Source organism: Ammospiza caudacuta, chromosome 9 (assembly GCF_027887145.1).
Source record: "Ammospiza caudacuta isolate bAmmCau1 chromosome 9, bAmmCau1.pri, whole genome shotgun sequence".
Taxonomy (NCBI): Eukaryota; Metazoa; Chordata; class Aves; order Passeriformes; family Passerellidae; genus Ammospiza; species Ammospiza caudacuta.
In genome coordinates, this window is record NC_080601.1 from 31,076,033 (window position 1) to 31,345,016 (window position 268,984).

At 41.3% G+C, this 268,984-nt stretch overlaps 2 protein-coding genes and 1 long non-coding RNA gene across 6 annotated transcripts; 1 reads left to right on the plus strand and 2 right to left on the minus strand.

The window, feature by feature from the left end:
• Positions 1–16,233: 16,233 nt before the first annotated feature.
• On the minus strand, positions 16,234–156,413 carry ABLIM1 (actin binding LIM protein 1). 3 transcript variants are annotated; one of them, XM_058810511.1, is made up of 24 exons: positions 156,253–156,413; positions 111,857–111,991; positions 100,882–101,065; positions 99,329–99,438; positions 85,633–85,759; positions 84,378–84,471; positions 64,745–64,832; positions 59,955–60,013; positions 57,590–57,652; positions 51,100–51,177; positions 48,861–49,016; positions 43,735–43,770; positions 42,364–42,493; positions 33,693–33,797; positions 31,372–31,419; positions 28,841–28,987; positions 27,039–27,130; positions 26,805–26,901; positions 25,384–25,445; positions 25,017–25,077; positions 24,306–24,313; positions 22,960–23,034; positions 20,202–20,282; positions 16,234–18,984 (listed from the first exon to the last, which is right to left on the minus strand). In XM_058810511.1, the coding sequence occupies exons 1-24, from the start codon at positions 156,290–156,292 to the stop codon at positions 18,871–18,873; spliced, it is 2,190 nt and encodes a 729-aa protein (XP_058666494.1). In that variant the 5' UTR covers positions 156,293–156,413; the 3' UTR covers positions 16,234–18,870. The 3 variants fall into 3 exon arrangements, with proteins under 3 accessions (XP_058666494.1, XP_058666492.1, XP_058666493.1); XM_058810509.1 differs by lacking the exons at positions 16,234–18,984; positions 20,202–20,282; positions 57,590–57,652 and having other exon boundaries at positions 21,306–24,313; positions 28,841–28,981; XM_058810510.1 differs by lacking the exons at positions 16,234–18,984; positions 20,202–20,282; positions 33,693–33,797; positions 57,590–57,652 and having other exon boundaries at positions 21,306–24,313; positions 28,841–28,981.
• Positions 156,414–213,927: 57,514 nt separating this feature from the next.
• On the minus strand, positions 213,928–216,055 carry LOC131561548 (uncharacterized). The gene is made up of 3 exons (XR_009275081.1): positions 215,958–216,055; positions 215,411–215,549; positions 213,928–214,018 (listed from the first exon to the last, which is right to left on the minus strand). It is a non-coding gene; the product is annotated as an uncharacterized LOC131561548 (long non-coding RNA).
• A 1,483-nt stretch (positions 216,056–217,538) lies between these two features.
• FHIP2A (FHF complex subunit HOOK interacting protein 2A) lies at positions 217,539–251,416 on the plus strand. 2 transcript variants are annotated; one of them, XM_058810543.1, is made up of 18 exons: positions 217,539–217,727; positions 225,596–225,674; positions 227,605–227,774; positions 229,921–230,025; positions 230,374–230,496; positions 232,956–232,994; positions 234,758–235,042; positions 235,903–236,099; positions 237,259–237,373; positions 237,479–237,555; positions 237,658–237,850; positions 239,069–239,238; positions 240,064–240,207; positions 241,904–241,994; positions 243,706–243,849; positions 246,408–246,548; positions 247,272–247,375; positions 247,463–251,416. In XM_058810543.1, the coding sequence occupies exons 1-18, from the start codon at positions 217,683–217,685 to the stop codon at positions 247,566–247,568; spliced, it is 2,328 nt and encodes a 775-aa protein (XP_058666526.1). In that variant the 5' UTR covers positions 217,539–217,682; the 3' UTR covers positions 247,569–251,416. The 2 variants fall into 2 exon arrangements, with proteins under 2 accessions (XP_058666526.1, XP_058666527.1); XM_058810544.1 differs by lacking the exon at positions 232,956–232,994.
• Positions 251,417–268,984: the final 17,568 nt, after the last annotated feature.

Sequence of the window (268,984 nt, forward strand, 5' to 3'; positions counted from 1 at the left end):
CAGTCTCACAGGACTGTGTCCCTCTCCTTGGGCTGCAGTGACATTTTTGTGTGATTTCTGCCGTGGCAGCCAGAACTGTCATGTCCAAAGTGCACAAATAGAGAAGTGGGAATCCAGTCTGACCTCAATATGAGGCACAGGTGACAGTCTGTCCTCAGGCTAAAGTTGTGGAGACACTGAAGGAATTTCATGTGTATATCAATAATGAGAACATTGAAAGTAACAAACAGCAAAATCTATGAGGGTTATGGGGGAAATTTTATCTTCAAAATTAACGTTGGTGTGGGGACAAGGGAGCCATACCTGCCAATTACAGGGCCTTTATAGCAAGAGGTGAGCTAAGGGCCTGACCTGGGTGTGCAGCTCCAGTGTTCCTGTGGAAAAATATGCAACCATTACCTAGAAAATGAACTGCTCTCCTTGGTACCTGTTAGATGAAGCCAACAGAAGGCTCACAGAATCTGAATTTCCCAGGTTCTGGACCTGTCAGCCCACAAACCATTGATATCCATGGTCCAAGGTAGCCTGAAAAATGTCACTGCTGCACCCCAAGGCTCCATCATATGTCCCTCCTTACATTTTCTGAAAATAGCCACAAGCAGGTTCTCTTGGCTCACATGGAGAGCAAACAGCCAGGCTGGATGGAAGAGCCCTGTCCTGACATTCCCTGGGTCCCTGGGTGCCCCTGCTTTCCCCACCCTCCCAGGCAGTGCTTGGTGGGGGTGACACCTCTCAGAGGAGCTCTGTGGAACCAGAAAGCAGTGACCTGTGCCATCTGGGAGCTCTCCATACAAGAACAAGGCTGGATAAAGAGTTATTGCCACTCAAGGGAGCTGAGGCTGGAGCATCTCTCACCTCTTGCTAGTGCACACCAACCACACAAGGAGACAGGCAAGCCTGAACCATCAAATCCAGCAAGCAGATAGCAGTCTGCAGTAAATGGAGAACAATAAATAAATGTGCCTGCCATGTAGGAATACTTCTCTTAGGGCTCTTCCCAGCTGCTTCTTGGCTATGGCTTTCAAAATCAAAACCCAACCAAGCAGGGTGGGCCTTGGCCTTGCAAACCTTTGAGGTGTGCCTCTATCTTAAAGCAGGTGAGCAGGCATTCTGAACTGAGCAAGGCTAATTAAGGATAATACCAGTTACACAAACTAATTAAAGATGATTTTGAAAGATCAAAACATCAGATACCTGTGATTCCTGTCTTCAGGACCCAGAGCCTTTACATTCCCTGCTTGTCCCTTCCTTCCCTTCCCATGATAAGGATGCTCTGGAATTCCAGGACTGCTGGTTAGGCCCATGGCAATTGCTGACAAGTGACAATGGACCAAAGAGTAATGCCAGAGGAGTACAGGTTCTTCCTGTTTGCTCTCTTCTCCTTGCAGTAGGAAGTACCTAAAATACTTTGCAGTATTCTATGTCAAACAGGCTGTTGTGTTCTGGGGTTTAATAAAACTGGGAAATACCCAGACTCTGCTTAGAATGTTCCCAGTGTTGGTGCTGAAATGGAGATGTTTACCACTGTGCTCAAGTAGAGCAAACACAGCAAACTGGTTTTCCTGTTGGAGCTTCTTGAAGCCAATAAAACAACAGCCATCTACCTGTACACCCATGTATTCATTGCCTTTTTCCTTATTATTAGTGATGCTTATTAATGATGATGATTATTATTATTAATGATGACTCAGGTGTGAAAACCCTGGAGGGCCAAGCTCATCTTGTTTAATTGCTTTTTTATGTGCTGACATCCTGTCATTCAGTGCAGAGGTTCATAGTGTAGTTGATATGTTTTGATTCTTTTTCCCCTGCCTATTCATGCTGTATTGGTAGGCAGTCTAGTGAAACTGGCACTTTTGGCTGAAGTTTTCCTTTAGCTGTGGCTTTCAACTGATGTAATTCTGCTTCTCTGGACTTACTGCCTTTAAGCTCTTCTGCTTCCTGGGAAACAGAGCAGGAATCAAGGATACATTTAGAAGCCTAAATGAACTCTGAACAATTACAATGATTTGCTAAATACGTCATGTAGTAGCATAATCCAAATCATCTCTTTTCTCCACTGGCAATGCTAAACACTTTTCTAATTTCCCTAAGTACCCTGAGCAGGTGCACATTGTTTCATTAATATTGCTGATTATTATTATTATTATTATTATTGATTGCTACATCTACCTTTTGCATCAGCAAAGCCCTTAATGTCTATATTTGTCTAAATCTTTGCTATGGCTTTCTTCTCTTTGCTTGCACTTCCTTTGCTTTTTCCCTGGTTTAAGCATGACACAAAGTGTGGTGAAAGCCAAAGGAATCTTTCCTTGAGAACTTGTGTGCAGGTGCCCTCCACTGACTTCAGGGGAGTTGTGCTTGATGGAGACTGTCAGGAAGAGCCACACCTGACCTGGATAGTGCAGAGCTGCTCTCTGGGGTGTTTTCTCCCAGATATTGCTCAGATATTCCAGTTCCAGCAGTCCCCAGACTTCTTCCTTTCTTCAGGGAAAATATTCCATCTGGCAGAACAAAAGGTAGAAATTTCCTCCGCACTTGAAGTGTGTATGTTGTTTCATTAGGCTTTTCTGTCTCTCTTCCCCATGCACTTATCAATGCTGTAAAAACCTAGTTCAGGAATTGACTCACCAAAACCAAGTTCAGTCAGAGGTGGAGTTATCTTGGTTCTGTAAAGCTCCTGAAGGAAGTTGTGTCTAATATTCCACTTGCACAGGCACCTGGAGGACAGATGGAGGAATAAGATGGCTTGGCAGACTGGGGTGAGCAGGGAGATCTCAGATCTCCCTTGTGTTGCCTTTGTGTCCTCTTTGCTTCCAGAGATCATCTTGGGTCCCTCCTTAGATAAAGATGTAGTAGTGGACAGTTGTGGTCAAGCAGACATAAAAGTTTTTCAAAGAGATTTGAGTAGAGGTGACTTTTGTGGCCTGAGGTGTGTCCTACAAAATGCCAAGAAATGAGGAAGCCAAACACTTCTTCACTTTGGAGTTCCTGGCTGCAGTACTGGGCTGTAATGCTGCCAATAATCTGAGGTGGGAGAATTCCTTTTGTCCATTTGGGGATCCCTCTGAACAGCAACAGAGCCTGTGGACCTAGGGACAGCTGAGCCAGCAAAACAACATTGCTGTCTCTGACAGGGAGAAGTCTCTCTCCCCCCACTGCTTCTGGCCAAATTATCTCTCTTCCCAGTGCCATTTTCACTGTTATTGCACCAGCTTCCACGCTGAAATGACAGAAAACTAAAATGGCACATTCTTGTCCCACCTGGGGAGGAAGAGTTGGGTGGCAGTGGAGCCAGGCAGGATTGGGACAGCACCAGGTAAGTGGCAAACACCTGCAGCTGGATGGGAGGAGGAGATCACTGAGCAGCTGGGAACACACAGCTGGGGCTGCATGGAGCAATCATCAGTCAGCTCAGCTGCCTCTTTGAAAGTCCCCCCAGTCTTCCTTTTGGATGGGAGTACTGGCAGGAGTTCAGGATGTTTATGGAGTCCCCATCAATGTCTTTCAACCCTGATCTGCTGAATCCTGCTGGTGTTCCAGATTTCCTGATTCAAGGGATGAAGGGAATAGCTGGTTTTGGGAATTTGAATGGAGTCCTCTGCTTATTCCCCAAGGAGATCTGAATAGCTGGACCCTGCCAGCTGTCCTGATTCCTGTGATCAAACACTCTGCATCCCATGCTGAAACTCTCTGAGGCACCCAAGCCCTGGGAACATGATTTTCTGGGAGGGGCAGTGATAAATGGCATTGCCACGTGGCTGAGGGCAGAAACACGTTGGAGATCCTGGGTTGCCCACTCAGGAGCATGAGCAGCAGTCTTTCCCCAGAAGTAACCCCTATGGGTGCCTTTCAGCAACCCAGACTTGTTTCTTGGTTCCTGGAAGGTGCTGGCAGCCTGCCAGGCTTCAGTCAGTGGAAAAAGGGCCAGAAGAAACAGAGAGGCAGATGGGTCAGCATGGCTGTTCCAGCAGAGCTGCTCACTTAAATGCTCTGTTGGAGAGCATGGATCCTTCACCTTGGATGATTTGTGAGTTTGCTGCCTATGGGTGCCTCTTTTGAGGTGTTTCTGCTTCCCTGTGAAGCATGTCATGATTCCAGCTGTAAAAGAGGTGACCAAATTGTCCCCCAGCTGAAGCTGGCCTCAGACCACTCTTGCTCCACTGACTCCTGCCCAGCCATTTCTGACTTTCACCGATGAAAGGCAAGACAATCAACCCTAACACAAACAAAACCAGAGCTGTTTAGCTGCTCAGCTATACAAAAGCTCCATCACTGATACATTCCAGCAATGTTTTGGATTCTCTCAGACATTAACTGTTTCAAAAGAGGGTGTCTGGAGGGAGGGGGGATTTCCCATTAAGGACAGCAGGACCAGATGTTTTTTGATGAGATTCTCTTGGCTTCCCATCCTTTGACATTTCCTTTTCAGTTGTTAAGTCCAAACTGCTTGTAGGCCAAATTACAGGGAGTCCTAATAGCTTGAATTGTTGTCTTTCCCTTGACAGATAGAATACCTTCTTGTGGCCAAAGTATGAGGCATGCTGACCAGACAGTGTGCTCAACAGCCACAGCATTTGTTCCTCCTGAAGCCATTTCTTCCTTGTACTTTTTTACTACCCCAGACCCTCTCCCCACTCCAGAGAAGCCCCTCAGCTTGCCTCTGACAATGTTGGAACCCAAAGAATGCTTTGTTCCTTTCTCTGCAAACTCCTCATGGGGATGCTCACACCAGCAGACCTCCCCATTATCAGTGCCCTGTATTGCAGCTTGTAACACCCCCAGGCACCACAGGATGTGGCCATCAGCTTCCCAAGAGGTTCTGATGTAAAGTTCTGATGTGTGCTTAGCCCTGTGTGGTGGTGCATCATCCCCCCACGAGCCCCCTGGCCTGTGATCTCAGAAATGTTCCTTAGGTCTTGGCCTTGACGAGCAGCTGGGCTGAGCTCCTCTGGAGCTTATCAGAAACTCTGTCTGCTCCCAGGAATTAGTGCTGTCTAACCAGCTCCTGTTTTCTACAAACAGCCTTGGAAACTCATTTTTCTTGTCTGAATAACAGCCCAAGTGGAAGAGCATTTTTTGTAATTGAACTTTCAGAGAAAGCCACTGACCCGAATTGCAGCCAGGATGGAATATTGTATGACTTAAAGCCAAGTCTCTTTTGACCCTGGCAGTCCAAAGGGAGGCCCTTTGAGCTCTCCTGGGGCACAGGGGCTGCCCCAGCACTGCCCTTGCACTGGGGCCTCTCAGAGCCACCGACTCCTCCCTTTGCTCTTCTTGGAGGACCAGCACCAGACACTGACAAATCCTGGGCTGATACCCCCAAATCCTCGAGGCTCAACCTCCCTCTCACCTGTTCAGGAGCTGTAAAAGATCCAATGTGACTGTTTCCCTGAATTTGAGGGGGATTTTTCACAGGGATACATCTTGCACAGACTCCTTTAGATCTGTGTGTGTGTAAGTGTGAATATGCCATAGCAAATGTACTGCGAATGTTGCTTTCCTAGATTTTAAGTACTTTAGATTTTTAAGTAAGCTCAGCCTGTGAGTTGCTCTTGTGCATATAGTAAATTCTACCTGAATGCTTTGTTAAATTGTTTAACTTGAGCTATTGATTAGGTGCTGTTAATTTAAATGCTGCTAAACCTTTGGGCCTAAACCACTGGTGAATTCTGGGGCTCAGTTTGGCAAGGGGGTCCCACTGTGAACCTTGTGACTCAATGGGAGGGTGCCCCTTATTCCTTTTTATCCTTACCCTTTCCTATCCTTACCCTCTCCCCAACCCCTCCTCCCAGGCTCCACATGGACAATTTTGGAATTGATTTTGGTTTTAGATTAATTGACTTTAGATTTTAGTTTGCTTTTTCTCTGTGTGCTTTAATCACCTAGGAACTACTAAAGTAAACCTTGCCAGTGAACTTTTTGCACTTTATTTTCCACATTAAACCTGCTTTTGCTGATGTCTTTGCTGGTGATTCTTTAAGCGACCAAAATACTAATTCATGGCAACATGGTCCTGTTTTTGAGGGGATAGGATAGGAAATCGTGGCTTTCAGCTGAGTTAGAAGCTTCATCCACTCTTACAGGTTTTACCAGTAAGCCAACCTTGAGCAAAATCTCTCCCAAGTCAGATGAAAAAGAAATCTGTGTGGAGTCTCAAGCTGTAGATGGAGGACTTGCCTGAGCAGAGCTGAACTCTTGGCACCTTTCAGCACCAGGAAAGCTTACCTGAGTGAGAAGAAAAACTAATTCTATCAAAATATGGGGAAAGATTAATTTTTATGTCTTGCTACATTTTCATTGGGATTTTTTAAGCCGTCCCCATCATCACCACAAACTGTGGTCTGATGTCAACTGTGAGCTTGCAGAAGGCTATTTATTCTGGCATTTTCCCAAAAGAAGTATTTTTCAGTCTGCAGCTTTTCTTTAGGCCTTAACCAGTTCTCCTCAGTCCAAGTCAGGGAGCAGAGTCTCTGTGGTCAGCACTGCAGAGAGGGGCAAGAGGGAAGAATGAGAACCTGGGGTCCTACAGCACCAATAAACTGCAGTTTGTTTCAGTGGAGGCTGAGCACTATGGAGCAGTCCAAGTTTCCTTTCCTGCTGTAAATATTGGATGTTAGGGTATGCCAAACTACCTGCCAAAGTGGAATTAACTACCAGGTAATGAATAAGTTTCACCCATGTCAGTTGAGTCTTCTCCCCCCCCCCCCCCCCCCCTTTTTTTTTTTTTTTTTTTTTGTTCCTGTGAAAAGATATTTAATCAAGAAATCTGCCTTGGTAAATACCAAAAAATGCAGTTTCTCTTTTCACACATAGAGCTGTGGAGCTGAATTTCTCCTGCCTTCCCAACCATCATTAAGTATTCTGTTTAAATAGGCCAGCTTCATGCCATCTATAATGAAGTTATAGTGTATTGCTCTGTTATGAATGATGAAGCTGTTGTGTCCTACGGGGAGAAAAATCGCTGTAATCCAACTTTCCTTTTGAAAAGGCCTAATGTATCCACATGAAATCTTCTGGCACAGACAACTGAGAGAATATAAATAGAAGCTTAAAAGAGGAAGGAGGGGAAGGGGAAAATAACTCCAACAGGGCTGAGTAGCTGAAATTCACAAGTTTAATAGGAAGATGGATGACTGAAGAGCCTGTTCTGTGACACAATAAGGACTTTATGTAGGCCTTTTTCAATTATTTGTAGCTGACAAAATATCACACAAAGGCTGTTTCACAGTGCAGGCCAGGTGCCCAGAAATGGTATTTCTGGAGGAGAGGAGCAACTGGGAGAGTCGCCCAGGAGCACGGGCCATGAGGGCTGCGTTGGGCAATGGTGTGTGTGTGTCACCCTTTGGCTTGTGGCAGGAGGGAAATGTCCTGCACTGCCTGCACACTCAGGCCACCCTCTGCCCATGCCAGGGAGCAGAGAGCTGCAGCCCCAGCAGGCTGTGAGGGGCAGGAGGGGCTGTGCAGGTGCACATGGTCCAGCCTGGATGCACCTTGCTGCTCTCCCCACGCACAGACACAGCAAGGGCACTCTGTGGGTTCCTGCTACAGGATGAGGTTTCTGCTGATAAGCAGTTCTCAGAACTGAAGCTGTTTCAAAAGATCTTGCCTGTTCTGTCCCCCCTTGCTTCTCACTGGCCACCCACCAAACACTGTTATTGTGGCTCTTGGTTTTCAGCACAAAGGCACAGCACCACCAAGGAACGTTTATCGAAGTAACCTGCAAGTGTTTGCACACAGTGCTGACATCTTCAGAGGCATCAGTGCTCCAGCAGAGGAGTGGTGGTGAGATGGAGAGCCACAGCAGCTTTAGTATCTCTCAAGAGTCCTGCAGAACATCCTACCAAACCAAGACTACAAGTGTCTTAAATTTGTTTTGGTTTACTCCATTCCACAGCGAGCTAATCTTTAATGGGGCAATTAATTAATCTTTAAACATTAATCTTTAATGCCCCAATTAAAGGCATTTGGGGTGATGATTAGTAAATTTGGTTTATTTAAGTTTAGTTAATTTGGGATGAACTTTCCTGGGTGTCCCCATGAGGAGAAAAAGTCAAATCCTGAGATCTGCAGGGGGGTCAATTCTGCTTTGGTGAAACTCTTCCCTTTTGTCAGCACTGGCAGTGGGCTGGCTGCATGTCAAGGCTGATATGATGATATGATTAAATTGCTGACATGATTAAATGTTACTCACTTTTTCTTCACAGTGTCAATCTTTAAGCCAGCTTTACCCCACAGGTGATCTGCCTGCCCTGGTGGCACCTCCATTTTCCCTCTAACTGGCCAGGCCCAGGATAATCCTCTGAAGGGTCCTCTGTTGGGATGGCTCCCAAGGGAGAAAGAGCACACACGTAATTTTCAGGAAGCTGAACAATTAGTTAGTTACGGAAAACGCCAACTTTGAGCGCCAAGAGGTCACAGCAACATCAGAGCATTGAAGCATTATGCTCTGGGCTGCCTGAGCTCCATGGCAGACCAGTTATCATAGAATCTTTTATATCATCCAATATTTACTGGCCTCAGAAGAAGCTTATATTCAATTACCTACTATTGTTTCACAAACCTAGGTGGCAAGAGGAAGATTTCTTTTTTTAAAGGGAACAGCAATAGCTGAAACATAAAAATAAAACACACACTTTAAAATCATTCAAAATCTCAAACACTGGCTTTCCTCCTCCCACAATATCTGTGGTCTTAAATGCATCATTGCAAGGGGAATTATTCATGTAGTCTCATCAATAAATCTTACTAAAGTCCTTTATATTGCAGTCCTCATTCATCTAGCAACTCCTCTGTAAATGGTAATTAGGGTAAGAGCTGAGATACCGCAGAGTTTGCTCCTGGCAGTCATTGAGCATCCCAGAGTCTATCAGGGCTGTAAAGGAGGCATTTCTCAGCAGCAGCTCATTCATTGTGAGCCCTGATTAAATTATTACCTTGTCTCCTGTTTCACAGCAAACACTTTGGTTCACATAAAACCTCAGAGCCTGTGTCAATGAACTTCTTGAATGGAGTCAGCTGCATTTTGTCTCCCCTGCAGTATCTAGCCTAAATCCAGGAGAGACAGCCAAGGGGGAGCCCTGTTTCCATCTGGGACCATTGCTAGGCTACTCCTGCAGAGAGGTTTGGTTCTACCATGGACTCCTCCCTCCACTGCCTGGAGCTGTGGGGGCTGGGATAGCCCACATTATGGGAAATAGATGAGTCCCAAGTGTGGAGAGCCCAAGCAGCAAAATCAGCCTCCAAATCTGTCAGTCTGCTCCTGCCAGACCTGGCTCACCTTTTGATGTTTCTCCACTGGCTGCACAGGGATGCTCTATTCATTTCCATCTAGCCCTTACTCGTGCCAGCTTTGAGGCTGGGAATTTCACTGGGAGGAACTCAGATCTGCAGAGATCATCTTCTCCTGACCTGTGTCCAAAGACCCCTGCCACAGTTTGAGCAGAGACATTACAACACACAGCAAGTGTGCCTGGCCGGGCTCTGTCCCAGCCCCTGCCCTGAACCCCAGCCTGGCACAGACCATGCAGCCCTCAGGGTGTGCACCTGCCTTCCCCTGCCAGCAGCACTGCCTTCTCCTCCAGAAGGTGAACACTGAAGGTGGGATTTAATCCACCCCCTCCTTCCCTCTTTCCTGAAGGTGGGATTGAGTCCATCCCCTCCTTCCCTCTTTCATACTGGGCAGCAGCTGAAACACTCATGACTTGGCACACACCTGGCTCAGCAGTGTGACCCTCAAATGTCCTGAAGACAATGCCACCCTTCCAATGGACAGTCACAGAGGTGTGGTGGCACTGCTGGAATGGCAGGGACAAAGGGAATGCCACCAGCTGCCCCCTCCGCCATGGATTGCGAGACATTTCCTGACACAGAGTGCAGTACCACTGGCAGCTCACTGTGCTCTGCTTTTTCTCCAGACACCACTCTTCACTGGTGCCCACCCCATTTTTCATGCCCAGCACAATTATTTTGGGACATACACTTGAAGCAGGGAACTGACTCAGTCTAAAAATATAAAAAAAAACCCAACAACGCTGTGCAGTGAAATAAAAAGTAAAAAATGTTTTTCTAAGAAGGATCAGTTCCCAAATGTCACTGAGAGTGACCCCACCAGCAGTCATGCTGACATATCTGATGGCAGGAAAAAGCTATGGGGGCGTGGGAATACCTTAAGCTGGATGAACAGCCCCCAGTGCTTTGTCTCATGAAATCCCAGCCTGAGGAGAGGCTGTGCTCTGCTGTTTCCCTGCTTCCCCTCTCTTCCTTTCCCCCCAAACCCTTGGGCCCCCATCACTGCCATGGCTACATGCAGCCTGGGATGTCCATTTTAATCTGCAGTGTGTACACAAAGAGCTGGAAGCAGTGGCTGTCTGAGACCCACCTGACCTTTGGATGTACAGCAAACTTCCTGTTCCAGGGCTGCTGGCTCTTTCATCTCCCAGCCTTTACAAAATAAAAGTGAGCCTATGTGAAAAAATGCTTTGTAATGGGGACTCCTGGAACAACTTTTCTCTCTTGCCCTCTGACTGAGCCATAGAAAACAGTAAATATCTCTCCCAAGAGTCCTTTTTTTTACAATAGAAAAATGTCAGGCAAAACTGAAGTATCATTTCCCAGCCTTGGACTCTGCAGCAGACAGGCACAAAAGCTAAAGAAAAAAACAAAACAGCAAAGGGGAAAAAAACTTTACTCTTGTTAATTCAGAGTTTGGAGAGATTTTTGGTGGAGAATAAGTTTCTTTTGGTGGGGAGCAAGACACACTTGGGAACTGGGTCTTCTTGCAGGAGGAAGTGGTCTTGGGCTATACTTGACAGCAAATTAGCATTGACATTTGACTTGTTTTGATCTGAGTTATTTACAATGGTATTATCTGTGTATTTTTTACATGCTGTGAAGATTCCCATTGCCAGATGCCTCGAGATGGCTGTAGGATGCAGAGCATTCCACAGTCATTACTCAGGGGTCATAAACTTCACATTACTTGTGGGGAGGAGGGGAGCAGGGGGAAATGGGCTAACAATTAAAAAAAAGAAAAAGCAATCCTAGACTTAGATTTCAGTGGGCTTGTGTATTTAACTGGAGAGAAATTAAAAATGTGCTTAGGTGGGCTGGCACTGTCACACGGTGGGGCTGATGACTGGAACAGTTCCTTGTGAATTTGCTCTGCACACAGAAGTGCAGTCAGGGATAATTTTCCCAATGCTCTGGTCTGGGGGAGGCTGTGGTGGAGCAACTGCTCCATAACCCTGCCAGGGCAAAGATCCCCAGCAGGAATTGCTGCCTGGGATGTCCAGGGCTGGCAGGACATGTCCCAGGCTGGCACTACACTGGAGCTGCTGCTGCAGGGAGATGTAGCTATGATATTTTATGAAAAATCCTTTCCTTAGGATTTTTTCTCCTGAGAAGCCTCAGGATTGGTCTTCTGTGGTTGTCTGTAATTAATGGCCAATCACAGTCAGCTGGCTCAGACTCTGTCTGAGACACAAGCTTTTGTTATCATTCTTTCTTTTTTTATTCTTAGCTAGCCTTCTGATGAAATCCTTTCTTCTATTCTTTTAGTACAGTTTTAATATTATGTGTATCATAAAATAATAAATCAAGCCTTCTGAAACATGGAGTCAGATCCTCATCTCTTCCCTCATCCAAGAACCCCTGTGAGCACCGTCACAGGGAGGGAGCAGGCTGCCAGCTGGTGACTTTCAAGAAACCCAAAAGGGAGATTTTGGGTTTTGAGGTTTTTCTATGTTTGGGAAACTTTCAAGAGAAGTTTTTTTGCAAGGCCAAATCATAGACTTACACTTGTGGTTTTTTAGCAGGTACGTCATGCACAGACCTTCCTTACTTGCTGAAGGAGTGAAGATGCCCAGGAAGGTTGACAGCAGATACCCAGAGATGCAGTCCAAACAAAGGACACCTCTAAGTGCCACCAGGCTGTTTTCCTGGATTTGCTCAGAGAGAAATTTCTCTTGTGCAAGTCACAGCACACACACAGCACAGCAAAAATGCAGGCATGGCCTGGGAAGTGAACAGGGCAGGTATGAACCTGGCTAAAGGGTACATTCACAGTGGTATCAAATTCCTGTTCCACTCCAGGCAGGAACCTGAGTCCTCATCTCACCTGAGACTCAGCCATTACACACACTCAACACAGCACATGAAGTAAAGCCCTGGGGAAGCTTTACCTTTGGCACAGGCAGAACCTGTGCAGAACATCAAGGCAGGGCAGCAGGGAGCCTCAGAGGGCTGAGGAGTGAGAGAGAAGATGGAGAACCTGGTATCTGCAGGGCACAGACAGATCCTGGTGTTGCAGGGGCTTTCTGGAGGCTCAGGGGCTGTGCAGGGTTTGTGCTGCACCCATCTTGGAGGGGCTGTGTGCTTAATTCTGCTGCCAGGATGCTCTGCTGGACCCCAGGAGCTCAGCACAGTATGGGTGTGATAAACACCCCATTTCCTTGTGTGGCATCATCCCCCACCTTCCACATCCACACCAGGGCCAGGCAAGCTTAAACTCCAGATGATCAAACAAACACCTAACTTGAAATATAAAACATTTTCAAGATGGAGACTAACATTTTAGGTGAATTTACAAAGATCAAGAAAGGAAACAATTTAGCCTTTGAAGCTAATACAACAGCATGGTCTGTTTCACCTTGCTGGTATCTCAGCTCATTTTAATCCTCAATAACAAAAATAACACTTCTATGTGGTCTACATGAATCTATTTTCTATCCATATTTCTAGTGGCTTAGCTACAAGAAGCCTTGTGACAATTTTCAAACCTTGTGACAATTTTCAAACCTTTTACTTTCTCCTGTCTTGCTCTTATCATTCATATCTCACCTGAGACCTCTCTTCTTGAGAGCAAATCCTATTTTTGTAAGAGAACTTTCTTATAACTCTGCAAAATGAAAAATAAAAACCAAAATAAATGAGGCAACATGAATCCAGAAATTAAGAATAAAGCTCCAAACTTTATTCATTGACTTGAGTACAACAGTGATGCAGATTACAGTGGCACAGGAGTGCAATATGTGCTGTTTGCAGTATGACAGTGGAAACACTAATTGTACAGAACAGCAACCCAGCTCAAACTCTCATTATGCATACAAGCAGACTTACTGTACAGACAAGACATTGATTCACTTTTACAGAGACTCAGAAAAAGAGACAGATGAATGGAAAACACAGGGACACCTCCCCAAAACGCTGGCTTGGAACATGTGGAGGGAGGAGAAAAGAAAAATAAAATAATAAAAAATCCTATTGCCAAAATCTACCGATTTAAAGGCAAGTATACCTTTAAAAAATTAGTTTTAGTTTCCAAAGCTTACAAAAAGTCCCCAGCTGTAAGGCCCCCTTACAGGAAGAGTTGTCCACAATGGCCAAGGCTCAGTGCTTGGCCAGGGCTGCTCTGGGAGTGACACTGAGCTCCTGGCTGGGCACAGAGGCTGCCCTGGCCCCAGGGGTGCAGTGCAGGGAGAGGCCCCACTGCTGCCAGTGGGTTTGCATCTGGGGGAAGTGCATTCTGCAGGTGTTCAGTGACAACAGCCCAGGCAAGTGTCCAGTGGGAGCTGTCAAAGCATCCTAGAGGAGCCAGAGACTCAGCCTGGTAAGGCACCACTGGGATTCCCAGAGCTGCATTTCCATGCCCAGGGGCTGGGTCCTGGGAGCAACACCTGTGCTAACTGTGGTGATCCTGACACAACAGTTTGCCTTCAGTCATCTCTCTTTTACCTCAAAAGAAAGACCACAGTGCACATGGAAGTATTTCCTCTTCACAAAGGCGAGCATTTCTGAGCAACTCATTAGCAGAAATCTATTTCCCTGTTAGAAGCCCTTTGGGCACCAAATAATTTATTTTGCATACAGGCAAACAACATTAATGGCCAATTACATTCCCACTTCCTGCACTGATGCTTACATTAAAATTAATAACACTTCTACCAAATGTGGGCATCACACAGCTCCTGCCAGCAGAGCTGTCTGACTGAAAACTCAGTATCTTTGCATTGTGATGTATTTTTTGTTGTTGTTGTTTCTTATCTTATTAAACACAAAAAAGGTGTGTGGGAGAAATCACAAGGCAAAACTCACCAGCCAGAGCAATGCTGCAGCCCACAGTGATAGGAGTGTTCTACACTAAGGGAAAAAGGTGCATTGTGCTACTGTCACAGTGCTCAGGAGCTCTCTCCAGCTCTTCATTTTGCAGCAATGGGGTAAAAATGTACCACATATTGTCAAGACCAGCCCTTACTAAGCATCTACCCTGAAGTCTATGCTGGACTCCAGTGGGTGTGTTGACAGGGCCACAAAGTTTGACAGGACACAAAGCAGACTGTGACCTGGGGAGAACTGAATGGGGAAGGGGGCAGTGGGGACAAGCCCTAAGCATCCCTCTGGCATGGGAAGATGAGTGGCATTTTGGACAGATTAGCTGAATTCTTGTTTCCTGCAAGTGTTTTATTGCATTGTCATTACCACTGACTGGTGTTCCTCACTGCTGTAGGTAACACTGAGGATGTGGATATCCTCCTTCACAAACACATTCCAGAGGAAAGCAATGAATCATGGAATGAGAGAAAAGGGTGGTTTTCTTTTGTCTGCCCTACAAGCCAAATATGCCAACATCTCCTCCTAAGTCAGGAGGAGCCAAGATAAATCATTCCCTGAAGAGTTTAGGGGATATTAATATTTTTACCATTCTGAGAACTAATGTTCTTGTTTGTTCTAACAGCTTCACACCATTAACTTCAGTGTGGGTGCTCACATGCTATGAACTCCAAACTTGACTTCCCCACAGTCTGGAACAGGTACTACAGGTACCACTGAACAGGCTCATGCCAGTGTTCTCCTCTAATCCTGCCAAGCATCACCCTGGCAAGCCCTGCAGAAATCAAGATTATACCAACCCTCCTCCTTCCCAGACCTTAACCCTTCTCTGCCCATTGACATCACCCTGCCAGGAGACACAGGGATTGTGGAAAGGGATTCACTTCCAAAGGTGTCTAACTTCAGTGTAGCTCACTTTGACAGAAGAAGCTGCTGCTGAACTCTGTTGAACAGCAGGACATCTGAACTACAGGGCTGAGAAAGGATTTCCCAACTGCAACAGGAAAAGGGCAGCAAGCATTCAGTGCCTGGCCCACAGATTTAGGACTGTAGGACTTTGTGAGGAGAGGTGACACCTGTCTGGACAGAAGTAAAAGCACCACTGGAGCCACAGAGATGTCTTATCCCACAGAAAGCTCCTGAGTCCTCCAGCCTGACCTTTCACAGCCCACTGCAGTGCATCCCCAGCACACCACAACCCACATTTAACGAGCTCCAGATGAGGAGGGTGTGTGCACCTGTGCTCGAGGATCTGCATCTCTACATAATCCCATGTGGACTTAACCCCAGGTGTACACGTGGGGTTATTCTGCAATGTTTGACTGGGCCTTGCTCTTACATCACTCCTAAAGCAGAAAAGGAGAAAAAATAGGACAAAAGCAATCAGTTTTTAGTCCTCTTGGTAATGACATTGTGTTGACAGCATTGATGGGATGGGACTTCATCAGAAGCTCAAATGCTTTGCAGGAGATAGAAGAACACAAGCATGTACTTAAGGCATATTCATAGAATCACAGAATGATTTGGGTTGGAAGGGACCTTTAAAAATCATCCAGTCCAACTCTTGACATGTCCCAGGGGAATATCAAAGAGGGGAATTACTAAGAACTGCTACTCAATGGATACCAGGAGAATGATTAATTGCTTACAAAGAAAATTCTCCCTGGGGCTATATTTTGTTTTCATTAGGTGGGAAGATCAGATGAAAGAACAGAAAATATTGCAGTGACAATCACAAAGAGCCCACTGCAGCAATCCTCCCTCCCCCATGGGTGGCTGCAGCGTGAGTTTTGTGGACAGATGATGTCTTGGGTGTGTCTGCATGTAGGTGGTTGAGAATTAACTGCAGGCATGAAACTGAAGCTCAGAAAACCCTTCATGTTGTCAGTCAGGAGTAAAGCAGTAGTAAGTCTAGTGCAGAGGGCTGTAAATTGACTGACTGCTCCACACCAGTGAGAGGGGAGCCAGCAGTGCCCCAAAAATCCAGTCAGAGATGAGTTGTGTCTGCAACATCTACACTGGCTTCTCTTCATTCCTTCCCAAGCTTAAGCTGCAGTTTTAAATTCTCAGTTGATGAGGCAGATTCAAATTACCATGCCATTCTTTACAGGCTAAGAGGCTGAGTTCTTTTTTTTTTTCCTTTTTTTTTTTTTTTTTTTTTTTTTGCATAGGAGGGAGAGGTAAGAAAACAACCTGGCTTAGTCATTTCTGAAATGACTGGGTAGTGTGTTCATATGTGCTGTGAGAAGTTCAGTAGTAACCTAGAGATGGAGGCGGAAAAATGAAGACTGGCAGCTCACATCCTTGAGAGAACAACTCCTCAGGTCTAAAAGGGGTATGGTCAGGGTGACTTGAACTAAAAGACTTGTAATGCCTAATAGTTTGAAGGATGTGGGATGACAAAATGTGGAGAATTTTAATAATTTAAATGCATTAAAACTCAAATGTTTGTCTCAAAGTTAAACCACACCTTGCAGGTGACCAAACAATGAATTTCTGAGACCCCAGCATTCACAAAGTCTGTGAGTGTAAAACATTGCTGTCCTTTCACTGTATGGATTTGCTTTCAGCAGTCACTCAAAGATGCATTTTGAGCCCCTGACACTCCCATTTACTTCTCAGAGCTCCTCTAAAAACCTTTTAGATCTGTCTTCTGAAAAATGAGGTGAAATATGTTACCCTGATCCCTGCTGCAAGCTCAGTGCCACCCAGAGAGCTCAGTCACCAGTGTGTGTGTCACAGTGTCCCCAGGGAATTCTGCTCCCTGGGGATGGTGCCAGACCCTTGGTGGCACTGTCCCTCAGGGACATGGAGCAGGTGCTGAGCCCTGGTCTCTGTCTCTCCCCTACTGAACCTTCATCTCAGATTTTATCAAAGGAACCACAGTGATCTGTCACAACAGGACTTGCTAACCAGCAAAGAAGAGGTGGGGTTTGGGCTGTCCTGCACAGCTCATGGTGAAATGTCATTTGGTGATACAGAGAACTCAACACAGTGATACTGAATCTCAGAACTACATGGGACTGTTTCCTCTTCCTGACTTCCAGATTTTAACACCAATGTCTCACAGAACAGAAAATACAAAGGTTCTGATGTCTCCAGTGCCTCCTGAAGTTTCTGCATTAAAAAGGAAACCTTGATATTCTTTGACAGACACAGAACCTAAAAGACCCTCTCCTATCAGGAGATGAGCTCATTAGTGCAGTTATGCATTGGCAGTAAAGCACCAAGGAAGAGAAAAAGCAGCCACACTGCATCCATTCAATTACTTTGGTGCTCGTGTCCTCCTCTGCATAGGACTTGCCCAGAAGCAGTTAAGGTATATACAGGCAGTTTTTCAAGCTGCAGCATATTGGAAGAAGACTGAAAGCAATAAGGAGTTCAATGCAGCTCAGAAACTGTCTTGCATGATTACTCTGTCTTCAAAAACCAAGTCAGGCACAAAGGGAAATTAAAATAACCAAGGCTGGAGCTTTGATGCTTCAAGACAGAAAAAAAAAAAAAAAGTCTGTGCCCTCTTTTCCAAGCACAAGTGAAAACCTACATTAACTAAAATGAGTGCTTGGCCCCATGCACTGTGCCATATTGACAACAGCTACTGCAGTTTAATCAAAAAGCCTCTACTGGCAGAGCTTGGCACCTCGATGGTACCTTTCAGTTCATAAACATTTCCTCCCTAAGAGGGAGGAATTTGCGTGTTAGCTTGCAGAGAACCATTCTCCCTGCCATTGTAAAATCCTATAACTCCAGTGCAGCCTGATGAGCTGTACTAGAAATTACTAGCAGGGAGTTTCTCCTGAAATCTCTGGATGCAAACCAGGGCACACTTAAAATAGCATTTTTTCACTCTGCCACTCCCACCCCCACGCACCCACCTCCTGGAGTAAATTACAAGAAAACTGACTCTTCTCCACCATTCCCATTACTGAAGTGATCTTAAATTATTCAAAGGACTGGTTAAGCTCCAGCCTTATTAATTCAAGCAGAAAGTGTGGAAGAGGGAAGACTGACAACACACACACAGCAATTCACTTCTTATATCCTAGCAAATATTTACAAGGAGTCCATTTCCCAGAAATCCAAGTGGTGTGTCCTGCAGGTGAGCAGGGTGCCCACCACCACCACAGGCTGTGTTACACGAAGACACTGTGTCAAAAGAGTGCCAAGTAAGAAACTGTTGGGTGAAAGACTTGATGTGGCCATGTGGGATAAGTTACAAGGGGGCTTCTCCTTCACTACAAACCTACCTATGTCCCTCTCCATATATATACACATATATACACACTTACACACACAGAGAGATAGATGGAGAGATATAAATACATGTGTGCACACAGGCAAACACGCATACATATATATATATATTTATATATGTATATATCCTCTTCCAGTTCTTGGAGTGGTTACAACTACTTTAGTCTACAAGGCATCCTAAGGGCACTTCCTGGCTCTAGCAATAAAGTCCATCGTTTTGTGGAGAGAAGTAAAGGGAATATCATTGAGGGAGAAGAACAGAACAGTTTTCTAGCTTGTACAATATCAGGTAATAGGTTGACACCTCTGAAAACTATCATTGCTGTTTCTGAGCCCAGATATTTTCTCCCTGAATTCCAGGAGGGCAATTGTTGATCTTGTTCAACTGCAGAGGTGCCACTATGTTGATTTTCCCTTTTTGGTGGATAAGTAGTTGCTTCCAAACAGTTTGGACTGTGTGATACAATATGCTATGCATCATTTGTGGTGGGTTTGTTTAAAGGGAGATTAAAAGAGTTTTGCTTTTTTCTTCATGTCGTTGCGTCTCCAGAGAGGTAACTTGTCAAACTCCTGTATCGTCATGCCAAATATTTCTTGAAAAACTTCAGGTGCTAAGTGACGCTTCAAAAAATAAAAAAAAGGAGGGGATGAAAAAAAGGAGAAAAGGCAATGGTCAGTCAAAGCCAAAGAGACACAACAGGAGGTTGGAGCACCTTAGGGATTTTATGTCGCTGTGTAAGAGCCACTGCTGGAAAAAATAATGCTTTGGCCATACACATATCCAAGTCCTCATGGACTTGTGTGCCCAAGGAACAAATCAGGGAATATTTCATTTTCTGATTAAGCAAGAGACAGAGAAATGATTGGTCTGAAGCCATCCAACAAGCAGTGACAGACCAGAGAACAGGACCAGCTCCTGCACACCCCTGTCCCAGGCTTTAGCAAGTCACCTCTGCTTATGGAAATCCCAACAGACATTGGGTTTTTAGGAGTGCTCTGCAGAGGGGCTTGACGTGCTCCAAGTTCTGAGAAAGATGTCTGGCCAGTCTAACTGTTCAGCACATTTCTCTACTGCTAATAAAACACTTTTTGGTGCTGTCCTGTGCACAGGTTACTTCTTGTTCAGCCACTTTACAGTGCACTGGATGGGGAAAGTGTCTCCCTGTGGCACTGATCTAACACAGCACTGAATTCTGATTAGTGGCTACATATCTAATAATAAAAATGGGAATAAAACCCAATTGTTACCCAAATTACCCACATTTTTGTGGCTCCTTCCTTTCATCTCCACAGAAGATTAATGACTTGAACATCCCCAGCATTCCACTGGCTGCTTAAGTCTTCCTAAGCCACAAAGCTGTAAACTATATTTGTTTGTTGGCAGAGATTTAGATCCTTGCATTTTTGGATATCAGCCAGTCTTCTAACTAAGTCACAGGACTCATGATGAGTTGAAGGAACTTAGACTTTTGGTCCTCAAGGATGGCTGACACTGACTCTTAGCTAAGAGATGGTCCAAGAACAGAGTGTTGCTCCATTCCAGTCTGGATCTTATGGAAATTGTGCAACTTTGGGCTTTTAGCAAATCCACAAGTATATAAAGAAAGGCCTGAAAACAGAAGTGGACTGTGAGAAGCTCAGTCTATGAGCAGGGACAGAGATGTGGGAGATTGTTTGAGGAGATGCAGCTGCTTCCTCCCAATGTCTGATCCCTCTTTCCCTGATTAGTGCTGAGAAATCTTCCCACATTTCTCAGGGCCCACATTTCAGTGCTTCAGCTTTCACAAACAACAAACAACTTTAGCAGGAAAGAGCATTTAGGAACTTGCTTCTCTTACCTCCAGCCTGGTTCTGTCTACATCTTTTAGTATTTTATTTCGCCCTCTGTTGGTCACCATGAGTATTTCATATGGAAAAATCTGTTAACAACGTATAAAAAGGGGGGAAAAGAGATATTTACATTTATAGTCTAAAGCAGACAGAACAAAACGTGTGTCATTTTCATAAACACACAAATATTTATTTTCTTTTGCAAAGCAAATATCAGTTTGGTAGTTTTTTTGGTTTTTTTTTCTTATCCTTTTTTTCCTAAAGTTGTATGGAAAACAAGCTGATCTGAACAGACCTACAACTTGTTTAGCACTGAACTACCTCATATTGTAAAGCAAAATTTTTTATGCTGTATATAATACATCAGCTGGCTTTGGTCAGGCAGAGTCTTTTCTAGACAATGTATTTCCTCATCTATCAATGTATAAATTTATTAAAATACTTGCATTTGTCACTCATTGGTCTAAATAATGGTTGCCAGAGTGTGGCCAGCCCCAAGGACTGACAGTGAGTAGGCTTTAAAAACATGGAAGTGCATAAAAACAGCAGCATCTCTGAATAAGCAAAATATTAATTAGTGGGGGCCACTGCATTCAGTAGAATTTATTACATTATTTTCTTCACCTTTTTTGATAGTTAAAGAATTCAAACAACTAATAGAAATAGTGCTGCTTGGAAAAGATTTCAGAAAATATTAAAATCAGTTTCTGGAATCATCCCTGACAAATAAAACTCTGTTCTAATTTTTTTTTCCCTTGGATAGACACTTCTGTGCCTGGAATGACTTAGGAGAGCTCATGCTCTGTCCAGAGCATCTCTAGAGCCCTTCCCACTGCAAGAAGCATTCCCAGACCCCTCATCCAACCCCTACTCAATTCAATGAAGTTTTTCTGGAAACTTCAATGGCAACTGGCTTAGCCTTTACTGTCATTTATGGGTCTTAGTTGCCCACTGGGAATATGAGTGAGATGACCAACAATCTCCTGGAGAGAGCTGAGCTATTATTAAATGCTATTAATTACATTATTTCAACATCTGAAGAAGTTTGACTTAATAGACTTTTGTGAAGTACTCAGCAATTAAGTTCATTCCATTGTTAATAACTATCCCAATGAACTTTTCAAAAACATAATGAATAACATTCAGGCATCAATGAACACACCACTGATTTTATTGTAAGTAATAATAATTTAAATAACGTGTGCTTACATACCAATTGTGAGATATGATTCTTATGAGAGTCTGACATTGTCACAATTGTACAATTAGGTCTATACTTGGAGTTACATTTTTTATGTTTGGTACTGGAAATGGCTACTATAAACAGCATTATAGGAAACTAAAATGTAACTTTTCATATTTAAACAAGCAGAGTTTAAGTCAAGATCTATGGTCATAAGTACATTTTATGTTTAAATATTCACAACAAGGCATGTCTCAGTCTGGGCTGGCAAGATGCACAAATTCTGTCCTTTCTGGAGAACCATTTGGTAATACCTGGTCATTCTTAGGATTAGTAGTCTTTACTTTTCATATGTTTCATGCTGACTCTGAATTGGCTTATTTTATTTTAGCAGGTGTGAGTTAGTGTTGGACAATTGGCACAAATAAAAACAGTGCCAATTCAAACATCCTGAGTATTTGGCATCACCTTTATAAATAGCAACAGAAAGGGATCTATTATCTCAGGAAATTTCCCATAATTTTTAAAATTAAAATAACCATTAATAAATAATCATTAAATTTTGTCATTAATAATACTGACAGAATTTGTCACCCGAAATAGCTTCCCAATTCACTGGGTACATCAACAGCAGTGGTGACTGTAAGAATTTCTATTGCACTGAAAAAGAAATTATTTGGAATAAAAAGCAGTATCTTAGGAGTCCCCACAGTCTTATTTATATAATATATAAAACCACTTGTAACTGCACAGTGCACTGGGGTCTCAGCTTATACAGCCAGGGTTATTGCCTTGTACAGTTGGCCTGGAGGTGACTCGGAAGCACAAGAAGTTATCTGGTTTGCAAAATGAGCTCCTCACTTAACTGCAGAAATTCTGATCCTTGTAACTTTGGCAAAATCATGATTTCATGGAAGGTTCACCAGCAATAAAGTTGTAACATTTAACACAGCCCTGGTTGAATTCCCTTGATATATTATATTCATTTTTAACTCAGGCATCTCTAGACATAGCTGTAAAAGCATTTTAATTTGTGTCTTAAATTGTAATTAGCAGACATTGTCTCTTTTTTCCAATAAATCTCCTGAAGAGTTTCTCATATAGGGAATTCAACACTATGGACAGGTCTCAGGTTAGCAGTGCTGGGAGCTGAGGAACAGATCCAGACAGACATGTAGGTATCTTACTTCCAGTCAAAGATTTCCCATCATCTTTGGAATTGAGACAGCCTCAACAATGTGTTGTGAGCCACAATATTCTGCAGCACTTTTCAATATGGACAGATCTGAGTTTGGCCTGGTGCTTTGGCAGAGAACCAGCTGTGGAGCACCTTCCACATCTGTCACTGTGTCCCTAGAAAAGCTTCCTTACCCCAGGGATCACACAGAGCTGCCCTCAGCCTGCCTGAGCACTAACCCTGCAGAACACAGTCCAGAACAAAGGGAGAGGTTTGGCACATAAGGAGCAGGGACCGAGGTCAGGTAAAAGAAAACAAGGGAACTAAGACATTTCCCATATTTTATCTGCATTTCATAGTAAAACCTTCAAAGTCTCGAAGGAAAGTGAGTAACATCTGCACTTGCCTTTGGCTCCAACATGTTAGGCATAGATACTCCTCTGTCCATTCTCATTCCAGGGACATGACCATCCGGGAGGGACTGCATCGGATACAGGCACACAGCAGACACAGAGGTTACACACACAGAGGGTAAAGGCACTCAAGTAGTGGTGAAGACAAAGGTGAATTTGCCCTGAGACTTCCCTCAAGTCTTAATTCTTGGCCTAATTATTTCAATCATTGCCATGGCTGCTGTTCACTACTCCTGTGAGGTGGGCAGAGGGATCCTTCAGTCCCCTCAGCCACCACAGCTCCTGTCCCTGCTCAGGCAGGTGACAATGCCCTCCTGAGCTGACCTGCACCACTTTCCAGGGGACCTGGGCACCCCAAGAGAATGGTGGTCCCTCTCCCACCCCAGTGACTAGTGAAATTCTTCTCTAGTTCTTGCCTAGCATTAATTCAGATCCCACCCAACTGCACAGAAAGCACCCTTACACCTCTGGGCTTTCCTACTTGTAATTTACTGTATCAGCTGAAGGATTTCCTTCTTTTTTTTTTTTTTGTCTCTACAATGGGCAATTTTTACTATGAACACAAACAGGGATGGGGTAAAAAGGTGCTGTTTTGACACAGGTACTAAATCTAAGGAAATAACATTTGGAGCACAATACATGGACAGCTCTGCTCCCCTCCCATAATCTTATTCTCTTTCCAATCATCATGATTTTGATATGCCATTAACAAAATTATCCAAGTAATTAAACAATTTCTTAAATTGCCATTTCATATTGTGATTGTGCTGAGGAGCCAGGCAGACTCAAACCATTCTGAAAAAAAACCTTGCAGGCAGTAATTGAAGTAAAAAGGTTTCTATTTGCAGGCACACTTCTTTCTGGCTCATCTGGGATGGCAGCACTGTAGAAAATTATTATCAGCCATCTTGTCTGGAGAGCAAATTCCAGGGTAAAATTGAGGAGTTCAAAGCTCCTGGTATAAGAGAAAATTCCCTCTGGAAGAGACTTTCTATGTGTCTCTGGGGTCAGTACTAGAGAGACTGGAAATAAATCCACCCTCATGTGTCCAGAGAAGGCTACTACAGATAACTCATACAGGAACAGAGTGGATTTCACAGAGCAAGTCACAGAACAGGTGTGAGTTGTCTCAGCTCAGCTCTGGGGAGGTGACAAGGAGGAATCCGAGGCTGTGCCTGGTTTTTGTTGATAAGGATCTACATTGGTGATTATGCTTAAACATGCAGGAAAATCAAAGCTATTGTCTTAAGAAACCCTTCCCTGCAGCAGAAATTCAGAGTTGAACAAGGAGCTGCTTTAGGTTCTGCTGTCAGTTGATTGATGAAAACCCGTACTCTACCTGGAAATCTGAAAAGCAAAAGAGAAATCTCATCAGCTTTAGAGTGTGGAAGGACAGGAATCAGTCACAATCTACCAGAATCCTTCTCTGTTTTCTTTTATATCTGATTTTTCCAAAATCCCATTTGATTCTCTAAAGCCAGCAACATTCCTAATTTTGGACTTTGTTTGTGGAGTCGAACACTCCAAGTATTGCAGTTCTTTTCATTAACCCTCCAAGTTTTGTAACTTTCACAAATAATATTATAAATTTTTATTTGGCACTGACTGGTACCACATCCTGCTCAAAGTCATAGTGAAGATCATGAGCAGCAAGGGGGATTAGAGGCCATTATCTCCCTTTCTTCACTGGGGCACATTGTTCCAGACTGCACAGTTGATGGCAATTTTCACAGAAAAAAACTCACAAAACTCACAGAACTCAGTTCATATTCCTGATAATGCACAGGTTATTTGCCTTCCATATGATCCAATGCTAAAGTATAAACAAGGATAAACTCCACATAACAGATTTAGCAAAATAAACCCAACATTTTTAACAGGTATTTGAAGTGCTTTGAGTTAATCGAGTTTGCCAGAGAAAATTAAAATGTACTGAGCAAATACAAAGTAATCACAGCCCCAGCCTTAATATAAAACAGCAGAAATGATCAAACATCATCACATTTTTACATTTATTACTAATAGATTGCAAAAGGCTCCTCATCCTTACCTCTAACAGCACCACTCACATCCCCATAACTATTGTACTGACCAAAGTCCGTAGAGACCGGCTGTAACAGGAAAAGAAGGACAGAACATAAATTCACACTTCAAGACTTTACAAGAAGGTTGGTGCATGGGGACAAATAAATTGCTTTAATATTTTTATTTCCCCCTCAATTTTACAACATTTCTTCCTTTGCTTTTTTGCCTTTTTAACAAAGTAGTTTGTGGGAGGGGAAAATAGGTTTGTTGTGACTTCAGGTTGTTATATAAGAAACATTTATCAAACTGAAAATCCAATACCATTGATATGGAAATTAATACCATGGATAATTAAAGCCACCTTTCACGTCTCAAAATCACCATCTTCTTACCCTGTGAAGTCCATTTTTTCCATACCCAGGAAGAGAAGAGGTTTTGGAGGCTGAAGCATGTGCTGTTGAATGAGGAAGGGAAAATATTTTACTGGAAAAATCCCATGGAAACTAAAAAACTAGAGCACTTGAGGAATCAATAAAAATCTAGAGCACTTGAGGAATCACCTAGTACAAAAGACACAGTTAAAAGAACCAAGCAAACACCCAACTGAGACACACTGACTTTAAGAAACTCAGTCCCAAACTCAGCACAAACTTCCACACATTCTGTAAGTTACAAACAGCTTTATCGTGCCATGGTGGCAGGCCATTAACAAGGGACACTGATTTTTCCAGGCTCAAAATCAACGTGGTACCCTCTGGATTGAAAATAACGCTCATGGATCACGCATGGCATCTGCTTTGGCATCACCCCTGATTCCAAAAGGGAACTGATGATGGCACTGATTATCCCTGCAAAGAGGGATGGACATATCTCAAATAAAGGAGTTCTCCAACCTGTGCTAAGATTAATAAAAAAATCATAAGCTTTGAGTTGAGCAGGTAGACTCTGGCTCCATAAAAATTAAAGACAGTGAGTGAGAGCCACAGGAATCCTCTCCAAGCCCATCAAGGCAACACACTGATAAAACAGGGAACCTAAGGAAATCTTAGTTTGCTTGGCAACTGCTCCAGTGGATGACTCCAGAGAGACTCATCTTGGAGTCCTTGGAGTCACTCATCTTGGATGACTCCAGAGAGTCTCTTCTTGGCTCAAAGTACAGCTTTCATGTTACAATGGCTGGTGAATGAAGACAGTAAAATAAAACCCCCAAACCCTTCTCTGGAGATGTGAGAAGGCCACAGCCATACGTCAAAATGTGCAACGAGGCAAAGAATCTAAGTCACTAATCTAAGTTAGCTTTTGTGCTTTTGCTTTGGAACAAAATACACCCAATTAAACTGTCAGCCCAGGTCAAAACACTGGCTGTGTTAGGAATATGCAGCCCCACTGGTCAATAATGCTGAATATCTTTTCCTGGGAGAAGACACTAAGCAGGGACAGGAACCACCAGTGTAAGCAAAACGTGTTGCTGTAATTTAATAACCCAGCCTATTCGTGTGTGTGATGCCAGAGTGACTGAACACTTCATCCCACTTTATATCTATATTAAAGCAGCTCTCTCCTCAAAATCGCCTGAAAATCCTCAGCCTCTTATTTCTTTTAATTAGAAAAACAACCACAACAGTCCTCCCCTCACAAAACCAGGTGATGAATCAGGCCACTCTTTCAGGGCAAATCACCACATAAACATGTATCAAGCGACTTTCCCAGCTGTCTCTCTTCTGGGACACTACTTGATATGTGTATTCTACTTGGTGTGTGCATTCTGTGGTGTTTATACCCGTTATTCATGATTATTGCCTCCATGAATTACCTGGAGAATCGTAACGACTGGCAGAAAGGGCTGACCTACCGCGACTCTCCTTTTCCATCTCTTCCTTCAATATTAACTGCCCCAGACCAGAGTTGAGCTACAAATGGCAATTAAAAAAAAAAAAAATCAATAAAATAAAGCTGAGCAAGACAGTGGTAGGATTTGCTTACAGAAAGCAAAGGGGCACTTTTTGGATGGAGCTCAGAAACAGCATGAGGACAAGCTTATAACCACCTTCATGAGCTGCTCCTCCTGCAGCTGCCGGCGTCTCTGCAGCTCCTCGTCATCTTCCTCCCTTCCACTTGATCTGCGTCTCATGTCAGCTCCTGCTTCCACAAAACCACAGCACAGAGAGAGCTTTGTGCATCAGTTCAACTGCAGCTCCAAGATTTCAATGCTAGTTCACAGAACTGGTCAGTTTGATTTGCTGAATAAACAACGCAGTATTTCCTTGCAAAGTCAAAAGACTTTTTCAAAATTCCTTCTTAATAAAACTCACTTGGGTAGCCTGTCCTGTGCTTATCAGGCTTGTTATAAACTAAACAAGAACTTAAACTACACACAAGTTCCAAACCAAGGAATAGTCGTCAAGACAAAAGTCATGATTGACCCTAATAGAGGAAGGAGTACTGGAAACATGGGTTCAATAACAGCAGCAACTGGATCACAGCTGAAAACCTGAAGTCTAATTTACATTTACTCTTTTATGTAGACCCAGAGAAGCATTAACAGAGTCTGAATTAACATTTCAAATGGAAAATTAAACTACATTAGTCTCCTAAATAAACATTCATATTTGAAATAAACAAGGCATTGGTTTTAGTCTAAAATGAAGTAAATTAATTTGATCCATTGGATAGAATTAAAATAAACTAAGGAATTAAAATGTAGAACACTTGTAGGCACAAGTGTTCTACATTTTAATTCCTTAGTTTTTTATTGAATAATTTTTATTTTCTTGAATATTCTTAATAAATGATCCAGTCTGGATGCCAGGACAATCCCATGAACAGACAGGATGTGCTATTGCTGCAAGCATTTAGACAGCAGTTCTATTTTTTTCTGCACAGGGCTTTATCTGATACAGTTATTTACCAACACTGTGCTAGACAAACTCAGTGTTTAAAGTATGTAAACATTTCAAGTATGCAGATGACAGAGCTTCAAGTATGTTGATGTTATTCCTGTGACTCAGGGACTCTACATGTTTTCAGGTTGCAATCCTAACTAAAGGACATTTTCAAAAAGCCGCTGCTGCATGTGCAGCCCCTTCAGTTGGTCTCTGATCTCTCACCCTGTGTCTCCTCTCCCAAAACTCCTGTGAAGATCCCACTGTTAAGAAAGCCATACACTCCCTCACTGAGACCTGAATCAAGCAACACCTCAGTGGTTCAGACATAACTTCAGAAATGAACCTAGGCTAGATTGCCTATTTTATGCTACAGGGGTCAATAAAAACTCAACAGAGGGAAAACATACAAAGAAAAAAATTTAAATTGATGATACATATGAATTAAAGAAAAGAAAATAAGGTATATGTAGTGCTACAACACAAAAGAAAAATATAAAGTCTGTAGAAACAGTAACTCTGAAAATCAGGAATTATTTAGTCTGTTAATTGTTCCAATTCAGTTGTTGTTTCTTGCCATGAAATTAGTCATGTGGTTGGAAACAATCATGTTTTCTGTGGAATTTTTGCTATTAGCTTAGGACTAAAAGATTAAATAGAATAGCTGAGAGAAGTTAGGATTGTGTGACACAGCACACTTTTTGAGTTACTGCACTAGAATTCAAAAATTTGCTTGTGGGTTAATATCAGTGTGATCAATCCCAAAGTCCTTTAGCAAAGCCTCTCCTACTCAGTGCAATTCAACACTTTTAGACTCAGACACTCAGGGGTCTCACCAGAACTACACTTTGTGGTGAGCATCAGGTGGACACCACCTTTCCTCCACCTTTTGGCAGCTGCCCTGTCCATGTGCCCTGGTCAGCAGTACCTTTGGAGCTGCAGAGATGAATGGTTTGTGTTTCCATACCTATGGCAGCCAGGGAGGGAGGGCCTGGCCAGTGGTCAGTCTCAATCTTTGGTATCTCGTTGGGTGCTGGTGCATGAGCTGCTGGGAACTTGGAGGACTTGATGATATCCTCGGAGGACTTGCTCTGTGCTGCCAAGGCAGCTGCATCTAGATGGCAATCAGGGAACTTAGCTATGTAATCATCTGGAGCAGCACAAAGTCAGCCTTATTTTGGCAAAATGTTATACTTTACAAGAAATTAGTTTTCAAAAGCAAACATTTTCAAGTTCTGCTTTTCCAATTGCAGATTGAAGCAAAGCAATGCCTTTTTCTTGCCAACAGATTGGAATCAAACCTTCCTCTCCTCCTGCATCCCCACCCCAAAGATAACCCCAAATCAGCCTTGGATTTTACTAGGGTTTCACAGTGTAAGAATGATTATGCAAGAGTGAGAAAATGCAGCCTAGCAGTATTTGCCAATATCTCCTGAGGACAGCTGATTATTTATGAAGATGAACTCAGATTTATGTACTAATAAGTTTTCCCTCTAAGGGAAGCAAACTAATAGATCAGAGTAACAGCACAAATCCTAACATTACTGGTGCTAATTATTTCATCTGTGAAAAGCAGCAAAACAAACAAGAAAAGAAAACTGAAACAAATATATTTAACCAGGGGATTTTTTTGTGCTGCATGCCCTTGCTTAGAGCATGCAGTAGTAGTAAAAGCAGATAGGAACTTATTAATAAATACTGAACTCCATTAAGATCAACTTGGCAGGGCAAGGCACTTGCAAAGCAATGAACCTCACCGACAAAACAGCTTGGTAGTGGGGCTTCCACTTTAATTCCATTTTAAGCCAAAGCCTTGTAAAAGCATGTGAGGATATGCATTATGGTTTTCTCTTCTTGACAGAAAAAATATTTTAAAAAATCATCTAATAGGATTCAGTGTACATTAAACCCAACCTTAACTAACTCTGAGCTGGAAAATGTGTTAGCTCAAATCACCTTTGCTTATATGAGGCTATTGTATCAGCAGCAACAGTTCCAGAATTTTCTTTCCTTTTTTTTTTTTTTTTAACAGAAAGATATTTTTTAACAAAGTGAAGCACTGTGTTGCTCCTCCAACACATTCCAGGCAGTTAAGCAACATCAGTGTTAGATATCATTGGGAATTCTGAGCAGCTGATGATTGGAAAACTCTAAGCATAACTGCAGGCATGGAGGGAGCTGGTCAGAGTTTACAGAAGCATGACTTCAAACAGTACTTACGTATTAGAATTGGTGATGTCAGTGGTTAAACATTCACATGTTAATGGGAGGTGAGGAGATACATTAAAACCATAAAAATAAACAGAAACAATGTTAAGACTTTTTTTCAAAATGAGCTTAAGGTTTGAAACTTAAAAAAGAAAGAGAGGAAGACCCTGATGTGACAGCAGAGCAGTGTAATCTGCAGTGCTCACTCCTGACTATAGAATGCACTTGTGGGCTTTCCTGCTCACCCCAGCTCACTGGCTCTCAGCCAGCTGTTCATCTAAGCCCTGCAGTGCTGCTGATTTGCTACTTAACCCTAAATACATTTCACTGAATAAAACATCTGCAAAGATATGAAAATTCAGAGTCTACAAATAGGAGTCATCTGTCTTTCACTGAGGTAAATAAAAGCCATCTCCTAAGCACAGCTGTCTGTTCACAGCAGGAGGGAAGAGTAAACTCCTTCATGATGATTCCTTTATAATATTCCTTATAAGAGTGAAAACACTCCTTCATGATGATTCCTTTACAATGTTCCTTGTAAGAGTGAACACACTCCCTTAAAATGCAGCCTTCCCCTGTGGGACTAAAGACAGGCAAGGCTGTGGGCTTCTGCCATCACTGTCATTTCAGACTTGCTATGACAACACCAACACCAGAAAGCTCAGAGCACTAACACTGCTGTCCAACTCAGAACCCAAACACCTGGAAAAACAAGTACAGCAAACTACCTGAGCTGCATCACATGGCTGAGAGTCAAATTAGCCCTGTCACTGATAAGTCACCTATAATATCTTCACTAATTAAAGATTTTTATTTAAAACCACATTAAAGGTACATTTGGAATTCCAGTCTGATTATAACATCTCCATCTTTGTTGCAGAAAGAAATTATTGTACACAAAATGACTTCACAAAATAGGGATATTTTGTGAAGTCACTGTCAGAGATCTGTCTGCTGTTAATTCATTTTAACATGACCAGTACCTGTACTCTTAAAATAAAAGCTTAAAGAAGAGAAATGCTGGAAGGTATCATAATGCAAACAGCAAAATCTCAGCTAATAGCAATTTTGCCATTAATATCCACACGGCAACATTAACCATATAATCCAAATGAAACAACAGGCCTTAAAACACAATCACTTTCCAGGACATGCAATTACAGCCATTTCAAGCTTGAACTACTAAATTTTTATGCTTGCAAAGCAAAAACTGAATGCTTTTCACAAACTGCACATTTTTAAATTCAGTTGACACTTCAATTTTGAAATAAAAAGGGAAAGGTCATTTACCGTGTTGTTTGTAGATGGGCGGTTTCCTGTAAATGTTGACACCTTGATCTGTGACATTAAGAAACAGAGAAAAGGGAATGTGAAAACTACTTCAGTTGTACATAAAGATAACCACTAAAGCAATAGATAGACCAAATATAGGATGTAGCACAAGAAAAAGCCAGAAAACTATTTCTAGTATTATACAAAACCAGATTATTTAAAGAAAAGAAAACATAGGAACAAGTGAAAAGTCAAAGACATGTGGTATGAAGTCCTTTGGAGCTGATTCTGTAACATGTGGATGCATCAACTCATGAACCCTCAGTTTTAAAGTGGAATAAAAGAGAAGAAATGTAAGCAGGCAAGACATTTCAATGGTGAGGATACAAGCCATTTGGGGAAAACTACCCCAAATAACTTCTGTGGAAAATTGTGCTTCAGTCAGAGCAGCTCAATTTCCTTTCCAACTGAGTGGCTGGATTGAACAGAGGAGAATGCAGTGAGCCTACAATTCACTTCAAAACCCAGAGAACAAAATAGCCACCTAGGACACTGCTTTGAACAGGCAACAACAGCCACACTTCACTGAGTGAAAGGAATTCTTTATGCAATGTTCACTGATATGCTACTAATTCTCAAACCATAAGGACAGATTTTCTTTCTTTTTTCTGTAATTTTTTATATGAGGCCCACCATATTGCATGTTACCTATGTAAATCAGAATAAAACCACTTCCCAGAAGTCTAAAGCAGTAAAATCTACAGCATGTCAAAATGATACTATATTTTTCCAAATAATAATCTAGGACAGGAACCATTTTGTTCTAAAATACCTTCCCACCTCAGCCAACATTTCATGTATTCAGCACAGCTACAAGTACAAAAGCTAATCCAAAATCAGCACTACAGTGCAAAAATGTGCCAAAATCTTATTAGAAGAGCAAATTGAACTACAGGGAGCTAGAAAATTATGTCAGAAACCCATTTTGCTACTTTATGCTGCCTGAAAAAAGTTTTCAGTTACATTAGAGTGAAAGATGAAGAGGAATTTCAGAAACACATGTGCTATATCACAGATCCAATTAAAGTGTTACAGGAGACAACTTTGCCTTTGGTGTTAAGGAAAGTTAAACTTAAAAATCTATTGAAACAGAGGCAAATCTTACTCTGCAGAACCCTACATCCTTAAACAAACAGGCAAACTCACTGCACAGAAAGGCTGTGGTACTTCATTCCTGTGTGGGATCTGTTATGGTCACTTGAGGAGCAAACAGGTAGGAACATTTCAAGGGCAGTCATGCAGTCCTTCTGCACACACATGGACCCAGAGAGCGGCAGGGAGGATGGGAGCACAGCTCCTTCCGTGGCTGCAGGGCCCCAGCTGGCGAGGAGAACTCCCACACCATGCTCCAGGTCACTTCTCACAGCTATTCATGCAATTAGGCTTGAGTTTAGTGAGGCACCGAGAGCCAGGTGAGCTTAAGCAGTTAAAAGAGCCAACCTCAGCCAAGCCAGGTCACCCTCACTGGAAGGGAGGTGCACAAACTGTTTATCTGCCAGACTGGAGGAGAGGAGGAAGGGCAGTAATTCTGGCAGGCTGAAGGGAATCTGAAAATAATTGGATAGAACAAGGCTTTCAGCTAGTGCTGAGGCAGCCAGATGCATGTCCAAACTGTAGGGACACACAGCTCATCCCATCAAAATCCAAGACATATGGTCTTCTCAGGTGCTGGAACAACTGCAGAGCTCACTTCAAAATAGAGACTGCTCTCTGTAGGAAGGACATCCTAATGCACACATATCCTTGTGGATCTGCAGGACTCTCTGAGAGGACACCAAGCCTGTGCACAGAACAAAAAAACAACCTCACCTGCTTTAAAAAGAAAAGGACACTAAACTAGAATTGCTGTGTTCAAAACTGAAACAAGCCACAACAATCTGAATGAACAATATATGGAGTGGCTCACTGGCCACCTCTTTTCTGCATGTAACTCAAAACCAACTCCTCTGAAATTAGCAGACCTATGCTGGCGCAGATGGGAGAAAAACCGAGCCCGACATAATTCATATACAGCTTACAGGCCATCAAAAACCCCTGAAAAATGAAGCATTCTAAGAGTGAAACACTTGACCAAGAGAATATGTAAAAATCACAAAAATCACAATAAACCCCTACGTTCCTTAAGGCACTTCTCCTCTCAGCAAGGCCAGAAGCAGTTCCAAATGCTGAGGGTGCAACCCATGGCAACGGTGTGAAAGGATGGAGACAAGACAGGAGTTACAAAGGCTACATTCTACACTGTGACAGGACAGCGAGACACACACAGTGCCAGCTCCTACCTGGAACATGGAAATGTTTAGGGGCCTGAGCGTAAGTTGGAGTGAGAGGGCGACTGTCAGGCCGATAGGGGACAGGGGAGTTCCGACCGCTGGACGGCTCATTGCCTCCAATGAAAGAATGGAGAAAACAAAATGAGAAGAGGGAGAGCAATAATAAAAAAAAAATTAAAAAAAAAAAAAAAAAGGCAAGCCCAATCAAACCCAAACAAAACTGGTGGAATCAAAACCTCCAAGGAGAAAAGAAGTTGAACCAAAAGTATAAATACAAACAATAAGGAGAGCTGGTAGTAGCCCTGGTGAATTTTTTTTCCCCCCCTGATATTCCTGCAGAGACAAAAATTCTTGTTCAGGCTGGAGTTGAGGTTTGAGCAGCTCAGACTCATTCTGACGGCATGCAGGCAGGAGCTGTGCGCTCGTAGCTGGTGATTAGATGGGCAGGTCAGAAAAGAAGAATGGAAGGTTACTTAGCAATGATTTTTTAGTACAGAGATTGATATTTGGAATTAAAAGGCACAAACATGGAGCAGAGTAGTTGATATGCAAACCCAAAGCAGAAAGAAGCAGATGCTGGCAGTTACTACAGTTCACTAAACCAAAAGTCTACAGAAACCAGAAACAGAAAATAGCTGTTAGGTCACTTGGTCCATATCAAAAGGCATAACTGTTCCACAAACACTCTTTCATTGGTTTAGGAAAATTCTGATATGGCAAAATAATTTGTAAAGCAGTGCAGCCCATCTGCTGGCTGTACACACCTTGTTCGTGACACTCCAAATCTCTGTCAGTGCCAAATTTGGTTCTGATGACAATACTTCACCACTGCTAATTTAGCAAAGCTGAATCTAGGACCTATAAATCTCAGCTCTAGTTTGCACACACAGTTTGTGCCATTTGTAGGATTACTCTTACTGGGGCTACCCCTCTGCCTCCTGACAATGCAGCACATCAATCCAACAGCCCTGAAAGTTTCTGTGCCTTGTCAAGGAGTCAGGGCTGCTGCACAACCATGATGGTGGACCCCAAGTATCAAGACTTAACAGCCAGATATCCATTCACATCTCTGTGTGTGTACCTTGAAAGAATGCAGCTGCCTCTTTTATTGTACCATTCTTCAAACTAGAGCAAACTTACACAAATAAAAACCATCTTCACAGGTGCTTATTTCACATGGGTGGGGGTGACCCCAGCAGTGAAGAGTAGGGGAACATCAAATCCCTTCCATTTTTAAAGTATGCACAAGGGCTTAAAAAATCTTAGAAATGTTGATTTAAAAAGCAGGGGAAAAAATGGAGGGCAGAGGAGGGAATGATAATAAATACAGAAGGGCTATAAAACATAGCAAAAAAAAATTCAAGCCTGTTTTCTACATCTTGTTAGAGGATCCAAAACGTTAAGACTCAGCACACTATTTATCTATTTGGAGTGGGAAAATAGGTGTGGGAGAAGGAAAAAAGAAGTTTTCTTGACAATTTATACATTAAATCCTCTTTTACTTGAACAGTCATCTACCAATCTAAAAGGCACTAAAGGAGATAAAAAAAAGCTCTTTTACAAACCTTGCTGAGATGTGCCCCAGAGGCTTCAGCCAGTATACAAGTTAACCCACTGCATATGAATGCCTTAAAAATTGCATGGACAGTTCAGGGGGCTTGGCTATACAAAATTTGTCCAGAAGAATGCATGTACAAATTCTGTATTTATCACTCTGACATTTCAGCCCTAAATGACATGATGCTCTCTCAACCACATGTGTTGATGGTGGTTTTCTATTCTTGGTGCAGTGATGCTGAACTTCTGGCTGGGTAACAGTAAGGGCTACCTCTGAAAAGCAGCATGAATGATTAGTTAAACATTATTGTTTATCTCAATCTATGGCCCTTTACTTAGCAATGCCAATATTGTGTTCTACTTCCCCACCCTCTGAGATACTGTGATGGTGAAACACTTCACTTGATTTTACTCAGGTCTCTTGATTCTACTGAGAAATTATGAGCTACTTTTCAGCAAAATCATTGTTTTGTAAGGAAAAAACCCATCAATATTAATATGTCTTGAGATACAGTTAGTTGTTTATAGAGAACCTGTCACTGCCTTTTTGCTTTCTTTGGCAATTATACTCAATGGAAGAAAAAAAAACAAAAGGGATTTATTGACCTGTGGACTTATCTCAACAGAGGAGTCGAAAATACATTTTATCCATTGGGAACTGGTAGACTACATGTGTGCACGTTCAATTTGCAACGCTTCTATCACCAACACTACAAATACAGGGAGGAAACCCTTCTTAGACCCCTCTCTACCTCTAGACCCAGATAAGTGTGCTCACACCCATACATGTATGCTGGCTGGTCTTGCATCAGGGACACAGATAATTTGTCCAGAGATTACTGGACACATCGTACAATGCACCCAGCACCAGGCAGAGAGTTACTGTGGTATCATCCTGAAGGTGATGCTTTACAGATGCCTCTGCTGGCTTCTATTTCCTGTTGTACCTAATGACTCCTGCTAGTAGCAACAAATAACTCCCCTTCACACTTCCTAGGATGGCAGCCTCATTGCCTCCAATCTGTTCCAGAAGGAATGGTACATCCACTTAGATTCCCATTAGGCCATCCCTGAGGAGCCCACTCTCACAACGAGGCTTAAGTGCTTGGGATGCAGCTGCAAAACCACCCACAATTTATGGAAGCAGTGCCAACATCTGCAGAATGTGCACGTGCACAGAGGACAGCAGAGCTCCTGGCTGCCTCTACCTGTCTCCCAGGGCCTCATGGCCAGCCTGCTTGCAGCTTTTCATAAAAACTCAATAAATCTGGGTTCCTTGCCTGCACAGAAATGGCTCTTACTGTTGCAGATATGCTGTATCTACTCTTAACTCCCCAAAGCAACAAGAGCACTCCAGTTCACCAACACTGTAGAAAGAACTAATTCTCACACCCTTGTCATGAAGTTGAACATGTCTCTGTGTAGGTGGGGGAATGTTAAAGAGATAATGGAACAAGCTTAATGTAAAAATCAATCACTACAGCACAGCAAAAGGGAAATTCAGAGGCTTTTTTCATTTTCATTCTCTTTGCTCCATCAGGTAATTATTTGCTATAGCTGAATTTGTTAGGCAAGCTGCCCTAACAGCCAGGAATAGAATTGCTTGCCCACACACAGCCCAGTGTAATGCAGGTCCCTGCTGCCTTCTGAAGTGCTCACCACTGGGCTCACTGTGGGATTCACAAGCTCAGCTCACAGAATCAGGCCAAAAAACCCATATGCAACCAACACTGAGCCTTCTGTCAACCTGCAACCAACACTGAGCCTTCTGTCAGGTTCCAGTTTAGCTGCTCTACTTCTGAGTAGACATAGGAAAACAAGCTCATAAATACCTGAAACCCTTACTCCTGTTCAGGTTTTGTCAAGCTATCATACATCTTCTTGTCCACATGTGTACCCATTATTTCACATAAAAAACTGAAAATCATTGAAAAGCCAATACTCAACTGTTTTCCAGAGCAGAACTTTCACCTGCATCCACAAAACCCTGGAAACAGTCACCAGGTACAGAAAGCATTTGATTTCAGAGACCTGCCTCAGGGAAGGAAAGAGGGAACCTGTGAAAACCAAGGTCCAAATTCTCTATGAAGTTTGGTAGACTCTTCATGGGAAGGTCTGTGAGCAAAGGAATACACATTACTTTGGAACCCTTTTACATGGAAATCATATGGGGGCTTTGCAGTATTCTTGAATGCCTCTGAAAAATTCTAGGCATGCAAGATGAAATCCTGGCTCTCAATGAGGGTTTTGTCTCTGATTTCAGAAGGGTCAGGGTTTCTTTCATTCGTGGACTTGTTTTGATTCTTTCATAGCAAAGACAGTGCTTTATTGAGACAAGACCAAATTCAATGGAGAGTCCAAATTAGATTAAATGAAGTCTAAGCTGATGTATATTACACACTCTTCCAGCTTTTTCAACATATACATTACATCAACAAACTCTCACTCTAAGGCGTCTTTAGCCCCTTTCAGTCCTCCAATTTCTTTACTTTTGGCTGTGTTTATGAGGTTTAATCAGTATGCTTCTTTAAGCCTTATGTTGTATGAAAACACACCGAAACTGGTCTAAATGTCTTCTTTTCTGGCCTGAGTATACAAAATAACACAGGTGTAATGTGCCATATGACACTTCAGTTATTATTATGCTACTGGGAAATCATGCCCCTTTACCAAAGGAGTTTTGACATGATCTGTATTTTCTGACTCCCAAAGGGAAAAACCCCATAAGTTATTGTTTTGTGAAATCTTTCTTACAAACCAACATCAAGGTCACTTTCTTGCTAAAAGTACAAGTGAGAAAGGCTGAGCCAGTAAAAAGATCACATGGTGCCTCTTCTGTCACAGTGCTATGAATTTGAGCTTTCAGCAGCTTGGCTGAGTTATGACACATAAATGCTGTCCAGGCCTTCTGAAAAGTGAGGATTCCTACAACATCCTTCAGGACATACCTGATAAAAACCATCCTCCCCTTCCCTGTCTACAGCATTTGCAATCCCACTTGGCCTTCTCTAACAATAACTGAGAAAGATAGCTGAACTACATACCAAGGTGATTCTTTGCAATTTGAAAACAATAAGCATAGATAGATTTCCAATAGTTCTTCTCATTTATCTGTTGAAGAAGCTATTTTCTCAACAGAAAAAGAAGGAAAATGCCACCTGAAAGAGTGTGAGCATTTATTTGGATTTACAGCAAAGAAATGTTGAAATTGCAAGGACTATGAATTAACTGCATGCTGAAATGAGCAGTATAGCTATTTTTAAGGGTCCCAATATTTTTAAGTGAGATTTTTTTAGAAATAGAGAGACATAGTAGAAAAGTGGACAGTGCAGATTATCAAAAATAATCTTAAAAAAGGCAAGAGTAAAATTAGTGGTGGTTATCTGAATGCTTAAAGAGCTGTGATGCTGAGATCTATTAATATTTCTTGAAACTTCATGGCAACAACTTTCTTGCAATTGCTTTTGATTATCTCCAGTTTATGAATATCTATAATAATTATTGGTGCCAGATTGGAATCTATGTTCAATTTACTCAGCTTTGTCTTTCTGAGCTCTTGTAGGTGATATAAGCTATGACCTTCTCCCCCAAAACAGAAGAGATGGCCCAGCCAAGTACTCCAATAAAACTCAGAGTAAAACCACATTCATAAAAAGCAAGAAACAAAATTAAAAGATTACTGAGCTAAATTAGTCCCTTCAAGGGACACAGTGAAAGAAGAATCTTCCTCCAAATCAAACCATGGAAAGTAAAAGATTGAAAAAAAGACCAGATCCTCAAATAATGTAAATCCTTGCAGTGCTACTGCCTTCATCAGAGCCTGCTGATTTGCATTAGTTGAGGAGAGGCCTAGAGATTTTAATTTTATTTTGTTGGGCCCTAATAATTGCCAAGGTGAATAAGAAAGATTAAGTTCCTTTTTGCCATTGATCCTTATATAATCTCTTTTTTTTCCCTTCTTCATAGTTTTGATCACCTTGCCCTCATTCAGGCATTGCTGTAATCAAATTTTCACTGCACGTTTTAAGAATGGGGCGGTAGTAATTAAATTTGATAAACTAACTAACCAAATTTTCACTGCACATTTTAAGAATGGGGCGGTAATAATTAAATTTGGTAAACTAACTAATCAAATTTTCACTGCACATTTTAAGAATGGGGCGGTCATAATTAAATTTGGTAAACTAACTAATCAAATTTTCACTGCATGTTTTAAGAATGGGGCGGTAATAATTAAATTTGATTAACTAATCAATTTTTCACTGCATGTTTTAAGAATAGGGCAGTAATAATTAAATTTGATAAACTAACCAAATTTTCACTGCACGTTTTAAGAATGGGGTAGTAATAATTAAATCTGATAAACTAACTAATCAAATTTTCACTGCACGTTTTAAGAATGGGGTAGTAATAATTAAATTTGATAAACTACCTGCTGAAGGGATTGTTGTGGACTGCTTTAGAAAGAAGCTAAATTCGGTACATACAGGTTCTGAGCAATAAATGACAATGCTTCTCTGTGTATTTCTACCAGGTAAAAGCTTGGTGACTCTTCAGCTAGGGCCCTTAGAAATGACATATTTCCTCCAGAAAAAGGACATTATGTCTATTCTAAACGTAGTTCTGAGTGCAGCAGCACATTTCGAGGCATGCTCAGCTACACAGCCATCGGCGACCTCCCAGAGCCACGCCTTCACAGCTCTGCCAGAGCGCCAACAGGTCTCCAGGTGGAGGGTACTCCCTGGAGAGAGGCCTGGCTCCTTACCTTTGGCATGGGGGATGAAGTGGTGTCGGAATGGGGAGTTGGGGCGGGAGTCATGGAGCGCGGGGCCGCTGGAGCGCGGGGGTGCCACGCGCCGCGCGCCCAGAGCCAGCAGCTCTGCGGCCACGGGCAGGCAGGGGCAGGACAGAACGGAGACAAAGAAAAGCAATAAGAGACAGGCAGGGAAGGAGGCTTCGAAGGAAGCAGGAGGAAAAAAAAGGCATTGAACAATTAGGATTCTGGAAAGAAGGAAGGAGAAAAGAAAACAACAGAACGGTTAAAGACGCACCAAAGGGCCCGTAAATGTTACGACAAAATTACAGGAAGTGTTAGAAGAGAGGCTTAGGCTTGAACTGCATGGCTAATTTAACATAACATCATTGGCTTAATGAGCTTCTGAGCAATGCCTTGTTACCAGAAAGTAGCCTGCTACCAGCATGCAAACATCACAAACATTGATGCTCAATTAGTTAAGAAAGCAGCTGGTTTAAAAAGTGCCTGACCAAAAAATGTCAGTCAAGAGGCATGCAAGCTGTTTTCTGTTGTTTTAAGACATTCCAAAAATGCTGCCAACATCAGCTAGGGCACCAGGGGAGGAAAAGGCTGCAAACTTTTTCAGAATTTGTAGCACTTGATTTTTGAAGAACCTTATCCTGACAACGTCAGTACAGCAGTTCACTTCTCTCTCAAGGGCTAGCTGGGAGCAAAAGAGAAGTGATCTGGGGCCACTGGGTGTATTCAGAGAGAAATTATTCTTGCAAAATAATATGGTGAAAAGAATTGCTATTAGGAGGAAAAAATATATATGTTTGTGCTATTATTCAATAAATAATTACTGTAGGAAAATTATTAAAGTAGCTTCAACAATTACCCCAAAACAGGGTAGGAAACATCAAATGACAAAATATACAGAATTACTTCTGTGTCATATGAGGATCAGTAACAGGTGAGCCCAAGATGAGATCATCTGAACATAGATGAGTTTGAACAAATATCTCTCCAGAAAACCCTTCAGGCTGTGGACTTTGGAAGATTTTACATTGGCTCACAAGTCTGGCTTGAGCCCATCTGCCCATCACAAGAGTTACATAAACAGAGATTGCTTCTGGGCAAGGCCTTTGACTGAACACAGACAGTAAAACTCAATCACAGTCAAGTCTGGAATAGGGCCTGGATTTGTTCATATCCCTGAGACAACAGATAAAAATGGAAAAATCCCCTCAGACATGGAGAACCAAGGGACAGAAGTTTGCAGCTTTTTCATGTTTTCAAGTCTCTTTCAGTTTCAGTTGTAACGTCATCTTAAAACAGTCATGCTGTCAGCACCAAGTATCAGACACAATTTGCTTCTGTCCCACCTCCCTTGGGTCCCCTAAATAAGGCATTCACTGACAGACACAATTGGCTGCTTTCAGCCCACCCCCTCTAGGAAATGGCTACAGCATTCAAGTTCCACAGTGGTGGCTCTATTATAAATCTTTAATTTTAAAAATGCAGCTCCTATTGCATATGGGCTTTTGACATCCCAACTGTTCAGCTGTAATCACCAATGAAGATGAAACCATGCAATTGTATCAATTAATTTAAAAACAGATCACAAAGATTTAATTCATTACCATACACAATAAAATCAGTCTTGAAAAGTCTTCAATGAGTAGCATTTAGCCATATACATTTTTATGCATTTTGGGTGTGGATGAATAGTTCATTTTCATATCTTGCTTTTAGATACACAACCAGTAATTTTGAAGGCACTGGGAACCTGAATGACCTGTACATTTTCTTTACTGTACTGCTAAACCAGAAAATAAAGTATGTTTTCAAGTGTTCCCAGGCAATTGCCTACAGCTTTAATTAAAAAGATACCTTCTGAGTCCATGTCTTAAAAAATTACAAGCAATTTGGAACATATGGGTGTTTTGCTTCTGAATATGAGATTCTATGGCTGCACCAAGCTTTAAAGGAATTTTTTACAAGGGAATAAACCTAAATTACTAACTTCTGTACAGTCAAGCCATAATTTTTGTTTCCAATATGTGATACTTTTCCCAAATTCCAGAATGAACTTTGTGATTCACTGCTGCAAATTTTTGCTTGCTTACAGAAGCATACAAATATTTAAAAGATTTGATTTGAAACAAAACCAGAAGACGAATATTTATGATGCAAGAAACAGCCTAGTGCAAAAGACTATGTCAATCCAGAACAAAAAACCAGGTAGAAAATGAGACATTAAAATACACAACAATTTTTCAACCCGAAACTTCCACTTCTAAGAGAAAGAAGTGCTTCACTGCACCACTGAGCAGCATAACAAAGAAACAATATTTTTGCATGGATCTGCAATGCAGTTGGCCTTACCAGGTCTGTGGAAGTGCTGGGGGGAGCGTGACATGGTGGGGGTGTAGCTGTGGCGGCTGTACACGGGAGAGTTGATGGAGCCCTGGCTGGTGGACCTGTGAATCATGCGGTCCCGAACGTCCTGGTAGCCCTGCAGGACAGAGGCAGCCACTGGTAAATGGAAATGCACAGAACACATTTTTAGCAGCACTTAAGTTCTGTGGATCTGAAGGCATCAGCAGAAGCGACTGAAATAGCAACATCCCTAAAGCTTTCAACCTACTTCATTAGCACTGCTCTCCAAGGATCTGCTCCAACCCATTTTTACAGTCAGAATTCAGTCGTGGAAGAGTTGGAACCTGTAATTTCTATTAAGCTCTGTAACAATCCTAAATTTGCCCATGTTCCCTGACTCCATAAGGGAAGCTGCATCCAGAGCATGTGTGTCCTGCAGTGTCCTGCACAAGACACATCAACTGGCCATCAGCAAGCTAATGGAGCTTGGAGAGCAGCAAGAATTCAAGAGCTGCAGCACAGAGCTCTCTGTGGCTAAACTGACCATGTGTCACCAGCTGTATCAGCAGGTATTAATATCCAAATCGGATTCCCCATGCATCTGAAAACATGACACCTTGTACAGCAAAATTCAGTTTACCTAGTTTCCTGGGGGTACAAAAGCCAATAAAAGAAACAAACACAAAAACCAAAAAACAAACTACATCCTCACCCCCACCCCTCCATGAAGCAAACTAAACCAGGACAAAAGGGAAAGGACTGATGAATGCATGAAGATTTACAAGAAATTTACAGTCCCTTTATTTTTAACTAGTAGCGATAAGTGCAGCTTTTATGTTGCAAATAAGCAATAGGATAATGCAATGATGATGATTCCGCAAGGGCATCGATTGTATCCTGACAAATGACTTCCCAACTCTTCCATATAATTAAGATGTTCAAACTCACTCCTCTGGCAAAGCAAAACCAAACCAGACCATAGTTATGTTTTCTTCAAGAGAAAACTGCAAATGTTTCAGCAGCAAACACGGGTTGTTATTTGGATGCTTAGAGCAGTATTTTATCTGCTGTAAATCCTGCAGCTCCCGAGACCTGAATCTGCCTGTGCCACGAGGAGCAGGAATGCACCAGAAGTGACACCTGCTGGACAAAGGGCTCTGCTTTAGTGGGAGGAGCGGCAGCTTCACTTCTTGTACAGTATGAGCTTCATGTTTCCTTCTTAGAAATAATATTTGTTAACTTCCTACATTGAGAAAACATGCCTGTGTGGCAAACACAGATGGATCTGACTGATAAGAAACCCAATGCCTGCACTGGCTCGAGGGTATGATTCTAATCACAGAAGGACACTGCCCCCAAAGGTTCCACCAAACTTACTTCTGCAGAAGGGGTGGGTGATAAAGTCCTTGGAGACTGCAAAGACAAAAAATAAGGTTATGAAATATCATTGCATATGCTGGGCCAGAAAATGGTAATCTAAACATTGCTGCAGGTACTCTGACATATGACAGTGTAAAGTGGTAATGCAGAAATTATTGAGACCATTCCAGCACTGGAACCTGCTTTTTCCACATGGCTCAGGGACTGGTCCATAAATCACTGACGTTTAAAGTTTCTGGGAGAATCTTTTTAAGTGTGATTAATTCAGTCAAGAACCATGCAAGATCATCTTAGCCATCTAATCACTGTGGTAATTAAAACATAGCTGTAAAGATCAAAATCAGAAAGTTATTAATTTAACAACCATGCCTGTCATGAAGAAATCTTTAAAATGGAAATCAAAAGTAAATAAACTTAACTCAGAGCTTTTGCATGGAAAATCAGAGTATCTTTCAGGATGAAGCATGTTTTCCCTCCAACACATACACTCTGGCAAAAATGTGCTTTTCCCCAAGGCCTTACATTTCATACCCATGCAAAGGAGCACGTAGTTGTCATCAACATTTCTTTGATGTGACCTCCTTTAAATCTCTGTGTTGCTCCACGGTTACGTAAGGAGAACAGACAGGAATTACAAGCATGTGTATTGAAAGAACTGCACAAAGGCCAGTGGGCAGAAATATGCACAATATTATGAAAAGTTTCTGTAACACATAAGGAAACTGAGGAAAGAAATGCCTTTAGAAGAAACATAAGATTATGCATATGTTGATGGCACAAACAAGAATAAAAGCTATGTGTAATTACCAGTTATGTGCTCTTCAACCACCAGGAAATTTGAAGCTGGGAGATCAAGATTTAATTATTTCCTTTGTGCACAAAACTTCAATATTATTTGTCATAGTAAACTGGGCAAGAGATTATGCTTTTAAATAAGACCACAATTATAGAATGTTATAGCTATTAAGATAATATCTCAGAAGCAAAACTGCTGATTCTGGTCCAACTACTACACTAATGTACAACAGCAGTAGTGTAAAATGTATGCAGTTTCTGGTAATAAATATCCAGCTGGTAAATATCCATAAATTTTGGACTGAGAGACCATTCACTCTCATGGAGCTGGTGACACTGGGAATGCTAAGTATCCAAACAAAGGAACAACATTTTTTACTGGATAGAGAACAACTCCTTTTCAGCAAATTTCCATAAAGCTGTTTAAAACTGCTTTTGCTACTTTCCATCAAAGTCTTGAAAATATTTTATATTCCTATTTTCCTAATTCCTATCATCTAACACCAGCAGCTGTAAAAACTTTGCTCCACCTTCCTCCTTGCTTTGGAACAACATTCTCTACAAAAACTGAGAGCTAACCTAAAACTTTCAATATGAATGAAAAAAGCACAACTTGTGAGGTGCGTTCTCACATTTTTCTCCTAGCAATTAATGTGTTACTCTAAATGAATGAATTTCTATCATCTGCTGGGGTTACCTGGATTCTGAGGTAATGGCTACAGTAAAAGGTAGTCACAGGAATCTAAGACTGGGAAGGCAGCCCAGAAAGTAGCATGCTGAATCCAGGTATTTTTCCTTCCATGTATTTTTACTCCATCACTAGCTGACGTGGCTTTTTGGGAAATGGAAGCTCACTCTGCAGCCAATTTAGTGTTTCATCATGCACAGGTGAACTGTCAGATCTCAAATTCGAAGGCTGCCAAGGAATGTTTGCTTTTCCAGGTCTTTCAAAACCTGGTCTATCACAGAAGGCCACTCTATGATTAGTTTCAAACACTGGGCAGGTGAGTGAGAAAAGCAGCTCAATCCCAGAACAGCAGGCCAGTGGAAATACAGTGAGGGCTCCAGAAGGGGAAGCGGAAAGGGAAAGGGAAGAGGCAGAGGGCTTCTTCTGACCAAACTTACATAAAAATTTCTACTGCAAAAGTCTCAATTCTCTATTCCTTTATGATCTGAGAGTCTCCTCTAATACCTGAAGCCACATAGGTCATTTTTTCATCTAGGAAATTTCTGCTAACTTTTACAGGTATCATTCTGGATGCCACACTAATCTATTTTAGCTGTCTTTTACCTGAACTACCAGGTGGGATCCCTGCTCCATTTGGAAGCTTCTATCATGTTAGAAAAAAATCCTTTTTTCATTTTATGTCTGCTTGTTTAGTGAAAGGCGTTTCAGAGCATTTAGTGCTTTCAACAAACACAATGCTTGAAATAAAGGAGATAAAGTGATGCTTCTCAATATATACCCAAAAAAAGCAGGAGCTGAGAACAGACAGCCTCGGTGTTCACCAGGCTGCTGCTTGCAAGGCAGAAGTGACAGATCCTGAAGAACCTGAATACCTGGCAGTTTCTGGTAACTTTAACGAATTAATTTAATTAAACAATTAATTTCCGATCTGGTTTGTGTTTCCGAGGGCGATGACAGGCGGAGCAAGCCCGCACTCTCCACCAGAGGGCGCCGGGACAGCGCGGGATGAGGGAGTGAGGGAGGCCTGGAGGCTGGGAACCGGCCCTGCCCTGCCCGGCCCGGCCCTACCCGGCCCTGCCCTGCTCTACCCTGCCCTGCTCTACCCTGCCCTGCTCTACCCTGCCCTCCCCAGCCCTGCCCTGCCCGGCCCGGCCCTGCCCTGCTCTACCCTGCTCGGCCCGGCCCTGCCCTGCCTTGCCCTGCCCTGCCCTGAGTGCAACCCCAGCCGGCTCTGCTCACTGCCACACTGTTTTCTCGCTTTCTGTGCCCAAAAATCTGTCGTTTTCTGACAGCCTATTCCCTAGAATTACAGTTTGTGTCCATCTCTGTGCATCTTCCTTTGTACACCCAAAAATCCTTCTTTGCTGAGACTGATTTTTTTTTTTTCTTTTTAAATCATGGTGAGGTGTCACAGACATATTTTCTGAAAAATCCTTTGCTAGGATTTTTCTCCTGAGAAGCTGAGAGGCCTCAGAAATGAAATGTAAATAATTATCTGCTGCTGTGGAATGTGGCAGGTGCATCTTTGATTGGTCTCATGTGGATTGTTTTTAATTAATGGCCAAGCACAGGTCCAACTGTGGCGGGACTCTGGTCAGTCACAAGATTTTATTATCATTCCTTTCTAGTTTTCTGATGTCTCCTTTCTCTTTCTTTAGTATAGTTCTAATATATAATTTTCTTTTCATATAATGTATATAATAAAATAATAAATCAGCCTCCTGAAACATAGAGTCAAGATTCTCATCTCTTCTCTCATCCTGGGGACCCTCAAACACCACAACAGTGAGGGGCATTTCTCGTTCTTCATGCATAAACTGAGGGTCCCCTTTTATTTAACACCACCACATACACACCCTTTGCAAAGAGAATGCAGGATAAATCACTGCACAACTGAACATGTCACCTTCTTTGCTTTTTAAAGATGATGGGGACTGATGTATATGTTGTACCAAGACTGCTGTCACTCAATTACCACAACACAAACACAGGGTAAGGGATCACTCCACGCCAATGGGCTTGTGTTCTCATTAGGGCAAGGGAAGGGATGAGAAACAGATACAAAGAGGTGAGGTAACTTGCCCAAGGTGACAGAAGTCAGCAGCAGCATTGGGTGAAAACCCAAGATCTTCTTAAAAGAAGGTGAGAGCCCCTTCTGTTTCCAGAACAAATTTCTGTACTCAGTAGAAATTCACTGAATTTAATGCTGGTGAAAATATGGTATAAGAAAACCCCAAAGACTTCTGTTTATTCCCAGAACAAGCATAAAAGCAGACAACTTACACCATACTGCTTTATCAGCTTCCAACATACTGCTTTGTCAGTAAGAAGCTCCCCTTTAAGGATTAACATGTAGTTCACCTTCTCTGTGAGATTAGTTCCCCCCGTGTGACTAACAAGAGACATGTGTTTGTAGCAGGTTTTGTGGAATGGGTCAGGCCTGTTGGAACTGGACAGAGGTCACCAATGCTTCTCAAAGTGGTTTTGAACCAGATGCCAGCTGGATTCACTACCAATATAAATTGGAGGGGAGAAATTCTGTAATGTTCTGACCTGTTAATCTCTTATTTTATTCCTGAGCTGAATTTCCAATTCATGATTTAAAAAACTATCTCTATAAAACATTTAATAACAAAGTAGAAAAACTGATGTAGTTCTGACCTGCTGGTGGGCAGAACACTGATAAGGAAACAGATTATTAGTCACACTGAGCTGGCGATCTGCAGACCACTGGTGCCTGAATGATTTACTGAAATTCTTTCTTCAACTTATCTTCATACTCAATTCAGTTACAGTCAGGTCACTGAGATTGCAGCAGTAAATCCCTTTTCATGTCCATTTAGATTTGCATTCAGGAAGTCTGATTCACAGACAGATGGTATTACACAACAAAGCCTGCTCCACAGACTGCACTGGAATCATGTAAATAGTAATTGCAGCCATGAAAATTCACCTGAGAAAACTGGGGACCACCAATCTGAAAGACACCTTAACACACAAGTTTAGAAGAATAAATGACAGCATTTTCTTATTGCTGCATGATAGAAGAACCCTTACTAAATAACAGCAGGTTAAAATGTGAGGCAGGTATTTGTGTAACACAAACTGCTTTCCCAGGTGGAAGAGAACTTCATACTGACACAATTTTATCCAGTATGTCTGGCAAAGTGCTCTGGTGATTTATATTTCTGTGAGATAAGTATCCTGCTGCTCCTGCTCCATGGAATATCACGGTATTCCTCCTATCCTCCTGTGAATATTGGTGCTCCACAGAACAACAGCACATTGGCTTCTGCCCCACGTGCCTTGCCATTCCCAAAGATTAGATATCCATGGGAGCTATGAGGAGGCAGAACAGCACACTGGCTTTTGCCCCACGTGCCTTGCCATTCCCAAAGATTCGTTATCCATGGGAGTCATGAGGAGGCACACAGGGACAGCCTGCAGAGCTGCCCCCTGTGCTGATGTAGGTGTCTGACCCTGCAGCCCCACACATGAGGCAGCACCCCATACCCCAGATGAGACAGACACAAAGCAGTGTGAGCAGCAGCAGCAGCCACCTCCAGCAGTGCCCATGGGAAGCAAAGCAGGCTCTGGATGCAGTGCACAGCAGAATGAGGTGCTGGTAATGGGTCATTACCTCTCCAAGACTCTGTCTCTCCTGTCTGTCCTCGTAGGCGGAGGTGTAGAATGGCTCATAAGTAATTAGGTCTGGACGTTCAATGTCATAAATGGCCTTGACTTTGGGAATGGCTGCTAAATCCTTGTAATCAAGGATTTCATTGTCTACTTTTGCCTAAAGGTCAAAGACAGAAGATAAATTAACTTACACAAATGCACTGGCAATTTCTGTTTTACACAATTCATGATTTTGTGTATTTCTTGTCACACTGTTGCTATGGAAACCCCTTTTTGGCACCCTACATCTGGAGTGAATGCTTCTTGTTCTTCTCCAGCGGGCCTCCTCTGCAGCAGCTCACAGTGTTTTCTCTCCTCTTAGGGAAGAAAGAACATGGCATATATAGATCTAGTTACAAAAGTTTTTTTATCCCCAGTAGTGAGCTGGAAACTTCAGCTCTGCCAATGACTCATTTTGTGGCCTCAGGCAAGTATTTTCACCTTTCTGCTCTTGTTTTCCCATATGCAAAATGGGTGATAACATCAATTTAGTTTGCAGATTACAGAGATTACAAAAGGATTTCATGCTGAAGACCACAGACAGATACCCAATTTATAACTGTGCACACAAGAGGAAACAGAACTTATTAGAAGGAAATAAAAAGACAAGGAGGACTGTCAGGACTGGGTATCCAAACCACCAGATAAAATAATTACATAGCATTCATCACTCATCCTATGCCCAAGCTTCTGACTAAACCAACTACCAACTACATAGTGCAAGCATGGACTATTTTTTTGTCCACTAAGATTGCAAGGAGATCTTGACTAGTTAAAAAAGTAGAAGTAGGAAATAAATTCCCAAGTCAGCTGCACCCATTGGAGGGAGACAGAAAGAGGCCTTACATTTCGTTTAGATAACTAATATTTTTCTTTACTTACAGAAAGACTTTAAATAAATCCTCATACATGTTTATTTACCTTACAGAAATACATTTATGACTAAAACTGAAAGAGGATATTCAAATTGTTTTTCAACACTTCTAAAAGATACTTTATTCACAGCAGACTGCATAAGGAAACTCACATTGACTTCTGCTCTTTCTCAGTCCTAGCACCTAGTAATTTCAGATTAATATGCATTTCACAAGCTCTTTAACAACCACTGGTCTTGGCAGTTCTTAAGAAATGCCTTAAACTAGAAACAAAACCTTTCTTGCTAGAGAAGCAAGGTTTGAAATATTTGGGACATTCACTCTCTACAAACAGAGTCAAACCTGTTTAGCTTTTAATTACCAGATATTAAAAATTACCTTAAACGATTTTAATCCTTAAAATATTTAGGTATATCAATATATGTTATTTCTGTAATACTTTTACCAGTTTGTTAATGAGGTGTAAATATGTGTGGATACTCTTAATCCAATATAAATTATTACAGATATTTTTGTAGACCTTGATCTAGGCTGCCATGTTGCTCCACAGACAGTGATTTTGAGCAACAATTTATTTTCATAAGCAACAGATTATGAAGTTGATATTACCCACATAATGGCAGTTCTCCAGGACATGCTTTGTCTTTTGATATATGCAGTGTAAACACTTTTCATATATCAGCTTATTTTTGTGGTTGTTGAAATGCATAGAACTAGAGTTTAACTCAGGACGTGAGATTTTTAATTTTGGACCTTTTTTCCTGCATTATTATAAATGTTGCTGCCTAATTTCTGAGTTTTACCCTACATTTTCATCTTTATAATCTCAAGGTAATTGATAAAACAGTGATTTAGCATTATGCTTAGTAACATTTTTTTTCCTAAATTAAAACCACCTTTCCTTTCACAACTGAAAAATCTGATTTCTGACCTGGAAGGTGTTGGATCAGATTGGTTTCTTTCAGTGTAGCTGACCCTGCTCCCCACATTTCCCGAGTGCAAGAGCAGACCTCTCAAAAATTGTGTATCAAAGTGCACAGATCTCCTCACAAAATCCTTACAAAGCCAAATGATCCCTCTGCCCTCTATCCCTCTTCACAACACGAAGTGACATCCAAAGATTTACTGTACCTTTCCAAGAGAAATGTGACCTGGAAAAGGCCTACCCTGCTCTTGAAACCCTGCAGCTATAAAGGCTACATGGTGAAGGTTTTTAACAATTTAAGCACTAAAATAAAGCATCAATATAAAAGTGATTTATTTCAGCATGAATAGCTCATGTGCAAGCAAAGGCTCAGCAGCTTATTCATCAGCAGGAATACTTACATAGATAGTGTGGCCTGGAGAGCCAGGTATACTGGAACCTGGTCTGGAATAAATGCTTTCTGATGATGTTCTTGTAGGCTGAAAAACAAAAGGGAACTTTTGAGAGCAATCTGAAGCCAATAATGTTGGCAACTTTAAGTGAAGAAATCTGCATATATCTTGGAAATAACTGAATTTAAGAAAAATGTCAACACAAATGCAAGCATTCTGGCAAATTCCACAATCTTGTGAGGCAAGTGGGGTTTGGTTTTAATTTTTTTGGGTAGGGGAAGGAGTGGTGTGAGAGGGGAAGAGGTTTTCTAAATCATACAGTGTAAAAGACTAGACTGACAACAATAATGAACAAAATCAAAAAACACCTGCAGAGACACTGTAGGAGCCATACAAAGAACCATCCAGGACAGTCCTGCTGGTCATTTTAGCAACAGGTTAGTTCACAAACCACTGTAGGGATCAGCAGTCCAGCAGACAAAACTGTTGTGAGGGGCACAGCACATGTGTAATCTCCTTCCAGCTGTTCAATCCCTGGACTTCCATTAGGAATGACATCAGCAGAACTGAATTCAGCCTTCCTAAGTAAAAGGACCTGAAATCCTTGGCTTGGAGCTGTTCCCTACATCTGCAGCACAACCAAGCTGCAGCAGGGAAGTCAAATGTTGGTTGCAGTGTCATGATTCCCCATACTGCAAAAGTCATGTTTAATGACAATGTCCTGAAAACTGAAACTCATGAGAACACTCTCATCCCTACAGAGCCAGTGCTGCTATATTTAGTAGATTTTCCAACAATTTTTCAGGACTAAACAGACACTGATGCCCTGGGGGAAGTTCTGTGAGAGGAGAGGAAACAACTGATGACCTGTGGGGATCCTGAAAACCTGATGCATTTGCAAAGTATTCTATTTGATCAAAAGTCTCCCTGGTTACTGTGATGATTATTGCTGAACTTGGCACACAGCACATACACAAAGGTAGTCAAGTCAACAACATCCCAACTGCAACCGAGAAACCATCAACAATTTTTTGCTCCCTAACTGACTGCAAAGAACCAAATCCCATCAAAAAACTTTGTGTCAGCACAAGACTCTGATGGCACCAGTGCAGTGGGATACCTTAAAGTCACTTTAAATTAAATCCTGGAAAACAGTCCTTATCTCATCAGCTTGTGACATTACGCCCCCTGGACTAAGGGACCTTCAGGCACAACTGAAGAGAAACAAGGCTTGACAGCCTGGCTCGTTGTTTCATAGGAAATATTGGATGAACACAAAAAGGCTACTGGACCTATCTTACTTCTCAGCATACATTTCCTGAAGGAGCCTTCAACTGACCCCAGAGACTTTCTACTTTTAATTTCAAAGCGAGAGAAGCTATTGGAACCATCTGTATATAAAGTGCTGAAGACTGGTCATGGATTATACAGCAGGCTTTCTCTGACTTCACTTCTGAAAATTAAGTCACCACATTCTGGGAGAGTTAGAGAAACAAAAGTCCTCTCCAGAGCATGTTTGAGAACACTTTCTCAGCTGGACCTTTACACGTTTCTTTTCTTTTCTCTCTGAGGCTGCAAATTCCTACATCTCAAAAGGGAACAGAATTTTCTCATCTGCCCTTAAGCTCCTCTCAAAGCAATAAACCCAACAACAAGCACTTGTTTCATGGAAATGTTACAAGAATTGAGCTGGAAAATCTGGCTGCTGTTGAGAAACACTTTATTCCCCCTTCCATTCTTCCATTTCACTCTGTTTGAGTGGAACACATGTAACATGTTGAGTTGCTGCAGTTACTATGGAAAACAATTGTTTTCATTACAACACGGGGAACAGTATTAAGTACTTGAGGTACTTTTAGGGGTGTCTCTGTTACCTTTGGCTTTTGGCAGACATACTTTGAGAGTTTTGTCTGCTCAGTTTTCCCTGTTGTAGGAAAACAAGTGTTAGAGGCAGTTATGGCTTATTCCCATTTGGCAGGCCCTTTGGATCTTTTATAATCACCTCAAAAACAAGAAATTCTCAGTCCTCACTCCAGCTCCTTAGTTCCATCTCTTAGTATCACTGCTGAAAACCTTTTTGTTTAAGGAAAATTCACTTGCATTTATCACTTCAGTGAATTTACTTAATAAAGTTAGACATCTTAAGTAGATTCAGCTATATCCTGGTAATAATTTCTTAGGTGCTCTTAACCCTGGAGTTAAGAGGAATTGTCAGATGGACTGGCAAGTTGTAGCACCTGTTCTTCATTTCCTCACTGTGTTTCTGTTCCAAGTTCCTCTTCACCATCCCATTAACAAGGCCATGAGCCAGGAATGACACCCTTTAAACCAGTTTTCTATTTTCTGTGATTCTTTCTGTGTACATCAATTTTACCTTCCGCCTACTGCAAAGCTCCCCACTGCCTGGTCAGGACACCCTGCTGCCAGCCATGGCCTGAGCACACTCTGCTCCTGTCCTGAGGAGCTGAATCCAAGCAGACCTGCAACTCTGAGCTCCTCCAGCAGCTCCCAGTCCTGTTCCTGGCTTATTTCTAAACATACCTTTGAAGACAGTGCATGAAAAAGGACTCGTACATCTACTCTCACCCTTTCTGCCTCACTCTGCCCTATTTCTTATTTTGAGTTACACAGGCTGTTTCCATCACAGATGGCTCTTTCCTACCCTGCTTCTTCCCATATGGTCTGGAATCCTTCACAGCTTTGCACTTTTCCCTAAAGACAATTGCACTGCACTTAAAAACATTTATGCTGCTTGCTTTAACAAACATACACCAAAGATTCCTTGATATAAGCTGTTCCTCTGGCACACTTTTAGTTGCTATGGTTGGCTCCTCTCCTATGAGGCCCATAAAAGCTCCTGTTGGAAAATCTGTGACCTGGTGTGGCTTTTATTAGACTGAATGTTACACTTTGATCCCTGACCCTGTGTAACACCATTGTGACTCTGTGTGTTACACAGGTGGCAAGAGACACTCTGGAGGTCAAGTTCTCTATTGATGTAACTGCACTGGGGTGTAAATTCCATCCTGGAGGGGAGCTCCAGGATTATCTGAGCAGAGCTAAAATAGGAATAGAGCTGGCCCTGATGTAACCTTTAACAATGGAGATCTGGAGATAACACGAGTGCATCTCTTTCATACATTATTGAAAGAAAAAGGTGAAGAAAAAGGACACAATCTTTAATATGGATGCAATAATTTAGAAGTATTTACTTCCATCACAATAGCCCTGTGACACTTGGTCTACACTCCCAGCAACAAGACAAGTTAAGCTGCCTTACTTCTTCTACAAAGAGATAGGAAACATTTTTTATATGATTGTTCTTTTCCTTGAAGGATTCAAATACAGCCTTTTATAAAGCCACCTTTGTGTAGAGAAATTTAAGGGAAATTTCTATGAAGAGCTAATCTTCTTTTTCTTTTCTGGTGGTACATGGCTTCTCCACATTTTCTGAGAGTTCAAGAGTCATCTTTTTTTCCTTTCCTCTTCCACACAAATGGATGTAACAGTAGTAAATATACCAATACAGGATGTCTGTACCAAATACAGAAATTCTATGAAGTATATGAAAAAGAAATTTTAAAAATTAAGTCAAGAAAAATTCATGCATGTCATTAAAGGAGCCAAAAGAAAAAACAGATCACAAAGCATCTAAAGTATTTGCAAGATTTCTCAGTATTTCCCACTTTATCACAAACTTCTAATTTTTATGTTTTTGTTCTTCATTCCATGCATTTACCTTCAACACAAAAGTTCTTTACCAGTTTCATTTGCAGATTGATGGAGAGAATACCAACTGCCATGCTCATCCTCTAAGGTTCATCGTGAGTTGAGTGCTCAATTATCAGATCACCCATGCAGATGCCCCAAACTGATTAACTTGATATTTCACTATTAGACTACAAAGCTTAAGATGTTCATCTGCATTTACCCCTGTTTTTTATGTCATCATGCACAGTACATCATCTAAATAAATAACTTCTTAAAAAAAAAAGTCCCCACTAGAGCCATTCACATCATCCAGGTGCTGCTACAATGTGGTGGCTCTGGCATTCTCAAGTACAGATGTTCAGCATCATGCTCTGTAAAGACTTACAGGTGCAGGCAACCAGATCAAAACTGATCCCAAGAACATCTGGCCAAATGGATGCACTATGCTTTTACAAAGGCATCGTCACCATTTACAGTACCTGCCTTAATTTTTTGATAGAGTTCATTATGCAAGGCGGTGATAATAGCTGCAGAAGAATGAATATGTTTTCACTTAATAACATTTAACATTATAGCTTAAGCAAATTCTCTAAACCTCAGAAGCTACTTTAAGTGAAGCATATTTTAAATAAATAGAAGATTAGGATGGAATTTCTTGTCCTGAGTAGACTTAGCAACAGCAAGGGATTTGACTTTCTCAGTACAACACTTTTTACACTGACTACCTGCTCTATCGATTTCAAGACTTTACAGTTGATTAGGATTTGGAACCAGGGCTCATAAAATATGGATTTCCTATGGATTTCTGTAATTTTCAATGGCTGTGCAAGACCAACAAAGTCCCTCAATGACAGCATTCTTTGTGCCTCTCTGCTGGTTTAAGTGTACCCTTCTCTGTACAAGACTGTTTCCTTGAAATTCATGCATTCCTTATTTCTCTACACTAAATATGCATCAAGACAAAACTAGTGAACAGGTTTAGTTCAGACTCACAGAGACACAGATATTAATAGGTTATGACTAATTTTTCTTTCCTTTCTGGACATAAAGGCCAGAAGGGAGAATGAATTTTCAGCATGTAATCACTGAAGGTATGTTGGTACCAAACAAACTTCTACGATACTATTCATGCAAACTCAGCCTTCATCAAGAGTAAGTTAAGTTGGAAGAACAAGAAAATAAAGTGGGAAGTCCAGAACATACTGAATTCAACACAAGCTTTCAGAGAATTCAGTGGATTTCACCCTACCATTTTCTAACTATAATTTTCATGTAGATTCAAGCCTTTGGCCCACTTTTATAGCAACAACAGTGACAGTACCTTTGTACTTTGTCTACTCTGTAGAAAAAGACTTGAAACCAAAATCTGCCTTGTAAATCACCATGTAAATCTAAACAGCATTTATTAGTGACCAAATTTACACAAGAGGATATTCATCTGACCCTAAGTTATTTGTATCCTACACAGTCTACAAAGCAAGAAGGAGAACACACCTTTATTTTAACATGGGCTGCTCCTATTTTGCCTTTCATATTTTTCTAATACATTGAATAGGATTTGGGTTTTTAATCCTGAGGCTCCTGGATTTAACACCAGAAACTCAGAGTTGTGTGCGCTAAGCCAAATGCAAGAAGTCACTACACTGGCCTAAAAGATGAGTGAAATGGTCCCACAGTTTTCTGTTCTCAGACTCCAAAATTTTATTCCATAAAGCCTAGGACTGAAGAGACACTGCTCTCCTTAGGAGCACTGATAACACATCTTTATGCTGCATTTTCTTGATACACAGATCTGTAGCTAACAGAGAGAGAGGTGTTCAATAGTAGTTAGGTAACTAAACCACGATGCAGGACAAAGGGCTTGCATTAATCCCCACTGAATCACAGAACTGAATTCCACTGTCCAACTACATCTACTCTGCCATGAGAGATGTGAGGGGTGCACAAACCAACACCAAGGAAATCCAGGGGCATGGACTCTGCCTGCTGCCAGCCTGCACCAGTGCGCTCTGACTCCATCACCAGCTGAAAACCACCTCAGGTGCACCTGCACCAGCACAGCCACACAGCCCACAGCTGACACAACCAACAAATAAACACTGCTCTGAGGGAGAAGAAATGGAGTTGGGTTGTGTTTGTAGGTGCAAAGCAAACTCAGTAAAATCTGAAAGTGGACAGCTACTCCAGAGTCAGGAGCACAGAAAGGACCTTGCAACTCAGATGTGAACATGCACCAGACTAGAGAGGCAAATGCTCTCAGGCAGCACACAGAATATATCCAAACCTGGGGTTTTCTTAGCATTTTCTCAACTAAAGTATTCATGGGTTGGTCAATATATATAAAAAAAAGGAAGCAACCTAACTGATGGATTTTTTCCCCCTAAAAACATAAGTCATTGTTCATGGAAAACTATTTCTTTTTAACCATCACTTTAAAGTCAGATATTTTTCACCATTTTCATTTGCTTCATATGTACACTTAATTTTTTGTTTCAGAAGGAAAACTCTCTGAAATACTGGAAGACCAATACTACAGACCCCAAAAGCTCATCTGAATCTAAAATAAAAAAGTTAATTGTAAGCATTTCATTAAACAAAATAAAAAAATGTGAGAATTAACAAGCAACACTGAAACAAGTGATGCAAAATGCAGCGTCAGTGCCCATGGTGGCAAGTGATAGCAGGAAAGCTGTGGCAGGAGTAGTAGCAAGCGCAGCAAATGACAGTAATGAGGAATCTTCTCAGTAAAGAAGATCATTATCAACACTATGAAAACACAACAGCAAACCTCTGCAGAGCGTGGCCTGCGCAGAACCAGACTCTTTGGATAAAAGAACTCAGATGAGGAATGCTGTCATGGAACACAAAAGGGAAAAATGAGTGAAAAGGAAAGCAGTTTCCCCAGTTCAGTGGTTAAGCTCTTTTTTTCAATCAAGTTTTTACCATCTGCTTGTGTTATAGTTTCTGTTACTTACTGACCGGTGCAGAATCGTAACAGCCAGACAGTTGTAAATAAACACCAAACTATATATTTTTGTAACATGCATATGGTTGCTTTGTTTTCTGTTTGTTTTGTCTTTTCAAACTTCCACAAATATCCATGGGGAAAAGATCTAAAGCAACCATTGCTTTTCTGAACTCCCTCTCAGATCTTGACCAGCTCAAATGCTGATTAGTTTATATCACAATTCAGTCACTGAGAGAAAACAGAACTTGCTGAAAACTTCTGAAGTTACTTCAGTGATAAAAGGGTTTTTGTTTTGGTTTGTTCTACAGGGAAAGGAAACCCAGCGAGCAAATAGGCAACAGCACTGGCTTTTTGCAGAACCGCCAGAAAATCTAGGCCTGACTCTGAATAAAAAACTAAAATTCAATCAAAGTACATATCCCACTTTAGTGCTGACATGCTCAAATAGCAAATAGTATTCCCAGTTTTGTTTGTTTCTGTACCTACCTGTTTGCTACTGTCTTCATTTAGGTCAACAGGATGAAGCACATGTCAAAGCCATCAAAGTGAACTCCAGCTGATATTAAAATAAGGTTCTGACTTTGCACCAGAGCAGACAATCTACGATGTATCATAGAAGCTAAAAATGGCCCATCTCAGCCAGCTTCAGTATGGTGCATTCATCAATGCCTTTTAAGGACCTATTAAACCTATGAAGGTCTTCTCCAGGAGCCTGGTGCTGCAGGACAGCTCTGCTGTCACACTGCTCAGATGCTCCCTCAATCTGCCTTCTTCAGCTTCACATCCTCTTCCTCACTTAGGCAATGCCTTGCAGGTGAGTGATTCCATTTATTTCCCTCACTTCAATTAAAATTAGCTGAGGGGGGAGAATACTGACAAAAAGGGAAATACTTGAAGAGGACTACAGCCATTTACATGGGGAATGGAAACAAGCAAACTGATTTATGAGGTCAGCTGGAGAAGGCTAATAAGGGCCACAGTGTAGTCAGGAGTGCTTTGATAAAACTCCTGGGTCCAAGTGAAAGGGAGGCATTGTACTGCAACCAAGTACTACAAGGCAAAAGCATTCTGACACTTAAGCATGGCCAAAATACTGTCTTACATTCAAACTGTTAAATGAGGAAGAAAATCCAGTCTGGCATCATTTTCCATTCTCTTACAAAATGTCAGGACAGGGCAATGTGTGAGTGCTGGATGGTACCTGCACTGAGGTTTGGCCATTCTAGACCACATGCCCATCTAGGGCCAGTTATGGTTTTGCCCACACTAACCCTGCTCAACAGCATTTTACCTGCACATTACCTATGAGCATAACAACTTCTCTGTGGGGGATGCTTTACAGACCAGTGTAGTGGAATAAATGCTAGAGGATGTGGCTTCCTGTGAATGAGACCCACACAGAATACAACCCACAGGATGCCACAGGTATCTCCATACCAGTATCTCTTAGTTTCCTTATCTGAAAGACAATTTATTCATATGCAGTCTCTAATATTCATATCCTGGAAAATGAGCGAAATTCTAGGGACCAACTGAGACATCAAAAAGAGAAAATTGTCCAGAGGATGAATCAGTGAATAAGGGGTCAGAATTGCCTGGTTCATACAAAAAGCCAGGCTCTAGCATGTATCAGAGTGCAGCATTATTGTCACTGAGGATTTGACCCAGAAAGTTTGTCTGTATATGCTGATGTAACTCCAAGGGTAACTGTGGCTCTTTTTGGCATTCAAATCAGGACCACTTTAGGTTGAGGCTCACTTGGATGGCAAAGAAACAAGAGTTCATCTTGTCTAAATGCTGCAAATAACCACGCAGAACAGGGGAGAACTATAGAGCAATTACACAGATGTGCAAAACCACTAAAATATATGATAGCATTTGCCCTGTTCATATCTTCTCCTTAGGAGTCTCTCTCACAACAATTGAGATATGAAATGAAGTGTCTTAGATACTTGGCCACGTCTGTATGTCAGTAAACTTTAAGGCAGTGCACTGAGACAGGTATGTGAAGGTGGTAAGCCTAAAAATCAGAGCAATACCTCTGAAGTGCCTCCACTGTATATTCTGCCAGAGTTGTGACAGCTATGCGAAAAAAACATGGAAAAAGTCACTCTTTTAAAAACAACATTCAATTATTGTGTGTGCAAAAGGCATGGTGTGTCAGTGAGCCATGAATTCAGCTTACCCGGAGTTTCTCCTCAGACTTAGTGGTTTGCTTACAGTCGGGATGCCAGACAGTGGAACCTGAGGGAGGACAAACACAGCTTTATTCAGGGCAAAGCAGGTGACTTCTGCTCACTGCAAGCTAGTTATTACAGAGAATCTCTTCATTGCATCAGATGCTGAATCTGTATGAACTATGAGAGTAATTCACGTTAAAGTCTAGCTCATGGGAAATACAAGGGAAACAAAAAGTATTCAAATCCTTGGTGTACCTACAGCAGCTTTGTCCTGAGGCTGTCAAAGCACTTTACACACATTCTTAATTAAAACTCAAGCAGCCCCAAGCAGCAACAGTCAGCAAGCACCAGCTGGAGGAACTGAAAGAGAGAGGATTCCTCTGGCAGGCTGGAGGGTAAGAGCAAAGGAACTGGGCCACAGTTACCTGATCTGTTCTCCCCTTATGTACTGCCCTGCATTTAAAAAGGAATTACTGATTCTAAGTCCATTGAGAAATAGGTATCATACTTGATTACTGCAAAGTACTACTCAGACCACATCTTCCCTCATGCAAAATGCATAAGGAAAAGCAAAATTTAAAAATTGCCAGTGCAAGAACCAGGGCTGTGTGTGACCCAGTGGCAGTGGGTGAGAGCCCAGGACGACAGGTGGTGCACAGCTGCACATGAGAGCCTCTCCCTGGATCCCAGCACACCAAACCTGCCTTTGGCACACACAGCACTTCTACCCTGTGCCCTGGTGTGTGGCATTGGGGCTTCCACACAGCATATTCCAGCTATATATCCTACTAAAAAAGTCAAGTCCTCTGCTGTTTGTTTCCCAAAATATGAGATTCTTTCTTATGCTGTAAAGTAGGAATATCCTGCTGTCCTCAAGGACTGAGTGATGTCAGGGGCCAGAAGCATTTCCATCCAATTTCAGCTGTCCTCTGAAACAGAGTGTAAGCTGTGGTCACTGCTGGAAAGCTGCTGAAGGCATTGGCCAAGATAAAACAGAGAAGAGACTAACACTGATTTTTAACACTGACTGCAGCTGCGACCAAATTCATCCTTCATTCCAGTCAAAGCCAACCCAAAGCCCTGACTGTCTGCAGGGGGGAACATCACCTCTTGCCTCTGCCCACAGAGAAACCAAACAGAGCCAAGCCCAGGTCTCCTGCTGGTGACTATTAGCTCAAAAGCTGCCAGAGGAAACCCCACCCTCAGAGTACAGGAGAAGGATGTGTCAGGGCCCCTGGAGACTTTCTTCTAACATGGCTTGGTGCAGAAGTAAAGAGCAGCAGGGATCGTTTCACTGCCCAGCAGTGCACAGCACAGCCATCACCAGGAGAGGAGAGGAGAGAATGCTGTGACTCTGGAGCAAGGTCTGAGGTGTCTGGCTGTGAGTCTAAGCTGAGGAAGAAGAAACTGTGCCTTTGGCAGAGGGAAGCCATCAGACACCAGGGAGAAGTGCACCGAGAGCCTTCTCTGTAAACAAAAAGCAGCCTCAGAGCCAGGACCCTGCAGAGCCTGCAGGATCAGAGGGAGCTGTGCCCTGGCCAGCAGGAGGAGGAGAGTGCAGGTTACAAGGCTGTAAGTTCATGTTAAAAGAAGTGATCTGAGTAATACTCCTCTGAATATGACACCTATTGCTCAAGGATGAACTAAGACTCAGAAGATGTTAGTTCAAGTCTCAAATCCAGCTCTGAACTTCCTTCCTGTATGGCCCTGAGAAAAATGATCCCCATTCCTCTGTACCTCATGCTGGAATCTATAAAGTTAGAGGGTTTTTAGGAAATGGTTAAAAAAGAATAGGCTTCAGACTGAAGTTTTAATAGCATTGCAAATACAGTAAAAAAGTTTTCTAAACAGTAGAGCATACATAACAAGTAACAATAAACTTCTGTAGAACTGGTTTATAGATAGCAATAAAAGTAAGCGCGAGCTCTTAACATAAATTCCCACATATTCCCCACACCTCACTGTCAGATTCATGGCAGGAGTTGATGATCTTAGGAGTCTTCCCAACCCTAACAATTCTGAGATTCTTCTCTGTTAAACTTACCCTAGCATCAATGAGAAAGCTGTCACTGCATTTTGGGCAGTATTTATCACAAACTGGGACAGTTTAGGGACACCCTGTGGGAATGCTGAAAGTGAACAAGAAATACAGGAACCTGGATGTCATTTTCATGGTGAAACCTAGCTAAGGGTTGTAGAGTTCCTTTCACAAAATGATAAAGAGATTTGAAAGATGTGACATTCAAAAACCCAAATCAGACAGAGTAGGATTAAAAAGTTAAATGTACACATTTTTTGTGATCTTGAACTCAGAGCCACCTGCATTTTGTAGATACTATTTATCCAAACTGTTTTGAAATACTTGCAAGGGTGCAAACTCCCAAGCTGCATCACTCCTCTCTTTTACTGCTGGAAACAGCAAACTGTGATTATTTCCATTCTTAACATTTGTTTGTTTGCTTACCTGGCAAACACCAACTAACATGCTCATTTATTTAGTTTTAAACTTTGCACATACCATTATTTCAACACCAGCATCTCTCTAAATACTGGGCAATTCTAGCTCAGCAACAGCCTTGTGGGGCAGCCCATAAAAGAATGTATTACTAGGAAGTCGATGGGAAAGAGAAAGTTTCTGGTGCTGCTTCATGTGTTGGAGCAGTGCCAAGCAGAGTGTTTCTGCCAGCATTATTCCAACAATCCTTAACATAGAAAGCCCCAAGACAGAGAGCTTGTTTGTCCATGTTCCCTTTTTGCCAGTTTCCCAACATTTCTAATACAAGTTCCTACCACACTCCTGCCAGGCCTCTCTATTATACAAAGCAATACCAAGACAGTGCTTTCCTATTCTAGGGAGAGAACAATTACAAGTGAGATGGGAGCCACCTATTTTTGTGTATTTTATCAACAACATGATTTTTGTTCTAGCTTTATTGTCGTGGTGTTGTATTTCTGTTTCAGAGAAATGCTTGGAATGCTGTTATTCTGCACCCTGGGGGCAGTGATTTGGATGGAGCCAGGATATGCATTTCAGCTGAGAGCTTTGCACAGGAAAGGCTTTTAGGTCCTCACACTTCCAAGCAGGCTGAATTCAGCAAGGAAAGCTTTGGCAGCACAGTCTGCAGCACATTCAGCAATTACAGCATTTAGCCAGAAAACATCCTGTGAACAATAAAGCAATGCACTTTGAGGTGCTTCTCCCCTGAGCACCCGGAACATTGATTCATAACCACAGAAAGAGAGGTGCACTGAGAAGAGAACAGCAGATCAAGCTGCTGCCAGGTTTCTCTCCTCTCCCCTTTCCTACCACCTGAACTTGTCCAGGACAAACTCCAGCCTAGTTTAATTTAAAGTGATACCTTCTGTCTTATTTTGATCTGTAGGATTTGCACCAAAACCTGCCCAATTAACCCAAAGTCCCACTCCCTGCTAGACTGCTGCAAATGGCACCAGCTGGAGATGGTTGTTATTAGTTAATGACAGCACAGGATGATCTGAAGCTCATTTTGAACTCTGCCTGTACTTTATCCCACCATCATGTGAGGAAACTAAGATGTGCCAGATGCTGTAAGTGCTGCTTTCAAGTTAGTTTTTCCAATTTGCCATCAGAAAGCAGCAGCTCCCACCCAGCCCTCTTGCAGCCTCTCCTTGCTCCTGCCAACAGAGCAGCTCCACCATTTCACATCCTGCTCTGGGCACAGCTGGAATAAGATGACTGAGGTATGAGGTCAGGGAGAGATGAGAGAGAAGGACTGCGAGGAAGGACAAACTACAAAATAAAACAAGTCAGCTTCAAAGGAATGCCTCAACAATATTATCCTATTTTGGAACTCCTCCAGTAAGAACTTCTCAGGATTTCAAGAAATGGCTGTGACAACACTTTCATATTTCTTTCACTATTCTTCTACTTTTCAAGTACATCAAGTTTCCTAACCTAAGTGCAATATATAAAATCCCAACATGTATCTGCCCTTTTCACTTTTATTTCTGGCTTACATAAATGGGTATTATACATCCTTCTACCAACAGTAATACTACAGCAAGCAATAAAAATAACTTTATAGTGAGTATACCACCCTCTCAGAGAGTAGGTGGGATTCAGAACAAGGATACCTTTCCATCAAAGAAAAGAAAATATTCTTTTTTATGTGAAATGATCACAAAGAAACCAAGCTTGGCAATAACGGGGAGTGCAAGACTCTTAACAATAAAGGAGAGATGAAAATAAACAGACAAGAAAGAGGTGGTTATAGAAAGATATAAAAATAAAGACCAGATAAAAGGGAAGTAGGCAAGGGTAGCAAATATAATTAAGAACTGGAGGAGAGACTCTGTCAATGTGCATGAGGAATGAGATCTACATGGTTCAAAGCAAATTCATTGCAGCTTCTGCAAGATTTTCCTTTGCCTTTTACAGTTTGGAGTGGAGTCCAGAACAGCACAGAAACTGATCAGCAGAAATCGGGGGAAATCCCTTCACTTTTTCTGGTATCTCACACACCATTCTGGGGTTAAACTATCCATGAGATGTCAAATTCAGAGGCCTAACAGATTTCATCTTTTAGCAAGCACAGGCTGCCTCAGCAAGGGTGCAGAGTCCCTGCAAAGCCACAGTTATGGCCACCTAATAGAGCAGAAGGGTATCAAGTGAAAAAATATGAGAACACTACTGAGGACAGGATGACTATAGTTCCCCTTGGACATACTACATGCGGATGGTTTATAAATTCCTGAGGTCTGTGACAGAAAAATCACAATATCTGATTTTCTTCTTTTGGAATGGAGACATCCTTACCTTGCAGATACATTTCTTCCCCTTCTGTGAACATTTGGTTGCATCTGCTGCATCGTGCACAGCTTGGATGATAATGCTTGTCACCTGCCTAAACAAAAACAAAAAGGGAACATGAGGGACAAATGCATTGCACTGCTTTCTGAGCACTCATCATTTTCTGGCTGACCATTGCCCTTTTTCTTCTAGTTCGCCTGTTTTGCTACAAGCCTGCCCTCATGATGTGACAATAGCACTGAGGATGTGAGCTGTGCCATGCTGCTTCAGCCCTGAGGTCTGCCCTGTCCTCAGCAGAGGCCAGCAGTGGCTGCTTGGGGAAAAGTCTGTAAGAGAAAAGGCAGCACAGAACAGCCCTTCCCCTTCACACCTTCCCATTAGAGCAATCAGTGTCCTCCTGGCTAGGAGCTACATCACAAGGTACGTGTTCTCCAGGATTTGACAAACATATTTTTAAATCACCTACCAGTCCAAGGCAATGAATGTCACACTGCAGTTCATTTGTGTGAACCTGCTGCCTCCTCATTTTGCCAATTAATGAGTTTTCAACCTGCCATTTCATTCCCTGGCCGCCTTCCCTACACTGCTGCCATGGGTAATAGTAAAAAAAACCTCTCTGGAGCCACTTCTGGGACCATTAATTTAATTCCCAGATCCCTGACTTCAGAAGTTGCACCAGCACAGACAGCCTGAGCTGAATTTGAACTCCTGCTGTAAAGGTCCTAAATACCCTAGATCCTGTTACCCAAATCCAAATCCACTGAGTCATTCAGTCTCTTAAACACATTGATACCATTAATAGGTAAAGCTGATCAGATTTCAGGCCTATAAGGACAGGAAAAATCAAGGCATAAATATTAATGCGATTTCTTCTCTTCAGGAGACCAAAGCAATCAATACATTAGCTTCCCCACATCATAAACTGAGCACAAAGTGTCCACATCAGGCTTTTAAATAGAAAAATTATTAATGATAGAAAATGACCCCTCATAGTGACAAGTAAAGAATTCTAAAAGTCTTTGAATTTGTATCTGGCTTTCCAAACAAATTAACCTCAAGTCCTTTTTCACAATTATTCCCCATCCACTGAGTTGCTATAAGGACAAAATAACTGTTTACTCTATAGCTGACTTGTAAAATACCATCAAAACCATCTCCTACCTCATTGTACTTAAGACCATTAGCATTACTAAATTCAACCTTTCATTTTGTCTATTGAGAATAACAACATAGTTTTGCTTCACATATGACATTCATTACACAGGCTTTTTATTGAAACACACACATACATACACACACACACACAGACAGACATACATATATATATATATATGTATATTAGATGATGAAGTACATGGATTAAAGTACCTGACAGCTACCAGAAAATCAGCTCTACCACCGAGCTCTTCTATAGCTAAAGTTGCACCATTCAATTTTAATAACTCCCATCCAGGAACTTCAGCAGTACAAGGCCAGAGAAGAGGACTCAGTGTGCTGTTAGTTTAGTTATACATTTCACTGTTCAGCTGCAAAAATCCTGCGCTTCTCTTAATCAGATCCTGCATTTACTGTTGATTCTTGCACTTTAGGGACAAAATCCACCAGAGTAATGGGATTTAGGTGTTCTTAGTAAAGCAGATTTAGAGCTATCAGGCAAAACAGGGTCTCTATTAAAAGGGAAAATGAGAAGTCACTACAAAATCTGCTCACTCAAGGAAGAAAAGCTAATGAGGGAGAAAACATAGAAATTATGTTTGACTTGCAGCAACAAAGCTAATATTGAACTGAGAGAGAAAACACAGTTAATGCTCATTCCCTATCATTTTCATTACTGGCTGCCTTCTTCATCTCTCACTCTCCCTAGCAATTATTTAACCTCTCAGGTGTCCAACTAGTTTCATTCAAGACTGGAATTTATAAGATAAAGAAATCCAGAATTCATCACATTATTGTGTGTAGACCTGTGGCCTCTCTGAAGTTTAATTTTCCTGGGGAAATTTCTGATAAGCTACTGTCTAGGGAATAATGTTCAAACCATGTACACCTACCTCTTCCCAACTGCCAGAGGGATCAATTTCAAGTTTATCAGGTCTTTCCCTGAGACTGAAACACTGGCTAAATTTTATCCTGGTGTGAGTGATGATGAATGAACACCACGTCCCAGATAACACAGCCCTGCAAGTCCAAGTGAGAACACACCCTGCACTGGAGAGGTTTTGGGGCAGTGACATACCAGAGCAGCTGCGGTTGTTGTTAAACACTTCCAAAACAGTTTCATGAGTCTTCTGCCTCTGTAATGTTTCCACAACTCATGAGTGTAGAAACTCTACAGCTCTACCTTCCTACAGCAGGTATTTGCTGGAGAACATTCTGAATCTCAACTAATTCAGGACTCATCTTGCTATGCCTGACTAGCTGTGATCATCTGGGAAAATGGATGCTAAAAATCAGTCATTTATAATATATTAGGACAGACTTTTGCATCTACAAGTCAATGAAATATTCACACTTTGTAGACATCTGCTTTTGCCCTAATAGGGCTACTAAACCCTCATTCAGTGTGTTCAGTGTGCAACTTTCTGGGATCTCATGCTACTGTGCTGTGCATCAAAAGGTTTGCACCTCAATCCTCCAGAAAACACTGATGAAGTGCACATTTGCCCCAAACATTCTTCAGTCAAGGTGAAAGAGGGTTAAAGGCTCTGTCTTCTCACTCAGCTCTCCTGAGTGAGAGGTGGCAGAACAGAGGCACTGGGTTACACACCGTGTGCACCCAGCTGAGACACCTCTACCAGTCTAAAAGGTAAATAAAGGGTTTGGGGGTACTTGAAGCACCAGCTGAACACCACCGTGTGAGCTCCTGTACAACCCTGTCACCCTGCTGATGCTCCAACAAGCACAGTGCTCATTTGCCTTCACTTGATAAACTCTGCTTCTTTGGGGACCTCCTGAAGACAAAAATGTACTGTCACTTCTGGCTGTCAGGGAAAGCAGTGCTGGCTATTGCAAAAAATATTCCAACCCAGGAGCTGGAAATACACCTGCAGACAAGCTGACACAACCTGTCCCAAAAAAAGTCCCTGCACTGAGCACTAACCCCGAGCTAACAGCACTTCAAAAGCCAAGGGCTGTATTTTCTGAGTCCAACCCCTCTGCCCCCACTTCCCCACAAGACTAACTTTTATTCTCTGAGTGCTTGTAAAGCTCTAGGCTGATTAAATAAATGTTTTCCTCTTTGGTGAACGTGAGAGCTTAAGATTTCCTATTACTCATGCCTTCAGCTCCGTCCTTCCTTCCAGAACAACAGTGAACAAGAGCCAGAGAGAACAATAACAAGAATCACACTAGGAGAGCTCACATGCCAGTGGGTCTGGTAGAGGAAGAACTAATTACCAACAGACATGTTCTGCTGGCCAAAGGACACAATTAAGTGCATATTTGCTGTGTTACATTTGCACAGCTGCACTCGTTCACTCTCCTTTCAGAGATAACTCAGCAGTCACTAACAGAGAGCTTTTAAACATGTAGAAAGCTTTGCTTTTCTCTTTAAATACTACCAAAACTATTATGTAGTTGAAAGAGTATCTGAGAATCTGAGAGTAAACGCACTTCCCTTTCTTCCTTTTTTTTTTTTTTTTTTTTAGTTTTTATGAACAGTTATTATAGGCCCATTTGAGAGACAAACCTATCCAATATCTATTCCTGCCATGACTCTGAGGAGAATGACTTGATTTCTTAACTCTCCTAAGGACTTTGCAGCAGCACAAAGAATAATTCAGACTCATCTTTCAAACCCCTTAAGGAATGTCATGAATTGTAAAACAGGAACTGTGGCAGTAGCCTACCATTTTCCACTGAAGCTTTATTTTAATTACTTGCAGAGGTCACAGAACCTTCAACCCTGTTTGATGTTCAGTGTAACATCAAATTCCATTGTTTCCTTCTCTGCAGGCCTCTGTGATCTCACGAGTGGCTGGAATAGCATAAACACCATGAAGAACAAAATTTGCTTCTAATAACATCCTGACCCAAACTGTCCACTCATTTTTCCCAGGCTCTCATCTGTTGAGCAAGTCACTACAAATATCTGTGCTCAGAAAAAAAAATAGAAGTGCAGTTTCTTTGCTTCCAAAGGATTTCAGAATCTACCATAAATTTCTTTATTACTCCCATGGAAGGAAAGTGTAATGATTTTTTGTTTTAATTAGTCCTTGTCTGATATACATCTTTAAAATTTGGACCTTCTAAAGCTGTTGTTTACACTCCTGTCACAACATCTCAATAGAAGCAGCTCTCAGCAGAGCCTCTGCCTCTGTTCAACCTGCAGCAGGATGGAGCAGCAGGAAGCAGAGCTCACACTGGCAGTTCCCAAGCTGGGGGAGCTGCAACAGACAGGGCTGGGGAAAAGTGGGAAATGGAGCGTGAGGCTGTGACTGTAAATCTGAATGACAACAGGCATGGAAGGGACATGGGAGACCCTCTGAGCCCACCAATGGCTGCTGGGCTGCCTTGGGGGAGACAAAACCCCAGCTGCCCTGCTGGTAGGAGCACTTGCACTGTTAATTCATGCCCAGTGTCTGATTTTGTACAAAAAAATACTTCCCAGCATTCCAACAGTGACTGACAATGTCGTGCTGCTATATTCCTTAATGGATGGACCGTAATAAACTTTGTAACTTATTAATGTTAATTCCATCCACACACAATAGTGTCATACCCATCAGCTGCTGCTGACAGCAGTGCAATTATTCACTGCATGGAATACAGCTTGCCTTGTAGCAGAGATGTGAGTAATCACTCAGGTTAAATCCCCAGCTGTGAAACTGCTCTGCTGGCATGAAGAAACAGCCCTTGTGGCAGCTGAACACCACCTGCACTTGGTTTAGTAGGATCCTAGAAGTTGCTTGTGATTGCACTGTCAGCTCTTCTTGAGTTCTCACTTTCCTGCAACACCCAAAGTTGAGCGAGCTGCACACACAGGTGAGATGTTCACCTGTCAATAATGGTCTTTATGGAACTCATTCTGTCTTTACAGGGCAAACCCACCTATTGCTACACACAGGGCCAAAGCTGAGAATTCATGTTAACTGCACAGTTAACAGCAGGTCAGTAGAGAGAAGGGAATTCAACTAAACTAAGAAATGCACCCACAGGAGGCCAAAGTGGCTGGCTTGAATCTTGTGGGCAGTACAAAGGAGCAAAGCAACTGCAAACACAGCTTTACTGCCTACTGCCAGGACTGCAGCATCATCTCTGTTAGGATCTTATGTCAGATTTAAGCACCAGAAACCTAACCCCACTAACTGAATATGTAGTCAAATCAGAAGCAATCCAGAAGAAATATATGCACTGTATTTTATATTTTGTTACGTTTCATTTTATCTAATATTTTATATCCACAATACAAATCTCTGAGTTCACTACCTTCATTACCCCTATTTTAGGTGCATATGAAGGCAAAATCCAGCACTATTTAATTTTCTTTTAAACTCCATTTTTTGCAAATATTATCTTTTAGTTCTGAACTCCTCATCAGCAAGTATCTGACACAAATCCTTTCTCTATTTCTCAACAATGCTGGAACAGCTCCAGTTTATAAGTACAGGTGTGGGCTTTCTATAGCTTCTGTAATCTTAAGGCTTTACAAAGCATTAGATAAGTAAATATTCTTTTCTCTTGCATTCATTTCGCCCAGCATGATTTTTGACATGAAAAGATACTTCTGAAACTGAAGGACCTGCTTCCAGCCACATTCATATTGGATTTGTAATTAGAATTAACCAGCAGATTTACTTTACAGTAGCTCCACCATAGTGTCAAGGCCTTTCCAAACAGCCTAGTGCTGGAATAGCTGTAATTTTGACTCCAGCAGGCAGCAAAACCCCTGTGCTGACTGCAGGAGTGCAGTACAGGAGTGCTGAGCTGTACTGAGTGCCCCATGCCTGCAGCAGGGTGTGAAACCATTCCAGCCCCATCTCCAGCCTGCTGGGAGCAGAGCCCTTGGCTTGGTTCAGTGCTGAGTGCCAGCCCAGTGGCACAAGTGCAGGGACAGCAGGAGGCCCTGGGAACGGGTTTTGGGCTGCATACACACAATATCCAATCGTCCACAACACCGGCCATCTCCCACTCCCCAAATCCTCCTCGAGCTCTCTCTCATTAGGGGATGACAGAGCCACTGAGTTAGCAGGAATTTGGGAATTGAGGGAGACACCACCCTGCTTCTCCTTTTAACTCTGCCCATGCAGGTCCCTCAACCCCCTCCTCAAATACCAGAGCCTGATGTTGTGCATTGGCAGGTCACATCCACTGCAGCTGCATTTGCAGTGCTGCAACAACAGCTCCCAAATGAAAGCAACTTGAATAGGAAAGAACTTCCTCAGTCATTAGAAATACAGCTGACTCCAAGCTCCTAAAATTTAGCTAGAAAGTCAGTAATAAACCTCCTCTGTATCTTAAAAAAATTCAACATATATTATTTATTATTGTTTCATAAATCAGAAAGTTTTGCAACTGACAGCCAGTAACAAATACTGGACCTCATCCTAATATAAAATCTTTTCAGCATTTTCAAAAATTAGCATATATCTCCAAAGATGACTTGATTGAATTATGGACAAACAGAAACAGAGAGCAGTGTTAGATATGTATATATAATTATGCATCTGGCATTTGGAAGGAACATACATATTCCTAGATCTTAAAGTAACCATAAAAGGAACACCAAACAATTTTTAGGACATTCTGCTGCAGGTCCCAATCACAAGAACTGAGATAATATTAACTAAAGAGAAAAAACAAGGCAATAACTAAGTAATTAAATTAAAAATAAATACAACTAGTTGGAAAGATAAATTTACCAAAGAAATAACTAGGAGCATTATGTTTAAAACAAGAAAAATCTTTACTACAGTATGCTGTGAAAAAAACCAACAGATCAGGCAAAATTCCCTTGTGAGCTGTAGATAAAAAATGATGAAAAATGACAAAGAAAAGGCAGGAGTATTCAGGATGTGTATCTTTAGGGTCTGTATTTGACAATGCCAATTTCTTGTTTGATACTGATTATTGAGCAAGATTTTTTTAAACAGCATTTTTAACGAACCAAGATTTACAAATTATTCAAGACCTGAATAATTTGAACTCAAAGAGGCTTAAGGAAAATGTAGCAAGGCATTGCTGAGACAGATGGTTCTGATAGCAGGGGAGGCTCTGCTGAGCCAGATAGCTCAGAGATCACTTCCTTCAACCCACAGCATGAGGTACCACTGGCCAAGGCAAGAACACAAAACCTGCCCTGGTAAAGCTGCTGGTGACTCACAGGCAGTGCTTGTTTAAGCCACCTAAACCAAGTGTGTTCTAACAGACTGATGGAAAATACCTGCAAATCAAGAAGGCAAGGCCCTGTGAGACTGAGCCACGGTCTGGGCAACAGCAAGTGACAGAGTAGTTGGGGAACATCATTAAATCTCCCAGGAAAGGCTGTGACAGAGTACCTGACAGGACCTGCTCTTTTGATCATTTCATGTATACAAAGAATATAAAGGAAAAGCAGAAAAATTGTATAGCACTGGTGGGTGTGGCCACGTGGGTTTGCAGAAGGGAATTCAGTGCAAAACCATCAGCACAAGGTGAGCCTTCAGCTGTGGTCCTGAAGCACTCAGAGTCAAATCGTTACTCAGATAAAGGCTTCAGAGGGGACCAGATCACAATGACAGGTGATTAAAAGCAGAGAAAGGATGGAATACCAGGAAAGGGCAAGAGCTTTTCAATCCCACTGAAAACTCTGTGGCATCAAAAAGCTGGAATTAGACAAATTTAACCTCAAAACAAGGCGAAGTTTCTAAAAAGCAAAGATAATTTAAGCAGCATGAAGGAAAATTTTTGGCCTTGCAATTGTTCTGCAGTTTTCACGACTGAGTAATTTCCCAAAGGATAAGCTTTTATTTGGTTTCTAGGGAAAAGCTCTGATTTTGAAAAGAGAAGGTCAAGCAAGATGACTTTAGCAGTGCTTCTGACCTTAAAATCCATTCCAGTGGGCATTTCATAGAGAAGATTTTACAAATGCATCAGGCAGCTCCTAGGGAGCACAGGTCACACTGGAAAAATTTCCAAGAGAGTTAAATCAGTTCACTGAGACCTGTCTTGGCTGAACAGCAAAATCCCTTGGAGCCAGAAGGCAGCTTTGGCTATCTGACCTGTAGTTCACTGAGACAGTTCCAGTGCAAGGCCAGGAGAAGTTCTGGGGTTCTGCATCAGCCCCAAAATTGTTGCTGACCCTGAGAGCTCAGCACTGTGGCAGTGCTCTGTGCCCTGGGGAAGGCTGGAGAACAGCTCCAGGAAAAATTAATGGTAAACTGTTCAATGGACAAGTGCAAACCACCTCTGACTGGTGAACAAAGTGAGAGCTTGGGAGTTTAAACTCACCCAGGACCAAAATTAATGATTCCAGCAGAGTCAGGCAGAGGGAAATTCTCAGAAAACCAGCCTGGGACAGCCATAGACCCAAGTACCTGTAGCCAATTTTCTTGTTCATCTCCTACAGAACTGCCTTTCCAGCTGTCTGTCAGGAGGCTGATTCAGGAACCATGCAAGCTTTGGCATGTGATTCAGCAGAGCCTGGGCTCCACTCTGATATCTGCATTCACTTCACAGGGAGTGTCCCAAAAACAGCAGAGAAACAAGAGCTGCAAGGGCCAAAGGAGGGGAGTAATGCATGAGGTCAGACTCAGTACATCCACAGAAAACAACCAGAGAATATGAACCAAAATTAGCCTGTAAGAAACAAAGCAACATGCAATTTATGGCAGTTTGTACCATGGAGCCTGATGGATTGTTCTGACAGGGAAACATCTTGTGTGGGAATTAAGCAGGGAATATTTTTTTCTGTTAGTGACTAGAGCCTGCTCTTGTAGGAAACTGATCCTATTGCAACCAGTCTGATCTGATAATGCTTTAAAAAGTCTGAAGAATGGGGTTTTATCCTTGATTAACTGCAATGCTAACTACTACCTTTGGATATCTCTTACAGCAAGAGGTCACAACAAACAACAGATGACAACCTAGGGAAAGGACAAATTTACTTCTAATATTTTTCTTCCCAGTCACTCCACAATCATTCATATCAGTTATGAGCCTGTATTTGACTACATCCAGACATTCCTCAGGAAACCTTGTCTTGAAATTCTGGCCAGATTGTTAATGTTACACTAAAATTAAAATGGAAATAAGAAACGACATCAGGGTAACCAGTGGATAGTTAATGCAGAGAAATAGTTGAATTTTTCAAAAAGAGTAACTTTGAATAAATGTCAGACCACCAACATGTACTGTGCTAGAAGCAGAGCCTTTTCTTTTTGGCAGAAGTCCTTTTTTTTCCTATTTGTCAGTCTTCTAATTGCTGATATACATGATTTCCAATTACAGCTGCAAAACTATACAAGTACATTTTTGAATCCTTGCTGGCAGGAATATCCAGACTATGCATGTTGGAGCCAAGACACAGTAGGGATTTTATTCCCTATCTTGTTTACTTCAACTTCATATAAAAATCAAGATTTCTATTTACCACAGAAAAACTATTCCCACATATTACTGTAGTGATAAGCAGGAAAGAGCTGATGGAGATAAAGCAGAAAGGGATATCTAACAACATTTGCTGCCATTTGATCTTCCACTGACTACAGCATCTCCATGATTTTGCCTCAACAGCAGCAGTTCAAGCATGATGGTGAGATAAATCTGCTTAAAGTTTCTTACTGCCTCAGTTTTCACTCTCATCACTCCTTGGAAAAAAGTTTCCAGCCAAGATGCAACTGAAAACTCTAAGCAACAGCAAATCCATATTTATGCATAACAAATCTCTCTCTCCAAATCCTACATGTAAGAGTCAATTTCTTAATATTTTAACTTACACTCAAAGGATTTACAAGAGTTATTTTCTTGACCTCTGAAACCACAAAAAATCTCAAACTAGTTTCATAGACAGTTTAAATGCCAGAGGATCTGCATTGCTGGTGGTGAAAAGATGCATCTCTTACTGTGTGCTATTCTCCCTCTTAAAAAGAGAAAGGCTTTTTATAAATGTCACACATCCCAGATATCTATCCAAAGAGCTTTTAAACCTGTATGATCTTCTGATGGAGCATAAGCATATAATAAAAATCTACCCATCTTGTACTTCAGGTGGTCATTTCAAACATTTGATCACCCATAAAATACTCCCATTTCTTCATCTGTAAAACCACCTGCTCAGTAAAAACAGGTGTTAATGCTATGGACTTCAAAGTCCCTAGAAATTCCAAACATATCTTTTGGGTTAGTATTTGTTTTTCTAAACTTTTTTTTTCCCCCCTCAGGAGAACAACCTGACAAAGCAGACAAAGGAGAGAGGTGGCTGAGTCCTCATGGAGTGAATGCTGAGCACAATACCAGGATGGAGCCTCCTACAAACAGGTGACAGCCACAGACTTGCCCCAACAGGCTCTTCTCCACTTCTCAGGTTTCAAACATGTTATTGCTGCATTCTTCCCAACAATTATTTTTTATGGGAGATAGGTGTAAATTCTACCCCAGTCTTCTAGTCAGTTGAAAACTTCTCACTGATAGGAAAGCTTAAGTTAATTAAAAGGCTTAAAGGAATTAAAAATGAAACATCAGAATCCTGCAAAAAATATATCACCACTTAATCCATTTTTCATTGTGATCTCAGTCCAGGAGAAACAAAAAGTAACTGAAGGAATTTCACACTGCTGCAGAGTGCACAGCCACATTCCCCTGGCACCACAGCCCAGCTGCCAGTGGGGCTGTGACACTGCAGGAACTTCTGCTTCAGTCTGAACACTTTGGGGCAGGGATCATGATTTGTTTTATATCTCCTGTGAGTGATTCTGGCAGGTAGGACCAGCACAATTCAAATGTTTAAAAGATGGACAGAAGCAATGGGGGCCACAAAACAAAAATATTATGTTTTCCCTAAAGGGATCTGCTCTCAGAGAACAAGATGTGTTCTGCAGTACAGACATGCAATTGAATTCTTAATGCAGTTAGCTAACAGAAATTATACTCATCCAGGTAAGCTGCTCTTCTGCTAAAAACTGCTATTTGTTCTGTGAACCTCCAAGACATGAAAAAGCTACTTATTTTGTCTGTTCCATGTTACTGGAATACCTGCAGTGGCTATTTGTCACAAAGGCTGCTGGTGGTGGCAAGAAACTTTATGCTCATATAAATGCCTCTACTGAAATGTAATTTTAAAGAATTGTGATCAGTCTGCTAAAGTTTTTTTACTAATATTTAGTACAAGAAACACACTAGAGAATATTTAACTAAATCAGCAAGGTAGATGCTAAAGATGCTTTGTCAGGATATACAGATCCTAATCAGCAACAGTGTACTCACAAAAGCAATTTATAAAGATAAGCCATAATTTTATAAGCACCTGAGAGATTTCACAAATCCCTTTGTGGCAATAAGGAAGCTTTAATTGGTTATTTTTTCAAATTACTTGTTACAACCTGCTCTTATTATTCACCATCTTTACATCCTCTTAACATTCCTCCCCTTCCTATTGATGTTCAAATTGACTGAAGGATGGTTTCCAAACCACTGCTGGGAAGTTAATGCCTTGTGATTATGCTGCCATGGCAACTGAACTTCTGTTAGGGCTCTGTCAACTTCAGATACTTATAAATCAAGTCCTTTCCAACTACAGATACCCCTCCTGCCAAATTCAATCTTTTGATGGGGGGAACCACTAAGATTCTGTTAGAAAGAGTTTTACATCAAGTAATTGATATAATTTTTCTGCAGGTATATTTGTTCTAGATTTTTTATCTTGTGGCTGGTGTGGTGTTCTCAGTATTACAGCAGAGTATTTATTTTTCATCAGGGAAGGGTAGTCTCAATAAAGTTAAATCTATGTTGCTACTCAGCTACATAGACAACCTGTTTGAATCATTTGTCCATATTTTGAGTTACTATTAAATTTTTCATTTCCCTGCTTTTATCCAAACAAACCACACATTAGGAAAAAAAAAATCAGCATTCCACATTAACTGATAAAAAACATTTCTTAGCAAAAACACAGGGAAACTAGAAACAAACGCAAAACTTATTTCTGTGCAAAAAAATCTCCAAAGCGATTGAAAGAGCCAAGAAACACTATCAAGAACTGTTTAAGGTAGAGAATGGCATTGTTCCATACACAGCTATCAGTTGCAGTCAGAAACAGCCCAAGCTCTGTGCCATTCTCCTCTCTTCCTGGCAGTTTAAAAACAAGTGTAGCTGCACTCTCTTTATGCAAACCACACAATTATACACAGCCTTTAAAACAAAACTCCTTCTGGTGCACAGAACAAAAGTGCAAGTTCCCATTCTGATCCCCTTGGCCAGCCCTGCAGCCCCATCCCAAAGCTGCCCCCCTGCCCTCCCAGCACAGCTCAGCTCTGCTCTCACAGCCAGGGCTTTGTTACCTGCTCAGAGGGGTTTTTCACTCCAGCTCCATTTCCTCCTCACTCCTCTGGGGCTCAGGCGGGAGCAGAGCAGTGCCTGGTTCTGCTGAGCCTGGAGCTGCACCCAGCCCGGAGCTGCACTCCTCCTCCTCCTCCTCCTCCTCCTCCTCTTCCTCCTCCTCCTGCTGCTGCTGCACACACCCACCAAAGCCAGCACATCACCCTCCCTGCACATCAAACCCACTGGGCTGCTGCTCGGGCATCCCACTCTGGGAAAGCAAAAGGGAAAGGAAAAGAAGGAAAAGGGAAAAAAGGAAAAGGAAAAGGGAAAGGAAAAGGAAAAGCACACCAGGCCAGGCAGGGGCAGGACCATTCCTCACCACTCCTGTGTGTCACTGTTTGATGGCCACACAATTCACAACATTTTTCCCTTGGGGAGAGGCACCTGCTGACTATGAACTCAGCACTCTCCTCCTCTGGAAGTTATTAAATATTACTTCCAAGCTTCTGAAGAATTTATACAGAATTTATGCAGCCTCCTGGGTGTTGGTCTAGTTCTGTTACAAACATGGGGTTTCACTGAGATTGTATTCCAGCCCAATTCAGACTGATGCAGCCCAAGTGCTGGGGCCACTCCCCATTGTACCTGTATCCCTTGATCCTGTCTGCACATTTTGGAGTGAGATCGTGCTGCAGGCACACTCTAGGAGCACCGGATGAGTTTTCAATGGCCTCTGTGCTCTGACCCTATCTGATCTCTCCCAGGTATTTTCCACAATCAAAAAGATCCTGTGCACACCTGACTAAGAGGGCAAATGACCACAGCATGTGCTTCTGCTTTTGTCAGCATTTACCTGGGATGTTCAAGCAACATGGTCACATTTTCTCCTTTATTCTAAAGGCAGTAAAATGAAACACAAACAAAGCAAATCACAGAACTAACAAATCATACACTGAACTCTACTGCTGCCTCTCATATGCTGTGTGGTCTTTTCCCCTGGATTATTTTGGTGTGTGTGGATTACAGCAGTGACTGAGAGATACTGGTTGAGAGCAAAGTCTCTCCCAAGCCTGTAAAACAACTAATGCTAGGAAAACAGATTGGTAGTGCATTCTTCAGGGATATTATTTTTCCACAGCTTTAATACACCACCAAACCTGTTTGGATCCATCCTATCATCAGTCTCTGTTTGGTTCATCAATTGCTTCATTTACAGAAGTGTTTGAACTTTTACTTCACATCAACCTGTATTACCAGTACAGGTTGCATCATTAAAATCCAGTAAATTAAATATTAAATTATACTTCCTGCATTATTGTTATGAAAATAGCCTTGCTAAATACTTTCTTTGGCAGAAGAATATATGCTACTTTTTCATTTAACGTTTCTGAAAAGCATTGAAGTAAATCTCTGTTTAAGAGATTCTCTAGATTCTCTTTAAGAGATTCTCATGGCTCCTCAATCTAGAAAGTGTTTTAAGAACACAGGACCAGGTACATGACTGTACTGAAGTACCTGATAAATTGTCCATGGATCTCTGCAGAGAAGGGTGATGTTTTCACATGAGCTACGAGCCTAAGTCTCCTTAGAATAGATTATTTAAACATGCAGTCTGCTGGGTGTCTCTGAAAGTCAATCAGGTGAAGCATCTGAATGCTAAAACTCACATGAGCAGAGCTGCTGACATGGGTGAGTGTTTGCAGGAGGCAACACTTCACCAATACAGACAGGCGTTGTTCAAGTAATTCATTTACAGTTCGTATGGGAACCAGCAAGGTTGGTCTGTGATTGTATTTATTTGTTTATTTATTTAGTATTTAGTAGACTCATTCATGCCTAAAGAATCAGCAGAAACTTCTATGAATCCCTCACAGCACAGGTCTCTAAATCTAGCTCTGAAAACAACAACTGAAGAAACTTACAGGCTCTTTTGGGTCACATTCTTTGCCTCTTAAATACAGATACAATTTTCTTAGAGAAATGTAGCAGCTTTCACTGTTTGTTTGTTTTTCCCCTCGCATAATTATTGTTATTTCCTTCTAACTTCAGAAGTCAAGGTGTGTCAGAATTGACATCTTTCAGAATTAGTTACAGCACAGATGAGACATCTTAAAATTCTGGCAGTTTAAGTAACAGTATTTAGAAGCACTAAACTTCATTCATGTTAAGTACCACATCTTAAATTACTACTCCTCTTTAAAATCAGGAGCAGCTCAGCATAAATTACAGCATCACAAACATATTTAGAACTTGACCTGACCTTGCAGTCTGAAATCAAGGGAACCTTCTGGTGGCCTGGACTCTTTTCAGGTCCATCTGTGAAAATGGCACAGTGCCACTGCTTACAAGGTGGGGTGCAAGATTCAACAGTGCACAGGAAGCAAACCCAGGGCAGGCAGCAGCCCCTGGAGCAGGAACTACAGCTATGCACAGCCAGGAGAAATCACACCATAGCCTCTTTTTCTATTCTTTTTTTTTTTTTTTTTGCCAATTAATATTAAGCAAAAAGCATTATAAAAATAAATGTGTGGAGTAGCAAGATGGTTAAGGGACTTGAGAGCAGATATATGCATCTCTAGATCATGAGATCAAATCCTGGTTATATCAGCTACAGCTGGAAAAGGTGAAAATTTTAAAAATCTTGATCTTCTCGGTCTTTTCATACAATTTCATGCAAAATATGCACCTTTTTCTGCCCTCATGTCTTCTTTTGCAGAGCTAAGAGAATATGGCTTAGAAGTGTTGTAAGATGTTTTAGACAAGCAAAGATGGAATATATGGGTGATCCATCATTCTCTGAAGTCAGCTGGAAGCTTCTCAATGGTTTCAGATATTTTGAATTAAGCCCTGGAGTAGCAGTTATACTGTGTATGAAAAACATATTAGCCAAAAATCATTTAGGTTGGCATCGTTCAAATGGTAAAGTTTACTCAGATTTGTGGAGTTGCACAGAAATTTGCAGGTTTAGGATTTGACAGGCATCTTTCAAGAGGCAAGCCCTGAAGCTCTGAAAACCATTGCTCAGTGGGAAGTCTGTGTAGAACTCCTCACTCTCACTATGCTGTTACTGCCTGCTAAAAACGATTTTTATCAGAGTTAATGGGAAAAGAGGAATTTTTCATAACTAAAGGTTCCTTCCTGCTAGAGAAATCCAAGGAAGAGCACTGATCTCTGTTGCCTTGACAACATTTCCTGAAACACTCAAGCATTAAAGTATTCATTATGCTCAAGAAAGTTGCAATATCTATTTCATATTGGACATTTACCACATTTATTGTGTTGGCATGCACTCCTCTATCATATGTGAGTATTTGTCACAGAAAGCAATGTGCCAAATAATACATCAGAAATATCTGAGCTGGCTTAAATGCACATGGTATTTTTTTCTGCATATTTCCATGGCTACTGAAAGTTGCTACATCTATGACCTAGGAAAAAAAGAGCATTCTTCCATGATTTGTGGATATTAGCAAAATAAGTCCTGTCTTTTTCCTAATGCATTTCCTAACTGAGCAAAGGGATCACCTCTACAGAGTGGCTGGAGGGAGTTTGTCCTTGAATCTCAGTTTGTACCCAAACTTTGGCTTTTCTGATGGGTTTTGTTGAGGGTGCTCCAGGGCACAGCAGAGCTGCTGCTGAGATGAAGACTCTTGGGTTCACATGAGGAGTGGATTCTCTCTTGCTGGCTGTTCATTGTAGGGGACTGAAAAATCTGACTTTCTCAGAGGTGCTAAAGCCATACTGAGGGACAAAACAAGCAGGAGTTGCAAGTCTGAAATGTTGCAAAGAACCTCCATTTCTCTTCAAATAAGAATAAATAAATAAGTGAAATAGGTTTTTACAGGTAAAATAGGCAGCACCAGCCTCTGTGAACCCAAAGCTAACTTGCATGCTTTCATCTCCCTTCAGTGTTTCTACAGACTGCTCTAGATGTAATAAGAATTAGCAGAAAATAAAGCAGCACCAAAAGGGCTTGCTGCTAATGACTTCTGATCCATTAGAGGGAAGTGTTTGTACACAATGTACATGTAATTCCTTCAACCACTTCTAGTAATTTCTTTGGATGAAGATGATGAGATAGCAGACCGTGCTTCTCACATAATGAGTTATTTTATTGAAAAATAAAATGAAATGTACTGATCACTATGTTTACTATAGGATCATTTTTATTCACAAAGGCAAAATACAAAGTATTTTGGGTTTTTTTCTGACTGCATGTTAGTAGGCATAATTTGGTCTGGGAGACATAAGCTCTACCTAGACAATTCCTGTAATGGTGCTACTTCACACCAAAATTATGGTTTCCTTCTCAAGGGGGAAACAGCAGAACAAGAGACAACCCACATGATATAAATCATCAAAAATACCCACATTTCCCAAAGAAACATTGCCAAAGAAAACAAAGAGGGAAGACAGTAATACTCCTGTAAGGATCTAAAGCTTCATCTAAATTAAAACTTCAGGTGAACTGAAAGGTTGTGGGTGATTTCCAGCAGAGGATAAAGAGATTGTTAATTGTCCTGCCTCAAAGAGCTCTGCAGCCCTTTGTGAGCTGTGCCTTCCTGTGCTGTGTGGCTGCTTATCTCCTGTGGCTGCTTCCGATCTCATCTCCTTCATTAGCAGAGGATTTGTGTCATGCTCTGACCCCATCCTTTACATGACCTCTGCTGCCCAAGGGGACACACACACGTGCTGACACATGATTTTCCCATGCTAGCTTTTGACTTATTAGTTCCCTGAGTCATATTTCAAGGCAGTATTTAGTGCTGCCCCTTTGGAACTGTGCATGTCTGACAGGGAGGAGCCACAAAACAAACCCACAGTTGTAATAAACTGCTCTGGTTGTTGAACAGTAGCTGCTCACCTATATCTTCCAAACTTTTCCAGCAGCACTTAAAAGACACAGAATGTCTGAATATCTGTCCTGCAGCTGCATTCCCAGATGATGCTTGGAGAACTTTAAGCATGGATTATCCAAGCTGCTAATACACACTGCAATTCAGTTAAGCCAGTGTCTAAATGGCATCCCTGCCTAAACAATGCTAATTTTTTTTGTGAATTTTTTTTATTATTTGGCCAGCCTACACCTCACAAACAGCAGTCAGAACAACACAACTTCTACAGGCCATTGAGGAGTTTGGTCTCATTTATGTGCTAAGAACCACTGCTGCCCTCTGCTGCAGTATTTTGGGTTGTGTCTCTGATAAACAGGGAGATCACAAATATTCAAGTAAAATTTATAGACTTAACCAGAACTCAGCATGCTTAATGTTTCCATTAATGACAAGATGATTCAAAAGTTCTGTTTCTAATTCATCAGAAAAGTCTCATGCTGCAAGGGCCAGGTTAAATAGAAAAAAGTTTATTTTTTTTATCTGATTTTGACTCTTAGAAAAGGGACACCCTTCTAAGAGTTTGGACATGATTCCTTTCTGCAGCAAATGCTCTCTCATCTTCTAATAATAGATAGCCACAAAATAATAAGAACTATGAAACTCACCTTGGAGCCAAAATGAGCACCAAGGTTCTGGGATACATCCCTAGCTGTTAGCTTAAATTATGATAGACAGCCAAGTTTTAGGTCAATTGAACTAATCTTTCCTTAGTCTCAGTTTATCCAGTTCTGATGGGATGCAGCTCATGACAGTTAGGTTTCTTCCTCACTGATGCCAGGAAGAGCAACATGAGTGCAACCTTGCTATAGTCACAGCTATTTCACAAAATGCTCCAGACAAATATAGTTTATTTCTTCCCAGCCCTCCACAGACTCCAATAACCCTCTCTTTTGTCATTTTCATCTGAATAGGTTGCATTGCTTATTGGTGAGTGCAACTGTCATGTACAGCTAAAACAATTTTAGACTTATTTTATGTTTCCCAATCTCACAAATCCAATTACTTCTCTCCTGCACAGCCTTGGAACTGCAGTATCTCCAATACACAATGCTAAATTGTAAAAACTCATCAGTAGACAGGAATAGATAAGCAGATGGTGGCAGGGCAGAAGAAGAAAGCCAGAGACACAGCCTTCCTACTCAGGGGAAAACCCAGGCTGCTCTCAGCAATTATCTGTGCAGGTCTCCAAAGGAATCAGACACACATTTCAAAGGAGGCAGGCTCAGAGTGTGGCTGATGAAAGAACTGTGCATCCTTCCAAATGCTATAGGTGTCCACAGGAGCTCTGAGTTCCTCATGGTGACTGGTTCATATTCTGGATGCTGAGCCAGAGAAAACTCCACAACTAAACCACAACACCAACTTATGTCAAACCTGAAATTTCTTACAATAGGGCTGACACAGTCCTACATGTGTAATAGATGGGACACAAAGAAGGGAACCTGTAACACACTCTCACTTGCAACTTCCAGCTGCTTTTATTTTTTGTGACACTTTCAGGTTTATTCTCAGTTATTTGCTCAAAAATACACACTCCAGCTCCTGACCTGAGCTCAGGGCTTAGGTTCTTTCTACTGAGCAGAGTTTCCTAGAGGGATAAGAGTTAAGTTTTGCTTCTCATATCTCAATGACAAGGAAGGTCCTCTGTGTTTTGGCCCTTAAACAATTCAGTCATGGCACACAGGAATCCAAGCATAGTTCAAGGATTCCAGCTCACCAGAGCCATGAGAGATGGAGGCTGGTGCTGACATCTCCAGAAAGATTTGACTGGTCTCAATGAGAACACTGAGGACTCCAAATAAGAGTCAGCATTGAGGACTCCAAATAAGAGTCAGCAAAGGAGATTACTCAGATGGTTTCTGCCTTCTCATTTCTGAACACATATTTTACCTCTCCAGCACATTTCTCCCTCTCACCTTCTCAGCATCATTCAGATCACGTGTAAATCTCATGTGGTAAGTTCTGACAAACTTATGGCTGCCAAAAGTGATTCCAGTAATTAAATTACTTTTGTAAATATATTAAATCTGACAGTGCAATGTGCTTAGCAGATCACCATGAAGAGAGAAAAACAGAAACCACATACCCATAGAAACTAGTGCAATTAATTCTGTATCACACACTTTTCCTGATGACTGCAAAACTAAAACACTGAAAATAATTCTGAAAATCAGCAACTTTGTTCAAGAATCAGCAGGAAGCCTTTCTATGAGAATTTCTGTATTCTCTGCAGTTAGGTGAGGACATAATGGGTGGCTCAATTCTTCATAAACTCTAGTTCACAAAATACCTACCTCTAGGACTTTCCCAGTAATGAACTGGTGACATGCTTCACACTTGACTCCAAAAAGAACTTGGTAGTCCTTTTCACAGTAAGGAGCACCATCTCTGAAAAAGAAAATTCACAAATTACAAACAACTTCTTATTAAACAGGTTACAGCGTGACTTTCTATCTTCATTTGTCTTCAGCTTGGAACTCCTACACACAGACCCAGGTAAATGGGGAGAGTTCAAGGCAAACACTTTGTAGTACAAGAAACAAAAATAACATTCTCACTAATGCCTCTTAGAATTATTCCTTAAATTTCCATCCAGAGAAGGCATCCAGGACAAACTACTGAAGCAATCCTCCTTCTTTAGAGCAGACTCTCTACACCTACAGGTGGTGCAGCTCCAGGGAATCAGTGTAGCTGTCTCTGGGGTGGAGAGGAAATCACAGTCTAGCACAAGCAGACAGTTTTTGATCACTTCAGAAAAAAAAAAAAAAAAAAAGCCTTTGGTAGGCTGCAAGGCTATAAGCAGTGACTTTTCAGTGTAAGGCACGTAGTATTTTGTGTGAACAAGGAACATACAGTAAAAGTGGAAACACTAGTCAGTCTAGGAGCATTTCTTAGGCACCAGATTGTTTTTGAGAAATTACAGATGCTACTTCTTATAAACATTACACACACAAAAATGACAGGTTTGTGAAATGTACATTGTTTCATTATTTTTTCTCTGTGCTATACGCCTGAAGGGAGAAAAAGAAACTGTATCTTCATTTCTACTCTTTCATAATTTCCCTATTCTCTTCCTCTACACCTTCCACGCAAAACCCTCTTCATTAGTTTCTTATATGGAGATGAGAAATACAATGTCAGGTCAATCACACCATCACATTTACTCTATTATCTAGCAAAGGTAACAAAGAGAAAATTAGTATTTTTTTTCTTCAAAAATCACATGTTAGAAAGCAAAATGACACAATGCTTTATCTGGCTACTACAGAAAACACATGCAACAATCCACCTAATTCTCTATGGGAATGTGGAATGATACCTCTTTCAGACTTGTATTAAATGTAAACTGGCGTTATTAAACATGAGTTTTCAGTTGCACTTTGCAATCCACTTTCCCAGCTCAGCTCTCACTGGGAACAAAGACTTTGGTGTGTACAAAAAGGTGGTCAAAGCAGAACTTCCAGATGTGAATTTTACTGCAAGCCCTTCTCTGCCAGCAGTCAGAACTGTGCCAGGAGTTCAGCAGAGCAGCAGACAGAGGTTACTCACTTGCTGATGTATTCCCCAGTCAGGACCTTCCCACAGGCCTTGCACTTGAAGCAGCCCAGGTGCCACTGCTTGTCCAGGGCTAGCAGTGCTTGTCCATTTTTGATGTCTCTTCCACAGCCAGCACAATCTGCAAACAAGCAAACAGATGCATTTGTTGTCAGCTGCTTGGTTCATTAACCTTAATTAACTGCCCGCCTGTCACAGCATTTGGCAGCCAAAGGGATGAACTGCACAGAATGCAAAGGCACATCTTTCTTTCCTTAAACCCTTCCTATCTTCCTTTCCTTAAACCCTCCCCAGGTCCTGCACAAAGACTCAATCGTTCTCCTTACAGACATTCTCAGTAGAAGAGGGAAAGTAATTCTGTTTTTCGTGCTGTTTATGACTCAAAGACCACCTGGAAAGCTCTGTACAAACTCCAGATTCTGTCAGGAACAAGCTACCAAAAAGTCTTCGCTGTTCCTGTCTTCCACAGCAACCAGTGTGTCTGGTTTTGCTTTAGCAAGACTGAGAGCTTGCACGGAGCTGAGAGCAGGGCCAGGACTGTTCCTGTCCCCGTTGGGTGGCAGCAGAGCCCCGCGTGTGGCACAGGGAGCAGGGACAGCGGCGCGCCTTGCTGAGGGCCAGCCCTGGCACACACCTGCCTGCAGGGACACACCTGGCTCCAGGGACAGCCCAGGGAACACACCTTGCTCCAGGACACACACCTTGCTCCAGGGACAGCCTCCAGGGCACACATCTTCGTGCAGGGCCAGCCCAGGGCAGGCCTGACAGCCCTGTGAGGGCTGCAGTGAGGGTGTTGCTATCCCCCCACAGCTATGGGAAGCTGAAGTTCTCCCGGTTTCTAATCAGCAAAAGGACTCTGGCTCAGGAGTTTTGGTACTTTCCTGGTGGTCACTTTTCACTGCAATCAGTCCTGATGGCAGAAAGGGAAGCAGAAGCCAGGAGCACTCTGTCCCAAGGGTGCCACAATAGCTCATGTTACATCAGAGATCTCCAGCTCAGCCCCAAGCTTCCATTCCTCTCCTTTCAAACATAAAATACTCAAAAAGATTTCCTGTTAAGGGGCAGGCCAGCACATGGTAAATCTGAAGGGACTGATGTGGCAGGCAGCACTGAACTGCAGGGGTTGTGCTGCTGTGCCAGCCTCGGGGGACAGAAGGACAGGGAGGGGAGGGCCTGGAAGCCCAGTGAAGTGGAAAGGGAATGCCCATCAGCTGAGGCACTCATGGAAGCCACAGAGACAGCCCGGAACAAAAGATTTCCCAGATATTACCATCCCCAGACTTGGTGTGCCTTTGGTGAATGCCTGAAACATCAACAAATCCCAAGAAATGGAGACAAACAGAAGTGAGCAATGTTAAAACCCGGGCAGCAGGGATACATCACCCTGGCTCCAACACTCAAGCTGACTGAGCAAGCACAGCCCAAAAACCTTCATCTCCTCATGGGTCTAAGCCCAGGCAACACCATGCCTTGCAAAAGGGCAAGCCCAAGTTTATTATCACAACTGATAATGAGAGCAGTCAGTCCTTCTGACTAAAGGGCATGACTTTGGATAATGGGCCAAAACAACCCCAAATATGTGCTGCACATTCCTGCTATCCAGGAATCCACCACCCCATGTCCCTCTTCCTATCAGCATTCTTCTTCTTCTCCTCAAATCCCCTAAAAAAGGAGGGGAGGGGGACTAAACACAGTGGTACTTTGTGACAAAATGCAAGTCACAGACTTCTGACACAACTTGGGCTTGAAAAGCAGCCCTGAGATGTCCTCATACCAGGACTTTGCTCTAGAGGACATAAGTTACAAGCTGAAATGATGAAATGACAAGGAGTGACACCCTGTAATGCATCCCTCTGCTCTGCCATGACAGCTGAAGGCTCCACGCCAGGCTGGGATGACAGCAAAGCTGGCACAGGTCACCAAGGCAGGGAGGCTCTGGAATGTCCAGCACAGGCAGAGGAAGGGACAGACACATGTCAGAGAGGCTTGGGCATGCTGATCTCGCCTTTGGTTTGGGGAGGATACTGCATCACCTCTTGGGGTCCCTCCCAGCCCTCATTTCCTTCAGCTGAATCTGAAACCATGCAACCTGGCCTGGACTGTGAGAGCAAATGGGATCCTGGCCCCAGTCCCAGTGGGTGCTGGGCTGCAGTTTGAAAACAGCCCCCATTTCTCAGCCCCCAGCACTCCTGCTTCCTCCTGGTGTGCCAGCCTCCAGAGCCAGCCTGGGGCCTGGCGCACTGGGATGCACTCCCTGAGATATTTTCCCTCAAAAAATCTGCTGTATTTTCCATGCTGTTTTCATTTTTGTTTGGGAAAATTTTTTCACGAAATTGAATTTTCTCAGAAATTGAATCAATAAAGAGATTTTTAGAACACTTAATTTCCAAGGCAGTGGGAATAGAGAAACTGCCTTACACAAAAGGTCTACCTATTCCAGCTTCTTTATTGATGTTAATACCCGATACCTGGGGGAAGCAGGGATCCATGGAGTACCTCTGACTGTTTAATTGCTTCTTTGTAAGCCAAATCACAGTAAGTCTGAGCATCAGACTTAGCATTGTGCTCATGTTTAATACAGGGGTTGGCAACATCTTTTTATTATTCTATAGCACCAGTGACATCTACATTCTTTCTGGGTTCCTTGAAGTGTTTTGCAAAAGGAAATTAACATCATTTCCATTCTGCTAATACAACAGACACATTGAATGTCTAGAAGCAAAGTAAACTAACAGCCCAGTGCTGCTGTATTAGGCTGAGATGGCTTTTAAATAAATCTGATTTTAATTCTGACAAAACTGTTGGTATATACATGAAAAGCTTGCAATTATCATTATCTCCTAAAATAGGACATGAATAAGGCTGGGCTGGGCTAAGAAAAGACCATTTGTTCATCCAAATTCTACAAATAAAAGCCATTATGATCTCAGGCCTGCATGAGGCACATTTAAGCCCTTGGCTGAATGTCACCAGGGTATGCAGGCAGGAGCTCAGTATCACATTAAGCACAATCTGTATCTGTCTAACCTATAACTAGCACATGCTGCAAATAAAAGGGCTGTGAGGTAAGAACAGAGGTCCACAACCATATGCCAGAGCAGACTGAAAAACCTGACAATTCCTCCTGAATTTGTGCACAATGGTTCCCACCATGGTGCTCTCTGGTTTCCCACCTGGCTCTAACAGACTGCACCCCTTGAATCTGAGCTTTCTTGCATCTTCTTTTTGCCACATCACCTGGATTCTTCCTCACTGCCACTCCTTGCACATGACACATTCAGCAGTGCCAAGATAACAAGGAGGAGGAGGCGGACAGTGCAGTGTGCTGGTGAAAATGCAGAGAGCACTTAGATATATGTCATGTTTGACATGTCTGGGTACAAAACAAAATGCCTGGACAAAGGAACTGTGCTGTGGAGTCAGCCAGCCCAAAAGCATGGCAAAGTGGGGGGGGCAGGGCACACCACTACAATATAATATATGATTTAGACCTCCACTCTGCCACCACCTTTTGCAGCCCCACTAAAAGACACAGGTCAGGCTGTGCTGCCACCCATGACACCTTGCTTGTAAAGATATGAGAAAATGTGTTTCCCTTTTTAGCATCTGCACCACCCCAGACATCCAGGAGTGAAGCATCCTGCACAGCAAGCCATTTGTCACTGTCTAAATTAAGCAGTGGATTTTCTGCCTTTGCCTCCCTCCCCTGCTCTCAGCCAATAGTGCACAGGTGAGCTCAGAGCTGATGCAGCTCTGGGATTAACCCTCAGCACACAGAGTAGGACTTTACCCACTCCCATGGGGATTGCTTTACAAATTTAATAGCAAATATTCTTTATCCCACATTCTCTGCTCACCCCATATGATTTTTGAAGGAGAAATCATCTCTGTGTGCTTTGGTCCTAATAAAGAGGGATATGCAAAGTCATGTGAATGATGACACCAGCTCTGCTCCATGCAGGGTTAGCTTTGTGCACAAAGCTAATAGCAGACTGATTTAATTAAGTCACCAAAGAGTTCGTTTCAATCCTGATGGCCATCACATATCTAATAGATAAAGTCTGAACCTGCCACAACCCCCACAGGTCACAGGTATTTTGTGCTCTCATTACACTCTCTGTAACTATTTCCCCTCCTTATCAAACATTGATAAATGAGCTTTACAAAGCACCAGCAGGTTTCTGTTCTGAAACAGGAAAAGCAGGGAAGAACTGGGGGGGATTTTTGTTATTATTTTAATACTTAAAAGAAACAATAAGTTTTCATTGGACTTACACTGAAATACATTGCCACACATAGCTGGACCTAAAGAGGCAGTGATTTGCAAGTGATGAAAGAGGCAAATATGATCACTGGAGTCAAGGTCAAGAAATCTCTTCAGTATAAATAGCTCTTAGTCACCTTGAAAAACAACTTATATCCCAGTAATTCTTCTGTGGCAATTTGAAGGTTGTGCAATTACAATTTCTCATAGAGGTGGGGAGACCACAGTTTTTTCTCAGTCACCCTTTAACAACACATCAGGCAACACCTTCTAAAGCCTTGCTTTAAAATTGAAAGGTTTGATGATATCATGCAGGCTTTTCCAGATCTTCAAGATATTTCTGTCAAAGCTAAAAATATAAACTCACCATGTTCACAGCATGACAAATGTTTTCAAAGTTTAAAGCATAACCATTTGGTCACTGAGGCTGTGCTAAGTTCTGGAAGTCAGAGAAGGACATACAATATTGGGAATTTTACGTGCAGGATTTCAATCTGAGCATGTAACTCAGGAAATCTGCTGCCAAACCCCTTCTCTTTGCCACTGCAAGGATGGGAAATGTTTGTCAGAACAAATTCACTATTGCCCTTTTGCTGAAGGCAAAATAAACCCACATAAGCAGCCTTGTACTCTTGAAATCTAACAATAAGAGGCTGGGCTCATACAATGGAGGGAAATAAATTTCCCATGGGAAGTGCAGTATGGCTTTGACAGTTTATTATAAATGGCAAGTTGGGAAAAACTGGTATTTTCAAAACAAGTAGTTAGAGAAAATAAAACTATTTTAGTTGATCAAATAGGGAAAGAAATCCCAATGGCATGAACTGGCATTCTTGGCTTGCAGCACAAGTCCCTGGAAGCATCTGAGGGCCCAGCACTGACTTGTCTGTTTAAGAGACACGTTGTTGTACATCTTGGATGTATCATTAGACCAGTCACTAGTGCTGTCCCCCAGGGGCCAGGATGGGGCCCAGTCCTGTTTAATATCTTTATTCATGATCTAAATTGCACCAGGGTAGGTTTGTGTTGGACATTAGGAAGAATTTCCTCAGAGAAAGTGTGATTAGACCCTGGAATGGAATGGAGTGCCTGGGGAGGTGCTGGAGCTGCCATCCCTGGAGCTGATTAAGGAAAGCCTGGATGTGTCACTCAGTGTCATGGTCTGGTTGGCACAGTGGTATTGGGGCAAAAGCTGGACTCAATCATCTCAAAGACCTTTTCCAACCTCAGTGATTCTGTGATTACTGCAAATTGCTGTTTCATCACCTGATTTGATTTGAAGTGATTCAGAAGGTTTAATGCTCTTCCCCACCCCCAGTTGGGTCTGTATTGATTTAAGTGTTTAACAGAGAAAGGCAATTCCTCATTTCCACATCTTTCTACTCTTCATTCCCAAGGAAGACCAGACCAAATGACCTTCTGACACATTACTACAGCAAACTGTCCCTGAAAAACTGTATCACCAAGTTAACCAATCCCACTTCCCTCTTCAACCCAATCTTTCACACAGGTATCTCAACTGAGAATAAGAGGGTGGATGAAACAGGAGGAGGAAGAAAGAGCAAATATACACTTGAAAGAGAAGAATTTTTAAGTGTCCTATGAAAGAAAGATAAAGCTTTTGGGTTTCTTCCCATCCCAGCAGCCCCAGAGCCCCATCTGTAAAACTACTCTAAAGGATAAACCAGGACCAGGTACATATAAGCTGAGGTCAGTCTTTTATCCCATGATTTCTTTTACCTCATTTCAGTACTCAGAATTCAAAGTCACAATTCCCACTCACAGTACCCCAAGGGAACTGCACCATTATCTCAGAGCTTCATTGTTTAATACCCAGTTCATGGACAGCACATTGTGTCTCTTCATTTGCAGATTATTTTGGATAATTTTCAACTGTTTCTCTAGGAAAACAAGCAATTCCAACAGGGTGCAAACTCCCCAAAATAGGAATGAAACTTATGACAACCTTTAGGAAGGTTTTTATGTCTGTATAACATATGGCAAACCAAGGTCTAGCTAATTCCCTTTTCACATTCTTTTGAAGTGACCTCTGATTCCTGACTTGCTACCTGGCAGGCTTTCTGACCATGACAATTCCCAGACACACCAGTCCCTGGGGATCTCCTCTATGGTTGTGTTCTCCAAGCCAGTGATCCCTGCTCATGCAACACCCATTTACTGAGGAATTCCTTGCACCTCCCCCAGAACTTCCTCTGGAATTAGCTCTGGAGTAGCACTCCTCCAGTACAACCTAAGGACATGGATGTGTTTTGATTGCCAAGTTCAAGATGGGGTTACACACAGGCAAGTAAGAACTGACACATATTTAGTACTGTCCAATTTACTACAACACAAAACTATCCAAAAGAAATGGGGAAACTGGACTGCAAACATCTTCCTGAAGAATGGTAATTTTTTTGAAAGGAATTTTCTGACAGAAAACTCATAAATCAGAAACTTCCTGTCCTGCCACAGCTATATTTTAAATACAGTTGCTGCTCTACCTCTATTACCCAGGGGTCACATTTCCAACAAAGCTTCTATTCCTCCAGAGAAGGATTAAACACAATTCATCAAGCAGCATTAAAATACCAGTCCTTATAAACTAGGAAATAGCTGTGCAAATGGAGGGTGCTTGAGTAATTCACCCATTTTTCTGAGTGAGGACATAAAATGAAATAAAATTAATCCTAGAAAGTAATTCAAATTATGAAAATGCTTCAAAAACTGCAAGCATTCTTCAAAAGAATAAATCATCTTGAAACAATCATACAAATTGGCCAGTGTCATTAAAAGAATTGCATATTCTTAGGCACAATCTAATGGCTTTTGCCAGAAAGGAACTCTGCTTGGGTTTGCATAATTTCTTGAACTTTTATCATGTCATGAACATTGATTTGTTTCTTTTATTCTTAAAGGGGGGGAATGGGGTAAAATTTTGGACCCACTATATGGTGTATTAAGTCATAAATGAAGCTGCCCTGCAAGGTTATTACAATCAATTTCAGACTAAAGAAATGGAGAATTAAATAGTGACATTTAAAAAAATAAAGGATTTAATTTAAAATTTAAAGTATTAAATAAATCGGAGTTAGGAGTGGGATCTGAAAACACAGGGAATAAACTTGCTTCCCTTCTCTTATTTAAAATTGGGGTATATAAAATGTCCCACTTTCAAAATTTTTGAGGTCATGGAGATCCAAAGTAAATAGTTTCATAAGCTACAGACTCTTGAAAAATATAAATTCCAAAACTGTAATATATTTTAATTCATTTACATTCTTCATGTATCTAGCAAATTTCTGAAAGTAAAAAATATCCACAGATACTTTATGCATTCTAAATAAAATTTCAACTTTCATTCAAATAGAGTTTGACAACTCATTAGCAAAAATAGTTGTTAGGGAAAAATATAGATGTTAAATAATATGATGACTTTATGCAGAGCTATATTAGGTTAAGCAGTTGTGTACAGATATGAAGTACCCTCATGTTTATCAATTAGTATTTTATAATTAAAAATCTAAATGTAATATAAGGTGACAATCAGTCAGTCTAATCAAGGTTTCCTGGGTTATTGAACAAACCATGATTAAAATCAATGATTTAAATCAGTGTTTGAAATCAATCAACAGTGATGTCCATAGTATGCTTTTATTCTATGGTAAACAGAAAAAAAAAGAGAGATATGGGACAATGTGTGCCTCTTCTGCCAAGCTCCCAAAATCCTCAACTGAATCTCCAGTAGCTGAACACAGGCTTGTACGCCACAGAGATACAGGAGTGCTTCTGCTGATGTAAACAGACAAGCCAAAAATGAAATGAGAAAGTTTTTGTGTTACAGCACAAATAAATATTAAATGCTTAAGGCTCAAAAATTTAAAAAATTGTTATTTAAAAATGCATGTTCACAATCAAAACTATTGAGCCTCTCTAAGTTCCCCAGGGTCCTCACTGAAGTTGTGGATATTGTGGGTGAATGTTCCTGAAGACAAAGTGAGCTCAGTGTCTCTCACAAGGCTCATCCCCACCTGTGCCAAGTACCTGTGCAGCTTTGCCACAGTGTGAAACTGGAGAATATTTCCTAAGAATAAGCTCAAAATCATGTGTTGGATGTTGCTCAACACCTTTTAAAATCACTGCAGATATCTTGCTTAGCAACGGTCAGCCAACTTTCCCCTGCACTTTTAAATTCTCTGTGGAATTGAAGGAGTTTTCAGAGAGCTCCAGGAAAAAAATTATGAAGAACAAAATAATGAAAAATTAGTCAAATGTGCCTGAACAGTTACAAACCCAAGCTGCAGGCCTTTCCCAAGAACAACGATTAAAAGGAATTTTGCATCCATTTTAGCTAATTTCTAATGGAGAATTTTGTGATGCTTATAAATCAGCTCTGAGGCAGCAATCACTTATATTTTTATCTAATGAAAGGACAGTTATGTCCTGACTATAGGACTGCATTAAGAATTAAAGAGCCTTTTAGGGAGCACTGCAAAGTAAATTTGCTTCTCCATTTTGATGCTCTGTTGTTTCAAATACCAGCTCACTTTCCTGCCACTTTTCTGGGCAGTGAGGCAAAAGATGGTTTCTGTTTTTTCTTTCCCATCTCCTCCTCCTCCAGCAGGTATGGTATTTTGGCTCTGCTTTACTTCAGTATTTCCAGAACCTTGCTGGAACTTTCAGTTATTTACTGGGAATTTTACTGCCTGCATCTTTTCAAACAGATGAGGCTATTGAATAATTAGCAAAGACACCTTTTCCCCACAAGTCCATTAAGCATTAAGCTTATTATTTATATCACAATAGAGCAAAGATCCCCAGTTGTGAGGCCAAATCCAACCCTGTAAGACTCTGTACTGATAGGCATGAAAGCATTTGTCCCAAAGAGCCAGAACATAATGTGCACAGCAGACAAGGACAAAGACACAAAACACGATGTGAAATCTCCATGTGGATGCCGGCTGCTCAGGGAACAGCTGCACCAGGATTATCCATGGAACACTCAGTTTGGAAACTCTGGTCCAGCTCTTGGCTGCTCTGCAATCCTCTGTACTCACAGGAGAGACTCTTACAAAGAAAGGGAAGTTGAAATATCTTCCCTCTGCTCCTTGCCAAACTGTATCACTGTGGTGGTGTTTGAGGGTCCCCAGGATGAGTAAGAGATGAGAATCTTGACTTCATGTTTCAGAAGGCTGATTTATTATTTTATGATATGATATGATATTATATTATATTATAATTATATACTAAAACTACATTAAAGACAGAGAAAGGAGACATCAGAAAGCTAGAAAGGAACGAATAATAAAATCTTGTGACAGACCAGAGGGTCCAACACAGCTGGAACATGATTGGTCACCAAGTAAAAACAATCCTCATGGAACCAAAGATGCACTGTTTGTAAGCAACCTCCAAACCACATTCCACAGCCATCAGATAGTTATTGTTTACATTTCTTTTCTGAGGCTTCTCAGCTTCTCAGGAGAAAAATTCTAGCGAAAGGATTTTCACAGAATATGTCAGTGACATATCACCACTGACATTTATTAGGACACGAGTTTCTATTTCACTGAAAAGAAACAATGGTGGAAGTCTTGGTCACCATTTTGAAAGATAAATTTTTCAAAATGAAAACTCCTGTTAGGTGATTGGAATGCTTCAGTTTCTTTTGGACAGGGAGGTTTGTCCCAGGAAACACACGTTTCACTTGAAAGGCAATTTCTTAGCTAGTTCATGTACATCACTAAAATGATCCAATGTTTCAGCAAACAGATAATCAGAAATAATGAAAACTTCCAGACCAGCACTCAGATAATGAACCAACAGAGAAAGGGCTCAACCTCATACAAAATGACACAGCATTCTTATTGCTTTATTGTGGGAATAGTGAATTTCTCAAGGAAAAAAAAAAACCCTCTGCTTGAGGAAGAGGGACTAAACCACATTCAAAGACATGTGTAGTCTCTTCTGGATTCCAAAGATGATGCCTGGGCCAGAAGAGTGCTGGCTCGAGCTGCACAGCCTGCTGGCACCACTCCTGTGCCTGTCCAGGTGAGGGAATCTCTGTACAGCTGCTCTGCTCTCAGCTGCACTTCTCACACCTCAGGTGCATTCAGGAAAAAATGGAAGCCAGCGTGGTACTTTATAAAAATTAAGGTCTGGCTAAACCGGAGACTTTTATTTTCAAAGTCTGCATCAGTTCATTTACCAGCTGCCTTGGGGAGAATTCACTGATAAATGCCCTAAAGGAAGGCATTTAATGCCACTGCACAGTTACAGTTTTGCCCAAAATTTAGAAATAACAGGTGCCTGCACAACTGGTTTTCTGGAGAGACAACATAGACCTTAAACACAGTGTGTTACCATGCAGCCAGAACACAACAGAGAGTAGAAAGAACTAGAGAGAGTACAAATCAGGCAATCATGATACTGAATACAAAACCTGGGCACTGCTTAAAACATAAATGGCAATTACTGGGATATATTATTGCATTACTCCTTTATTGGGCCCCAAAGAAAAGAATTTCATGTCTTTTGACAGAATCTTGAAAGCCCTGAACTATCCAAGGCATCAACACCTCACTTCTAGTCAGTGTTATCTACTTGTCCCATTTCTGTGCTGCTCTACATCTGTCCCAGTCACTTTGCTTTAGAGTTCACATGCCATTTATCAAGCTGTCATATGAAATAAAACAATAACAAAACCAAACACCACTCATTTCATTTGTCTGCAAAGTGATTTACAGGTATTTGTTATTAGATTTCCTGCTGAATGAATGAAGATCCCAAACTTAGTGCACTGTGTATTTCTAGCAGCAGCCAAGGAATAGGATTGATTAAATTATAAATTATGATTACTCTACTGCATTTGAATTTTAAAAATTTAGAATAAAAATAGAGTCACTGAATTGGTCTTCAAGAAAATAGCTACAATTTCAGGTAACACATATACAGTGAAAGAAATATATTACTAATATAAATGAGGTACATAAGTACTATGGACCCAACTAATACTGAAAAAAAAATTAATTATTTAGTATTTTTCCCATCTGATTTTGACTGCTGTGCACTACGGTAGAGTGTAACAATTGTCAGGTTCATGTTATTCAAGATGTTAACCCCTGTATTCAGACACATTTGATTTTCCTTGAAATCATCCAAGCAAAGCTGTCAGTAAGTTTTCATTTGTGTGAAGTAATAGACACTGGAAAATGGCATGTCAGCATTAGTGCAGACATTCTAGGATAGAAGGCTTCCTTTCACATTACACCAAGCAATCAAACCTGATCTATTTGCAGACTACTGAATTCCCTCAAACTTTCCTTGTTTTAAGGAAAGTCTCCTCTAGTGATCTACTTGAAAGTAATCATGGGAAGCTGAAAGCAGTATAGGATATGAAATAGATGCATAGTGTGAATCAGAGACTCTCCTAAAAGAATTTGTATTTTAAAAAATCCTTTCAAAAAATGGCAAAGCTTTTGAAAAAAATTATGTGTGTATTAGCCAGCAGGAGAAACCTGGAAGTAATCTGAAATACTTTACACTAATTAAAATTAACTCTCTGGTGCCAGCAAGATACTTTTCTGTATCTAAGTCAACTTTTGCACAAAGTTAAAGCAGCAACAGGCAAATCCTTGAAGACAGAGGATGCTTCATTGATTTTTAAAAAATTGATTAGTTCTGAACTTATAACATAAGCTGTTCCCATTTTTATTTGTCTGTTTGGAGAGTTTTGCACTAAAACAACCTGAAACTCTATACTACACATTTCTGCAAGTTCATAGAAGAACAAGATGTACCATAGCAGTGCCTACAGATTTCAAAGCAGTGCACTCTAAGCTGTTGAGAGCAGGAGCTCTCTAGCTGTGTACTGGCAAACCAGTTTGTCAGCAGGACACAAATATGATTAAAAACCCCAATAATCTCATCACAAGTCCCACAAAATGTTGTTTTATAATCTTTGCTACCTATGGAAGCCAAGAAGTAATTCCAGTAGAGAGCATGGCTGTGGGGAAGTGGCTGTCCAGCTCTCTGGCTTGCTAAGTATCAGACAAGATTAACCTGACACTGTCTAGGGCCATTCTGGCACCTGGAGTCAGGCATGAGGCAAGTGCCACTCTGCCACACAGGTGTGCCACCTCTGGAGAGCCAGGTCCAGATTCCTCTATGCTCTGGCATGCTTGGAAAAAAAATGTCAGTACTGTCCAAGGTCCCTGTGCCTTGCAGCTCCTTGCCAATTTTGCCCCCCAAATATCAATTTTCACATCATTCCTCTGTCTCAGAAGGATTCTCTTGGTGCCTGAAGTCCCTCATAAATTTGTATGTTGCCTTTTAAGTCTTCTAAGCGGTTTTACAGGTTCCTTAAATTCTTCCTTAGCTGATTAGGCCTGTGCATTTTCAGTTGCAAATCTACAATTATAGTGGAAAAGCATTACTTCCCAGACAGAGAGGCACAATAACAAAAAAAGTCTCTCATTTGCCCTTTGTCTAAGGGTTTGATTACATGTTCTCAGGCAAATCAGATATCCTGAGATTCACTTGACTCATCCAGTGAGCACAAACATTATCCATCTTTGTCTTTCCATAGCACTTTATAATCCCAGGATCTCAAAGCCAAGTACCAAGAGAACATACACAGTTTCTCCCTGAAGGAAAACCACCCAGTGTCACAAGGAAAGCTGCAGCCATTTTGATTTACAAAACTACAGTGAGTGCTGAGTACAATCCAGCAGTCAGAGAAAGAAACCCCCAAAGATTAACAAAAATTAACTACCAGAGGCAGAGATTAATATCGGTAATTTACAAATTACCTTTTAAAAGTGTTAAAACCGAACAGCAAGCCAACTTAACTTGCCTCCCAAACTTTCTTTATTCTCTATCTTTCCCTTTAATTTGCTTCCTGTGTCTTTTATAATGGTTTCCTGAGGTTCTGATCACAGTATCATTGCGGCATCAGTCTACTGGAAGCATAATCCTGGAGATACTCCTTTTAAAGGATAATTTAATTGAATTCTTAAATAGGAGAAGAAAATTAATTTCCTCTGACTTCATCCTCTTTTGAATACTTAAACTTGCACAATCATACATTAAAGAAATAGACTCTATCAACTTTGAAACCTCAGGATTTATCACTTAAATACTATTCTGGTGCTTGTCAAAGCAAAATTTAAAAAAAAATCTTTTAAAAAATCTAGTCACTGGGGAAAAGTCATTTTTCCACATTGAAATGTCTAAGTGTCTCTTCCCATCTGTAGTAACAGGCACTTAATGAAGAGGAAAAAAACCGACACAGAAGTTCTCAACATAGTTCACTTTTCTAAATGCAAATAAAAATAGAAACACCAAAAGACTGCATTATGTTAGTTTAAATCAAATGTTGATGAGCCTGGAAAAGTGAGAGGCTTCAGGAATAAGATGGCAACTTACTGCTGGAGGCACACAGCTCTCTGGGGCTGGAGGACATCGGCTGAGCACACATCTGACACAGACAGTCCCTTCCATTAAAGGTAACCCGATCTCCTGGTGGAAATGGACGCCTGGAAAGTTCAAGAGAAAAATGTATTTTTGCAAAGGTTATGCCAGAGATTTTCCTCTGTTCCCCATGCCTTGATTTTTCTGCCCTCCTCCAGCGCAATCAATATTTTACAGAAACTCAGGCCAAATAGTTTCTGCAATGTGGCCTTGGCAAAGCCAGGCACTGGAAGAAATCCAATCCATGGAGGCAAGCAGAGCAGAGGTTAGACTTGCCTTGTATTTTCATTTTAAAAAGATTATCAAATATATTTTATCTGAATAGTGGAGACAGTGAAATCTGCTAAGACACAACACCTACATTTATGATGGTCTCAGCTTGATGTTGTGGATAGCAAATGATACAGAAGAGAACTCAATTAGAACTGTTCTTGAGGTTGGTGAAGGAATGTGGAGCTAGTCACTCATAAATGTTAAGAATGTGTGTTAGGCAGAAGTTGACATTGCTGTTAACTCTTATTTGGTGCCTAAATCAGAGGCTGAACAACATTTAATAGCTCCAAATCTTTAATAAGGAGTGTTAACTGCTGAGTGCAGACCCCCACCTCACTCCAAAACTGCTCAGCAAATCTACTGCTGATTTCAACAAAGCAAAATGTTACAGGCGTGGTTTCCTTTCCACTGCCATCTCTAAGTGGGCCAAAAATAAATCAGCAGAAATACTGAATTTCATTAATCTATTTCAAAGACTCATCTTTTGTTCATTCAACATAAAAAGATTGATGCAAGTCAATGTACAGAAAATTGATGTCATGTTTCACACTGTCCCTGGGAAATAAAACTGCAATGTATACATTGTATGATTATCAAAATGCAGGAAACTCACACCCTATTTAAAACAGAAAACAATCAAAATTCTTTCAATAGAAAAGGGCTTGAAAAATGTACCAGGCTAAAGGACAGAGTACTTCAACTACTTATCAGAGATAGGAGTTTAAAATGTCACCTTTCTCTTATGCACAGAGCCTTAGCTAACTCCTTCTTATTTGCTGCAGAACTGAAGACTGGTTCTCTTACTGGGGACAAGAAAGAGTATTTGGGAAGAGGGGGAATCCCAGTAATCCCAAAGCCACATGCTCTTACTTTGGACTGTCCTCAGAGCTCAAATGCAGCATCCAGAATTTTGCTGCACTTCATTTCTCCCACCAAGCTGGGCTGATCACCTGAACTCACATCATTATCTCAGTGTGTAAGCTCGATAATTAATTCTTTCAGACATGAGACTAACTGTCTGAGAACAGGGAACTACATGTCATAAAAAAGCCATGTCCCCCATATAAATGAGAGGCATTTTCAAGACTTTTCAAGTCAGATCCACAGCAAATCTATAACGAAATAAATGCGTTCTGAAGAGAAATCTGTCTTGAGAGTCGGTTCTGATGGCAACACCTCTCCTTGTGTTTTCCTTGAACTGGGCTCCTGCCATGTTGTGTGAAGGGATCACTTACTTGCAGACAGTGCAGGCAAAGCAGCTTGGATGGTAAGTTTTCCCCAGAGCTGTCACCACCTCGCCCTCCACGAACTCCCCGCAGCCGTTGCAGCGGGTGCCGTACATGCGCTGGTAGTCCAAGGTGCACAGATATTCTCCATTCTTTATAAAAAAGCCTCCTTGTGCCAGGTCACAGCCACACACTGGAATCAAAAAACAAGCCCCACAGATTAGAAAAATATCACTGCTAAGGATGTCAGCTGCTCAATTGTATCAGTACAAGGGTGAAGAGCCAGTCAAGGATTTCTGTGACTTGGCAGTTTTTCCTCTGTGAAATGCCTATTCACTCAAACCAGAACACAGCACAACCAGGTGCCTGCTTTGTTTTGAGAAAATATTCAGAGTCCTGCATTGGCATTTCTGATCAATCCAAAGACAGAAATCAATTCTACCTCTAACAGCCAAATCCCATTAAGGGAAAGTGCCATGGGAGACTGAATTTCACACAGTGCCTTTAGCTTGGGTGGAACAAAGAACTCAAAACTACCTATTTAGTGTTCCCCTGTATCACCAAAAATTTATACCCAGCTCCTCCCAGGCACTTTGGTTTCTGGCACTCCTCCTGCTCCTCTGTATATTGCTGTATCTGTGTAATTCAGTAAGAGAAACCACTCTTCACAGCACTCTAGCATGTTAACTTAACTCTCCAAGGAATGCCATCTCATCCCCTTCATCAGATTCAAGTATCTTCTGATCAAATATCAGAAATATTCAATATCAGGGATTCTGAGTATTAAGGAAAAATAAATAAGCAGTACACTAGGTCCTTGCAGTTACACAGTCCTTGAAATATTAAAATATGAAATACAGAAAGATTATCAGGGGCACTGGGTTCAATTCCTCTTTCTGCCACGAGTCCCAAGCACATTATTGTGTACTCAATATTCATCCTCAGTGCTGTTATAATGGGCTAGTATCTTACTAGCTACCTGCCTTGAAAATTAAAATTGCAAGGCATTTGGGGCAGGAATTGTAAATTTCCTTTGTCTGTTGCTCAGCCCTGGAGGTCTAATGACTGCTACTGTAACAATAATTAATAGAAAAACAATAAACAGAACTAAAATGCAGCTTAGAAGGAAAGCAGTATCAGGACCAGCCTTTTTCCAGTTTCACATTTCTGCATAGACAGATAATATTCCATGTGCAAACAAATTACATTTCATGGTGGCATTAAATCCACAAGCAGCCAAAACTCAATTATGAGTGACTGAGGAGAATTACAAAGAACTACTGTTAAGGCTCTGTTAAAATGCTGCAGAAGGTTCCAAAATGGTTTTTTTAGGTAAACATCCAGGAAAAAAAATTCAGTCCTTCTTTTTCTTCTACTGATCTCCGTTTTGTTTAAAATATTATTTTCAAATTAACAGTAAAATATCCTGTTAGGCAGAATGTACAGGCAACCTCTACACCACAATTTCCTACTGGAGGTCCAGTGGAAAACCTACTTACAATAAGTTTGCTTCTCTAAGTTACTTTGGGCAGATCCTTACCATTAAATCATGTAGAAATGGAGAATTCTACTTTAATGTTTAAAAGATGCTAAACTTCATGAAGTGCTATGGAGTACTCACATGTCTGTGTGATTATTTAAATCCTAGTTTGTAATTTACCTTGTAGCTTTAACATCCAAGTATATCTATTTTTCAGCCTCAAGCTGAAGATGCTCAGTGTGCAGCTGGATCTGCCTCAGGAGCTGCATGTATGAACTCTCATGCTCTTTGGTATGAGTTTTACCAAAAGAGTCATTTTTTGAAGAACTCATTTGGTCACTGCGGCCCCCTTTACCTACCTAGGCAAGGCTCTAATGAACTGGGATGATCAAATGTAACTTTGAATACCACCTCTGTTCTAGCTGCTTCTGAAAACCCAGCTTCAGCATCATAAAGAAGTGGCAGATCATTGTTTGCAAAAATTACTACAGAATTGGAAGGAAAGGGTTCATGCATTCACAGTTATTAGGCTCTACCCCCAGGGATTCAAGCCTATCAATGAAAATGGGGGCTAAATATTTCACAAGTCTTTTACAGACAGCAATTGTCAGAAAGAATCTCTTTCTACTGCCCTTTTCCTCATGAAGTCTTCTTTCTACCCAATCTCTAACTCATTCTGCAAATAATTCAGAATATCTGAGTTAAATCCTCCCACCCTGGCCAGCCATGAATTTGGAACCAAAGCAGAGGTGCTCATGATGGGAGCCCCCAGCATCATGTCTGGCATACACATACCAATCTGCAAGAATTACAAACAAGCCCTGGCTACTCCACATTACAAGGGATTTTTGCAGTCAATTTAGCACATGTGTCCCTATCACTAATCACAGCTTTAAGCTACATGGGAAAAACAAGGGTCACCCAGGCTGTTAACAGCCATGGTGGGAAAAATGTGATTCCAGCCGGCTGCTTTCACTTTGAGTCAGAGATCAAATCAGAAAGGACAAACATGGCTGTACCACACTCCATGCACCGTGTGGTTTGTAACAGGGAAGGGATTTGAACGGCTCTTTTTTCTTCCTTTTGCAACTGTGCAGAAGTCCTGGCTCTGACAATGTATCCCCTCAAGCTGACACATACTGCCTTAGCACACATATTTATGACCACTATAGAAAAAACACAAAAAAGAAGGGAGGAATTAATATTAAAAAGAAAGCCCATATGCCCACCACTGTTCATGCCTCGAGCAGCAGAGGCAGTGAAGAGAAATCAGCTGTGAACTCTACATATGTACAGCTCATTCTGATGGTGTGATCTATGCAACTGCTGTGGTACACATAGCATGTCATCAAAGAAAAATTTATACCTAAATGATGGCAGTTAACTGTAAACACAAAACTATTTTATTCCTATACGGATGGGAAAAATGAAAGAATTACTTTGTGGAGCCAATAGTGATGCACATATCATGTCTGAGAAGGCAAAAAGCAAGAGGCATTCTGTAAACATCCATCACAGAGATACAGTTCTACAAAAGAAAAGCATTTCCCCAATATCCTTCCTGCTCAGTAACATGGGAGAAATTCTGTTTCTCATGACCAAAACCCTCCTTCTGAAACAGGAGACTCTGGGGAGCATTTCTGCTCCCTAAGGTACCACAAGCATAGAGACAAAAAAAAAAAAACAAAAACAAAAACAAAAACAGCATTTTTCTTTAAATGAAAAAAGAAACCATTACCTTCAAAAGCTATTGGAGGAACTCAGCTTTTCTCTCTGTATATCAAAGAATTTCATATTCCAAACAAACTATCCTGCCTCTCTTGTGAATGCAATAAGCTGGAGCACAGTTCTACCTCCCACTGCAAGGAAAACACCCACCCACCAGCTTCTTCTGTCTTCAGCTACTCTCTGGAGCTCCTGTTCTGCATCCTTGGAGCACAAAAAGCTTGGAGATACTGCCAGGGCTGCTGTCAGCTCCCAGAGCTCCAGGGTCTGCCATGGAAATCTGGGCTGGGCAGGAGCAATCCAGCTGCCTGTGGATCCAGGGACCTGGGCCATTCTTAAGGTGAGTCACTTCAAGTTTTAATGGTGATGACAAAAATGAAGAGATCAGAGTTTTTCAAAGAGAACAAAAGCAGAATTTGATCCTACTGAGCATTATTTAGGATCTCCATAGCCTTACTGTCAGGGAGAGTTGAACTCCATGTTTATGTTAAGTAAAAATTGTTCCAGCACTGAAGGAAAAAAACCCACACAGGAGAGTCTGTGAATCTGGGCTCTCAGTCTGCAGAAGTGAGTGCTATTCATTAAGAAAATTCTAATCATCTACTTTGTTACTGTGCATTAAATAAGGTGCAAATTCAATTTCCTGTTGGGGTTTTATTTCCTTCTTGTATTTTTCAGCTTCATGGAATAATGGTGCTGTTTTCAAGCAGGGCAATAGTCATGCAACAGTTATTCTTAGGACATAAGGGATCTCTTGTTTGAAGGTAGAAAGGAATTTGGAAATGTTTCAGTTTATCACCTACATCCAAAAAAATACACAGGGAAAATCTGTTTCTTTTTTCTTTTCCACATAAGAGTTTAACAAATCCCATATTGACGAAAGCAAGGTTCAAGTTCTTATTAGAGTTTAAAGTTTCTGCATTTCAAATTAACCAAGTCTCCTTCTGCCTTTTACTCCTCTTACCAACACTTTTCTTGATGGCATTATTCATTTAAAGAATGAATATTCATCCAAGCATCATCAGAAAAGCAGATAGAACAGTAAATCTCAGAAGCTGTGCTGCAGCCCTACCCTGTCAGGGAGATTGCAAGGCACCAGTAAGAAATGCATCCAGCAGTTTGCAAAAGCTGTAACAGAGATCCCAGTGACCATTTGTCACACTCCTGTCACTGGAGATTTTTTTCTGTCATCCACTGATGAGAGATGCATTTTGATTGAAGTTATTTTATGTCCAGTGGTTCTGGAATCTCTTCTCATTTCAGCAGATTGACAAAAGAAACTTGCTGCTAAGTCAAAGTACATGACCATGGAACAAATACAGGTGACCTTAAAATCTGCTTTTATGATGCTTGGCATCAGGTAGAGGAAAGCTTTAGCAGCTGAAACACCTCCTGAGCAAAAGACAAGATTTTATTTCTCCCTTCTTCTCCTAAATTGGTCGGAGATCCCCTTGGGAAGCATCCTCCAGCCTCCAGTCAGGCCTTTCTCCTCTTCCCATGGAAATCCCTGATGCTCCACCTCAGCTATCTCAGAAATCCCTGCCTGCACCCCCCTGAGTGCTGCTGTCACCGTGTCACAGGTAGCTCTCAGTGGGGCACCTGACTGGAATCCCTGGGCATTCAATGCAAGCATTCACTCAGCTGAAACCAAAGTGAATTCTGAGTCTCAGAAGAGCTCAGTTTTAACTTGGTCAGCTTCCCAACCAATGCCATGACCCTGCCTTCAGTCTCCAGCACTGCAGACACAAAAAATGCAGCACTGGGAGTTGCTCCTGTCTGATTTTCAGTCTTTCTAGCAATCCAGCAGCCAGCAGCTCATACCTGAGCTCAACAGCAAGCAAACAGCAGCTGTATGTGGTGCAGCAACGTGACAGCTTCCCCACTGCCCCACTGAAATATCAGTGGTTTTTGCACCAGGATGGAAACAATGGCAGGAATCATTCAACCATTTAAAATACCTTTCACATTAAGCACGAGATGGAGATCAAAGTCATTTACAGGTCTGTGGGAAATGAACCTTGGAGAAAAGGCAATCAGTGGAAAAATGTCAAAGCTTAGCCTCAGATGGCTTGACTGTAACTATCTAGAGGAAACATCTCTCTAATAAGATTTTAAATAAGCAAACCAGGAGTTTAAGGATAGAACAAAGCCAAACCTCATCCAAGAAAAGCAAATGAAGGATGCACTGACCACAAAGCCAAGAAACTTTCTGTATTTTTGTAAGGATGCTCTGCCCTGCTCATCAGGCACCTGTTAATCATCCTGCTGCTCCTCTACTTCCAAAGGGATCCTGGAGCTTTTTAAAATCTGACATGGCATCTGTCAGCATCCATCAGTATCAGCCAAGTAGTGCAATTAATTTCATTTCCTGTCAAATGTTTGGTCTCTGAAGAGACCTCAAGCCCAAAACTAAGATTGGTACCAATCACTTGTCATTAATAGTATTCTAACCCCAAGAGAAAAGTAAGGATCCACTTCAGAATGGGAAGAAGCTGAACCTGAAGTGAAATGCCAGAAGAACACTGCAAGAAGAACAGTCTTCAAGACCCAGCAGCTAAGATATGTAAATGCAGAAATGGCAATTAGTCTCACAGCTGCACAGAGGTTTGATTTCACATCAAGCTGAATGCATGAATTCCCATCTGAACTCCATTCCCTGCCATGGGAGAAACTTTAACCTCTGTTAGCTTCCTTGAAAGAACAGATTCCCATTTCCACCTGGATCTTGGTGATTCAGAGCTTCAAGTGACCTCGTATAATTTCATGATGCTCAGGAAGGAGCACGCTCTACCCACATGTGTGTTATCACATCCACACATCAGTTTCTGTTCCAGAAGAATTTGTGAAAATGCAGAGATCTTTTCAAACAGTGCATTGGACATCTACTACAAGAATGGCCTCATATTTAAACTTTCCCTGACACTGAACTATTTATAGCCTCCTCCTGCTGCCACTGAAGGAATCTGATGACAGATCAAAGGTCAAAGAACTAATGATTTAAAACACATTCCAACCTGTTGATATAGTGTCTGCTTACATGACCCTGACTTCTTCCCAGTTCTTCAAGGGAGGAAGATTCGGTTCAAAGTCAAAGGATTACAGAGCATCCCAAAATCTAAACTGAGGAAGCCTCCCCCCTCCCTGTCAGGCTCACTGAACTGCAGATGGTGTAGCCTTGAAAAGTCATCACACAAAAATCCCAGACCTGTGCCTGGAACCTGAACATACCACTGAGGATTCTGCAAGTTAAGCTCCAGAGACATCTAACTGAAGAGAGGAAAATAACCACATTTATTTCATAATTAAGAAACTGCTTTATGCTGATTTATAACAATGTCTAAATAGAAGCTTAATGGTTTTTTCCTGTGGAATATTCTAGGTTTGTGGAATGCTTCCTGGATGCCAAGACTTGGCTTTGCCTTATAATTAGCAAGATTATTAGCAGGTAATTGCCTTTTGATATTTGATATCACTGTAGCATGTGAAATACTGATACACAGTGAAACATTTCCACCTGACCTTTATTCCACATAATTGCAGATATCCCATTCCTGGAAGTGTTCAAGGCCAGGCTGGACAGGGCTTTGAGCAACCTGTTCTAGTGATCTGGCAAGCTGGCCCACAGCAGAGGGGCTGGACTGTCATGATTTTAAAGTCCCTCCCACCCCAAACCATTCCAGGATTCTGTGATAGTGAGGACTAAAAAACTTAAGGACACCATCCATATTCTTATGGCAGGATTGCTTAATTATGAGATTAAATTTTTGTTTAGTCTACATTTCTCTAAAAAAAATCTAAGTTTTACAATTCATATATGACATCACAAATCTACTATTTGAAACATTCCTACCACAAACACTACAATATCTTGCTAAGATAATTCAGCCAATCTCTACATGCACCAAAATCAAGCTATGGAAACTTTTACATTGTTACTATGACAGCTTAAAGCTTTTTCTGTTAAGCAATACAGTGTACTCAAACCAGCTTTTCCCTCTAACCCAAAAGATGAATCACAGGCTTAATAATAAAGCCTTATTATAGCAATTTTGCTAGCCTCCAAGTTTCCTCTGCTAGTACATGCAATAGGGTAAAGTGAACTGTAATCAACTGACAATGGCAGAAAATGATCATTTGTATCAGATCACAATTTAAATTGAGATATTAAAATCTCTGCTCATGCACATTGTAATTTAGGGCCTGATCTCACACACATTTACATATGGAACAGCATTGCAGTGAGTAGTCTTAGTTTTTGCAGAAAAGTTATTCATGTACATAGATGCTTACAAGAAAAACTTTTACTTCTTCATAAGCCACTAATTAATTCTTGTTAATGGTAATGTTTATTTCAGACAAACTCAATGATGTCTCCAGCTCAACCTCCTCATCTAACCTTCTCTCAGCCTGCTGCTTCCATTGCCTTGTAAAGATTAACAATGTGGACTGGTAAGAGTAATGCACTCCTGCTAAAACAGACCTTAAAGCTTATTTATTACACCAGGAGGTAATGCAGAATCCTATTGAATTTGCATTTTTAACACAAACCAGTGTAATTCCCTGGCAAGGTAAGGGACTTTGTCAGGAAACAGCCAAAGACAACTGCTCTGAATGCTGTTCCTGGAGTGGCACTGCTAAATGTCTCTTATTCCTCCTCTGTCCCTGTTAACTCCAGCTCCCAGTCAGCTGCTGCCTGCCTGAAATTCTTTGCCTATCAGGAGGATGGCAGAGCTCACCTTCCTGGGGACAGCCACACCATTTTCAGCCTTTTTGTTTTCCTATCAGCTCTTGTCAGGAGCCACAAATAGAAGCGGCCGGCAGATAGGACCCAGCAGCTGGAGACACAGGGCTCTCCAAGGCAAACCCCAGCCAGCTCCATCTTATCTGGGGCCAAGGGAACACGTCAGTCAGTGCAGGTTTTACTGGTCATCTCTGGCAGGAAGCAGCTCCTCTGTTCTTAGAAAGATCCCAGAGATGGACAGAGCTCCTGGGGAGGGAGGGCGGCTGCCTGCTCTCGTTATGTGACGCACGAGCCTGTCCTGAGCTGGCTGATGCTCATGGAGATGAAAGTCACCATGCTCCTGCAGTGCCACTGCCACCACTGACATGCATGCAAAGCACTCATGGAGTGCCTAAGAGCCTTTGACACAGCCTAGGGGAGCAGCACTACAAGCACATCCAATACACTTAACAGTATGATGTAAAAGCGAAGTTGAGAGCGTGGACGTCAATAATAAAAAGGAATGTCAGACAGAGCAAAGAACAGGATCACACAAACTCTGTGACTCTATGACAGCCTTATCAAGAAATGGACTTTTCCCACATCTTCTAAGTCTGTGGGTAAAAGTTCAAACACTTTCAGCAGGTATGAAAACAGACAAGTGTGAGCTTGTTCAAGTCTTTCATGATGGGAGTTGCAGTCTCAAGAGCAAAGTTTAGTATACAAAAAAGAAAAGATAACTAAGCCACCTGTGGATGCAGCTGATACATCCTGGTCCCAGTATGTGTTGGTTTTGCTGCATAACACACTTTATAAACTGAGGGGGGGTCTAACTCCACCTGCTGTAGAGTTGCAGTCAGCTCAGGTAAAACATTCAGAACAGAACTTGGAGTAACCTCCTATACACAACCCTTTCCTTTCTCCTTGTGAAGACAAATGAACTCTAAAAAGATAACACTCAGATAACAAACCCAACTAATAAGGCACAGACTGAATGAACAGCATGAGAAAAGTCTCCAACATTCAGCTCTGGCCCTTCTCAGTTCAAACTGGATTTACTTTCCTCCATTTCCTTAACAAGCTAATGGTACAAATCATAGTTTCATTTCCCCCAGCAAGAATTATTTCTACAGCTCTCCCTTCTCTGATGATCTCCATGCAAGCACTCATAAGGTCAATATTATCACAGAATCTTAAACTGTCATCGTAAACAGAAGCTACAATAAGTTGAGACATTCCTCTAGGGAAGGAAAGAACAAAACCAGAAAAACTATACTAGTAAATCCAGTCTTGCAACAGAATAGTCAAAGCACAAAAGCAGCTTATGAGTAAGTAACTAAAACACAAGAGAAAGAAGAAAGTAGACCTCACCCCTCCTAAAAAAAGCAAGATTAATGTGGTGCATTCATCAGGACAACAATTCCAAAGCCCTGCTCCATCTGCCCACTTCTTTATCAGGAGTTCCTAAGGACTCTGTTTGCTGCCTGGCCTGAATTACCATTGTCCTTTGTGCCTCAAAGGGTCTCAGGTGGCCTGATGCTGAAAATATCCTAATCCAGTATCTTCTGTAAATTGAGACCACTACTCAGTATGGACAGGAACAAGAAAATAAACAAATAGTTGCTGGTTTTGAACTGCTCAAGGATTATATGGCATCAAGTACTGCTTGAAATACAGCAGCTGTAATAGAGAGACAGAGAGATGCATTTCCCCAAGCATTCCAGAAATAGGGCAGACTGAGCTCCACGGTGCCCTCTAGGATGGGCTGGTGCCACTCCAGACTGGCACAGACAAAATATGTTAATATCTAGGTGAAAGGTAAGCATTTTTTAAGTTATCAAGCTGTATCTAACTAAAAACCACAGTTAATAAACAATTTCTTAGATTCCAGACACTGATTTTTCAGCATACAAATAACTCAAGTGACCTTTTAAAGAAAACCATTAATAACATAGGAAAACAACTAGTTCTATTTTCTGCTATATTCCATATATTCAGGAAGCAGAAGAACAGAGCAACCACACAAGTATTCCACCCACATTTGGAACATAAAAAATATAACTGAAACTCAGGAACTGGGCTGGAGACACTATTCAAAGTCTGAATCTGAAGTATACAAGCTAGATATGGACTTTCAGAAAAGATAACTTGGGTTTAATAGAAATGAAAAACTACATGGTATTGGTTCCGCTGCTGTGCTTTACTTGCCCAGTTACTCGGATTTATTCCAGCACCTTTCTCCATGTTTGCCACCAGCTGTGCCACATTCACCTGGAGCCTGAATCCCTTTCTATGCTGTATCTACCCTGTGCTGAGCTGGGACTGAATGTGGCAGACAGTGGTTGCACACGGACCTGGGCATTTCTCCTTATTCTCACCTTTCATCCCACGTTTTGTGGTTACTCAATTCAGCCAACTCTGCATTGTTGCTCATTAAACAGAAACTCCATGAAGGAGCCAGGGCTGCCTCCTGCTCCGTGGCACCCATCTTCAAAGGCAATGAATTCAGAAAGCATAGTTTTACAATTATTTAATGCTTCATTAAACCTCTGTTTTGTAAAAAAACACAGTGAGTCTTTGTTGTGGTCACAGAGGGCTCAGTGGCATGAGCTGGAGGTGCCAAGAGCCTCTCAGGTCCTCCCTCTGTGGGATGGGCAGCACTACTCCCATTCCCAAGGCAGCTCCATGGCACAGAGCCTTAGAACACCTTTGCAGAACATTTCTGGTGGGTTTTTGAAAGCAGGTACTTTCAGCAGTAAATTGAGTACAAAGGACCTTAATTTTCATAACTATCCCTAATGAAAAACAGTCATTGCTATCAAGAGTTTTTAAAAAATTCCAGATCCTTGAAAAAGCACTTAGGCCAAAATTACAAAAAGATAGAATTTTCCTAAGTATCACCACCTTTCTTTACCCTTCCCACCTTCAAATCCTTCAGGTACTGAACAAAGAGAATATTTTTAATGGCATGTTGGCAGGAAGCACAGCCTCCCATCAGTGGTCCAAGGCACATTTGCACAAATGGAGTAATTTCTAACACATAAATATCCAGGTTTTACCTTTGCAGGTGAAGCATTTGATGTGGAAGTGTCTGGCTTGAACTCGGAGCACTTCACCTTTACAGGGCTCCCCACACTTGTGGCAGTGGATGACTGGCTTCTCAGAGGGGTGGTGGGGCTCCTGAGGATGGGCCACTGTAAAGAAAACAAACAAAAAATATTTCAACCCAAACAAGGAGTATTTTCTCCTATCCAAAACTCTGTGTTCCCAGACACTTTACACCATGTATCTGGCCACATTTTATGCTCATCTGAAGAGTTACCACCATTTTATTTCAATATAGTCTTTTTATAAATCAGTAATTTAAGACATTCACATCAGCTGCTGCTTCTTTCCATTGAGGCTGCTACAGAAGGATGAGGAAAAACTCCCTCCACAGTGTCAGTGCCACTGCCATTTTCTTTCCTAGAACACAAGTGTGTACAAACCATTGGATGAGCACACAAGGAAAGCACAAATTAATTTAATCCAAGAAGGTACATAACCCAAGCAAAAAGGATGGAAGAAAAGCAATTCCAAAACAAGTTCTGGGAAACCAGATGAACCAGATAGTGTGTATGCAAATGGCTACACTAAAAATAAACTACAAACATCTCCTTTTTGCTACAGCAGATACCTAATGCAGGGAAAGCACTCCTGAAGAGAAAAGAAGCCAATATTATTTGTCTCTAATCCCATCAATTCTGGCAGAAATTACTCTCTGCATGCAAATTAGAGATACTATGAATAGGCAGAAACTACCCATGTATTTGCAATATTGTCAGGGAGACATAATTCCAGGCACTGGTAATCACCTAACCACCCAGAGCAGAGCTTGGATAGGAACAGGAAAAGTTTGTGGATTTCATTGTTGTAATAAAAGTTTAATTGCTGCACATTTGGCTTCTGTAAAACATCTTTAACTTTCTCTTCAGATGTGGCAGCTTGGGACCCTAACAGAAGTGCATGGGTAAGCTGGAGCAAGATTTCATCTCAACTGAACTGTTTGAAGTGGAAAGCATTACCCAGAATGTTCCCAAACAAACCTATGTTCCTTCAATTCTCCCTCCCACATCCCATTCTAGCAGTAGGAAGCCTTTCTCCTTGTAATATTGTTCTCAAACTAGTGGTGCTCATCAGAACATTTCAGAGAAAACACACCTCTGCCCACACCTCTGTCTTTATACCACTCCTGTCCTACTTTTCCTGGCCTGCACAGGACTGAGTGCTGATACATCACTCTCACTGTCACTGGAAAACATCTTCAGAATTTTCTCGAGATCTTTTCCTTTCCTGATCACTTCCTGGCATCACCCCAGCCAGGACTATGCTGTTTTTCAGGTTACTGCTTATGCAGCAATATAACAGATACCTTGCTCATTTTACTGCACCAGATTCCCCCCCTTCTTCAGTGGATTTCTAAGGGAAAAGCTCCATGAAGTCTTTTTATATAATTCTCCCTTATAAATGCCTTACTGAAGAAATGCTGCTATCATTTTGCATTACATAAATACAAGATTAATAATAAAAAAGCTGAATATGTGATTAGGGGAGTAACAGAATCAAGAAGAGAGAATAAAAAAATATTCTAAGCAATTTCTGTTATAAGTCCAGCCAGCCTAATATGGTAACTGTTATGCTTTTCTTCCTATCACCACTCATATCTCCAACCCCAAACTTCAAAGAAAATGGTTGAATTCTTCTACTCAAGCTCAATGTTTTTAATACCTTTTTTTCTGGTAGCCTCACTTAAACTATTTCCCCTGAGCAGTTATTCAGCCCATCCTGGAGAACAGAATTCAGTGGGTAATGCCAACCAGTATTTCAATTAGCAGCTCCAGTGGAGTAAAAGCTCACTGAATGCCTTACCTTGAGTGAACCTCATCTAATAGTCTGCACTGCAATACTGTTTCTGGACTGGAAGTTATTATTACAAACAAAACTATTCACTGGCAACCAAGGAAATATATAGGAAAGAAAGGAAGGAAGAAAGGAAGGGAGGGAGGAAGTGTCGGAAGGAAGTGTCGGAAGGAAGGAAGGAAGAAAGAAAGAAAGAGAGAGAGAGAGAGAGAGAGAGAGAGAGAGAGAGAGAGAGAGAGAGAAAGAAAGAAAGAAAGAAAGAAAGAAAGAAAGAAAGAAAGAAAGAAAGAAAGAAAGAAAGAAAGAAAGAAAGAAAGAAAGAAAGAAAGAAAGAAAGAAAGAAAGAAAGAATAAAAAACAAACACAGGGAAGAGTGTTAACTAATTAAATTATTATGAGCAAAATTCCCTATCAGACCCATACAGCCTGAGATGGGCCTGATGAAAGTTGAAGTTAATAGTGTGGACTTTTAAAGTTGCTCACAAGAGGAAATGGATAAAGAATTTGGGAAAATGCTCTCTAAGGTTTATATGGTGCAATGTTAAATCTGTACCTGCAATATTCTGCTTATTCCATCTCACATGTGTAGGACACTCTGACATTCTGCACACCAGGTTCCAGATCTTCTGGTATTGATCTGAAACACAAGCCTCTGCTCTTTACAGCAGAGTAAATAACTATTTTCAAGGCTGGTCCAATGATGCAGCTTCTTTCCAGTTCTGCCTTTAAAGCCATTTAAATGAATACAAATACTGTTAGTTGCTATTTCCAGACTGATCTCTTAAGTGAAGCTAATTATGGTGCTTGTCTTACTGGCCTCCATTTAGCATTGTAGGTCAAAATTGAATAATTGACTTTCACCCTCCTGCAAGGAATTGCCTGTAAGCTTTTTCCTTTGGATGCACGCAACACACGCAAGGCTGTTCACTGGCAGAGGTGACCTTTCACAGTCACCAGGGAGGACTCAACAGGGAATTAAAGAAAAAACAAAGAGAAATACCTTTACAAGCAGTTTATTGGTATGTTTCTGACTCAAGTCCAGTCAGCTCACTGGACATGTCAGTTTTAAGCTGCTCTGGGTCTGAAAAGGTCAGAGTGAGGAGCTGGCTTCATCTCCTGGCAGGAATTTCCCACCTTGAGAGAGTCCCTATTTCAGGCTCTGCTGCACCAACCCTCCCCACCACAACTGCAGGGTATCTTCTCAGGCATCCCAGACTGCACATGATGTAATAAGGCAGCTCTAGATCGTGTCTGAGACAATTACAACAGACTCCAGACAGTATTATCACTGACAGGACATGGATTTAGAATCTGGATAACCCAGATTCCAACCCCTGCTCCACAACAGGTATCTGGGCTCTTTGGATGATGTCCCCTAACCCAAAAGGAATAAAGCCATGCAGTTAAGTTCAGCTAAGTCATTGAGCCTGGGACCTAAAATTAAAATTAAGTTACCTGAATGTTTTAATTTCTCTGTGTCTTCAGTAACTGTAACTCAGGTTAAGTATTTGCCAGCTCCAGTTTAAGGATGTGAACTGAAACCTGTCTCCACACAAAGCTGTCACATCCCAGTTCAGCCCAACTAGCATGACAAGGTGCATGGGTGCTTTTGTGCTGGGCACTGCCTAAAGACTTTTATTTTTTATTAATGAATAAAATCTCTGGTCAGAAAAACACAAAGAAAAACTTTTTAAGACAAGCTAGGTTGAGACTTCTACTCGAGACCAGCTTAAATGAATAATCAATGAATAATTAATGCTTTCTTGAACTCATTTAGGCTTCAAATAAGACACATCAATGTCCCATTAAATATCCAATTTACCCAGAGTAACACATACACTGACTGGGACAACTAGGAAGTCTGGATTACATAATTTAAGTCAGGACGAAATAAAAAGAACAGAAAAGAATCAATAGCACCTTCAGCTGTGAGGAAAACAGTCTTTGTCACTGGAGTTTTGCTTTGTGCTAACAACAACATTATTTTTGTCATTCCTTATGTTTCCTTGTGAAACAAGCAATGTTGATTTCATTACATTTTGCAACTGCACTATATGGATGTAAATCCAAAGCAGCTCCCACAGCTTGAGAGTACTTGTTACTGCATTTTATCTAAACATCTCAAAATAATCCCAGACCTGCAAAGAAATAATTAAAAACAAAAAGAGACAGAAAAGACCACAACCCAATGTTCATATGAGAAACCAAAGGCATTTTCTGTGCAAAATTAAAGACTTAATTTACTGTGCAAAGTTGAAGACTCTTCTGCTGGGGTGCTTTCTTTACAGCAGATCATTGTCTGAGGGTTTAAAAACAATTATTTTTTGTTGCATCAGCTAGAAATTAGACCTCAGTATTTGTAACAAACCTTTCTGAAATGGAAATTACAGCAACTAGCTCAAGAGTAAGCAGCTGAATAAAGAGATAGAGAAAACAATGAAAATAAATACTGCAGCCTTCTTTATTGATGATTCTCCCACTGAACACAGAACTGTTAGGAAATCAAAGGCTCAAGCTAAGGGATTGTTAGCTGCAGATTCTTGCTGGCAAGAGTCCATGGATCTGCTGCAAGCCAGGAAGTACCTTGGTTTTTAAGTCAAGAGTCCATGGATCTGCTGCAAGCCAGGAAGTACCTTGGTTTTTAAGTCAGAAGTCAGAAAAGCTTCTGGGAAACACCTTGCTATGGGAATGCTGCAAGGTGGAGTCAAAGAAAGTTATTTTTAGTTCAGTTCTACTCAAAAAAAAAGCTTCCTCTACATTTAAAAGTGACGATAATATGAGCTACTGCTCTTTTTAAAAGTGAATTTTTATCATTTTTCCATTTGCATGGATACCTCTACAAATAAACCTGAAGCTGTGCTCAGCCAACCCTACCCATGTTGTAGCATATGTAACTTCAAGCTTTATGCCAGGATACAGAATCTCTGTGCCTTTTAGCTCCACAACCTCTGGGCTCTGTTGCACAGCACTGAGAAAAGGCTGTGCTCACTGCAGCAAGGGCAAGGGGATTCTCAGAATGTCACGCAATTTTCATTTATATCTCAGGAGTGGCCTGACAGAGGCAGCATGTTCTCTGAAATGCTGATTTTCAGCTACTGTGTTTTCTTGGCTGGAGACTGAATTGAGGAGAAAAAAAATAAAGCACAGATGTAATGGTGTGAAACTACTTCAAGTTCTTTGCCTGTTTTAAAATTTCCTCACTTCTTTCTGCTTCTAGCAATAAAAGTAAAGGACTGTGCTTGAGATTGCCACAGCAGTAAATGCAACCAAAGCTTTCTACAGACAACTCTCTCTGTGCTGCCCATCTCTGTGTTACCTGACATGGCTTTGGAGATTTTGTCACAGCACATGTCACAGCTGAGATGGCCACGATACACAGAGTGTCACCATACAATGCCAGAAAGCTTCAACCCATACAGAGCATCACCAGACCACTTCAGCAGGCTGCAAGCACCTGCCCTTCTTGTTCTTCAGCCCAACCTTTTATCCCCTCCTGTTGATGCACTGCCCCTGTGTGCCCTCTGCTCCCTGTGGTGGTTGCTCAGTGCCCTGGGCACTCCCTGGCTCGTTGCTGTCAGTGCTGCTCACACTGTGCCCATTGGGGATGAGGGTCCCACATGCCCACTCCAAATTACCACAAACTGTGCCCCCACAGGCTCTGGTTTCTTAACTAATTTAGTTCAAAACTTGAAGGTTTAAAACCAAAATTCCCTCATTGTTTGATGGTGCCAAGCAGCTCCACTGTTGATGCAGCTGGGCAGCCCCTGCCTTGGGACAGGACACAGGGAGGCTGGTGGGCACTGTGCACAGGATGACAAGCTGGGAAAAAATATTTTCTGAGCTGAAAGATGCTGGAGACACCAGAGAATCAAGTTCAAGAAAGCAATCTCCCTTATCACTCCTCCTCCATGCTCTATTGTAAAGAGAGAAGTAATTTTCTCCCATCTTTTGTGTTTCTTTCAGAGATAAGAGCCTGTAACCCCAGTTTGTAAAGCCTGTCTGTCTATACCCCAGAGAGTCTCCAAGGAATTACTCTTTTGTAAAAGCACAGTGGAGACTAAGGAGGTACTGAAATATCTATTTAAAAGAAGGGGTGAAAATGCAGTGTCATTTTGCTTATCTGCAGACTCAGTTCTTGAATCTCAAATCTGTAAGAATCCTATCAGGAAAGGTGACCAAGCAGTGCCTGAGAGGGAAATCAAACCTCCCAGCTGCCAGGGACTGATAAAGATATTACTGCAGTCATCAGCCACAGGTATCTGACAGGGATCTTCAGGAATTCCAGGAAATCCTGGAAGGAGGCACTCCCATGAAGAGATACCAGGGAGCTGCTTGCCTACACATGTATGAGAAAGCCTAAGGGGAAATCCTGGACTGCAGCTGGCTCATACTACTGCCATTCAAATCAGATCTGAAGAAGCATTATAAAGCTCTTTCTTCCTGCAAATTTATCTGTATCACTCCTACAGTGTGCCAATTTGTCTCAAAATTATTTGTGCTGTCTACAGATATCCAGAATACCTATTTTTAAAACAAGGTAGAAAAAATAATCTCTAACTTGGTCACTTTTTGCCACAGTTTTAAAATGTTTTCTCACATTTTCCATAAAGTAGTATTATTTTTCCTTACAATTCATCTGCTGCTGAAAACAGCAGATGCAGAAGGGACCATGGCAGTGCAGCAGCTCCTTTGGCAGAATCAGTGCCCTGGTGGTGGTGAGGTGTGGCACTCAAACCCACAGGAGAGCACAGTGGGCTGGCCAGCGCACCCAGTACGAAATACTTTCATATTTTTAGATATACATAACCTATGGATAGAGCTGAAGCAGCTAAAAGAATTAAATACAAATATTTAGAGATACAAGTGCCAGGCAATAACCCAAAATATTAACAACTGTAATGTGAAATCAGTGAGAGACAACTCCTGTGTTATTTCCAAATGAAAATAAAAAGCTTTATGCCATGCACTCAAATGTGAAGAAAGGTGAGGAAATAATGACCTTTAAAAATACAGCACCGAAAAAAAAATCACAATTATTTCAAAGTTTCAGAACACAAGAGCAAGCATGCTTATTTTCTCTCTCTTTTTCCTGCTGTTTCCTATCCTCCTCCCACGCCTCTTTTTCTAGCTCAAGCTTTGATAATGCAATTAACTCCCCACAGAACAGCATACAAGATCAGGGCCTAAGGCCTCAGCCCTATAAAGATTTATGCATATGAATGGTTCAGTATTAAGTGAAATATTTAACACCAGCACCTGCTTGATCCTATCTGAAAAAAGATCACCTTCTCCAACACAGACAAAATAAAACAATGTAACTGTGATGGTTTTGCTATTAAAAGAAATGTGTTTGGTGGATCCAGTTTTCCAAGCCTTTGATAGTAGTTGAGAGATAAAATTAGGATGTGTTTATGTCGGGGTTATATCCTTATCTGGACACTGGTGATTTCACCACAGTTTCTGACAGTTTATAGCTTTAGTGCATAATTTTCAGAGTTTCCCAGTGAAAACTCCGGGAACATTCCCATGAATGTGGCATGAACAGGAAGCTCAGGATACCCAACTTTACTTTGGAGCCACCAGGAGCCTGAGAGGTTTCTCAGTTTGCCACCTGGAAACTGTGAACACATCAGTGCTAACCCAGCTCTGCAGCTCAGGGAAATTGCAGCAGCTCCACTGATGCTCTCCTCACCACAAAAGCACCAGAGCCTCTTCAGAAGAGTTTGTCATTCTCTAAAACAGCAGCAAGGAGGAGCTTCTGCCATGTCTGTCCACACATGTTTGCCTTTGATCACTTGGCAGGTGAATAAAAGCACATTCTGGAGCATCATCTATGCTTAGCAGGAACAAAAGCACCTGACAAAATTATTACGTTTGTATTTGCTTAAGGAAAATTATAATCCTTTCAAAGATGAGTAAAGAACAGCTTCTTAACTGAATATGGTCAGCTGTTGTTTTAAGCTTAGAGAGAAAAAGCAATGGGGAGTTTTAGAAGTATTTTCAGTAATGAAAAGGCACTAACCTTGCAATGAAGTATGCAGCAAACTAAGACATGCTGAGAAACAGATGATGATCAAACAAATGTTGACTGAGCCAAGCCAGTCTTTGAATCAAAACCTGCATTCCTGCATTACTCAACATAATTGTTAACAGATGGATTGCTGATTAGTGGTTAGCAAGCCAAAGGGGAGAGGCGCAAAGTGAATTAATTCTGCCATATTTCTACAGTAGTACAGAGTAATTTTTTACAAGACAGATCGCCATAAAAATTGGGTGATAAAGAGACAGTGAATCCAGACTGTCTTATCTGATGTTCTGGCAATGCCCTTCTGGATCTTCATCACATCCACCAAGGTTCTCTGCACTTGGTTCCACAACCAACTTACTGAGGGTCAAGACAATCAACTCACCCTTTGAAACTCCTTGCTGAAGGGCTGGAAGATCAGGCTAAACATTTGCTTCTCATACCCAACATCTGCAAGTCTCTAACAGTAGTAACTGTTGATAAGCCTTGTAAGTGGCAAAAAAATGAGTTATGCCTTCAACACACCTGACACAAGAAGATCATTCACTATTTCAAAAGAGTGATATTTTTCTAACATAGGATGGAGGTAATCAGAAATTCAAGAGCTCCTCAGCATACTCTGAGCAGCCATCTCATACATATCACTTGATGTCTCTACCTTTAAAAAATATCACAGAATAGTCTGAGGTGAAAAGGACCCACAAGGATCATCAAGACCAGTATCAAAACCTTACTCACAACAATGAATACACACAAGTGTCAAATTATTCAGTGCAAGTCCTGAAGGATCCTCAAGGCTACAGGAAAGCCAGTTGCTGAAGTTAGCAGAAAAAACAATTGCTTTTTCCAGACAGCATGGAAATTCTGGCTTACTGATGAGTGGTGGTTTCCCATAATAGCACTCAAATGTCTATCAGGCCTCTCAGCTACCCAAACAGCATCCCACGTGGGGATTCTGGCAACAAACTCATCACAGTTCCCCTCTGCATCCTCTTCAGAGGCTGCATGAGCATTCCATGCAGTAAAATGAATTAAATTTCCTTCTGAAGTAAGTCAATATAAAAATGCTAATTTTAATAATCAATTCTCCCACTGTTCATTCTGAGATTATCTGAGGAGGAACACTGACCTACATAGGCCAGTTGTCTCCCAGATGCTTTCAAAGCAGAATCTGTGGTAAAATCTCCTCTCAGTTACCACCACGAATCCCCCCAAGGGTTTTTTTCACAAGACCCTTGCAGGGACCTGTCCTCAGCCAACCCCTTTAAACCACAGAATCACTGTGCCCTGTGCTAAGAAATTCTCCTTCAATCAAGGACCTTGTAAATGCCCATCATTCAGAACCACCCTCACTTGTGGCATTTCTGAGCTACACAGCCTCAGACTAAAACTAGACACCACAGAAATGAGCAACATAAATCTTCCCAGGGCTCCTGATTCCCAGGGTAGCTGGCCACGTACAGAGCTGATAAACCAGACATTTCAGAAGCCCTGCCCTGTGCTCATTTGCACCCAGACCACTCAAAAACATTGCAGCATAGAACTCAGTTTCTATTAAAAAATAAATAATGGTGCTCCTAAAGACCATCAGGTGTTAACGTTAGATGGTAAATGGACTATCACAGGGAAAGCACTGACCAACACCCTGAACACAGCCTGCTCCTCTGGCTGGCATCTCCACTGCTGGATAGCAAGCAGACACCCTCAAATCCATCAAATCCTGTTTTGAGGTGCCTTTGGAGAAAAGAAAATATAAATGCAACTGCTTCTTTGAACAAACAAGTAATTAATTGACTCTTGTTCGATCCAGCAGTAATGAAAACTACCACTCAATGTTCTGCAAGGCTTCATTTCTATTTGGATCACTTCTTTAATTTGGTATAATTTTAAGATACTGCTTCTTAACCAGATCCTGAACTGAAACAGAGCTCCACAATACTGCCCTGTAGATTACAGTGATGTATGATGCTGAAATGGTACCAACAGCAGTGGGAATTAGGGAGTTACCCACCCTTTTGCGAGTGTTTACAGAACCTGTTTTTCTCTTGTATAGCATAAGAACACCAACATTTCACTTCTGAACAGCTGATATTAATTATAGATCATGTACATAATTGATTGACACAAGGCTTTATAATTTCTGGGTTTATAGCCCTTTATGAACAGTGCATATAAAATCCAGAATTATTTCTCTTGTTGTCTCTTAGAACACAAAATGACCACCATTAATAAAATACATGAGCTTTTTTATTTAAAAACATCACACAGCCTCTAAAAATATTGTCCCACTTTGGGACAATAGTGAAGCACTTAGCTTTAATTCCCAGTGATTCAATTAGACTCAACAAGACACTCTGCTGAACAGAATAGGCTTAAGACAATGCCTAAGTGTTCTCCTTAGACAGATCCCTAGTGAGCCTGAAAGTCATCCAGGCTCAACCAAGGCAAGGATTAATTATTCTTTTGGGGATACTGACTGTCCTCTAGGTGGAAAACCAACTTTGTTATAAATAATCCTTTTTAAATTAGTTATGGATTACCCCCAGAACAAAAAAAAAAAATTCCTTCCCTGTTCCCTGGCTTCTCCCACCCAAAGGGCACAAGACATTTTGATTAGTGGAACTTGGTCCCCTGGTATCCATTAATTTTTCTACAAAATAATTGACTGTCTTACAGTAGCAGGCCAAATTATGATCCTAACTTGTAAATTCTTTCCTACCAAGATTCCTACCTTCCCTTTGGAAAAATATTTTTCTGCCCTAGCTTAATGTATTTTTAAACAATTTTACTATGCCGAGACTCTATCTATAGAAGTGCTGCCTTTTGAATTCTCATCCAAGGAGAGCAAACACGTAATTTTTTATTCCACTCAGTTGTAGTCACCATAACCAGCAGGGCTTTGGGAGTGATGGTGCTGCAGGAGGCCAAGGATGGGATTGTGCTGGTCACTGTTGACCCAACCAGTTCATTAAATGGCAAAACTGACCCACTGCACATTGAAACAGAACCAGGGGAGCACAGAGAACCTCTGCAAAAACACAGACACAGCAAGAGGCAGCAAACACTGAAAGGACAAACAGCAGGAGACACAAGAGAGAGAGACCAGAGCATTTCACTGGCACAGACTGCCCAGAGGGGCTGTGGAGTGTCCCTCACTGGAGATATTCCAGAACCATCCAGGCACAATCCTGTGCCCTGGGCTCAAGGATGACCCTGCCTGAGCAGGGAGGATGGACCAGAGGAGCCACTGTGGTCCCTCCCAACCTGACCCACTCTGGGATTCTGTGAGGTACAGGAGACAAAGCCAGGACAGAGAAGACACCAAAGCATGGGGAAGAGAGAAACAAAAATTATGCTGGGGCAGGAGAAATGCTGAGAAATACCTAGGAGGGTCTAACAACTCCAAAAGGACTGCAGGCAGCAGAGAAACTCACATGGAAATAACTGAGCAAGGAAAAAGGATCACTCAGTGAAAGCAGCAGCAATGGCCTGGTACCCATGTCCTTTCCCACCCCAGGCTCACCATAGGTACTGAGGACAAGGAGTGACATGGACTGGAAACCAGAGAGTCCAGAGAACATGAGGTGTGTTTCTCTGAGCATGTGTTTGCTTGCTTTTATCTTCAAATAATCAGAATAAGCAATTAGAACTGTGTTAATTGTGAGAAAATGAAATAGATTGAAACTCCTCTCCTCCAAACTGGGTTTTTTTGGCTCACCCCACTCACTGTTTCAGTTGAAGAGCTGCCTCTACCACCACCTGAACCTATGAACTCCGTGGTCTCAAATTTAATGACTAAACCCCCCAAGCCCTCCCCTCCAGTGAGATCAATAGCAAAAGCTCTCCCATTTCTCAGTATAAAATATCTGCCACCCTATCTTCAGAGAGCTGGCTCCTACACACAGCTGGGATGCAAGGAATGTATGGAATTCCACTACTGGGACACATGGGAAGTGGTCAGGCATGGCAGGACTGCACACTGTGCTTGCCCAGCTCTTTGGAGAGGAGTATTTGTACCCTCATGTGAACTAAGTGCTATTAAAAAAATAAATTAAAATCTCCAGTAAAGATGCAGTGCCTGAGCTGGCATCTCCTTGGTTATTTTTGCTCCTCTCAGTATCCATGCTGCACACCAGAACTGCAATTTGAAACCTAATATTAAAAATAAATTTAGAAAGAGAAAGTACAGAAAAGCAATGCCATAAATGTGCCAATAGAAACATAATTCCTTTACAATTGCATTGCCTTTTAAAAGTAATAAGATGTTTACAAGATAATCACATAGCACTGGATACTCTTTATGTTTTTTTGTACAAATAGGAGTAGTGAAATCCCACAAGATTGCCTTGTCATAGCTTTGAAGCAAGGTAAAAGAAACTCTCTGCTCCAAAGATCTCAAATTCAAATAATCAAGGCAGACAAGAGGAATGTTCTTATCCTCATTTTACAGATTAACACGAGGAGAGATCAAATTACCTCCCCAAGGTCACCTTAAGAGCCTCTAACACAGAACTGTTCTATTGTTTAGTACTTTAACTACAAGTGTATTTTTTCAACATCTACCATTATGCATATTTATAAAATACTTTTTCTGTGGTTTTTACAAGGCAGCACAGGCCCTTAATAAAAATAAAAAAAAACGAATACAAAAACCCAAATGCCCAGCCCCAAAAGCAAACTGCCAAGCAGAACCAAATTTGAAACTAAGTAAACTGAAGCAAAAAGAAAATTAACTCCCCAATCCTCCCCCAGCCAATGTGTGATTGCGCAATCTTGTCATGTGCTCCAAAAGCAACAAACTTGGAGACTTTCCCAGGTCACCTGGGGTTAAAAAGTTCCAAAACCATGAGTTCAAATCAAGACTATATTTCATCAACGACCATGACACTGGGACAGTGTTAGGGCCCAAATCCCATTACTCAACATTCTCCTGATTAACACGGGGAATAAGTGTTAAGACTGCAAATACACAGAGCAATGGAGAGACACTTCCCAAGAGAAAATGTATTTAAATTAGCAGGCAGGTAACATTTGCATAATCTTCAAGGAAAGTCCCATCTAAAGCAGCTACATTACAACTACAGAGAAAGAATAAAATCTCCTTTGGGGGCTCACAGCTCTTGGGATTGGCAAATGGAAGAGAAGAAGGTTGGAGCAAGCATACAACCAGTCCTCTTGGTCAAAACATGAAGGGGTATTACTATAATGCTTTATCAAAAGTATGGAGAAAAAACAACAGAGAACAAAATCCCTCAGCGAGACTGAGCCGTGGGCCAAGCAATTCAGGGAATATGGGACCATTTTGGCGACTGCACCTTCTGTGTGGCTTCCTGGGAGAACCAGCACCAGTGAGCACCTGGAGAGGAGTTGTGAGAACATGGGAACGTCACCAAGCTCATGCAACTTGGTACCTAATAGGTGCCAGCACCTTCCCTTCAGCAGAATGAGTACACGAAGAACAGAAATCATAAAGCCTCTGTGCCCTCTTCTTTAATCCAAAAAGTCTTCAACCCCTCATATTTCCTCCTTTTACCCTTCCAAGCATGCAGAAGCTTGGCATGAACAGCAACTAATCCACTTTCATAGGTGTGCCCATGGATGATCCTGCCCAAGATTTCATCAGGTACAAAGCTGATTACCAATATGCTTTCACAGACTACCACTTGAATGCCAGGGCTGTCTTCTCATCAACTGCTCAAGAAATCAAGAATCAGGGCTAAATCCTCAGTTTAGGTGAACCAATGGAGAACTAACTGATGAATGAACTCACTAATGAAGCTACAACACTTGTATCACACAGAAACCTGGCTAGCAGGCTCCCAGCCCAGACACTGACCTCAACATAGAAGCAGCAAGAATGCAGATTATTCCATATGGGCTTTGAATTGTCAGAGAGAATTAATAACCAGACAAACATGTGCACATGCAAACTTTCTTTCTGTTACAGGATAAGAAGAGAAAAAGTTGCCCTTGGATGCAACACAGTGATAATAATTTAGCTGAGTAACTAGATAATAAGGGCTCATAATTGGAAATAGATAAGACCACAGAGAGATGGAAATGTGGTATCAGTCAGACACAACTTAGGCAGCGCTGTTCGCTGTCAGCAGAAAACACCCTGGCCTCAGGAATTTTTTTGTGTATGAACTAACCAGGCAGACACTGAAATCATTCTACAATATGAGCATAATGAAGCATGCTAATTTGCTAAAAACTGTTACCAGCCATTTTTCAATTCAGTGAATTGGAGTTGTATTTTTCTAGCTGCAACCAGCCCCTCCAGTGCCTGCTTAACGTGTCTGTGAATTGACACTGGGCTGAACTGCATTTGCAGCCTGCTCAAACCACAGCTCCAGCAGTGGCTGGAAAGGAGGGCACCAGCTGAACTGTACTGACTGCATTTTGCAAGAGTATCACTGCAGAGAGTGACATTTACAGCAATAAATCCTGACCTTCTGACTAAGAGGAGAAAAGAAAACCAACCAAAACAAAAGCCGAAAGAAACAAGCAAAGCAACCAAAAAACCCCACCAATAAGCAGAAAAAGAAAAATTGAGGCAGAAACAAAAGAGTTAAAAAAAATTGTTGGGGAAATTATTTGAAAGTAATAATGTATAAAATCAAAATATTTAACAGATTCCATCCTTTCTCTTCCTGCAGCCATGAGATATGAAATATCAGTAACTGCACTTCAAAATTAAAGAGAACATTTAGTTATTTTAGTCCATTATCTCTGTGAACAGGAAAAAATATTTATATCCAACATCAATATAAACAAGCATTTTTAATAATGCATTAAACTAGGTGGGGAGGGGGAAAGGAAGCAATTTAAACACAAGTCTTTCAGATTTTTAACTATTTATTGTCAGCTTCCCCTGCTATTCTATGAAGCTTTTTTCCTCCCAGTTTTTACAAAAATGATGGGCTTGCTTTAATTTTTTTGCAGGTAAATGACAAACTTGCATGGCAAAAGATGCTAAAACTGAATTTACAGAGTATTCTTCAGCTACAACTCCACCTAACACAGGGAATCCAATCAAGACAGCATCAGCTGGGGTATGGGACAGAAACAGATAAAAAGACCAAACCTGAATGCTACACATATTTTATGTACACTTCAAGAAAACCAGCAGCCCTGTCTTAAAATGTCTCTTACAAAACAAGCAACAGTAATGAAAAACTGAATGACAATACACTTATTTTTCTGAGAAGATGACTGACATAGTTCAGCCAAATTATTCTGAAACCTGCACTTTCCAGGATTTGGGGTGAAATTCCTATTTAAACCATCCCTGGTATGGCTCACTGATAGGGGTAGCAGGTTATCAGCTCATGACTGACATTATGAAAGTAATCCTGTAAATCTGAAATAAGGGATCCCAAAGCTACAAAGTAACCAATAAAATTTATGCTGGGTCACCACCTTTCATCAACAAAAGTTATCAATAGACTGGATAATGGTTATTAGTACAATCCTCCTGGTATCTATGACACACCGTGGCAGCCATTTGTCATATATGTGGCATTTGTCCTGCTCTCCTCAATCTACACATCTGTGAAGATGATTGCTTCACAGCACTCACTTTTTATTTACATTTCAAAAAGTCTTAGCACAGGTGTTCAAAGCTGCAAAACTGCTCACTCTTACTCAACTTTACTCCTTATTTCTATTTCTGCCCTAGTTTGAATTTCCCCCACGTTATTTTTTACAGAGTCCTCAGAAGTAAAGAACGCAGACTCTCCTCTTCACAGAAGAGACTGAGTCTGAATCTGTCTGTGATAATGTAATGCCCCCAAACCACATCCAGTACACTCAAATGCAACTCAGATTATGAGTCCTGCATCTTCATAATACAATAAATGAAACAGACCAGTATTACTGCAAGGGAACACCCCACAACCATTCCTAAATTGTTTAAACTAGCCAATTCTTCTGTAATAGGCTTAAAATGTAACTTATAGGTAACTGATATCCAATTTACTGCTGCAAAATTCAAGCATTTTGCAAAACCCCATATAATCCATTTATCCATTAAAATTTAAAATATACCCTCTCAAGTCCAGATTTGAATATATCAATGTTTATCTTTAAAATTTTAAACTAGCTGCTGCAGTGGTCAAAGCTACTTGAACTGTGGCAAATACAGGTAAGAAACTGTCAACTTGGGTTAAATCACAGAAAAGAAACCCAAGCAAACGTGCACACAGAAGGGACCCTGCTGTGCAGACACACTAAATTAGATGTGTTCCAGATTCTACCCTTATTAAAGCAGGTACAAGGATAATAAATGCAACCCACTGCAGGGCTGCACACACCATTTTTACAGAAAGGAAAACAACAACTGCCAATCACAGCATGCTCATCTTAAATGTGAGGGTTTAAACCTCAGGTGACCGTGGCTGGCACATTAGGTTTCAGCTCCAGTCTATCAATAAACATAATTACCTTTTTCTTTCACCATGGCAAACAATTTTTCTTCTTAGTGGAAGCAGCAAGAATTAGCTGAAGTAATTTAAACACAATCCCTTTTCCAGCAGTGTTTGGCTGAGATGGATTTTAAAAAAAGAAAAAAAAAGAAGAAAAGAAAATAAAGAAAAAAGGCAGCTTATTCCAGATAATAATATTTCCTACAAGGTCTGATCAGGTCCGATTGCTCATCACTGTCTCTTTCCTTCTGGTTCCTCTGCTCTTTTCCCAGCGTGGTGTTTTGCTGTGGCTAAAGGCAGCTCATCCTGCCCGTGGCTCCAGCTTTGTGCTGGGAGCTCCAGCTGCCCTGGCAGCCAGGGCTGGATTCCAGCGCCCTGCTTTCCATCCTGACACCAACTCACATCCATTCCCCTGCTTTCCATCCTGACACCAACTCACATCCATTCCCTTGCTTTCCATCCTGACACCAACTCACAGCCATTCCCCTGCTTTCCATCCTGACACCAACTCACATGCATTCCCCTGCTTTCCATCCTGACACCAACTCACATCCATTCCCCTGCTTTCCATCCTGACACCAACTCACATCCATTCCCCTGCTTTCCATCCTGACACCAACTCACATCCATTCCCCTGCTTTCCATCCTGACACCAACTCACATCCATTCCCCTGCTTTCCATCCTGACACCAACTCACATCCATTCCCCTGCTTTCCATCCTGACACCAACTCACAGCCATTCCCCTGCTTTCCATCCTGACACCAACTCACATGCATTCCCCTGCTTTCCATCCTGACACCAACTCACATCCATTCCCCTGCTTTCCATCCTGACACCACCGTGCATTCATCCATTCCCTGCTCTCCATCCCCACACCACCCTGCATCCATTCCCCTCCTCTCAAGCCCACACCACCCTGCATCCATTCATTCCCTGCTCTCCATCCCCACACCATCCTGCATCTACTCCCTGCTCTCCAGCCCCACACCATCCTGCATCCACTCCCTGCTCTCCAGCCCCACACCATCCTGCATGCATTCATTCCCCTATTTTCCAGCCCCACACCATCCTGCATCCACTCCCTGCTCTCCAGCCCCACACCACCCTGCATCCATTCCCTGCTCTCCATCCCCACACCACCCTGCATCCATTCCCCTGCTTTCCATCCATCCATTCCCTGCTCTCCATCCCCACACCACCCTGCATCCATCCATTCCCTGTCCTCCCAGCCCTGCTCTGCTGCCTCTCACTCCTGAATCACCATCAAGAGGCTGCCAGGGAGACGTGAGGGAGAGCAGGGGAGCTGTTCCAATGCACACACAAAGCTAAAGTGGTATTTATGAGCTTTCTGTTATTTTATTTACTCAAACTGAGCCAGGATCAAGAGGGGAAACAAAGATGAGCACAGGCAAGTGCTGAGGCAGGCTGCAGCACAGTGGCTTTTCCATGGTGAGCAGTTTATCCACTCCTGGATTTAGCTTTAAAGCAATTATTAGACCACAAAACATGTTAATAAATGGTCTCTCAATGCTTACTGACTGTAGAACAGATTAAAGTAACATACAGCCTGTGTAAAACAGGAATACTTATCTATCCTGTACTTCAAACAATAAAAATAATAAAAATGGGAACTGTCACTGCCCACTGAGCACCTGGGTTCTGAAGCCAGGCAGTGCTATACAAATGTTTGCTGTGGGTCAAAGTAAGTGCTGGGTTCTGGAATACCAAACTATTGGAAATAATAACTCTTCCTAAGTTATTCCTTTGCAGATGACAGCCACAGGTACTCATGGAACTGAGAAGACAGAAGGGTATTGAAACAGCATCACTGAGACAGGAATTTCACTGCCCAACACATCCCCAACAAGACAAAGCACCAGTGTAGAATTTGGGCCTCAAACTGACCTCCAAAATTATGGTTTTCCAGGCACTAAACTCTACTGAGAAAGGACTGGTCAGTAAACTGATGCTGGAAAGCAAACAAACCAACCCTTTAGAATATTGTCAAGGCTCATCATCATATACCAAGGTTCTGCTTTCTATTAAAAGATGCAGGTCAGAGTCAGGGGAAAAAAAGCTTTTCTTTTACAAGCAAACTTTTATTCACAGTTATGAAGAAAATATTGGAAATATGACTAATCAAAATCCTGAATACCCCTTAAAAGCAACTTCTGTTTTTTAAATACACATATAGCGTCAGCATCAAGATTTTGGAGAGCCTCTATCACTACTACTATTACTTAGTTCCTCATTTTATCTAGCTACCAGTGATTTCCCCAAAATAAACCCATGGCATTCATGCCTTTGCCTAGAGAGTAAATTTTATATCTGTGGTTTAAAGGCAGAGAAAATAGCAAATGGAAATGAACTAAATTGCCAAAGACAGAGGTGATCTCAGTAGCAGAGAACTGAGTTAAATATAACATATTCTGGGCTAAATGATGGGCAGATTTATGGAACAAAACTTGACCACAGCTCAATGCAAAATATGCTTTATGTTACATGATAGAAGTAAAATTACATTCATACTGCATCCTACACTTACACTGCTCACACCTCCACAAGGGAATTCCTTCTCCATGCTACTCTACGTAGGGAGAGAGATATTAATGTAAAGAAACAAGCTGTAGGCATCAGCCAGACAGAGCAGCAGATGGCTGATACCTGCTGGAAAAAAATCAGACCACGCATACAGCCTTAAAAATATTTGCAGCAAATAAATTCTAGATGTTTTGTATAAATGCCACTCAGAACAAAGGAAATGAATTAAACAAGCCAGTCTGCCTCGCCCAGAAGGTATCTCTTATTCAGTGACATTCTTTAATAAATAAATCTCTCAGAGAGAGAGAGAGAGGGAGAGAGATACAGGCAAAAGCATGGAAAAAAAATAGTTATTCTATTCTAACAAATCGAGGCTGGCTTTCTATTGTTAGCAGCCCAACGTGTAAGAGCAGCACAGCACAGGCAGCCTGACATTCCTGCCTCTATGACTCAGTGTGTTACCATTAATAGCATCTGAGGCTCGAGTGGGGAGCTGGGCTGAACCCCACAACAGGGAGGCATCAGCCACTCTGTCACATTTCTGACACATCAGAGATGTCAGGCTGTAACTCAACCTGGCCGTGTTCTTTTTCAGGCTGTATTTTGTAAACAGTTCGGGGACAGCCTCCTGAAAGGGGCACATCTGACCTTCATTCATAAATATTTGATTTGATGTGCAGAGCGCAGCCTATGGACACACACCCATGTGTATTAACCCCTTCCTGGCATCCTCAAAAGGCTGGCAGGGATGATCACTCATTTTTTTTTTTTGTTCCAGCAAGCTGCTGACACAGAAGCTGCCTGTTGGTATGTGGACTTTCTGTTCTCTGAGTACATTCCTCCATTTTTCACATGTGCTAGAGATTAGCACTGCTGTATCTCACATTGCTCAGCGATAGGGGCTGCAGTGGTAGACTACAGCAGCATGCACATAAAATTTAATTTAAAAATACAAGCTGCAGTAAATTATGCTGGAGTAAAATGTAATCTACAGACGTTAGTATTGTAAATAAAATCTCTTTACAACTGGATGGTTTTTGGTTTTAATCTCATTGTTTTAAGTCAAGGCTAAAATTTTGACCTTGCTGTAAAACTGAGAATTGACTCAGATATCCTAAAGCTGAAATGAAAAATGAGTAGACAGCATTCTAGCAACAATCCCTTGGCACTTATTGTTATTTAGGAGTACCTATTTTAAAGCAAAGCAAAATAACTCCTTTCCTTTAAATACCTTTAGCACTGCACAAACTAAATAAAGTCTTCCTTGAGCACAGTGTGGGTGGAAGAGTCTCAAAGAGTCCACCACAGCTAAACAACATGCTCATGTTGCTGTTATTTTCTGGTGAAAAATACCTTGAGCATTCAGCAAGAGGCATAAGAGTGATACTGAGATCACTTCACAAGGGGAAGGAGTTAAACCAGTTAGTTTTGCTATTTCTTGTACCTTGATAATATTGAAAAAGTATGCGTAAGATACTAAGAAGTTTAGCCATGATTTAAGGTTTGTTATTCTCATTTTAAAAACTGGTGTTCATATTTTATCTTGCACTCATTCTTCACAGATGAGATCATGGTTTAGAAGTATCAGCACACAGTTTTTGTTCAATTTCTTCAAAACTGAACTGATATCTCTTGTTCACAAAGAAATGAAGGAAAAAGGCAGGTAGTAAACAGAAAAAGAAAGGGGAGAAGTTGTTCCACTAAATAATATCCAGGAAAATATAATCTATTTAGTGTCTTGCTTCCAGCAAAAAGCCTGAACAAAGTTTTGACAAGAAAGGCTGCCCCAGGCTTCCACAGCTTTACCACTGTCCAGCCTAGGTCAGTTGAGAGCCATCACTTCTGTGAAGTCTCAATTACAGCATTTTGCAAAATGCTCCCTTCTCCAGGAAGAAAATGCCACTCTGCTATGTTATCCTGACTTACCTGTGCCTGCTCAGACCAAAACCAATAATGGATATTTGGGATTTCTTCCAAAAGCCCCGTGACCCAGCAGTGGCCCCCATGGTGCCCTGATGGGCAAGCCTACACTTCCCATTTCAGGATTCTCAAAAAGCTAGATATTAACTATTTCCTGGCTTCTGTTTCTCCTGAGCTCACCCTCCTCCAGCAACCTGGTGTCTCTCCCTCAGCCACTCAGCCACTCTGGCCCATTTTCCATCCTCTGGCATCAGCTCCAGCAGCAGAGCTCCTGAAGGGCTGCAGCAAGGAACCAGGCAGGCAACTGACTGGGAAAGCCAGAGGTGCTGCTGGAGGTTTTCAGGCTCACCAGAACCAGTGAGCAGAATTCAGGCTCTACCTGACAGGACTGATCCCCACACCAGGTGTACCCCAGATCTTCCAAGCCTGCAGGCAGTGTTATTCTGAGAGTCTTCCTTGAGCCTTTCCAACCCTGCACACAGTTTTTTCTCCATAACAAATTCATCCTGAAGTTTGTGCAATGGTCTGAGCCTACCAGGCTGTCCTGAATACCAGACTTCCCTGTGGGAACCAGCAGGAATCAAGGAGCTGTGAAGGCCCCACAGATCGACCTCCCCACCACAGACCCTCTGGGCTGCCCCGTCACAAGTTTTAAACAGTCCAGAGGAGCAGACACAGACCCACCAGGGAGGAATTTGGTTCTTCCTCAGCACATACTGTGGTCCTGCCATCCTACACCTTGGGATCACATTGTCCCTATTGATAATATTGATCTTCAAGCAAACAATGCCTGAGTGCCTGCATTTTAACCTCTTCCTTTCTGCTGTGCTGGGCTTTGCCCTGTACCTGTCTCATGCCACTTTCAACACAATCAGTCTGTAATATTGCTGTTTAAAATCACGTGCCATCTTTCTTTCAGATTAAACAAATTGAAAATTTAGCAAATACATAAATCACTTGATTCAGTAAAATGCATAGTGTAATCATTCTGATCTGCTAGGATTTGGAGGTTTAGTGCTTTTTTTAGAAATAGAATAATTTCATATTCTTTCAAATCAGACTCCTAGGGAATAAAACATTTGTGAGGTTTTGAACTATTAAGACATCTGGATCTCTTAAAGCAAAATCTGATTTTCTGAGATTCTTGAAAGCAGGACTTTTTTTAGTACACTATTACTCAATAGTCTGCAAAATAAAGTCTAATCTGCTGCAAAACAAAATAAGAAACACTTGGCTTTATTCTAAATATTAAGAAGCTTAACACACACACTTATGTAAAAAAGCACCTGAAACCATTAGATTATCTTTAGAAACAGATGAGAAAAGATGGTTACATTATACTTCTTTGCCAGTATATATAATATAATGTACTCCAAAAATATACAAGCCCACTAATGGGTAAATCTTCTGGCTGCAGGTATCTTCTGGCTACATTTATCTCTGAACATATATTTATGTTATTGATGTAACAACTGGCTTCCAAACAGCTTATGCTATTGCTAATCCTTAGAAAGGAGATCATGCTTTCTTCACACCTGTGTGACCTTCACAGTATGCACACATAGTTGGCACTAAATTGAGATGTGATACAATAATATGAGTATAGACACTGCTTTCAACTTTGTATTTTTTTAAACTACCATATAAAATCATCACTATTCACCCGCTGTAAACTGAATTTATTGAGCTAATTCATGAACACAACCAATACTGTTGCTGATGAAAACATAATAACCTTCACTGCCAGTCACCACAGGAAATGCTGAAAATTGCACAAAGGCAGGAATCCCCACCAGGAAAGCACACATGCAAGTGTCATCCTTTACTGTGCATGCCTAAGGTTAAGGAGATTTGATATTGAAAATCCACTTCAGAATTGGATTAACTGTGCAGAATAAACCCCACAGACTGTCTTGGGAGTTTTTGGCTCAGTGAAATCAGCAGGAATGCTGTAAAGACTCTCTGGTCTAAAGAACTTCTCCCTGAGAGGTCCATGCAACACCAGACTGAAGCAGCTCCCTGCCAATCTGTTAATTTGCAGAGTAAAGCAACAAGTTCTTTGTTTTGCAGTGCTGGGAGATGTGACACCAAGAACTAACCTTTAGTGTGTGCTCAACAATACAACACCCAGCAAAGCTTTCCACAAGTCCATGGTGCCTGGGGATGAGGCAACCCACCATGTGGGCACTGGGTACAAACCAGCCTTAGATCAAGCTGGACTATTTAACTGTCACTGTGCCAAATGAGAAATTCCTCCTCTTCTGATTCCACACTAAACTATAAATAGGACCCTCCAAAGAGGCACCTAAATCTGTCCTGCAAATGTATCTCTCCCAACAAGTATTTCCCACTCCACTGTCCTATCAAAGGAACCACAGAGGACCTCAAAGAAAGCTAAAAAGATGCTTTATACAATTTGGCTATGTAGTGTAATATTATTATAGTCAAACAAGATTTTACAGCAAATAAATTTTTATCACCTTACTCCAGCTTCCGCGACTTTTCTTTTTGTGGTTGTGATTTTATCTGCTAGCTAGGGAGGTCACTTGTTTCAGCATGAACACTTTTACATATTTGAACCTTTCTCTTAAATTATTTGCTGCCATTTCAATAGTAGAATTATCATAAAATATCAAGCAGACATAAAACAAATTGAGAGTAGGAATAAGTTATTCCAACTTGTGCACTGACTGGAATTTCTAAAAGGTAACTACAAAAGCTATAAAAGCTGTTTTGCTGCTGCTCCATAGGAAAGTCACATATTTTAAATAATTCTTCTTAATGAAGAGTTTGCCAACTTAACAATATGGTACATCTTCCAAGTACTGATGTATACTGATAAGCTAATTTGGTTTGTGTTTTTTGCATTTTACAGTTTAATGTTTCTATGTTTACACTGAAAACAGCACACACAGCTGCACCATCTAATTCACATGGTAACAAATGAGTGACAAGCATCTCCCTGGTACCACATGTTTCTGCATCTCACCATGAAGATTCACTCTTTAAAGGAAAGTAACCAAAACCAGGATATCAAAAGCAGGATAATGCAAAAACTGTAATCACAACCATCCATTCTAACCTTGTCTTCCTTCCCTCTCAGCTGCCCTGTGTCTGCATGACCTGGGTGAAGAACATTCTTTGCTCTTTTTTTTCCTTTCTCCTACCATTAACAATTTCACCACAGAGATTTACCAAGTATCTCCAGCTAAGAGCCACTCCTAAAGTCCCTGTATACAAAAGTCCACCCGGTGACACCCCCACCTCACAGGCATAAAGGAGGAGAAGCCAGCAGCCATTAGTATTCACGTTGTCCTTCCCTGTGCACGACGGATGGATGAGAGTGGATGAAGACTCATCCTCACAAAACAAACGCCTCTCTCAAACTTCTCCACATCTCTAGGGTACTTTAACCCTTTAATCCTCCGCCTAAGCATAACCAACTTCCTCAATGGAGGACAAAACATTGCCTCCCACCTAATCGACCTTTCCTGATACAAAATACTAGGCCCAGAAGGACGAGCCAACCAACAACTAACAGCAACCAAAACTGCCACTACCCTCCATTCTGGCCTAATCAAAGCCTACCTAGGATCATTCGCCCTATCCATTCTCATCATCCTCATATCCACATACAGAAACAACCAATGGCCCTTAAACTTCATAAAAACCACCAAATCCTGAAAATCATCAAGGACACCTTAATTCCCAGCATGGGAAGCTGGACACTAATCCCCTCTCTCAGTCCCATTCCACTCCCTCCATGCTGCAAAGTCAAAGCTGCAGTGAGTGAGAACAGCCATTTCCTCTGCCCTTCTCTCTGCTCAGAAATTTCTCCACTATTTCACCTTCTGGATAAGCAGATCAGGCCCAAGGAACAGCTTTCATATGAGAAGAAACAGCAATTTCTACTTCTCTTTTCCCCACCCCAGTGCCACCGGTGTTTTATCCAGTCAAAAAGCCCAGAACCTCTTCAGCTGGGAAGCAGCTTCCATTTCAGATTTACCTGAATCTGCCCTGCTTGCTGGAGGTTTGCTGGCTCTGAGCACCCCAGGAGGAGGGCACCCCACTCAGCTCTGGGGGAGCCAGCCCTGTGCAACCCTGCCCAGGAAGGGGACGGAATTTCTCTTGGGGTTTTTTTATTTTATTGATTAAAACACCAAGGTTATGCAACTGCAGATGACGGACACGAGAGAGGAAGTCTCCATCAGATAGAGAACAAAAGCAGGGCTCCCTGTAAACAACACATGGGGGAAGTAGCCAAAATGTGCCCTCTCCAGCCAGAGCACCCATTGCCATTATAGAGTCAAATATCAGCAATAAATATAGATTTTCTGCAATTTCATTGAACAATCTTCACACTTCTGCTATTGCCTATTTACATACCATAGAGGAAACCACAATATTTTCATTATTTCTTTGAATTTACAGCTGATTTAGCTCATATTCCTTGCTAGCGCCTACCAACAGTAGGAAGTGCAATTTTGTTCTTGTTTATTGGATTACAGATAACAAAGAATTTAGGAGAAGGAGCAGTGAACCTTACAGCGGAATTCAGTTGCTCTAAATGATGCTACCTTAATGCAGATTAATGCTAAACCACTGATTTACTACTAAACCAATTAGCTTAGATTGATCCGAACATTGACAACCACTTGCCAGAATTCTGAAACAGGAAGCCAAGGGCTACAAAGCCATTAACTGTTCTAATATTTTAAGTATAAATGTGTCAGTGATTAAATTGCAGTAGAGATATTGAAAATGGCCAAAGGATGAAGAAGAGATCCTAACTCATCACTTCTTCGTTTCACACTTTATTAAAAACCAAAAAAAATCAAGCTAACTCTTCATATTTTGAGAACTAAAGATTATTAAGAGTTAACACAGATGGAATTTCATCGAAATTTCTTACTCAGTATTTTTCACAAGGATACTTCTCTGTGCTTCTCAGGACAATGCAGAACACATCTCCATTTGAGAATCCCTTACTCAGCTGAAGATTGTCTAAATCCCTCAATTATCACCACTCTTCTAGATTTAGCAAACCTAATTCCATTAATCTTTTCTCATAAATCTTCTTTTCCCTCATGATTTATCAGTATCTTTCAAAATTACAATGTCCAAACCTAGAGACACAAGCCAGCAGAGCTCTCTTCAGTAATAGGAACAGAGAAAAATTATCCAATTGCTTTATGTATCTCCTACTAACACATTCCAGAAAAACAATGGCAGCAGTATTACACAGTCAATCAATATTTACCTATATTTATCTATATATTACACTTATATTAACTGTATGTTATAGTTAATCTATATTATAGTAAGTATAATTTTTCTCCATGTGCTTTTCAGGATCAGTGTGTATTAGTTCCCACTTCTTATCTGTGCAAGTCCACACTTCACACTTCTAGACAGTGAAATTCAGCTGCATAATTTCAAACCATACAGCTGACTTATCAGGACTATTCTAAATGACAACACTGTCCTCAGAAGAATGAAATAATGTTTCTAAACTTGGATTACCACAAATTCTAAAAACATTCTCCCTATTCAATCATTAAAAAAATACACAGGGACTGAAGCCAGGAGAGACTGCTCACTTGAAGGAATCAATTTGAAAAGCTATCAAAAAGAAGATTTACCTTATCTGAAGGACAGGAGCAGTCTGATCAGCACCTCTCAGCATCTAAGGAGTAGCATCTATTACAATGCCAACAGAACCTGGATATTCCTCTCTCATATCACTGCTTGCCACTTTTAAGATTGCCTAGAATTTGAGACTGGACACCTGTGAAGTTCACACAGCACCATTAAATTCCTTCGGCCATAGGTCACATCAAGTATCCATTTTGTGGGGAGCTACTAGGAACACATTAGCAGGTAAGACCCAAGATTAAAACAGCAATTCTCTTTTTTTTTTTTTTTTGTTCCATTTTTCCTTCTTTCTTTCCAAATAACAGCAGGGATTGGTGTTAAACAAACTGCAGCCTTTGTGGTGATCTTGGGCACTCCTTGGTACTAAGAATGGAAAATGGGATATAAGGAGTTTGTTTCCCTAACTGGGGGCTCTACCTTTCTTGCCACAGCATGGCAAGAAAACCTTAGTAATGCAAAGAAGCTGATGTGTGAGAACTCAGATGTAGAACAGTTTTATGCTGCAGCTTGTATATTACAACTGGGCCTTTCCTTTCAAAACTGCAAAGCCCATTCCTGTCTAGAACACTTTGCCTCTGTGTCTTCCCTCACATCACCACATTGATCTCTTGGACTCCTCCTCTCTGCAAACATACAGACAGAAAAATCAGACCTCCTTTTCCCCATTCCATTTCTCATAGAATAAAGGTGAATAGACTATTTCAGTTGGAAGGAACCTACAATTAATAATCTAATTCAGCTGCCTGGCCAGCTCAGGGCTGACCAAGTTAGTAATGGCACTGTCCATGTCTCAAACACTGACAGGTTTTGGGGATCAACAATCTCCCTAGGAAGCACAGTGTTTGATCATGCTCCAGTAAAGAAACTCTTCCTAATGTCCAGTATAAACCTTCCCTGGCACAGCTGTGAACCATTTCCACACATTCTGTTGAACCCCATACTAGTGGTCCAAGCCCATCAATCCAGCCTGTCCAGACCCCTCTGCAGAGCCCTCCTGCCTTGCAGCAGATCAGCGCTCCCACCCAGCCTGGTGTTGTCAGAGGCCTGATTGAGGGTGCACTCACTCCTCTCATCCAGATCATCAGTAAAGTTATGAAAAAGGACTGGGCCCAGTACTGAGCCCTTGGGAACACCACTGGTGGCCATCCTCCAACTAAACTCCAGTCCATTCTCCACCACTGGTTAGTCTCAGTCACCCAGCCAATTCTTTTACACATGAAACCAAATGGGATCTTGGTGCTTCATAAATTTTCCTCCACCAGTTCAATTTACTTCCTGTCTCATCACTAGACTGTTCTCATGCTCGCTATGTTTCCCCCCGTGCCTTTCTCATCCTCTTAGATTGCTTCTTTCTTTACATGCAGCTGATGCAAGAGAGGCAGCCATGCTCACCAGCGATGCTTTAAATAAATATGGTTACATAAAGAGGCACTAACCTCACACCAGAGGTTGGTTAGGTAATGTGCTGTGTGTCTCCCTTCCCTCAGGTGTGCACTGTCACAGCCAGAGCCACCACTCTGCAAGGCTGCACAAGGGGTCATTGGTACAAGGGACAGGTGACAGTATCTTATATGAGAAGCAACATCACACAGTTCCAAGACCATTTTCTCTTCAACATTCCAGTGCTCTTTTGCAGCCAACTTTCAGGTTTTGACAATCCTCAAAATCTGACATTTCCCCAGAGACTCCTTTGTATCAGGGTCTGGCCCCAGAGCATCAAAACCATGTGCTGAACCAGCCCTGCTAGGGTAAGACAGATTTTGTTGCAGCAAACCATGACTGGCAATCTCTCTCACAGGAAGCATCCTTAGAGATCCCCTGACACAGAAGGGAAGGTGGCTCATAATTCTTTGGCCAAATGAACTCAAGAGGAATGCAGAATGAAGGTCCTTTCAGAGGTTCAAGTCCACTTCTGAACTCCTTTCTTTCAAGTTTTCTTCTACTTTTAGAGTGCTCTTAACTGTCAGTATGATGCCACCATTTAAATTTGTAAGACGAGTTTAACCTCCCACATTCCCATTATGAAGGGGATGGAATTTCAGGATGACAGAGCTAGGTAAAAGCAAGTCATGGGTTAAATGGATGAGACTCCAAAGGCTCACCTGAATACTAAATAGCTCTGCACCTGTGGATAATTCTTGACCTTCAAAAAACCTAAAATATGGGCCTTTCCTGATGTTTATGATTCCACTTATGATCAGCAAGGAAAATAATTACTGAGTCTCCAAATGCTTTGAACAGTGTAATTTCTAATCTCTGTCTGCAATGCCAAATAGAGGCAGCAAACTGTCCTTCAGCAGGGTTTATAAGCTGCTAAATCTTGTAGTAGTTGAGGGACCATAATCCCCAAGCAGCACATGGCCTAAGAGACAGATTTATATGTTTCACATCTTAAAGTCACATACAGCACTTACCCCCAGGCTGTTTTTAAAAGGCATTCCACTGATTTTATTCTAAGTGGGTGAGATTCTGATTCCAATTGTTGTAACTGAAGTAAAGCTGAGGCACCAGACACCTTTCAGCCTTTCAGTCAGCATTATACATGGCACTGGAAAGCAGGACCTCAATTCCCACCCCACTGAATAGCAGCTCCCATACTGGAGGGTGAAAGGAGAAAATCCATAGTGGTTATTTGCATTATCTATTGCAGCATAACACTAAACCTGTCCCACTATCTTTGTGATTGCTCACACATGAGTGAGTAGCTGGAAAATTGCAGATTTACAGATTGATTTAAGCCCCATACAAATTAGAAGACAGGTCCCAACCTGCAATGATAGCAAGAATTTTGCTGGAGTCCTGCACGGATTGATCATATAGCTGGTCACTGTTCATCCAAATAATTGTCAGTTCTAAATTGTGATTTACAGAAATGCTGAATTGTTATGTAGATTTTTTCTCTCTAGAATACCAATGGGAAACACTGTGGGGGCTGGCAAGGAAAAATGATATTTATTTTTTCCCAGCTCACAGCTATATTATACATTTGCCCCATGTTTTAGCATTGCTTTCATTGAAATGTTAATTTTAAAATAATTGATTACTCAGAAGCAGTAACTATCTGCAACAGCATATGGGTTTGGGACAGTTCTCTTACAAGGTGACTAGCAAAAAGCAATTTGCACAGAAGAAAAGGTGTCATACACCAAAGTAGATCTTTGAAAAATACTTGCCTACCAAATAGAGTCACTCATTTTGTATTAACATTTTGAGGAGCTGGCCATAGTGACAAGCACATAGCAGCTTTCTTAATTTGCTTAGTACAGACAAAATTCCAACACATAGGTAGTTTGGGTTATCAAAACTGAAATCCATAAAGCAAGTCCCAAAAGATAAAATCTTTGAAATTTATCTGGAAGAGATTAATATTTTTATAGCTAAATTCTCATTCACAGACAGGAGTTTCCAGGAAACTTTTTTTTTTTTTAATTCCTAATGGACTGTAAGAAACCAGTTAAGCTGATGAATTCCAGATATAAGTTCTCCCACCACTAACAGTTCTACTAAGGAATAAGCTAATGTTCAATATTAATTAAAACACAAACAAAATTTTAGAAACTACAGGGAGGAACAAAGAACATCATTATAACTCTTTGAGTATATCCACATTATGCTACATGATGAACACAGATTTATTACCCAAATTTTCAAGAGTTATGGTAGAAATAGGAAAATAAATGTAAAAGGATAATCAAAGGCACGGAGTGGCTCCAAAGAGCATCTAAATAAGTTCTAACTTCTTATCCAGGAAAAGGAAGCACCTGGATAAAAGATACCACAGAAGCCCTAATAAATGACAGGGAGGTGAGCACAGAAAGACTTCTAATAACTTCTTCCAATTCAAGAATGAAGCAGTTTCAATTAATACTCCTTGGCAACAGGTCAAAAACAAGCAGAAGGGAACACAGTTTCACAAATGCCATGGGAAAGCTCTGAACACACTACTTACAGGTGAACACACTACTTGCAGGATGCTGTGCTTTCAAAAGGTATTTTTTAGCTTGAATACTTCTGAAGAGGCCCCCACTTTGTCCCAAGACTGACATACAGAGAGAGCTGTACCTATATCCAACTACTTCCAGATTCCAACTTGGCATTTTAATTTTCTTTCCCTCTGTCAGTGATGAAATATTTCTCCACACCTGAACAGACTTTCTGTCAGTATCCTGCTGCTACACAAAACATAACTGTAAAGCAATTAGCCCATTCACCAACCAAAAACCAAGATGTGGCAGCAGTCCTCACTTACCCAGATGCTCAGGAGTGTCATACAGCTGCTCACACAAGTAGTAGTCATCTGGATTCAAGTAGGGCAGTTGCTTCAGCAAGCTCTGCTTGGGAATGAGATACAAGACCTCTGCAATATCCCCATCCTCAATTATTGACATCCTTCTGACTGAATTTCGAAATTTCACTTTTTCCAGCACCAGTTCTTCACCTGAGCCACACAGCTTCCCAAAGCTGTTTAAGATGGGGAAAGATGGCATTTCTATTCAGAAGAAGCTAAGGAAAGCAACCTGTAGTGCATGCAGTCAGTCTCACGGCACACTGCCCTTCCCAATCCTTCTCTTTTTCTCTTATCCAGCAAAGGAGATTAAGGAAGATATATTTTTAGTGATTATCTTCAAGAGATTAGAACAGTATGCTTGATCAGGTGGTTGCCATCTAAAACTATTGTAATCAGTTGAAACTCATCCCTGCAAATGCAAAAATCAGAAACAAACCCAAAAAGAGTATCTGGAAATCAGATTAATATTCAGGACAATAGAAAGAATGTAACTGAGTTATATAAGAGGATTAGTTTAAAATAAAAAAAAACCTTGCTGTGTCAAAAATCTTATTATAGAATCATCATCATCAGCTACAAATGCACATCTGTGCATTTAATCTAGCATGGCCCTCTTCCATGCCAGGTCAGTCCGTGTGCTGTGGAGAAGAGGCTGTAGCAAAGGTGGAGCACGCTGGTCCTCCTTTTTTAGGAATGTACAAGCACTGGCAGGCACTACTTCATAAGCAGATTTCTTTGGAGAAATCCTTTCTGCATCTTTCACTGCCTACTGCAAACAAAAGCACTTAAACTTTTCCCTAACCATTAAAGATTGGTTTGCTTCTGCTCTTCCTCTGCACCTTCCTGTGCAGATGACAGCAGAGACTTTGCAGACACTGTGCCAACCCCTCCTGCTTCACCTACAAGGAGTATTTACATTAATCCAATTCCACTGACTTGCTAATCTAATCATCTAATGAATATTTCTCCCTGGGTAAAGGCAGAGTTAATCATCAACAGGGCACTGGAAAGTCACAGGAAATTCCAAAGTGAGAGAGATAAAAAACCCCCAAACTAACAACATTCATCATCTGTAAGAGAAAGTTCCAGGTAGACCCCAGAGCTGGACATGCTCAGAGGCAACTTCAGACTCTCTACTCAGTGAAAGGCACAGAGACGACTGTGCAACGGTGTCTGGCCCAGAGTTTCAACTCCTCTTAACACAGAGAAACTAGCTGCAGCTGCAAAATGACCTGGTCTAATCATTGCACTGCTTCCAGTAAGGCTTTTTCTAAATTAGAAGGTGACAAAAACTCTACCAGCAGGCTTGCTGAGCACAGTGAGAAACTGTCACTTAATTCTCCCTCAAAACTCAGAGCTCAAGTACTAACTCCAGATGGGGATAGGCTTTGAAGAGAAGACTGCTCTATCTACTATTTCAAAGATAAAATACCATCTCATAAATCCAGACTTTGATAATCTATTATTACACATATCTTATGAGGTCAATTACTTTCTATTTTTCAAGTGGTATGACTTTTTTATTATCTTGAAAACAAGTGTGCAATTACAGCTCCCCTTAAACAGCCATGCTCCTGGATTTTCTCATCAATGGAGAACACAGTAGGACAAGCCAGAATAAATCTGTACTAATTTTATTGGGGTGATGCTAATGTGTATTTGAGGAAGAGCAACTCCAGTTTGGCCTTAGAGTATCTTGTATCAGATCAGAGATCTCAGTAAATGCCATGTTTTAAGCATTCTTCAGAGGAAATGAAGCTTTGCAGCAATTTTTCATTCTCTCAACCTACAGACCTGCACTCCACAGCCCCTCAGTGGAAGAGGCAGCTCTGAAAATCCAAAGGCTTTGACCAGCGAGGGTGGATCTCCATTCAGAGCTTAAAGCAGAGGGATGACTCACAGGAGGGGCTGGATAAACCAACCCAAGGATCCCTCAGTCTGAGAGTGCCATTTGTTGCTGGGTAATGGGTGAAGGATGTTGACATCTGACGACAGCAGTGCCAACCATCTGACAAACATCTGCCAACCACCCAGCCCACTGACACGTCAGGGTGGACTCTGCCCTCAGAGGAGAGGCAAACACACTCATTGCCCAGACACTGACTCTGCTGCACAAATCTGTCCTCAGAGAGCAGAAGGGTGAGCCCTGCAGGAACTGCTCCAGCTGTGGCAACACTTGCTCAAGCTTGGCTGCCTAATGTCCAGAAGAGAAGTCTGTCCTTACACTGGAGCTTGAACATACTGGTTTAAAGCTGACTCCCCATTTTCTGCTGCGCCCGTGCTGATTCCAACCTCCAGCTCTGTTCACCAAGAGTTTCATTGCAGTAGCTCTGGCAGTAAGAACTAAACCAGTATGACCTGTATATCCACTACAGAAGCACTCAGCCTGTGACCGCTGTAGGAGAGTCTGATGATCTATCCAACAGTGCAGCACAATCCAGTGTCCTTCCACCAGCAAAACTGGTGGGGGACAATGGATCAGGATTTAGTGATCCTAACATGTCACTGCAGAAACATCCTGCTCAATTAAAAATAAGATCCTCCTTCCCCTGAGACAGATTTCTCTAATGCTGCCCCCCTTTCTAGCCCTGGCTATTGCAGTCACTGTCTGAGAACTGCACCTTCAAAGAGCCCATGCCAGCTGCTCACAAAGCAGTATGATTTTTTTTGATAGTTAATTTTTTTTTTAAAGTACAGTGTTTGCCTTCAAAATCCCCAATGCTGTCAATATATCATATAAAGGAACAAGCAGTAGAAATAAGCATAACAAGGCCAGGAAGCATCACAGTGGCTTCTGAGTCAGATAAAGGACTGCTTGTAGCACATCCTTGAGTCCAAGGCAAAGGACAAGGCCTGAGATAGACTCATACAACAGCTAACAAACACTTTTTGATTCAGTCTGAATCAAAAAGACAATGGCAATCTCCTACCACTTAAGTCAAGCATTCAATTAAATGGTATAAGGCTGATTTCTGATGCTCTTGCTGAAGAGAAAAGAAAAAGGCAGGAATCACAGGGGCACAACCCTGTCTTTCTGTTTTGTGAAAGAAAGTCTCAGGAATCCTGGGCACTCAGCTCAGAACTAGTGTTGAGGAAGTGTTCTCGGGATCTGCCAAGTAGCAAAACCTGTTTAAATCACTGCCAATTCAAAGCTGTGTCTAATCCAAGCAGTCAGTGCTGGGATCCCGAGCCTGCACAGAGCACAGTGTGAGGTATGGGCACTTTCCAGACTGACACTTTTCACAGGGGGCTGGCTGGATAGGAGACAGGAATTATGCAGAACAGCTACTTTAAATATTTTATCTCATTTCCAACTTTATAAATATTTTATTTATAAATATTTCCAGCTGTCTCAAGACCATTTCTTATTCAATCCCCTCTGAATTCACCACACCAATTGGCTGCCTGGATGTCAAAAATACATGCGTGTTTCATATGCAACCAGGAATAGAAGCATCTCTACTGATACTACAAGAAAAAAAGTAACAAAAAAATTTGACTGCAATCCACAAATAAATTAGGAAACAGAATGGCCAACAGTGAATAATAGTAAAAACCAGACACCACAGGCTAAATACATAGAAGAGGAAATATCCCTCCATGTTTCAGAGAAGCCCTGAGGATTAGACTTGCCCTTCAGCAGAAATGTGTAGTGCATTAAAGCTGTCTTAATTCCTTCTGCCATCAGAGTTACACTTCTTGCAAATGCATTTCAGTGTGATTTTAGTCTTGCATTGAAAGCAAAAACCAGCCCAATCAGAAACCCAGGAAACTGAAGTCAGTCACACCAGTTCAGCAAAGCCTAGCTGCAAAAATAATCAAAACAAAAATTCAGGAAACAAGGTAAAACAAAACAAAATTTTCCTTTTCCCTCACCATACCACTTCATAAGATAACACATGTACTGCAAAGGTAGATAGCCCCAAATAATGTTTCATGCTTCTGTCCAAGGCAACACGATTATCAAAATTACCTTCTCCATATAAGAATTCTGAAAGATATTGAGAGAAAGGAGAGGAAAAAAAAGGGCCTTCATCTAAATGAAAAATGAGCAAGCACTCTATCTACTTTTACCATGAAATACAGTTACCCAAGCAATAAAATAACTAAACCAACAAATAAGAGCAAAGAAAAGAAACAAAAAATCCAAAAATTCAAGTACACACACAAAAAAAAAAGAAGCAAAACTTTACTTGTGATAAAATTACTCCACACATTCAGCTTTTTTGACACCCACTATTTACTAACTCAAGACTGCAGGCTGATGTACAAACACTCAGCTATTTACTGTAAACTTCATCCACATAATGAAGACCAGAAAATCCACATGCACATGTTAATTTCTTTACCTAAGTGTCCAAAACAGGCAGTCATCTTCTGGGCATACTGACAGAGGCTCTTCACCCCATAGGGCTCCTCACCCAGGACCTGCTCACCCATGGCTTCAGCAAGAGCTGCCTCTCTCTGCAAAGCCAACCAACTACTGCTTGTTTAAGGCTGATAAGAGACCTTCCTCTTCCAATTTATCTCCATTAATAATTCAGGTACTACATAAAATTTGCTGAGCTTTAAAAAACGGTAGCGCAAAGCTATTTTGTGGCTTTTGGAGTAATCATGTTTTAGTCCTTAAAAAGCATCTCAGCTATTTTATTACAATAGTTTACAGAAATAATTTTCAAATGGAAACAAAATGCTGCACAAGAAGAAATTTTGTGGGGATTATGCTCAGGTCAGAGAGACATTTAAATGTTCCCCTAGCTTAAACCCAGAAACAGAATGACCACCACTACTAAAATGTGTTATTTTGTACTGATTGGTGTTTTCATATGGGCAGTGGGGTCAAGTGCACCCAAAGAGGGTGGTGAAACACAGGCTGCCCAGAGGTGGTGGATGTCCCATCCCTGGAAACATTCAAGAACCTGATCTAGTGCAAGATGTCCCTGCTCACTGCAGGAGGGTTTTACTGGAGGGTCATTAATGGCTCCCCCCAACCCAAACCCAACCCCAACCCATGGAATTCTGTGATTCCATGATACTCCTGCAAGCAGGCATGTCCACTGCTATTGGAACACCACTAGCTCAGCACATACTGCCACGCCCCACCTCTCAGTGCTGCCCATCTTCTGGGAACTCAGAACCCAGCAGAGCCCAGGTACAAACCCCACTGTGTTCTCTGGAAACTTCCAGCACACTGCATTTCAGAAGAACTGAGGCACCTCAGCCAGGAGCAACAGGAACACGGTATTTTCTCAGCTCACTCCCTGGAGCGGAGGCCCATCTAACCTTGTTGTTATCCTGGCTGAGAAGAAAACACACAAGAGCTGACTCAGCAGTCCTGCTGCCAGGCAGCTGCAGTGGCCACACACACCTGTGTCTGTTCTGCTCCTCTGAGAAAAACCACTACCAATCACACCAATGACAACGACATCTGCCTGGCCAAACACTGCAGAATGGCTTTGGCTGAACCCTCTGGACTCAGGTGGTGACGAGCAGTGAAGAACAAGTGCTCCTCACAAGCAAATATGCTCCAGGTACACCACGCTTGTTTTCTGTCCTGCTTCCCCACTAAGACCATATCCACTCATTTAGCAGAGCTCATATAAATACTGCTGATGGCCACATAAAGCACTGGTACTACTAAGCAGACACTTCAAAGAGAGATCTAGATGCAAATTTTATTCACAACAGACTGAAAAGCCTAGTTACTAATATTTAATATTACTTCAACAGTTTACTGTCTAGAAAAGCATAAGATATACTTTAAAAATAGCTATGGGGATATGATATCATTTATTGTGATAAAGGCTATGAGGAACAAATGCTCCTCACAAGCAAATATGCTCCAGGTACACCACACTTGTTTTCTGTCCTGCTTCCTCACTGAGACCATATCCACTCATTTAGCAGAGCTCATATAAGTACTGCTGATGGCCACATAAAGCACTGGTACTACTGAGCAGACACTTCAAAGAGAGATCTAGATGCAAATTTTATTCACAACAGCCTAGTTACTAATATTTAATATCACTTCCCACTTACTGATATTTAATATTACTTCAACAGTTTACTGTCTAGAAAAGCATAAGGTATACTTAAAAAACAGCTATGGGGATTTGGTATGTTTTATTGTGATAAAGGCTATGAAGAACCTGTAGAGGTGGGAATTATACAGTACACAGATCTCTACTAAGTTAGTTTACTGGTTTAAACCCACACAAGGTTCTCTAAGGTAAGCAGGAGGAACAGAAAGACCACAAAGCCACAAGGCTTCTGTGTACTGGCAAAAAAAAAAGAAAAAGGAAAGTGACTAACTGAAAAGGGCTAAAAAGGGCTAGCTCAGGTTAAAGTGGTATCAAAGGTAAAAGGATCTGTGTTATAACTCAGCTGAGCAGCACAATTAAGCATGAATGTCCCATACAGGCTTCTTATCAAGCTGCCACATGACTTTTTTTTTTCCACTGCTTTTGTGACTGACCTTTGAGTAATCATTAGCCAAACTCCATCAAATGCCTCTTTCTGCAGCACACACATGCAAATTCAAGATCTGCTACAAAGTCTGTCCGGCCCATGAAGCCTGTCAATGTCTGAGTGAAAGGACAGTATCAAGTTCAGGTCTGAATAGGGTGTAGCTATATTTGTATCACTGTACAGAGTCAAACTTCTCCTCTTTGAAAAAGCACCTGGGGATCTCTGCAGGTGGCACACTGAAAATGAGACCTATTTTATACATCGACAGCAGGATCTGCATGCACAAGGCATTCTGTTAAACTAACTTGGAAATAAGAAAGCAAATGTTATTTTATGTACTGGTCTCTTGGTATTCATTCCAAAACACACATGAAACATCACTTTGCCCTTTATTCTCCTGTTACAATTTGTAACCGAGAAAAAACGCAAGAGAAAACACAACTGCATTTCTATCTCAGACTTAACTAAGACCACACTGTGACAACTTCCTTTCCCAACTGATGACATTTGCAAAATCTTTCAGCTGAATTAAAGCATTGTGCTCTGCTTCCTGTTATCAAATATGTATGATAACTTGCATGGCACATGAGCCTTTGGTAACAAAAGCCCAGCTTTGCAGAGCATTGTAACGCTGGACAGGCAGCATAACAAGCTCTTGGGAATGCTTTTCCCTTTGCTCTCTGCTCAGAAAATGAATCTGACTCACTTCCCCAATCCCCAACAACCACCAAGTTTATCCTTCAGCAAAGCAGTGAGCAGAAAGATTAAACAAACAAAAATATCCAAACAATATGCTTGAGATTATATCTAATGATCTTTTTCTTGGACAAAGAAAAAGACACCAGATATCTACCTTCACATGAAATTATTAGCTGGGCTGAAATGGTACAAAGAAAAACATTACATAGAAAAATTAATCAGCAAATTTAATATTTAAATGACATTAGGGAAAAAAATCCCTAATAATGTCAGCTGGTCTACCACCTCTGGAAGCCTTAACAGAGGATTTGGGAAACATGCTGTCTCTGCAGTCCCACAGACTTGCTGTTCATCCCTGAGCCATTCCCTTAATCTCTTTCATTGTATTTCCCCCTATCACTTTCCCCTCACAAGGGATTTGTAACAATAGGTACATTAAAGACTGAAGTTTTCAGATCCTGTGATAATGGAAACTATAGAAGTACCACAGATAATAACACTAGGGAGTGACTGGTCAGCATTAAAAAGGAGGTCATGTAAAGCACAGCTGAGTGCTTCTCCTTGATCATCACTACCACCCAACTTCATTTGTATTTCTCAATGATTTTCCAATAGACTGTATTCCTTATTTAACTATAAAAGTGCTTATTTTCCACAGAAAACCAAATTATCAAGAAAGGCAAAGAGTTAATTCTGTACATTTTCTTCCATGTGAAAATTCCATTTTTAGTTATTCCTCTCCAAACAAGCAGAATCACTGTTACTGTGGTTGCTGGGAGTAGAAGAGTTAGGTTATGACAAAAGGCCTGATTCAACCAAAGGATATTTACCTTAATTTATCCATTCCGATATTTATTTCAGACTAGTCATGCAAAAAATATCTCTGTTCACATCTATTTTCAGACATAAAATAACAGTGTGCGCATTAATGGATCTATCTATCGCATTATTAGAAGATGAGATGGCTCAGCATTTTATTTCCTGGCAGCACAAGGCTAATCTATTGATCTCCAATGTCAAGAACAGTGCACTATGGATTCTTACAGCAAAGCCAATCCTTTTTACTTACACACACAAAAAAAGCCAAGTGTAATTGCTGACAACTGATGCCATTTCACAGGCGAGATACAGTGAAAGCAATATGAAATATAAATACAAAAATTGCGGCACCACCAGGACTCAGCATGATTGATTCAACAACACAATCCCCAAGTTTATAAATAATCCCACGACTTCTGTGGGGCTGAGCTCTATGCTTGAAGTCAAAGAGGTGCCTAAGCCCCTCTAGGGAACAACTGGCCAAGAGGATCCTGGCAGAAGCTGGCAGTTCTTCAGGTCTTCAGTAGGAAGCTTTTTTCCTACTCCTCAGTAATGTTTAGGTGTCTTTTATTTAAACAGAGCAAAGACTTTCAAGATTAATGTAATTCCTTTAATCATACTCTTTCCTTTACTTTTCCTTTCTTGAACTTTGACATTTTTCATCTAGCTGAGAGAAGAAACTCCTTGTAACATCCCCTTCAAAATACAGACTTCATAGTAACTGAGACAGAAATATGTTGGGAAGCAAAGAGATCAAAGTTGAAACCTCAGAGATCTTTCATTCCTCAGTTTATTTCCTGTACCTTTGTAAGGAGTGACATGTTACAAGCACGACATCAAAGAAAGCACCACTCCTCTTTTTATGTACTGAAATAAACTGGATATCACTACAGTCTCTTCTGACATGTCACACAATTACAGAAACATATATGGTAACTTTACTAAAATGCTGAATTTGAGTAAAGAATTACACCAGCAGAAAGTCTTCTCTAGACCACTGCAGGGCTTCCTGAACATGTTAGTTTAACTTTACCCATTGTCTCCTAACATTGGATTTTCTGCTGCAGATGTAGCACCAACACACATGATCAGAAAAATTAAATATTTCTCCTGCTGCAACCAATTCCTAAATTCTCCACCATCAAAGCCATTCTCAGAGCATCACATAACTCTAAAGGAGAACTCCTGCAGTCACACTGCCCTCTTGTAGCATCAGTGAAGCTCTAAAAAAGAGCCTTTCTTTGTGCTATAAAGACTAATTTAAGCCCCTACCAGAAGCCAGTAGAAACTGTTTGTCAATGTCCATCACACTAAGAATAGGAGGTTACCTTTCTATATAGTGGAAAGTATGGCACTGCTGCAGGATGCCAGAAATGACATCAGATCAGCTCATCCACTGCCAACATTCCTCATAAAAGCAGCTTTAAATATGCTGTGTTGGCTAACCTTTGTTTTCTAATTAAATAAATCCTACTGCACTGTTGAACCCTTCCTCTTGTGGTCACACTATCTTCTGGTTAAATCAGCTGCACACACACACAAGTGATCAAGAGCTGTGCTGAAAATGAAGAAACTGTCAGTTAAGCAAAATTATCACTCTGTGAGCAGCCCACTTCTCTCACAGGGATCACAGAATCACAGAATCACAGAATTTTCAAGACTGGAAGAGACCTATAAGATCACATTCTGTCCAGGCAAAACTGAGGCAAGGACACATCTGAAAATACATTGATGGGACAGAAAAAACACTTGGAATTTGTTTCCATTTATTAATGGCAGGAAGTAACATACAGCATATGCCAGCTAGGATTTGATAAACAGAGGTTTTAATCCCCTTGGGTATTTCATAGCTACACAAATACTTGTGTAGCAATGTTTTACTGATAGTTTAGTGGACTCTCCTCAAACAAGAGCTGTAATCTGGCACCATTAGGAAAAGCAGCAGCCAGAGAAACACAGCAAACTTCCAGAGCTGAGACTACCCTGAAAAGGAGAAACATGCTTTTGATCTGATGACAGGTACAGCTGGGTTTGTTCTTCTCCAGTGCCACTCAACACAGGAGCCACATCCTGGGATATTTCCCTGACATGTACAGTGCTGTGAAGCTGTGCCTATCAAATCCTTTGAGAGTCATTCAAAGATAGCACTAAATCAAGAGCCTTGATCTTGCAGTGGTAGTGGAGGGCACTCACAATCTGGCAAGCCACAGTTCTGCAAGAGGAAGTAGGAAATAAGGTCTTACAATAGTGGGAAAAATCATTCCAGTGATATCATGAATTACTGGAATGGTGAATGAGCCAAATGGAGCACCCACAAAGAATTTAAGACCACTATTTTGACTACTTGACTGATATTTAGCATAGTGCATTTGCAGCACTGATTTACTGCAGTATTTCTTCAGCAAGATTTTCTTGATCTTATCCTTCGACTGCAAGACCAAATGCCATAAATTAAGGTGGGGTTTTTTTAAGGTCTTATGTGTCATGGGCTACCAAGTAAAATCACTTTTCCTGCAGCTGAACCTTGAACACAAGTGCAGGGTTTCAATTAATTTTAAATTAATTGTAACTAGAACATAATATAAAGTTAAGATTGTCCTGGCCATCTTTAAGGGAGGATTTCTGCTGCATTCTTAGCCAACACTAGGGAGTCTCTATACTTCCTGGTATTAAAAATACATTACATATTGCATCTAAACAGTTACTTCATGCCTGAATGTAACTGAATGAGATGACTGATTCTTCAGTTTCTCTAGAATGTAAACAACTAGTAATAGTACATACTACGAGAGTGGTTGGTTTGGGTTTTTTAAGTGTAAACACTCCCTCAGCCTAGAGCAAAACTTAAGTTTCCTTTTATTTGTGTTGATGTTACCACTGTGGTATTTGTTTAATACACAGATTTACCACTGACATAAATCAATGACCAAAAGAAAAAATCCTTTTTCTGTGCAGTTCAGCTTCAAAATCCCTTCTGGTATTAACACGCTCTAGGCATCTTCAATTTTTTTAGTCAGAGTTTTGCCTTGGTTTGGTTGAGAAATAGTTCTGCAATTAAGAAGAGCTAAGCAATAACAAAAATAATTAAAGAAAGTAGGAAAACCAGCCTGCCCATCAGGTTGTGTGAATAAAAACTGATTGATGAACTTCTTTAAGCAGAACTAAGCAAAATTTTCAGATGAATCAGTTAAAACAGGTGCTGATCACAACAGCAATTATCAGTAGAAAACCTTATGTTATAAACATATGTTGGGCATATTTTCAGACTGAAACCAGTTGGCAGCTCCCAGTTATTTCCTCTTTAACTATGAATGAATTAGAAGATAATGCACCATTTTTGTTGTGGATTTCTGATTGTTATTGAGTTTTGCCCCAAAGATTTATGCTTTCTTTGAAATCCAGATCCTCACAGTACTGTTCCTGGAGTCAATTAATTGATTCTGAACAAAAAAAGAAAATTCAGTTCTCCTGCTGCTTACTGGGCTATCATCAGAATGAGGTCAAGCCTTCCACCCCTAAATGGACAGCTGACAAAGAGAATCAGGGGATCATTTCTTAGAATGAGAACAGCCAGCTTGTGAAACTGATTAAAAATAGAAGTCAAACTGAACAACCTGTTTTCATTACCAACTTCAATGAAATGACAAGCAATATATTAGATTTCAAGACAGCTTGACTCCCCTACGAACACTAGGGAAGGGAAAGTGCAAACACCTACAGAGCAGCAGGGAGAGGGATCAATTGTGTCCTCAGTGCTTTCTCACTGTGGCAATCATGAATTTATCTACCAGGATCTACCCAGCAGAGAGATTTCCATCCCCAGCCAGGAGATCACCAGCACCAACCAAAGCAGGCAGAGGCTCAAGCAGGGTTTTCCCAGTTCTCAGAGTATCTGGTCAGGGAGAGAGAAGCAGAGATTCAGCCTAACCTCACCACAATGAATCCCCACAGGACCAGAGGATCACATATTCACTTGATTAAATTCACATCTTGATGTGGTGTTTCCCACATCACAGCAATATCACAGAGTCAGAGAAACATAAAATCATTTAGGGTGGAAAGGACCTCCAGGATCATGGAGTCCAACTGTTAACCCAGCACTACCCATGGCCTCAAGTGCCACATCTATGAATATACAGAAACTGCTGATTTTAACCAAATGCTATTGCATTCTATACTGTGGAGATTAATTTGTATTACAAATAAATAAAAATAGTGTTTTAAAAACAAACTAGGAAAGGAATAAGGATGGAAAAAGGAATTTTGCACGCCTAATTCAGCCCATATTTAGAGAAAGAACAGAAATAAAACTGCTATATCTAAATCAACATTAGGTTAGGTGTTTGGCCTACAAAGACTAACTAGTAATGGATTAAAAAATAATTTTTTGTTGTTATAGTTGGTAGAAAATTTGAGTCGTATTTTTCTGTTGTTTGGTTAGGGTTTTTTAACGTACACGGACGCTTTTCATAGAGAGGTGTACACAATTCTTCAATTTGTCTACCTGCACATTTTTTAATCTCAAGACCCACAGAGGTAGATGATATCTGTTTTTAAGAGACAAATACTGGATTAGACAATGCAAAGAAGAAAACAGGACTTCATTTCTTCCACCTCTAACCCCTGAAATCAGATGGGCACCCCAAGGGTTTATTTATCTGTCCAAGCATAGCAGAGAAAACAGCTACCACACTTGAGTTCCCAAGGAAGCAAAATGTATCTTTTTATACTTATGCCTCTTCCTCCTCCTTTATCTAAGACCGTGGTATAAAAAAAAGGAGGAATATTTACTAAGCAAACTAAGATTTGCATGCCTCTTGGATGCAGGAAGCATTTACTCTGCAGCACTCACCACCAAAACTGTGCTGAATGTGCTTCAGGTGAGTCTCAGCTCGCTGCAGGTTGCTACAGGCTGGCACCCAGTGCTGCAGAGTCACCCCTGGGCCAGGCAAAGGCAGCTGAACACACCTGCAAGAGGCACTGAACTCACAGCCACCCTCCTGCCTGCTGTGCAGGGACAGCAGCACTGACAGGTGGCTGCAGCACAGACAACAACTTGCAGGTGTGCTCAGCCAGCAACACACAGATTGCACAAGGCTTCCTGAGGTTAAACACCAAAGCAATCTGCCCTCAAAAGCACCTCAAAAGCACCTAACACTGACACATTATCAGCTTTTCTTTCAAAGCATCAATTAGCAATACTCTGAACTCCTATGCCACCTGCCACCACAGAACTCTAAAAGCTCTTTTTGCACAACTCACCCCACAGCACCAGCATGCTGTCATCATCTTTAGCTAGAAAGTGGTAAACTTCAAAAGGCAGCAGTGAATTATCTCTTACAAAAATACACAGGGAATCAGAGCTGGATAAAAAGCCTGTTTAATTCCAGTGAGTTGTGCTCTGCTCCCTGCGCTCAGATATCCATTGCAGAGGAGCAGCACATGGGTACATGCACACACTGTTCAGCCAAGTAACAAAGTCCACTGTTCATAAAACGCACCAGGCTGGGGAGTTGTTTAACTCTTAAATCAGTAAAGAAAAACAAACCAAAATAAAGAAATTGCTTTTCTTATCAGAAAGATCCCAACTTCAGTCCAACAGAAGTTGCTCAGCCTGATTTCCCTCTGTAAATCCAAGAACCAACGTCCTGTGGATGGCTTAACCTGTCATTTATCATTAGAGATTTACACAGAGCAATAGCCCAGGACAAACCTTTGCCGTTTGCAGAGCTCTGGTGTATTTCCAGTTCCATTTGTGCTCTCAGGTAGTGGTTCCTGCACCCCAAAAGCTACAGCCTCACAGAGAATGGATGGCAAGCAGGAGGAACAAGTGAGAGCCTCCAGAGGTGGCTCACTCTGTGGCTCCACTCCTACTATTTCCTGGGTTGAACAGTATGAAAGGGAGTGGCCCAAGCAGAATAGGTGTGTCTGTGTTCCCAAACAGTTTAAAGGAAGAGTGAGTATTTTCCTCTAGATATTATTCCATTACTAATCAAGACCTTGGTGTGCTGTCTTTCAAACAATGGCATGCCTTAATGTTCTGACCATCTCAGATCAGCTGATATTATTGATAACTTTCTTTTTCATACAGAAGGATCCTAACCAGCAGCCTTAAAGGTTGACTGCAACCAGAGGTGATTTTGTCCTGAGACTGCTTTCTGTCTGTTTTAATCTTCATCTCATCTCCACTCCACTGCTGCTGTTTTATGGCTATACTGCACCTAAACAAAGGAGGAAGAGCCTGTCAAAGAAACACTTTTACCCATTTTCAACACACTTAGAACAGGGAAAACTGAAGTCCCGGGCATCTTCCCTCTGTTCCCACAAGACCCCTCCCAGCAGAGGCAATTAGGCTGACTGTAAGTGCAGACTTCCAGGCATTTCCTTCTACGCAGTCGCACATACCCAGAGACAAACTGTTCCCGCAGCAGCTGAATTAATGAATCTTTTTGTTCTGATTGATTTGCGTCCAACATCCTCAGCACCATCGGGTTTGCCCTACCTCCTTGCAACATCCTCTTGGCAGTACCATCCCCAGAATTACTTCCAGTTCCTTTCCATTTGTCTGCTTTCCCAGTTCCTTTCCATGTCCATTAAATCATCCCCAGAACCCTTAAGCTGTCTCCTTTAACTGCTTCAGATTCTTGCAGAATTTCTGCTCTCACCTCCTGAACTGCACATTCTCCTCTTTTTCTCCCCTGTACCCATACTAATGGTGAGAACCTTCAAGTTCTGTTCCCCTGGAAGGAGGAGAGAGGGAAGACTGAAAGAGAAGTTGTTTAACTCTCATCCTAGGAAATTCGACTGAAAAGCAGCCAAGCACAAGGTGCAGAAACTGACAACTTGCAACCTGAAGCCCTCTCTAGAACACACTTACTCTCCTCTGTATATATTGTTATGAACTGAGAGATGCTGCTGAAAAAAGAATCCCATTTTATCACCAAGATTTCACTTCAGATGACAAAAAAATTACCACCTCTCCTCTAAACATGAATGAAAAGACGCCAGAAACATATAAAAACTTTTGGCGTCTTGGTTGGAAACTGCTAAATATGACCAAATTTTGGCCAAGTACTTTTATTCCCTCCTTCAAACGCTAAATCCTGAATTTCCTGGACTTCTGACTTCATTTTTCCCACAATGAATTGTCATCTCAGCCAGCTTGTTAAAAATACAGTCATTCAGATGCTCAGACAAATGTAAACACAGACACAGAACCTGGTCTCTCTACCTTTATTCTCAGCCTGACATTGTTCTCCTGTGGTTTTATAAATTTTATTTGCTGCCAAATTAAGTGGAGAGCAGGACAGGGTGTTTACTCCATTTGGACTTTAACATGCCTGACTAAAAATGAATAGCTCATCAGAAACACTGCTTTCTTTCCGTCCCCATTCTTCTTTTTAATAATCAAAGCACTCCACACTTTAATTACCATTACTAATCCTCTGACGTGGTAAGCAGATACAATTATTCTTGTTCTACAGAAAAAAAAATTAAAGTACTATATTCCCAGGAGTGTTGACCACTAGAATTTATTTATTTTATTTACTCTGCTCCTAGATACAACTGCATGTTGTGTTTCTGTCCCAGATAAAATGGTGAAAAGGAGCTCCATGGGCTCAGAAATAAGGAGACAAGTTACTCAAGTTCACCAGTGTGGTTTCTTTTGTTAATACATTTATGTATTTTTTTTAGGTGAAGAGGTGAAGAAGGAAGATGAGAATGGTTCAATACAAATCTCCATTTTGTGCAAGTCATCACATTCTCACTAGCTGGCTATTATTAGTACCTACAACATTAGACATCATATTCAAGACAGGTATAAATACAAGTCATCTATTTGGCTGTTTATGTACAAAACATCACCTCTGTAATACACATGATTGCATTTTCACTTTCATTTATGTTCAGTTAACCCATCATACCTTGCAGCTTTGTACACCTCCATCACTTCTCCTTGCTCAAGTTCTGAGTCCCAGCTCAGGACCTTCTGTTTCCTAAAGCTGAAGGTCCAGTCTCCAGGAATTTCAGAGTATTTGAAATCTGCCAATGCTGCCATAAACACTGTATGTTGTTCTCATGAAAAAAAAGCCACGTAAATCTTGCCAAGTGACAAGACTTGGAAATACTGCAGTCTATTATGCTCAGCAGAGATGTTTTTGTTGGCTATTAAAGCTCAGCTGAGACTTTCTGGCTGTTGGTTCTCCAGCAATTTCACTGGATTAAGCTTATTCCATCCTACACAGTTCTCAGGCTTATTGTAATTCCTACAAAGTGACTGAAATAATCAATCCCTGTGCTGCAAGGGATACACTGAACTACACTGTTGCCAGAAAAACAAAAACACAACAGTGTTCTCCACAACTCCATCACACAAACCAACAATCTGACTGACATTTCTTGAATTTAAAAGTTCATTTGTACAATTTTCCTTTTTTTAATCGCCCTTTTTTCTCCCTGCAGTCTTCACATAACCCAAACAGAAGCTCCCACATTCATAAGCTACCTACTAGCAGGGTGGTAACCTGCTAGTAGGTAGTTCATGACTAAACCTACTAATCAAGAATTTTATCAGCCACTTCAGAAAACCACAGATCCATGAATCAGCACACTCTCACAGCACCCAGTAGGAAACAGGCAAGGCATCACAGTTTTTCCTTCAAATTTCAAAAGAATTTCTTCCTAGATGACCCTGGACCGTCGTAGCTTAGCCTGCTCCCTGGAAGATTTTATCCCTCTTGAGATATTCTTTCCATTCCACAGATGAGGAAAACACTGGGCAAACTGAGTGATCTCTCCAGGACAACAAATCTCTGTGCCCAGCTTAGAAATTGAATCAAGGTCTCCTGAATCCCAACCCAAAGGTCTAGCCATCACACCTCCTGCTTGAAGAAAATTATTTACTAAAAAAAAAAAAAAAAAAAAACAGAAAAAAAAAAAAACCAAACTCCAGAAAGAAAAAAACCCTTTAGAATTTAAAGGATACCAATAAGCTCTTTCCAAAGGAAATGAACTTACCGTTTTCCCTCATAGTTGATCTTCTTATGTGTTCTCTCTTCAAGTCCCATATGATGGAAAATGCCCCTACACGGTCCCTGTGGGTGCCACAGCCTTTTCACCAGAGCTGGCTCATAAGGGACAGGGCCACAACCAACACATCACAGGAGCAAAATTACAAGCAGACTCTTCCTCTCTATTTCAGCAAACAATTTTCCTCACAATACAGGCTGACACTCCTGATTGCTGGAAATTCTTTTCATTTAAAGTTCCCAGGGGTGATTCCTCCAGATTTTTTGCCCCGTCCTTTGAAATTATTACATCAGTTTCACTGTCTCTGCCTTGCAGCAGAAACAAATTTACAGTAAATTCCTCAGAGCTGGCACACAGCAATTATTTTCAAGTGCAACTGCTTAGAACAAGTATTATGCCATGTCTCCTGTGCTCCAGAAAAATGAAACTTTACAGACATACAAAGTGTAGCCAAGCAAACACTCCTTTCTTGTGCATTTCTAATTGCATCCTAATTATAGCATTTTACATGCATTTATGTACCTTTCATCCTAGGGTATCCCAGAGCATTTTGTAAACTGTCACAGGGTTTTAAAAGGAAGCCTATATTAACCCAGAGCTACTCATAGCAGACATCTCCAGAATCCAGTGCAGCAGCCTGTAGATAAATTCATTATGAGAGAGATTTGGGCCAAGGGCAGAACACTGAACCTCTGTAGTTAGGGAAAGACCCTCCCTCCCCCTTCAGCCATCATTTGAAATTCTTGCATATCCATTTCATTTTATGGTCTCAATGTTTTAAAAACATTAATTAACTTGTACAGTATTTTAATTAGTTAAGGCATAAACAAAGATCTAAAACCTGCAACAGGAAGTGCTTAAGGGAAAAAGCTTTAGAACCAGGGCAAATATTCAGAGATCCTTCTAGATTCTCTCTCACATTGCAGCAAAATGCTGATTTAGCTTTAGACTGCCTCCAGATCAGAGTTTAATAGCTACTAATGCACCTATTTTCCACATTTTTTTTTCTAATTCCTTTTGGAATACATCCCTGCTTTTTATTAATCTACACTCTGAAGTAGTGAGCTCCATCCTGTATTCCAGTGTTGCATGAAGAAATGCTTCCAAAAGAGCTTTTGTTCTGATTTGATTAGGTTGAGGCCAAAACACTTATATCCTCGGGAAAAAGAAGAAAAAAAATTCTCTACACAATTCTTGTGCACAAAGAGTCTACAATATTTTATCATGTCTCTCAACACCACTCAGTTTTACAGGTAAACAAACACAGGAGCTCATTTTTTCCAGCAAAATAATCTGAAACAAGGCTTCACATCTGCATGAATACAAGCTGTTTATTTTTAGATGCCTAATTTTAGGCAGCTCATTTTAAAAATTCCACCCATACAGACGCCAAGTTATTTTCCGAGGTCACACACTGAGGCAGTGACAGCCCTGATGAAAAAGCCCAGGCATCCTTGTCCTCACAATCATTATCAGAAAGCAAAGAGAAGGGGTAAACTGCACACTCCCCAACATATCCACGCAGGAAGGAAGGAGACTGAGTCAGTTCTACTGGGATTTCAATCTGTGCTTGTTGGAAATACAGATATTCCAGTTGGGATGCACCCAGCCTTTAACAGTTTCTAGATTAAAATGGCAGCCTCTCATTACATTTAATTTCAAGATTTACTTAACAATTTGCAATTCCCTAAGCTAAGCTAAGTCTTTGTAAAGCCACAAAAACATGTAACCTCCCTCTGCTTTTCCAGGATCCAAGGTAGCTTGGAAACTTGCTGATACTGATTGCTTTCCCCTGACTTGGCTTTAATTCAGGCGCCAGGCAACGGATCACAAATGGATAACATGAAGATAAAATATTTGGCAGACAATTGACTGTCACACGCTTTCTGTTGCCAAGAAACAAAACAGGATGTATTAGAATTATCTCATTAATTAACTTTTCTGTAATTCTGCTTTTTATTGGCATCTTGTTGGTTAAGCAAATGGTTTTTCCTGCAGAAGGAAAGCGTGCTAAGCCTAAACAGGTACTTTTAATACATTAGAGGCTGGCATTTAACAGATTTTTACATTAAATAACTTTGGGCCAGATCCTCTGCTAGTTACAGTTGGTTTTTCTTCCTGATTTAAAAAAAAAAACAAACCTCCCTTCTTTTGAAAGAGATTAAGTTAGTAGAGAGATCAGTTTACATCAGCTGACAATTTGAATACTAATTTTCTGCCATCTCTTTTCCTTCAGCTTCAGGGAGCTACTAAATTATTTACTACAGGACTGAAATCATGATTTGTTGTTTCATTAGTTGCTTTTAAGAAGTTCAGTGCAGAGTTTTTCTCAATGCTCCTAATTTTGATACAAGTTAGTTGCAACTGTGGTCCACCTGCCAAACAATTCTCCTGGAAAAGAAAAATATCCAGATTCTGTCAGTGGCAGAATAATGTTTACATGCTTAATTTTTTTCCAAGGAGGACTCAACCTTTCAAGAAGTCAGCTAAGACCTAAATGAAAGGCCTGGCTGAGGGATTAATTCACAATGAGTAATAGCGGTAATGATTGTCAGACAACAAAAAAATTGGTCTTCATTACATTAATGTAATTGGTCTTCATTACATTAATAAAGCCCAGGTCTGTAAGCATTGCCCATGAAAAAAGCTTAGTGATGCTCCCTCAGGTATTTTGAACAAGCGAATGTTTGCTACAGCAAGTTAAACCAGACCAGAAATGCTGAAGACTACTTTCAGTGTACACCTCTATGAGCAAAACAGCTTTGTTTTGATAAAGAAGCTGGTTTAAACAGTGCCTCCACTGTCTTCTTTAATGTCAGTGAAAAAATTTTCTTATGTCCTTAATATTGTTCAGAGTGAGGCAGGGTTCTGTTTATGCTCTGCAAAGAGATGAAGAAAAACAGGGAAGTAAACCCAATTTTCTCTGCAAACCCTGCATGCAAATGCAGACGTTTCTAGCCCACAGCATAAACAGCAACAGGCAAAAGTCAATATTGCAAATGTTCTTCTTCAGCCTTAACAAAAGCAGCATTATGTGTGTCAGGATTTTTGGTACAACACATCACACAGGGCTGTCAGCTCAGGAGCTCCTCAGGCTGTGACACACCAGGATGTGAACAATATTCAGGGTTAGGGGATCCTGAGCCTGTGTCCATCCTCAGCACTCAGCCACAGTGCGAGTCTGTAAAATGGAAGTTTGTGTAATTTAACAGTGTCTCTGTGACATTACATCCTTTGCAAGAATGGAAGGAGAATGCTAATGTCATCTCTGAAGAGCTCACTGTTCTTCTGTGTAAGAAACTGAGGTGTGGGACTGAGAGGAGAAGTATATACCCAGAGGGAAGGAATGGATGCAACTTCCCAGTGTGTCACATGAATAAATAAAAATAATAAATAAATAAATTTTAAAAATATATAAAAATAAATGCAGTCACAGGCTATAACACGCCACAGCTTCCCGCAGAACTGATGGAGTTCCAGCTTAACTTGATCAGGTCTGTGAGAAGTTCTGTAGCAAGATGGGAAACAGACTCTTCTCTCAGGTAACTGACAACAGGAAATGGCCTCAAGTTGTGCCAGGGAAGGTTTCAACTGGATGTCAGGAAATGTTCCCCACTGACAGGGCTGCCCAGCACAAGGGAAGGGTGGAGTCACCGACCCTGGAGGTGTTTAACAGATCTGCAGATGTGGCACTTGGGGACATGGTTTAGTGGTGCCACTGCTGGGTTAACAGTTGGACATGATGATTTTAAATGTCCTTTCCATTCTCTGATTTATGTAACATTTACAAGTTCCATGGTATAGGGATTAACTTTCCTTTAGCTCCTATACTAAATTCATTTATGGGATGCTCATAAACTTCTCTTGTCACAACTTCATCCATTACTGAAAATGGCCCTTTTTTCTCCCTTCAAAAATATCATATAACTTTTGATGCATGTCCTGACAGGTACATTTCTCTTTGACTGAACTGAAGCAACACATCCCTGTTTAGAGACCTACCCAGCACCATCCTGTCATCAAACAAGGCATCAGCATTCTTCTCTGTCATTCACACCCCAGTAAACTCCAACTGTACAGCAAAAACCCTTCTTTTTAGTCCCCAAGCACACAAAGGTCTCATTTTAGGTAAAACTGAATTTCAATTAATTTCTAGAATCCTCAAGACAGTTTTTTTTTTGGTTTAAGTACAGATGCATCTGATGGGAATATTAAAAATGAGAACAAATGAACAGTGTGGCCCAACAAAAAAAGAAATTGTCTTTTCAGTAACTTAGAATTGCCCAGATAAATCACAAATATATCTAAAGACCGAGGCTCAAAAATCTGCTAGAAGGGAAATATCTCAAGCAGTTACAGGTTTTTATAGTCCTACATTTGCTTGAAGTATTAGGCACTGTTGATAGATAAGCATATTGGAAGAATTCAAATGATGCTTTATAGCTCTTTTTTCTTCTTTGCTGCAAGGCAATTTTTATCTCAGCCTGTTGGCTTATATTAAAAATTCTTTCATTAAATTTTTATCACCTCTGGTATTTCTACATATGAGATGGGACTCTAGACTAAGGAATTTATTTTTTATCACTGGGATTAAAGCAAGGTGATACAGAAACCTAAACAAAGGAGATTTTTACAACCATAAATTAAACATGTCTCATTAACAGAGTCACTATATCATATCAGGATGTTAACCAGTACTGAATTTGAGTAAATAGTGTTGGGAGGTGGTGTTGTTTGTTTGTTTTTTTGGTTGTTTTTCTTATTTTGCTAAGGTAAGCTGAGAAAATGGAAAGTGTGAATGTAACAGACCTCAGGAGCAACTGCAGTCAGTTATTTAACAAATAAGCAGTAAAGGAAATTAAACAAGCAGAAATATGGAGGTTTAAAATTGATAGCAGGATTAAAATTGATAGAGGTTGTTAAGGCAGAAGAAAGGAAGATTATTCTTCTTTTAATTCACATTCACGTGCTTTTATACCCGCATGTTTTCTTTAGAAGTAGGACAATGGCAGTTGCCTCTAGTTAAAACACAAGGGACACCTCACAGAATCAGTGCTTCTATTTATTTATTTATCACCTGGGTTCCAAAGGACAGAAAATAAGAACCATGTCCACTGTGACCTGCCATATCTAAGTGGCAGTTCCACATTGCTGTTCCTCATATTGCTCACTGCTGTTCCTGTTACTCAGTGCCCCATGCATTATAAACCACACCCAGAGCACAGAGCTCCTCTGAGTGCAACTCCTCATTCCATTCTGCCCAAATTTTCTGCTACAGCAAGCAGAAATCTGCCAAGGACTTACACATAGGACAAGAGACCAAAAATATTGAAATTCACATGGACCATCACTCCTTTGTCAGGTCACGCACCACAAGGAGGACAAAGTTTAAAAGGAAGAGCCCTGACAAGCCAGAGCAGTGCTTGGGGGATGGAGGAGGAGATCACTGCTTCCATGAATGCTGGAGCTCCTCTGATGTCAGATCCTACCTCATGGCCAGGGCTTGCTTTTACAAGCACTGTCACTTAAGACATGAGTAAGGATGATAAAATTGCAGCCTAAAAAAAGCACAGCCTGTGCCTACTGAGTGCAGATCACAGTGTGCAGGTCGAATTGCTGAAGGGCAGGAGCCCCTACATTCAGCAGTCTATGGCCACCAGATTTCCAGAGCCTTAAAAGAGAATCACAGAGCTAATCCAGCTGGAAGGGAGGGACCTCTGGAAGTCTCTAGCTCAAGCTTCTGCCCAAAGCAGGGCTAGGTCCAAAACCTGATCAATTTCTCAGGGCCTTTTCCCATCAATGTCTGAAAATATTAGAGACTGCTCAACTTTTCTGGGTAATCTTATCAAGGGTTTGGACACATGCATGGTGAAAAAAGATTTTCTTCTATTTAGTTGGAGTTTCTCTTGATGCACTTTTTGACTGCCGTTTTCTGCCCTTCCACTGTGCACCAAGCAGAGTGTGGGAAGGGGTTTATACAGAAAATATGCAGTTGAAACCATCAATTGTACCTGCCCTTAGCATTCTCTTTCCTAGGCCCACACATAGCCAGTGCCTTCAGCTTTTCCATGTAGATCCCAAGCTCCAGATCACTAATCAGCACTCTGCTGCAGTTGCTCATTTGTCAGCATTTTTTTTTTTGCACAGGAGGGTGAGTGTAAAACTGGAAAAAAATTGGAAACGATTCCAGAGGAAGCCCTCAGTGCTGAACACAGAGGAGCAGCAATCACTTCCCCTATCTGCCAGCTATGTTCTGCCAAATCTTGTAAATCTTACTCTGCTCTGCAGCAAGCTCTCAGTGGCACCAGGACACAGTGCTGACTCACGTTCCTGCCCCTCAGGACCTGCCAGTCTTTTTCTGCAGAGATGCCACCTGGCCAGCTGCTCCCAGAATGGCAACCCCATCAATGTGCAAGACTGCCACAGCCTTTGCCATCACACAATCCTTGCTGGCCCATTCTTCCAGAATGCTCAAGTCCCTCTGAATGGCAGCCCCGTCCTCCCTGCAGTGCCCTGGCTGTTTCTCCCACCCTGATGTCACATGTGAACGTGCTGAGGGGACATTCTGCCCCACCACTGAGGTCACTGATGGAGATGCTGGACAGAGCAGCTGCAGCATCAAGCCCTGATCAGGCACTGCTTGGCACTGGCTGTTAGCTGGACACGGATACTTCAAGCCTGAAGGTCTAGCCAGCTTTCCAAAAAGTTTTCAGTCCACCCATCGGGCCCACAATCCCCAGTCTGACTGCAATTATGCTATGTGGAATCGATTTCTTTGGGCAGTGTCTGGGAGAACAGTGAGTGCACTTCTCAAAGCTGCACCCCTGCTACACACCAAAGTCCAGACAGAAATGGAAACAATCAGTGCTGTCTCACCAGCTGAGAATTCCTCCCTTTCCCCTGTAGCACTACAATAACTCGTTCCTTCTGTCCATCTTTTTCCTATTATATTCACAGAAGGGATACCGGCAAGGCCTTTTAACACCTCATACTCCTGATATTAATTAATCTGCTCTCCTGCAAAGAACAGAAGCAGCTAAGATGTGGTCTGTTTCTTCTATTTAAAGGATGGGCTGTTACAGCCAGCCATCCATCCCAGATGAATCAGAAAGCAATTCTAGCCTTCAGCCTCTGAGAACACTTGGAACAATTTTAAGAACAAAAATTAATACAAGCAAATTAAATTAAGATGGCATTTAACTGAGCATTTAGTCAGCAGTTTATGCACATTGGTGACACCCACACACCAATTCTACAAATTTTTATTGTGAGTTCCATATCCACTCCATGACAAATTGAAAGTGAAAAAAACCCCACCCAACAAATAGCTGGCCTTTCAGCAGGCTGCTTTTGTGCACTAAAGGGATCAGAAGCTGCACTCAAGGTCAGCTGTGCTGCCAATGCAGGCAGCCCAAAACAAATTCCACCTGGTGTACCTGTCTGCCATCAGCAGTGGGAAAGGCTGAATAACAGATTCCTTAAAGACACCTGCAATGGAAACATAAATCCTTTGCTCCACTCTGAGCAACTGAGCTTTTTATGCAGACACCTTTACATGGATCACATATTCTTGGAAGCTCAGTTTCCAGATAACTTTATTACAGTGTCACTAATTTTTCCAGCTCAGAATTATTTTCAGCTTCAGATCAAATGCTATTTTTAAACTTAAACCCTGGAAAGAAAATTTTCCTGGTGGTGTCTGGACTAAATTTATGATTAGTATTATTTTTCCATCAATCTAAAATAATAAGGAACTATGGTGTTATCCATCAATGAAAAAAAAAAAAAAAACCCTGAAGAACCAAAACCCTCAAATGCTATATAGCCCACATTTAAGAGAGGTGGTTTTGTACCAAAGATATGAGACTTTATTTTCCTCATCTCTGGGCCACCCATAACTTATTCCAAGAGGGATCAGAATATGTTATGGAACTGTCTTTTAAAATCTCCCTCTAATCTGGCCATACCAAATCCCCCCTGCCCACCCCCTCTTTTCCAGTCATCTGCCTCAGCAAACACAGACATAATCTTTGCTGTGACTGTAAATTAATTTGAAAAGCAGGAATTCCTGGAATTCTATAATGAAATTCCCATTTTCCAAAAAGTCACATTTAGAAAATTTGAGAGTACAAGCACCTTTCAAACTAAACAAATGAGCTGGATCATCACAAAAGTCATTCTTATTGTTCTTCAATTTTAGCCATGTAAGAAAACTGAAAATCTAATCCTGGAAATAATCAGCAGTACCTCCAGCCTAATATGCATTTTACAGTGTCAGAAATTAAAACCACTGCTCTACTGTGCAAATGATGTTCCTTTTGGGTTATGATACATCAAAATCGGGAGAAAAAATAGTCTAAGTATTTCTGTCCCATTGAAGTTGCTTAAAATATAAAAACCTTCTAGCATATAATGCAATTAAAGCAGATGATAAATCCTGACTCTCTAGAAGGCACTGCTCCCACTCAATTCTGCCACAGCAGAGCACATGATCCTTTCCAACACAAACACACACACCCAAATGTGAAGGCATCTTCTCATAAATTTAAATACACATTATGAATAAAACTACCGTAAGGCAAGCTGACAGGAGACAAGTTGGGAATACCTTGGAAATATTTTAAATAGCTCCAGTGCCTTGGAGAGGTAATTAACTGTCCTGTCCTGAACTAAATAATACAGAAGCTGAAATGCATATTTCAGAGCTGCCTGCAGTGAAACTCCTATTTGCAGCTCAGAAGAAGGAAGTTCTATTTAAAGAAAAATCTACTTGAGGGGAGGATGGCTCCAAATCTTTCCTTAATTGAATTCTCACTTAAACTCCTTGTGTAAGTGCCATTACCCAGTGGAACAGCGAGGTCTGTGCAGACAAACACACACAGACTGACAAACAAACTGGCATTGTTGCCTGCCCAAGGGACCTCCAGGTTCTGTCCCTGGGGTTGGACACAGCACCGTGTTCCCTAAGCATCTATTCCAGAACTGGGGACAATGCCTCTGCCTTTCCAACACTGAGGTCTGTGTGCCTCTGAGGTCTGTGTGTCCTCGAGCAGCCTGAGAGCCACCTCCAAAGCCAGCCATGCTCCAGGAGAGCTCTGCAAGAGGCAGGGACAGGGACAGGGCTGGCACAGGGACAGTGCTGACAGCCGGCCAGCACCGCCTGGCCCAGCTCCTGCTCCTGCTCCTGGACAGCATCCACACAGCCTTAGCCTGGGCTGCCCATGGCTCCACAAGCCAGGCATAAGGTATCAGAGCCCTGGATGGCTTGGTGGTGCCTCTGACAGCCCTTTAGCTGTGACCCTGGTGTGCCATCTCCTCGCAGCAGAGCTCTCAGATCCATGGCAGTGCTATTGTGGAAATTATTCAATAGCACGGGACTCAGACTCTTGGGAAGTCAGTGCACTTAGCAACAGACAGGACAGAAAATTAAACAAAAAAAAACCCACCTCTGCATATTCTTCAGAACTACTCCATAAAAGCAGAGGCCTTTTCCAGGCGGCTCCAAGCTCAAAAGAGATGTCCTGTGATGCTGAATTAGTGCCCATGACCAACACAAACCTTTAAAAATACCCTATGGCAGGGCTCTGAATTTTAAGAGATGTTCAAACATTCTTCTTCAACGAGCAGAGAAAGGAGCCTGTCAGAATATTCTCAATTTTCCACATGGCACAGGCACAACATAAGATATTCAAGCTGTAATTTAGAGAGCAAACATAACAAATAGCTCAAAGCAGTTCCCATGCACCCATCCTTTCCTCCTTTTTACAGCCTTCCTGAATTTAGAAGGGAGACTGAGGTTTTTTAAAACAATCTTGGCTGAGTCACTAATAAGAACAACAGCAACAACAAAAAATTACACGCTGGGACTAACTGGCAATATCTGGCAGCAGAGGAGGCCCTGGAGGCACAGAGCCAGACAGCTGGAGCTCCCTGGCCAGGTGGTGCATTTGTTCCTTGGGGAACCTGGCATTAGTCTCACCCAGCAGCTGAACCACAGAATAATTCTGGCTTAAGTGCTGGAGAAAGTGTTTAAAGACTTGCTCTCTCAGCTGTGGGTGAAGGTGGCAAACATCAGAGCCAGGGTAAAGCAAATGTAAATTACTGCACTGGGAGTAGGAGGTAGGCAAAATGTACTAGATTTAGAATGAGGGCTTAGTTCCTGATGCAGGCTTGAGGCAATGGTTTCCCACACAGGAGAAACTTGGACACTGGGGACATGGCCCACTGGGATACTGCAGTGGATCCTCTCTACAATAATTACCTGCTGTGGCACTGAGGATGTAGATAGGCAGAATTATTTTTGAATGCTGGCAGTCTTTGCACACAGACAATAATGGGTCTTCTGCCTGCAGACATTTCAGAAAACTAATTCAAATTAACATCTGAAATGGATTACAGAAACTACTTCAAAGCCTTTTGTGGACACTCTCATTCATAAGTAACAGTGACCTTTATCAATTTCAGTTAGCTCATTACAAGGATAAATTAGGATCAGTCAGAGCCCCTTTAACTCTGAATTCACTTCTTTATTTAATTTGGATCAATTGTTCCTATGTCTCTCCATCAGACCATGTCAAACTATGAGGCTGGAGAACAAATGGAAAGAAACAAATATTCCTGCAATATCTTCCTGGTCCTTACACTAAGCCCTGTCACACAACATGTTCTCATGTCAGGCTGTAACATTCTTGCTTCTAACACCAAAGCAACTGTGGCTGTAAAACTCACTGTTTTGGATAAAGGGAAAGTATCCTAGTAATATCTGAAAGTGATACAGAGACACTGGATTGCCTGGACCACTTGCATCATTTCATTCATATATTTTAGCTTCTTCTCCAGGTCGGTAACATCCACAAAATTCTGAGCACATTTAACTCACCCAGAACGTCTCAGACCATTAACAGGAGTAGTGAACAACTGGTAAATCTGTCATATTTAAAATCCTTCTGTCATCTCACTTCACTATTCCCTAAATCCCATTACTAGAGCAGGTTCTGTGTTGGTAACTATACAGATGCACACGGGACAGCACAGCCAGGTACCACCTGCAATTACAGCATTACAGAAAAGTGTGGTACTTCCCACAAATATCTGGCAGCAAAAGCCTTGTGTACTCCAGAAAAGCAGCCCTTGGAATAGCTAGGGGCAGCCTTTCTCCCAGCCCCCTGGAAAGGATGGGTTCTGGCTGGAGGTCAGCGAGAGACAAGGCACACAGGGTGTCAGGGGTGACAGGGTCCTGTTCCCTCACATCAGAAGAAGCAGCAGAAGCAAATGATGCATCTGCCAGGCCCTCAGCTCCTCCCCAAGTGCAGGCTGTGCACAGAGACTGCTGAAGGAGCTCAAAGCAATGAACCCAAACACCCTGCATGCTATACAAGTCCTCAGAGCTGGAAATAGGCTCAAGGATCTGGTAGCAGTCGCTGAGCACTGAGGGTTTTCCTCATAACCAGGGATGCCAGCTGCCTCACTTGTGGACAGGAATAACTTGTTTTGACAGATTTACTGCTCTTGCCATTTCCCCCCAAACCTTTAATGAAGTTTTTATGAACCATTTCCTTCAAACACCCTTTCACGAGTTGACAATGCAAGGAAGTTACATTTGCAGAGTGGAACAAAGTCAAACAGACAGATGGGAGGCAAAACAAGCTGAGAAGAAACTCACACTGCTTGCCAAGCATCTTCCTAATATTTTCCACAACAAGCTGTAAGCAGTATCCCCCACTTTCTCAAATGTCACGTTTTCCCTAAGATCATGATTTTTAAGTCACCTTCTTCTCTCTTACAGCATTACTAAAAGAATATAATTAGTCAGATAACCTTTTTGCCTAATTGGAGGAATAGCTTTGTTTTGTGTGGCAAGAATCTGTATTTATTGCTCATGTACCTAAAGTGATGAGCAGTGGAGGAACTGAGCACTGATCCAGCTCGTGTGACATTGGCTTCCTAAGGAAAATCAGCCCAGTGCCTGTGTGTTAACTGAAGGCTTAGCCAGTTACTTTGAAATTCAGATGACTGTAAACCTTTGGGACTCCAGACTGAGCTGTGCTGTCAGTGAAACCTGGAGAAGCACAAACTGAGGTGAGTTTGTCCTTGTGTTGTCGCCTATTTCACTTACCATGGGTTTGCAAAGTGCAGGCACAAGGAGGGTGTGTGATGGGAGTGGCTCACCATGATTCTCTCTCCTTGTCTTTGGCACTGCTCACTGGGTGCTGCTGTGGAAGTGCCAATATTACCAACACATAGCCATGAGCAGCAAAGCAGCAGGAGTGAAGCAGGGAAGAGCAAGAAGGAGGTGGTAGCGAAATGCCTTGGATGCAGTGGCACCCAAGATGTCAGAGCTCAAATCTCACCTGTGTCAGAATTCTTGTGGAATCTTGTGCACATTTTAACATTTTCTCATGCAAACCATGATAAAATGTTAAAATGAACGTACACTGGTTGTTTCTACTTGCTTTGGGTCTAACACTAAGACTAACAAAAACCTATAAATACTTAAAGTACTTTGCCTTCTTTAATTGTAGGTTGCCTGAAAGTTCTTATGTAACACTTGTGCAGGAGATGAAGAGAAACAGACCAGACTTTATGCTGCCTTACAGAATGTGTGCCAGCCATCCACACTGTCCTCTGACTTGTACATATAGCACCATCTGTCCCAAAGAATTCAAAGAACTCTACAACTTTTAATGCACTATGAAGTAGGCTGACACAAAGTCCTGATACACAGAACTCCCACTCTGGTGAGCAGGAGGAGTTTCACATCCAGAGGACCTGCTGGATAGGACTTGACAATGCAGTGTTGCTTGGGGGTAAATCCAGACCCTGGGAGCACAGCAGATTGCCTGAAGCCTGCGAACTTCAGCCTGTGATTAAAGTAATTATTTTTAACTGTGAACAACTTTTTCACTTTGTTTTAATGTCCATCTACATTTTTTAATAGAATGAAAAGAGATCCAATATTGACTTTCAGAAACATGTGGGTACCCCTATCCTCTTCAAGACAAAAAAACCTGAAGACTTCCCAGGGAGGAAAAGCAGAGATGAAGAGATGTGAGAACAAAGGCAACCTGTCACTTTGCTGAGTGTTCTACTTGCAAGTCCACAGCCTAATGAAGACAGGCTCAAGGAAGGCAGCCTTGTGTGGGATGGCTTCTACCAGTAAAACTGTAATAAAACAAGAGGAAACAAACTGGTGAATGCTGTATAAGCAAACTGCAGCACTCAAGACTAGAAGCTGTCAATTACATGGGATACAACTTCTTGCAACGATGAGACAAGTGGAAAGCCCCATAATTAAGTAACCAGACCCTGTTATCTGTATTAAGTAACTCACTGATACATCTAAAAATAATCAAGCAGTTAAATGCAGATGAGGAAATCAAATAACAACTACAACATTAAAATCTGATCGCAGATCTCTGAAACGGTTTCAGGAATTTCAATGCAGTCAGAATCTTGATTTCACGTGATATCAAGCAGCACCTTCACAGGGAGGTCACTGTTACACTGCAAAGTATCATTGACAAATATCCACTGTCAATATCATTGATAGGCCAAGAATCTGTCATATTCCTCCCTCACAGAAATTCCCTGATGAAAGCTAAAAACAAAATGCTCAAACTAATATATTCTGTGTAATGGAATGAATTTTCTCTCTTCCTTTCCCTATCACCTCTGTTTATTCCTGTACTTAAGTGTGTGTTTGTGCCTTGTCCCTGGGCAGGCAAACACTTGTTACAAGTGCTGCCTCCAGACTGACTGGCTTTGTGCACCAGTACTTGGCAGTGACTTTCTCCTCTTGAAGAGAATAAACAAGGAAGGAAAGAAGCAAGCCTGAGGAACATAAAATGCTAACTGTCATGATGGGGTCTCAAGAGAAAACAGAAAGTTTTACTTTCTTCTGCTCTGTTGCATCAGTAATTTGTTAGAAGTCTGAATCTCTAAAAGCTCTTCTAAGCCCTGCTGCTACTGCCAGTTTCAAAGTCAAACTCGTTTGTACTCATTGTTTTCACTGGAAAAAAGGGAGGAGGTGGGGTTCATCTGCATTAATGAAAATACATGTGACAGTGCTCCTCCTCTCACCTTATCAGCAGTCAGCAAGTGTTCAGGTAAAGCTGATAAGGAGCACTGCTCACAGGTACAGATTCATCTTAGGATATTTCTGAGGGACAGTTTCACTTCAGTAGGAATTATTTATTCAGGTAAAAAAAGGCTGACAAGTCCAGGTACATAGTCCATACTTTTTAGAAGTATTTGGTTTAAATTACTTTTTCTGTAAATGAATCTTTATATGGGACTGGATGAGAAGCGTGCCTAGGAAGCTCACCAAATAAAACACCATACTCACATTTCTGAGGCTGTTCCTGATACTGCCTAAAACAGACAATGCAGTGTGGTAAAGGAACAAGACAGGGATGGCAAGAGACATGGGAAACAGAATTACCAATGAAATAACTGAATCTCTTGCTTTATCTGATTAAGATGGTCTGTGTGTAACCTCTCAAAAATCAAATTCTATGTAAAATTTGCACCCAAAAAAAACTATAGTACTTGAATTTACTAGGTACCTTAAAGAAATTAGCCGAATATTTTTCAAGGTTGGTTTTTTTTTTCATGAATAGAAAAGACCTACCCTCATCATTCTGTTCCTGTTAAATCAACACTCAAAATCCTCACACATGGACAGAAAAATAATTTGAAAGTATTTACTTAAACACTTTAGTACTCCGTCCTTTTCATTAGTACCATGCCACTCTACTCCCTTACAACTTCATATAGCACTGTCACTGAAGAATCCAATTACCAGAGTACCCAAATTTGTTTAAAAACCAGATTTCAGTAGTAAAATCTAAATCCCAAGAAATACCCTAAATCTTTGGAGAAAATATTATCCATATTGTCCCAGGTCCATGCTGTATTATCATTATACACATATCAGAGCCACATTACTTGATGGCAGCTACATGCTTCAGTAGCAATGGATTAAAGCAAGTTGCATTTCTTCTAATTAAAAAACACCATTTTTAAAATGAGAGGGGTCAGAGTCATCAACAATGGCAAGTCAGTGTCTCTGAATGGAAGAAAAGTGAGGCTAACATCCATCTAATCCTCCTCCCTGTTACAGGCATCCCGGGAATTCTGTGGGGCAACAGCAAGGGAATTGTAACAGCAAAAAGTGAAGTCTTGTAAATCTGGCATTAAACTTGTACATCTTCGCTCATCAGGTGAATGTTCCAGACAAGAGAAAATAACATTAGGCACAACACACAAAGCCTCATAAGGAATATCTGTCCAATTTAACCAGACAGCTGAGGGCATGGGAATACTCCTAAATCCTTCTGGTTTTTTGTTCCTTAGCTGACCCCATCAATTTTCCTGGTATTCCTATACAAATTATAAGGTTTTACCTTGTCTTCTTCTGTCAATTTTTAAAGCTTAATTGTACAGGAAAATGTAGATGTCTACTCTTTCTGTTTGATTTTTAAATGGCAGTAACACTTTATTGCTTTCCAAACAAAAAGAAAATTATTAAACACATAATTTTTGTAACTCTCAAGCTTTTGAAATTTGAAAATGGAAAAAGATTTGTTGAATTAAGTCTTCTTTAAAAAATACTGCATGAATTTTATTCTCCTTTAAATAAGCAAATGGGTTTTTTATTTATATAGGATATGGAGTCCAAGCTGTAAAGAATCCAGAGAAGTCTGGGCCTCTTTCATATGTGACTTTGATGATTGCTCAGAAGCATAAAATAAAGAGGGTATAAGAAAGGTTTAAAACAAAAAAAACTTTCAAAAGATAAAATATATTCCTAATGTCAGTCTCACCTACCATCTAACCATGCAGCCTCTGTACAGTCTGCATTTTGCCAAATCTCTTTTATATCTAGTAAAGGAAATGCTCTTCATTTGCATGCAGCTGCAAAAATAATAAAGGTAAGCTTCTTACACTCATTTGAATATGAAATATAACACAATGGTTTAAGAAAAAAAAATCTATTTTTAAAAATAGTAAGACATAAGATGTTATTGATTACTTAATGTACTGCATAGTTTAGAGAACAATTGCAGCTACTTGTAATGAGGTTTTTTTACCATGTCCCAGGTCTCATGAAGCTTCTACTCTGCTGCAAAGTGAGAAGCAGACTGCCATGAGAAGAAACAGATGCAAATGGCAGATGTAATGTTTATACTCCTCCACCCCAGTGAATCCCAAAGAGCATTGCAAACTTCACTAATTATTTGCAAAGTGTCCCAAATCTCACAAATATTTTGCTAGCAGTGAAGTCATGTTTTGGCAAAGATGCTACTGCTGCTACTACAGGCAGCTCTCCCTGGGCTAGAACAGTATGGCAAGCTAACTGCACTTACAGTTTATGTATAAGTGAATAAACAAAAAAAATCAACCAGAACACTGGACAGTGTTTAGGGAAGAGGATTGAAAAGGATATATAAATAGTTCTGCATCAGAAATAGTCCAGAAAAGAACACTCCTCTCCCTTCTATCAGAAAAAGGTCAATAACAGGTTATGGAAAATGCATGCTCACTTTACATGCCTGTAATCTGAGGCCCTTAGATAAATGGTAATAAATGGTATTAATAACAGAATAGTAATTAAATTCCAGTGGTTAAAATTAGCTTGAAAGTCAAAAGTAAGTCAACATTGTTAACATTGTTGCTTGTTCACTTCTTGTATTGGCAGCATCAATTATTTGGCACAGACATCATATGTACAGATCAGATCGATAACTAAAGCAGGTTTCCAAAATTGTTTCACTCAAGAGAATTCCATGAAGATATAACCTCTAGAAAAACATGTAAGTAAATGAAACACACTTTGCATTTCCCTCTTCTCTGCTCACAGTTCATCTTCATGACATTTGGCAGCTCAGAACCCTACAAGGAAAACTTTTAGATGCCACTCAAAGAACAGAGGCAATACAAGTTAAAGGTCTCACATAGCCCAGAACACACTTTCTCCACAGCACCAAAACAGAAATGAGAGACAGGAGGCGACTGAAGAATTCACCAACTGCCAAGACAACACCTCATCCCTCCAGCAAGTGCCCTGTGCATCCCAAATCTGGGCGTCTCTGGAGCATCCCCCTGGCAGCCCCTGCACCCTGGGCAGTGGCAGCTGCCTGTGCCCTGCTGGGCAGCCACAGCACGTCCACCCCTCAGGGCCTCATGCCAGGAATGCCACATTCATGCCCACCCACATGTGCACGTGTGCAGGACATGTCTGTGCTCTGCAAACACAATTATCTTTTCCACAGGCTGAGGGTGAGTGTACTTGGAAGGTGGTAACAAAATGAATTCCTTTGGAGTTCCCCAGAACCACTGACTGAACAAAGTGTTCTAGAGATTATTAACATGCTTGCCATCATCTGCTTTTACAATATACCACAGGGGTTTTGGTGTTTTTTTTTTTTTTTTTTTGTTTTTTTTTTGGTTTTTTTTGTTTTTTTTTTTTTGTCAAGACTTCCACAAGATATAGTTTATTTTAGTGAATTTAGAGGGTAGGCAAACGAGAGGATTATAGGACACCTACTAGTGAACTGGATTTGTTTTCAGAATGCACACCTGTGAAAAGTGTAAGATATCTTAAAAGATGTTTTATAAGGCAAAAATTGTGTAAGTGACATCCAAACCATATATACCAATTTGGTCTTGGGGGAACAATAAAAGAAGAAAAATGTTATTTTATAAATGTAAGTATAGTTTTCTAATTTCACTAAAACTAGGAATTTGGATTCCTTGTACTTTGGATTAGTGTCACGGACTCATTTTCTTCCTTAATTTCATTAATTTCATCAAAAGTCTGTGGCAAGGATTTTAAAAGTCTAACCAAGCACTCTTATTTTCCCCTCTACAGGTTTCCCATTATTGGTATTTAACTGAGCACCTCGATATTTCTAAGAAGAAAAAAGTATATGTTTCTTATCTATCTCATCTATACCATGTATAATTTTAGCAACTGATATGACACAGAAAGAGGATGAAGAATGGTGCCTCAGACAATAATCCCAGGGGGTTTAATCTTTCATCATGGCTTTCCAGCACAGATCATGTTAGCCTCTCTTTTCTGAACTCTGGTTTGAGTCAAAGGAAATGGAACTGCAAAATATTCCAGAAAAACATATACCACTGACCAACAGAAAGGAACGGTATTTTTCATATTACATATTCCCTGTTTTCTTTCCCCTGGCACTTTGGTCCTTCTAAGCAGCCTAAAAAGCAAGGACCTAAAAAACAAGGACTTGAAAGATATTAATCTGAACACAGAGTATTCATGATGAATATTTAAGAGAAAAAAATAATCCTAGTTTTCATATTTTCAGCTTCTGCTGTACCACCCAGGCAATAGTAAACTATTTCTAGTAACAGCTGCTAAGAACTTTGAAGAGTATTTTTAGGATGTAACCAAGCTCAGGGTATTTTTAATCTATGATTATACATTGTCTAAGTCAGATCAGCATCAGTTAGGAGGTTTAGCCAGACTCTGTTCTTGTTTTTATACCCTCATATAACCTGAGATTACTTCAAACCAAATCTTTATGACAAGCCTCTTAAGAAAGTGTATAACAGAGAAAATTAAGAAGTCCTGCAATTTTTTGGGCAGGGAACACCTTCATGAGAGTTTAATCTCTTTTACACTGCAACAATAACAGTAACTCAATGGTAACTGCAGATAGACAGACTGATGTTTTCCTAACTTCCATAAACCCTAACACTGCTATTTTAGCCATACTGGAAAAATTCATTAGTTTCACAAGGCTATGTCAAATTTTCTCCAGTGCAGCATGAGATGAGAATGTGGTCTGATGAAAAATGCAGAATTCTGCAGCCTTCAGGAGGGAGCACTGGGTGTTTTCTCACTGGTTTATTTCCTCACTCTTTCCAAACATCAAGCAGCTGAGATGACAGGATAATGCAGATTCAGTCTTCTGCTTGTATTTCCGGATTGTGCTAAAGATAAGAGACAATTTTACAATTATTTTTTCTTACAGTTGGGATTCTGAGAGAGCCTCTCACGGAAATGAAGAGGTAGGAGGTAGCTATCTTTGTGAGAAAGGCAGCCCAGCTTTGCACTGAGTAGTAAGGGTATCTTTTCCACCTCCACATTAGTTACTTTTCACTTTGCGCAGTATTATGTAACATATTGCTGTGAAACTGTCTTGCAGTTTAAATTTCCCTACCCAAAACAAAAAGGGACCTGCTCCCTTACTGCCACCGAAATTGTGCACTGGTAGGAAAATATAAAAAAATCAGTTGGAGGTTTCCAGACTGCACTGCTGCGAGGAGTGAAAGAACAATTTACTGTAAAATGGCTGCACGACAGAGCAAAGGGATATCAACCCTGCCAGAGTGTTTAACCAAACCAAGAGATCCAAAAAATACTGCTTGCTTGTCTCCTGTTAACACAGAACTGAGGGCACAGGAAGAAGGATCTCAGCAGGCCACCGACTCACACTGGCAACAGGAAAAGCAATATAAGTGATTCTAACCAGCCCTCTCGCACTGTTCTCCACCACAAGCATAAAAGGATGCACTTGGATCCATAAAACCCTGTAACTGTTATAAATTATTTATTGAAAATCTGATTTATTTTTTATCTTCTGCTTTTATTACACCAAAGTATAGTAACAGGGAAAAGGAAATACAACAGGGAAAAAAACTACCACTATAGCAACAGAGTCACAAGAACTTCAAGACTTTCCTCATCCTATTGCTTCAATAGGACACTATCTGCTATCTCAGAACAATTTCAGCAAAGGAAAGCCTAACTCAGTGGGCAAAGAACAGGGAAGTCCAGCAAAGTGTGAGTGTTTATTTTCCACTGCAGCTTCCTTACTCTCTCCCCTGGAATCAAGAGCACTTTCACAACAGAGGGAAGGGTGAGGGCACCAGCCCAGCCCAGCCCAGCCAGGCAGACACTCACCCCTGACACCTTGGTGTTAAGAAACACAGATGCTGTAGAAAATTACTCCTATCCTGGGACACCAACCCCCTTCACCAAGGGGAAGGAAAAGGGATTAAATGAGTTGGGAGAGTCAAAGAAAAGCACAATGCTGGAAAAATAGCTAGGCTGTGCATTCCACACACCAGGACTAAACTGAAATTCTGAAAAACTGTGTAGAAATCTGAAAGAACCTAAAGTTCTTGAGTATATCTAGCACACTGGGAAATAAAATCAGCCTATTGCTAGAAGAACTGACTTGCCTGTTTCTTTTACAGGTGAAGCCTGTAATTCCAGAGTCATCAGCTGGAAGAACAGAGGTGCTCAAAGGAGCTCACATAGTGCAATTAAAATCCTGGCATGTCTGGAGTCAAAAAAGACCAAAGCTCACCTGCTCCAGGGCTAGGCCACTCGTAGGTACAGCTCCAAGAGACTTCAGAAACTGAATCACAGACATCAAGCTCCTCTGGAAACAAGAATGTCTGACAGTGGCCATAAGTCACTTCACCTTTCTATTATTCAAACCCATTTTATAGCTAGGAACGCAAAACTAGCAGGAGTTTAGGGATGGCTACTGCAAATCAAATCTGGATCTACAAACAGGCCAGAAAACACATTCATTCTTACCAAGGGGTGCACTGGTTACACACAAGAACAGCATGAAAGCAGAGTGATTAAACTGGGTGGAAATACAACCATAGGACCGCAACTATTTGGTGACATAACTTCAAATCTGGTCAACTACCACTCAGAGATGTCCAGAGCTCCAAAAGTCTTGCAGACTGGCACAGAGGAGGCTGAGATTCAATGCAGAAGCTGCAACTGGGGGCAGGCTCTACATCCACCAGGGAAACACTTGCCCCAAATGACTGTTCAGAGCAGCCAGAGAGAAACAGCAAAGAGGGCTCAGAAAGTTTGGTACAACACTCTGACAGGTCTGCAGTGTGTGCAGTCTTGTAGCCACATGATCCCTTCACCTCAGTTGTCACTGACACCCAGTGCTGAACATACAGGCAATGCAGGAAAAGATTTGAGCAGGATACAGCTACAGAATGGGAAATTCCCACTAAACAAGGGCACATTACATTCACTGCACGCACTCAAACCAGCAGAACCTGATGATTTTAGAACAATGAAGCACAAAAAGTCACGAACTACTGAAGAAAAAACACATTCATAATCTATTCAGTAAGAGGCATATCATAAGAATATGTGAGAAAAAACATATTAACTGTGGTTATTCTTAACAGAAAACAGAGATCCAAACAATTCTAAACCCGGGCTTCGGATCTAAATGCAGAATCTTTTTGAAAAAAGTTTATAAAAAATAGACTTTAGCCCTGTATCCTTTTGAATAATTAAGTTTAGGTGAGGAAAATTCAGTACATGCAGTTTATGAATAACATTTTATATGATGCCACAAAGGAAACTATGAGTGTATTTGGAGATGATGGGAAAATCAGCCAGTAACAACTCACAGGACCATGGGATGGAGAGGGAATGGCCTCAAGTGGCAGCAGTGGAGGTTTGGATGGGATGTTAGGCACAGTTTCCTCACTGGAAGGGTTGTCAAACACTTGAACAGGCTGCCCAGGGCAGTGATGGAGTCACCATCCCTGGAGGGATTCAGAATCTGTGTGGAAGTGGCACTTGAGGACACAGCTCAGTGATGGGCTTGGCAGTGCTGCTTGATGATCCCAGAGGCAATTCCCAGCCTCACATTCCATGGTTCTGTGAATGCCAGCTGACTTTTGCCCCAGGCCCATCAGCAGTTGTGCCCAAGGACAGAGGAGCTGGTTTGTGGTCCTCCCTGCTCAGACACACCTGCCTAGACCTGTTCTGCTGGTGGCCAAGTCGTATTTAATATCTGACAGACCCAGTACTTACACTCAGAATTTACCTAAAATTGTGGCCACCAGCTGAGGATGGCAAATGGCCTCCATACATCACTTTCTACTTTCAGATTTTTGAGGAAAATACAGTCAGATCAATAGACTGATAGATACTGATGGTCTGAGTGATTCTGGCTGTTTCACTAAAGATCAGCAGGAACATTAGATCTACAATCAGGCAAAGTGCAGTTTTATTTCAACCTTGTGATCTGAATAAACCAAAGAAATTTATTGAAAATGCTGCACATACCTCTGATTTAAAGCAATCTCTGAAATATGCACAGCTCCATTTAGCTGCAACAAAGAGCCAACTACTCTGCCATGCAAAGTGAATTTTATTAACTTGATTCAGAGTCTGTCACTCACTTCCCAACATCTTACATGTACCTATAATATATGTCATGGTTAATCCATTTGATGGACTGTGTTTCTGCTCCTCTGATGAACTCTTGGCAATTTGCCTGCCAGTACACATCCTTTACAACAACCTCTCGGAGCCCAAATTAGCAAAAAGGCTTTATTTAGCTTGCTTTATTAATAAATAAGTAAAGAAATAAAGGCTACAAACTGTTTCTCTGTTTCTGCTGTCTATTTAGGTTAGCAAGGCTGCAGGCACTGATCTTTTAGTGTGTAAATGGTGCTTGGGACAATGGGCATCATTCACCCCAGCCTTGCTGGGCTCCCCAGTGCCAATCTTATATTATAAAGGCTTTTTTTAGAGCAAGATTCACCTTATCTATCAGTAGTTGCACAAAAGATAAGTATCTCCTCCACACTAAATCATCAAAGCTTTCTCTCCAATTAACATTAAAAGCTACCCATAGACAATTTATCAGCCTTGTAAAAAATCTTTTAAGATAAATGAAACTTCTTATCACCTTTTCTTCTTCCTCAAAAATGAAATCCTGCCACATTACCAAAAAGGTATTATTCTTCTCCAATTTTCTGTAATGAGTTCTTAAATTCACATGGCAAACTTTTCATGTTAAGTATACTTCTGGTAATCAAAATCCAGATCCTTAACAAAGCCTGCAATTATTAGTTTCATGACTAAAACTATTTCTCCCTTCAGCAACTGACATTTTCAGACTTTAATGCAGGGAATAAGAACATACCATACAGCAGTCTACAATAAAAGATTAAAGCAAGGAGCAAAGGGAAAAGCATTTTTTGTTCAGTTCTCACTATCACTCTACAGCAAGTGAGGTAAAAAAAAAAACAATTTTAGGAATCAAGGCAAGGTTGGCAGCACATTTTTGGCCATGGCCAGTGGTCCCAGGCTGTGCTTGGACAAAGCACTACCAGGGAGCATGGTCAGACAGGCTCTTGAGGTGGTCTGGCTGCAGAGGAAGAGTCTGGGCAGCATTTTCACACTGTGTGAACCTCCAGTGTCTTCACCTGCTGGGCAAGTGCTCTCTCACACCACCCTCAAAGTCCCCAGGCCCTTGTGAGTCAGGGTTCCTTCAGGCATAAAGCACAACCTCACTGCATGGGGCCTGACCTGGAAGTAACCAAACAAGCCAGAAAGGGCAGTACTGAGTACTGAGAAAATCACTGCCTTCATGGATCAGATCAGGGTCAAAGAAGGGACAATGGTTTGGAAACTCAGGGTTTTTTGTTTGGTTTTTTTTTTAATCTCTTGACCTTGTTCATGTTCATATTAATAAAGTGAAATTACTATTTAGAAGGAAAGACATCTCTATAGCAATACAGCTGCAAATGAAGACAGCTCTGGACTACGAGAGGCTCAGAAAATGCAGCACCAGTTTTCTCCAGTATCTTTTTGGAAGTCTGGACTTAATGATCTACAAATATTTCTGGGTTTGCAACAACAGACACCAGGGCCCTTCTAGGAGATACCACAGAACCCTACAAGGCAGGAGGCCAGGTCACTTTTTATTTTTTACTTCAAATGCAGGCCATCTGTAGCATTATTAAGTACATCTTGGGGAATATTCCAAGCACAGGGCACTGCAAGAGCTTTTCCCAGATCAGACCAGGAAGGTCACTCTAGCCTCAGGTGTGCTCCCAGACAGTGCACACAGCTATTTTAGCCACAAGCCTGTCATGAAAAATCACTGGACACAAACCAAATTCTGCAGTGCCCTACTAAGATAAGTTTTAAGATAAGTTTCATTTATCTTAAAACACAGCTCTCCCCCCTCCACAAGAATTCCATGGAAATCAGTTAATTAACAAATGAGGAAGAACATAATTACAAGATTGTAGGGTATCCTTATCCCTACAAATATGTCAGCATGTTTATCACTGTCTCCTGTCAGCACATACAAGATCATGTCTGCAGTGCAGTTAGTTTAATTTACAAGCTCAGAAATAATAATGTCTCACCTCTATTGACATTTCTAGAAGTTATTTTTGCCTTAAAACGTCACCATGTGGATCTGTGAGGCACATTACACATAACAGCTTGAGGCTTTTATCTGCCTAAACAACCAAATAATGGTGTTAGAAAAGTGTCCTTTCTGCTCCCAAGCATGCTCAGAAGCAAAAAACACAAAGGAAAAGAGTGACCCAGTTCAGCAATGTAAATACATGTCACCTCAGAGGCTTTCAAAGTGTAGCTGAAATAACGTTCAGCTGCTGCAGCCTCACTTCAGACAGCAGAGTCCATAAATGTTCCCTGTGATTAACAGGACCAGATAAAGAGGCACTGTGCTGGTTTGGTCTGGGTAGAGCTCTGACAGTCAGATCACCGCAGGGGTGAGCTGACAGAGGTCACTGCAAAGGCCAGGTTCTTATAGCTGAGGCTTTGCTAGGGAATCCTAGGAGCTGAATTTCAGATGTCTGCATGGCTTCAAGCAGCAGGTCAGCAAGAGGCACTAAGGAAAGACTAACAATCTACAGGGAAATCAGCATCACCAGAGTGTGCAAAATAGTCCTGAAACCAGCCCAGAAATAATCCCCCAATATTTGCCTAAGAAAGCCACTCCGGGTATCTTCAATTTATTCCTAACAGAATCTGTCTGCTTCACCTCTGCAAGTTACTTTAAAAGGTTATTAAAGCTGTATTAATTTAATTCATAAGGCCTTTTTTTACAGCTGTACTGATGAGACAAAGATTATCTGCTTTTGCAGAGTTTGATGTGTTTCATGTTTCTTTTTTGGGAGCAAGCACCACAATGCCTTTGAAAACGTGACCACATGAGACCTGCACATGTGTCTGAGGATCCAGCAGCCCTCACACTGTGAAACAGCTGGAAAGGACTTTTCAGTCCTCAAAACCTTTCCATTTCTCTACAGCTGTTTATAATGAGAGTAAAGGAACACATCTTTCCAATCCAGCCTGGATGATTAATTAACTGATGCAACAGCAATGCTGTAGCTGCATTTGCCAAGTTACCCTCCTCAGGACCATAATTAACACAGAGCAAGTTCCAGTGGGAATCATGCTTGAATGACATCAGTAACAATTAAAAGCTTCTGAAGTTTTTACAGCACTTCAGAGCAGCTTCTTCTTCTCTGAGCCACCCTTCAGTTCTGCCAAAAGCCTCTTGGAGGCAGCTAAGGCTCAGTTTGTTTTCACTCCAGGATCATTCTGGCCAGCAGAAACCTCTGACCTAAGGTTTTGCTTCTGAAGTAATAGTGCCTTGATTATACTTCCCCTTTATCCCCATTTCTTTCATGTAAGCAATGAAAGCACAAGAGGAAAGTGCACAACTGCAACAGGAATTGGGGCAGATTTCTCCCTTCAGCCTCCCTTTTGGATTTTATCCTGGTGAATTCTGCAGTTCAGAAGGCAAGAAGCCACAAAGCTGTCTGACTATACTTAGCTTTTCCCCAGTGCAGTTTTGGCTTTCTTCTGCCCTCTCTGAAATTTCATGGCTCTGAGCTGTGGATATCCACACCTTATGGCATAGAACCCAAGCACCAGACTGAAGCAGTTATAGTAACACAGTAACATAATGGATTTTAATATTTTTGTCTGATCTAGTGGAGATAGCCATTTCCACCCTTGATGCACTGACCCAGTGTGCGAAATTTCCCAATTCCTCCCAGAGACATCAGTCTACCCACAGACAGCAGCCCTCAATGAGGCAACACAGTTCTCTCTCCTCTGAAACAAATGCAAAGAGAGGACATCCTTGATCTTTTATTGCCTAAGTGTTTCTGGTGCAATGATCTACTTGCAGCTGACATTTGAAATTTGAAGCTGCAGATGGGATTTGAAGGTCATCCAAGCACAGCTTTAAACCTGCTCTATTTTGCTCCCTAACGTAGCCTCCATGCAAATCTCTGGTTGTAAGTTATCCTTAGTAGGTTCTTTTCCTCCAAGTTGATCATCTGTTATATCAATTTGTGACTGGGTGGATGAAAGCAAAAATACTTTCACAGAGATTTTCCTAATTATGTCTCCATTTAAAGCAGTAAATGTGGAAAACTCAATTTTGTCTTTTGACTTACACTGTTCAAAGAAAAAATAAAATCTCTTTTTCGCTATAACCATATGACACTTTGATATAAATAGACTTACATCATGAAATGTTGTGGCTAAATATCTCTTATATCTTTTCAGGAAAGTGTGTTAGAGATATTGTGACATTCTCTAGGCTACTAAGTGGACTTAAACGAATTTGTATTTCTAATTCAGAAGTTTAGGTTTTTATACTTACCTACATTCGAGCAAAAAGCCTACCTATGTGTTTGGATAAAAAATTGACTGCAGTCCCATGCAAAGGATCAGCCCACATCTGTATGGCACTTCAATCCTACTTAAGCCTGTTCAACATATCATTAACATTCTTCTTACACAAATAAAACAACACTACTCTGGATCAGGTGATGGGAGACATGCTTAGTGTCATGGACAGAGAAGGAACAACACAGCATTGCTAGGTTATGCTATCACCTGTGCTTTCTGCCCCCCCCTGGACATACCAGCCTCTTATATAACCTCTCCATATTATGGTCTGCACCTGCCCTCATGGATCATGCTAACCACTGGAGCCTGGAATGCTGAGCCCCAGAGCAGGAGAGGAGCTGCAGCATTGAGGAAAGGCTGAGCTGGGCTGTACGTAGCACTGGAGCATCACAGAACCAGGGTCAGCTCTGACTGGCAGCAGGGGCAACACAGACAGAACTTCTAGCTAATGCACCACACTCTCAACTATTAAACATTAAACACGCTCTCAGTGACTTGCTATAAAGACCTATTTATTTTAAATTACATACTGGCTTAGTAAAACCCAAATTCAGGCTCACTTATCCCAAAAATCTACTGATGCAAGTCATTTCACACAGCAAACTCCAGCACGAATTTAAACCATGAGAGTAAATGTTGCCAGACAAGGCCTTGAGCCACCTCATTCATGCCACATCCTCCACAGGCAGTGCTGTTCACTGGACAGGCTTGACACTTCACACTCAGAGGAAAAGGCCAACTCACAGGTGACAACAGATGGCTGTGACAGGAGAGGCCATGCTCAAAATGTGTTCCATGACTGCTGTCTCAAGTAATTTTCATTCCCCAACTTACTGATTTCAAGGCATTTGCCATTACCCAGTCTGACAACACCATTTGTGATGGTACATGAAAGCCTCGGGAAATGCCTGCTGACCAGATACTTGACAATGGATTTCTCTAACAGCAGCACAAGTGTCACCATGTTTTCTCACTGATTTTATACGTGAACTACCTCTGGGATTCTTCACCTCCCATAATTTGCACTTCTTAACATTTCTCCCACAGCAAATCTGAAAATCTTGGAAATACCAGATAGGTGACTTTGCAGAGCAGCTTCTGCAATGTCCCTGAACATTTCTCAGAGCAGTTGAAAAGGGAACTTGTTCTGCAGCTCCTGACCCCATCATATGGCAGTGGTTAAACTCAGCCCTCAGATCATCTGCACAGCAATAGAAGCACCTGTGTCAAGTGAAGAATGGCTCTTTTGGACATCAGGAAAGGCAGAAAACCACAATGGGCAATAATTTTAATTATTAAAGAATCTGGTCACCAAATGAGGGAACACTGATTTAACAAAGTTCCTTTACTGTATTGTGCATTAAAATCATTAATACTCAAAGCTCTGTAAAATGGACCAACACAGCTGTTTGTGAGCAGCTGTCTTCAGCAGGGACACCAAAAGGTCAAGAGGAAAGAAAGTCACCAGGTGTTAGCTAAACTATGTGTTAACAAAATGGAGGTAACACCTGACACTACATACATTTATAATCCTGCTGGTTTTCATTCTGTACAGCTATGCCACACATGGAGAAAATGTTCAGTGACAGGCTGGACAGCACACTGGGCAGCAATTTGCAAGAATGCAACCAAGAAGGATAGAGAATTCTGAAATTAATCTCAGGGGCTTGTCTAAAACCGTATCAAAGGCATAACCATGGAAGCAGTAGCTATACCCAAACTCCTATGGAGCCTGGGAAATAACAGCAATTCAGTCATGGTGACTGGAACTTCAGCTCAGCCTATTCACCAAAACACACAGGTTTTTACTGGCAATTCAGCCACCGTGACTTCCCTTGTACTGCTCCCCAAAGTATCCCAATTAAAGACATTGTGTCATGTGACATATGGCAAGTTACAATCACAGCCCTGATGTGTAGGCAGCAGCAACAGAAGGCTTTGATTCCTGCATACCTGGATGTCAGTAACAGAAATGCAGTTCACACTCCTGTAATGGCACCATTCCCAGTTTCCTAATCAGGCTCTGTCTTCAAGAAACTTTGACAGTCTCTTTCTGCTTCTACCAAAACACTCATGGGGACAACTTAGTAGAGGTAAAACACTGTGAAAGTAATGTTCTGCATACATGGAGATACAACTGAAACACAGCAATTGGTCAAATGGTTCAGCCCAACTCAAAATGGAGAAGAATACAAGATTCTCTGGAGTCAGCAGATTGCAGACACAAGGCCATCACTGCCTTGCTCCAGGAGGTACAAAAAGCACTGACAGGCTGTTCATGTGACCCAGAGAAAAGATGGACATCACAGTCTTGGAAGGAGGAAATCTCATCAATAACAATGTTGAGGAATGTACACTTGTCCAGAAGTGTGTTGGCAGCCTCATCTTCAAGGAAAAAAAGGTACTGTTGCACAAGGAGACTAGTCCAGTGTATCTAATGCCACCCCCTGTACCCAGGACACAAAGTCAACTGTGAATCAACCAACCCCCTAATACCACTGTATTCACTCACTTCTGATTTTGGAGCCATCCCTTCTGAAAAAGCTGGGGCAGAGAGCTACAGGAACACAGCACTTGGGGAGACATCTAGGGAATAACACACACCCTAAACACAGCCCAAAAGTATAGGCTCTGTCAGCACTAGCTCTGGGCCATTTGCAGGTCCCAAGTGCCCTACAGAGCATTACCAAGAGAGAAATACTTATTATTTGGTTTAACCAGGATAGAAACAAAACTGGAAATCGACTGGTGTGCAACAATTTAACCCAGAGATCCCAGGCACCTTCACCCTAAGCTCCCTCTGAGCTGAGAAAACACCAAGGCATTTCTCAGTAACCTGCATAGCAAACAGCCACTTGATTGACCCAGGGCAACCCTAATGTAACTTTGCTAATTGCACTGGGCTGACTTTAGAGCTGGATCTGTCCCCTAGATGCTGCATTGCTCCACTTCACACAGCTAACTAAAACTCTGTATGTGACTAAAGCACTGCTCAGCTCCAGATGGTCAAACGTTAAAGAAATTGAAAAACAGAGATTGACAAATCTCTGCTGGAAAAAAAAAAAAAGTATAGACATACAGAAGAAATCAAAGAGGGATAGTGAATTCAGCATCTGAAAACCTAATGCAATGTGCTGTCCTCTGTTTTGTAGATCAAGTTATTTACCTTTTAAAAGGTGATGAAAAGATGCAAAGGTCATGAAAACTTGCAATAAATCCCTCCTCCTGGCTGCTGAACAGCATCTCAGCTCTCTTCATCCTGCTGACAGTGCTTATATACTCCAAGAAAAAAGGCCACCATGCTCTAGATTAGGGGTAAGACCTCCATGCCCCTACTGGCACATGAACAATTCCAAAGAAGTATTAAACTTAAATAACAACTACATTCAGATACTCCATTTCTTTAAAGAAGACAAGGCATGACTACAAAGCAAACTGCGCACTACACAAAAAAGGGGTTGCCTGTGGTTTAGTCAACTGGATAAAAGCATCTCTACACAATTTGGGGAGTTCCTCATGGTTTTAGCAGTTTTCCACTATGCCAGGATGCCAAGAGAATTCATTGGAGCTACTCAGCTCAGTGCAGTGCTTAGCCTGGAGAGAGGAAAGGAGAGAGGGAGGAAGGGACAACAATATTTTGATTAATATACAGAAATGGAACTCATTAAGAGTAGGATCAATTTCCAAGTTTTATACAACTTCTCTTCTCTGCACTAACCTACATCTGACATCAGTCATAACACTCCAGAAACAGCTTAAAGTAATTTTCACACCTTCCTTCTAGGACATCATGTCCTAGATCAGATAAAGCAGATTCTATATGAAATACAGATTTTACCTAGACTCCTGTAACTGCCAGGATGAATGACACCCCAAAGATCACAATGCCCACTGTCATTCTTTCAAATAGAGGAATGCTTATTCAGCTTCATGTAGCTTATGAATCACTGTATACAATTACCACTACTTTAAACATGCCAAAGTATAGCTACCTTCAATATCAGCTGAATTTTGTAATAACTATATATTCCTGAGGCTTTCTGTTCTGTAACTGTCTATATAAGTTCTATATAACGGTCACTATTGGACATGAAATAAAATTATGTGGACATGCATCTCTCTCAAGGTAAATAAGAGGGTTTTTAATTTATGGCTCCAACATTTATAGATTTCCAAAAGTGACAGTGGATTGGAGGGTAACAGTGCCACCTCTCCAATGACACTACACAAACCAACAGTCTATCAAATTTCTTCACCTTCATAAAAAAATGCAAAACAATAAGTTAATTACGTAAAATGTGTGAGAAAGCTTGTTACAAGTATATAAACACCAAAAAACTTAAAAAAACAAAACAACATGTAACAAATGTGCAAATGTGCAAACCCCCTTGTTCTGAAGTCTCCAAAACAGGGGTTCAGACTAAACACACCTGAACAAAACTGTATGCCCCTTAGCACAGAACCCTGCGTAGCAACAGGGTGCTGGGTTTGGCTGGGGTAGATTTCATGTCCTCATGGTATCTAGTAGGAGAATACATTTAGGATTTGGTCTGGAAGCAGTGTTGATAACACAGAGATGTTTTCGTTATTTCTGAGCAGTTCCTACACAGAGTCAAGGCCTTTTCTGCTCCTCAGCCCAATCCAGCAGTGAGCAGCCTGGGGGTGCACAGGGAGCTGGGAGGGGACACAGCCAGGACATTGAGCCCATCATGTTCAGTACAGAACTGAGGAAAAAAGAAAGGAGAGGCAGATGTTTGGTGTGGCGGTGTTTGGCCTTCCCAAGTCACCACTGAGCATGAGAGAGCCCTGCTTCCCTGGGGATGGCTGAACACCTGCCTGCCAGGGGAAGCACTGAATAATTCCTTGATTTGCTGTGCTTGTGTGTGTGGTTTTTGCTTTCCCCATCAAACTGTCTTTATCTCAACCCACGAGTTTTCTCACTCTCTCCCTCTCTTCCGACTCTCTCCCCATCCCACTCAGAGGCAGCGAGGGAGTGGCTGAGCGGGGATGAGCTGGGGTTAAACCACAGCAATTACAAACTGCTAATGGTGAAACGGCCTGGAAAAGGCTGTGTGCCTCCTCCTGCCTCCAGGCACCTGTCCCTGCAACCAGTCCTATGCTCAGTACATTCCTCTGCTTCATACCACACCAAAAATCTGACCAATTCCGGCACAAATATGGAATTATTCTGCTGGCCTCTGGTTATTCCAGATTTACACAACCAAAGAGAATACAGCTTGACTTCCAAAAGCTCCACCACCAAAAAATTACTTTTTGCCAATATATTCTTTGCCTATAAAATAAGCACTGCAGTTTCTGAACAGTTGTTCAGGCAAGAAACAGATCAGAAATCAAAGACATGCTGATTATTTTTTGTATCACTCAGGAAAGATCAAATTGCTGTGTGCTGCCTCACCCTCTGTTACAGCAGAATATGCTCAAGTGTAAGCACAGTACTGCTGGACATTTTCAGAATGGGAAAATAACCATTTTAGAAAAGCTTTTAACTTCCAGTTCCTAGTGGAAAATGAATTTGGTACTAAACATTTGTGGTCCCAAGACCAACTCTTAAGAACAGAATGTTACAAAACCCATAAATACTGGTGGTAAATAATGTTGGACAGAATGAAAAGATGAATTAAAGATTTTTCTACTGGATTATTCTGCATTACAGAAATTAAGGAGGGCGGGGCAGAAAATTAAACTTAATAGAGTCCAAAAACTATTTCAGTCCATGATTAGTATTGTTACTGGAATTCAATCTGCACAAGAAACATCAATTTATGTTTTACTAAAGACTCCACACTTTAAAGAAATTCAGAGTAGGCACAGTAATATGACCTATAAATGCAGCAGTGCTCTCCCATCATGGTGCCAAAACATTATTTTTCATCCTAGAATTTGGAAAAATCTCAGACAAACAACATTTGTTGCTGGAAATCAGAAAATGAGAACACACTAAGTAAACTGAGCTTTCCAGCCAGCATGAAGAAGACAGATTCTGTCTACAACTGTTAAATTTGGAACTGTTAATAACATTACTGGTGTTTAGGCAGCAGCAGTGATTCCTGTGGACTTTATTTTCTCTTCCTGCTATTTTTTCTGTCTCCCCAGTTTCATTTACATGAAATATATTTTGTAAACAGAAAAACTACAGTTACACTCATGGAAGCACTTTTGATCAGTTTTGCCTGCAGGTGTGGCTGCCTTTAGACAAGTTAGAAATCCAAGAACAGAGTACATAAAACCCATTCCCAGAGAGGTAACACAGGACATCTGTTGGCATATTTTCTCATTTCTTTATATGCCTCAGCTGATGGGGTTTCCTCATTGCCCTAGGAAAACTCTCATACTTCTGTCTGAAACAGCAATTTGCAGTGCAATGAAAGCATTAGTAGAAAAAAAAATTCAGTATGTACTCAAATTCAAGAAGATTCTACTTTTAAGTAGACCCTGTAATTCAGGAGGATAGAAACACACCAGGGCTGGAGCTGTTGAGTCTCACTTAAGACCAGCCCTTTCCTGGGAAACATGGAAACATGGCACCTGGGTTAGTTTTATATTTTTTCCCCCAGAAGTCACATGCTTGCACATGTGTTCCCCACTCCCTTTCCAGGCCCTATGCCTGTGTGATGCTGCTAGAGAAGCATAACTTCATAAACCTAATTGCTTAAAAATAGGATCTGGCAGAGCACCAGCTCCTAGATCAGTCTGTGAAGCGTTCAGAGGTTTTAGGCAGCAGAGAATTTTACTTCAGGCTATTACATTCCAATACTTCCTTCCACTCCCTTCAGAAAATCACTAAAATATTTGCAGCAATTCCAAGGACAGTTGCTCCAGCACACACTCCCCTTGACAGACTGCTGGGCTACTTGGGGGCCCCAAAAATAAAGAAATAAAAACAAAAAGATTTTTGACACGAGAGCACTCACAATTCCTTTCTGTAGCTCTCTAAATGTTCTCTATTCTCATTTCTTTTAATCTTTTTTAGTTTCAGGGCCATTCTGTCTGTGTCAGTTCTGCTTCTGTACTAGCTCAAAGAAGGATTTCCACACACACAGTCTTGCTTTAAATATGTTTCTTTTGCTCACCATTCTCAGGTGAGCTCTTCCACTCTCCACAGCTCATGAGGATTCCTTCACCCACTGCTCTCATGGCTTCTCAGCCTCCAGAGGAAAGGGTAGGAAGCAAATTTGGTAAGGGTGGAAGACTCAGTCTTGACGTGCTTCCTTGGAAAACTGAGTCATAATCTAATAGCAACATACAGATCTTGCTGGACCTGTGAATTTGGAGGAAAGGTTCAGCTATGGAAGCTGAGTATCACAGAAAAAACTTCCTCTAACTCCACTAATCTTTCAGGAAGAGAAATTGTGTGCAACAGAGCATGAACCAATCTCCTCCCCTCCCTCAAATGGCTGCACGGGGGGTTCCAGTTTCTTTAGCTGCTCTCCACACAGACTCCCACTGGGTCTGTGTGCACAGCGTCCCTGGGCATGCACACAGCCACCAAAGGCATCTCTGCTGGGGTCACCCCTTCCCTGCACTGCCACTGCACCCCTTAGTTCTGCCTGGCTGCTCCTGACCTCCCCTCTCCTCTCCAGCCACCCCCTTGGGCAGCAGCACCAACAACCTTTACTAAAAATACCTCCTGAGCATCATAAATAGCAAGATGGCAGCATTCTTAATCCCCCTTCAGGCATGCAATCTTTTTGCTTTTGATAAATATGGAGTGGCAACAATGGGCAGAGAATAAAATGCATCTTACAGTACTGGTCTGCTTGGCCTGTGCCTTGCAGAAAGGAAAAATGAGGACTCCCTGTATCCACAAATGCTGTCAGCAGAGGACAAGAGAAAAGGGAGAAGATTGCTATTACAAGAAGTCACAAAGTCTCCCCAAACCTAAATTTTAAACATTTTTAACTCAATAAGATTTATTGGCCAAACCACAAGACCAGTGTTCCTAAAGAAAAGCTCAGATCTGCAGAGCAGGGAGCCGGTCACGCAGGGAGCCGGTCAGCAGGAAAACTCAAAGGAAGGGAAAGGTTGGCTCCTGCCCTGCTGAACTTTTGTACCACCACAGGCTGTACAGAACAGGCCAAATGCACAGTGCCAGGCCAGCCTGGCAGAAGGAAGGGCAAGATCCAGCCCTTTCATGCCACTTGACTCTTGAAACACGGCGGCAAATGCTACAGGAACCCCGCTACACCTCTGCCAGAGAGATTTGAAAAACCCCTGCACTTCCTAAGGACCGAGGTCATGCTGTATCTGGGAACAAAAAATATGTTAAAGAACCTAAAATCAACTGCCATTTGAGTTTAAGTTTTCAGCCATTTTCCTTACTGAATCTATGGGGCTAGAAATTCGTAAGTTCCAAAGAAAGTCCGCAAGCTTTGTTGACACCTGTAATTCCAAATATTCGATATTCAAAAATCCCGACATACAATAAAAAAATGCTTGATGGTTTTAAGTTTTTTAACATTCTCCTACAAGTTTTATAAAAATAAAGCTAGAAAATTTTGCCCTTTCCAACTGCAGCTCTAAAGCAAAGGCATCAGAAGTGCTGTTTCCAGCATAAACATGTAGGAAAATATTTACTATCTTGCGAGCATGAAAACAAATATGTTTGTGGCTGCTATAATACAGTCACAAACACTGGCAATTTAAAAAATTTCAATGGCATTTTCAGAAAGACAGAAATAAAGACAATGATACTGGAATTTTATTGCAAATTAATAAAATCATATATTAACATAATTGGTTAACCAGAACCTTTTTCTTTGAAACATAAGACTCCAGATATCCACTGCACATCTAAGTACACAAAACAGTTTTGTCATTCAGCCCAAATATCAAAACATCTGGCAACAGAAAATAGAAAAAAGTATTTATAGACATTTTTGGACAGGGATTACTTCAGGTCAAGTCCGAAAGCATCCTTAAGCTGCAATCACCAAAATCTTTTATCAGTGATTTTGGATTTAGCTAGTGTTACTAAGAGAGAAATATAACATAGGCTTTTTATAGCAGCAATTCAACAATGATCAAAGTTTTATTATTCTTCCTTAGATCAAAGTCTGGACTGAATAATTTTGGGATTATCTCCAGCTCAAAAAGTAGAATAAACAGTTTTGGGTAACCACATTATTATATAACAATACAGTCTTTTTGCAACAAGTTTTGCTCTTATTTACATATGCCACAAGTTTTTAATGGATTGGATTATAATTTAATTATTTTATTGGCTTATGAGGACAATAAAAGAGAAATTTATACAGGAGCAGCAGAAGGCCATAGAAACATTCAAATGGTGTCTTGTGCATCTACATTCAAATGCAGAGAAGATTCATGAGAAGAGGTGAAACCAAGATTAGGAAAGTAAGACTGGGCATACTTCCAGTGAGAGGTAATAGGTTTTACACCTCTGCTCATTACAAACCACTCAAGACATCTGGAGATCTCTTGTGAGACAGACACCTTGGCACAGCCTGTCCACACCCTTCCAGCTGGGATAAGGTAGAGAAAATCAGGATACTCACATTGTGATGGCTTTTATTAGCAGGCATAAAATACTGCTACATGGATAATACTCAGCACAATTATTTTTGCAACTAAACTTAATTGTAAAGGTGCTTAGATTTGAGTTTCCCTCAAGTGCGCTTTCAGTCAAGAAAAAGAATGGTTTTCATTCTGAGAAAACCACTGATTTCCACACTGGCCCAACTGTGTTCCTGTTTCACTGAACAAGGTGTTTACAGTTATCTTCAGTGACACAGCCACTAAGTTCATCTCTTCTTTTACACCCTAATTCTAGGAAATTCATTCACCTTTCACAGTCTTTCTGGCAGTCCCACAGATGTTGATTAAGAGAAGTGGCATCCCAGGACACCAGAGAACGCCATTACTTTGGCATAAACTGTTTTACAGGTTCTGTAAGCAGGGCCAGGAGTTACAGCTGGAACATCTTTTTCAGATTTTCTGTTATTACAGACTCTTAGCTATGTTTCTTTATCATTAACTAGGTTTCAGCTCTTATATAACCTGGTTGTCTCCCAGACTTTCTAATGCCAAAAATAAACTGAAAGCTTTCATCACAAGTTAAAAGGAAACTGTAATTTGAACAGCAGTTTTGCTGACTTCTCTGTTGATCAAAGATGCCTCACACAAGCCTGATGTAATAGAAACAAAATCAGATTTATAATAACAGTAATTAAAGCAGAATCCTTTCACTGAGTGAAATCTCACAGTCCATACTTGTATAAGACTTATACTGGAGGAATAGATGAAATGAGAGCCCATTTATTAAGTTGAGGTACCAGTTATAGCAAAGGGAACAACAACTACTAAAAAAATGATGCAAAAGCTGCTTAAGCTTCACATTTTTTACCAAAATGTGTCCATCTCTATGACATCACATGACCTGTTTTGCCATTCCAGAAACAGAATAAAATATTTATTAGTAAGGAAGCAGTAAAGCAGAACACCTTATCATGCCCTTCCTGCAGAGCCCTCTGTGCTACAACCACCCCTCACACTGACCTCCAAAAGGACCACTTCTTAGTGCCATGGCAATAAGTTACCAGGAAAAAAATCTGTAAGAAATAGCAAAAACCGCTGCTGGCCTAATCAATGAGCAGTACCACGTACTGCAGTCGTCAGCATGCTCCAGAGGGAGCTGAGCACAGGTCTAAAGGCTTCAGGAAGCCTGAACCTCACCATTTGCTGGCTGGCATGGACTGGTTTTCTTGTACCAGCCTCCCAGATGAAACTGCGAGAACACCCCAGGGATAAAAATACCTTCTGCCTCATCTTTGAGAACATAATCTTCTTGATGTTTCACACTTCTGTTCAGAGTGCCCTCAGTCACAGCTGCACAGAGCAGGCATCTCTCCATGGGCTCTCCCTGCAATCCTACCAGCACAGCAGGAAAATGCCAGCAGCCTCCTCTCAGGAGGCAGAGGGCATTCTCTGCCACAAAACACTCTGGCTCATCACACTTTTCCACACACCAATCTTCTTTACAGTTATGAGACCAGGTTCTCCTTCTACTTCAAAATGTGGCATTCAGAGGAGCAGAGTAATAGTTTTCAATATGAAATGCATATGAATTTTTTCTATCCATGAAGAAATAACTCCAAGGATATGTAAGCTGGTCATAACAAACTTGCAGCAGCACAGGCTGCAGAACCCACACAAGAACTTGGGCAGGCAGACAGAGGTAGCTCCAATTCATCTCTCACTAAAGCTGTGCACTTTAATTTAAATATGTGCACCTGAACAGGAGGCACTGTACTGTGGATGTGACTGCATTTCATCAGTTACATGGAGCAAAATGATTCATCAAAGCTCTAATTCTGGATTAATTTCTGGATTGCAAAATAGAAGAAGAAGGATGTAAAACAACTCCATGACACCAGTGTACCTTGCTGAAGCCTGTCTGGCCTAAACTTGTTTACAAACTAAGTTCTCTCCACAACATATGGGACTCTTATTTGGGTGTGAGCTTCTGAAAACTTATTTCTTCTTGAAAACATGACATAATAAAGGCTGAGCATTTCAAAAAATGCATATCTCACAGTTTTTCTCTGCTATTGCTGTATCATGTTTAGCAGTTTTCTTTAGGTTATAATGAAGAACAACACCTCATTATAAAGATACTTTTGCCTGCACAGTATGTGGTAAAAAAATTTAGGCTTTAAAGGCTAATTTAAGTCTACTTGCTGGTATCAGAACTCACAGGCAAAAGTCTGCTTTCCACAGTGGGACTCTGCCTTAGCACTGCAAAACTAAGAAATACTACACCAGTCACATGAACTAACCATGTGTGGTTTTCATCTTCAATTACTAACAGATTAGATTAAAAAATAATCTGAAATATTCAATTCAAAGCTATTAGAAGAAAAAATAGAAATCCCCATCTTGTTTTCAGAGACTGTGAAAAGCATGAGGTTCTGGTGTTCTTCAGTAAAAGCAATTTTGCTGCTTTTCCTCCCATAAGCTGATGCTTATTTTCCTTCTTTGCAATTCCTTTCAAAACCATGCATCTAAAATAGACTCTACCTCATTGTCCCAGTTTCCTCTTGTTGTTGCCATTAGTCTATGCAATTTTTTCCATGCATTCAGGACTAATTTTCATTAATCTCAAAGCACAGAATAAGCTTTGTTGAGGGGGAAAAAATGGGACAAGGCATCAAACCTTAAAAAGAGCTTAAAAGAGATACTGCTGTTTAAATTAGATACCTCTGTAAAATATTCTTCTTTCCCACTGAAACAAAAGCTCTACCAGGCCTAAAGATTCAGGTGCAGCTACTGGTTCTCATGTAGAGACATGCACAGCTCTCAGTGATTTGACAATCCAGGAGCTGATTCTGAGCTACTCAAGCCATTAAATTGAGGTTCAGACCCTAAAATGAGTAGTGAAAAAATCATAAATCATTACATGTATTTAGATTAAATAAACAGAAGGTACAGACAGGATTAAATAACAGTATGAAATCAGCACAGAAGAAATTTGGGGCAAAAGCTGAGGAGAGAAAAGCTCTCAGAGCCAGTTCCAAATTCTGCCTGCACAGGTATTATTCTGGGTTGGAAACAGCTGTGTTGGCAGGACTGCCTCAGGTAGGGCTGCAGAGCCCCAGAGCCTGCCAAGAACACGTTCCTTCAGGCTGTGCAGCCTTGTAGCACGGAAAATGGGGACAATCACTAGGACTAGAAGCATTGAAACTACAATACTTAACTACCATAAGCATGCTAAAACTCCCAGCTTCCAAAATGAAGGAAATGTCCAGCCAGCCCCACTCTCCAAGTCACCCAGCCTGAGAGCATTTGGTAACAGCCATGAAATAGTCACATCATGAATTAGGGACATCATGACATGCCTGAAAGAAATACCTCTGACAACAAGGAGGAAAACACAGCACTAGATTTCAGAAAAGGATACAGCAGCCACCTCTGCAGTGGCTGGTTCCTTTAGATAAGAGCAATGTTACCCTGAAAATCACAGACTGCAATAAAACATTGACCAGAGGCTCCCAGCAGCAAGTTTTTAAATCACTCAGCATAAACTTCAATCAAAACCATTGCTGCCAGCAACAGCTGCCATGTCTACAGCCATCTGAGAAAATTTGGAAAAGATAAATAAAGACTCTTAATGGTAAGAACTCAATATTTAGCATGCAAATTTCTCATTGAAAAATTGATGATTTCTTCACACAGAAGTTTCCAACTGTGAGACAGATCAACCAAGAAACGTGCAGTGTCCAGGAAGAAAGAATTGCTACCAGAGCACAACATAATGAGTTAAAGTTTCTCATCTGCTGTTAGAACTCTATTATCAACTTGTGTAAGAACAAATGAGGAGCCTGAGAAGAGGCCCAGAAGGCAGAAATTTCCCTGTTCTGATCTGACCCTCAGATTCAGGGAAACAAAAAAAAAAAAGCCCAGGACTTATCTCACTTGTAAAATGAGGGCTCTCTCTCACTACTGTCATGGTGATTTATTTGTCTGAAATGAGAAGTCTTTGTTCTACATTTGTTAAAAAATCATATAGAAAAAGACAAGGATTGTAGTACAAAATAAATTCTTAAACTAAACAACTCTACTTCTTTGACTATTGAGCAGGCTAAAAACTGCACCTGCCTTCTCTACAATACCCACATTAGCAGCACCAGGGTGGCACACTCCAACTTGTTAAAACTGGACAGCAATAATATTTCTTCAACATTGGCTTCTGTCAAAATTCAGCGACTTTTTCACAAAAAAAAAAAAAATACCAGTCTTGATAAACTTCCTATTTCACACATGTTTGTTTTCCTGAAGTAGTTGGTACTGGACTCAATACAGCTCGTGCTAATTCTTTCAACATTTAGGGAAAAAATTAGCAAAGATCTTTGTATTTGATCACACCAAACACTCCCTTTTGTGCCTGTTTGCTCTAGCATAACTGAAGATTATAATAGTTAAAAATAGCCACTTTTCCATTAACTTAGACCTTCATGATAACAAGTAGTTTTGACAGTTTTTAAGCAGTGTGAGATAACATGCACAAGTAGGTCACAGTTATACTTGGCTTTAGAAAAATGTCTTTCATCCAGGGAATTTACAGCTCTTTGCAAACAAGCCCTTAGGTAAGCAACAATCTATACGGCTTACTCCAACACCCAAACTCACTCATGTATGAGTCCTAACAGCAACTACTTAACAACAGCTGAAAGTAGAATATTAAGCCTTTTGCAAACTGCAAAACTAAAAAGCCTGACTGACGTCAATGGCAGTTCTCCACTGATCCCAACAGGCTGTAGAGCAGGACATGAAAGTGCCCTGGGAAGGACTCCAACTTGACAGGGAAGAGAAAAGTGATTTTTCAAAGTTTGTTTCAGCTCCTAGTTCAGTCACAAGATTTCCAGAATGATTTTTTTGCTCAAGCTTCTGGGAATACTTGTCTGTGCTGCTTCATTTGGCATTTGGTCAGCACATCTGCTAAAGTCATACTACCAGGAAAGTGGTGGGAGAATGTTAGAGACCTTCCATTTATATAACAACAGGAGCTGAGAGACAGGTGTGAAGGACTGCAACAACAAGGTCTGTGAAGAGTGGAAGGAAAAAAGGAATGGTTCAGAAAATTCATCTTAAGGCACAGGTGAGACATTAGTCCTCATAGCAGCCCCTCTGAAAAACTTAGCTGCCATTATTTCCATTGTGCAAGTAGAGAAGCATAAAACTCTTCAATCCAGAGTTCTATTTAAGGCAAAATTACATGAATTTGTGTTATTATTTATAATTTATGTATTGATTTATAATGTGTCAGAATTTCAGTGACTATATGGGTAGTTTTGGTTAAATAACAACAAGGAACTGGAGCAGGAGAGTTAAAAGGAATGGTCCAAAAGTCACGAGGTACTGCTGGATTTCAGGAGTTTCTTCTGTCATCTGTTGCAGTCAGTTCACTACACCATGCTGCCTCCTGGAGCAAAACAGATGAATAGAGAGCTGCACAGATTGAACACTGGTAATACTGTGAGGCTTTCTACTACCCCTTGAATATCCTCTGCAGTTTAGTAAGAAAAACATCATGGGTGAATGTTTAACCCTTTTGCTATGCTAGTTATGCTTGGTATATAATCAACCAGCAGACAGCGCCAAGTGCTTGATGCATTCAGAATAATAATGATCACCTTTGGACATCTAACACCACATAAAATATTAACAATCAATATTCGCTGAGCTTGCAGACCATAATGATAGCGTGGCTTTAATGTGACTGCATATGCATGAGGAAATCTGCCTTCATGAAGCACAGGGTCCCAATCTGGCATTTAAACAAAGCCCTAAGCCCATAAACACTCACTTCTAACTTGTGCTACATTCTCATGAGTAACCTCATGAAGACCTGTCATGTCACTTAAATGTGTAAAAGTTAGTTTCTATGTTGACTTTTAACAGCAATAGTGTTTAAAATTAATAATGACAATGGTCTATAATGTTTTACACACAAACAACCTTTGGTCAGTATGTATTTACCCAGACTCACGTATTTTCCATATAAATCTCCTTGTTTAACTTTAAAAGGATTTATTGATAGAAATTAATATCTTCATCTGTATCATGAATCTTATTCACTACTTCCCTAAAGACCTACGACTGTCTTACTCTCTCTCTCTCTCTCTCTCTCTCTCTCTCTCCAATTAATTACTCTGAAAAAACGAGATGGCACAAGAGGGACTGAGAAAGAATTCACTTTCCTTCTCCAGGCACCTCTCCAGTAGAATTAAGCAGGCATCAAACATCATGTGTTGTGCAGATGAATGGGAGAGAGGGACAGTTGGGGGAGGAAAGGGAAATATGGCCAGTGGAAATGTTCCCTGGCTTCCCATTCTGTATGGTTCAGTTTTTGTGAGTCATCTGCAAAGATGAAATTGCAAAGTTTTTATGTCACTTTTTCCAATCCAGGTACCCCTTCAATAACAAATCTGCTGCAGGTTATAAAGCTTTGCTGGGTGTTCCCCACAAGTACTAATGCAGCCTTAGCACAGAACTGATGCTCATATGCTTAGTGTTCTTCCAGAAATGGATTCTTCAGAGACCAATATAGTCCATTTCTCCCTAAAGCAAAAAATCTACTGTTGCATGAAGAATTATGCCACTCTAACACCATTTATTATTTATATCTAAAATGGGTGTGATGCTTTAGGAGTATGGTCATAGCCACAAAGTGCCAACAACCTTTTAGGAGTCACACGATGCCTTCAACGTGCATGAAGCTCCTTTGGATGTCAACAACAATCCAAGCAGATGAAAGAACTGGTCCATGCTGAGCAGTATTCATGAAGATGCAGAGAGATCAAAGTAGGAACAAATAAGATGCATCCTTACATTCAAGGGTTTGTCAATTTGCAATATATAATTTTTATAAAGTATTTGTTTCAAGTCAGAGATAGCCAGGGAGTGGTTTCATTTGTCATTATTGTGCAGATAATTGTCTGTCTTCAGGATATGCTTACAAGTCTTTCTGCTTTGTTACGACAACATTCAGAAAATGCTTAACTTTATGTCTCCAGTCCTTTAATTTGTACTAAGTATAATAAAAACCCTAAAGCATCAGTCTTTGTGCCACACCTGTGCCAGTTTCTCATACTGGAAGCATAACTTCAGGATGAGATCTGCAGTCAATGAGGCTGATCAGCTCATCTCCAGCCCAAAATGGGCAAACAGCCGGAGTTTACACACAAATACACACAAATGACAAAAGGCTATTCAAGTTTAAGCCATAATGTTAAAAAAGGAAAATCTAAAGTAAAACTCAAAACGTTAATTCCAAGCCAGATGCAAACGTCCACCAGAGGTACAAACCGACGATTGGATTTACCACCCCACCCTACCAGGAGCACTTGCGTTACCAATGACAGGACAAGCCGGATGCCTCACTGCGCTCATCAGACACCCAGTTCCAATCCGCTACCATTCCCTGAGCAGCAGCACCCGCCGAGGTCTGACCCTACGCCCACCCTCACCACCATGCTCCTTTCTCTGCATCCATCCATCCATCCATCCATCCATCCATCCATCCATCCATCCATCCATCCCCACCGTCACTCAACGCGTACCGAGCCGCCGCACTTCCCCGTGCCCCTACAGCCGCCCCCGGCAGGTGCGGCGGTGCCCGGCCCCGGAGGATGCTCTGCGGCGTCCGGCCCCGCCGCAGCCCGCGCCGGACCCCCCGCTCGGCCCAGCTGCAGAACGGCACCGGGCGGGCGACAGCGGGCCGGGGATCACCCCCTGGCCGCCCCTTAGCCCCGAAATCGCCGGCTCAGTCCCGGGGTGCGGGGCACCGCAGCGCGGCCGGGCGGCAAGGTCAGCGCGGCTCCGGCGCTGCCCCGGCGCGGCAGAGAACCCACCTCTGGCAGACATGGCTCAGCCTCGGGCTGGCAGCCGCGGAACTGCTGCTGCTGCTGCTGCTGCTGCTCCTGCTGCTGCTGCTGTGGCTGCGGCGGCAGCGCACGGCCCGCACCGCCCTGCGCCCTCCGCGCCGCGGCGGCCGATGCGGGGGGCGGCGGCCGATGCTGGGCCGGGCCGGGGCGGGCGGGTCCGCGCCGCCGCCGCGCTGCCTCCCTGCCCTGCCCTGCCCTGCCCTGCCCTGCCCGGCTCTGCCCTGCCCTGCCCTGCCCTGCCCGGCTCTGCCCTGCCCGCGGTGCGGGGCGGCGCCGGGGGCGGCCCTGCGGGGCGGGAGCGCGGCTGTCTGTCTGTGCGGTGTGTGCGGGATGAGTGTGTCTGTGTGTGTGCGAGTCTGGCTGTGCGTGTGCCGGCGCGGTGTGTGTGTGTGTGTGTGTGTGTGTGCGTGTGTGTGTGCGTGCGGGCTCTGTGTATTGCGTGTGCGGGTCTGGCTGTGCGTGTGGTGTGTGCGGGTTGTGTGTGTGTGTGTGTGTGTGTGTGTGTGTGTGTGTGTGCGGGTCTGGCTGTGCGGGCAGCGCCGGCGGAGCCCTCGCGGTCGCAGCCGCTCCGGGGCGCGGTGACACCGCTCGGGTGCGGCGGGGCGCGGTGCCGCAGAAGGCGACAGTCGGGGACAGCCGCGCCGCCGGCGAGAGCCACGAACGCCGAGGAGAGCAGCGCGGCAGAGCTCAGCTCCAGCTCCTCGGAGTGCTGGATAGGCGTGTCTGCTCGGTGACAGCGCCGGGCGACAGCAGCTCCGCTCGTTCGGGACCTGGCGCTGAAGTGTGTGGCACAACTCGAATTGCACGCACCGAACAGCAAAGACATGCCTGCGTAACTGTATGTAAATTGTATATAAACACAGAATTTCTAGCAATGTTGTCTGCAAAGCAATCATGGCGTTAACACACAGAGCACTCATATTCCTCCTGGTACCTTAATAAAAGTACCAAATGTACGCACCAGAAAAACAAGATTAGTATCTGGTGGACACCTTTACCCAGCCTCCAGCCGAGTGAAGCCAAATATTCCCATGCTGCACTAAAAAGAAAACCCCTACACCATCAGATTATTAGATGATGCAAGAGGTAAACAAATCAACAATCTAGTTTGTCAAGAACGACAGGTTAGAAGATCACATCAGAATGGTGCAGTTAAAACATTAGAGCAGACTTTTATCAATTTCAGAATGGGCAACTATGAAGTAAAAAACAGAAAGCCCAATCTGTGATGTTCTGCAAGGAGCCAACATGCAAACTGAATGACAGGAAAGACTGAATCACACTCCTCCACTCTGATCTACCATGCACTACACATCTTCATACTAGCAAGAAGCCTACACAAATTTCCTATCAAAAAACCCCACAATTACTGGAATCAGATCTAAGATTGCATTATCACGTGGCCACAGGTCAGGAATGGATGCTGGTAGATGTGTCATGGATTCTCACTGCTGTCTGCAAGTGCAGCCCAGCCCCTGCCTCTGCTGTGTCAGATCCGGCCTCTGGCACTGCTCACCTTCCCTCTCATGCCAGCCAAGCAGGGAAGGTATTTGTGTAGGGAAGCATGGAAGCAGCAGCAGGGCATGCAGCACTCAGATGCCCCCTCATCAGAGGATACAGGCACAAAAAATAATTTGGCACATCTGTTTGCCTGAATTTGTGCTCATGCTCACACGCTGCAAAGACTTTTAGCCACATCTAGCTCTGTTTGCCATGGATTACCCTACACTTCCATTCAATCATATTCCTTATATCATTCTGTTTTCTTCCTCTTTGCAAATGTTTCTGAATCTGGCAGCAGGAATAAAATAAATCTAAAATTCTTCTCTCTCTAAACTCTAATGGCATTATCCTTAGCTGGTAATCTGACATCCCTTGAAAAACAATTCTTTTCCCTTCTCTTTTTCTGAAATTAGAAGAATTTTCCACTTGAAAATAACTCAGATTTTCTTTCTTGTTCAAAAGACGCAAAGTTTTCCTCAGTCAATGTAGTAAGACAGCATTTTGTATTTTTAATTAAGTCATTTCCTATTCACTTCCTCAGTGAGTTTCTGACTAGCACTATCACAGGTTCTCCCATGAGGTACTTAATAGATGGCTTTAAAAAGAAGGTTCAGGAACATGCAGAAATTAGCTTTTTAATTAAGAATTTCCTTTCTTTATACTGCTAGGAAATAGGAAGGGAAAGGCATTTGGACCTTGGGATTCTATAGAACACAAAGAGTTTATTCCATTCATTGTGTAAACTCCCTGTGGCAGAGAAGTTGAACAGACATGTTGGCCAGAGAATACTAAAATGGGTCAGATTCAGCACTCATTTCTTAAAGTGAGCTTTTTAGCCAGGTTTCTTGAGAACCTGAGGCTGATGGAGTTTTATTTTCCTGTCTGTCCCCTCCATCAAGTCGCCTCAAGAATTTTCAGATTTGGATACGGAGAACTTCAATTCAAGTTCACTAAAAGGTGTAATTCAGAACAAGTTCTACATCCCTACAAGTTTGTAGTAATTAACACTTAAGAAGAAAAATTAAAATTAAAATAAAGGAGAAAAGCTGCAGTGGAGACAGTTACCAGTTCTGGAGGCCACGTCTTTATTAGCCACAAGTACCATTTGGGCAATCTGCAGCTAAATCAGCTCCTGAGGTTGCTGTCTGGGATCCTGTCAGTATCTAGGGAATGTGGAAGGAAGCAGAAGACGGTGGAAAAGGAAAGTACAGAGAAGAGAGGAACCATTATTATTATTTTACAGGTGAAGTTGAGTCAGAGATGGACAAGCCAATCCAAGGCTTGCTCACTCTCCTGTGCACTCCCTGTTCTCTCAGCCCAGCCCCTGTGCTCCTGCTTCCCTCACTGCAGCACTGGCTTGATCCTCACAGAGCTACTTTAGCTTAAATTAACAAAGACTTGCTCACTTTCTCTATCCAAATTCCCTACAGTTGCTGTCTGAACCAAAGGCTCAGACAAAGACTGGAACATGACTGAAGGCAAGTGCAGAACTGCACAGCCAGGAAGGGTGAGGAACCATTAGAAGCAACAAAGATCCTTTTTAGCAGCAGCAGCTGTTGAGCTGTTTGATTGAGCCATTTCCTGACTACTTTAGAAGTCCATTAAGGAGCAGTGATTGACATTGTTTTATTTCAGGCATCTACCTGAGGCTCCTGAATTAGTCAGCAGGGAAGTAGGATCCTATCTCCTGCATTTTAGTATTGACTGAACAGACTAAGCTTCTAACTCTTAGTGTTAAAAGATCCATTAAGGTAATTTTTTAAAGGTATTTAAGCTTCAAGAGATCCAAAGAGGCACCTCATGATTTTTCAGAGATGCCCAAATATGAATATATTTTACCGAACAATAGGTGTTTCCAAATCCTGTCTCAATGCCCTTGAGGAGCTCAGTGTGTTGTCCAAGGTCACAGAGAAAATCTATGTCAGAGCAAAGCACAGAACTTGCATCTTCAAAGAAAAGCATCCCAAATACTGACTGTGTTCTCTGTGCAGCATACCTTGCTGTCACTTTAGCCTTTGTGTGAATATAAACCAGAAAGTTCTCCTTTAATCACTTTTGAACCAGTTTTTCTCTACAAAGTAGGATAGTAGTTTTAAAAGTAATTAAGATCCCATCAGTGGTATGTAAATCTATTTTTTCCCATGAAAATGAGCACAGAATGACACAGGGAATAAAAAAAAACAGGTAAAAGTCAGCATTGCATCTTTGTCTGATACAGATAACTCTTCAGTCAGAATATAGCTATTTTTGCACAATGCAGGCTCTTTCCTCTTGAAAATCATTGTGAGAAAAATCAGAATTTTTTGGAACAGAAAAATTCTTACAGAAGTAGGTTTCCAAGAACAACTTCTGTGGGCAAGGCAAATGGAAAGCATGACCAAGATGGTCTGAATAATGATGGAAACTATTGGATATTTCTACTAATTTTTCCTATATCTTCCACCATAATTCCACTGGCTTCTTTTTTAGGGAAATCAGACCTAACAAAATCTAGAGCATTACTAAGCCCGATAATTTAATCAGAATTTTAATAAGCTCAGAATAAATAGTTTCCTGTGACATGAATGACAAGAAAACAAGACAGTTCTCTTACTTTCAATATAAGACTCTTACTAGAATTTGCAATTAGTCAGTAATGGACAAGATCTTAAAATAAATACACGGCCCCTCACTGATTACACTGAGCTTCCAGGGCAGTTCCTACTAATCTCTTTGGAGAAAATTTCCCTTTTATACATTTCAAAGGAAAACTGAGCTCCAAATTACTCACACCAAAAATTAATCTAAATCTTTGCTTAATTTTTTCCTTTTTTTTCCTAAATATCCCACACATATATATATATATAAAGAGACTTATCCATTTACAAAAAAATAAAATTAAAAAAGATAGGAGGTTCTCCTGAGTGAGACAAATCCCAGAGTCATCTTTCTGGTTTCTTATTATTCTGGTTTTCTTAAAAATCTCCTTTCTTCTACATACTATTCAACCCTCCATACTGTTCTGTGGAATATGCACTTTTACAGCTAAAGTTACAATATTGAATTTATGTTATCCTGAGTCAGTCTTGACTAACAGACTTGAATAACCCAGAAAGTTTTACACAGATTATGTAAGATGATGCCATCACATAAATACATAAATAGGTTTTATATAAGCCAGAAATATTGGCAATCCTGGAAAACTAAGGGAAAGGCCTCAGATAAGCCTGTGAATACCTACTCTATATTGCTCTTGATCACAATGACTGCTGTGCCTGTGGGAGCTTAGGCACAAAGGCCAAAATGACAAATTATTTTCTGAGAGTCAGCTTTGGAAAAATCATCTAAATGTTGGGCAGCATTTCCTGCTGAAGAACTTCAGCATCAGCCTTGTGTATGAACCTTACCAGGAAGATGCCAACAAAGAGTTCAGAGTCAGAAACTTGACCAGGTTTTGCACCAGGTTGTCCCAAGGTCACGTATGAAGTATGTGAATAAGAGCTGTGAGCACAAGTCTATGGAGATTATGAGATGCACCCCAGAGTCCTGAGGGAATTGGCTGATGTAGTTGACAGGCCATGATATTGGAAAAGTTATGGAAGTCAAGTGAAGTCCCTGGTGACTGGAGAAAGGGAAACATCGCTCCTATTTTTACAAATTCTAGAAATGAGGAGCCTGGGAATCACTGAGCCACCAGCCTCACCTCTGTGCCTGGGAGCAGATCCTCCCCAGCTCTGCCAAGGCCCAGGGAGAACAGGGAGGTGATTCCAGAATGACAGCATGGATTGACCAAGGGCAGGTCCTGCCTGACCAAAGTGGCCGCCTGTGATGGAGCACCTGCATCAGTGGTGGCATTCAGGACAGACACAGACAATCCCACAAACTGCCTTTGTTTATATACTTATTTATATTTATATACTTTTCAGAGCTGCATCAAGTAAGAGCTTTATCTCACTATGTGCCCTGCTTTACCCTTTACCCTAAAGAATTTGCTGTGGCCAAGCTGAATTAAATTATGCAGTTAGAATTTGTTAAATGTGTGTTTTTCCATAGAGTAATTTTTGTACTCCATAGAGTAATTATTTTGTAAAACATGGCAGGCATTTCTTTGGTCAAAGTTCACTTTAGCAAAGATAGTTATGAATAGCATGGAATGAGTAGAAAAGAATATTCTAAATAAGTTAAAGTCAAAATCTCTCAGCACTGCTATACACAGGAAAGTTTGGTGAATCAGAGGGAAAATACACCTGTGGTTGCAATTACAATGAGCCAAACTCTGAGACATGTATATATAACATTCTGCTGTGAACAGCCAGGCTTGTGTGGGGTAGAAAATCTGGGGCTAAGAAAAATTAATTATCTAAATCATCATGAAAGCACCTCAGTGTGTAATTTGGTGTCTGATCATAAGAGATGCTTAGGTTTCTCCCTGTACTCCTGGAATTCACACATCACTGTCTTAATTTCTCCCATGGTATTTTCTTTATACGTATTTTCTATCCTGAGCTCTGTACTGCAGGGCCCTCTGGCTGAGAAGTATAGAATTGGACAGGCCTCCCTTCAGAGCATATCAAGATCATTCCTTAATTAGCTGGTGGATGCAATTTGAGTTGAGAGCACAAAGTACTGGCTCTTTTTCAGGAACGGAATGCCTTGTTCCTTGTCATGCTAAGTCAAGATATCAGCCCCTGGTACCTGACCTGGCACTGATCAGTTTTATGGCCAAGGCAAATGCCTGCATGTAGACACACCCTCCTCAACAAAAATCTCCTGGAAATTGTGATGGCTGTTTCACAAGGACTCAGGACACACTTGGGAAAGAACCAGCCAAAAGCACAGTGCTAGAGTCATGGCAACAATAAACTCAAATCCTGAAAGATTCCTGAAATATTTGGAAAAAAAAACCCTAACAGTTTTCCTGTTAGTCTTGCCCAATATGTTCATGTACAGAGGTTCTGGGTATTTTCTGGTATTTTCTTTGACACATACCAATAAATAATAAATCTATCTGTTATGCATGTAATATATTTAAAGCTCAGATCTAGATGAGATTTCTCATGCAGTATTTTTCTTTCAATGTGTTAAAAAAAAAAAAAAAAAACAAACCAGAAGGTTTAATTCAGTCACGCCTTTTTTTTTTAGTTCACTTTTGAATCTGTTTGAGCTTAAAGCTGATGCCAATTCTCCACAACATTCGGTTGTTTATTCCACAGCAAGTCACGCCGTGGAGATGCCAGCAGATGACTGAATTCCCCAGTTCAGCCCATCACTGGAGTAAAACACGGGGTCAGGCTGCCCTCTGCGGGCTGGGATCTGGATCTGGGACAACTTGTTTTGCAACAGCACACAGAAACTGGTTATTGTGAGTACAGGATTTCGACATCTGAACACAGAATTTTGATTGATGTACACGTAATGCCAATATAGCAATTGGCTCTCTGCTGCCTGGCTGCTGCTGCTGCAGAGGGAGAAGGAAATGCAGACTGCAGGTGTCTGATGCAGCAGTCAGCACTCCAGGTACAAATAACAGCTCAATCTACACCACCTGGGACTTCCTGGGAGACCCAGAGGATAACAGCTTGTGAGCATAAAACCAGAGAAGCTAAATGCCTGGAAATACTTCACCTGGCACATGAGCTGCCAGGCAGGAATCAAGTACAGTGGATTACAGCACCACTCCAAGATCTAATCAGGAACAGGTTCCTTTATATTAGCTGTATTGCAGACACAGGTCTGCTTACTTCAGCATTTCACAACACGAGGCCTGAATGTCAAACTAGTCCAAAGCAGCCTGAGGCAAGAGAACAGGGATGTGCAACAGAAATATTCCTGCATGATGCTGGGTCTGCTACAGACTTCATTTTCTTTGCTCATTGTCAGTGGTGCCTCCAGCTCAGTTCCTTAAAGGCTTCATCCAAGTACACACACTTATTCCTACAGGGCTGATGACTCAGAGAGAAATTACAAAGGATTGAGCTGCACAGACTTTTTCTGGAAATGGAGTTCAGCTCAGAGTGTAGCTTCTGAACATGAAATTCTACCAGGAACTGTTCAGGTTCTTCCTCTACCCTCACCCACAGGTAAAATAATGCAATAGTGATATTCATAGTCACTCTCCCCTCTGAGTACCACAGGATAATTCAGCTAGCTGTCAAGAAGGGCCAGTCTTTAAATACAGAACCCTTCTTAAATTCATTGAGGTTTAGTTCTAATGAAAATGACACAAATATCACGTGGGATGTGAGAGCCACAGGGAGTAGCCAATGTCTTTGTAAACTCAAACAGTCCTGTAGCTTCAAATATCATCATCTGAGGACAAGTGAGCTGCTAAGACATTGGGCCGTCGGGTGTAGCAACCAAAGCTTCTGCAAGACAAGTACTACGCAGCAGTTAAATCCCAGAGATAACACTACTGGCTGGCAAACCAATTCCTTCTCTACGCGATACACAGGGATATCTTTTCCCGAAAAAAATACTGCGAGGGATTCGCTCTGAACCCGCCTACTGTCGCAGGAGTGAAGGCCGGTCCGCTGCGCCCTCTGCTGCCGAGAGCTGGGACTGGCGGAGGCAGCGGCCTCTTCCCGCTGTCACACCTGGGAACAGCGCTGGAATTGTCCCATCAGAGTCCGTGCACAGGGAACGATGGAGCGCCTTGTGGCACTAGAGTTTGTGGCACTAGTTCACCTGCCGAGGTAATTGTGCTATCAATTGTGGAAGCCCAGAGCACCGGGAATATTTCTCTGTCTGCTCTGGGGTGCCCTGACCCCCAGGGGAGCACTGAGTTTGCCCACCATTCATGGAGAAAATTTCCTAGACTTCAAGATAGACTAGAATACACAAAAGTGTGCAATAGATTATAGAGAGTAGTGTTGGTGTATCACTTGGTGAGAAATTGAGGTTTTGGGATTTTTAGTATGTTGTGGATGGAAGGGAGATGGAGGGCACAGGGTGTTGTCCTGGGTTTCTTCTTCATGCTCCTTCCTTCTTCATGGGTTTGGGTGGCACTCTGTAATTGGGCAGAAAAGTCTGCATTGCAGGCTATTGTGGGATCAGTTATTGGGTTAAAAGGAAAAATAATCTAAGTGTCAGCTCTTAATTGGATAGTTTAGTCTTAAAAGACCTTGGAACAAGAGATTGTTGGCCATTTTGTGGCTTCTAAAGAAAAGCTGCTAACTCACAGTAGTGAGACTGTTTTACTGATAACAAATAATAAACACCTGAGTCTGAACATGAACCATTGTCTCAAGTGCCTTCAGTTCAGACCCAGAGAAACCCACAACTGACAATCAATAATTTAAAATTAATCACGAAGCCACTACCGAGTGGATCATAAATATTTCAGACACTTGCTTCAAAATTAAGATGTTTTACAGTGCCAACATTTAATGTCAGGCTCCATGAGAGATTTCAATTATACCTCAGGACAAAGATATGCGAATTTAAAGTATGACAAAAACCTACTTTTAATTGTGGACTAATGAGAAAGAGAGCTCTGCTGAAAGCTTCTATACTTGGTACAAAGCTTCTGTACATGGTAGTAATGTGCCTGATTTAATTTGCATAACTCATATGGACTATCAAGATCAGCTTTTGCTTATGATTAAACAGATTATCTGATGAAATTTTAGGGATCAACAGATTATAGTCCTTAATCCAAAGATGTAAGTAACAATGAAATCTTATTATGCATTAAAAAACAAACAATGCAGTCAGAGCTGATCTGAAAATGACTCAGAAATCCCTTAGTAGGGTCAAGGCTAAGCACCTAAATTCTCCCCTGAAACACACACAGATTCTGGCTTCCAGACTTCCATCTCTGCAAGTACTCAGATGAAAGATTGAGGGAAGCAATTTATATCAGGTAGACCACTCGATTTTTTTTCCCAGTATTTTAGGGCAAAATCCAGTTTTATGTTTATTTATACCACATTCAGACCCTTGCATTCATTACAGCTGCAATATAGCATAAACTGAGTAGTTTATCTTTAATCTCCTTGCTTTGGCTACCACAAGAAAAAGTATCCTTGTGCTCCTGCCAGCCTGCAGTGAAATTGGCTAAACTCTAACTGATCACATCTGAGGGTATTTTATCTGCTTTCAATAATTTATGATATGCTAGCACTTGCAGATACTGTATGGCAGAACATCCATATATTTACTTACAGAGGAAAGACTGGATTTTAATGCTTCCAGTGGAACAGAAATATTTGAGGAAAACATGATGTGATTTGAAAAGAAATGTCTCATTTTACTGACAACATGTACTTCTGACCTCCTAGTGGTCTCCTTTACAAGCATTACATAAGGTAAAGCAGGGTGGTACAGAGAGTGTAACTGAAGCACAAACAAGGAATAGCTGCAGGGCAGGGCAGGCAATATTTGCAATATTTGCCCAGTGTTGTGTTCTCCAAGGTAGCAATGAGTGCTGGTGTCAGGTGACCCTTGCAGATGTGACAGGTAAGCACTCAGACAATATATGAATGACTGGGAAGTTTGTAACTCAGCAGAAGAAAAATTAATGTCCCCACAGAAAGAGCAGATGGGCAGATGTGGAACAGAATGCACAGGCCAGGAAATGCCTGAAAATGGGATTTATGAAATACTGCATGAGCTGATTACAGGGAGCTGCTAGCGAATCAGCAAGGAGGGAGGTGATGCACACAGCTGAGAGCACAGAACCAGAAAATTCCTGACAGAAAATGACTTCAATTCCACTGCCTGCTCCTCAGTGTGGATGTATCCTTTCTGTAGTAAAGCCCAGCATCATAAAGGTCTGAAAATGATGGTAAATATCTCCTTAGCCCTCCTCAAAAGTAAAGATCATGCTGAACCACTTAATCTTCATTCTTTATTTCATCCAAGTAGACACTGAAAACATAGATGTCAATCTGATTATTACAAACACACTAAAATCCTGCAAAGAATATCAACAGGTATTTGACATAGCACTAATAGGAAAATTTTCATCTAGGGTAAAAAAATTTAACAAATCTTCAGGCTCTCTGAAGCAAAAGTCCAGACTGCAGGAACTTCTTCTGTAATGCAGACAAATGCATCCATTAGACACTGGCCTGGTGCCATCAATCCAAATAGCAGAGAGATTTTCAGATAAAAAGGCCAGCACATTATCTCACTGTCACACACCATCTAAATTGATTTAATCTAGACAATTTCATTAATTTGTGAGAAAGGAAAAAGTTTCCAAAAGCTCTATCAATTAGAACAGCCTCACTTTCACACTTTCACTTCTCACATTCCAGCAAAACACTAACTCACTGCATATACTTTTCAAAAAAAGAACTACCTTGTCAAAAAAAAAACCCAAAAAAACGCAAGCCAGCAGAACTGTGCTCTCAAGGGTACCAAAACAGAACTTATTAAAATAAGTACTTAATAGTGTTTATTTCAGTGGAAACAACATCAAGCATGAACAGGTGAAGATGTGTTGTTGCACATGACATGACACTGGTAGCCCATCCATAATTGCAGCATCTCCAACTGAATCCTCACAAATGAGAACAAGAACCCAAACAAAATGTAACCTCAACTGAGTTCTTCTGCACTGACACTGCTGAGATAATTCTTCCATTAGTTTCCAGTGATTTCATTACTATTGGTTGCCCGTATTTATCCAATATTCCCAGCAGTGAGAAATACATACATATGGTTGAGAAATTAGAGACTACATTAAAAGATCACTCAAAAATAATTTTGCAAGACATATAAGCACCAAAGACTGGATTCTGCACTATGGCTATGAATTCAGGCCCAATCTACTGGTTGGTAAATGCAGGGTTACATGCAGAGATTCAATTTGTTTAATAGGCTTAGGAAAAGTAATTTACATGTAATATTTTCTTTTTTTTTTTCCTTTACTGCAAGGCATTTCACATTGAGAAATCATAATAAGAAGTCAGTTTTACAACCAAAATCTTAATTTCAACCACAATGAACTGTTCTGTTTAAATAAATAATGCGTTTATATACATTAGTCACTCTTGGAATAATAAGAGGCCCTCAAGCATTACAAAGTTTTACCTCACCATCTGTGATTCTGTGATTTATGATTTCATAAATTGTTAAGTATGATTAGGAATACTCTCACAGTGATAAAACTGTCTCCTTTTATATCTTTATGATATCTTACTGTTTCTTTATTCATTCTGCTGCTTGGAGATGAGACAGCCCAAGCACATTTAAAAGACATTTCTGCAGGAAAAAACAGATTGCAAAAGCACCTTAAATGACCACATTCTCTTAGACACAGATATGCAGGCACCTTCCAAATGCAGCACCTGTCCAGATAATAATCACCTAAACACAGAGATGTTTCATCATATGGCTACCCACATAGGAAATTTACATTTCTTATGAACATCTATTGAATATAAGTTGACAAATAGATTTTAAAAACCCAACATAATTACCTTTTAAATTGATACTGACATACTGGAACTCCTGGATTTTGAGAAGGAAATAGCTCTGCTCTTTAACAACTGCAATAAAGGTGTCCACATACAATTAGTATTTACTTCCATAGAGTATTTGGGCTGCAGCTCTCCATGCCTGCAAAGCACAGGGGTAGTAATAGTAATCAGTACAGCCGAATCATTAGCAAGAATTCATCACAATATCATCAGTAAGACGACCCAGATGACACAATTTAAAGAACAGCAGTTAAATAGTAGTTTTGTCCTGTCTTTTGATTCATCTCTCTCTGCATGCTCCTAGCATATGAGGAAGCTGGTGTTCATTCCTCTCCAAAAATTAATGTGGAAGCTTTCCTTAATTTGGTACTACAGGATCTCCTCCCTTTCCCATACTGATCTATCACCTTCCCAACATTTCCCCTTGCTACGCATTGCCAAAGCAATCCTGTTCTCCTATGTCAATTTGCCCAGTGTCCAAACATTTTCCCAAAACATCATCATGCTTTGCCAGCTACAGCTATCACTTCCGCTCACCCCACTTTACCTCTGCTTTTCCTGTGGTGCCAGAAAATGGGAGGGATGGTCTTTTTCTCTGAAGTATTTGATTTGGAGGTGAAATAAAGCTCTCTGTCTTCTTCTCTCTGTGTGGGAAAAACACCACAAACAGTGAAATGAACGATGTGCACATTGCCACATGCCCTTTCATCTGTGGTACCCTGCAAGGACCATGCCATCCCCATCACCAGCCTCTCATCCAGCAGCAGCAAGACAGGATCATTTACATGTGGAAATGACCTTCCAGATTGTCACGTCCAAGCTTTGACCTAATGCCACAATAACCACTAAACCAAAGTGCCACATCCACTCATTTTCTGCACACTTTCAGGGATGGTGATTCCACAGCTTGTCATTGACTTTCTGAGCTTACCACCCTCACACTGCTTTGTGATCCTTGAGGATCTCATCGTCCCTGTGGATGATGGCAGACCCAAAATGTCTCAGCAGACAGCAAGCTTGGCCCTTTGCCATACAAGCCAGGGTTGCTCCATATCCATGCCATGCCAGGAGGAGGGTAGGGCAGCCCATCTCCCCAGCCTCATGATTCTGAGGGACTCCAGAGACCTTTGTGAAGTCTGATGGCAGCCTCAGACACAGGGACTGTGGAGGTGAGCACCCCTTCCCCTCGCCCTAGACAGTGTGTGCCCAGGTGAGCAAGACATCCTGGCCTCTCTCAGGAATAGTGTGGCCAGGAATAGCAGGACCAGGGAAGTGACTGTCCTTCTACACTGAGTACTACTGAGGCCACACTCGAGTGCTGTGTCCAGTTCTAGGCTCCTCAGTTCAGGAAGGACATTGAGGTGCGGGAATTAGTCCAGAGAAGGGCAAAGAAACTGGGGAAGGGTCTGGAGCGCGTGTCCTGTGAGGAGCGGCTGAGGGCATAGGGGCTGTTTAGCCTGGACAAAAGGAGGTTCATGGAGGACTTTATCATTCTCTCTAGTTCCCTGGCAGAAGGTTGTAGCCAGGTGGGGCTCAGACTCTGCTCCCAGGCAACCAGCAGCAGAAGACGACACAGTTTTGAGCTGTGACAGGGGAGGTTTGGGTTAGCCATTAGGAAGAATTTCTTCACACAGAGAGTGATAAGACATTGGAATGGACTGCCCAGAGAGGTGGTGGACTCAGCACCCTGGAGGTGTTTAAGGAAAAACCGGACATGGTACTCAGTGTCATGGTCTGGTGACGCGGTGGTGTAAGGTCGAAGGTTGGACTCGATGATCTCAGAGGTCTTTCCAATCCAAGTGACTGTGTGACTGGGATTCATTTCCCTGCCCGGAGTTGCCCGCAGAAGCGGAGCTAGCTCGGGGCCCGGCAGCGGCCCGCTCGCAGCCCGGCACTGTCGCGCCCTGCCCGCGTCCCGCGCCGCCCGCAGCCCGGGGCAGCACAAGCGGCCCGGCCGGGCCGGAACGCGGCGCTCCCGGCTGGCAGCGCCCGGGGCCGGGCGGAGCGGAGCGGGGCGGGCAGAGCCGGGCCGAGCGGCGTGCGGGGGTGGCGGCCCCTGCAGGACACCCGGAGCCTCGGCAGCCGCCGCCGCGCAGCCGGCGGTGTCAGTGCCACGGTGTCCGCCGGGGAGCGAGAGGCAGCGCCGGCGCCCGCCCGCCCGATCCCCGCGGCCAGGCCCCCGCATGCAGCCCTCACCCTGGAGCGGCGGCGGCGGCGGATCGAGGAGCTCTCGAGGTCCTCCCGGCAGCGGCTGCTGCAGTCGCGGGACAGGATGTTCTCCAAGTTCACCTCCATCCTGCAGCACGCCGTGGAGGCGGTAAGGCCGCCGGCGGGCCCGGCCACGCCACGCCGGGGATGCGATCGGGGCCTAGCACCGAACGCGGGCCGGGGGCTCGGACCGGGCCCGGCGCCGCTTCCCGGCTGCCCCCCGGCGCTGCTGCCGGCGGGGCCCCGCAGGGCGAGCATCCGCTCCTGGCTCGGCTCTCCCGCGGGCTGAGGAGGCGGAGGCCGAGCTGCCCGGGCGGGCCCCGGAGGGAGCACGGGAAGGGAAGGAATCGCCCCAGCGCGGCCCTGGAGAGCCGGGGTAGCCGGGGCTGCCGGGGAGGAGGGAGCGGCTGCAGCCCGGGCGGCCCCGGCACAGCCTCTGGCTGTCACCGCCGGGCACTGCCGGCCGCGGTGCCACACGCCAGGCCTGAGGGCAGCCCTGGCCCGGTCCTCACCCGGCCGTTGCCCGGCTTTTCCAGCGAGACGGACAATAAAGGAGAGGAATCAGGAAACTCCCCGGCGTTTCCATCACGTCGTGACCGGCAGACAATAGTCGCCGTCACCCTGCTTTTGCAGGATGTTGTCAGTTTCAAAGCGCCGCTTTCCCTCCCTGGTTTATTTTGTATTTGTGCCTGGGGGTCAGGTTTGCCGGGGTTCCCTGGGCTGAGGAAACGGGGCCTGTTCGCGAGCTGCCATTGCTGAAGGCCGCGTTCGGCACTGCCTGACCACACCATTTATTTCTGCTGTTCACTGAGGCGGGGTCTTGGTGGTAATTCCCTGCCTTTCAGCGCCTCTCCCAGTAAACCAGCACACCCAGACTTGAGTGTGAAGAGGTGATAAAAATCGACAGGGAAGTACTGAAGTGAGGGTGGAATGTGTTGAAGAAAGAAATGTTAAAATGGTTGAAAAAAGAGCCTGCAGGCCAAATCCAAGTAATTGAAATAAGAGCCTGCATGCCAAATCCTGCCTCATCTGAGGGGCAGCCTTTGTACATTAATGTATGCTTCGATGCTGCACTTGAGCATATGCCTGTCTTTATATGAGCCTGTAGTTCTGCAGGAGTATTCAGGTTTAAAACTCAAGCATGTATTCATTAATTGCAGGTTCCTAGTTTGCTTTTTTAATGGTGTAGTGGCATTTGGAAGGAAATGTTTTAAATAATGATGAAACATTTTACTTGAAAACATTCAGACCACATGAATGCCTTCAATAGACAGTGCTTTCATTGGAGAGGAAACAGAAATTATTGCCTGCCTGACTAGAGAAAGTTTGTTGTGGTGAGCTGTGCCACATTTTGAATAACAGGAATAAATGGATGACTGAGAGGTGCAGGAGTGGAGGAGAAGGTATTCTTTCAGGCCTACCAATTCAAGAGATCTAACAGAAGTTATTATTAGGAGAGTGTTACGTTATTGATGTGTGCAGAAAATGAACAAAAAGACCTGCATTTAGTTGAGATACAGTAAAAAATAGGAAAAACAAATGGGCTGAATGGAACAGGAGAAGAGTAGAGATAGTAGGGACTAGACACTCCTTTTTGAGTAAAAAAATCCAAATGAAAATACAGAAGTATATTGATACCATAATTTTGCAAGTGAGTGCTGTCCAACAACGTGCTGTTTCTCCTTGCTCAACTCTGGTGTCCCTTTTAGAATTGCCTCATCCTGCTACCACCACCCTGGTGGATCTCCTGATAAATCCTGCACTAATGCATTTACAGGATTGTGACAAGTACCAGGAATGAAACATGGAATTGCAAAAGCAGGAAGATACTAAGAGTGTTTCTTTATAAGTTTGACCCACTAATACAAAGACAGAACAGAGAAATATAAATTTTTCACCACTTTGGTGGCTGTATGTGGCTTTAAGTTGTTTCATTCTCCCTGTGGTAATAAGGTGTGATCTGCTTAGCTTTGCTATGGGGAAGTTGTTTACAACAACTGTTGTAAATACTAAATATTAGCTCAGTCCACTTTGTTGCTGCCTGTTTTCAGAACCAAGAGAATTTGGAGCATCATTTTTTCCTTGCTGTTTTTGCTAGGGAGCAAGTGTAACGTGGGCAGCCTCAATTGGATTCTTAACCCTGAATATCAGCATCAGAACTAGTAATTAAGGTATCAGTTCTCAAAAGTTTTGGGTGCCTACCCCAGAGTAGGTAGAGTTGCAACTGTAGAGTTTTCAGCTGAGCTGGACACTTGAATATACTTTAAGAGCCTGGGTTTAGCTTTCATGGGTGGGACTTCCTTAAATCAGAAAGGTCTGGGTAGCCCTTCTGCCCTGTCCTTTCTCCTGCACATCACTTCTGTAATGCTCCTGCCCTGCCTCAGGGCCCCCAGGCCTGCAGGCTTCAGAGAGTGCATTTAGACAGTAAAGGTTCCTGTGCTCTTAGATAATCGTTGTTATCTTACCCTCAGTGTGCCATACCTCTGAACTCTGACAGGAGCTCCAAAGGTTGGCAGTCTGATAGACATGGCAGTATTTGCCTTTGACTTGTCAGTGTATCACTCTTGGACTGACTGCCCTTGTGACAGGACTGTGCTTGAGGCAAGCATAAGGGATCAGTTGCTTTTTGCTGTGGTGTTCCCTTTCCAAGGTTTTTCCCCAGATAGGTTGTGGTGGTGTTCAAGATTAGCCTGTTTGGGGCATAAAACACCATGGCCAAATGTAGAAATGTAGTAGAAAATGTCCTGCCCATGGCAGTGGGGTTGGAGCCAGGTGGTCTTTTAAGGTCCCTTCCAACCCAAACCTGTCTATGATCCTGTGATTCTCTTTGAATAACTCAAAACTTTCAGTAATTTCTGGCTAAATTGCCCAAGTGTTTGAAACCATATTCCTGATTTTCATTACCATTGAATTTGCCACCTCTTATCTAATGTCAGTCCTGCCTATATTTTAGTTACTTTTCTCTTTTTGGATTTCTCTGCAGCATCCAGATGAGCAAGAACCACTGTGTTACCCTGCCAACAGAGCATCCTTAAATTCAGTTGGATGTGTTGGATGTATTAGTGAGAATGGTGGATAGGACTGCTGAATTTGTTCTGTTACTTCAGGGCAGAATACAAATGCTGTTGCTTCATGGGGTTCATATTATCAAATCTGTGACAATTTATATATGGCTTGTCCTCAAGATGTTTTCTCTTTGCTATGCATTTCTGATATCCTTTCATCCCAAAGGGCTGTCCATGAGCACTACATTGTCAGCAACAACAAAATGTAGTATACAATAACAAAGCAGCAAGTTAGACTTATTTTGCTCTTATCTTGTGCTTTTCACTCATGTTTCCCTAGACAAAATAGCTTGTCTGTGAAGTGGCTACTCAGTGTTCAAAGGACTTTCATTTGTGTTTGATTTGGGCTTTTGGATGTTTCAACCTCAGTAGTCAGTTCAAGGGATGTTCTTGAGCTGTGTACCTTGCAGGAAAAATATAATTTTGGTTGGCCTGAATTTTGCAATTTACTGTCAAACAGGAATATGTTTTGTACCATGCAATGGAATGAATGCAGATTTTGGTGTCTGCTGCAGATTCTCAGGACCCCCTCTCTACCAGCCTGTTGTTCCACTGTCTCTGACACTGGTGCATTACCATACCTTCAAGTAGCTTGTGAAGCAAAACTCAGCTTTGAAAGAAACCAAGTCACTTGGTGCAGGCAGTGCTCCAAAACCATGACCTGCATAACTGATTAGAACAGAATTTATTCCTCTTGAACCCACTTTATTGGATGTAATGACCTTACATTACTTGTTGTTTTAATGTTGTGCTATTAACAAATTGGATTACAAAATTTAATGCATGACTTGCAAGCATGTTCAGTCTTAATTTTATATGTGAGAGCAGTGGCCATTATAAACTCTGTGCTTTCATCAACTGAAGATTGAGTAAACCTTGAAGCATTATTCCTTTTTCACATGTTCTCTCAGACCATTCACACTGGTACAGTAGTAAGAGTGAAGAAAAACATCAAGTGACTGTGTCAGTCAGGGCAGTGTGCACGCACTTCCCCTTCCTTTCTCTTTGACCCAGTTTTCTACTCTTTTTTTTACTCTGGCATCTGACCAGACAGTACCTGTTATTTTTTTATACAGTGTTCTCTTTCCTTTGTGAATTTGCCCTAAAGATATTGAAGCATATCACCAGCTTCTGATGTTTTCATCCTTTCCAGTATTGAATTGCACTTCTGAAAAGTGTACATGAAAAATGTGACAATGATTTTTACATGCACAAAAGATTTGAGGTTAAATACTGAATATACATAAGTTTCTTTGCTCTTTATGTTATTTTTTTCCTGCCTAAACACAAATTCTGTATGCTTTGGAAAACAATGTGGAATTGTATTTTGGGCAGGTTTTGTCATGAGCAGACTGTACATCTGGTCAATGATCTGTAGCTCTCCTGAGAATAGCACTTTTCCTGAAAGGAGTGAGCTTTGATTATTTGTTACATATTATCACCAGAAGAATAAGGCAGCATGTGTTAGGTTCAGCTCACTCCCAGGAAGCCCAACTGCTGGAGCTGGGCACCAGATGGAAGATCTTGCTAATCAATGCCTGCTCCAGTGGGCTGCAGTTCAGTGCTGTTCAGTGAATTTTAGCTATTTCATATACCAACATCTACACTGCAGCCTTGAAGATTATATTGTGTTTTTTTTCCCCAGCGAAGGAGAACTCCATTTGAGATTAGGAATCACTAAGAACATGCTTAATTACATGAGGATTAATTACAGAGTCACAGAATATTGTGTGTTGGAAGGGACCCACAGGGACCATCAAGTTCAATTCTTAAATGAATGGCCCATACTGGGATCAAACCCACAACCTTGGTGTTATTAGCACTGTGCCCTAGGCAGGTGATGTAACAGGGAGAAATAACTGCATTTTTAAACTCCTTCAGATTAGACAAGTAGCAGGAATTCATGGCCTTCACAAGGAATTGTGGTTTGTTTCAGAATCTCCATACAAGTACTTACACCATAAAGTGGTTATTGAGGCTGGCAGCTGTAACATGTGTTCCATCTCAGCTGATAGCTAATGATTCATCCTAAAATAGGAACTATAACCTCATACTAGTACTACCTGTCCTAGTAGGGTTAAAGCATGTCAGCCAAGTGTTACAGGTTCCTGATGCTTTCCAGTGCTTGGCTTTGTATACAAATGAGCTGGGATCTTGGTCTTGGTCTTGGTCTTGACCTTGCTTTCATGTCTGAATAACTAAGTTAGGAGGATTGCTTGGGGTTTTTTTTTGCTCTATTTATGTTTGTTTGTTTGCTTGTTTTCTTGTGGGTTTTTGTTGGGTTTTTTGATCAGTAAACCCCTACCTCAGAATAATTTTGTTGGGGTTACATCTCCAGTTGGTGTCAGTGCTGATGGTGTGTTCCCAATAGGCTGCACTGCCCAGGTACACAAACATGCTAATGTTATCTCTGCCATGTCTGGCTTGCAGTCCTGATCAGAGAAGGCTCTGAAATCACTGGGTGTTTTAATTTGAAAGGGCAGGACCTGTCCCTGAATTATTTTTTCACCTCTGTGAAGAGTCCCTGGAGGCATTTGTTGGGAGGGAGAATGTCTATATCCACAGTTCTCTCCCATGGTGGATAAATTATTGACAGTGCTGAGAAGTGAAATCCTTTTCCTGGCACTGCTCAGAGGCACTAAATTCATCTTGAGGCAGATGAGACAAGAAGAAGTGGAGAGGAAAATCACATCAGCCAAGGATAAATCTTTAATGTTATCTATCATGTGTTACTTTGGAAATAGAGTGGTCTGGGAGGCCTGTATTCCTCAAAAGTTGTCCCTGGGTTATTCATCAGCTGGCATTGAGGTTTTGATACAGCTTTTTTTTTTCTAGAAAGGATCATTACATTGCTTAAAATACACATCAAGTGCAGCTAGTGTGACATACAGAGCATGATACACAATATCATATGCTCAGTCTTCAGTTTGTTTGGTTATTCTTCTGAATTTCAATAACCTAGTAAATGTCACAGCCAAATAAGCTGGTTTTGTGCAGGGTGGGGTGTTCAGATACTCGGTGGTAGCTGCTGTGCTCATGTGCTGCTCTGAGTGCCCAGCCATGGAACTCAGTGAGTGCACAGCCTGTCAAGGAGAGGATAAGCACTGTCAGTTTGATTTCTGGGTTGCCATTTCCAAGGGCACATTTCCACCCAGGATGGAGGCAGAGATAGTTGCCAAGCACCACTCTTTTTCCAGAGACTTGCATTCCAAAGTCCTGTGTGCAAAGGGCCATTAGCAATTAGAATTGCATTTATCTTGGCATGGCGTATTTGTCATATACTGGGCTTTACAAGTTTACCAAGATAAATTTAAGTGTCATTAAATTCAAGGCAAAGAAAAGACTGATGTGGAAAACATCCAGGGCTTTTTCAAAGAAACAAACAGTAGCCAGTAGAGACCATGTGAGCCTGTATTGTACCAGACTATATAGGAGCCCTGAGCCCTTGTTTGCCCAAGAACTGAGACAGCACAGCACATTTTAGACCCTGTGGGGAGACACTAGAGGAGTTCAGAGTTATTAGACTCAAATGTGGTATCTGCAGCTCCTGGGGAGAAATCTTCCTTCAGTTAACCTTCCTCTGTGAGGTTAACTGACCCCTGGCACAGGTTCCTGCACAGGCTGTGGAGTTTCCATCCTTTGATATATTCAAAAGCCATCTGGACATGCTCCTGAGCAGCCAGCTCTAGGTGACTGTGCTGTAGCAGGGAGGCTAAACTGGATGGTCTCCAGAGGCCCCTTCCAACTTCAGCCCCACTGAGATTCTGTCAAGGACTGGACTCCATATCCTGTCAGGATGGTTCAGCTCCTTACCCTTCCAAAACAGACACACCAGTTTATCCTTGGGATTCTTTCTGTTTGCCCACAGGCTCATCGCTGCCATCCCGTGAAGTGATAATCCCCTATTTCAGGATGGCCCTTAAAAGAGTGACTTGAGGACTTGATGGTCAAAAAAAAAAAAAAGCCTCAAGCAGGATTAGGCCTCAATAACTACAGATCTTCATGTGACCATTGAATGGTTGGGGTTTTCCCTATAGGATTCCTTATTTTACCAGCTCAAAACATTCAGGGCACAAATTCAGTGCTTGTCTCAGCTCTCACTTTGGAGAGAAGAGTGGTGAAGTGATTTTGGTCCTTTTGTCACAGGCTGCCTGTGGTGTGAGGGGCCACAGGCCACCTGTGTCTCTGTGGGGAAGGAGCAGCGCTGATGGTGACTGCCTGGGGGCTGTGTTTCCTTCTTGTATTCCTGGTTGCTGCTCACACCCAGCCAGCCATCCCAAACTCCTCCAGGAAAGAAGAAACTTCCTTTTCTTGCAGAAATAAAATAAGAAACATATTTGTTAAAAAAAAAAAAAAAAAAAAAAGAACAACTCGCCAAGCTCTGGTTATGAGCCAAAAAAAAAAAAAAACAAAAAAACCCCAACAAACCCAACCTAAAAACTGAACAGAGATCTTTTAAAAGAAGTTGTGGCTAACAGGAAAAAAGGCATGGTAAAAACTGGATAAAGCAACTAATTGGTAGTTTTAAGGGAGCAGACAGAGAGAAGAGAACAGTGTGTACAGGAAAGGAAGAAGACATCAAGAGCAGATGTAAAAGAACATGATTTTTTCGTACAGGACAAAATTGTGTTTAAACAATGCAATCATACATTTTTAGTGTTGCTTTGCTGTAGGAGCAATTGCTTTTGTTGCTTCAAATAGATTGTCTGGTGATAGAGACATCACAGAGATTATTACTGATGTTTACAAGCAGGCAGTGTGGCATGGGGCTCGTCCATGAATAATGAATGCAGTCCTTGTTAAAGGTAAAAGAGCAGAGAGTAACAATTGTAGCAATATCTACAGCACTTTACTTGCAAGTATAAGATAAAACTGAATTTAATCTCTTTTTTATGTCTTTTTTTCCCCATAGCTCGCGCCTTCCCTTCCATTACAAGAAGATTTTGTTTACCACTGGAAAGCAATCACCCATTACTACATAGAGACCTCAGGTAAAAGGAAAAAGCACTCTGGGTTTGTGTTTTTATTGTGGCAACTAGAATTCACAATTTCAGTGTTTTTAAAAAGTAAAGATCAAGAAATACTAATATGAATCAGGTCTTTAATCAAAATACCAACAACAACTAGTAATTAAAAATATCGTGTACTTCCATCTGTAGAAGTAGGCATGAAAAATGGTTGAAGTTTGTTTCCTGAGTACCATGTAGAGAACTGCACCTTTTTACATCTGACCCAGTTTCTGCCTTCACATACTCTGTTTAATCTAAACAGACAGCTGCAGAAATGCAGTCCCTGCTGTTAACATTTTCATTGCTTTGCATCAGGGATTTTCTTTTTCTTCGCAAGATTTTAACAAAAGTAATTTTGTGGTCATAGATTTTACCAGACACAGACGGATTCCATGTGCTCAGTATTAATTATTTTTACTTTAGTGTCTTGTCTCAGTGTAAAGTATTTTGATACCACAGACGACAAGTTTTATTAAACCTTACTCAGATGTTATGCTGCTCTTCTTAAAAATAGATGTAATGATGAAATATGGCTGTAGTTGCCATATTTCATCATTATATCTATTTTTAAGAAGAAGCTTTTTTTAAAACTCTTCCCTGGTTTGGATTTTTCCCCCAACAACTATGCAGCCTGTAAATTTTTAATTTTGGACCTAGTTATGAAACAGTTATGTTTTAAAAATGAATGTTGCCATGCTTTCCTCAAGCCTATTAGTTCTGACCTTCTGCTGCAAGAGCTGTTGAGTCTGTGTTTGTGTCTGATGATCTTGTTTATATCAATATTTACTTGTAAAACTGCAACGTGACCCTTGGTTCCAAATACCCATCTTTTGGAACACTGTGTGATGTTTCCAAAGGTGGAAATGACAGGGTGGCAGGGAAAACTGACACCTGCAATGACGTGGTGCAGAATAAAAGCTGACCTCTCTCCCAGAGTTTCAGAAGTGTTTTGAAAAAGAAGTTTCCACTCAGTGAGTATATTTCTGTCCTCTGCAGTAGGAGCAGGATTATGTGTAGGAAATTCAAGCAAAACACTCCAGGCTAACTGGAGCTTGTGGCAGAGACCAAAATCATTCTGACATGGCAGTTTCCCTGTGTGATCTTGTTGCCAGTTGCATGCAAGTGACAAGTTATTTTTAGATTATTGCGTAAACAGTAGTAACCATTTCCCTAGGATGGTTGTTCATGTAGCATTCAGCTGAAAAAAATAAAGGAGGAAAATCTTCATGTGTGGATAAGTTTTGCAATATGTGAATGCCAGCTCCTACTTCCAGTGGCATAAATCCACTGCAGTTTCATGACTTTAATATAATAAAATCAACATCTTACCCTTTCCTTCATAAAGTTTGACAGAGTTCAATTTTAATGCAGAAAGTACAAAAGAGAAATTTAAAAGCTTTGGAGAATAAACAGCACAGAGTTTGAATCTTCTGTGTTGTTATCAACAGAAAAGACATTTATTTAGTTACCTAGTTTATGAAGGAACTGATCAGCTGCAAATTAAGCTGATGTTAGAGGCCAGATTTGAGAATACTGTATGAAGGGTCAAAGAGGAAGTTATCAAGACCTAGTCCATCCTAAACAGAAGATTGAGAGTTGTACCTTTCTCTCCCTTAGCTTCTCTCTGGCAGTAGAAATTTTCCTTTTCTGACTGTGTAATTACTGCATGTTTTGAATTTTGGCACTTCACCTTTTCCCCATTGCAAGGTCAGATACCTGCCCAATTCATATTCCAGTGTACATGTTCAGATACAGTTCTGAAAGTTTTCTTAAAGACATGTTAAAAACTTGCACTGTATATAAATTTAAATATTTAAATGGATGTCGTGTTTATAAATCTTAAATTTGGAACTGAGCTTAAATATGAGGACAATTTTAAAATTGTTCTTAATTGTCTGTTTCTTTTATTTAGATGACAAAGCTCCTGTGACTGATACGAACATTCCCTCTCACCTGGAACAGATGTTGGATATTCTAGTTCAGGAAGAGAATGAGAGGGAATCGGGTGAAACAGGACCATGCATGGAATATTTGCTACATCACAAGATTTTGGAGACACTGTACACACTAGGAAAAGCTGATGTATGTATCTCTCAGCAGAACAGATTATCTCTTGTGTGAGCTCCTAGATGTGATAGAGACTGAAGTTCTACAGTAGGTGGTAGTGTGGGACACTGAACTCTAGCAGACAGCTGCTTGCTTATATTACAAATATACCAACATATATTACCAGCATATTACAAACAACAGCCTTTTACAGGTGTGATCAGTGTGAGACACCCCCTGAGGTGCTGGCAGTGGTGAAACTCACCACTCTGATAATGCTGATGGTGAAACTAGAAGTAGGAGAAACATTTTTCTTCAGTCTAGTTTTTCTGGCTACTACAAGACAGTATAATCCCTCTCTGTCCTTTGTTAAATGTTGGGGGATTCTTGGGTGAAAAGTGCTGTGTTAAATACAAATTTTTGTTTAACTTTTCTGAATGTGTTGAGCTATTGCTCAGAAAGACTTTGATATAAGAAAGCATTAATTTGAGTTGATCCCCAGAGAGCTTTCATACCTTGGCATTATTATCTGGTTCTTCATGTCTGTTTTGTGGCACACATGAAGTTACCTTCATGGTCTTGGTCCATCCTCATTGCTGTCTGTCTTGGCTGATTTATAAGCTGAAATGTGTGGGGTTGGGTGGATCATGGGGTGAATTAGCCTGGCAGCCCTTGGGGTAGAACATTTTGTATCACAGCGCAGACTCAGTTAGGGAGGCATGGTTTATCCTGTTCCAAGGATAAATGGAGCTCTCCAGGGTTTCCTTCTCAATCAGTCTTTTACACATTGTCATGAGTTTTTAATCGATTTTACATAAACAGGCAATACAGGACAGTGGCTGGCTGAGCCTGAGATGTTCCTTGCTCTGGAAGAGCCAGAGATCTGCAGTACCTGTTACTGTACCAGCTGTGCTACAGTCAGGCTAAAATACCTGCTGCAGCTGGGCTTAAAATCACAACACTGCTGTATTAAAGATACTTGCTCAGAAACGCAGCTCCTTCAATAATTTCTAAATGTTGTCAAGAAACCAAGATTAAATGATGGCATATGTGAAATGAGTAATTAGTAGTGTGTTTCTAAGAGTTGAGAGAAGTCACTCTGTACTCATACAAATATGTCTGTACAGGCAATTGTTGTACAGCCTGTCTTTACACTTTGCCACTTGTGAGTTGATACATCTGAAGTAAACACACAGTTCAGTGCCTGCAAGATGTTGCAAGGATCTGGTGCAAAATGAATAGTTCCTTTCACAGCAGTCAGATGGACTTATTACATTACTGTGGATGTGCCCTGATGGTACATATCTTGCCATTCTCTTCAAAGAATTGCTTGACAACTCAGCAATGGTTAGGGATTAAAAATATAGAGATAATTAGTTAGAAAGGAGATCCAGGTTAGGCTGTTGCCACCTCAGCTGCATTTGGACATGAAATGAGGGAAATTATGTTGGTTAAAATTAACAGCATTTATGAACGTGGTTGATAAATTGGTTATTAGCTAATTAGTTTGGGGCAATTTAGCTAGGAGTAAAGGTGCATAAAGGCCCACAGACCATCAGATCTCCTGGAGATAGGAAAGTTCTTCCATGTGGTGTGGTGCATTAGGGGCAGTAGAACAAGGGGTCTGCTTGTTCCACAGATATTTGTGATTTATATTCTGCTCAGGGAAAGCAGCAGCTTTCTCTTGTCCAGGACCATCTGTGCATTTATAAACACTTTAGCTGTTTAAGGTTAATTGCTCATGACTTCAGGAAACCTTCTGTAGGTATTAAGATTTTTATAGTTTATCATTCTGTATTTGTATGTACTGACTCACTGGATTGCTGGATTTTGTGGCACAGTACCTTAAAAGATGTCTGACCCATAGCAAATTAATTCTGAGTTAATTTCCCCTTATCACTGTAATGATACGGAATATTTTCTGGAAAGATTAGTAGAAGCTTGCCCTAGAGCAATTAACTGAAAGCATGAATAATTTGAAAGAGAAAACAGTAATGAGATGCAACATTTTTTATTGATCTCTGTTAATATTGATAAAAGTAATATGTTAACTGATGATTCCTGTAAACAATACTTCTAGATAAATTATTGCTGTTTAATTAGCCATTCTGAGTTAAAAATTTACATCTCTATTTTTCTCCACATTTATTTTATTTTTGTTGTTCATCTGTTTTTGTTTCAGTGTCCTCCAGGAATGAAACAGCAAGTTCTGGCTTTTTATACAAAACTTCTTGGAAGAATTCGGCAACCTCTTCTTCCTCACATAAATGTGCATAGGCCAGTGCAGGTACTCTTCACATTTTAAGTAAACTGTATTTTTGCACAACAAGTGTCTTTTATTCTACTGTAGCTAATGTTATTTTTAATTCTCCCATTGTCAAGTGAATTAAGGAAATTGCTTGGGTGCCATATCAGTTTGTTTTTTATAATATGCTGATGATTGGAGTCTGGGATTGTCACTGCAATGCAAGTCATAAATAATAAAGAAAACTTGTTCATAGCAGTCTAAATCCAGAGCAAATGTTCCAGTCAATACTCATATGTAATTGTAGTTTGTATATAGAAAAATAACTCAGTCTGTTATTCATAGAAAAAGCAATAACTTTCTGTCTTAATTTTTCACTTTTTGTGACAGAAATTAATCAGGCTGTGTGGTGAGGTTCTGGCAACACCAACAGAAAATGAAGAAATTCAGTTTCTCTGTATAGTATGTGCAAAGCTGAAACAGGATCCATACCTTGTCAACTTCTTCCTTGAGGTGAGTAAATAAATTCAAAACTTTACTGTGTATTTACTGTATCATATACAAAATCTAGTGGAGAACTGGTGGTGTCACATTCATAGCTTAGTTTTCATTCAGTCTGTTATTTTTATCCCATGATATTAGAAGTCTTGTTGTTTGGAATTTTTTTTTGTCTCCCAGAGACTTTATACATCTGATTTTCACAGGAATTTCATTCAAGGCTCACAAATACACCTGCCCCAGGTTTTCCTTTGCAATGAAAGTGCCTTTAGAGTAGGGATATGAATTGCAGTGTAAAACACCGTGTAAGGGAGATCTTGGCCTTCTTGTGTTGTGTTTGTCATCCCATGGAAGACCAAGGGACAGATTGCAGGGGGCACTGAAACCTTGCAGGTTGCTGAGTGTTCTGCAGGATTGGGCCCTTATTTGGTAGTGGCACATATGTTGGAGCTGCAGTGCCAGCTCACAGTCTACAGCACAGCACCAACTTCTATCTGCAAGACAGCCTGCCTCCTTTAACATGTGGCATTATGAAATCAGAGTGGGAGGATAAACAATTTCTAGACTGACTTTCTGTTCCTATTTAAAAGAAGCATAAAAAATTGGTTTATAAAAGTCCATTTAGAAATGCCTTTTGCTCCCACTTTGCTGTTTCTTATGGTGACACAATCTCTATTAAGTACATGATACTTAGCTGAAAAATATTCCTTCAGGACTGTTTTACAAGCTTCCCACAAACAAGATCTGTGACAGCAGAAACTGCTAAACTGCAAAAAGATGTTTTTTCCATTAAGTATGTGATTATCATTTGCATGTCAGTAGTAACGAATCCATCTTGAGTTTATTTCTACATCAATTAAGTATTATCCTGATTTCCATTGTATGTCATTGTTCCTGCTGCTTGTTGTACAAGCAGCAGAAATGGTATGAGGATTGAAAAGTTAATGTTTAAAAATTAAAAGCACGCAGAAGCAAACTACTGCATATATTACATGCAAAACATGGTAGAATTCTAAACCAGGATTACTCTTAGTGTTATTTGTGTAAATTCTATGGTTTAAGCCTCTTAAATAGTGCCCTTGAAACTAAACCCAAGAACCCCAGTCATAAGAACCACAAGTGTTTTGTACCACTTTATTATTGTTTTTCCCCAAAATAGCAAGATTCCAATATTTAAAATGCAGACATGGAGAAACAGATGATCCCAAGTTTCAAAGGGGTCTCTAGTTCCACAGAATGCTGGCTGTGGAGTTCTGGCAAGCTGGCAAACATTTCTTGTAGTTCCTGTTACTTCACAATGTTGTTCTAGGTGTTGTAGCCTAAAGCATTTGTCTTCATAACTGTGATGGTTGTTTCCAGATCAGTTATGTGGAGTGCAGAATTGTGTTCCATTAGAAGAGAATATTCTGGTTGCTCACATTTGGCCTCTTAGAGGTGCTGTTGTGACTTGATCACTTTCAAATGCATGAAAGGGTAAATTTACAAAATTCTGTGTGGCATTTCTACCTCCAGTCTCCAACACTTATAAGATGAAATGCAGATGGATCTCTCCAGAGAATGCTTGTATCTGTTAATTTTACTTCCTTCTTTGACTGTTTCCAATCAGTTTATACAGGACTTTACGAACATAAAAACTGAGTCTGTACAAACTCACTTCCTTTGTATGATTCCATGCCAAATAGTTTGTTGATAGAATGCTGGTTTATATTTTAAATTTATATAAATATATTTATTATTGATTAATCAATATAGGTGAAATCTTTCACCTGTATTGCTTAACCAATAAGCCTACATGGCCCAACTATCATAACTTGGGCAAGTTATGTCTGTTGTGGAAATAAGAACTTGAAGAACTTCATTCTACTTTTTTAAAACTTTAGGATCCCTATACTAATTTCTTTTTGGTATTAATGTATTCCTTTTTCTTAAACTAAGTTTTCCTAGTTCTTGTACAGAGAGAAAGAATATACATTGTAATGTTTATTTATCACCTCTACCTTAGTTATATTTTAGGGTAAACTTGCCTCATCTCATCTTAGGTGAGATACTCCTTGCAACTGATTGTTTCTGGCAAAGGGACACTTAACTCTCTGTGCTTCAATTTCTGTTCTTGAGACCTTGAAAAAGTTCTAATATAGCAACTAAATACTTGTGCCTTCATTTTATAAAATGAACAATAGTTTGACTATTCACTTTTACTTTCAGTACTTTGAATTATCACCTTTATATTTCTCACCACAAATTAAGTAGAGATTCTCATCAGCTGTGATATCACCATGTTTTCATAGAAATCTTTTTAAATCTGTCATAATTTAGACATGCCATCATCTACCATGGATTTTAAAACCGATGTTTACAGATCACAAAAATGCAAAAGTGTGGTTTTATAATATCTGCTTCTCATTAATGCTGAAGTCATGAGTACTTTGTTTAGAAAGCATTGAATATGTGTTTTATGTAACCTTTTCTATTAGGTCATTCAGGATCCTGTTTTGCACCTTTGCAGGAGGCAGGTGAGCAGCTGAGCTGCAGAATTGCATGATTAAACAATAGGAAGCTTAAATACACACAAAGAGTCTGCCTGTGTGATATTCAATGTACAAACTGCTTTGTGTCACCTGCCAACGTAAGAGTAATGAGCTATGGACACATTTCTAGGGGTATTCATACATTTATATATGTTAGTTCTCTCATCAGAGAGAACTGCTTTAACTAAATAAACAGTGGCCTTTCAAATGGTAGAAGAATCCAGAAAGGAAGTAATAAGCTACTGTAAGATGAAATAAGTATTTTACAGAATATTGCCCAGTTTTTTTTTTTAAAAAGCTTTTCCCTTTAGCAACTCTGCCTGCAGCTTGAGTGGTGCCAGCAACAGTGTTGAGTCCAGGATTGAAACACTGTTCCAACCTTTATGTGCAAGGGTCACTGTTGTGATTCAGATATTTCTGTGTATTGATGAGGATATTGAGGATACTGAAGGACTGCAGAAGCTCTGGTGATAGCAAACTTGGTTCAGACAGACACCTTTTTGTTGCTTTGCCAGCCTTGCACTTCTCACACTGTCAAAAAACCCCCAAAACATATTGAAGCAGTAATTTTTCTACTGCATTCAAAGAGCATCCTTATTTTATAGCATGCAGTCTGCTGCTTTTTCCACTGGTTTGCTTCTCCAGGGAATTGGTTCTGTGAGTGCATCACAATGCCCAGTGCAAATCCTCACAATGAATGCACGGCCCTCAAGCAAGTGTTCACAGCAGCTCTCCAGTTTGCTGCCTCACTGTCATGTACTCAGTCCCTGCTGCTTTGTCTGTACTAAAATCCATTAACCCCAAATGGTTAGTCTTTTAAATTATTAATGCTTGAGGTATATTTGTAATAATTTTGGTGTTATCATAGAGAAGGGAACCGTTTGGATTTATAATCTCACTGCAGTTCTCACTTGTCTTGTGCTGCAATCTAATTTATGATTCCAATAAAGTATTCCTCACCTGCACTTATGCCAGAAGAAAACTGAGTTTTTGTCTTTCTGTGAGATTCTTCATGGTATCACAGAGCACAAATTTAAATGTCTTTTTATGTGCTGGAGACAGATTTATGGGAAGACAGATGGCTTGCCTTTTTTCAGGCAAAGCAGAGATGGTTTGAAGCTTCCAAGAAGGTTCTCTGTGACCTTTCAGAGTATCCAGTGCCCAATGTTAATTTCTAATACTTTTGTCCATTCAATCTACTCAATTTTTTCTTCTTGAGAAACACAATTTGAGAGTACTCTGCTGTCGGAAAAGGTGTTTCTTTCCCTTTCCTGTTGAAGGTAAAATCTCAAGAAATTTAGAATTATTTTATTTGGGTGATTCCAACTAGAAGTAGAGTTTCAGACATTAGATGAATGTGAAGCCTTGACACAGAAAGGAGTGTTTTATAAAAAGTGCTAAGTTCTAAAGGGGCCACCCATAAGATAAATTAAAAACCTCTATCAAATTGTGGGCAAATCAAATGAATATGTGCCTTCAGTAGTGAAAGAAAAAGCTGTCATCCTTTTGTAAATGGCATATTCAGCCTTGAAGCAAAATATATAGGGCTTAAGAGAAATTTAAGCAGATTTAAAAGTGTCCTGGGTTTATGAAACACCCACGCTCCCACAGCCTTGTAGGTTTTACATGGTTACTGTATCCAGCCTTGACTACTTCAAATGTTGATGTTACAAAAATTGCTTTTAGTAAACTCCTGCTTCAGGATGAACAGTAATTTCAGCTGTGTCATTCCAAAAAATGCTTTGCAGAGTAAGTTAAAAGCCATGGCTCTCCAAGGATCAGCAAGTGTAATCACAGAAGACATGATCAAAGAGCAGGAGTCCGTGAGCACAGACACGGGGCAGCCCGAGGAGACGCCCGGGGCTGCCGGGGCCGAGCTCATGGAGAAGGAGGATGAGCTCCCACAGCAGCCAGAGGAGCTCTCCTTCACTCTGGATGAACTCAATGTCACATCATCACCTGAGTCCTCCACTGCTGGTCCAAATCAAGACTATAATTTAGTGAATTCTCTACTAAACCTCACTAAAAGTCCTGTGAGTTGGTTTTTCTTATTTGGTTTTTGGGTTTTTTCCATTCTGTGTGTTAAAATGAAATAGTTGGATGCTGTGTGAAGTGGCCAGAGGGAGTGAATAAACACACTGTATTTTAGCTATAAAAAGTGAGAGTTTTTGCAGGCACTTCTTGTAAATTGGCAATTTTCTTTGTAAATTCAGATTAAAGTAAAAATACTGTTTTAGAAAATTAATACTAAACTTGTTGATGGTAATATAAGTGGGTTTTTTTAAGAAACTTGTATAGGGTGCTGTATGTTTCACAGAAAAACTACACAGGATAATCCGAAGGTTAAATATATCACAAGAGAATGTTTTTAAAACTACTTCTAATTGTTCTGACTTAACCAAACCCACTCTCTTTGTAATGGCACTGAGCTATCTCTAGGAGTGGGCTTTCTTTTAAAAAAGAGTGTTGTATGTCTTACCCAGCTCAATCATCAAATTCAGACTTAGATTCTTTCAGAAAATTTAGAAGAGGTTTGTGTAAGGCTGTAATTGCTGCAGCAGTGGCGAGAGCAGAAAACCAAGTCTACCACTTTACCTCATTATTGTTACATGAGTAGTTTACAGGATTTGGTGTCTTGGTCTCAAGCTGACCTACAGCTCTAGTTCTGTCAGCTGGAAGGTTGCAGCTGGCATTCTTGTATTTCACACAAAATCAGGGGAGAATATTTATTTTGTAGCATCCAAATTCACTAGAGTTAATGGCTGAGAAGGCAACAAAATAAATGTATTCAGACACTGTGGGGGAATGGAGAGCTATTTGGAAGGTGTTTGCTTCTTGATTTCCAGTGGCCTTCATTCACCCTCTGATTAATTCTTCCATGCCCTTCTGCCAGGACGGCCGGATAGCAGTGAAGGCCTGTGAAGGTCTCATGCTTTTGGTGAGTTTGCCAGAACCAGCAGCTGCCAAGTGCCTGACTCAAAGCACTTGTTTATGTGAATTGTTGACAGACAGGCTGGCCACCCTCTACAAAGCCTTGCCTCAGTCACTGGATCCCTTAGACATTGAAACAGTGGAGGCAATTAACTGGGGGTAAGAATTTTATTTTTGTATTTAATACTCAAAGTGACTTTCCACCCTTCCCTGAAACTAATTTGATAGGTGGATAATGTGTATAAAATACTCCTACACACACAGGCTAAAGCCTCAAGGGCAGAGCTGAGATAGAGCTGTAGCACAGTGGTGCACTTTGGGTGTCCAGTGTACCTGTGATTTCTGACATGGAGCCAGGTCTGCCTGCCAGTCCCTGGCAGAAATTCCTCAGGGGGCAAGTTTCTCCACTGGGTTACATCAGCAGTTTCTAGTGATGTCACTGGAGTATCTGGTGTGGATTAATATTCTTATGCAGATATCAAGGATTTAGGAAGCATAAACTTCTCACTGAACACAGTGAGCATTGTAAGCTGCTCTGAGGGGCAGGAAGGGTCTATTTGTTAACAGGCTGTTGCAAAATTTTTGCAGAAAAAAGAAGAAGGAAAGAGTTGCTGCATAAGTAATTAGCATGAAGCAAAAAATACATGCCTGTTATCCTAACTGCTTGTAATTTAGATTCTTAAAACATTTATCTTCCCTACTCTGCCTTCATTATTATGACTTGCTCCTGATCTGTTAGTACTGAGACAAAAGAAGGTATTTACAAAATGCCTAGCAAGATTTCTGGTGGTTGGAGTTTGAAATTACAAGGGGAAAGCCCACACCTTTAAATTGTGGGATAAATAAACAGTGGAGTTTTTTACCAAAGAAAGTTGTGTATTTGTTATTCCTTACAGCCCTTAAATTGAGATAGATGTTTCTTTCTGAAAGATACACTCTATTTCAGGTATAAACTGTGTGGTTTTGGTCAACTTGCCTGAGGTCACTTATAGAGTAGAGAAGAACAATTGCCTTCATTTTATGGTTCTGTGACTACAGGAGTTACTGATTCATTTTCTGTAGTCTGTGTATTCTGGGAGAACAGACTTGGTGATCAGTTTTCCCTTCTGACTCCAGAAACACTTTTTCCTTCAGCATGCACTGAATATCTGTTTTGTGATGGCACTGCCAGATTCGTAAAGATCAGCAGAAAAGCATTTTTAATGTTCCTTCATTACAAGTAGGTCATTAATTATTCTGTTAGGTTCAATAAGAATGGAGTCTGAGATTCTTCAACTACTTGTAGACTAAATAAACATTTTTTCTCTGTGTGCTCTAGTTTGGATTCCTACAGCCACAAAGAAGATGCATCTGCTTTTCCAGGGAAAAGAGCATTGATTTCATTTCTTTCTTGGTTTGACTACTGTGATCAACTCATCAAAGAAGCACAAAAGGTTTGAAATGTATTCAGATGATACAACTATATTCAGCAAATAAGTAGTTCCAGTTGTTTCCTAGCTTCTGAGTTTGAGGCACACCATTTTGTACTTTTGTTTCAGACGACTGCTGTTGCTATGGCAAAAGCTGTGCGGGAACGATTCTTCATTGATGTTATGGAACCTCAGCTGATGCAAACGTGAGTAGCATCCTACAAGACACAGCAGAACAGAATCTGAATCAAGCTGATTTTGGGGAGTGGAAATCCACTCCATATCTGATATGAAAATGTTTCATTCAGTTCAGAGATTGGAATCCTCACATCAACTGCGCTGTTGCACCGCATTGTTCGTCAGGTGACTTCAGATGTGCTGCTGCAGGAACTGGTGTATTTCATCCTTGGAGAGCACAGAGAGCCAGAAACCCTGGCAGACATCAACAGGCATCCATTGAGGCACAGGCTGATCGAGCACTGTGATCACATTTCTGATGAGGTGAGGGCTGATCTGGCAAAGGAGTGTCTGCTGGCCAGTTCTGGAGTGTGGAGAGTCTGTAAAGACACTGTTGTGAAGACTTGTCATATTTGTGTCCAGTAACATCTTTTACCAAGAAAGAGAATTCTGGCTCCTGGCCCTACAAATTCCCTTTAGAAAATGAAGGCAACCTGTTTTCTCCACCTAGTAATATTTCCTTTTTTTTTTTTTTTTGCTAAAGATCTTTTTGTGAATTTGTGTGCCCACTATGCATATCCAGTTAGACTTGCTTGTCTGTAAGACAGAGTCAACTGAGTTTTTGTAATTGCATTTTAATTTGTTGCTGTTATTTTCCATGTTGCGTCAGTTCTGTCTTATTATCATATAAGATACAGATAAAAACTTGGAGTTTATATGAACTAAGTGTGGTTGGAGGATATATGCAATGCCAATTAATAGATGATGTGATAACTTTAAGGTCTTTACATACACTAAGCATCATTAAAACAATTAACTTCAGTAAAATCCCTCCTCAGAAGGTCCTTGCTTCATTTTTTCCATGAAACAATTTCAGCACTCTACTTTTTCAAATAAAAACCAAGCTTGCCTGAAATAAAAATCTGTATTTTCTCATATCCATTGATTCAGTATGCTTACCTGCTCACTCTGTCAGAATGAGTTATCTCTGTAAATCAGTTATCTTTGCAAAGCTAAGCGCTCTCCAGCAGTCTTGAAAAATTGTCTTTGTATTGCCTAAAGTCAGTGTTCCTTTAAAAGCCTACATAGCATCTCCATGTAAAAGTCTTTGCCTATAGATCTAGTCACAATATCCCAGTATTACTTTCTTTTTTTCTGGGTATTTATTGGTAACTTTAAGTCCTGTTGTGGGTCTCATTTGCACAATGATAATCATCGTCCAGCATGGAACTGTAGAACAGAAAGCTAAATTCTGAGTTCTCTGTATGTTCTTTGTATTGTTATTTTGACAGATTTCACAACAGGTATTTTAACAGAAAAAAAAAAAGCATTCCCATAGTGATTTTCAAATGTGTGTGAACTCTTCATCCATGTTCATACCACATGTAGCATCATAATTTCCTATTTTTTCTTATGATTTTGTTTCCTTCCATAATGTCAATAAGTAATTGCAGTGTTCTAGAATGGACAAAGCAGATAAAAGGCAAAAAGCACAGGGCAGCAGGACATCAGTTGATTGAGTTTTTACTCTTTCTGTTGCAGATCAGCATAATGACTTTACGAATGTTTGAGCACCTTTTGCAAAAACCCAATGAGCACATCCTTTATAATTTGGTTCTGAGAAATTTGGAAGAAAGAAACTACATGGAATACAAGCCTCCCTGTCAAGAAGATAAGGATGTGGTAGAGAATGGACAGATTGCTGGAGCAGTGTAAGTTTCAATTTTAAGAGAAGTTTTCACAACAAGTAACTTGGATCCTTATTTTTAGAACAAAACAGTTTTTTTTCCAGTAATTGAAAGAAAAGTGAGCCTGGAGAGCACTTGAGTGCTCTATGTATTAATCCATATCCGTAAAGTGATGCAGAAATTCTTACATCAGCAACTTAAGGAAACTCTTAGAACAGGAACAGAAAATCTAAAATTACCACAAGCCTCTTTGCAAAACAATAGACACTCAGAGGTCTTCGTGTCTCAATTTATTTATGCATCTACCAAGCTTAAATCTATGCATATTTTATTGCAATCAGTGAGAATATTCTTGCAGTCAATAACTTCAGTGTTTTGCTTATATTTATGTTCCTAGTGATTTTTGATGGAAGAAAATTCCTGAGGCACTACATAAAATAAATAAAATACTGAGGCACTACATAAAATGTATATGCTAGGTAACTCTTATCACTCAATGTTTTAGTGAAGGAGAGGTAAGGACTGGCCACACAAACTATTTTAGTCATCTAGAATATTTTAAATATGTCCTGGAGTAGAACTCTCTCACATGACAAATACAGCTAAGTTTTAAATTACTTGATGCAGTAATTTTGTCCAAGTCAAAAATGTTTCATCTGTTGTTGACATTGTTGCAAAGGTTGGTATTTCTGCATATTAATTATGTAATACATTGTGGATATTGTTATGTTCTGGAACACATCCTCATTGTTCAGAGAAGAAAAACAGCTTGCCTTGTGACCCAGAGATTTTCCTGCCTTCCATAACATTTTGTGGATGATTATGTTTTTGTCTAATGTAATTTCACAGAGATCTGGAGGAAGATCCATTATTTACTGATCTGTCTCCAGATAACACATTGTCAGCTCAGGAGTGGCTCAGTGCTTCTCCACCTGTCAGTCCAGAACATCTGAAAAATGATGGGAAGACTGAAGTTCATAAAATTGTAAATAGGTGAGTTGAAACAAAGACTTGAGGAAATGTCTGAATGTGTGGGTGTCTGCACACACTGTGCAAATTAAATGTGTACACTGTAATGGATGTTATTCTGTGCCAGCTGGGAAAATTACTCCACAGAAGGAAATTGTGGCATTTTATCAGAAAGCTACTTCTGAAAGATTAGAGCTTGCATTAATTCAAATAAATGAGAAAAATAGAAAAACTTTGCAGCTAATGGTTGAATACTCAGAATTCACAGTTATAAAAGTTGCTTTTTGCAGAAATATTTGCTGTACTTGAAATGCTCTTACAGGACTTAACCTTCCTGAACAAGTCTGGGGAGTCTTGCCATAAACCTTCTGGGGAAAAAAACACCCTCAGACTTCCTTAGAACTTCAGAAGTTCCATAAACACAGACACAAAAGGAAATAATTGCCATGCTAGAGATAACCTTCTGTTCCCTGAAAGTCAGGGGGCACCTGTGTCACCTGTGACATAGCTCAGTGCCTGTCAGACTCACTGCAAATTGGATATCACAAGGAGGACAAGCTCTGCTCTAAGCAACTTAGTGATGGTAATTCTCTTAGGAACTAATATTAGGATGAGGGCTGTTTGCTCTGTCAATACTTGGTAGCAGAGCAGCACTGGTGTGTCAGTGCTGACCTATCTGCCTGCCCAGAAATAATCAAAGGTGTTAGCCAGAGGAAGCAAACAGCCCAGGGACAGCCAGGACACAGTGACATCATCACTTCTTGCCCTCTTTCCCCCAGTATCACTATTTATAGTTTATGGTGGACATGGTTTGGAGCAAAGACACAAAGAACACTCTCCTAAATTCACCTCCTGTAACCTGCATCAGGGAATAGAAATGTTTTCTGATTTGCAGTGTCCTGCAAATTTGTATTTTTTGAGATAAGATGAACTAACTCCACATGAAAAGTCAGCTACTACATATTTCTGTATATAAATTCTACAGGAGTGTCCAGCAGTTCTTGGGGTATAATGAAGGCTGAAATTTAGAATCAGGGTCCAAAGACTGGGTTTTATCTTCTGTCCAGAAATTTCAATGGGTTTAATTTATTTTTTTTAAGTTACTAATATTATTCAGAATTTCCTGATGCATTTTACATCAGATATTGCTGAAGTAATAAGGACAGAGTATTTGACTACACACCTAGCAAAGGCAATTATAGTTGTAACAGGGACATTTATATGCAGATACTCCTGGTGTGTCTTAGATGTTCATTTTTTTGCCACAACAAACTGGTAAACAAACTACCTATGAAGCAGTTTAGGAAGAATTGTATCTGTAATTCTTCTTCTCTTTTGACTGATTTATTCCCAAGTATATTTTGTTTTAGCTCTTGTAAGATGGAGTCTGACCTTTAGCAAATACTTGACCTATTTATGACTATTCCCTTTAATCTCCATTCTGTCTGCTGATTCTCAGAAAATGCTTCCACTGATGACTTTGCCTCTCATGCCAGATACAAAACTCTCAAGTACATGCCTTGTTATTACCTATAGTAGTTGGAATAGGTAGGCTTAAATAGATTTTGTGTTCTCTGTTCTTCACATAAAGTTGTGGTAGAGTCTGTGGATTAATTGACCAGACAGTTCAGCATTGTGTGTACACTGCTACAGATGATGAGGAAGTATTGATCTGGTGCTCTGTGGAATATAGTAATTAATGTACTTTTTTTCTCTTCAGTTTTCTCTGTCTTGTACCTGATGAAGCGAAGTCATCTTACCATGTGGAGGGTACAGGTTATGATACTTACCTCAGAGATGCCCACAGACAAGTAAGTCAGTGAACTCTTCCTTAGTCCTTGAGAGTTTGAAAATGCTGGTGAGAATATACAAATGGTTCTGTAAATAGTCCTATTAAATGCATCTTTGGGTAATGGAAGATGGGAAAATTCAATTTTCATTTTTAATGAAAACTTACCTTTGGAGATCTTTTGATGATGAATTCACCTTGTATTGCACTAGTGGGAATAATGGATGACATTAAATGCATTAATATTCATATAACAAATACTGTGAGAGAAAACCTGAACTGCAGATAGATTCTTAATTTGCTTCTGCATTTATCTGCATTCTCTTGGAGAATTGCCTGCCAAGCTGTTTAAAAGAACTGAAGAGAAATTAAAATGCTGCATAGGAGTTATGCAATCTGGGACTTAGCAAATAAAGGCTCATCTCAGGGAATGCACAGCCTAAGGCATTCAGGTTTGAAGTTGGGAGGTGGGGTAGGCAGGGAAAGCTTTATGATTTACTGTTTAAAAATAAATGCAAGTTTTGCTTTTACAACCATAGTTTCCTTGGTCAGAGGACAGTCACTGTTTGTTTGCAGCTTTTCTATTGAAACCCTGGGAATCTTCTAGAATAGAAAAATCTATGCAAAGGAACAGAGTAACTGAGAGCTGTATCTAGTAGGTAATTCAAAAATTCCCTAACCTTGGAATTAGGTTATCAGCTGCTAAAGATGGGACATTAGATTTTTATATTTATATTGCTTCATCTGTAGTCTCTCCTGAAAAGAGAGGGAATAGAAAGTAGAGAATAAGGAAACAAAGGTTGATGTAAAATTCCCCTATGTTGTATTTTTGGATGCCAGAAACCACTTATCATCTTCGTCTTTCATTCATGTCTTGGGAAAAAGAGTGTCCTGGGAGTTATTAGAGAGCAGAATTGCTTTCTGTCACTTCCTGACGATGGTATGGCTACTGTTAAAATATTTCCCCCCTAAGAGTAGCCCTGCCTGTTGCTGTTATTACATCCAAATAGCTGTTCCGCTTCCTTATTACTATTCCTGGAAGCCTGCAGTAGTTGGTAAGCTACAATCAATGCAGAATTTTTGAGTCTGTTTTCTGATTCTTTTGCTTCTATTCCTTCCTGTGTTCTTTATTTTCTCTGCTTCAGCTTGTGCTCCTTTCAAGGTGTAATTCCTTGCAAGAGGCATCAGGCAGCACAAAGCAAATATGGGGCAAGGTAGAGAAAAACTGCCAAGGGTGTTAGGAAATAAAGAGAGGGGAGAGGAAGCCCTGAAATACTTTTAGTGTGTATGTTCTGCATGTACACATGCCTTTCCTGTCCTGGGAATTAGGGAGCAGAATGGTTTGGATAGCAAGATCAGCTACACATAATGCAGTAGAAGTGTGGAAATCTACTCTCAAGAGGATGGTTAAGAATGCAATTCCTGCTTCAAAAGAACCCTGATCAGGTTGTGTATTGTTGGTGTTGCTTTGTGTTTTGGCCCCAGCTGCTTTTTGGGAGCTCTGTTCTCCACCCACTGCTTTTCAAACTACCCTTGTAGCAGGAATACCCAGGAGAATGAGGTGCCTGCTAATAGTGGTTTACTGATAGTGTTTACTTTAGAATGACTGATCTTTTTGAGCTTAGATTCATAATTTAGCTACAGATTATGGTTTTAAGGTGTATGGACTATCAAAGGAGATGAAACAGTTTCCATGGAGATTGAAGTGTGTTTTCCTCACTACTTTTTTGTAGTTCCGGGATTATTGTGTCGTTTGCTTACGGTGGGAGTGGCCTGAATCTCCCAGGTCTTTGGAAAAGTGCAATTTGGAAGCGTCATTTTTTGAAGGACACTTCTTGAAAGTTCTGTTTGAAAGAATGGGCAGGATTCTTGATCAGGTAAGAAAAAACAAGTTAACAATTCAATTTTTGACACTTTGATCACTTTTAAAGAGCTGATCACCATCAGGTCCTGTGAATTCTCATCACTATTATAGTGTCATATTATTGTGTAATGTGCCCTTTCTTGGTCATAAGCCTGACAAGAGCCATTTGCACATATAAGTGCACAGGGAACATGTGCAGGAAGCCAGGAGTAGCTTCTAGATCAGCTCTGATATGAATCTGTGATACCAGAAAGCTTTGCAGAGGTGGTAGTTCTCACTAACCTCATTTCTGACATAAGATAGCTCAGGCACACAAGTGAAGTAACTTGTTTCAAAGACCTCATGTACTAGACACTACCTTCTTCCTCCTGCTATTACAAATTTCTGTAGAACTGACTGTACCCTAAGATTTTTTTTTTAATTTCCTGAACTTCAAAATTTGCTGGGTTTAATCTTTTTAGCTGCAGGGATTTTTTTTTAGAATTTATCTGATATGGGGCCATTTAACTGAGTCTGCTGACATATGGACAGAAATAAAAGCTCTGTGTGAAGAAGCAGCTTTCTTTAATGCTCTCAATTAGCTGGAATCACAACAGCAATCTGTCAGAACAATGCAGCACGTGTTACTCCTTTGTTTCCTTCTCCTCTTGTGAACACCAGATAATGCTCATACCTTCAAAGCTTCCTAATGAATTGGCTGACTCAAACAGCTCTAAAGACCTTCTCCTACAGTTCAGCTAGGTAGGCAGTGAATAGATTTATGGAAGGAATTTTTGTCTCTCTCTGCAGAATAACTCTGCAATAATAACTCAAAATGTAGTGATCTCTTTTACCTGTAACATCTGTGGTCCAGGGGCTGAAAGCTTCATTTGTTAGGAGATTGGGATGAATCTATTGCTGGAGTGCCAAGTGCAGAAATAACTGCCACTGACTGGAAGAAATAAGTGCTTTCATTTCAAAAGATTTATGAGGCAACTTTGCAATTCAATAGTGTGTGGTAACAAATTCAAGAATAAGATACCTAAATATTACTTATGTGGGCACATGTAGTCAGTGGAAATTTTGTCAGAGCAGCCCCAGTAGTCCCTGGGGCTCTTAGGCTGAAAGGCAAGTAGGTGTCTCTTTCAGTGCAAAGTGAATCACTCAGCTTCCTCAATTCTGTGGACTGAAAGCTCCACTCAGGTGCCTGAGCTCAGCTATCTGTTGCCATTTTTGTGGTGTCCAAGATATTCCCAGAAGTTTGTGGTTCCAACACAGATCTTGCAGGATCCACCCTCTGTGGAACCATCCAGAGACCAGCAGATACTTGGGAGTTCTGAGATGGCAGGAGATGTTTGTGTGTGGGCAGGGTATGAGGTGTCAGATCTCTGGTGAGTCAGCTAATGAGAGCTTAGACATGCAGACATGGCTAAATGTATCTGTCTTAATCTGAGCCTGAATTCATCCAAATCTCTCAGATCTGAAAGGGGGAAGAATCTGTTCTCTTATTCTTCAGTGGGATGCTAACTTGAGAGCATAAAGATGAGAATTTGAGGTCATTGAATCCTCCTCTTCTCAGTGTGATGATGCCAGTGAGGGTATTACTGCCAATATGCAGTCAGAGATTAAATGAGGCCCTGTAATCCACTTAGATCAGCAAGGATTGACACAGAGGTGTACCAAAGGAATGTCTGTCCCTCTCTTGTCAGCTTAGTCTGTTCTGCCACTGAAGAAATGGAAGGAGGTTCTACTAGTTTGTAAATTCTGGGCTGAATTAAAATGTCAGCTTGTTTTCACTGGGACGGCAAAATCAAAGACAAAAAAAAAGTTTTGAAACATAAAGAAGCCATGGTGAAAATGCTTGCTTTTATGGAAATAAGTTTCTTACTAGAATGGTCAAATCCTTTAAACTAGGCATTTTTTTTCCCCTGGAAATTTAGATACTGTTTTATTCCTTTTGACTGATAAGCATTTTCCAGCATCTGACAGTGTTGCCTCTCCCATTTGATTGATTTGGGGAATGGAGGTAGACAAGAAGCTCAGAATTTCCTGCTGCTATCCCAGCCCAGGACTGGTCCCATCTCCCATGGGTTGCTGCCACAAAATGGCCAGGCCTTCTGCAGTGGTTCTTTCCCAGGAAAAAATAAAGTAGAAGAGAGATAACATATTAGCTGTAAACATGGATTTGTCTCTGGCAATTTCCTGAGCTCATATACTTTACCATTTCCCAGGAGAAGCAAGCAGATGTTTAATCTAGGCTGATTGCATGCTATTTCTTTAGCTGAAGAAATATTTTATGGGAAGAAGACTTGCCCTGCAATAAACAAGTGTGCAAAAGCTTCAAGTAGTTGTAGCAGCAATACAGATAATAACATCTAATGCCCAACTGTCATATTCACAGCACTTGTGAATTTTCACTTGTTGTGAAAAGCAGAGGTTGGGCCTGTCTTCTAATCTAACTTTTTATCTTTATGTATTCATAACCCTGTGTAAAAAGGGTAATTAAATAAACTAGTAGTTAAATAAACATGAGGTGGATGAAAAGAAGGCAGCATGAAAATAACTAAGCACTGTGTTTCCCTCTTTTTGCAGCCCTATGATGTAAATTTACAAGTTACTTCAGTGTTGTCCAAACTGTCCCTGTTTCCCCATCCTCACATACACGAATACCTTTTGGATCCTTACGTCAACCTCGCCTCTGGCTGCAAGTCTCTCTTCTCTGTGATTGTCAGGGTGAGTAAACACAGCAATAATTACACAATTACACAGCAATAAGTACAGCAGTAATATGTTTTAATAACTTTGTCATTCGTGGTAGTAATTGCTGGGTATTTTAAGTTGGTAAATGTTTGTCATTGAAAGCTGATTTCGAATCAAGATTGGGCCTACGTGGGTATCTCTGCTCATGCTCTTTTTTTTCTGATGAAGGGTGTTCTTGACAGTTAAGTCCTGGATTTATCAAAAGTCCCTTTCTTCTCCAGTTCCATCTCTTCCTGCCAGACTTGCATCCTAGAAGTGCTGGCTGGTCACACTGCAGTGTCCTCACTCAGAATCCCTCGCTTACCCCACGCACCAGCTGTTATTAAGCTGGTCAGAAGCCTGTTAATGATGCTGCCAATAGTAACAGAGGGCTTGGCTCCCTCTCTCCCAGCAGCCCTCCCTTTACAAAATACACCCTTCACTCTCCTCTTGTGCCTTCCCTAAGCCCAGGAATTCACTGGTTGATTGACTATGTCAACATTTAAAAAGACAAATTAATCATTGATGTAATTAAAGCAAATAATGCTATTTGTGACAAGTGCAAGTAAGGCTTTTATATTTCTTTACTTTCTGCACTCACTCACCCTCTTTTTGGGCAGAGCAGCCTCTCTGCAGGTTGTTCTGTGAGGATGCTGAAGTGGGCACTGAGGCTGCCATCGGTGTTAACTTTGTGTGTTGATGGCCTGGGCTTTACAGGTCGTCGGGGACCTCATGGTTAGAATCCAGCGCATCCCAGATTTCACTCCCAAACTTCTGCTGGTCAGAAAACGCCTGCTGGGCTTGGAGCCAGAAGGGCCCATGTGAGTAAACACATTGCACGTTCTCCGAGACGCGTGGCTGGGTTTGTGTGTGCCAGTCCTGATTCCTGCAATTCTCTTCCCGTCCAGCATTGACCACATGACGTTACTAGAGGGCGTGATTGTGCTGGAGGAGTTCTGCAAGGAGCTGGCCGCGATCGCCTTTGTCAAGTACCACACCTCAGCCACGCCCTGAGCAGCCCTGGCCAGCCACCCCCGGGGACACCGACAGCACCCAGAGACAAGGGGGTGCCTCCAGCAAAGTGGCACGAAAGGGGATGTTGGCAAGACGAGTTGCTTTCACCAGATGTTGAGATTGCAAATGGACTTGGAGTATGAGCATTTGGGGAGATACCAACAGGCAGCATTTCTGTGTGAAGAGCTGCAAAAGCTGCATGAAGAACCACAGCCATCAGACCTTGGTCATACTGATGACAGTGTTTAGAGAGTTTGGGCTCTTGTATATCCTGGGGCTCATGTGCACCAATTTGCTCTTTGTGACCATATTACTTTTAAAAAAGCAAATTAATTTTATAACATTTTTATGTGTTAATTCTTCTTCTTTTCAGTTGGATGTATGAAAGAAAAACACACCTATAGTAACAACGTATGTTATTAAAAATGAAGAAGTTGAAAAAAATCCACCAATCCATGTACAACAGGAGATGTTAATGAGGGATCATTTTGCTCTTGGTAGATCTGAAGTACAACTCTGAGCTTGATTCCTCATTGGTTTACTCCAAGAAATCTATCAGTCTAAGATCAATACTAAAGAAATTAATCCCGGTTCGGCATCACATCCATAACAAATATATCTGAAGTGTACATGTTTGTAGCATGCTTGTCTCTGTCATTCCAAGTGATTGGTCTCCAGGTCATCCATGTAACTAGATTTGCTTTAGCTTTTTACATAGGAACTCTAGTTGTTTGACTCATGTCACCTTTACATTATAGGTTAATTATAGGTCATAAGTAGTTGTTGCTGAAACAGTATTTTTAATTTCTTTTAAATTGATATTAGTCTGAATTGGTTTAAGAATCTTTTGTGCCTTGAAAATCAGCAGCATAAGCATTCTGTTCTTTAGAGAGACATTTTTATTGCTTATCTAACCATCACAGTGATGCCAACTCACTTAAAGCATTGATAACTTATTTAGGACCAAAATTTGCACCTGCTTTTCACAGTGCTGGGATGCAGGACTGCCTCTCAGTGACCCCTTTTCCCTGAGAATGCCATCAGGCAGGGCAGGCACTGGCATTACAAGCAGAGGCCACTTCAGGGAGCTTTGCTTCTGCCCTGCAGAGGGTCCTCACTGCAGGTGGCTGTGCTGGACCTTGCAGTCACTCCCAGTGACCTGTCCTGCTCCCCACACTCGTGGCTAGAACCCCTTTCCCCTCCTTTGAGCAAGGCCAGGTAGAGCTCAGCTCCTGTTTACATTTCTTTCCTCCTTTCCTGCCCCCTGTTTGCACAGCTAATGCCCATTTCAGATGTCATTGCTCATATGCAAACATGGACTAATTTATTCAGTCACTAGAATTCCTCTAGATTTACATGACTGTACCTAGAATCTGATTCTGCTCTTTATCTATGCCTTTGAGGTCTTGTTTTTTAATATTTATGGAAGCTGGATGTTAAGAGACCTTCTAAGTTAGCAGGTTAATTAGAGCAGTGTCACAGTTAATGGGCTAAATTTATTCTTGTCACCAGTGAAGAGCATCCTGCTGTAAAAGCTTCCAGTACAGGTTCAGCTGGAGAAAGCAGTTCTGGAACTAGGGAAACATTTTTGTAGGTAAAATCTGTATTCAGTGGCTGCCTGTACTGGGACACTTTTGCAAACACTTTTGCATTTCTCTAGCAAACAAAAGTTTTACCTCTTCACCTACTGCGTTTTTCCTGCATTTAGCTCCAAGTGTTTTCAGGTCCAAGTAGCATAGTAGGACAAAATTTGAAAAAATTACACTTCATTTTTCTTCTTGAGAAACAGACCTTGAATATAGCAAATAATTTCTAGTGATCTGCATTGCAGACAGTCCACATTAGGAGTTTACTTAATACCTGACACAGTTTAGAACATGTTGATGTCTATGCAGAGTGATGTTTAATGCATACATTTGTTATTTATAAGGTCCCAATTCAGCAAAACAGTTAAACATAAGCTTAATTTCAAGTATTTTTTCCTTAAATCACAATCTTTTTACATGTGCAAAGTTAAGCAGTTGAGCAGAAATGCTGATGCTGTACTGAATTTGGGTCTTTGTTGGTTTTGCTTGAGCTTAATTACTTTTTCCTCAAATCATCTTTTTTTTTTTTAATCCAGAATACTTCTAATGTCCCAATTTCAGTGGAAACTGGAAGTGATAATACTGCTATAAAGGAAAGTGAGTGAAATGTTAAACAAAACTTGAACAAGCATTCCAAGTAATATAAGAATTAATAAAGCCATTCAAGAGTTGCCTGATCTCAAATGAAAGCATTAACATCACATCCTTGGTTTGGCTCTTTTCAGTGGTAGCTGAACTCATCACCCTGAAAGGCTGCAGCCTCTGTGGTGTTCTGATGCACAGCACTGCAGAGCTGCAAACACAGCTCCTTAAGCTTGTCCATGAGGAAAATAAGTAGATTGAACTATGATCACCCATAAATTCAGGCTGTGGATCCATCCTCACACAACTGAAGCAATCCTTAAAGTTGCTTTAACCTAAACTGCTTTTGTGAGTGCTGCCTACAAACCCTTATTACCATACCCGATGACAATGACCTTTATTTTTGTAAAAGTGCTTTAATCTTTCTTAAGAGATGGAACTCATTTAATTATTTTTGTGGAGATATTTTTCATGCACTTTTTTTTTTAATGATTAGAAGTTAGTTCAGGTCCATGTTTTCACCTTTTTGATCTATGCATGTCATTGAGGAGCCCATTTTGTTTTTGTGTGCATGTGTTTGTATGTGGTTATTTATTACCCAGAGAGGGCCACCAGAGAAAATACTTGGCCTGAAGAGTTCATGGCTTGTGCAGATCCTCCAGATGTCAGTGGGAAAGAAAGTGCTCATCACCTTAGAGAATGGGGCCACTGGTATTAAATAGAATACTTGAGATGGGATAGAATAATTTTTTATTTCAAAAAGCAGATCCAAACCACATTCTAATCTTTGATGCACATGTGTGTAAATAGAAACATTGTTTTGTTTTGTTTTTTTTTTTTTTTCATTTATAGTATGTATTTGATTTAGACTGATTTAGAAATTTTTGTAATAAGCCATGTGCTAGCTCTGGTAGAACAAGTTTGTCCTTAGGTTCTCCTATGACTGTAATATTCCTGGTATTCAGATTCTGTCTGTGTAATGTTCTTACTCTATATTTGTCTGTGCAATATAAAAGCTGTGACTTGATGCACAGCTTGAGTCTGGTTGTACATCACCTATGTATATATATATACATATATATATAAAAGGACCAGAATCCCAAGCTTGCTTACACTATGATTAGTGTAAAGATTGCCACACTTCATTTTACAGGGCACAAGTAATCATGGAATGGCTTTGTAAGTGCGTGGTAATTTCTACCATAACCTGCTGTGCAATCTCACAGGTGACATTTTATTATTGCTCTTTGTTTTGCTAGAAGAAATACTAACCTGAAGGACTTGGTGAGATTAAAGGGTCCTGGAGTAGACCTGGGGCTACATGGAAAATCCATATCTGATATTGCATATCATACAGGGTTTTCAAACCATGTCCTCAATGCTTTCTGTGCCCTGTAAAATAGTGTAATTATATAAAATATATACTCCTTGTTTTGCCTCCTGCCTTGTTTACATTAAACAGAGGATATTCAGTAAAAATTTTCTAATAAACTTTGTGTAGGTCACTTACTAACAGTGTTGCCAAGGTTTCACAGGTGTGGGAATTTCCAATGAGGAATTGTTGAAACAGCCACATTACCAGACATACAATATTAATTTTTATGAAGGAGGTTGTGATAAAACTCAACTTTTTGTGCTAAAAAATGCATGGAGGATTAAAAGGGATATTCTCAAAATAAATTAATTTCAGTGAAGCAACTGCTTCTATTATTACAGAATCCGTAATAATTTTTGTATGGGTGACCTTGAGACAGAATATGTTTTAACATTTTACATCTTGCCTTTGATCCTGAAGTCCTCATTTATTTTGAGTCTGTCACTACAGCATCTTCTGGGATAAACTTGTTTCCTGTGCTGTGCAGGGCTTGGACTAAATCAGCATGCTCTTGGAGGAGGATGGGAAACCTGGGGGAATGGGCAGGCTGGAGCCATCCTGGAGCCATCCTGGGCACAGATTAACATCAGCTCTTTCCTGGGAGCCCTGATATCCCTCCAGAAAGGCTGCAGCTGGTCAAGGGCTCAGTTTTCTATTGCATTTGAGTGCAGAGTGTGTCAGTCACAGCATTGGTTTGTTGGAGAAAAATGTCATGGGGATGAGCGAGCATCGTTTCTTCCTTCTGGGCCTTCCAGGAAGGCTTTTATACACAGGGTTTATGTATGTTTCTAAATACTTTTAAATTGTGTTTGTTGTGTGTTTTTTCTACTTTGGGTTTCCTTCTACTTTTTATCAGTCTTTAAAAGTCTTGTTGCTCTGTAGGATCCCCTCTGAGGGCTGCACTTGGATTTTAAGCTGTTCCTTCTCGGTATTTAACAGCTGCAAGTGCTCTTACATCTTTAATAAGAACAGTGCTACAGCAAGATGATGCACTTGACAGCTTTCAGTTTAGCTCTCTGCATCTTTCTCCCATCCTCCTGGTCTCAGAGATTGTCATCTCCCACCCCAGATCATTTATCTGCTGTGCCTGCATGAGGCATTCAGAGATTTAGGGAGACTTTGCTTTCTCAAGCAGTGAGGAAGTTGTCTCAAAATGGAATGCTTTGCATCTTATATTATTTCCTTACTTTGATATTCTTGAAATGACTGAGTTATTGAAGCATGGTTATCTTATGGCACTTGCATTCTGATACAAGATTTTGTGGCTCTACATCCTATTGGGGGGAAAAAAAAAGAGCGCTGTCAGTGTGTGGCCTCTACTTCATATTCATTAACTCATTGTACAGATTATCAGCCAGAGTTCTCAGTGTAGATACAAGAAGCACAGGATCTACTGATTTTGTTAACCTTTAAATATCAGCAGAACTGGTGCTGTCAAAGCCTCAAGGATTTTGCTGGTTTGGTATGTGATCCAATTGGATTAAAGTGGATTAATGCTCAGTGAAGTGAATCTGTCCCAGGTTGTATGAGCCCTTTCAGCCTGAACCGTGTGTTCCTGGTGCATCTTTTATCAGCTGAGGCTCCCTTTGAATGCTGGAAGAACTGAAGAGCAGTTCAGGAATCAAGTGAAGCATATGGTGGATTAAAATTTTCAGGTGTCAAGCTTCTTGGAAATGCCAAAAAGGGAGTGTGAAATTTTAAATTTTACATGTTTTGACTGGTTGCCTTTGGAGTTAGATATGGGCCTTTGGAGTCAGGTCTGTTAGGATAAAATCTTGGATTGTGGCGTCTCACTGTTTGATTGCCCTTGCTAGGCTGGCACATTCTCACGAGGGAATCAGCCTGTCAGTGAAGTGAGGCAAACACACAGTTACACCCTCAGACTCCCAGCTGAGGAACGATTCCAGCATGGCTTGGGTTTGTTCTGCTGGAAAGCAGGGAGATGGACTGATCCCTTGAGCATCTCCTGGAAATGAGGGAAGTTGCTGCAGCCTGAGGAAAGCAATTTTCAGCTTTGCACTCAGTGCCACAAGAGCCCCTGCGCAGATGCAGCACCCATCGCACGCAGCGGGGCACGGCTTGATTAGCAGGGCAGGATCCCCCCATGCTGAGCAGCCTTGGAGAGCAGAAACAAATTACCTGCTCTCTGCATCGTCATTATCCTTTACTTGAGAAACCCTCTTCTACCTCCCTCATCTCCACATCCACAGGAAGCACCTGTCAAGTTCACATTTCTTAATTTGGGTCATGAATTTTTATTTCCTAGCGTTTCAGAGACTCCTGTTTTTACTGTTAGCAGGCTGTCCATCAACTGCACATTTCCAGACAATTTTCCTTTCAGCTTCCTGAAAGGAAAAAAATCTTTGTATTGTTTATCCTGGCTTTTAAACTTACATTCTCCTGCCTTGTTAATTCCATCCTTTCAAATCCCTGAAAATGTTTTTCGTCTTGTCCTTCACCTTGAGGATTCAGTAGTCAGCAGTTTGTGCAGCTGAGCAGGCAGGGAGGGTTATAGACAGCACGGATGAAATCAGAGCTGCTTCTGCCCACCCAGGTCCAGCTGCAGGATCTGCACAGGATCCGTACAGGAGGAAATCCCATCTGCATAGCAAACATGGTGGAGTGCTCAGAGGGAAAACCTGGACACACTGAAATTTATGGAAATTTTGCTGTCAGTAGAAATGCACACAATCTCCCCTCTCTGCTTTGCAAACTCACCGTGGCATTTTTGATAATTTTTTTTTTTTCAGAAGGAAAAACGGGGATGAAAATTAAGAAAAAAAATGGTTACTGAAGAAAACCAGAAAGCCTGGACATGTTTGAAAGAAAGACACTTATACCAATATCTTCTACTGACCTGGCAGCAGTTCTGAGCTTCCCATCAGCTGTGTTTGGTGCCAGCTCAGCACAGGGACAGGACCTGGATCAGCTCTGGCATGTGTGGGACAACTTGTCTGGGACCAAGGGAAATACAACAGTTTGTAACTCTCAGAAGGTATTTTAAAGAGTTACCACCAAAGAAAAGATAAACCAATGAGAGGAGAAACATATTTCATATCCAGTTATATAATATATACAATAGATGTGAAATGTGTCGTATCTATAATATTTCCAATTGCTTAAACTTTATTATTTTATGCTGTTTTCTTTGTTCAAACAACCAAACACAAATTACTAAGGAATGCAGTCATCCCTTGCTTACACTGGCAAAAACTTAGCAGGATCATATAAGACACATATTTAAGCCAGTAATAACTGAAGTATTACCCTTTCAGACATCCAGCAGAAGGCAGCTTTGCTGTTGGTAAATAAGACCTTCCATCAACACTTAGAACTCTGCTGTTCCCTGACTTTTTGCCAAAATTTAGGAAAAGTAGTAGTGATACTGGCTAAATAATGCATCAAAATTGTGTGAGAAGTTTCTTTATATATATATATATATATATATATATATAATGTCTGCTTCTCTGGAGCCATGATCTCAGCTTAGATCATTAAATAAGGAGTTGGTTTAATATCAGCCAATAAATCACAATAAGCCTTGATGTTTCCAAGATGGCAAATATGCTTATCAGACCATATTTTTACATTCTAAAAGATCAAGAGTGAGCACAAACCCTTTTCTCCCATTTTATAATTAATTCCAAATGTCAATTTGATCTACTAATATAATTCTAATTGCCAAATTCCTAAAATAAGGTTGCCTTTTTGTTTCTAAATATCAACCAAACAGAATAATGAAAAAATAGATGCCTTGATATGATTAAATGTGATTTGATCAACCAGTGGGACAGGCCCACAGCTTCCTCTCTTCAATTTATGTCTGGCAAGTGAGATGCTGGCAAGGACTGTTCTGGCTGGCCTTGCCTAAGAGGGGAAAGCTGCAACATGAAAAGTTTCTACCTTTTACTTATGGGGTAGAAAATGGAAATACAATGTGATAGGTACTTTGAATTATGGCATATATACTTATCTTGGAAACCATTATTTTTATATTTCATTTTATTCTAGGAGGAAGCAAAGGTGTGGGAACTGTAATTAATGCCATGCTAATAAGCCAGCCAGCCTCTGCAGCAGTTGATGCCATTTCAAGGCACATTTTACTCTGTAGCCCTGATCACTGTCTTGTGCTGCCAATTGTTTCGTTATTTTTAAGCAGTTTGCTCACCAACCACGCACTGAGGTGATGCTGAGTATTCTGGGCAATTTTGTTGAGTTTGTGGTTTTGAGTGGCAAATAGATTTTTCTCTCCCTGTGACAGATGGATGACTTAGTCTGTTAATAGAGGAAGCTGTCACAGAGGAATTCCATGTATAGACTTCATTTACATTTTTAAAGTGCAAGCTATATAGGCGAAATTCATCTTTTCAGCTCTTCAGATATTAAACTGTTTGGTGGAAGGGGCTTGACTTCTTGACTCAGTTTTCCACAGAAACTTTCTGTGCCCAGCAGCTTATGAACAATTACCAGAAGCCCCCAAGAAATTGTTGCAACATTGGCCTCACTGTTTATTACTTCAGTGGAAAAGTGTGGACTGCAGCATAAGCTGACCCAAATGCCAGATAGAGAAGTTCTCCAGGTTGGAACTGAAATTTGATAATGAAAACTTGCACCATAATGAGCCACGGTCAGTATAATTGTGTGACTCTAGTATTTCAGCAGCTGAAGATTCCACCTGATTAACCTATTTATAGCATTGTATTAATTCAGTGCCATTTATTCCTGATGCTCCATGGAATTTTATAAACAGCCAAGGAGACACCAACCCTGAGTGCAGTATGGAATGAGCTGGCTTTCATTAAGTTAACTCCTGATATTCTGCTGATCCCTTACCTTGAGAAATGTATTAGCAGGGTCTGAATCGGACAACAAACAAATGAGAAACTTAAAAATAGCATAATAATGCAGCTGTGAATCCATGTTGTATTGTATTGCTATCACTGTTAACAGGCCACAGGTTTAGTGCTGAGTTTGCAAGGTATAAAATGGGTTAGCAAATGTATAAATGAACCCAAACAGGTCTTAGACTGAGACAAAAGCATCACCATGAACATCACAGTCCTCCTGGGAAAAGGCTCCAGACATCAGGGACCTTCAGCACCAGCACCAGCATGACCACTGAGCCAAGGGAAAGGGAAAGGGACCACAACATCAGAAAATGGGGTAAAACACAGGAAGGGCACTTTTCACTGTTTTATTAATGGCACTGGAGTTTTTTGTGCCTAGAAAAAGCTGCTTCTTTCTGTGATAATTACATCTGGGCTGATGTGGTTCTTGGAACAGACTGCAAGTATAGGAGGTAAGAGGATCAAACACAGCAGAAAAAGTTTAGTCTCCTGCTGCCAGGGAGAAGACTGACAAAGCAGGGACAGATACTTCCATCTTCTGATGAAAAATGTCATTTGTTTGGTTGTTGGTTTTGATCCTGATACTCTCCATGCTGTGGAAAAGCTGCTTGAGGGCTTTTCCTGCCTGAGATCAGTGACATTTGATCTGAAATCTGTCTGGAGCCCAGGCTGGGGATATGCATGAGGCTGTTGGTAAATACCATTCCTCAATATTTAAATGGTGCTGTAGCTCCAACTGGGAGACTTTGGCTGAGTGCAGCCACACCATCCCTATTAAAGAAACAAGAGAACATCCAAGTCCTGTCTCCAACCATGCATTTTATAAGAAAAGCTCTTTTTCTTTGGTTTGAATATAAACATATATACTCAAGTCATATTCTACTCCATTGCTGCCTCCAGGTTTATCCAGAATAAAAAATTGTTACAGTGACAGTCAGTATGACCAGACTGCTAAAATAGAAACATGGAATATCATTCAGATGATCATCATTATTTAATCCAGCAAATAATAAAATGTCATTTAAGCAGAACATACTTTTCTTTGGATTGGGTCCCAAATAATTTCATTCCCTGGTTTTTGCATTGTTTGAGTGGCAACCTACTCACACCATAATTATTCTTAAGGGGGTCATGTGTGGAACAAAGATCTCTCTCATCAGTGGGTACCATTCTTAGTGTCCATTTTTCTCTTGGCTCCCTGAATGTTGTGAAGCATTTCCAGGGAGCTGATAATCACGATTTGAACCATTATGTTTTCCACCATTTATAAGCATGTCCGAGCCAGAAACCATTCTGTGGCTGTTGCTGCTGCATCCTTCAGGGACAAAATGTTCTAAAGAGCTAATGTTGCTCTTTCATTAAGAAACCTATTCAGAACCACAGAGAGTGATTTTGACAGTGCAATTGGTAGTTGCTCTAGGGCAGGAGCTTGACAGGAGTCCTATTTTAAGCTAAATGAATGTATTCTGTTTATTTAAAGAAGCAGAGTCAGTTCTAGATTTTGGTATGCATGCACAAGTATACACCTGTGCATCTTGTGCACTTTGCCTCTCCAGATTGCACAAAATAATGCTGCCTTGATACATTAAAAAATGTCTGCTGCTGGGGAGCCCTGGCATGAAGACTAGGAAAGAAAAGGAAAAAAAAGGAAAAAGAAGAAATAAACAAAAGGAAAAGAGAAAGGGAAAAAGAAAAAACCAGAGAGATTCCTACAAACCCAAGATCATTTAAGCATATCTCATGTTTTTGTAGCATGAACACATTTTGCTTTTTCATTCAGAACCATTGAATAATTTTGGTTGCAAAGGACCTCTGTTTATTTAAAGATCATCAAGATCTTTTAATAAATCTTTAAGATCTTTAAGATTTATTAAAAGATCATCAAGCCCAGCCGTTAATCCAGCACTAGTGGTGTCACTGAACCATGTTCCCCAGTGCCACATCTACACATCTTTAAATCCACCATCCAGGGGATGGTCACTACAGCAGTTCCCTGGATACCCTGTGCCAATGCCTCATCCGACTTTCAGTGAAGAATTTTTTCCTAATATCCAATCTAAAGCTCCCCTGGTGCAATTTGAGTCCATTTCCTGCTGTCACCTAGGAGAAAAGACCAACCCCACCCATGTTTTGTTGGGTTTAGGTGTGGGTGGAGAGAGAAAGGCATTAAGTGAATAAGGGAAATGGAGGTGAAGGTCACTGAGATTCAAAGTGACAGCAGAGATTAAATCCTTGCAAAGATGAACAAGGGTGTAGTTCACATCATGGTTTTCTGGTGGCAAAGCTGGTTTTGAAAAGTTCATATCCTTAGCTGCTGGGCATTGTGTTACATAAACAACATTACACTGGTCATTGCACCACAGCCCAGAAAGTTCAACCAGCACAGGCAAAGGTGGTAAACTGCTGCAGAGGTGGAAATGAGAGCCAGGGTGGGAATGGGCAGCACATTTCCATTTGTCTCCATGGGCAGAACTGGAAAGAGCAGCAATCTGAGAAGGAAGATGTTTATGGGGCTGAGCCATGGTCTGTGGAGCTGGAAGAAGCTGGTTTCTGTTCCTGACCCTGCTGCATGACCCATCACCTCTGTTAGCACAGCATGAGAGAACTTTCACTGACAGTATTTCTTCAGAAGGGGTAGTTATGTCTCATTAATGCAAGAGTAATTGAAGATGGTGTAAGAACACAGCATTGTAATCAATCCCTCTCATCTTTATGAGTGTCACTGCTCAGGTAATCACAGACTTTCAGAATTAGATCTCCTGGTAGTGCTACCTAACACATGCTTGTGTCTTAGCAAAATGTTCTTTGTGAAGACTTTGGAGATCAAAGAAGTCTGGACTTGATTGGAAACCAATTATCTACTGCTGTGTGGACCTTTGAAAACTAACAGGATTTTTATTTCCTTTGCACTTTGATTCCCAGAATGAGCAATATAAAGATAAGGAATATGAGAACAAAAGAGTAGAAGTACCAAGCAGAGTGGAAAGGGAAAGAAGAATGTGCCTATAGGTTAGTTGGATAGATTAAAAACCAAAAATTTAAAAATCAGGTTTCTGGATCAGGAAATCCCAGCAAGCTACAGGCATTAGCAATATATCTTTCAGCTCAGTATTTCTGTAAGTCAGAAAAACACCCAAACAGGGCTCCAGTATGGATTACCCATGGATGTCCATGGGAAGAATATTTTTTTGCTCCATATGCAACCAGAATTACAGTATCACTTGTGCAGTTGATGCTACTCAAAGTACCATTTCTTTGCTGTAACTTTAATATTATTGCTTAAATTCTTCAGCCTTTCTCCTACTCTTTCCCTTGTTTGGATCTTCCAGGAAGATCCCAAAGCCTACAAGTGTGCTTTGCAGCTCCAGCTCTGTTGTCATTTCTGTGCTGTCTGCAGCAGTGGGCCAGGGAAAGCAGGTGCAGATCCATCCCCTCCTGCAGCATTTCACCCACTTCCACGGCCCCTTTACTTTAATTTTCGTTTCACTGTCGGGGTCAGTCCTTGTGCAGGAACAATTAACACTGAGCCTCAGAAATCTGATAGGGATTTAAAGCAATGGGTGAGTGGTTGCCACCTGGTGAGAGGAGGAGGAAGCAGGGGGAGGATGAATGAGCCGCCCTTTCCTTTCTCATCCGGCACACATTAGCGGATCAATGACTGAAATGGATGAGGGTGCTGCTGGAGTGTCGGCACTGCAATGATGTAGCTGCTATTAATGGCTAGAGCTCCAGCCCGGAAATTATAGATGAAGAAATGGAAAAAAAATATATTTCTGTGGGCTCTGAATTGGTGATTTGAGGATTGTAATTTAGTGCTCGCTTTCATATATCATAAAAAGGCTACTGTGCACATTTTCAGAAGTTTGCCTGTTAGTTAAGGAAGGAATAAAGTCAATAAACTGTATTTGATCTCAATTCTCCTTCCACTCTCCATCTAAGATACGACACACAATCAGCGATGGTAGCTTTCCTTTAAATCAAGGTTCATGCTTTTCAGCAGATCTGTTTGCAGTGGGGAAAGGTACCATCAGCTCTGGCTGTCTGGATTTAGAACAAACATACAAAATATTTTCATTTATATAGCCTGTGAACTCAGCATATTTCAAGGTCAAATTCCTATTTCACTAAAATCGCTGGCAAACACATGGTTATCTTCAGGCAGCCTGGATCTAGACACAGTAAAGAAAAAAAAAAAAACCCAAACTGATCAAAACAACCCCAAAATCCCACAGCAAAAGCACCTTGTCTTGCAAAACTGTTGAAAAGGACAAATCTGCTATTCTCAGCTAAATGTGTGACCCGGGGGAGGCTGTACCCTTCCACCAGCAGCATGACCAATACCAGAATTCAACAGGGGTTTATCCATATTGACTTTCTTTGGGCTTCCCTTCTCCTGCAGCAGTCAGACAGGTCACAGAGGGGAGCAGAGGGAGGGAGCTCAGCTCCCTCCTCACTGACAGTGATGCAAAGCAACACCCTCTGCTTCTGAGACGCTAAAAAGTGAATATATCAAACCCTGTAAGAAAGATGTCTATGGAGCAGTGTTCCCACTCTCATCTTTCAGGCTAACCTACTTTCTGCCTCCTGCTCTGAGGCTTTTCCCTTCTCCCTGCTGCGGGTGGCTGCTGGGGCTGCTGCTGGGGCTGCAGCTGCCCTTTCTGCGAGCAGCCAAGGGGAAGGCATCCCGCATGGACTGGCTGGAACAACAATAGCTGGTCCTGAAAAGCAGCTCCTACCTAAATCCACAGCAGTCATGCCTGCCGAGATGAGGGAATTCTGCCCTGCACATGATGGCACCACACTGCTGGGTGTGCAATCCCCACTCCCAGCCTTTCCTGCCCGGCAATTAATTCCCCACAGCTCTCTTGGTGGAAGCTTCAGTGTGTGCCAAAAAGGTTTTTCTCTAATTTCAGTCTCCTAACTTTTTTTCTGTGCTCCCTAAATAGCAAAGACTGTCTGATGAGGCAGCCCGCGGTGAGCAAGGAGAGGAGGCACTGAGGTAAACAACAACGGGTGATCGGGCATAAATATTTCAGAAAAATGTGCCAGCATAAAAGGTTTGGCTGCAGCTATTCCTCCTCAGGGGTCAGGCTGCAAAAGCCTCTTCCTCACTGCCCCAGCATCTGCCTCCCTGGCTCTGAGGCCACACATCCAAGCGCCCAATAAATCCCAGGGATGGCCAAAGCAGGGCAGCGATTATTTACTTTGCGCTCGTAAAACAGGGCTTGTAATTCTGCCTTGTCGCTGGCTAATTAAAGCTAGCACGGCCAGTCCATCATCAGTGGGCGCTGCCAGCCCCGTTCGGTGCCGCTCTGTGCGCCCAAGCCAGCCCGATGAGCCCCGGCCGTTCCCGGGAATTGCGGCGGCTCCTGCTCCACCGGCCCTGGGTTATCGGCAGTGGGCACATCAGCGGCCTGACCCTTTCCTAACAGGCTGGTTCATGGAAAACGCTTCACTGCAGCTGGTATTTATCTCAAAATGCGCGTTATGGAGGAAAAATCTGTAACACCCTGCCCTAAGGACCCAAAGCACAGATTCAACGTTCCCTGGGGTTGAGCTGCGCTGCTCAGAGGCTGCGCTGCCCCCGCAGCCCCCAGGGGATGTGTCCCCAGAGCAGCGCTGGCAGGAGGGGATGATGCACCTGCTGCCAGCCCAGCTCCTGCCCCGAACACATCCGGGGCGTCCTGCGGAACCGAGCTCAGCCGTGGATGCTGCAGGACAGACAGACGGGCTCTCAGCTCTCTGAGAAGGTGGGGACGCCTTTGCTCTGCTGAATTCTAATGGCAGCTGCACTCTGAGTCTATTAAGCAGCCTCTTAGTGCAAAATATCATGTTTGTAAAGGATGATAAAGAATTTGAGAAATTACTAAAGACTGTGGGCTGTGACTGTGTTCACAGGGGTCTGAGGATGAGGGAAGAGATGAGGATCTGACTCCATGTTTCAGAAGGCTTGATTTATTATTTTATGATATATATTACATTAAAACTATACTAAAAGAATAGAAGAAAGGATTTCATCAGAAGGCTGGCTAAGAATAGAATAGCAAAGAATGATAACAAAGGTTTGTGGCTCGGACAGAGAGCTTGAGCCAGCTGAGCTGTGATTTGCCATTAATTAGAAACAACCACAAGAGACCAATCACAGATGCACCTGTTGCATTCCACAGCAGCAGATAATCAATGTTTACATTTTGTTCCTGAGGCCTCTCAGCTTCTCAGGAGGAAAAATCCTAAGGAAAGGATTTTTCATAAAAGATGTCTGCGACAGTGGGCTGTCACCCTGAAAGTCCCATCAGACCCAAATATTGTGTGCACAGAAGCATCTTTAAACCACTCAAGCTGTGTGGATCAGGGTAGATGCCAGTCTGGGAATTCTCTGTGGCTGGATCCAAGCAGTGGAGTCAAGGGTTCAAGTGGTGGGACAGCCCTGTGAATAAGCAGGTTTTTCATGGTCCAACTCAAATTCATCTAACATTTATGTTTTCTAAATGTGGAGCAATCAGGATGCCTGGAGAAGAAGAAATGGAGCAAAATCTCGAGTTCTGGGTTCACCTTGTGGGCTCCTCTTGTGCCCTTCAGAGCTCAGACAGACCTGGTGACTCTCAGCCCTGCAGCCACAAGGCAAAAATCCTCACTGTGCTCCTGGAAGGAAAAATGCTGCCAGAGCCCTGAGGTGCAAAGACTTTGCTCATGGAGAATGGGACATCTTAGAAAATCTGGTTTCTGCTTATTGATAATTTTTCCTCTGGTTCTGACCACAGAGAATGATATTGATAAACAGAATATTAGAAAGTCAATTAAACATTGCAAAAAAAAAAAATACACCTATTCTAAAAATATTTCCTTATTTTTACTTTTTTTCTGCCTCTGTAAACTCACCTGACTATATTTTCATTCAAGATATATAATCAATATCATTTTAAACTCTATTGTGAGAGATAATTACTTTCTGTATTTGACTTATTTTGAGAAAATACAGCCAGAATGTGGATTTTCCTAGTCGGGCCCACTGCTTGGAGATAAATTATTCATCTTTCTTTTAACATGTAATCTATTAATTTTTAATTAATAGTATAGACAAAACTGGACAATTATTTTTACTTCTTTTGGCCTTTTCCACTTAGCAGAGAAGTTGGAAAAATAAAGCTTATCATATTCAAAATGATTCAACAAAATGTTATTTCTGGCTCTTGAGAGTGGAACTCTCAAGACTGGTTTCATTTCACATAGAAAATAAAAGTAAATCTAATATGTGTTATATGAAACTGCAAGGGGAAAAGCACAGAACCAACACAATGGTCCCAGCTTCTTGTCCTCTAAAGGTCAGCAGTGAGGATGTGACACAGTGTCAAATTACCAGGGCAAAAGAAGCTGAAATGCTGAACTATAACAAAAAAAAAAAGAAAGAAAATGAAGACTTGAACAATTCCAGGTCTCTACATTGTAGTCCTCAGAGCATCCAACTGCTCTGTAAATGTTGCTTAATTAAATGTTCTTAGATTGACAGCAATATTTAATTCCAGTTGCATTATAGCAGAATCCCTACCTGCAATATTAATTCCAGATTCCACAGCAGAAGCAAACCAAGAGTAGGTCTGAACTTACATTGTGATCAAGAATTTATTGTGCAGGGCCAAAAGCGTCAACTCTAAGGACAATATTAATTTATTACAAGGTCATACAGACCTCCACCTTCCTGATTCATGTTCTCTGCTCCTAACTTCACAGAAAACCTGTATAGTGGTGAACTGCTTCCTCTGAATGTCATGAAGAAGAATGAAGCAAATAAGGTCACCCCGTCAAATTTTAGCTTCCTAGAACTGGTACTACATCAAGCAGATACTTGTCTTGGATGCTGTGAGGAGGAAAGGCATGGAGCAGTGGCTGAATGGGAAATCTGACATGACTACAAAAAATGGACTTATGGTGTGTAGAAAATTCAGGTCTGTCAGTCAGACAAAATGTGAGACTCTGCTAAACTAAATGGGCTTGTTTATCACTGTAATTATGTAGCTTTACAATGATAAGGTATTGCATCTACATGTCTTACTCTGTGCCAGGAACTGTTCTGCAGAAACCCAGTAAATTTAATTACAAGAGATAGAAAAAAAAAATCTTTTATTTCATGATCTATCCCCCCCTGTAATGATTACTCTGGGGAAATTCCCACTGAAGCCAAGCAGATGGTTCCTACCTTGTTGTACACCCAGCTTATTTTCTTTTAAGCTATGAAGTGGTTCACAATGCCATTTTTCTCTGGAGCTGTCTTGCATTTGGCAGACCTCTGACTGTGTGTGAATTCTCTTTTATTGTATATGTGGGTAAACAGCTAGTTTTCTTTTTTACCACAGACAGCAAATCCCACTTTGGATTCCTGTAAATAAGGACATGAATCAGACAAGTATCTGGTCCAAACATGCTTGAACAAGACGACTCCCACTGACTTCGTTACAAGGGAGTCAATAATCAGATTTAATGTCACCAAGCCACAAGGGTGCATTTCCACAAACCCCCATACTGAGCTCTGGAACACCTGTCTATGGACCAATATTGTGTATTTCTGCTTCTGACTAATCCCTTGCTCCCCTTCTGCACAGATGTGTAAATCTGCAGCAAACTAGAACTGGCTGGATGAGGGAGCTCCCTGCGTTCCCTGTGCCTGCTGGAAACCAACCCTAGGGGTGACCAGCCTGGTCCTGAGGGCAGGAGGAAATGTGCCTGTGGAACTCCCCAAAGCAACCTCTGTCCTTGTGTCAGGAGCCTGCTGAAGCCCCACACGCTCAAGGGATTTACCCAGGACAGAGGTGTGGCTGTGCATTGTTCTCAGCACAAAGGCAGATTTCTGCTATTTCTCCTTTCTTCTCATAATTATTCCAGCTAACAGTAGGAATATCATGCAGGTTTTGGAAAAGTGATGAACACTGATGATATCTCTCAGGAAACTTTTCTTGAAGTCAAATCTTTGTAAAACTACAACTGCCCAGATTAAAGGCTGAACCTAAATTGGCAGGTGCCTGATTGAGGAATAGTATATACTTTATCTGATTTGAGACTATGTAGCTCCAAGGAGTTCTTTAAAGAGAGATAAATCATTAATCCCCACAATCAGTTCAGAGCAGCCAGAAAAGAAGATAAAGTTCCTGTGTCTTTGTGCCACATATACCCCCAGGCATTTTCTAACAGATTTCTCTGCAGTTTGAATTCAGCCCTCTCCTTCAGAGTTGAGACACACAGGGAAGCCGTGTTTGAAAGAAAAGAAAATAACTGAAAACTCTCAAGAGATATAATTTAAAATGGATGGTGGTGTGATGGGGGAAATTTATTTGCAAGCATTATGTCATATTTTTTCTTAGATACCCATTAAGAGCATACACAATACCTGGATGACTTAACCTGTGACCATTATTTATTGCAACCTATGTTTTCCCCAGAGTGAGTGCCTGAATTCGAATCTTCCATTAATGGCTAAGTGCACTTCTGGGAAGGGTAAACAGAACAGCAAAGGCCTGGATCCCCAGGCAAGAAGCACACAGCAATCAAAATCAGAGAGAAGAAAAGTGGCTGTAAGTGTCCTCTTTGCTCCTGGACAGGCTGGGTAAGACTGGCCCCAATGAAAATGAGAAGACCCTGCAGTTTGCTCATTGTGCCCATGGTTTGCTTCAATCTCTCCCTTTTCTGTGGAATAAAGAGCTCATTTTCAAGCACTGGGGAGAAAAGCATTCACCCAGGAATGGCTCCAGCACAGTGATCTGTGCAATGCAGTGATTTGCCACACAGCATCTTTGATGCAGAATTGCTGTGATGATCAAAGCCAGTTTAATCAGCTCTGTGGTTTGCAAGTGTTTGCAGCCCCTTCTGCCCGCCTGCCACTGGCCAGGATGTCTCCTTCACTTTGGACAGCAATGATGCAGGGGAAACCAATCACAGCTCTGTGGCCAGCCTTCCCCCAGGAATGTGCTCACCCTCATCCTTCAATGAGAGGACAGATGGAAATATGAATTACGAGTGGGAGATGTTGCCAAGTCTACCCATTGAGGGGAGGGCTGCTGAGGGAAGGTCATCTTTTCTATCTGTTCCCTGCCCCATGAAGCCTCTGAAATGAGCTCAGAAGATTTTCAGAAACATTTGGAAGTGTGTGCCTATGAACTGAAGCGTGGCCTACCAGCATCATACAAGGCTGTTGTTTTGCTGCCAAGCCCAAGCTCAAAGCAGAGCTGATTTCAGAGATGTGATGGAGATTCTCTGACACACAAACATCTTCCTGTGAGCATCTCCTATGGCTCCACTCTTGTTTTATGCTGCTCAGACAATGTAGAGATCCCTTGAGAGAAATAAAGTGTACTGTGCTGCTGAATCTCACAAACCCACAGTTTTCAATGTTAAAACTATTGGACTTCAAAGCCAAACCCAGATGAATGTTTCTGAGGAGGAAAGCAGATCCTTTTAGTGTCTGAACCATTAAGCTGTACTTAAAAGAATGAGGGAGAGGTCTCAAAAGTCTTGTTTAATACAAGCTGCTATTCTAGATTTCATTCCTCCCCCAGCTGGTATTTCCTGCTCTGCCAGACACAGGGGAAAGCTAAGGCATTATTTAATGGGATTTCTCTGAAAGAGAAATCTTTAAGCTCTGCTATGGCACTCGAAGCAGGGGTGGCTGGGGGAGCTGCATGGCTGGTACCTGCCCAGGAGTGTGTATTGTGCAGACAGTCCTGGAGAGTGAAAGCAGAGAGGTTGTTGTTGCATAAATCTGTGTCTGCTATATCCAAGACAAATCTAATTTAAGCTTTATTTTTGAGGATTGAAGTGGGGAAGAGCCTTGTCCTTGTTTTCTGTATAAGCTGGAGCTGCTGGCCATAGAGCAGTTACAATAACTGATCTACTATTTCTGAAAAGTAACTTATTAATTTGACAGTCAAATCACAGATTTCTTTTAGAGTCTCTCTCTCTCACTGCCAGTATTGAATGGGGAGGTTCCCACACTGACTTTTTGAGTTGCCTGTCATTTGCAACAGTTCATCTATTCCAACTCTTACCCCTTAAGCTGATTTTGACTGAAACAACTGTAAACTCTTTGCAGTTCATTCATTGGGGCTCTCACTTTGGCAGAGTATCAGACTGATGCCAGGACAACCATGGCCGTGGGATTTTTTTAAGGACGTTTAGTTCCTGCCATCTGTCTGTTGGCTCAACTCTAAGAAATTTAGATTGTGCTGCATTCCTAAAGTTGTTTTTTTCCCTCTTGGACTGCTGTCAGGATATGCAATCTGTCTCTGTCAGTGTTCCACTGAGACAGTACTTGAGATGTGATAAAATGCAATTCCTACATGTGTTACTTTATTTCTTAAGACCAGGTGATGATAACGACACATTTACGATGCATGTCACTTTACAGGCAATGAGGAAAAAGAGGTTTCAACCTTTTAATGCAGACTTTGTGCATTTTAGGATTAGTCTAACAACATTTTCTACTATTTCCTCATTTTGGCCTATTAGACCACGTTGTTTGGTCAAGCTGAGGTGTGAGATGAATGATTGGTTTTTGTGCTGCCACTAATCCGGGCTGGGGCTTTCCACAGTGGAGCCATTTCACTCAGCAGTGCAGGCGTTGAGGAAGAAGTGTGGGTAGCTGCATTGCTTCTTGGTTGTGTGTAATTTGGTCAAATCCCACTTTATTTTTCATATTTGTTTTCCTCCAAGGTGTTTTGAGAGGAGCTGACATTTCTCTGATGCCCTGTACCCCTCCCCATGAGCCTGTTTTTGCCACAGTGTTAGACAGCCAGCTGGACTTGAGTAACACTGACAGACAAACCTCAGAGCCAGTGCCATAAGCACCTGATCCATTTTGATGCTGAGCAGCTGTACATAACCCATAAAAGGTTTAAACTTAGAAGTGGTTTATGAATGATTCCCATGAGAACAGGAAATCCCTACTAGAAGATGGCAGCAGAGGACACAAGTCCTTTCCTTAGGTGAGCTGTTTTTATGAAATTTCTGCTTTTGACAAAGTTGGGGTACATATTTTGTGGACCAGTTTTCAGATATGACTTTTAAGACTGGGACATGCCCAGTGATAAATCTGAAAGTAGGGCAGATTCTGTCTGTTTAGCTAAATCAGTTATGAGCACATCAACATTTACATTATGATTTTAGACTCTGCTTAAGGGCCCACTTAGGCCTAGATTAGATCTTTTATCTTACAAGGTTTGTTTATTTTAAAGACCTTAAAAATATTACATTGATAGTGTGTTTCTAGATATAACCCATACAAAAGAGACATTTAGTTTATAGAATGAAACAATAAAACCCTAAAAATGTGGGAGTGCAGCTGGTTAATCTCTGTGTTCTTGTCTAATTGACAGTTGAAAAAAAATACTGTCTCAGCCAGAAAATACAATCCCTGCTTTAACAAAACACATCTTCACAGTCCTACTTGTTTGCAGGGCTCACATTTTATCTATACAGCTGAGGTCCAAGTAAGGGATCTTTGTTTTTAGCTGACTGCAGTGGTTTTGCAGAGAATGATGATAAATCTACAACAGACAAAACCTAGATGTTTTCTGTTTCAATAAAAATTAGTTATTTTTTAAAGTGAGAATAACAACAAAGAGGCACAGATTAGACAATGTAGGATTTAGATAAATTTAGGGTTGCAACAGTTCTCTTGCCTTCAGCCAGTATAATGAATAATTTAGAGCCAAATTTAGGGGCACTCCAGGACTAAAGTATTGCACTATCTAATTTCTGTTGTTACTCTGAAGTGTAAGCAGCAAGCTTATTAAATATGAATGGAGTAATCAGACAAATTCTGTGACTGTGTGCAGGAGCTTCTCATTAATGATTCACCATCATGAAAGACTAAATAGACTGCACTGGATTTAAAAGTAATAAATATACTCCAGAAAGAAAGTAATTTAATGACCTTCCTATGAATGATGGGGCTTAAAGAAAATAGGTACTCAAGCAGAGTATCCTCATCGAAGCTCTAACGCAAGTAGATCATCTTTTGTACATCCCTCTTGATTATCT

What these genes read in the sequence shown, in the direction of transcription:
- ABLIM1 (XM_058810511.1), bottom strand. Translation starts at nt 156,292, where the DNA reads ATGGAACTGGAAATACACCAGAGCTCTGCAAACGGCAAAG. An exon ending in GAGCTCTGCAAACGGCAAAG is followed by an intron (nt 111,992 to 156,252) that starts GTTTGTCCTGGG and finishes TTTTCTTTACAG; the next exon opens with TGGCCCATCCTCAGGAGCCC. An exon ending in AGGAGGAGCAGCTCATGAAG is followed by an intron (nt 26,902 to 27,038) that starts GTGGTTATAAGC and finishes TGCCATTTGTAG; the next exon opens with CTCAACTCTGGTCTGGGGCA.
- FHIP2A (XM_058810543.1), top strand. Translation starts at nt 217,683, where the DNA reads ATGTTCTCCAAGTTCACCTCCATCCTGCAGCACGCCGTGGAGGCG. An exon ending in GGACAGATTGCTGGAGCAGT is followed by an intron (nt 239,239 to 240,063) that starts GTAAGTTTCAAT and finishes GTAATTTCACAG; the next exon opens with AGATCTGGAGGAAGATCCAT. An exon ending in TGGGCAGGATTCTTGATCAG is followed by an intron (nt 243,850 to 246,407) that starts GTAAGAAAAAAC and finishes CTCTTTTTGCAG; the next exon opens with CCCTATGATGTAAATTTACA.